Raw genomic sequence first — 238,307 nt, 5'->3', positions numbered from 1 at the left:
GGGGCCCCCACCGGAGAAGGCTCCCCTGCTTCTAGCTGCCCCAGCCCCAGCCTGCCAAGTGGCCTTTCCCAGGAGCTGGGAGGAGGAAGCATGAATCACAGACGTGCTCCGTAGCAGCCAGTCCCTCCTCTGGGTTAAGACACCTGGCAGCACCCAAGGACATGCCAGGGCTGCACCAGGACGCTGTTCGGGGCAGGGCCTGTATCTCTGTTCGGTCCAGTGCCGAGCACGCGGGCTCGGCTGGGGCACAGGTCTGCCCATGGGGGGGGCACTCCCAGCCTCGATGTTCTGGGGATAACCTGCCTGCCCTTTCTCCTGCCTCCAGGCTGGCCCAGGGACGGGCTCTGACATCTGGGGTCAGAGCTGGGGGGGCAGCTGCACTGGGGGCTCAGATACAAGCAGGCCCTGACCTGCACTCCTGGCGCCCAGCAATCACAGCCAGGAGTTAGGGGGGCCTCCGGGGAGCCTGGCAGGAGCTCGCGGGTGCCGAACGGGAGCAGAGCCCGAGAGAAGGTGGGCAGCAGACTCCCAGCCAGCTGAGACGGCGCACAAGGCCCCGCAGGAAAAGCCCCTGGTAGGGCGACCAGACAGCAAATGTGTAAAATCGGGATGGGGGTGGGGGGTAATAGGAGCCTATATAAGAAAAAGACCCCAACATCGGGACTGTCCCTAGAAAATCAGGACATCTGGTCCCCCTGCCCCTGGCCCCGCAGGAGGGCTGGGGAAGGTGCAGCTCCGACCTCATCCCGTTCCGCCGGTGGTCGGCCCAGTCACGCTGCCCACCCCACAGCCAGCGCCCTGCCCCGGGCTCAGGGGCCTCGTGCACAGGGAGGGGTGCTCGGTGCCGGAGCCCCATGGAGCCGCGCCAGGCGAGGCTGGGCTCACACTGCCAGCCGGGGAAGAGGCCGGGACAGAGCCCCCGGCCCCAGCTCTCAGCGTGGGGCCCTGCTTGCTGGCCCCCGTGGTCTGCCTCTGGGTGGCATGTGGGCAGAGCCCTGGAGCCCCTGGGTGAGCCCTCTGTCATCGCCTGGGAGGAGGCCTGGCTGCAGCTCGCACACACACGGAGCTGCCTGGCAGGGGTGGGGGCACGGCCTGCCCCCACTGCCCGCAGCCCCCAGTGCCGTGCCAGCGGGGAGCAGACCCCCCCAGGGGACGTTTGCAATAAACAAGGTGAAGCGAAACATTTGATCTCTCTGTCCATCTGCCGGGAGCCTAATCTCTCCCCCTCTGCCCTGAAGCCAGGGGTCTTTATCTACTGCTCCCCCCGGCCCTAATCTTCTCCCAGTCTGTTCCAGTGAGGGGCCCACACCAGCATCTGGGGCTCGGCCCGGTGCTCCTGCCTCTCGTGAGCAGCAGTTGCCACAGTGCAAAGGACTGATTTAATCAGAATAAATTGGAGCCCGCAGTCGAGCAGGCGAGGCCGGGAGTAAATTAAATGCGGGAGCCGGCGGGGCCGGCCATATGGTGTGAGTCAGGAGAAACCCCATTAATTGATCGTCTCAGGCTGAACGGGGCCATCCGCCTGCCTCCCAGCCGTGTTTCATATTCCTCTCGCTGGTGGGATTTAACCCTTTAGCCACTGCCAGGCCATGCTCCTGGCTCCGTTTGCCAAGGGATGGAGTGGGAAGGGGCACGCCCGTCAGACGCAGGGGCCGTATTTCACCAATGCCTGCCAGGAGGGTCTTCTCCAGGATGCAGGAGGGTGAAAGAAATCCACACTTCCAGGAGGGAAAACAGCCTTTCCTGCCCTGGGAATAGATGGGTTCCTTGTCCCAGCAGAACGGAGAGCGGATGAATTTGTGCCGGGTACGCAGCAGCCGCGTTACTCTGAATTCCTTGCCTGAGGCAAATGCCTGAGCACTGGGCATCGTCCATGGGGCCATGGTTTCGCTGGGGGGTTTTAAAGCCGGTGACATTTTGACCTTTGTCCGTTTGCACTAGGAATCATTCCCTACACGTGGGAGCCATCCCAGTGAAAACGGACTGGCTCTCCCAGGGCTAGTGTGGACCAGGCGTTGCTGTCACCGCGGGCCGGAGGACACGTAGCTGAGTCTCTGGTTCTTTGTTAAAGCAGAGATGACATGCCTGTAAGTAAACCCCCCAACCCAGTCCCTACATCAAAACATCAAAAATTCAGACAACCTCCACCAATCCACCAATCATCTCTCTGCCTGGAGCCGCTGTGTTGACGTAGCAACATGTCTGCTGTCTGCTCTGTGCGAACACACACCTGGTGTGCATATCCTGGCTAAGTCCTGAGCTCTCCCTCGGCCGGCCTCAAAAACAATGATAATGTGTGCTGGGCAGGGGGGGGAGGGGAGGGTGTCATGGAGTTTGGGGGCAACACGGCCCTGTGCTCCCGGCTTCCTGCGATCCACCATGACTCTTAGCCAGCCAGTAAAGCAGAAGGTTTATTTAGACGACAGGAACACAGTCCAAGATCGGTCTTGCAGGTACAGACAACAGTATCCCCCCCAGTTAGGTCCATCTTGGGGGAAGGGGGTGGGCAGGGAGGCCAGAGCCCTGTTGGGAGGCCAGAGCCCCATCTGGGCTGCCCTCCATTTCCCCAGCCAGCTCCAAACTGAAACTCCGTCCAGCCTCTCACTCAGCCTCTCCTCCGGCTCCTCCTCCAGCCTTAGTCCAGTTTCCCGGGCAGAGGTGTTACCTGGCCTCCAACCCCGTCCTGGTTCTCATGTTACATGCTCACGTATCCTCCCTCAAGGAAAGTCTCCCATCCCCAATGCAGACAGTCCCAGCAAAACTCCCCTGCAACCTTCCCAGGTCCATACTCCCCACTCCCTGCTGCGACACAGGCACCCACCCAATATTCAAAGAAAACATTAAGCACATTCCCACTGCCTCACAGAGGGACTTCAGAACATCCCTCAAGAGCCGTGCAACAAGCCCAGCGTTGCTGGGTGAGGGAAGGAGCTTGGAGAGCTGGGTTGGGAGCCAGGCAGCACAGGGCAATTCAGCCCAGTGATCCCAGCTCCAAGTTCCTTTCCACTCCCGGGCGGTGTGTTATTTATTTCGTATTTTGGTCCCTGCGATAAAGCCCTGAGCTGTGCACAGTGCCTGATTCCTCAGAAACCCACCCAAGTATCGAGGCACAGAATGCAGGCAGTTCTTCTCCGGGCCGGCCTGGTGACAAGGAAAATTTAGTCTTTTTGTCCAAAACCCCCCCCAAACCAAACCAAACCCGCTGCGTTTTGGTTGACATTTTTTCAGTTTTCAGATGAAAAACTCAAACCTTTCGGAGGGAAGCAGAACCTGTGTGAGAAATTTTGAGTTTAGTTCCACCCCCCTGTTTTCCATCAAAAAAGAAGTTTGGATTGCATCGTTTGACCGGCCCGACTGGAGACAGACGGCTACCCCACGGACGCTCCAGCTGCAGAGGGTACACAGGGAACTGTCGGGCTGGTTATCTCCAGTTCTGCTACGGGGTGTTCTGTCTCACCCACGTTTCCTCAGAATGCCATCAGGCAGGTAGGGGGGTCTGCTGTACCCAAAGGGTCAGCCGTGACCGCAGGGAAGGCTGATTGGCCATGTTGTGACATCACTCCTCCTGCCCCAGGCCCACCCAGCATGCAGCATGGTGGGGATAATTCTAGGGGGGCTCGGGTGGAGCCAATGCCGCCGCGATACCACCCACTAGATGGGCAAAGGTCTCCCGTGTGGTCATCCTGCACTGAAGCCTGTGGGTAGTGTGCAGGGGGGGAGCCTGGCGCCACAGATGTCTCGCCCTCCTGGGGACTGGAAACCCAGGGATGTTAACAAGACTCCCCAGGGATCAGAGCAAACGCAGAGACACTTGCTTTGAAGTGTCGTGCCAAGTGCCTCCTGCATCACATGAAGAGGGATAAGTGCAAAATGGCCCTATTACGATAATTGTATAAAATGATGATTGATGGAGATGGCTGCTTATTCAAGTAAATGACATGCACACATCTGAGATGCCCAGCTCCGGCGGGGGAGCCGTGCCAGAGAGGAGAAGCCGGGGGGGGGGGGGCAGAGGGGAGGCACTATGGCTCTAAGGCCATTGGAGAGGGAGGATGTTGGGGAGGAGACTGCTTTTGGTTCTGCCCCCCGATGTGCTGCCGAGGGTTCCCGGGGGAGCGATCTGCTACCCCGTAGCCCCCAATGTGAGGTGGTCTCACAAAAGCGGCCGGCATACGTGCCTGTTGGAGTGTGCGTGCTGGTGGGCAGGTGGAAAAGAGAATAATGACACGGGACCAAATTTATCCCACGTGTGAGCCCATCACAATCAAGGAAGTTACACCAGGGAGGAATTTGGCCAGACGATGGTGTAGGAATCAAATACGAGCCCCCGAGCCTGACCCTGGTAGTAACCTTGCTTTGGAACCAGCTATTTTTAACGTGACAAAGGCTCTGTAAAATGACGGGCGAAGGTCCCTTGGAGCGACTGGCTCAGGTTGGCAGTCATAGCAAGGGATCTGCTTTTACCTGTCCCACAAACCCCAGCTGCCAGCAGTAAGCCAGAGCTGTTCCGGGCTCCCGTTCCCCTCTCACGGGGCGGGGGCTGCTGACTTCGTCCCTCACCTCGGCTCAGGAGAGCTGAGCACCATACACAGTGCTGCACTGGCTGGCTGCAAACACGGGGGTGTGTGTGTGTGTGTGTGTGTGTGTGTGTCTCTTATGTTGGGTTAAAACTGGTGCCGCTCACATTTTTTTTAGATGGAGACGAGGTTTTCAAAACGCTTCTTTTTACAAAACCTGCCGTTTTTGTCCCCGATAATTTGCCTTTAACTTCTCTGTGCCCTTGTTTCCCCAGGCACAAAGCTCTGCGGGGCAGGGAGCGCGAGCTCATGTGGGTGTGGACAGAGCCTAGCGCCATAGGGGCCTTGCTCCTGATGGGGCCCTTGGAGCCGCCCGGGCGATAGGCCGAATGCCACAGGGGGATCTCAGGACATGGCAGCTCCGGGGAGCAGAGGCACTTGTAAGGCACTTTGAGATTCTCACTGGCAAGGTCAGTTTTGATGACTATTCTCTGCCTCCCTCCTGCCTGCATGGGGCCTGTGTTTAGCATGAAACTCCATTAAATGAAAACCTGATTAAGGGGTAAACCTATTAGAAGGCTGGGTTGGCTGGTGCCCCAGCACACAGGTGCTGGAACGAGGGGAGCTGCCGCACCCCCTGGCTTGAAGTGGTTTCCATCATATCCAGGATTTACAGGTTGGTTCAATGGCTCTCAGCCCCCCCACTCTACACATTGCTCCAGTGCCCGTGGGGCGCTGTAAGATAACCCTTCTTAAGGGCACAGTGTGTCTGCGAGGGGCAGCCCCTCTGCAGCTGGGAGCCCGGCTTTCCTGCAGCCTGCACTGCTCCCTGCCTTCCAGCCCCTCTGCAGGCATGTGACAGTGCGGCTCTGGGGGAGCAGCTGGCCGACCTAGTCTCGGGGCCTTGCAGTGACGTATGAGGCATGCATCCCCCTAAGGTAGCAGTGTCCCCTGCTCACTCTGTCAGTCATGGCAGGGGATGCTGGAGCAAGGCCGGGGAGAACAAAGATGCCCAGAGATACTCAGATTAGCCCCAACTGCTCTCTAGTTTCGCCTGTTTCAGTGGAATTGTTTTAAAGCGACAGCCAAACACCAAGCACACATTTGAAGTGGGCAGCGAGAGCCTCTCGCCCATTGTCACTGGCCCCTCCCTCCCACCCACATAAGGATCAGGCCACGGGGTCCAATCACATCTGCCCCACACTTTGTAGGGGTGGTGCCAGCTACGTTGCCTCCCTGCACCCTATAGCCCCTGGGCCAGTCCATGGGGCGATACTGACACGTGTTTCAGGGACATCACAGGAAGGTACCCGGCTCAAAGGAAGTTCCTGTCTGAACACAAACCAGCCCGCGGCCCAGGAAGAGAAGTGGAGCGGGAGGGGCATGCTCGTAACCTTCCCAGGAATGCCTCCGGTGTCAGACCTGAGCGGAGATTGATCCCAGCAGGTCTCTCTACACTCAGAGGAAACAAATCCTAGGCACTCCTCTAGATGCGCTGATGATGCAGAGAGAGGGGTCTGGGGCTGGTGGATTATTGGAATAGCTCCTGCAAGGGGGCTCTCCATGTAGGCAGAAAGGGGTCCCACTCTCATTATCTAAATCTGCCAGAGTTTGTAAGGCAGGAACGGGAGAGAACGGGAGTTTGCTTAACTTAGGTAGTGAGGCCGGCCCAGTGACTCCAGCCCCCGAAGCAGGCAGGAGGCGGAAGTGCTTGGGAAGACAAGGGGATGACTAAGAAGAGCGTTGCCATGCTGAGATGTCTGTAAGGCGGCAGGTAGCATGGGGACCCAGCAAGGAGAAAGAAGACAGCGAAGAACAATTAGACAATGACAAGGCAGGTGATGAAATACTTCGGGCGAGGAACTGAGGCATGAAGAACAAAGTAGAAATGACAGTGGGCATCTGCTAAAAGCCACCCTGCCTGGAGAGGAGGGGAAGGAGAACATCCTCCAACCCCCAGGAGTCCATATTCATGGAAGAGCTTAGCTGCCCGGACATGTGTCCGGTAGCAAACACAGCTATCCGCTCCTGATCAAAGAGCTCCCCAACTCCCAGAGAACATGCTTTGGTGAGCCAGAGTGTGGGGGGGCTTCCCGCAGGGCACAACCACCCTGGACCTGCTTTTACGGAGCAGGAGGTGGTTGAGAATAACAGGGAATATTGAATTTAGCAGCGTAAGGAATGGGATCTCGGCAGCACAGGGGCATGGGGAATTTAAAACATCTAGTGAATGCGTCTGAGTAGAGGAAATGTTGAAATCCAACAATGTAGAAGGCAACTGGGAAATTCTAAGAGACAATATATTTTAGGCACAAAAGACTGTAAGGAACAGGAACAGCACAAGGAGCTAGAAGTGGCAGATATGGTTGGATGACAGAGAAGAGGATAAAAAACCCGCAATCCTTTGCAATAAGTGGAAAATGTGCGGGAGATAACCCAGCAAGAATGCACAGCCAGGGACAGCTTGCAGGGGACAGGGAAGGCCAGCAGAAAAGCAGCAGGAATGAATGCTGCCGGAAGGGACTGTGATGAGTATGAAGGTATTTATTATAAACATGTCAATGGAAAGGAACCACCAGGGAGACAGTAGGTCTCTGAATGAAAAGACAAGGGGGATGGAATTAATATGCACTCCAAAAGGGCTGGGATGCCAAGCTTCTTTTCAGATCAGTTCCCACTCAGAAAATGAAACAAAATACTTTTGGAAAATTAGGACATGGAGAAAACTTTATACAAATGTCTGTTGATAAAGAGCAGGTTAGGGAATACCTGGAAAAACGGAACCATGTGCAAATCAGCTGCTCTGGCCAAGAATAAGGGAATTAGTGAAAAACTTACTGTACCAATGACAATTTTTGGAAAGACATGGAAACCGGGGGACGTATCAGGAGATCAGAGACAAGCAAATCTAGTTTTGATCTTCAAAAACACAAAGTGGAGCGATTCTGGCAATGACCGCAATAATCTGCAATGCTAGCAACTGTTCTTTGTAGAGCAACAGAACAAATATTAATGGGGGAAACCTCCTGTTAAACTTGGAGAGGACAATGGAATCACGAGTAACCAGCAGCACGAGCTGCTAAAGGACAGAACTTGCCAGAAAAAGCTGGTTCTCTTTCTGAGGGCACACCGGGACTCCCGGATGCAGGGAACAAGGTGAATGTAACTGATACAGCAGTGCTGGGTCTGGAGCCGCTCTGCAGAACGGGATGAATACTGTACAGAGACCCGGGATGCTACTGGATGAATATCTGGGCTAGTTTAACGGGGGTTGTCAGGAGAAAGGAGCAGGAAGGCAAAAGAATGGCAAAAGCTACGCCACTTCTCAGCAAACGTTAGAGTGGCTAAGAGAGGAAGCCAGGGTTGGAAAAGGCCCACGAACACAGGATGTCAGAACTCTGTCTGGTCTAAACGGAACCCTGTCTCTTGAGAGGGGAGCTCTGGGGGATGTCAGCAGTCAGGGCAGACAGACTGACATGGAGACAGTCTGTTGTTTTAAAATCCTCTCTCTCTAAATGCTTTGTTCCTACTGTTAAATCAGCCATGCTTTGGTTTCAGCAGGCTGGCTGGTGACTGATATACCACTGGCCACAGACTCCCCAAGTACTGAGCCTAATCAGACCTGCTGGGCAAGCCTGGGAGATACGCAGGGGGCTGTAGCCTAGGGCTGGTCTCAGAGTGGGAGAGTTTCAGCGCCCCGGGACAGGTAGAGGCCACTTGACGTGGTGCACGTGGAGACCAGGAAGGGGCCACGCAGCTAGCCCTGTGACCGTGACTGCAGTGTCTTACCAAGGCTTCCAGTGCTGGGTTAGGGTGGCAGGGGCCTGACTTCTGTTCTGTGAACTGAACTAGCCAACAGAGTGTAAATAAAGGGCATTAGTCCGGGTCCATCCCTAGTCACAGATTCACAAACTCCAAAGCCAGACAGGACCATTGTGATCATCTAGTCTGACCTCCTGTCTAGCAGAGGCCAGAGACCTGCCCCACGGTAATTCCTAGAGCAGAGCCCAGTCAGTGACGGGGAATCCACCGTGACCCTGGGTAAGTTGTTCCAATGGTTAATTACCCTCACGGTTAAAAATGTAATCCTTATTTCCAGTCTGAATTGGTCTGGCTTCAACATCCAGCCACAGGATCCTGTTACACCTTTCTCTGCTAGACTGAGGAGCCCATCATCAAATATTTGTTCCCCAAGTAGGTACTTACAGATTGTGATCAAGTCACCCCTTCACCTTCTCTTTGTCATGCAAAATAGGTTGAGCTTCCTGAGTCCATTGTTCTAAGGCAGGTTTTCTAACCTGTTACTCATCCTTGTGGCTCTTCTCTGACCATCAACGTCCTTCTTGAATTGTGGGCACCAGGACTGGACACAGGATTCCAGCAGGGCTTGCGCCAGTGCCAAATACAGGGGTAAAATAACCTCGCTGCTCCTACCTGAGAATTCTCTGTTTATACATCCCAAGATCCCATTAGCTCTTTTGGCCACACTGTTGATTTGAGAGCTCATGTTCAGCTGATTATCCACCACGACCCCTAAATCTTTTTCACAGTCACTGCTCATAGAGGTCCCTTCCCGCCACAGGGTGTAGGTATGGCCTAGATTCTTTGTTCCTAGATGTGTACCTTTCCATTTCTCTGTATTAAACACATGCTGTTTGCTTTTTCCCAGTTTACCAAGCGATTCAAATTGCACAGCGCCAGTGACCTGTCTGCTTCATTATCTACCATTCCCCAATTCTGGTGTAATTTGCAGACTTAATCAGTTGTGATTTTATGTTTTATTCAATTATTAATAGTTTGCAAATAATGGATTTTCCAGTTTTCTGGCAATTCTGAAAAAAGAACGGTTTCCAGGCAACCTGAAACAGTTTTTGTTTCAAAATTTTCAGTGAATCAAACTGTCAAAAACATTTTTTGGGGGTTGAAGGAAATGTTTTATTTTGATTCTAAGCACATTTTTTAAATAAAATTGAAGGAAATTTAGAAATAAAAAAGTTTCGAGCTGCAAAATCAAAATGTTTCGAGCTGCAAAATCAAAATGTTTCGAGCTGCAAAATCAAAATGTTTCGAGCTGCAAAATCAAAATGTTTCAGAATTTTGTTTTTCAACTGGAACAATTTGGTGAAATCAACACAAATTTGTGAAACATTTCAGTGTTGCCAAATCTATATATTTTTATTTCAGCTGAAAAATATCACCGGGCCGTATTGATTAGTTACCGGTGGCAGAGCATGCAGGGCCATCCGGAGCCTTTGGAAAGTGCTACGCCACATTACAATTCCAATAACTCTGTATTTACAGCTCTCAAATGCCAGCCAGGCCACTGCTTTGCCGTATGGAACATCTGCAGTGCACTGAGGAGCAAGGCGAGGTCCCCCAGAGGGTGTGCTGCACCATCTCTCCCCCTTTGGTAGTGGGTTCTGAATGCACTGTGCCGGCTTGTTCTCTGGCCATGCTGGTTTCTGCTTGCCCTGCACTGGGAATGGGGCTGTGGAGAGGAGCCTGGAGGCCTGAGCAACTCCACTGTGGCATTAGTCAGCGTCTCTGTTTCTCCCACTCAGGGGAAGGGCCCTACAACTGTGAGCACCTGGACTGTAGGGATGTGCCCCTTGTGGGGTGGGAGCAGGAGGTTGCCTCAGGGGGATGAACAGGCTGATCTGTGCTCATGTGTCTGCCCAGCCGCAGGTTCAGAAAGCTCAGCTCATCGCAAAGGCCTGACGGTGTTTTGGAGCCACCAAGCTTTTTCCTACCCAACTGGGAGGCCCCACAAAAAGCTCCCCCTTCTCTAGCAGCACCTCGGCCTTGGCCATTTGGAAGGAGAATATAAGAACGGCCATTCTGGGCCAGACTAATGGTCCATCAGTTGTTGAGCCCCTCAAAGAATTCTAATAGATCAGTGAGGCGTGATTTCCCTTTACAAAAGCCGTGTTGTCTCTTCCCCAACATGTCATATTCATCTCTGTTTCTAATACTTCTGTCCTTTACTCTAGTTTCAACCAGTTTTCCTGGTACTGAAGTTCGGCGTGCTAGCCTGTAATTGCCAGGATCACCTTTATAGGCTTTTGTGAGAGAGGGAAACCCTCAGGGTGGAGGCGCCTGGCTGCGGGAGCGTGGATAAAGTCTCTGTGTTTTGCTGAGTGAGGTGCGCACTGGAATTCTGGAGGCTCCTGGTCTCATTTACTCTTAGCTCACCCTTGCTGCCCACCCTCATCCCCCACCAGCATGCACACAGCTACGAGACCCAGGCTGTCCTGCTGCACCCTGCGCCCAGCACGCCTCACACCCCTGACCTAGCTCCAGGGCCTAGATGAGCTAAATCCGTCTAGCTGAGAGGTGCTTTGGGCCTTGAGCGATCTGATTGGTGTGAATTCCAAGGAGGGGAGGGGGCTGTGTCGGGAGAGCCCTGGTGGTGCGATGGGGGTGACCCGAAAAAAGGGTAAGGAACCTGTCAGTGAGACGCATGAGGCGGTGGGACCAGGGGGCAGGTGGGACCCTACTGAAAACTAGACCAGACAAAACACTTGACAGGTTGCACCATGGACCGCTGCCCTGGGCCCTGGGGACAGGGTGGAGGAGCTAAGAGGGCCTGTCCATCTGAACCTTTGCTGAGAACCGCAGCCAGCAGTGGAGCAGCAAAACGTCTGAAGAACCAAGACACAGTGGGCCAAATGCCCCTCAGTTACACCAGTGTCGCCCCAAAGGAGCTGTGTGTGCAGAGGGCTTGCGGCAGCTGATGCTACAACAGTAACAATCACTGTGGCTTCAGAAGGAACTCAAGAGTAAGAACCTAAATGAGGAGGATTAGATAGACAGATGGATGCAGCCCAGAGGACACTTAACATCAAGTTGTCTGCCTACAATGTGAGTGAATAAGACTCACTGTAAATAATAAAATGCCTGAGGATAGTCTATCATTTATTATTATTATTATTTATTTGCATTACTGTAGCACTAGGAACCCACGGTCATGGCCCCCAGGGTGCTGGGTTCGGTGTTTGAACAGCGCAAGAAGTTGGTCCCTGCCCCAAGGAGCTGACAGTCCAAGACAAGAGACAACAGCTAAATAGACACAGACCAGTGGGGGAACACAAGGACACAGACCAATGGGGGAACACAGCATGACAGGCCGTGGTCTCCGCACATCAGCAGCCTAGCGCTTGTCGAGTTTTTCACATGCATCACAGCAGAGGAGAGATTGGAGGAGAGATCTGAACATCAGAACGGCCAGACTGGGTCAGGCCAAAGGTCCATCTAGCCCAGTGTCCTGTCTTCCGACAGTGGCCAACGTCAGGTGCCCCAGAGGGAAGCCGGAGAAGTTAGATTTGTGGGTGTTTAGGGGAGCTCCTCCCAAGTGTGCAGGGCAGTGCGGGAGAAAACAAGAAGGGGCTGGTTTGAAAACGTAACAAGTGGTCGATGTAGGCTGGTGTCATGGGCCAATCGGAGGTGGGGGGTCGACGTTTTGAAACTGAATGAGAAATGATTGGAAGGATGCGCCAGGCACGCTGCGAAGCAGGAATGCGTCCCCTCCCCCTTCTGGAAGGATGGGCATAGGTCATGAAGGGCCTGGACAAGAGGACCAGCAGCTTGTGTTTGATATGATAGAGCAGAGGGAGCCGGTAAAGGGGTGCAAAGCAAGGGGTGACCTGGTCGAAATAACGGGCTAGGACTATAACCTTTGCAAGCAGCATTGTGAATGGATACAATGGGGCAAGCCTGCATTTGTCAAGGCCAGAGAGACGGACGTTTGCCATCAACAAGAAGTCGGATGGTGAGAGCCGGGATGAGAATTGTAGCAGTGTGGCTGGAGAGGAAAGGCCACAGTTTAGAGATGTTATGCAAGACTTAGACCCAGCCTGGATGTGAGGACCGAGAGGGGTTCCAGTTGAAGATGATGCCCAGGATTGAGTGCCAGGTAGGATGGTGCTGTTGTCCACAGTGATCAAGAAAGGAGAGAGAGGGGAAGACGTGGAAGAGGGGGTGACTGGGAGCTCTGTTTTAGCCATGTTGAACGTGAGCTGATGCTAGACATCCATGAGCACTATCAGAGAGACAGGCTGAGATTCTAGTTGGGATGGAAGGAGACGGGCCTGGAGTAGAGAGGAATAGCTGTGTCAGCAAAGGAGTGGTGGTTGAGTTTGTGTTTGCAGATGAGATTATCCAGAGATAAGGTGCAGAGGGAGAAGAGAAGGGGACTAAGGCCATAGCTCTGTGGAAAGTTGGAAGGGGGATGAGATGGTTCTTCTGAAGGACACACTGCAGGAGCGATTAGAGAGGCAGGTGAAGAACCAGGTGAGGAGAGAGTCACCCAAGCCAAGGGAGGACAGGATTTCAAGAAGAAGCGCCTGGTTAACTGTGTTGAAGGCCACTGACAGGTGAAGGAGGATGAGTATGTGTCACGGAGTGTGGGGGGAGACTAGGCCCGGCACCCCCGGCTTCCTGCGATTCTCTCAGCCAGCCAGTGACACAGAGGTTTATTTAGACGACAGGAACACAGTCCAAGACAGGTCTTGCTGGTACAGACAACAGGACCCCCCTTAGTTAGGTCCATCTGGGGCCCCTGGGGAGGCCACAGCCCCATTGGGAAGCCCAAGCCCCGTCGGAGCCCCTCTCCATTTCCCAGCCAGCTCCAAACTGAAAACTCCCCCCAGCCTCTCACTCAGCCTCCCCCCGGCTCCTCCCCCAGCCTTTGTGTCCTTTGTTCAGTGTCGGGCAGAGGTGTCACCTGGCCTCCAACGTCCCACCTGGGGTCTCAGGTTACAGGCTCAGGTATCCTCCCTTCCCCAGTGCAGCTGTCCCAGCACAACTCCCTGCAGCCTCCCCAGGTCAATATCCCCACTCAGCAGTCACAGAACACAGCCCGAACATGGCCACCTCGTCGCAGTATGGAGCGCGGGTTCTGAGCTTTGGCTATGAAGAGGTCCTTAGAGACTTTGGCAAGAGAAGTTTCAGTGGTGTGTCGGGGTGGAAGCTGGATTGGAGAGGGGCTAGGATGGAGTTGGAGGAGAGAAACTCCAAACAGCGATTGTGAACAGCGCGTTCAATGAGCGTAGAGATAAAAGGAAGATGGGGCGGCAGCTGGAGAGGCCAATGGGGTCGTCCCAGGCGATAATGGCTCAGGAGCTCAGCGGTGGGATTTCGCTCTGATTCCCAATTCAGCTCGTCAGGGTCTCTTGCCCTGCAAGGCCCCAACTCAGAGTGTGCCTTGCCCAGCTGGAAACATCCTCTGCCGAGTCGGGCCCTGCTTGCTAACCTTACAGTGAAACACTCACTCCTGCATGTCACAGAAAGCCTGATGAAAAGTCTGGATTTGTCCTCAACCACCGGAACACGGGAGCTGCCCTGCTGGGTCAAGTCCTCAGTATCCTGCCCCCTTGGCAGCCACAGCTCGATGCCTTAGGAGAGCAGACCCAGCCCTGTGCAGAGTGCACCCCTCGTTAAGAGCACTCCCGCGGAAACGGGGCCCAGGCTCTGCCACCAGCACGGTGCTGGGCACTGTGGGTAAAATGGCCAAGTGCACCTAGTGACTTAGGAGACACAGCTCCATTTCCAAAAGTGACTTAGAGGCCTACAGATGTTACCCTGCAGACATACAGCACAGCCGTGGAGGTGGAAGTGGGGTGCCCAGCCAGGATGCTGGGCTGCCCCAGACGGTCCGATCCCCTGGATAGATGGGACATAAGCAAACAGCATTCTTCTCTGCCTTCTCCAACCTCTTCCCACTGACCCCTCAGAGCCCTTCTCCACAGCCCTCCCTGCTCCCTCCGACCATTTCACTGGCTAGTTCCTTTTGCCGCCTGGGCCCTGTCCGGCTCTCGAAGCGTACAGCGCCTAGCGCAGTGGAGCCCCAATCCTGAGAGGGGCCTCTGGGTACTGCTGTGGCGGAAACGATACACCATGACAGCGGCAAAGCGTAGTCCTGAGCTCTTCTGCCGGGACCCTGCTGCAGGGGCAGAGCTCCTTCAGTCCCACCAGCCAGCCACATGTGGAGCACTCGAGCCTTGATGTCACACACCTCGACCTTCCCTAGGCGCCTTTGCTGAGTTCCCAGCAATTGCTCTGGATTTAGGAGATCCGAGTCAGGGTCTTTGGTTCAGAGCTGGGGGATGTGTTTGCACCAAGCGTAGAAGAGATTTTGGCAAATGGACGAGTGCTCACTAGACCTCTCGGGAGGGACATCCCCTCTCATACCGTTCGCCACTTTCAACTCCTCCCCCAGGGCTCGGAGACAATATGAGCCAAACCTCACGTGTCCGGGCGCAAGCTGACCCCTCCTCAAAGGGCTAAGGGGAGAATCTCCATCCCATGGGCAGCGCTGCACAACTGGCAGGTGCATAACGGGTGCTTGTCACTTTTCTTTGAAGCAACAATTATTGGCCACTGCCAAAGACTGGCCTGAGGGCACAAAGGGCTGTTCCAGCAGGACTCATCCAATGTACCGAGAGGACCTTCGAGGGCTGGGCTGGTGAAGCAATTGTGAGCCACCCAAACCCTTAAATAGGACGTCCCTCCTCCACTTTCCCCTTCCCAATTTGCCAAGGTCCTTCTAAACCTGAGGCAGAGGGGGATGCTGGGTAAGGGGGTGTGTCTTGGGGAGTTCCTGTTGAAATGCATCAAGACAGAGGCTTGTTTGTGCAAATAGCCTGGGATCAGGCTGTGATTCCTGGATCATTTCTCTCCTTGCGGAGGTGGGGGGACAAGAGCGAACTCTGTGACATCTCGGGGATGCAGCAGGTTCCTGTGGCCCCTATGCCGGGGGGAAGGACCGAGAGGCAGCGGGGAGAGGAAGTGAAGCAGGACCTGGCGACGAAATGGGGGGCCGTACCGATACCCCCACTCAGGAGGCTCAGATGTGTGAAACAAATCCCAAACCCTGTTATGAATTTTTTTTTGTTGGCACGCGCAGGAGGAAGTAATGGAGTTGCTCCTTTTGGAAGAGCGGCTGCCAACCCCGAGCAGCCCCCTGCGGCCCCCCAGCCCCTTTGCCAGCGTTTGTTCCTAGCAGAAAGGCTGTTTGTGTGCTGTTTGGGCTCCTTTTTTTTGTTTTAAGTGTGGCTACAATCAGCTGCTGAGAGGCTCACTGCTCCGGTTCGTTCCCTGCCAATTTCACTGAGAGCTGGCACCACAGGCGGCTCCGGAGGCAACGAAGAGAGGCTGGGGAGGATAGATCGTGGAGGGGAAAAAATGGACACATGCCATCGACGGAGCGGCGAGGCTGCCAGAATGCCAGCAGGCAGCATGGGGCCAAAAAAAAAAAACCCACACAGAGCGGAAAAGAAGCTGGCAGCCCATCTCGAAGCAGGCGGTGGCTGAGTTGGCAGAGGTGCCATGGAGGACGGGCTGCAGCAAGCAGGCAATGCGGGAGAGAGAGAGAGAGAGAGAGAAACAGACAGACAAATTGGCAGAGGCAGGACAGGTAGCAGACGGCGAATCGGGAGAGGAAAAAGGTACGTGTCTTCATTTTAAAGCGACGAAATCTGCGGGTGTGTCGGTGTGTGCTGCATGAATATTTGTGTGTGGGCACACGGGTTGGTGTATGTGTAGCGTGTCTCTGAGCATGCAACGGTGTGTGGGGGCATGTCGGGGTGTGCGCTCACACAGCTGTGTGTCTCCTCTCACTAGATTGGGCTCTAGCCCCGTGGTGCCCCTCACCCCACGCTGGCATTTCCTGCCCTGCTCTGGCTTTGGAAAGCTTTGATGAAGCCTGGGTAGGGGGGAAGAGCCCTTGGAGAACTCGCCGGTGTGGGGCCTGCTCCTGCGGCAGGGGTTTCGCGGGGAGATGCATTTCACAGCCACTTTGTGCTGAGCGGGCGGGGGTCTGTCTGAGGGGCTTGCAAGGCAGGTGCCTGACTCCAGAGGCCAGCCCGGTATTGGGGGGCCGAGGCGTTTGGGTTGGGGTGGGGCTCTCGCCCGGCTTTGCAGCAGGTGTGGTGGGGGGGTTACAGATACAGTGGTGCCTCTGTTCACGTTAAGGAGAGCTGATCCATATGCAGCACAACACGCTGGCCTGGACGTGCCAGCCCAGCTCATCACTGCACGAACAGCTCCAACCCGGGTTTTTGTGCAGCTCGGAAACACTCCCAGGTTTTTTGGGGGAGAACAGTTTCTTTTTCCTTGCCTTGGCGCATGACGGCTCTAACTGGCGGGGCAGGCAGAGTGAGGGGGTGCTAGGGGGCAAGAGGAAAACCGCCCCCGCTCGGTTATGAGACCTTCCCTGCATTTGTAAAATCAGAACTGTGCGGAGGGCATGGAAACAGGACTCTGTCAATACATTCCTGGAACCTATTTAATGGAGATCGGCTTTACACACCGCGTGAGGCTGAGGCAAGAGCCAGGTGCCAAATCCCGCACAACTCACGCTGGGTGTAGGGAGTTACACAGCCCCCAGCCTGGCCTGGGTTTGCTGTAGTGATCCTGCTCCACGGGAAGAACGCAGTGTCCCGAAAGCTGGCGGGAGACTGGGCTCTGTGCTGTTCACAAGTGGGGAGTCGGGCAGAAGAGAGACCCATTCAGCCATCTGAGCACTTGGGTTTTCAGATGATAGGGGAAAACTGGAGCTGAATTTCAGGGAAATCTGTTAAATGATGGGAGGCTCTGAGCCAAGTTCTGCGGCTAGCAGTGCCCGTGTACATCCGGAGTCACATCACCGGAGCTACTCCAGATTCACACCAGTCCGTCCACACTACTCCCTTGAGGCTTTGACCCAGCGACAGCAGATGACTTCTCTGGCCAAAGACGCATTTCTGGTGTTGCTGAGCAGGGGCTAAAACCACTCCCCAGGGGGCTGCTGATTTGATATGTTTTTTGTAAAGGAAATTGGTTCATGTGCCAGGTGATTCGTTTTGGCCAATTCTCTAGCTCTGCTCTGGCCGAGTGGACTCGCAGGAAGCAGAGAAGAGATTACGGAGGCATTGGCGACAGCTAACCAGGGTGTCAAATAGATGTTCTGCCCCCCACTGAACATACCAGGGGTGGGTTTCTTTCTTGACGTGGAATCTGAGTGGGGGGCGGGGGCCACCAGTCGTCCAAGCAGCTCCCGTTGTTCTCAGGGGGAAGGAGAGTCCCGGGGTCCTTAGCGGTGCGCACTGTTTAGTGGGTTTGCAGCAGTGCTGGGGGTCTCCTTCAGTACCGCATTGTGGGCCAGTAACAAGCCAAAGCTACTGTCGAATCAATGGCGGATACAGAAATAGCCCTTTGTCCAAAGCCCAGTCACAGCAACGGAAAAGCCTTGGTTTGACTTACAGGGACTTGGGATCAGGTCCTGTAAGAATAAGTTTCAAGGGCAACTAATGGGAGAACCGAGTAACAAAACCAGACCTGCTCACTGAGGAGATTTCAATGACTGTGTTCTCCCCGGTGCCGCCGCAAACGCCTGTCTGGTGTAGCACGCGCTGGAGAGCTGCTGGGAGAACAGTGATTGTGTCCCGCCGCGGTGCACACGGCCCACACTTTGGTCTTTCTTTGTGCCTAAGGATTCATTCACTTTTCCTACACGACCAGTCTCCTAGAGCCAACCGTCTTCGGGCTCCACCCCCACCAGCCAGAATGGTCCAGGGCCAGCCGGGTACTCGGAGCTTTGCAGAGAGACTGGTTCGAAACACGGGCCCAGAGCCAGGATGCCAAGTGCTTATTCTGAGGGAAGAGAGACGCAGCCCCAGGGGGCATCCCCAGCTCTGTGGGGAAGGGAGAGGGACACGCTGCTAGGGCCCAGCGAGCGTCGATGCATCATACAAATCTATTCCTCTTATTTAATCCTGGGGTTGTGGTAGCATCTAAGGCCCAGCTCCTCAAACTCCATTGCTGTCAAACAGCAGGCCGGGTCCCATTGATTTCAATGGGTGGTTGGTGCCGAAACATGGTGGAGGATCTGACTTAAATGCCCCCATCGGAGGTGAGGCCCCATTGTGCCGGGCGCTGTATGTACGAAGAGACAGAGCCGACGAGCACTCTCGCTAATACAAGGACAAGACGCCACAAGGAGCGAGACAGGAAGAGAGACGTGAGGGCCGACAGGGGACTATTTAAAAGCCCCCCGGGTAGGCAGACAAGTGTAGCTAATAGGAGCGACCCTTCCCGTTGCAGGCTTACGTCTGGTGGGAGAAAGCCGTGTGGCAGCCGCTGCCCTTCCCGCGCAGCCCAGGGCAGAGTTCAGCGCTCGGGCACGGGAGAGCTCCAGAGGGAGGCAGTGGAGCAGATAGAGGTTCCCTGGGGTGTTCACGCGTGCCCAGGGGGCTCTCCCAGACAGGCATGTCGGCGTCCCCCACACTCAGCGGGGACAGAGCCTTCCAGTGCTCAGGGCCAGAGGCGATACAGCTCCCACCGCTCAGCCACTGGGGCATCCCAGCGCAAAGAGCCAGGGAACCACGCTGCAGCCTGCACCCTGGTCTGGGCAGGAGCCACGTACAGAGCGCGCCAGGCACGCTGCGAAGCAGGAATGCGTCCCCTCCCCCTTCTCTGCCCTACCCGTTCCCCCAGCAAGCTCCCGGATACGAGTCTCCGGCGCGGGCCAGGCCCATCAGACTCTGTCCCCCTGGCGTCTCTGCTGGACGTCCAACATCCAGCTCAGGGGCCTTGCTGAACTGGCCAGCCCCAGGGCCAGCCAGGATCCCATTATACCCCCCCCACACTTTCCTCACCTGCCCCCTAACACTGCTGGCCCCCCAGGACTCCCATAAGTGTCGGCTGCCCCACCCAGGGCAGGGCCTGACCCCCGTGCACACACACAGCTGGTGTCTCTCCAGTGCCCCCCTTCAGGCATTTCCTAGGTGAGCACAGAGCACCTCAGAGCCGGCTGGTGGTCTGACAGGGACCCCTGCCCTGGACCAATTCCCCTGGAACTGGCTGAGAAAAGTCTTCACTCAAGCTGGGAGCGCCTAGGACACCTCAAACTCGGAGAGCTGCCACCTCTCCCTCCTGCCCTCTTCTCGCGCCCCCCGCGCTGGACTAATGATCTGATCCCCTGGGGGAGGCTGCACCCCCCATGATCTGAGCCCCGCTGCAGAGGTGTCAGGCAGCGGTTGGCCTCATGCATATATCACATGGGTGGCTTCCAGAGTCATCCATTTTTCAGGGAAAACCACACCAAGCTGCAGCTCCTTCCTGCAGATCTCCATGGGAAGTACCTGGGCAAGCAGAGCCCCACTAGGTAAACGGGAATGGCAGGGGATCCCGGCAGCAGCGCTGAGGGTGCCCCAGGGTCTTTCCCCCTTCCCCCTCCACCTCCTCCTCCTCTCTCCTTTTTCCTTCCATATTTCACAGTTCCTGCTTCCTGCACAAAGCGGGAGGTCTCCAGAGACTCCAGCCAGATGTTCTCTGCAGCACACCACATTGCTCTGCTAATGAAATATTCAGAGCGTCTCTCTGCCTTTTGACATAAAAGCCTTCTTCAGCTTCCCACCCCGTGGAACCCAGCCCCATGGGCACCGCATTCCCACAAAGCCACCAGCCCCACGGTGCGAACCGGCTCCCGAACTAGCAGGGAGCGGTCGCCTTTCTCCTGGGCTGCTGCTGCCCTTCGCCAATGCTCCTGCCCTCTGTGCTGTGGCACGGATGCTCATCCCCGTCCTGGCAAGGGCGGTCAGCTCTCTGACAGCCCTCCTCTTCCTTTTCTGCCACCCGAGAGAGCGTTCAAACCAACACACCAGACATCCAATGGCTGCCTTAGCAGAGACAGGCCAGAGGGAAAGTGGCCGCTCAGTGAGTGGGGAGAGAATGTCTGTGCCAGCCTGCCAGTCAGCTTGCCAAGGCTGGCAATACATGGTACCTGCCTCATGGCCATGGACACGCTGTAGTGATGCAGGATCTGCCAGGTGTCATCTCACCATTGGCCTATCTAGTCTGGTTTCTGTCTCCGGCAGCGGCAGCACCTGTACCAAATGCTTCAGAGGCAGGGAGATGCATGGGACCAGTGCTTAGCAGAATGAATGTAGCTGGTGCTCAGTGTGTGTACTACACGGTGCGGTTCCTGCAGCAGTGCCCCATCGCTCCAGCCACTGCTGTCGCAAGCATCTGATGCGCCTACAAGATCTGGCAAGAGCAAAGTTTCACAGCTGGAAGCTGGGTTTGGAGGGAGGACACCTATTTCTGTCTGCATCCAATGTTTGGACCAAAAATACAAGACAATCTGAAACCAAACTGGAATATCGGCTTCTGCACATAACCCTGGCACCTGGGCAAGGTCTGACTGTCAGATCTAGGCTGTGTTACATAGCTTCCCGTCTGCTCAAGAGCTGCAGCTTTTTCTCTGCAACCTGGGGATACTACAACATCTGTCCGTGGACACTGACCATCCAAAATGGGCAGGAAGGAGGGCTGGGAAGCTCTGTCCTCCTCCCACGAGCTGGTCAAGCAAATGTCAGAGCTACCTCCATCAGCACCTCCACTTGCAGGGTAACCAAGGCCTTGGGCTCAACTTCCAAAGCCCCCAAAAGACAGTTTCCATTTCTGATGCTTTCACCAGGGGAAGTCAGCATGGCTGCAAAATGGCCATTAGGCAACAGCCTCCAGCAGCCGTAACGCAGCACCCGACCAAAAAGGCTTTCACCCGATCAGCAGGGAGCCGGTCAGAACCACCCACTGGGTCAGACAAAACGGCAGCCAGAACTAGGGTGGCGGCAGGGGAGACCGTTCTTTGTGACCCATCTCTTTCGCTGGAGGAGAGCAACGGCTTGGATCACCACATGGTCGGAACCTGCTGCACTTTACTGGCCTGAGCTGATTTTAGGGTTATTGGAGAAAAGTTCTCCTAAAGTTAACTTCTTTCGGTTATTATTTGTAGTACAGTGGTGCCCTGAGATTGGCATCCCAATGCACTAGGCACTGTACAAACACCTATAGGGAGTCTTATTATCTAAATAGACAAAACAGAACAAAGAGTGGGAGGGGAAACTGAGGCACAGGGAGAACCACTCTCCTCTCCATTAGAGTCTTCATGGGATTGGTACCAGGAGTCTTCATGGACCTGGATTACAAACTATTTCTGACCCTTGCCAGAACAGGTGGCGTCTGACTGATTAGCACAGGGAGACGGTGTATTCCCACCGCAGGGGGGTTAGTTTCCTGCAGTTCCTGTTATTTGAAAGCCGCCTGGTGATTGTCACACCCGGACTGTCAAGGCCTTCTCTGGTGCCTGGGTTTATCTGTGGCTGAAGGCTAGATGGCCACACAGCTCTACAATGCTCCATGCGCTCCCCTGCCTCCCCATTCCCCAGCCTTTGCAGGAAGCTGTCCCAGTCTTACCAGGCTAAGATCTCAGTGACACCAGCTGCGAGTGCCCGTGTCCTCGCCAGCTGTGTGCACCTGAGTCTGGTATCTACAAAGGCTGGGCATGCCTCTCCGCCGGCTCCCAACCCTCAGAACCGCCCGCAGGCTCAGAAGGGCTACGGTGGGTCAGCTCCCGCAGAACACCATGGTCAGCGGCACACCGGGCCCCAGCGCAGCGGCGTCTCATTAAGCAGAGAGAGGCCGGCCAAGGTGTGAGGCACAAAACACCGGTGATTCGTAACCCCTTTGTCCCCTCACTGCCCCACAGCTCTGACCTGTGCGAGGGAGGCCCCTTCTCGTCCAGTGCCCAACATCGCCCGCGACTTTCGCCCACTTCTGCTGGGCCTCTCCTGGCTCCCGGCAGTCCCCTGCCTGACCTCACTCAGTTCCCTCGCCTGCACCGCAGACCAAACCCTGCAGTCCTTACACCCTGGGTAGATACTGAGCAAGGGGCGTCCCAGCACCAGCGGGAGAACCACAGAGCAGTGGCTGGGAACCAGAGGTACTTTCCCACAAGTTCACTGTGGTGCCTTTCTCCTCACACTGCAGCTATTTCCTGCCTTTGCTTTAACCCACCTGAACACAGAGAGTGTGAAACTGGGCTGTGGGTGTCAGCGTCTGGCCGCTGGATCCGCTCCCCGGACAATGCAGGACAATGCAGCTATGGCGATTCAGAGAAATGTGGGTAGTTCCAGGTGAGGGTCCCAGAATCCTCCCCGGTGCCTGCTGGGAAGGCAACTCCCGTGAGCGTCACCGGCTTCTTCTACGGAAGTGACAACAGCCCCCTTGTATTTCTACCCAGTCGTGCATCTTATTTTTTTCACACCCACCCACGTGGTTTGGTTGGACGAGCTGGGGGAGACGTAAAGTGTGTCCGTACCCACCCGGGCTGGCACACTGCCCTCTGCTCCTCCCAGCAGACTCTCTGCGAAGCACACGGGCCCAGTTATTACGCCGGGGTGTTTGTCACACTGGCAAAAGGGCCAGGCAGGGACACAGACTCACCCGGAAGAGTCCTGTCCTCCAGGAGTAGCCCCCCGCGGCAGCAGGACACCCGGATAGCTCAGGCTGGGTGAGCGAAGTCTGGCTCTAGCACAGCCCAGGTTGCTAGACAGGGCCTAGCAGTGTCTGCGTGACAGACGGGCTGGATGAAGACCCCCGGGGGGACCCCGGCTGCTGGCCGAGGGAATGTTTCTGTAGAACTTTACATTTGATGGCCCAGGTTTTCAGAGGTGAGACCTTCCAGGGCCCTGCTTTGGGAGGGTGGGAGCTCAGCCCTGGCAGTAAATCAGACCCCCCCACTCACCAGTGCCCTGGCGCCTCCTCCTGGTCACTCTTGAGGCTGGCGTCCCCAGCCGCGGTTTGCACGCCGTCCCTCCGTCCCTCTCTCTGGTCTGCAGCCCCCTCTCGCCCCAGGGACCGCAGCGTCCTCCTTGTGACTCTGCCCCTCAGCATCCCCCCCTTCGGGGGCACTGTCCTTCACAGCCTCTGTCGCTGCCACAGTTCACTGCCCTGCTGGTGCCACCTCCCCAGTGACGGGTCGGGGAACCCTAACCCTGCCCTCTACTCCCGGGACCCTCAACCCAGCAGCCCTCACTGCGCCGTCCCTGGACTGCTGCCTACTCTCCTGGTTCCCCCTTTCTCTGGGACTCCCCCTTCCCAGGGCGTGGCTGCCCGTTCCCACTGCAGCAGCCCTGTCGGTTGTGGCTGAACCCGCTTGCAGTCAGTTCCCTGGTCCCTGACTCTCCCTCCAGGTGCAGCCTGTGGCGTTCATGGGCCTCGCTGGCCACCTTAACCCCTTCCAGTCCTGGGGGGGTAGACACCCCAGCGCAGTCTCAGTTGGGCACCTCAGAAATGTAGGCCCCAAAATCACAAGTTGCTTTCGAGCATCGTGGCTTTTCTGTGGCCCAGGGCGGCAGGCAGAGTGGATCTGCAGTGCCGGTTCCACGGGCCCCTTGTGCTAGGGACGAGGGGTTAGTGGCCGACCTGCTCTGTGCTAGTGACTCTCCCGCTCTCCTTGCTCAGAGATAATTAACTTCAATTCAGAAGGCATTAATCAGCCCCTGATCAGGTGACCACAGCACCGGGGCTCAGCTCTGAAGCTCTCCCTCATACCTGTCACCACAGAGAGATGGCTGTTAATGGCCCTGTAATTGCTGTGCCAATCTCCCGGCCTCATAGGCCAGGAATAATAATTAGATCAGTGGAAGGAAAGGACTTGGGGGCAGCGAGGGAGCCGGGCATGGCAGAGGTGGTGGGGAGCTGGGCTGCCCCTGTGCCCAGCTGATCCAGAGCTCCTCACCCACTAGAGCTCCACCCTGCCCACAATGAGCCCCGAGGTGCTGAGCACCCTCCTCTCCCACTGCAGCCAACCACAGCCGAGGGCACTCAGCACATCGCTGGATCAGGCCTGGCACCGGGGTGTGCCCGGACGAGCGATTGGGAGAGGAAGAGCCCCCAACTTGGGGGTTGATGGGACAGCGCTGCAGTGCTTTGGCAGGTGCGGAGAGTGAAACCTAAATGGGGGCTAGATACTATGGTGATGGGCACATTAAAAACACATGCAATGACACTGAATAGCTAGACAATGACCGGGCACTAATTCTGCTGCAGCCACTGCAGCACCATGCAGGGCAGCTTCGTTAGTGACCCCTTTGAGACAAGACCCTTGGTCTTCCCATGCTCTTCATTCCAGCCCAGCTATGGCCTCCCCGCACCTGTGAGCCCTGCTCCCCACCCCACCCCCAAGGAAGTCAGCCCCCATCACTGGTGCTCCTCCTCCCACCACAGAGGTAAGGCAGTGGGCAGGCTCCTCTGCCAATCCCAGCGGGCACGAGGCAGCTCTGGGGTGGAGCCCCCCAGGAACACTGTGCTTGGTTCTGGACACCTGCTTTCCCCTGGAAAGATCCTGGCATCCAGGAGGGGGTTCAGAGAGGACAAGGAGAAGGACCCCGAGGCTGGAGGGCTGGCTGAAGAGTGAGCTTCGTCCCTGGCTGCTGTGAGCAATGGGATCAGAGTCTGCACAGAGATGCATCACCAGAACCAACCCAATGGGCTGGGGGTGCCCAGGAATCATGGGATGAAACTGGGAGTGAAAATTGGGGCTGACTGTCAGCAAAATCCACCTGGCAAATCTCCCGGCCCGTGGGGGCAGCCAGCTCTCACATGACACAGGTAAATCAGCAGCACCAGCGAATGGGCAGTAGGGAGCAACCCTGCCCAGGCAGGTCCAATGGGCCTTAGACATGCTGCTGGGCGAAAGCCTCTGGATCAATGGTTCATTCACCCAGAAATGCCATTTTGAATCGACCAAAATGATCTGTGAAGTCGACATAAAATTGCTGAATCGTTTCAGCCAAAACCCCTGTTTTTTTCAGGCCAGATTGACAAGAGGCGTGAATAAAACCAGGGGTGAGGAGGAGGCTTCTTGCTCCTCTGACAATACCCAGTTTTTGTTTGTTTTGGGTTGATCTGAAGCTATTTTTCCCCAGTGTTTTGGTTTGGCCAGTGAACCGAAATATCTATTGTTCACGCAGCTCCACGTAGATGCAGATCCCCTAACCCTGGGGGTCTTTGCCATACCCCTGATTTGGATCTCCCCAGCCCTGGCTTCACGCTGGGTTCCTCCTCTGATCCCCGCGGAGTTACTCCAGATTTACACCTGTGTCAGATCAGGATCAGGCCCCAGGACACTCCTCGAAATCTAAAATCCCGTCTCTTTTGCAATGCTCCTGAATTCCCCACAAACTCTCCCCACGCTGCGGAGACTGTGCTGCTGTCCGGCCACAGGACTAGCTGGCTGGCTGGCTGGCTAGGAACACTGGGGTAGCTAGAGCCAGGCAGAGCTACAGCTGACAGCAGAGTGCTCTGCTCTGAGCCATGTCGGTAACGAGGCCCAGGCATCCCTCTGCCTGACAGTCCTCAGTGTCGCGGTGTGGATACAGACCCCAGCTGGCGGGGCAGCGCGTGGGCCATAGCCTGTGGAGCGGACAGGAGCAGAGAGACTGGGTCATGCTCTCACAGACGCAGAGCCGGACGCCACGGTCCTTACAGGACAATCCAGCTCTCCTGCTTCCCAGGCTGCTGCTGTAGCCACTAGACCCTTCCGTTCTGCAACCTCCAGCCAAGCCAGGATGGGTCAGGGCGCTGTTCAGGGTCTCCAGGGAAGGGGTGCACGGTCCCCTCAGGACAAGAGACGGGTTTCATGCACCTGGGGAGAGGGCAGGACAGAAGGGAAGGGGGCTGCCCCTGCCCCTGGACTGGGCCCCTGCTAGTTCTGGTTCTTTGTGACCCACCGTTTCTCTCCAGTCCCACTTGTCCCACCCCCTGCTTCAGGCTCCATAGCTCCCAGCCCCCACCTGCCCCATTCCATGTAACCCAGCCCCGTCCTGCCCCAGTTCAGAGCCACAGCCCCCGCCTGCGGGGGACCGTCCTGAGCGCTCTGGTTCTTCCCCTCGCAGACAACTCAGTTTTCATTCTCCTCATTGAGGTCTGTAAAACAGCGCCGGCTCCCATCAGATTGCTAAACCCACCTCCCCCCACCAAGTGGGCGGCAGGGGCTGGAATCCACCCCCGTGGCTGAGTCCCAGAAGAGGCCGGTGCTGGGCTCCGCTGGGGAGAGAAGCCTGCGGTGCTCTGCGGGACAGCGGCTGCGTGGAATCCCACCCTGCAAATCGATAAATAACCGTGCCTGGCTGGGGCCGCGGGGGATTGCGAGGAGATGCGGAACGGCCAGCTAATCAGAACATATGCCACAGAGCGGGGATTTTTTTTTTTCAATCCGCTTGGTAGCATGAAAAGGAAATTAGATGCCAGCAGGTCTGCAAAACAGCACACACCAAAACCTGCCTTAGTGCTGCTGGCAAGGCAGGAAGTCAAGGGCTCATTTAACTTCAGCCGCCTCTTCGTGCTCTGTTCAGGCAGTTGCTGTCCTAGGCTTTCCTCCCACCCCAGGCCTACGCCAGAGTCAAGAGCAGCTGGGCCCCAAATCTGGTCCAGGCCAAACACCAGGGGGATAGTCACCTCCTTCACACCAGCCTGTCTTCTGCCCTGCTCCCCCAGCCTCGCTCAGATAGCATCTGGCTCAAACCGCGCCGCTCTCCTTGCATTACTGTCCTGGGCTCTACCAAGAGCAAAGGAGCATCCCAGTGCCTAGAGAAAATACCTGCAGCTTCCAGCTTTGAAGAGGTACGCAAATGAGACCAGCCCCATGGGGACCATGCCTGTGCATCTCACTCATTTCCTCTTGCGTACTCCAGGCTGGGGGGCAGGGGGATGGAGTAGGGGAGGGGGGTTTATGTCCCAGGCATGGGATTTGCCTCTAAGGGCTGCAGCCCCATGGTGCTGCCGCCCCCGGTGCCCTCCCCGAGTTGCTCGTGGAGTAATAAGCTATGCATGTAGTGTAGAAATAAAACATGTTCTGCAGAACAAATGATGTTAATTTGCTGAGAGGCTCTGAAGCTGAGTATTAGCGAAATGCCTTGAGGGAGAGAGCAGCAGCTGTGCTGGAATTCATGGCAGCATGCCGAATTAGCACTGCCATGCATCATAGTCAGAGGGGAAAAAATACCAGCGAGAGGGGGAAACGAACCACCGCCACCAACCCTGGCAGTCGGGCGGGGCAGGGCCAGGCAGAGCAGGAGGAGACGGCCGTTCTGGGGCTGGATCCCGCAGGGGCCATGTGTCTGTCCACAGCCCCACATGTATCCAGGTGCCGATCTGTCTGTCTGGTCCAGCTCTTCCCGGATCTGCTTATCCACCAACCAGGCTATAGCCAGCCACTGCTAGAGGGTGAGCGCCTCCCGCGAGGCTTTCCTGCTGCTCCCGCCACGTCCCAGGAGAAGTGTGACTGCTCAGTGCTTTAATGGCACACACCTAGTCCCCCTGCCCCTCTCTGATTGCCACTGTCTGACCGAACCGCGCTCTTCCCCGGGTCCATTTCTCCCTCCTCTGAGGCTCGCGTCCTTGCCTGGTCACCTCCCTCCTCTCGCTGGCGCTCTGTATTGGGGGGCTATTCATCTGCCTGTCTATTTATTCCTCTATTTATTACTGACTCTTGAGCCACCTAAAGTCTGTAGATCCTCATTGATTACTAACAATGCAGCCGGCTTATGGATCTCCAGCCTCTTCTAGGCCATCCATCTTCCACCCTTGGCTTCCGTCTGTCTGCCTGACACCACCAGGCCCTGGGTGCTAGGAGCACGCTGCAAATTGTACATCACATCTTAATGGACGATTCCAGTAAAAGCCTCACGTCTGATGAATATTTAACACAACCCATCAGTCTCTGCTGGCAGATGTGTGTTTTCAGCTTGGTTTTCCCCTTCCTTCTTTCACGCTTTCTTACATCCTGCCCTGCACTGGAGCTCGGGGTACAGTGGGGTCGTGATCAGCTGGCATTTCCGACTGGCTACCGGATTCTTCTTTGCTTCCTGTCGTAGGGTGTTAAGTAACATTGTCATGAGCGGTTGAACAGCTGATGTGTCCCACCCCAGAGGCTGCTGCAGTTTGGTGGTATTGGATTATTTCTGTGTCTATAAAGTTTGTAAAGCACTCTAGGGGCGAAAACGGGAGGTCATGGGCTAACATCAAAGTCCATCAATGCCTAAGCTATTTAAGACCAAACAAGCTCACTGAGTCATCAATTATACAGCCAAGAAGGGACCATTGTGATCATCTTCTAGGCTGACTTCCCACATAACTCAGGCCAGGGACATCTCTGAATTCATTCCTGTCTGAATAGGAGCAGATCTTTTAGAAAACATCCAACCTGGCTTTAGACCTTTCCCGTGGTGCCTAGTGTGAGTTTCTCTTGTGTTGCTCTCAGCCCCCGGCTCTCATTGCTGATTGTTCTCTATGGTTTTGGTATCCCCTGCAGATGCAGCCCGGCCCCAAAGGGATCCCTGTTCATCGCTGGCTCTCACTGGGTCCATCACACTGAGGATGCCATTTCTCCCGCCGAGAGAGTACAGTGCTTTGATTGTAGTCCAGCGGGAACCTCCACCGTCCTCCCCATGAGCCCTCTCCCACTGCACACACTCAACCGCATCAGCGTCCACTGGCTTCGGGAGCTTGCATACGCTGCTCTGAGAGACGAGGCCAGGCCAGGCGCCTTCCCCTCCTCGTAGGAATATTCCTGGATTTCGGCTCTCCCACCGGGAGGTGTAGGAGGAACCTCCGAGGCCTCAGCAGAGGATGTCTTACAACAGCCAGGCGGCAGTGCCCAGTGTCTCTCTCCGCACATCGCCAGCGGGGTGTAACGGTGCGCGCGCGGCGTGAGCACACGGCACCGGGCTGCGGAGTTAGCAGTGTGCTGGGAGGAGGGCGGGTTATGTGCTTGCAGGGATACGCCCATTGCTGCTCAGCTATTGCCCGGCACACTTGGGACAGCCCGCTGGAATTTCACAAACGGCTCCTTTGGCCGCGGGTCATGGCTCAGGCCGGCACAGGGGCCTGGTGAGAACATGTCAGGGCACGTCCAGGGAAGGGGAAAGCAATGGTGAGTCGTTATTTATATGGCACCATCACTATACACGGAGCTTTACAAACCCCCGACACCACAAGGGGCCCCCGCAAGGAACTCACAGTCGGACTGACAGCACGCCAGGCGGGGATGGCCAGCCGCGAGGAGAAGTGGGCTCACAGCTGGGATCTGAAAGGAGGGTCACAGAACCTGGGATGATCCTCATCCTTTGTTATTTGCATCTCAGTAGGTCTGGAGACCCCAAACTGAGAGTGGGGCCCCATCGGGCTAGGGGCTGCACAGCACGTCTCAGTTCTGGTCCCGGTCTCTCACAGCTTACAGATAAAGGAGAGGGGACACTGAGGCACGGAGCACCCTGGGTAACACAGCAGGTCAGTGGCAGAGAACCCACATCTCCTGAGCCCCAGTCCAGAGCCCTATCCACTAGACCACGCTGCCTCCCATGGACTCAACTCCGATTCCTGAGCCACGCATACAAAGCTGCTCCCACCTCCACTCCATGTTGCCAGATCGAATTCCACTGTCCACAGCAGTGGGGTGGCCATGCAGATACCCCCGTGCGTTCAGTTCTCAGCCCTCTGCTGCACCCCTCGCCAGGCCCGACTCCGAGAAACGTCGGACAGAGCAGTAGCCAGGACAGACAGAGACAGACAGACAGACACCCCAAATCTGTGCCCAAATCAAGTGACCTCCTGGGCTTTCGTTCGATATCGCATCCATTTCCATGGAAACGCTTTCCATGGGCTTAAGGCTTCCTGCCAACCGAAAAGGCTTAGCTAATCTTCCAAAGCCCAAACACGGGGTTAGGGGCTTTTTTTAACAATGTGTTTTTATTTTTGGAGAGGAAGGTGAGAGAGAGTGAAATAGAGAGTGTGTGTGGCGGGGGGCAGGGGAGCGCGGGATTTACTTTCCTTCCCTCTAAACCCCACGGAGCAAAGGTATGTATGCAGGAGCTGGCGGTCACTGTCAGGTTACATCTGCTGGGGCATGCAAGAGCGATTCCAGATGCACTAGAAGTGCCGTGCTCGAATTTCAATTTCATCGTCTCACAATCATTTTCAGCCTCCTCTTAGTGCCACATTAACGAAGCCTGCTCGTTTGAATGCATAATTAGTCCAAGCATTCTACCTCGCTAATTTCGAAGCAGGGGAAAGGGGGGGAAGGAGGGTTGGAATTTGCATATTAATTTAGCAGAGGGAGAGGAAAATTGTTTACCACTTGCTTCTTGCTGTTGATCACAGCGGACTTAACTCTTTCGCAGGTGCCATCTGGAGCGGTGGGCGAGGTGCTCCGAACGGCACGAGGGACAGGATGCAAAGGTTACATGGTATCAATTAAATCTACCCTGCAGCCCAACACGGTATCTGCACTCACCCGGCATGCGGTGACTCCTTCATTACCAAGGCCTGGCCAAGGTGGTGTCGGCTACGTGACACACTGCAAGGAAACTGGTGTGACCTGAGGAGGCACAGAGGGCAGCAGAGTCAGTCCCTACTAGGAGCGCAGGCCCAGCTGTATCTGGGGGCGGAGGGGAGAATGGCCTCAGCTGCCCCCTTGCCAGTCCCAGCAGAGGGGCGTGTGTAGGAAAGGCTGCAGCTCCAGTGGACCAAAGTCTGGCTGCATTGGAGAGTCCTGGGCTGAGCACAGCTGTTCTGCTCCCTTCCTGGCTCAAGGACAGTCAATCAGCACGAAGGCTGGAAAGTCCAAACGGAGCAAAACAAAAGTCTGTTCGCCCCATGTTTAATTAGCTTGTGGAACTCACTGCCACCGGATGTCGGTGAAGCCAAGAACTTCACGGGAATCAAAGAGGGACTGGACATTTATGCAGATAACAAGACTCTCCAGAGCTATTATCGTACGTACGTCAACCAAAAGAGGTTGGGAAGGAATATAAAATCTCCTGCTTCAGGGCTTAAGTGAATCTCCAACTGCTAGGGATCCTGCTACCTACTGGTATCCAGTCCCCAGAGGAGGCCAGAAGATGAAGATGTAGCTCTATCTATCTAACCATCCCTCCATTCATCCCACTGTGATAAACGAGCGCCTCCCGACAGAATGACCCCAATGTGACTGAAGTGTTGTATGCAGCATATGGCCTGGGGCCGGAGAGCGGGAGATTAGGGGAGCAGCAGAGAAAACGAGTGAATTTTAGTTCTCCTGAAAGTGGGACAATGATAGCTCTGGCTGGAGCCAGGCCAGGTTGGGCCCACTGCCCCCCAGCCCCCAGGTGTCTCTGCAGCTCCTGTGCTATTCTCTTCCCAGGTTCATTAGGAGGGGCCCAGCTCCTGGCTTCCTCCAGAGAATGCTGGGGAAATATGAATGACAAGGATGCAGTAAAAAGGAGACGGTGGGTGAGAAATGGGCTCCTCCGGCAGTGCCAGCTACTGTGCAAATAAGGGGCCAGATTGTGTTGTGAAGGCCAAAAGTATAACTGGGTTCAGAAAAGAAGTAGCTAAGTGCATGGAAGACAGGTCCATCTATGGCTATTGGCCAAGACGGTCAGGGATGCAACCCCATGCTCTGGGTGTCCCTAAAACGCTGCCTGCCAGAAGCTGGGACTGGACGAATGGAGATGGATCACTCAACAATTACCCTCTTCTGGTCGTTCCCTCTGAAGTGTCTGGCACCGGCCGCTGGTGGAAGACAGGACACCGGGCTGGGTGGACCATTGCTGTGACCCACTGTGACTGTTCTGATGTTCAGATCCACGGACCCTGCTCTGGCTGCTTGGCAGGAGCTGGAGAACAGCTGTGAAGGAGAGGACACCCCCAGCCCAATCCCAGAACCACCAGCATGGATGGGTCCAAACTGACAGTCCAGGGAGGAAAGGCTCTGTACCCTGTGCCAAGCCCCTAGGCCCCCATCTCTGCCCCTTCTCCGTAGTTTCCCCTCCAGGAGTGGGGACAGACTCTGACGACTCAGGGTGGATGTTGTTTTAACAGGTTCCAAGTGTCTCCACATTTACATTTGTTTCCATTTAGCACATTTAAAAGGCAGAAAGGCGGCTGTGAATGTTACTGAGCAGGCACAAGAAGGATGGGGGAGAAATTCATCACAGGCCACCTCGGTTCTGCCTACCCTGCTCGTGCTCCCCCAGCACCGAGAGGACAGGCTCTCTCCGGTCCACGTTCCCGAGCGAGTGGCAAGGAGTCCCGGCTGTGCAGCCCCTGTGCAGGGGGAAGGGCGCTGGGGAAGCTGGGGGGTGCATGCCCCTGACCTGCAGGAGGCAGGTGCCTTGACAAGTAGCTCCAGGGCTGTGCTGGCGAGGGGGCAGGCCAGGGCCCTCAGTGTTCCTGGAGGGCTAACAGGATGGGCTGGAAGATGAGCTCTCCAGTCTCCCCTCACTCTCGCTCAGGGCCTGATTCTGAACAGCTCCACATCTTGGTGCAGGTCAGCTCCAGACCCAGTGCCAGACCCTGGGACCGGGGCTCATCCCCAGCAGATTCAGATGAGAAACTTCCGTTCTCCTTCTCTCCCGTCCCATGCCATTGGGGGAGGCCTCTCTGCCCAGGAGGTGCAGTCAGACAGACGGGGGGGCAGGGCACCCTGGGGCTTGGCCCTAGCAGCCTGCAGGCGGGCGGGAGGTGGGTGTTTTCCTTGTAGGGGAGGGGGCCAAATGCCTCGGAGAGGCTCTTGCCAGCGACGCTGGAGGCAGAGCTGCCTGCACGGCGTGTGGCAGCATCTCGGCAGCACTCGGGGAGGAAGCGGCTCAGCTTGATGCGAAGCCCCCCACTGGCTCCTGCTCATCGGAGTGAGCCAAGATGACTCGGTTTGTTTGGAATCTGTGGGTGTCTTGAACGGGTTTGGGGGTAATTTGTCTGTCTCCTGCAGCTGGCTGTCACTTCACATCTGTGCACCAGTTTCATTTTCACTATCATTAAAAAAATCCCAGGTCTGACAGGTAGTTAAAAAAAACCCCTACCGGTAACCCACGAACCACTCATCTTGAGCAAAGCAAGCGGCTGGGAGCCTGGGACGGCTCTCCAGTGCCGGGGGGGAGGATGGGGGGTGAGAGGAGACGCTGTTGGGACGAGGGGCACAGAGATCAGAATCACTGCTGGTCCCATACGACGGTATATTGCAGGGCTGTGCTGGACCTGTGAGCGGCCTGGGCTGCAGCCAGATGCTGTCTGGAGAGAGCAGAGGGGAAGTGCACAAGCTACTCATGGGATTGCTGAGTGCTGGGCTGAGAGGAGAGCTCAGCAGGGCGAAGGATGGGGCAAATGGTGGTGGGAAAATGTTGGATTTGTGAGAAGCGCGGAGCCGCTCTAGAGAGGAAAGTGGGGACTGACCCTTCTCGAGCAGGAGCCAGGCCTGCACCAGGAGCTAGAAATGGCCTGCAGGGCACGAGTGATTTGTTTTGGGGTCTCAAACCGGAAAACATGAGACGTCTTGTCCCAGGTGCACAGAAAGAGGGGCCGGGAGGTGTTCCCCCCTTGCCATGGAAGTGGCTGGGTGAAGCCAAGGGAACAGGAAGCTCCCTGGCATGAAACCAGAGACCATGGAGCGTGTGGTTAGGATGTCAGACTATGCACAGAACATGGGTACAGCAGATATTGTGTCTACAGTCACTGGTTTCCAGCTCAATGTCACATAGAGTCACTTAGGACCAGGACTCACAAGTGTGAAAACTACTATTAGAAACGTAATTCTCCTCGGTTTTATGACATCACAGAATATGGCCATGATGTCATGCTAGGTAACTTTGTGGACATATAGTCACAGGCGTTTTCTGACCTGCTTTCATCCCCGGCACCTCTCTGCTCCGTCTGCTCCAGCCCCCAGCACTACCAGCCCTTGAGGGGCAGCTAATTCTCCCTGAGCAGCAATAGAGGCGAGCTCTCTTCTGCTGCACGCTGGGCTTGTCCTGCCACACCGAAGGGAGGCGAGAGATGGCTTGGACCAGTGGTTCTCACCCTGCAGCCCAATCAGCTCACAGCTGCGAGCCATGTGACATCCTCAGGGCCATACAGCTATATCTATTGTGCGGATGCGGCCCACCTAACACACACAGAGAGCTGCATATGCAGCCCCACAGTGGTAAACAGGTTGAGAACTGCTGGTCTGGACATTCGCTGTACATTTGATACAATTACACAGTTAAGTATGCGTGATTTCAAAACACACAAAGTTATTAAAAACCCACCGAAACTGCTCCATTGTCATTCTGTTCAAAAGCCATTGTCACACGAGCGTCCTGTTAGAGTCTACGGAACTGGACATCTTTCTAATATTGTAATATTATCAAACAGATGTGACATCTTGCTCCATCCTGCTCTCACTGACCCCAGGGCAGCCCGATTGCCAGATGCCCAAGTGGGGTTTGCATGCAGCCCTGCAGGAATGCATAAGAACAGACTTACTGGGTCAGACCAAAGGTCCAGCTAGCCCAGGATCCTGTCTTCCGACAGTGGCCAATGCCAGGTGCCCCAGAGGGAATGACCAGAACAGGGAATCATCAAGTGCTCCATCCCCTGTCGCCCATTCCCAGCCTCTGGCAAACAGACACTAGGGACACCAACCCTGCCCATCCTGGCTAATAGCCATTGATGGACCTATCCTCCATGAACTTGTCTAGATCTTTTTTGAACCCTGCTATACTCTTGGCCTTCACAACATCCTCTGGCAAGGAGTTCCACGGGTTGACTGTGCATTATGTGAAGAAATCCTTCCTTTTGTTTGTTTTAAACCTGCTGCCTATTAATTTCATTTGGTCAGCCCTAGCTCTTGTGTTATGAGAAGGAGTAAATAACACTTCCGTATTTACTCTCTCCACACCAGTCATGATTTTATAGACCTCTATCATATCCCGCCTTAGTCATCTCTTTTCCAAGCTGAAAAGTCCAAGTCTTATTAATCTCTCATATGGCAGCTGTTCCATACCCCTAATCATTTTTGTTGCCCTTTTCTGAACCTTTTCCAAGTCCAATATACCTTTGTTGAGATGGGGTGACCACATCTGCACACAGTATTCAAGGTGTGGTTGTACCATGGATTTATATAGAGGCAAAATGATATTTTCTGTCTTATTGTCTATCCCTTTCTTAATGATTCCCAACATTCTGTTTGCTTTTTTGACTGCTGCTGCACATTGAGTGGCTGCTTTCAGAGAACTGTCCACAGTGACTCCAAGATCTCTTTCTTGAGTGGTAACAGCTAATTTAGACCCCATCATTTTACATGTATAGTTGGGATTATGTTTTCCAATGTGCGTTACTCTGCATTTATCAATACAGGCGAGTCTCATTTTACGCTGGGGTTACGTTCCGCTGTCAGCGCGTAAAGCGAAAATCGCGTATAGTCAAAATTACATTGAGTGTAATGGTGGGCGGAATCGCCCGCACTACAGGTACAGTATTTAAATTGTTATTTTTCTCTCTCTTTTTTTGTTTTGTTTTTGCTGACGGCGCAAAGCTGAATTTGCTCATGTTAAATGTGCGTAAGATGAGACTCGCCTCTGCTGAATTTCACCTGCCATTTTGTTGCCCAGTCACCCAGTTTTGAGAGATCCTTTTGTAGCTCTTCACAGTCTGCTTTGGACTTAACTATCTTGAGTAGTTTTGTATCATCTGCAAATTTTGCCACCTCACCATTTACCCCTTTTTCCAGATCATTTATGAATATGTTAAATAGGACTGGGGCCAGTACAGACCCCTGGGGGACACCACTATTTACCTCTCTCCATTCTGAAACCTGACCCTTTATTCCTACCTTGCTCAGTAGGCGGGCAGATGTGTGTGAACAGAGGATGCTCAGTGCATGCTCCAGGGACATCCCCTTTGGGCTGAAACTCCATCTAGGCACTTGTGATTTGCCAGGACAGTCCGGGTGGCCAGACTGCAGTAGCAGGGAGCGGAAAGTAAGTCCCATCTCACAGAAGTACGAATGAAAGTGTTTGGCAAATGACGAGCCCGCGTGGCTGTTTCACCTGTTCATTACAACGCCTTTCGCTGCCCCAGCCGGGGCCAGCACTGCTGACGCCTGACAGACCAAACAGCGGCCGCCAGAGAACACAGGAACCTCTGGTAGCAGCAGGCCTGAGCTCCTTGCTGCTGCAGCTTGCTGCACTGCGTGGAGGGGCCCAGCCCGCCGAGGGTTAACAGCTGATTACAGCCTTTGTCTCTGCATCAGTGTACATAATGCGCTCCTCATTTGCATACTGCAGTGTGCGCTCAATTAAAATGAACTTTTAATTTCTTCTAAGTAAATTACTTCTTCCCGGTACGTGACGCGCACAAATGTCAGAATAATGGGAGAGCCTTAATGAGCTGGGAACTGGAGGGGGGGATGTTGCTGGGGGAAAAATACCCCCCGCCCCAGATCCTGCCTTGCAAAGGAATGGAAACAAACGGAATAAAAAGCCCAGGAACTCAGGGAGGGCAGCGTCTCCATCCCCTTCCGAGCCATCGTGCAGGCTGCTCACGCGGTACCTGGGACTGCGTGACACCCAGGGCCCAGCATTCGGCCTCGCCCAGTGCACGAGGAAAGGAAGCTCCCTGTCAACCCGCAGGCCAGCTGCCTTTCCACCCTCACTAGTGTGGAATTTCTCCTGGTCAGGGGACACCTCAGCCACCTCTCTCCCTGGGTCTTCTGGGCTGCCATCCCCTGCAGCAGAGCCGTGGCAGGAGCCTACTGCCAACTCCGCACCTACAGCATCAGTCTCCACCATTTACATGAACATTGGAGAGACGTACAAGCCCAGATACCACGGAACAAAGGACAAAACGGGGTGGGGGAGGGGGAAGACAGCAAACTGCAGTAGGAAGGGTGAGGCAAGGGCACGGAGACACACACAATGGAACAAGAGGGCCAGGGCAGACGCTGCTACCTGCCCCCTTCTTCTCGCTCGCAAAGACCCTCCCTTTCCTCTAACACATGAGACTATGTCGTAATTGGTCAGTCGTTCTGCTACTCTGCTGCCCAGCCTCTGACTATGACCAATGCTGAATGCATCAGGGAAACCCCCAGGCCCTAGTGCATCTAATTGTGCATGGAGAGAAATACTCTTCCTGACCCCTTATGCCCTGAAGCATGAAGATTGAGAACACTCATAATGTTCCTCCCTGTTGGTGTCACTGCGATTGCTATTCTTATGCCTATTTTGAATCTGCCCCCACCTACTTACCTCCCTTAATATACTGTAGCAGCGAGTTCCACAGAGGAACCTGATGCTGCTCAGGAGAGCCAGAGGATGGGTGGGAGAAGCACACTGCATGAACAGATACACCACGTGAAGGAATGAGTATCCTGGGCTTCCAGAACCATCCCTGCACCATCCCCAGAACGTACCTCACCCTGGGCAAGGAGCAAGGCTGGGAAGGAAGGGGGAGTCAGGTGGGGATGAGCGGGAGCTGTTACCAACTCACCAGCGACCCGCTAGGTGCTTCCGGGAGGGCAGTGAAACAAGGAACAACCCTATCGAGACCCACTTCTAATGGGTCAGTCCATCTGAACTAGCCTCTGGGATGTCTGGGTCCTCCCATGGCGGGTCACCGGCGGCTGTCCCAGACAGGCAGGGAACACCAGCCTCTCCTGCACAGCCAGCGGGCATCAGGTGCTCAGGGCATATCCCAACAAAGCTCATCTTCTCCCTGCCCTTTGCTTTTTTATTTTTCTTCCTATTTGAGAGGGGGCCTCTGCACTGCACTAGGTGCCGCGGCAGACCCCAAATCTCCACCCTCTTCCCAAACATGCAGGCAAACACCATGGCTCCAGCGCCTTCGTGGTCTGCACTGGCCCTCTGCTGCAGAAATCCTCAATCCCAAGAGCAATGGAAAGAGGGAGCTGCTGAGAAACGGGCCCCACCTGTCGAGAGAGCCCCATTACCAGAGTATCTGGGTGCTGCATGGTCCATAATGGATTGATTCTCACACCCGCTGCGTGGCAGGGCAGTGCTAAGATCCCCCTTGTACGGATGGGAAACTGAGGCACAGAGTGGCTAAGTCACTTGTCCAAGGTCGCATAGAGCAGGGATTAGAACCTGAACCAACCCCCGTCTCTCGAGTATTTATGAACCTACAGAGCTGTCCGGGAACACTCGCCTTGGGCCTTTGATGGGTTTACTGAAACCAGGCGCAGTCTCCAAGGTAAGCAGCGGCTGCTGGCTCTTACTGAAATGAAGGCTTTGCCTTTGGAATTGCCCTGCTTCTCCCTCAGCCCTTCCCTGGACCGACAGCATCTGGCTTCCCCTCCGCCTCTCCTCTGGACGCTTCCTAGCCCTCCTGCCTTTTCTGCACAGGCCGGCATCCCCGCTGGTAGCACATCACGCTCCACAGCCAGCCCATTCATGGCCTAATGGGTGGGCAGGGGGTGTCATTAGCCAGCCACGTCTCCTGCCTCCATCCCAGGGTGGGCTGTCATGGGAAGAGACGGGGAGACAGAACAGCCCCCCCCAGGTGTGCAGGGAAGCAGCACCTCCTGTGGTAGGATGCTGAGGAACGGGCCCACACCTTGCTGCCGCGTGGCTGACGTCTGTCGCCCCCGTCTGCGGGCGCTGGGTCTGTGATGGCGGCAGCGCGTCTGACGGCTGGAGACGCAGGGCCAGATGGCAGGCGAGATTACTGGAATTTGATTTTCAGATAAATCACAAACCTGGATGAGCGAATGGTGTTCCAGATGCATTAGGCATAATCCCCTGGAAGGGAACCCTTCCAAGGAGACAGCCTCTGTGCCAGCTCTGATAGCAGCCGGGTAATCCTGTCCTGTGGAGAGGCGCAGGGGAGCCAGTCTGCAGCCACGGGGGGAGGATCAGAGGCTGTCCAGATACACCGCGGCTGTGAGGCTGGTGTTAACTGTGACCCACATTTCAACAGGGGCTGTCGAGGGGCCAGGGCTGCTGCTGATCCGGCGCAGCTGGACTCAGGTACATGGCATGCTGAGAGATCAGTCTGATGCCTCGGCGAGATCTCTCAGTCCCGGGTCGGCCCGAGGATGGCTACACTGTCTCAGCAGTTTTGCTTTTGCACAGTTCATCCAGGAAATTACTGGAAATCTCTGCCACCTGGATTTCGAACCGACGGGGGTGTCTTGCTGCTGTTCTTTCTGTGTCACAGAGCCAGGCCTGCCAGCACGGCAGCAGGTGAAGCCACAGCCCAGCCCGGAGGATGGAAAGAGAAAGTCTCGAATGCGATCGCTGAGGTTGTGGCGAGGGCCCTGCGATGGTGCCAGAGCCAGAGCAGTCTCCCTGGCGCCTTGCCCATGCACCAGAGCCAGATGCTCATCCCCTTCGAGAATCCCAAGGCCGTTCCAGAGACGAGCTGGAATCATCCACGTCAGTTATTAACCCAGCTACCCCAGAAGATGATACGCTTTGGAGTCACCAAGCGTGCAAGTCTGTGCACAGACCAACATCTTCTAACCAGGGAGCCAGAAGTCAGACTCTGAATCCTCAGTCCCTGCCTTGTGCTCAGCTACAGACATTGCAAGGCCAGTGGCCACCCACTCCACACGCCCTTCACTGCTCCCTGCCCCACGTGCTCTTGCAGCTCCTCCACGCCACCACCACCACCTTGAGCAGCAGAAAAGCAGGGGGCAAACTCCCCCAAGCAAGCTACCGCCGTGACCCCTAGGAACCCGCTGAACCTCGGCGGCTCAGAGGGGCGGGGCGGGGAGGAACGGCACAGCTAGTCCCTGGGTGCAGGGGGTTTGCTTCGCAATCTGCAGCCCAGCAGCGCTCACCACGTGGCTGCTAGCGGTGAGGAGTTGACAGCCAGGGTGCCACCAGCCTCTGGGCCAGGGAGAAAGTTTCAATTACACAAACCACAGTGCCTTTAAATATTGACGATGTTGATCCATCAAGTAATAAAACTGTATCTCTGCGCATTCCGCTTGTTAATTAGGATGTGATAATTACTCCTGGATGGCACAGCCAGGTCTGGAACAAGAGGCACTTGGCAAGGTGGTTCGGCAAGCAACGTCTTGAACTCTCCCTCCTGCCGTAGGTTTGGCATCAGTGCGTAGTCCCACCTCGCGGGGAGGCACAGGGGCCAGAACGCGCTGTATACGGGTCCTGAGCATGGTGCTTTCCTGGTCCCTGACTCAGCTCTGGGGCCAGCTGAAGCATTTTCAGTTAGACTTTCTCTGTAGAAAAATGCCACTGGCGTGAAACCAGAACATTAGCTGGAAACGTCCTGGGTCAACACAGGGCTTGTCGGGAAGGTTTCTCAGATGCAGGAGGGAATTTCAGATCAATGCCAGAGAGGAAGCTCAGCCCAGCACCGCCAATGGGTGAGTGGCCAGCAGGGCCTACAGAGCCGGTCTCTCCCCGTGGCTCATGGAATATCGATTTATTTGCATAGGAGCAGCTCCAGCAGGAGCGATCGGGAGAGAGTGACTCGCTGGTGCCAGTCATACCAGGGACTGGAACCTCGTCTCCCATATGGCAGGGGAGAGCTTTACTCACCGGATTATTCGGGGTGGGTCTCAGACCTGGTCTACACTAGGAAATTAGCTCGGTATAACCACACCACCTAATCCCCAGTGTAGACAGCGCAAGAGCAATGGGAGAATTCTCCCATCAACCTAGCTACCGCCTCTCGGGGAGGCGAAGTACCAACGCCAATGGGAGAAGCCCTGTGTGACGGAGCGGGGAGCAGGGCGGATTTGACCTGGAAATGTTGCAGGGAGGTTACATTGGAGATAAGAGTAAATCTATGGAGCTGTAACCTGAGCCAGAAAGGGGGTTGAGAGAATTCACACCTGCCTGGGAGACGGAACAAAGGGGAGGGGGGAGAGAGCTGCTGGAGGGAGTTTTAGTTTCAGGTTGGGCTGGGTGGTGGAACGCAGGGAACCCCAAGGCTGGGGTCTAAGCTCCCTGAACCCCCTCTCCCCCAGAGGGACTCGATTGAGGGGTCCTGGTTGTGCCTACAAGCTCCGCTGTAGATTGCGTTCCTATTGTCCAATAAACCTTCTGTTTTACTGGCTGGCTGAGAGTCACTGGGAATCCAAGGAAGAGGAGTGCAGGGCCTCGACTCCCCCACACTCCATGACACCCTGGTATCTGCCTGGTGGGCCTTGCCCACATGCTCAGGGTCTAACTAATCACCCTATTTGGGGTCAGGAACAAAATCTCCCCTGGGTCAGATTGGCAGAGACCCTGGGGTTTCTTTGCCTTCCTCTGCAGCATGGGACACGGGTCACCTACTGATTTAAACCAGTGTAAATGGTGAATTCTCTGTGACTTGAAGTCTTTAAATCGAGCTTTGAGGACTTCAGTGACTCAGCCAGAGGTTAGGGGTCAATTACAGGAGAGGGTGGGTGAGGTTCTGTGGCCTGTGATGTGCAGTAGGTCAGACTAAATGATCAAGATGGTCCCTGCTGGCCTTCAAGTCTAGGAGTCTGGGAGCATATGTAGCGTCTTCACTGAAGTGCTGCAGCAACGCAGCTGCAGTGTTTTAAGTGTAGACAAGCCCTGGCTCTCGTGTTTCTTCACAAAGTATTTGGAAAGGTCTCCATGCCATTCCACATGGGAACAAAAACCAATTCTCAAACAGAACTCTTGTTTTCTGCCCAGCCCAGCTTAGCTCTGAAATCATCAGTCGCCCAGCCCAGCTAAGCCCCAAAGTCAGAGAATCACAGAGCCATAGGTTAGAAGGGACCCCAAGGGTGATCTGGTCTAACCCCCCTGCCAGGATGCAGGATTTGTTGTGTCTAAACCATCCCAGACAGATGGCTCCAGCCTCCTTTGGAAAACCTCCAGCAAAGGAGCTTCCACGACCTCCTGAGGCATCTGTTCCATTATCCTACTGTTCTCACAGGGAGGAAGTTCCTCATGAGGTGTAATCTAAATCTGCTCTGCTGGAGTTTGAACCCATCGCCTCTTGTCCTGCCTCTGTAGCAAGAGAGAACAACTTTTCTCCAGCCTTTTTATGGGAGCCTTTCAAGTATTTGAAGACCAGTATCATGTTCCCCTTAATCTCCTCTTTTCTAAACGAAACATTCCCAGTTCCTTCAGCCTGTGCTCACATGGCTTGTGTTCCATCCCCGTGACCATCTTTGTCGCTTGCCTCTGGGTTCTTTCCAGTTTCTCTATATCCTTTCTGTACAGCGATGACCAAAACTGGGCACAGTTCTCCAGCTGAGGCCTAACCAGCGCCGAGCAGAGCGGTACTAGCACCTCCCGTGACGTGCGTGCTCTGCCTCTGTTACTGCAACCCAAAATTGCATTGGCTTTTTTTGCAACAGCATCAGTGTTAACTCATGTTGAGGTTGTGATCCACCACAACACCCAGCTCCTTCTCAGCAGTGCTGCTGCAAGCCAGTTATCCCCCCTTCTATATTTGTGCATTTGGTTTTTCTTCCCTACGTGCAGCACCTCACATTTGTCTTTGTTGAATTTCATTTTGTTGTCTATGGCTCAGTTCTCCAATGTATCAAGATCCCTCTGAATTTTAGCTCCATCCTCCAAAGTGTCGGCAGCCCCCCAGCTTTGTGTCATATGCAAACCTGATCAGTCTCTCTGCATTCCTACAGCCAGGCCATTACTAAAGATGTTAAACACCAGACCCAACAGATCCCTGTGGAACCCCACTTGAGCCCTCCCTCCAATCTGACATCATTCCACTAACAGTCACTCTTTGTCTGCAGTTGTTTAACCAGTTCTGTATCCACTTAATGGTAGTTCAACTGAGCCTGTATTTCTCCAGCTTACCGATCAGAATGTCATGTGGGACTGTGTCTAAAGCCTGGCTGAAGTCCAGGTATATTATGTCCGCCACATTCCCCCATCCACCAAACCAGTTGGAAATCAAGCTGGTTTGGCATTAGTTGTTCTTAGTAAATCCATGCTGGCTGCTGGTGATCACCCGTCATCCTCCAGGTACTGGCACATGGAACATTTATACAATGCTCTAGGAGCTTCCCAGGGATCGAGGGAAGTCAGCTCGGCTCAATCTGCCATTTTGGTTTCTTGGCTTTGCTGCCAGCAAACGGAGCCGAACGCAGACCGAGCTGGAGTGGTGCCAGAGTACGAGGCACAGATGGCTGGCTAACGGTGCGCCGGGTCTCCCAGAGGAGCGTTCCAGCACAGGTTACATCCTCACAGTGAGAGCTTGGCTGGGGTCTTTGGGTTGGGAATTTCAAATCCACTTTCCCTCTTTTTGTTTTGAGTTGTTATGTTGGCCCAGATTTTCCAAAGAGCTCAGGTTCAGAATCCATGGTGCTCAGCGCCCAGTGCCAGGGCCAGATCCCACGGGGCTCAGCGCCCAGCACCAGGGCCGGATCCTGCGGGCTCAGCACACAGAGCAGGGGCCAGATCCCACAGGGCTCAGTGCCTCACTTCAGGGCCAGATCCCACGGGGCTCAGCGCCCAGCGCCGGGGCCGGATCCTGCGGGCTCAGCACGCAGAGCAGGGGCCAGATCCCACAGGGCTCAGTGCCTCACTTCAGGGCCAGATCCCACGGGACTCAGCGCCCAGCGCCGGGGCTGGATCCTGCGGGCTCAGCACGCAGAGCAGGGGCCAGATCCCACAGGGCTCAGTGCCTCACTTCAGGGCCAGATCCCACGGGGCTCAGTGCCCAGCGTCGGGGCCGGATCCTGCAGGGCTAAGCACCCAGCACCAGGGCTGGATCCTGTGGGGCTCAGCGCCCCACTTCAGGGCCAGATCCCACAGGGCTCAATGCTGGGGCCAGATCCTGCAGGACTCAGCACCCCACTTCAGGGCCAGATCCTGCAGGGCTCAGCACCCCACTTCAGGGCCAGATCCCACAGGGCTCAACGCCGGGGCCAGATCCTGCGGGGCTCAGCACCCCACTTCAGGGCCAGATCCTGCAGGGCTCAGCTCCCAGGTGTCGGATTCCCTGGGGCTCAGCACCCATGAGGTGCTCCACTCCTAGCAGCTCCCATTGTGACACTGAAGGCTCAGTGTTCAGAAGAGCCCTGCACCAACATGCACCCGACATGTTGAGCTTGTCCCAGGCGTGCTGATCTCTTCCAATAGCTGGGCCTTTCATTCAAACGTTTGGCGCCGAAATGACAAACCATGGAATGGTGTCTCACCAGCAAAGAGCAAACGTAAACAGATGATACAGCCGATCAATATGTGCATTAACGTGAACTTGTGCTAAACAGTCCCAAGAGACCGAAGGTGAATGCAAATCTTACAGAAGGTAGCAGTTATTAATTCCTTTCCATCTCCCAGGAATAAAAATAAAGAGAGGAGGAGTGAAGAGAAAGAATGAAAAGGAAGCAGTAGTTAGCAAGGTCCCAGCCCTTTGCCTCAGCTATCAAAATACCACGAAAATTCCAGTCAATACAGACAAGAGACCCACGTCCAATCTATTGGATGCAGGTGAAGCCAAGTCCTCCCCGGCTCTTCATTTCTTCTTCTAGAAACAAAATTGTTTGTCAGCATAACGGGGATGACAATAAATCCTTCACCCAAAGAGTGAGGAAAAAATAACTCCTTGTCGGCATGAAGCAATGCCAGCCCAGCGGGGAACAGAGTGGACGTGCAGCCCCCAAATCCGATCTAACCCAAGGCCTCTCCTTCCTTCCAGACGGAGCTGGTTTCCTGGTATCAGGGCAGACGGTCCCTCATTGGTTGTTTAGAAGGATTTTACTGGCTCTTTGATAGTCCAGCCCCGATTGGGGATTGGTTCTCGGTCGGTTCTAGAACCTAGAGCCACGACGGTCCTGCCGGAGTGTGAGGACCCAGCGAACGTCGAGTGCTTGGGCCTTGATTCAGCCAGGCACCGAACCACATGCCTAACTTCCAGCATGTGAGGTCAGCGAGGCCGCTCACGGCTCCAGGGCCCTGCTGAAGTACCTGGCTGAATGGGGGCAGAGACCGCGAGCCCTGGCTTGTAAAGCACCACCCACACCCCGGTCACAAAGTCAGCCCCGCTTGCTTCCTCCACTGAAGTCATTTGTTAGTGTGCCCTGCTTTTCCTTTTACACAGCTACAAGGGAGGGGGAGACACTGAGCAGGTGAGAATTTCCCTGGGGCGCTAGTTTGAATTCAAACTGCTCTGTGTTGTGGTCCAAATTCAATCCCTAGCCAGTCTGAGGAGAAAGCTGCTCAACCAGCAACTTGCTCCAACACTTGTTCTGCAAGTGAGAGGTGCAGGGCTGGTATCTGTACAGTCACTCCTGTTCTCTCCAGTGAGAGCAGGTGGGGAATGGAATTATACTGCATGCACGTGGGCTGGCTACATCCTTAGCTAGAATGATGCGGGGCGGAGTCCATCAATGGCGATTAGCCAAGATGGGCAGGGACGCATCTCCATGCGCTGGGTGTCCCTAGCCTCTGTTTGCCAGAAGCTGGGACTGGGCAACAGAAGATGGATCACTTGACGGTTGCCCTGTTCTGTTCATGCCCTCTGAAGCACCAATTATTGTATCTTCAATAAACGCGGTGCATTGCCTTTTCCCCTGGAAAAGATCTCGTGCTTCTTATAAGCATAACACTGGCCACCATCAGATGACAGGATACTGGACTAGATGGACCATTGGTCTGACCCAGTATGGCCGGTCTCATGTCCTTAGAAAATGCAGACAGCCAAGGACGGTGGTTCAGAGTATTTTCCGGTCCTGCTTTTCCAGGCTGCGACCTCTTCTGTCATATTGTGCTGCAGAGGAGCTTATGTCACATTAATGCCTCCAGTCGGAAAAACTATTATGAATAAATAAATAAATAGAAAAATCCCCTCAAATTATTCCACCGCTGACAGTGCACTTACTCATGCAGTTTCTACCAATCTGAACTGACAGCAAGCAACAGTAAAACAGAGCAGCTCTCACCTAGAAGGACCCTAAAGAGATAGATAGATATGCTATGAAACCTGTTAATAATGGTCAAGGGCCTGCTATTTTTCTGACAGGAAGATGCACAAGGCAATGCGATTATTAAGAGCTCTTGCTGCCACTGAGAATTTACTTGTCATTAGAACAACTGACTTTGGTTAGCTGGTGACTGATAGCACGGGTTTCCTTATAGATAAATCCCGTCACGTGCCAAAAACAAAATGCAGCCGGCTCCGGGTTGAAAAGTGACCACAATTAACTCTGAACAGGGCGCTGCCATGCTGCCCAAGCATGCAGGATGGAGTCTGGAGTCAGGCCCAATGGAATGACGCTAGCTGGAATCATAGGATCATAGAAGATCAGGGTTGGAAGAGACCTCAGGAGGTATCTAGTCCCACCCCTGGCTCATCCTGCTCTTGTGTAAAGTGCTAGGAGACCTGGAGGGACTGCCAGTTATCAAGACCTTGGCTTTACAGCTTATCTGAGAGACAATACTTCCCATGGCACAGTGCCCTCCTAGCACCACACAGGCATTGGTTTAGCACCAATTCAGAGAGAAAAGCACCAATCCCTGAATGACCAAATCCACATCCTGCAGCATCCTTGGTTCCTCCTTGGAAGTCTCCCAGCCATATACTGATCAGGCCCAAATCTACTTCCTCTCTGGGAGCTGGCACAGTCACAGACAGCGCTGGAGCCAAGTGACTTCCACAGATCTGCCCGGTGTCCTGCACACTGCCTGCATTTCTTCATTTCAGCACCAGGGCACTTTGGACAGCGACTCCTTGTCTGAAGTCTTGCAAAGCTGCCTGCGCTCTGGGGTCTGTGTTTCCATTGCGGGAGAGCACCGAAGGGAACAGGCCTGTGGTAGTCGCTGGCTATGTGCGGACAGGGCCTAGCACGCTGCGATCGGAACCTGCCGGTGCTACTGCCATCCAGATAATAATAATAGTCCCGAGGAGGAGACTGGGATTGTTGAGGGGATTCTCCGTTACCGACCTTCCAGCTGCAGCCCATGACAGAAGGCGGGAGGGAGACTGACAGCTTCCCTCTGGCCAGAGCCTGCCTGGCTGAACGGGAGACAGCCCTGAATTCCACACGGGCGAGCAGCAAGCGATTTGGGGTGGGGATGCCAAAGGCACTCGGTGTAACCGCTCCCATTGAGGGTCCCATGGCAGCTGAGTCTGGCCATGCTGTGTGCTCCTGAAAACCCCACAGCTTGCTGCAGGCCCCTTCTCCCCCAGGCAGAGTGCTCCGGCTGGGAGCAACACTGGAATTTTCCCCCAGCTACATTGCAGGGCAAGCGTGGGGGTGTTTGGGATTTGTCTGGGGGGTTGGGATTTCCTTATTTCTTCCCAACAGTGAAAACCCCTTGCCCAGATGGTGAAACCCCACGGAAACCACGTCTCGGCGAGGGGATGGGCTGTACTGGAGACAACAGGGCTGTGCGAAGCAGGTCCCCAGAGGGTGTGGAGTGGGGTGCAGGAATATTTAATTGGAGAGCAGCCTAGAGCCACTGGTCCATCCATGGGATCGGTGACGTTCCAGGGATGTCCCCTCCAGATTACTGGCCTGGGCTGGAGCAGAATGACACAAGACCCTGCGAGTCCTTCTCAGGATTCACACTGAGCCCATGGCATGCTGGGGAAGGTCTTTGGGAGCGTTAAGGCCTGATCAAAACCCCACGTAGCCAGTGGAAAGACTCCCCTCGTCTTCAATGGGCTTTGGAGCAGGTCACTAGCCAGATGCCCGGGGCCCACGAAGCTTGGTTCTGCACCTCACTGCTGAGCCTCTGCACCCTGATTTAAAGAGCTCCCTACAACAGTGACTGCTCCCAGCAGCAGCTGACACCTCCCTGTGCCAAACGGAGGCAACATCAGAGCACGTCATTCCCCAATGTTCCCCTGCACCCCAGCGCCAGGCAGGGCATCTGCCAGGGAGTTGCCAACCTCCTTATTCAATTCTTGCTGCACTTCGTTTCTGAAACATCATCTCCTGGGAGCCGCTTGGATCTCTGACCCAATCCTGGAGACCCCCAGATCCCCTTCTGCCCCCCGGCACTAAGTCAGGGGTGGCAAAACCAAGGGAAGAAAGAGAAGCACAAAAATACCAAGGCCTGTACCTTTAAGATGATGAATTATACATCCCATTTCCTTGTTGTTCATGCCAGTCTCTCCCCCTGGATACCTCCTGACAATTACCACTTCCCTGGCAGCTGGCGTGTGTGTGTGTGCGCGCTCCTCGCCGTGCGCACGAGGTGATTGGAGCAGCGCTTTCCCCCATCGCTGAAATTTACATTCAACCACAAATTAATTTCATAATTTTTTCCTCTCTAATTATGCCAACATCTGCTGCAAAGCCAAGCTGTGCACATGCATTTTAATATCTTCCCCCCGCCCCTCGCTCTGTCTATCTCTGCTCTGAACTTTTCAATAATTATCACCAAGAGAAGCGCTTGGCTTCCACTTCTATTGCCTTTCGGGGAGCGGGGGAATGGAGAATCAGTTTACAGCCCGGCGAGGGGGCGGGGCGGGTGGGTGTGTACATGGAGAGCGGGCTGGGGGTGTTGGAAGGGAAAGGAATGATGGGAATTGTTTTCTTTGTTGCAAGAAGAGAAACTCATTGTGAGCTATCCCGTTACCCTCCCTGCTCCTGTGTTCTGAGGAGCGATTCCAGGAGCAGGGGGAAGATGGAGCCCCCAAGGCCTGTCCAGACCACCTCCTTGCAATTTCCTAGCCAGGGATTAGCTGCTGCCGTGGGGGCTGGCACCACCTGGCTGGGCTGGAGGGTTCGGTTATTTCTTATCGTGGAGGGTTCCATTTTTCCAATAAAACCATTTGAAGGGGAAGATGGGTGTCAGCTCAGCCGGCCCCAGCTGCCTCGGGCAGCAGTCGGGATCTCTTTGTGCTGCACTAAGGCCTCGGCTCCACTGTGCCAGGCGCTGTGCAGACACAGAGAGAAAAGACAGCCCCGGTCCCCCAAAGAGCGAACCAAGGGAACGAGGCAGGTGGAGACGACAGACAGACAGTGGCGCACTGACAGCAATGAGCCTCCCGCTCCCATACAGGCCCTGGTGCATAGCTGACACTTGTCCATCACAGAGCTCAAAGCACTTGTCACGGCCCTTGTTTGGGGACGCCAAGGCCTAGAGCGGGGAAGGGCCAGGGGGAAAGTCAGGGATAGAACCCACGTCTCTCAACTTGATGCACTAGATCGGGTACCCGGCTTTTCCATGACACAACGGCACCTCCTCCCTCCTCGAGGGTCACGCCCCACTGACACCTCATTGTGACCCCCAGGTGAGGACTCTCGCTCTGGAGACAAACAGGCCTTGCAGACCCGAGGCAGAGATCTGGCTGTCAGCCGTGCTTCAAGGTGACACCTAATGCCCGACTCACAACCCCACATGGCCCTAGGACACAAACTCCTTCCCGGTCTGTCTCTGCGCCAGCCAGGACCCACCCCACAGCCTCACCACGTCACCAGCCCTCCCCCTAGGGCTCTGGCTAGATGCAGCCATGCCCTCCTGGCACCTTCACCCCACTCCAAATCCCACAGCGGCACAAGGGGCTGCTGCCCTGCTCAGGCCCTCTGATTTCAAAGCGAGGAACTGATGGATTGGGTTTGTATGAGACATGGCACAGGGAGCAGCAAAACATCTCCGCCAACGCCCCTCAGTCCTGACCCACAGCCCCCCGCTATCGCATTCCCAACCCACAGCTCTGCCCACACCCCTCAGTCCTGACCCACAGCCCCCCACTATCGCATTCCCAACCCACAGCTCCGCCAACGCCCCTCAGTCCTGACCCACAGCCCCCCGCTATCGCATTCCCAACCCACAGCTCTGCCCACACCCCTCAGTCCCGACCCACAGCCCCCCACTATCGCATTCCCAACCCACAGCTCTGCCCACGCCCCTCAGTCCTGACACGCAGCCCCCGCTATCCCAACCCACAGCTCTGCCAATGCCCCTCAGTCCCGACACGCAGCCCCCGCTATCCCAACCCACAGCTCTGCCCACGCCCCTCAGTCCCGACACGCAGCCCCCGCTATCCCAACCCACAGCTCTGCCCACGCCCCTCAGTCCCGACACGCAGCCCCCCGCTATCGCATTCCCAACCCACAGCTCTGCCCACGCCCCTCAGTCCCGACACGCAGCCCCCCGCTATCCCAACCCACAGCTCTGCCAATGCCCCTCAGTCCCGACACGCAGCCCCCGCTATCCCAACCCACAGCTCTGCCAATGCCCCTCAGTCCCGACACGCAGCCCCCGCTATCCCAACCCACAGCTCTGCCAATGCTCCTCAGTCCCAACATGCAGCCCCCGCATTCCCAACCCACAGCTCTGCCCACGCCCCTCAGTCCCGACACGCAGCCCCCGCTATCCCAACCCACAGCTCTGCCCACACCCCTCAGTCCCGACACGCAGCCCCCGCTATCCCAACCCACAGCTCTGCCCACGCCCCTCAGTCCCGACACGCAGCCCCCCGCTATCCCAACCCACAGCTCTGCCGCCCCTCAGTCCCGACGCAGCCCCGCTATCCCAACCCACAGCTCTGCCGCCCCTCAGTCCCGACCCACAGCTCTGCCCACGCCCCTCAGTCCCGACACGCAGCCCCCGCTATCCCAACCCACAGCTCTGCCAATGCCCCTCAGTCCCGACACGCAGCCCCCGCTATCCCAACCCACAGCTCTGCCAATACCTCTCCAGCTGTGCTGGGTCGAGGTGATCCTGTCATTTGGTCAAACACCCACTAGGGACTGGGCTGAGACCACTGCACCGACACCTGCTTCTCCTGGAAGGCGAGGAAATTGCTCAGCTCCCTGCTGGCCGGCCCTGGGTCAGTGGGACAGCTCGGGGGAGCAGGAGCGATGCAATCCGCTCTGGGGAGTGAGGGGGTTGGCCCCTCCCCGCACCCTGCCTGGTTATTAATAGCTGTGGCCCAGCCGCCCCGGCGCTCACAGACGTTAACACCTCCTCAGCCCATGTTTGCTGTTTTGTTATTGTTGTTAATTCCTCGCCAGGTGGAACCGCGCACTGTGGGGTTTAATTAAGCTCTGCCAGCTGTTGCTGGAGACTGGGGATATTTCACCCAGCCAAGTCCCCGGCGGCACGGGCCGGAGAGCAGCGTCTCCGGCAGGTCACTTCGCTGCCAGTGCACCAGGAGCTGGCCTTCAGCAGAGTGCAAAGGGGCACGAGGCAGCATCCCCTCCCCCTGCTCACCACGGCCGGGCCGGGCCTCAAGCTGCTCGCTCGCTGGGCTGAGGTATATCCTACATTGCAGCAGGCCCACCGGAGAGAGATGGGCCGATGCCCCTGACTCACCGGGAGACTCTGGGCAAGTTGCGTGTTAATAGCTCATTGCCTCAGTGTCCCTGCCTGTAACCTGGGGATGCTGGTCCGTGCCCATGCCTGCCAGGCACTCGGAGACCCCCAGACTGAGGGGCTGGTCCAGCATGAAGCACTGATAAAGTCACTCCTTCAGCGCCTCCTTCCTTCTCCCGCAGAATCCCATCTTCCACCACCCCCGCGCCTGCAGTGCCGCTCTGCCATGGGCGTGCAAAGGGCACAGCTCCTGGCCGATGCGCTGGCAGATTTCTAGGCCAAGGAGGGCATTGAAAACAGAGCCCTTACGTGAGAGAAAAGCCAGGCACCTGCAAGTATCGTGTGTGTGCGCACACGTGCGTGAGTCCACAACTACACGTGCATATGGAGAAGCAGGTGTCGATGTTGGTGTGTACGCTGGGGACGTGTGCAGGCATGTGCACTGGTATATTTCAGGGGGTGGCTGGGGAGGGGTCAGACGGGACCACTGTGATCAGCTAGTCTGGCCCCCTGCATGACCCAGGCCAAAGCAGAGGTAGAGGTGCGTATTGCGGCGGCGGGGGGAGGCTGGGTGGGGTGGGTAGAGGCAGGTGCGTGTACTGGTCTGTGGCTGGGTGTGTGGGCTCGTACGAGATGCAGGCAGATGTCTCTGAAAAGGGTCTGGGGTAGTGCCTGGGGTTTGCTCTCTGGGCAGACTGACCCTGGGCATGGAGTCCATGGCTCAGGCTGAGTGTGCCAGGGAGAGGCACAGAGACACAACCCGGGCACGTCCGGCGGCCATAGGGAAGTGGGGGGTGTTTTGCGGAGGTGTTTGTATCTCAGGGTCGATGTGGAGCTGCAGCAGGTGTGTCTCGCTCGCTGCTCTGGCGTTCAGTGAGGCTCTGCCGTGGCTTGGCCCGTGTCACGGTACTGAGGCAGCTGGTGGGCGAATGGCTCTGCGCATGGCTTTGGAGTGGTTCTGCTTGGCGCTGGCTTTGATTCGTGCTGCTCAGGGATTGCGTCGCGATGGCTTCCTGGCTGAGGCCGGCTGGCCTGGTCAGAGCTGGGTGGGGCAGCGAGCGGAGGAGTGCAGCGTGGGGCCGGGCGCTGGGGGAAGCACTTGCTGCTGTGGGTGACGGCGGGAAGAAGCTCCGTCTCTTCAAATGTCGGCAACACTCGTCCTGCTCCTTCTGCCGGTCAGGAGCAAACGGACGTGTCTGGAGGTGTGTGTGTGGCCCCACCTGTGCGCAGGGGTGTGAGCGCCTCCCTATTGTTACCTTTTAGCTGCTTCTTCAAACCAGCCCCCATGAATCCCAGCGTGGTGAGAGTGGCCCCGTCCTTCGGTCTGTCAGCGCCGTGCGGGCCGAGCGGGGTGATGCTCAGCCTCGGTCAGAGCTGCGGCAGCACCGGCCCATCGAGCACTTCCAAACTCAAGTCACGTGTGACCGATCTTCCCCTTTCCCTTCTGGCCACAGCCCTCAGTCACGGCTGGTCTTCTTGGGGAGGTGACTCTGCGTTTCCCCTGTGGGGCAGGACAGCGCTTGAGAGCCCAGGATTGCCCAGGGCAGGATTGTCCAGCCCAGCTCTCCTCTGCTTGGGTTCCCCAGGAGATCTCGTTCATCACCCCTCTGCCAGCTAATTACAACTCAGGCAATTACCTCGGTTTACTCCACTGACCCCTGCACTCACTGAGCTCAAGGATTCCAGCCTGCGCTCAGCACCCAGCCAGGGGGCTGACCACGGAGCAGGCAGCAGGGAGGGAGGTGACGCAGGCAGCAGGAGCGAGCTCACGCCAGTCTCTGCTGGAGAATTTCAGCTGAAACACGGCGAGCTCACCTCCAGCACAGGCAGTGTGTCGGGAGAGCCCGCGGGGATGCTGCATTCACGAGCTGTCGTCCATTAAAGGTTTTAATTAGAACTGTGAGAGTGACAGTGCTGCCTGCCACAGCGAAGGGCTGACAGCGCTGTCCAGTGTCAGCTGCAGGGCCGGCTCCAGACCCCAGCACGCCGAGCGTGTGCTTGGGGCAGCATGCCGCGGGGGGTGCTCTGCCTGTTGCCGGGAGGGCGGCAGGCGGCGCCGGTGGACCTCCTGCAGACGTGCCTGTGGATGCTCCACCGGAGCCGCGGGACCGGTGACTGCCAGAGCGCCCCCCGCGCTGTGCCGCCGTGCTTGGGGCGGTGAAATTCCTAGAGCCGCCCCTGGTCAGCCGCACCGTCGTGCAAACTCCTGCGCTGCTGATGCTCCTCACTTCCAACCCGCAGCCCTGCCTCCCACTGCCAGTGCAATCCTGGGCCGCGCTCTGCACCGACTCTCAATGCAGTAGATGGGGCAGGTGTGTGATATGCACCAAGCGGCCTGAGAGGCTGACCTCCGCTGTGCAGAGTGAAGCTGAGGAGGAGTGGGCAGTGGCAGGGAAAGGTGGCTCAAATAATCTTCTTGCGCCTCTGATCCTGGGGCAGCTGGAATACAAAATAGCCACTGATGCAACTTGTAGAGCAGCCTAGGAGCTGCTCTAAATTACAACAACCTGTAACCCCCCTAAGGCAGGTGTTAATGGCCCACTGCATTCTGAGTAACTGTTAACTCCTGGCCTCTGTCTCTTCCACTCTGCCTTGCCGCTCTCCTATCCTGGGACCCATGTGGCTCCTGCATGGCAAACTGCCTCTTTCGGCAGCTCCCCAGCCCATGGGGGCAGTAGCAGAGGCTGAGGGCAGGTGAAGAGAGACCTGACTTTTGAAGGCAGCTCGCCCGGGTGTAAACACGGAGTCAGACTCAGAGCTCTGGCCAAACTCAGCCCTGGCGTAAGTGGGGCAACTCCCTTGTCTTCTAGGAAGTTCCGCTAGGGATTAGCGTGGCCCCTGGTGGAGCACTTGCTCCAGCCATGTTCCCCATTGCTGTTGTGGGATGTACGCCTGGTTCGCAGCGCGCTCGAGGGCTGACTGGGGCAGAGCTGTGCCTTGCAGCAGTGCAGTACAACTGTCCTGAGAGCAGAGACAGCCCAGAGCCCAGGGAAATCGATGGGGGCCTTGCCTGGCTGGGACTGGCCATTTGTCTCCTTGTCCTAGTGACTCCTCTGCCTTTCTGACTCCGGGCGGGGGCGTTCGGCTGGCATCGTCCCCCTGGCAGGGGCACCACGGTACAGAGCCAGCGAAACCTGACCAATGAGACAGGGACCCCAACTCTCGGGTACCAGGCGTGCCCTGGCGCGCACGTCGCCGGTCCTGGGCTGCCCCCGGCCTGATGGCTACTGCTGCTTGCCGGGTTGATAACCACCGCCTGGGGCTGTTAGCCCCTCTGCACCCCGACCTGTCCCTGCCTACTCCTGCCTAAGCACTCATGGTGCAGGGCAGAGTTCCAGGCGGAATCCCCCTGCCCTTAAGACCTCGCTCCATAATCCAGCCCTCTCTGACACTCCTTGCCCCCTCCTCCCCCGGCCCCACCCTACTGGCTGCCCCGACACGGTGATCACTCAGCAGGAGAGGTGAGTCCTGTACAAAATGCAGGGTAGGCAGGAGGTTAGCGCACAGGCCTGGCTGGCTGGAGACTTAACTCTCACACGCTGGCAACATTCCCCAACTTGTGTGCCCAGAGTCAGCCCCCTAGGTCTGTACTTAGACACCGACACCAGTGGCCTCATTTGCAGAACCGCTGAGTGCTCCCAGCTGCTCCCACTGGCTCCACTAAACAGCTGTTGCGAAGAGCGTGGAGACGCGCAGACGCTGGTGCTGCTGGAAGAGCTGCTGTGAAGGTTACATGACCGAGGAGATGGAATCGCGCGTACCAAGTGACGGTCATGGCATTCTGCGCTCTGCCCCCAGGAGCCTGTGCCGATCCCGCTGGCCTCCTGGATTCCAGGCAGCTGCTGGGATGCTGAAGGACATGGCAAGAGAGGAAAAGCCAGCCAAGACTCCCCCCTCAACGGTTGGAGGGATCGTGCCCTGCTTTGTCCCCAAAGCGTTGCCTGCCCTTCGCAGCTCCCTGAATGTCCATGCCAACCTCCTGGAGAGGCTTCAGAGCGAGGGGCACGCTGGTGCTCCACCTTCAAGCAAAGGAAAGCCGGCTAGAAACAAGCAGATGTCCTAGCAAAGCGTCACATGTTTATGTGTTTGCAGGATCTGCTGGAGACCAGGGATGTAGGGCAGGGGACAAAGCATCCCATGTGCCCATCCTGGGAAAGGGCCGGGGAGGAGGGAGAGGGTGGGCATGAGATGCATTTACTGAGATGAATAATTCATTTCAGAAGCAGCTGGTAATTCATAAACGAGGTGTCCTGTCCCCCGAGGTCTGCCCAGCGCGGCTCTCTGCGGGTGGCTGCTTCCTGTTCTGTTTGTGCTAGACCGACCCCGGAACCCCACAGGATAAAGTATCTCCAGGCAGCTCCAGAGAACGACCAACTGGCATGTGAGTCCCTGAGCACCAAGGTTCCCAGCTAGCAGCAGGAGCAGGCAGACGCTCACCAGGGGGAGAATGAGCGGAACAGGACAATCCATTTTCTGGCCAGCCACACCCCTTAGCTCCTCGCTCTTCGGAAGGGAGAGCAACTGGCTCAGGGAAAGTCTCCTCCTCCCTCAGCCCCAGCTCCAGTCTCTTCCACGCCCCACTCCGTTTCTCCTGCCTGGGGCATTAACGCCTAAGGCTGTAGAGAACCTCACCGCTGGGCACCCTCCATCTCTTGTTGCTGTTTTATAGCACGCAGGTTCTCTGCCAAAGCTCTAGGGGTCGGAGCATGGGGGCTGCTTGGTTTTGGCCATGCGCAGCAGCAGGCAGAAGTCGGAAGAGGTGGCTGCACACGCAGCTGGCGACTGACTGCAGCTCTGGGGAGAATAGCTGCCCGGATGGTTATCCCGGACTCTGCGGGGACAGACTCAGTGCTGGGACCAGAGCAAGAGAAAGGAGAAGACATAGAGCTGCACAAAGCGAACAGCCTGGTGATGCTGCAGCTGGACAACGCTGGGGAAATGATCTAGGCAAAGCACGAAGTCTGCAAAGGAGACTTTGGACATGTCTTTGCTACGCAATTCAGTCACCCTAACGTACGTCAACACACAGCCGGGGCAGTGATTACATTGCTTGTGCGTGTCTACACTTTGCTCCTTGTGTCGGTGGTGCGTGTCTTCACCAGCAGCGCTTGCCAGTGCGGGGCATTGTGGGATGACGCCTGAAAGCCAAAAGGAGTTGACGTAAGCAAGGCCGTGTCTACGCTGGCACGGCGCCGACCTCACTACGTGACTCCACGCCGCGCGTGGAGGTGGAGGGATTGTCGGGGTAGTGGGGCAGGCACGTCGGCGGGAGCCACATTGAAGTGGAGACGCTTTTCCATAGGCAGGTCGTTGTACGCTGCCTTGTGTCGCCCCAACTTTGCAGGCCTCCGTCTCTCCAGAACTCCCCCTCCTCTGCCTGGAGAAGACTTCCAGGGAATGGGGAATGGGGAAGAAAAGGAGCATCTGAACTGCCGAAGACGTTACCATCTCAGCTTGAACCTGAGCGACCGCAAAGCCCCAACAGGGGCCATCCCCCAAAGCGTGGGCCGGGCTCCTCCCCTTGCAGTCAGTCCATGGTGAAGCTCCTACTCGCTGACTCCAGGGCTGGTGCAGAGCCTCGTGCGGGGACCTCGCGCTGGCCATTTGCACGCAGGATGATTGGTATGGACAACCGTGACATTCTGCTCCTGGCCTACCCGCCCGTGTCCCAGGGAACGAGCCCCTCTCTGCTGTCGGTGCCTGTTCACCAAGACCCCCGTGAGGACAGACACCGAGGAGCACCCGGGGACGCTGGGCCAGCGGTCTGTGCGCCCCAGCACCAGACCCTGCCCCTTATTCTTCCTACTTTCATTGTCAGGACAAATCCGAACGTGTCCTGATGGAACCATTCGCACTAGTCTCAGCACGCTGTCATTCCCGAAACCGCGCCTGGTGAGCTGCAGCCACTCAGTCTCGCAAAGGAGCCACGTTCTTGCCTCTCAAAGGGGCTGTCCTGGGCACGCTCCCTTTACCAAGCACAGACAACTCCTCTGTTTCGCCCAGTCACCACCTGCACGGCCAAACCCTGGAATCAGAGAAGTGAAGGACTGGACGAGACTCCAGTCCCCTGCTCTCAAGGCAGGACTATGTGATAACTAGACCATCCCGGGCAGCTGTTTGACTAATCTGCTCTTAAAAACCTCCAAAGCCGGAGATTCCCCAGCCTCCCTGGGCAATTTATTCCAGTGCTTAACCACCCTGACAGTTAGGAAGTTTTTCCTAATGTCCAACCTAAGCCGCCCTTGCTGCAATTGAAGCCCATTGCTCCTGTCCTAGCCGGAGAGGTTAAGGAGAACCATGCTGTGGTCTCGGACACAGGGCAGTGAAATCATCTGCTGCAAGGCAGGAAGCACAGAAAGTGGCATGACGGTTAGCAGCACACCCGCCTTTCACCTCGCAAGAGCTGGGCATGGCCACAAGCGAACTAAGATTGGTGGGTCTCTTCGCAGTCCTCATCAGGCCAACTCACACATGCCTCTTCCACCACCGCACTGGGGTTGTGGGAGGGGCTCCGCTCTGGAGAGGGTGACATTGCTCCAGACAAGCCTCCTTTTCTTCCACAGCATCCATGGGCCTTGGCACCGCCAGGGTCTCCTTGTGCATGGGCTTGAACTCCCCCCCCCAGCAGCACTCGCCGCAGGGAATCGGCGCGCTCGTGTTCGTTTGCCTGCCCCCACCGCCAGGGCGCTGGACAATGGTGGGATGTGCTTACGTTTACAGAGGGCCTACAGCTGGCTAGAGCAGGCGACAGGATGGCCGCATGGGAAGCAGGGCTGGGAAACCAGCCCTACCTCTCCAGAGAGCGCAGCACAGGGCCAAAGAGGGGACGGGGGCGCCTGGGACAGACACTCGAAGGTAACGACAGACACTCGCACAGCAAAAGAAAACAGCAGCACAACAGAGCCCAGAGCAGCACTGCCTGGGAAAGAGAGAACTGCAAAGGTTCATCCGTCCCTGTCCCTGTCCCTGTCCTGGCTCGGCTCTGGGCGAGCGCCCCGCTGCCTGGCTCCCCTCCTGCAGTGGGAGCCCAGGTGCCGCAGCAGGAGCCGGGCGGTGTGAGCCCTCTTACGCCAATGCTGCCTGCCTGACTCCAGCGAGAGGAACAGATGGCAGGCGACAGAAGCTGCTGCTGAATAATACACTTATAATGAGCACAGTTCATTCAGATCCCCAGCTTATCCGCTCTCGCTCGCGCCGTCCATCACGCGCTCTCGCTCGCTCCATCTGCCTCCACCCCCTCTCCGGAGCCCCCACGGAGCCTGCGCCGCCTCTCTAGGCATCCCCGCTGCCCACGCACACGGGACACTCTCCCCCAGCCCTCTCGGCTCAGACAGGAGCCCACCAAGAAGGCAGAACCCCAGCGAGCGTCCTGGGTGCCTTCCCTCTCTGTACCCGAGGCTGGTGTAATGTCAGCGGGTGCCACGTACGTCTCCTCCCCACAGAACACCGCTGGGCCAATGCACCTCGATCCCAACCCACAGCCTCCCTCCCCAGCCCTGGACACCTCAGTCAGAAGGACCCTCAGCTACTCCAGCCCTGGGCACTGCCACGCCAGCTCTGCCCGCGCCCCTCGATCCTGCCCCAGGCACAGCCTGGCAGTCACGTCTAATTTGGGGAGGTGAGTTTTGGGAGACCCCACCCTGCCCCCGAGCTCATTTCCTCCTATGCTCAGGGGGCTGGGGCTCGAATCAGGCTCTGATGCTTCTGTCCATGCCTGGCAAGCTGCAGCTATAAAACTCTCCTCCGCAGCCACTCTGTGCACAGGCAGCCCCTCCTCGGGCCCCCTCACCTCCCAGAGCTGAGCTAAGCTCCCTGCCCTGGCTTCAAGGCCCTAGAGAAACTGTCTCCACCACCACTTGTGCCTCCTTCCCTGCACTCCTCACCCCTCTTCACAGCCTCCTCCCACTCTGGGCTTTCTCCACCCTCCGCCTGGAACCCCCTCCCCACCCTGCTCCAGTGTACGGTCGCCCTCCACGCCGCCCTCCGCCCCCGGCCCCGGCCCAGGGATTTGTCACTAAACACGAAGGCTGGAGCCTTCAGATATTGCGGAATTACCAGGCTCCGGTGCAGTCACATTCCATCCCCTGGTCCTCTTCAATTAGTGGGGCCCTCTGTCCATGGCCCCCTCATAGCCCCCCAGCCCCCACCTCCAGGGGAGCAAAGCTGAGCAGAAGCCGGTGACCCTCCTTCCCCATTCCAGGGGAACTGGGACACGTGGCTCCTTGTCTCGCCTGCCAGAGCCGCAGGGAGAACGAATGCAGGGGCACAGAGCAGTGCTCCTAGGGAACCTGGCAGCACAGGCCAGCAGGTCTTACAAAGGTGGGAAGAATGGTTTGGTGCCAGAGCATAGACTGGGGCTCAGGACACCTGGGTTCTATCCCTAGTTCTGCCACTGACTTGCTGTGTGATCATAGGCAAGTCACTAGGGTTCCCCCTGCCTCAGTTTCCCCTTCCACAAACCCATACAGAGGATTGGGAGGTTGTGGAATCTTCATCACTGGAGGTTTATGAGAGCAGGTTGGACAAACCCCTGTCAGGGATGGTCTGGATAATACACAGTCCTGCCATGAGTGCAGGGGACTGGACTGGATGATCCCTCGAGGTCCCTTCCAGTCCTGTGATTCTGTGACTGGAGGTTTAATTCTCCAGCTTTGAGATCAGCAGGCAGATGGTGCTAGGGAAGGACTAGTGGTCCGGTGACAGCAAGGTGCCCGCCTTGCGCCCTGCGGCGGAGGGGCAGTGAGGCTTTGAGGGTCCCTGACTTGGAGATCACCAGCCAGAACCCACCTGGCGCGGGGGCCGCTGGCTCCTGCAGGCCTGCCCTGCTGACACTCCACGGAGCCTCACGCAGCCAGTGCTGCTCTCCCAGCGTCCGCCTTAAAGGAAACCTGGCAGCACAGCGCGGCTTTTACCAAAACCTGAGAGCAATTCACTCGCCTGGGAAGGCAGCCAAGCGTGGGCCGCGCACTCGCCGCTCCTCCACTCGGAAAAGCCAGCTCCCGGCTCCGCTACTCCCTCCATGGTGATTTTTTAATTGGATTTAATTAATTTACCTTAATTGCATTTTTTAAGCCTTCCCTGGTGGATAGGCCGAGATACCAGTGAGCAGCAGTACTGCCTGGACCGGGGCAGGGAAGCCATGGCTCTGCCCCAGCGGCAGGAGCAGGCCGTGAGGTGCTAAGCAAGCGCAGCCTTCCTGCACCACCACCAGGAACCTCCTGGAGGCCTTCAGCAGGCGTGAGCGGCTGAGCCAGACTCCTCTTGGACAGATGTAAAAAGGAGAAGGAGCTGAGGTGGGGACAGAAAAGGACCCTGGAGAAGGGGGCAGGGGAAGGAAACAAAGTCTCACCTCCCAGGGGGTGTTTGGGATTCAGCCAGAGCCGGTGGAGGAGGTGATGGCACCTGGCTCCCTCTTTCTGGCCCCGGCTGGTCAGGACATTTCTCAGGATTAGATGACGAGGCTCTGGGGTCCCCGCAGACAATGGGGTGGCAGACAGGACGGTGACACTCACTCCAGTAAATTGTTTCTCCCTTTAAGGACCCCCAAAGGGAGGGGGGCGGAATAGCCCGTCCTCTCATTATTTTCTGTCCGCCGATGAGGCCTAGTTTCTGACACACCAGTTTGGGTTCACTGATTTCTGGGTCCACACGTCTCTTGTTTCCCGCATGATCTCAAGGCAGCCCTTGAGTTTTAGCCACTGGCCTTTTGGTTTGGACCAATTCAGTCTCTCTCCCTTGTGTACCTTTTCCTCCCAGCGTTTGTTGTTCCGGGTCCCTGGGACAGTCACAGCTCAGAGTCGTGCACTCACTTTTCACACCCGAGCTCACTACGAAGGTAAATATGGAGGCGCAGTGATCACAACAGGGGTCAGTCACCCTGCTCCTCTTTCCTCTCGATGAGCTAGGACCAGATCCCGAGGCTGGTTGGTTCCAATAATCTTTGCCTGCACAGTAAGTCACTTGGGCACGTTTTGGGCCAGGTGCCCAGTGGGCAGAGAGCAAACCCCAAACAGCTTCTGAATGTCCCATGTAACCCTGCTGCTGGGAACAGTCTCCCGCTCCCTGGAAACGCTGCCTGCCCTCGGCACCCCAGGCCTTGGGGGTGTGCACCGGAGTGTGGGCTCCCAGACACCGGACAGATGGAGAGCGAGAGCAAGGGTGCGGATTAGACCTAGCTCAAGATCAGAGGCCTGTAGTGCCAAGTTTTGAATTGACCTCAAACCAGCATTCAATTTTGCTCCTGTAAAACTCTGAATGCGAAGGCTTGTGCTCGGACGATTAGCTGCAAACTGCATGGGGGTAGCCGGGCTCCCTGTGTCTGGATTTGGCCACAAGGGCCTGCAGAAGGGGGCCCTGGGCAGCGCTGCAGGCACAAACCCTTCCCGCCCAGTTTGGAGGGCTGTGGCTAACAAACTGGCCCTTTATTAGAGCTCTCGCCGCTCGGTTACTTACAAACAGAACCTGCTTTAAAAATAGAACCAGCTGCTCACCACCCTCCCTGGGGAGAGCCCTGGGCACCTGGACTCAGGACTGTTCCACACACTAACTCCTACGCTGGCAGCATGGATCCTATCAGTGCAGAGCCCTGTGCAAAGCTGGGGGAGCTGCAGAATCCTGCCAGGACCCCATCCCTGTTAGCTCCCCAGGGGCACAGGCAGGCAGACCACAGGGGAGAGGGGGGGTAAGGATCCCGTTCAGGGCCGGTGCAAGGATGTTTCGCGCCCTAGGCAAAACTTCCACCTTGCGCCTCCCTCCCCCCTGCGGCAGCTCCCCCCCTCCACCCTGAGGCGCCCCCTTGCGGCAGCTCCCCACCCCCCACCCTCCGCCCTGAGGCACCCCCTTGCGGCAGCTCCCCACCCCCCACCCTCCGCCCTGAGGCACCCCCCCGCCCCAGCTCATCCCTGCTCTGTGTACGAGCACCCCGAGCACGCTGTGGCTGCTTCACTTCTCCCGCCTCCCAGGCTTGTGGCGCCAATCAGCTTAGGCACCGCAAGCCTGGGAGGCGGGAGAAGTGAAGCAGCCACGGCCTGCTCGGGGAGGAAGCAGGGCAGGGCTGAGCTGGGGCGGGGAGTTCCCCTGCATGCCGCCCCCCCCCACTTGCTGCAGGAGGCCCTCCCCGCGCTCCCCTGCCCCAGCTCCCTCCACCTAAATGCCGGTTGCGACCGAAGATCCGGCTACGGTGGTCGCTGCCGAAGAAAATGGCGCCCCTGAAATCCCAGCACCGTCACCTAAATGGTTGCACCGGCCCTGATCCCATTTGTCCAGGAGGCCCAGCCCCAACTGCGGAAGGGCTGCTCTGCACGGCATGTGCCTGGGACGCTTCCGCCTTCTCCCTTCTCCCTGCTGCTCCAGGGGCTCCCCAAGGAGCACAAAGCTATTGCACCAGGCGAGTGAGCCAGAGGAGGCCGCCTGCAGCTGGCTCATTAATAGTTAATTCTGTTAACAAGTAAAGCCAGGATGGGAGAGAGACATCAGTGGGGGGCTATTAAAGGTGCTACTGAAGCTGCTCAGGCCTGCAGAAGAAATCGTCAGTATTGTTTGCACTTGGCGGGAGTGATCGTTAGCTAGCAAGGCAGAGGCTGCACCCCAGCGGGAGCACCCAGCCACCGGCTGGGCCATTCCTCAGAGGCAGGGTCGCTCTCCCCAAGGTGGCGGTGGAGGAGGAGCCCCCGGGGGGACTTGGAGATAAGACAGATGAGTCAGTGGCAAAGCAATGCTTGGATGGAGGTTGCTTTTAAAACAGTCCCGGAGGTGGAGGCCGCAGGGCGTTATCTCCTGCTGCGGCATGGGACAAAAATCCGGGTGCCAAAGCAAACTACTTGAGGAAAACATACTGTTTATTTGGAGCAAAGATTAGGCGGAGGATGGGAAAGAGAAGACAGGAGATTTACAAACTCATTAATAACACGCCACAATCGCTCAAATAACTGCCTGGCAAATACGGTGAACGTGTCCTCATCTTACACTGGGATAACATAGTGCCTGACCTCCCCAAAACCCCACCCTGCTTAAAGGCTTTTCCTCAGGAATCCCTTCCCCACTACTGCAATGCACCCGCTCTGGGCAGAATGCAGCCACTGCTTAGGCTCCGCTTCAAACTGAATTGCAAATGCAGGTGTCAGAGCAAAACTGCTAGTGAGGTTGGTGACGAGGTTGAAGATTTTGGGGTGCAGAATACAGCACTCCCGAAAGAACACATGCTCGCCAGTGAGAACGCAAGGAAAAGTTTGTTAAACTGACATGTTTCATAATGGGGGAATCCTCAGATCTGTTCCTAATGAAGAGCTATCATGAAAAGTCTCATCTTTGGGGATATTCTGGCCCCAATTCAGGAAAGCACTTCAACCACGTGCATCCTTCCAGAATCGGTGCTGTCAGCTGCCGCTGACTCTCCTTTGAATGTGCTGAGCGAACATCACCTCTATACTCTTAAAAACAGTCTGCAGACTTCTCAAAATAAAGGGACAGAGTCTTATTTCAAACCCAGTGGTGTAAAACTGGAGAAGCACTGCTCAAGTCAATGGAGTCACTCTGGGTTTAAAGCAGTGTCACGGAGATCAGAATCTGGCCCAACCCTTCAATTTTGCCCGATGTTTCTAAAATCACTGAGAATCCACGCCGAGAGCCATTTCTGGGTTTCTAGACCTCGGTATTATCTCCTGCTACTCAGTGAGCTGCGTATTTTCTGTGTCTCAGAAACTCAAAAGGTCTTTCTGTTGTCTAATCTTAACAGTAATAAAAACCCGAACCTGCTTTCTGGATTGAGCTATTGATATTCCTGTTACAACAGCGGGGCCTGGACATCAATATTATCTGATGATGTTTTAATTTTTCTCTACCTTGGTCCTGCTAGTGAAGGCAGGGGGCTGGACTCGATGACCTTTCGGGGTCCCTTCCAGTTCTAGGAGATTGGTGTATCTCCATATATTATATTAATTTACCCTTTTCATTTCTTTTTATGCCAAGAATCTCTAACCGCCACTCTGGCTGATGAAATCTGCCTTCAAGACGTGCCCGCACTCTCTGCTGAGCCAGGCTGTCTCCTTGTGTTCTTTCTGTCTAGGTTGGAAACTGCCTTTTCCTTTTGTAGTCTTCCCTACAAGATTCATTATTCGCCTTTTGGAAGGTGCTCACGTGTCAGTATAGCCATCCCAGAATAGAAACCAAACCAAGCCACAACCCGGCAACAACTGAAAGAAATCCCAACTCATGCGCCTGCCAACCAACCCTTCAGCTTTCCTCGGGCCATTTGGTTGGGCTGGAGCCTTGGTGCGGAGCTGTTCCTTCAGGAATATCCTTCTGTTCTAGCGGAGCCGCTCCTTTCACTCTGAGCTGCTAAGCAGAAATGCAGCCGGCAATTAAAGACGCTCTGGAAAGAAACTCTCTGATACACGGCTCTGTTTCAGGGAATTATGGCCACTCAAAATTGCCTAAATAAGAGGAACTAGCTGCCTTGGAGGTAACCCGCTGGAACGGGGTCCAGAGCAGCAACTGGAAGACAGTACCAGTTAATGGCTGTTTGGTAGCCCTCATGAAATGAGCTGGACGTCTTAGATCAGTTCCTAATGGACAACCATGCACAACCCACGGACAAGGGCACCAAGCGGGGGGAGGCCAAAGGACATGGAAAATGTACTCCCCGCTCTCTCGAGCCTTGAGAGCTTGCTGCAGGTCAGGCCTGAAGAGGCCACACGGGGAAGCTTGCAGTGCTGGAGATAACTACAGGCCAGGGCTGCTGATCCAGCAGAGTTCTTGAGAAAAGGAGGAGATGTAAACGACTCATCACTGGGCAGACGGTCTGTGCAGCACAGTCCTGCAGGGAACAGCGAGATGGGCAGCAGCAACCTGAGTTTAACAGGTTTTCTGAATGCTGCCTCTGACGAGGTAGCATCCCCTCCTAATGACTGCACTGAGCGCGCGCTTCGGCTGTGGTGTGGGACTAGCCCAGAGAGTGCTGCTAAGCAAGACGTGCTGTGACATGGGTGAACGACACACACTGCACACGCTGGGCGCAGTGTCAAACCAGCAGAGGCCGAAAGAGATGAACCAAGCAGGCCCTTACAAATACCGTAATGTGACATATAGGGGAAGAGTCCATAGATGTTCTGTGAAAGTCACCTGTGCCCTAATTCTACAGGGATGCTAATGAACTTCTCTTCAGAGAGGGACGTCAAATATCCCCTCTCCCTCCCCAATATTTTATTCTATATGTTTACGGTATCTTCACTTGTTCTCTGCAGAAACCTCACAGGAACGTCCTAAGAAACTGCCATCAAAATGTCTCAGTGCAACTCCATGTTTCTATTGGCCTTTTTTTAAGTGAGACTTGAAACTTGGGCTGCACTATATGAATCCAAAGGATCATTATTAATGGAGAAATGGCCAAACCAGACCCTTGGATCAGAAACCATTTGAATTTGGGGGAGGTCGTCCCACGTCTTGGATCCAAACTGCCCCGCCTAGTTCTGGTTCGGAGCCAGCGCTGCTTGTGTTATTTTTATTCTATTATTGCTTTTGGGAATGAGGCTAGGCAACAAAGGGGTAAGTGGTTCTCTAGCTGCCCAGAGAAACAGTTTTGAAAGTTGAGCCACTTCAACTCCCGTGGGATTAATCTTTGCTCCTGACAAAGCGGAGTGGAGGCGAGGGCTGAGATTTGTGTAGGTCTGAAGAGGATCGGGAGCATGTTCCTGGCTTGAGTCTATTGTGGAGCTGTCTAGTTCAGGGGTAGGCAACCTATGGCATGCACGCCGAAGGTGGCACGCAAGCTGATTTTCAGTGGCACTCACTGCCCGGGTCCTGGCCACCGGTCCGGGGGGCTCTGCATTTTAATTTAATTTTAAATGAAGCTTCTTAAACATTTTAAAAACCTTATTTACTTTACATACAACAATAGTTTAGTTACATATTATAGACTTATAGAAAGAGACCGTCTAAAAATGTTAAAATGTATGACTGGCACGCAAAACCTTCAATTAGAGTGAATAAATGAAGATTTGGCACAGCACTTCTGAAAGGTTGCCGACCCCTGGCCTAGTTTGTACATGAAAGGGTGACTCCAGAGAAGCTGTCTCTGTAATCTAATGAGGCTTCCCCCACGTCCAAGGTTGTACCGTGCCTGTGGTGACAAACAAATGCCCTTATTTTAAATAGCCCTATTGGTGGGCGCACTGGCCATTCCCCCAGAGAAGAAGGCTGGACCTAGAGGGTTTTCCAGAGGAGCACCATGCAGGTAGACTCCTCAGATTCCAGGAGGCATGACAGCCCGGGGGGAGGTGGGGTGGGCTGGAAGCAGCATGAAGGATATCTTAGTCTTTCCTTTGGAACATACGTTTGCTGCTAGCACTGCCAATCTGCTCATTAGCTTTGCAGAAACATGGTTTTGATATCATCTATTTTTCCAGCTTCCTCCACTGTGTTTTAGAACTTTACAAAAGCATTACATAAACCCCAGGGGTCAAATTCTGCCCTCAGGTAGCCTGTACAGTGCCACTGACACCCATAGGCTTGTGCTCTCCTTATTGCCGTCCAATTTGGTCTCCTCTCTATATAATCCTTTTGGACTGGGCTGGGTTTTCAGGGAGGGTGCTCAGAGCACCTTCTGAAGGCACATCACTCACGTCCATCACAGGAAGCTCATTGGTTTTACAGTGACCTGATCTTACAACACCTGCCTTACAGCGAGAGATTTGAGAAACTCAATCTACTTCAGTGATCTAGGAAAAGGCTAAGAGGTGGTTTGATCGTGATCGGTAAGTTCCTATGTGGGACGAAAGTTTCTGAAAGCAGAGGGCTCTTAGCCTCGCGGAATACGGCAGAACAAGATCCAACGGCTGGAAGCCCACACTGGGCAAATTAAGGCTAGAAGTAAGGTGCAAATCTTGAATGAGGGTAATTAACCATTGGAACAACTGATCTAGGAATGTAGTGGATTCACCATCACTTGAAGTGTTCACATCAGGATTAGCTGCCTTTCTAACAGAGATGCTATAACTCACACAGGCGTTATGGGCTTCTGAAATTCTCTGGCCCGTGTAGTGCAGCTGGTCTGACCTGATGATCATATGGTCCATCCCATCTGGCCTTCAGATCTGTGAATCTCTGATCCTTCTTTAGCTGGGACCAATCTGAAGCAGGGGAATGGAGTCCCCCCGTCCCCAAGCACACGTCAGTCTGAATCTCTCCTTTGGGCTAGACAGGCATCTCAGAGTTTTGGTGTCTATAGAAAACTGAGCTGTGTGTAGATAACTGGTCTGGAGCAGGATGGCAAACTCCAAGGCCCAGATCCTGCAGCTGTTTAGGAACCTACTTCCCATTGAAAACAAGGGGAGTTAGGCACTGAAATCGAGGGATCTTGAGGACCTGGCCCCAAGCCTCTGCAATTGGGAGCCAGGTTTCCTCCACTGAGTCAGTCTGACGCCAGGTGCTTCAATCCTACCGTGTAATTATGGCTGAATGACGCTCACGTTAGCAGGTGACGCCAGTTAGCTCCAATCACGCTACAGGAGAGTTTGCAGCCTCTCTGGGTAGAAGGAGCTAGGAGAGAGAAAGCCCGCAGGGCAAGCACTAGGACCAGCCAACCCTGGGGAGAAAGCCTAGGCTGAGGTTTATGTTTGGGGGAGGTTGAGTTAGCGATAAGACCAACACCCAGAAAGGGGTTCGTCTGGACAGTGGAATGGAGTCTCTCCTGACTTTTGCAGTCATGTACACCTATGCCCAGGGGATTGCTCCTGAGGGCATTCTGCACCAAAACATTAAAAATTCTGCACACAATATTTTAAAATTCTGCAAAATTCTGCAAATATTATTTGTCAAACAAATGTGGAGGCTCCAGCCTGGCAGTGGGGAGCACAGGCCACTGGCTGCCCAGAGGTGGGAGGTCACTGTGCAGCTCCCCCCACCCCAGGACACAGACTCAGTGGTGAGGCTGCACCCAACCCTGACACAGCACAAGGACCCAGCCTGCCCCAGAAACCCCCCTGGGCCCTGCCCCTCCATGCCAGGTGCAGGCAGGCAGGCTCAGCAAGGCAGGATCCAAGTGTGGAGGGGCTCAATGTGGGGGTATCCTGATGTGGGTTGAGAGGGTTCTGTCTGGGGCAATCTGGATGTTGGTGGCTCAGTGGGGGATCCAGGTGCAAGGGGGGTTCTGGGTGCAATGGTAATGAGACTCAACAGGGGGTCCAGGTGAAGGTGATTGAGGCTCAGCAGGGTGGGGTCTGGGTGTGGGGGGGGATAGAGCTCAGCAGGGGGTCCTGGGTGTGTATGGGCTCAGTGGGGGGTCCAGATGCTGGTGCAGTGGGGCTCAGTGGGGTGGGGATCCAGATGCAGCTGGTTGGGGCTCAGTGGGGTAGGGATCTGGGTGCTGGTGGTTCATTGGGGTGGTCCAGGTGCAGGGGGAATGGGGCTCAGCAGTGGGGTTCTGAGTGCAGAGGGGTGAGGCTTGGCAGGAGGATCTGCATATGAGGGCATCTGGATTCATGGGGGTTGGGTGGATGGGGGAGCAGCTCCCTCTGCAGCTGAGAAGCGATGGGGGTGGAAGGAAGTTTGCAGAGCTTCCTAAAACTGAGGGAGAAATCTGGGAGTGGGTCTGACTCGGCTCCAGGTGCCATGTAGGGAAAGAGGAAGTCCTGTCCTCCCCAGTCCGGCACAGGGTAGGAGCCACCAGCCGGGTCTTCCCCAGTCCCGTCCCCTGTCCCTCAGTGATTTACTTTGCTGCTGGCTGCCCTGAGCACCCAAAATATACTGCTTGGGAAGGTCACATGGCCGCTCTTGTGGCTTCCCTTTGCTTCCCCACCAGAGTCATTTTTCTGCGGGGAAGCAAAGAAATCTGTGGGGGACACAAAGCCTGCACATGTTCAGTGATGCAGAATCCCCCAGGAGTAGGGGATGCACGATGCTCCCACCTGCATGAGCAAGTGGGGGATTCTGATCAGGTAGTTTCCACCCCTGCTGTGCCCAGGTGTAAATGATGACAAAAGCTGTCGGGCAGCGGATATTGAAGTCCTGAGTGTGCACATGCTGTTCAGAGCAGAATGGGCATTACAGTTGCTCCCAGGGTCAGATTCTGCTTTGTTACACCGCTGTAAGTCTGGGATGAGTCCACTGACTTCAGCCGAGTGACCCCTGCCGGCGGAGCAGAACTGGGCCCACGGCTGCAGTCGGATAGTTACGAGCATTGTTTTACCTGCAGAGACAAAGTTCTTTCTAGTCACTCAAATGCACTGTCCTGCTCCTGCCTGAGCAACTCGGGACAATCCAAGGGGAGGACTGCATTTTCCAGCCATGGCACTGGAACCACGGGATGCAGGCACCTCTGTCCAGACAGTGATGGTAAATCCAACCAGGAGCTGTCAGCTGAGCGGCTCCCTGGACCCCAGGCAAACCGAATACCTGGGGGCCATATTAACTACAAGCGCCCACATGAGTGTGACCCCAGGGCTCCCTCTCTGGGGGATTTTCCCTTTGCAGGTTGCGGTGTGAGCTGGCAAAGGCGGCTAAGCACTGCGGCTGCCCTGCGTTACTGTGCATCATCTCCCAATTGTATCCAACTTTCCAAGTGCCATTATTCTCTCTTCTTCGGTCTCTAAGAGCTTTATGCCTCTGCCATTTGAATACACTGAGCTGATCTCCCAACAATTGCCATTCTTCTGAAACAATGCTCCTGTCTGTCCCGGCATCTCTCCCCTCTGCTTCCCTCCCCACCCCCGCTCCCCAGTGCACCAGCTCGCTTTGAAGAGAAAAGCAGGTCACCTGGGACTCAGAGACAATAGCTGGGGGGACCGAAAAGCGTGATGGATTGTAAAGCTATTGAAGCGCCGAGTAGTAAACTCCATATTTGTAACGGCATTTAGATGCCTGCAAGCAGATTAATAAGGTCTAGGTAATAGCAGAACCAGTCTATATTTATTCTATCTTAAATGCCAGTTTGTCAGGCTGTATTAATATTGATGGTAAGACTTGGATTGAGGACAGTAAATGCTGGGACTTCACTTTATCTCTTCCAAACAGGCTGCCTCAGACCCTTTATCAGGCTTCTGCTTCTGCAGCAGCTGCCTCTTCAAGGGCTGCTACATTCCCCTCCCTCATCCCCCCCCCACCCCCGCTCTCTTTTTAATCAGAGGAGGAGAAGTTGCTGGCTTGATCATTCCATTTTTATCTCTTTTATTTTCTCCATTTTCATGTCTTTCGGTGCATATTTTATTCCCATCAAGGCAGGACCATTGATAGCTTTGAGTTCTACCTCCTCCAGTTCTTGGTTTCCCCGGGCAGAGGAGAAAGGAAAGGACAAGGGGCAATTAATAGGGAGTTGTTCCATCAGCCGAGCTGCCAGCCCTAGACTCCCTGCCCCACAGAGACCAGGGGGCTGAGTAACATGTGGGATCAATCCTCCCCTTGCTCCCACGCTGGGGTGAGCTGAGATTTCAGGGGCTGGGCAGGCAGAGTGACACATATACAACCCCCCTCCCCTCAAACCGTCACGCATTCTGTGCCCAGTTTCTAGGATCTCCTCCATGACCTTGACCAAAAGGGACTGTGCTCCCTAGCTGTGCAGCAGGGATGGGTGCCCCTCTCCCTGCCCAGGTGTCCAGTGGTCTCAGCCAGCACCAGCCCACGGGGGGCTTGGGTAATAGAAGCTGGCCCAGCTGGCATTGCAGTCCGCAGCCAGGGTCCCCTGAACCTTTAGGCGGAGACATCAAAGCATTCCAGCTGCCCCCTCGCACCCAGCGGCAGATGGCCGACGACCCCAGGGCAGGCTGGAGGCAGAAAGATGCAGCCCAGGAATCCAGCGCACAAGGCCAGATTTCTAACTGCTACAGGTAAAATTTAGGGGATGTAGCTGGGCATCCAGGTGTTCTGGTTAATGGGGGTGCAGCCGATGGAGGTTTGACTGTATCGTCACACTGAGTCCCGGTACATTGATAATTTCTTCAAACTGTTCATCTTGAAATGGCCGAGGTCGCATGTCCCAGGCATGGCCACGCTACCCTGCCCAGCCCAGCTTGTTGCAAACCTGGGTAGTACCTGGACACAGAAATCCTCCTCTCAGAAAACACTGGTGTATAGCCCAGTCTACGTGCACCTGAGAGTAGACCTAGGCCATGTAGACGCGCTACCATGGCTTCAGCCTTGAAAATGGAGCTTTCAGAGCTCCTCCTTTTCTTTGGACCAGATCTTCTGTGCCACCAATCCGGCACAACCCCAGCTCCTAACTTCAGCTCCCGCTCGGGGCTGCTGTCTGCAGGATAACGTATTGCCGTGGCGCAGCGTGACGATATTGCACTGCAGCATTGATAGCAAACGGCATCCAATCGTGGCACGAGGTTCTGGAGAACAAGGCAACGTTGGCATGTCTCATGACACATTATGACCAGAGTTGAGCGAATCGGCTCCAGTCTAGTAAAGCATTTCAGCAAGTGCTTATCTTTAAGCATGTGAGTTCAATGGTCTCAAGCTTAAGCACTTTGCTGGATTTGGGCCATCGCAGGGGAAAACATTCATATTTGAGACCAAATTCTGATTCAGTGAGAGTCTGGGGGCTTTTCACATTTGCTCTCTATGCATATTCAAGTGGTCAGGCTGCAACAGATGCCCAAGACAAAGGCCTTTTACTCTTGACTATTCACCAAAAGCAAATTTCAAGGTGCGTATTTGGTTTTAACGCCTGACATTCAGAATCTGCTCTGTGTTATATAAATCATCCAGCCGGGGAGCAGGATCAAAGCCATGTGACTCCTGTAAGTAACCAACATGGCATGAATTCTGAATTTGGGATACTGAATATTCACAACAAACCACAAATTATTCACAGTGAAATAGCGAGGAAAAAGAATGCAAAGGAATTTGCAAATGATTTCCGGTTTGTTAGCAACGAGTCGCTCAGCTCTGCTGGGAACAAATACTAAACCTCCATAATAAATAATAACGGCATGTGCAGGGGGCATTAACCAGCCTGAGTTACAGTCAGCATTTTATTTTCAAACACTCTGCAAAGGAGTTTGAAGGAACCAGGACAAATCCTAGAGAGGGTCGGGGGGAGGGGTGGCTTTGCAGCAAGTGTGTGACCCAGGGCCAAAATGGAAGCCGCAAAAAGTCTTGCCTAGTCTTAGTGAGTAGAACTGGGCAATCAGCTTCTACTGTGCAGAGTCAGAGCCCTGGACTCCTTGGAGTTAACGCTCCCTCCCTTCCATTCTCTGGCTTGCACAGGTAGAGGGGGTCTTGCGGGGAGCTTGTCTCCCGCAATTTCCTTACAATCCCTCTGAATTCCCCGTTGTTTGTATCGCTGTGGCAATGGCTGGTGTGAGATGGGTCTGGGTCTGCTGACTTCACCTCTTGCTTAGGCTGCGGGAAGACTGATTCCCCAGTCCAGCCTCCATCGTGACCCATGTAGGCAGAGGCCAATGAGTGTTTGGGGCCCTTAATCCCAACGTTCCCCACCTCATCCTGATGGGGTTTTTTGGCTGGGTGCGCCCCATCTTACAAGGTTACATTGCAGGGCTTTCCTGGGCCTGACGATCCCTGCTGGGACACGGCACTGCAGTGACATGATGTCCTGACACACCATGGCGTCTCTATCACGCAACCATGACCTCTGCCTCATGGGGAGGGGCTTACCCCATTCGATACAGTTAGAAAAGTGACATTCCCAGCCAAGGTGCTGGATGGGGCCACCAAACTAATCAGCCCATGTGCCCAAAGGTGTAGCAGATCCAGAGGTGAAGGTCCATGCTGTTCTCCACAGGCTCTTATCCTGCATGATATCCACGTGCTGTCTAGTCACGCAATAAGTAACATGACTAACATCTGTTACAGAAATGTCAGGCTGGAAGAGGCCTAGAGAGGTCATAAATTACCTCCCAGCCCCTGCTGGGGTGGGACCAAGAAAACCCAGACCATCCCTGACAGGGTTTGTCCAGCTTGTTTTAAAAAGCTTCCAACGATGGGGATTCCACAACCTCCCTGGGAAGCCTGTTCCAGAGCTTAACTCCCCTTGGCATGAGAAAGGTTTTCCTGATACGTAACCTAAATCTCCCTTGCTGCAGATAAGCCCATCACATCCTGCCCTCCCTTCAGTGGACACGGAGAACAACGTTATAACAGCCCTTAAGGTATCTGGAGACTTATCAGGTCCCCTCTCAGTCTTCTTTTCTCAGGACTAAACAGACCCAGTTTTTAACCTTTGCTCCTAGGTCAGCTTTTCTAAACCTTTGATCATTTTTGTTGCTCTTCTCTGGAATCTCTCCAATTTGTACAGATCTTCCGAAAGGTGTTCCCAGAGCTGGACACAGTTCTCCAGCTGGGGACTCGCCAGTGCAGTGCAGACGGGGACAATTACCTCCCAGGTCTGTTCTCAGCCCATCCACAGGGGAGAGGCGTGTGCAGGGGAGTTCTTGTTTCAGGAGGTTTTTTTAATATACCTGTTGCTCTGTATGTATGTTAGAGCAGGCGGATGGAAGAAATACGCCTGGCACGTGAAGTGGGAGGTGCGGGATGGGCTGCAGCTTCTGGAGGAGCTCACTCCACTGGCTCAGACCAGCCCCTGAGGAAGTTCTGTCTCCTGCACAGACAAGCTTTAGCCCTGTTGTTGAGCCAGAGGATCGGAGCTTTGACCACAGTCTTCATCCTGGAGCTTTAATCAATCCTTTAGATCCACTAGGCCCAGGCCATCGAGCGCTTTGAAGATAAAAACCCAGCCCTTGAATGCCATTCAATATTCTGTGGGAAACTTAAGAACGGCCAGACTGGGTCAGACCAAAGGTCCATCTAGCCCAGTGTTCTGTCTTCCGACAGTGGCCAATGCCAGGTGCCCCAGAGGGAATGAACAGAACAGGGAATCACCAAGTGATCCATCCCCTGTCGCCCATTCCCAGCTTCTGGCAAACAGAGGCTAGGGACACCACCCCACCCATGCTGGCTAATAGCCATTGATGGACTTAACCTCCATGAACTTATCTAGTTCTTTTTTGAACCCTGTTATGGTCTTGGCCTTCACAACATCCTCTGGCAAGGAGTTCCACAGGTTGACTATACATTGTGTGAAAAAATATTTCCTTTTGTTTGTTTTAAACCTGCTGCCTATTAATTTCATTTGGTGGCCCCTAGTTCTTGTGTTATGAGAAGGAGTAAATAACACTTCCTTATTTACTTTCTTCAGTCATGATTTTAAAGACCTCTATCGTATCCCCCTTAGTCATCTCTTTTCCAAGCTGAAAACTCTTAGTCTTATTAATTGCTCTTCATACGGCAACTGTTCCATACCCCTAATAATTTTTGTTGCCCTTTTCTGAACCTTTTCTAATTCCAATATATCTTTGTTGAGATGGGGCGACCACATCTGCACGCAGTATTCAAGATGTGGGCATACTATGGATTCATATAAAGGCAATATGATATTTTCTGTCTCATTATCTATCCCTTTCTTAATGATTCCCAACATTCTGTTCGCTTCTTTGCCTGCTGCTGCACATTGAGCGGATGTTTTCAAAGAACTATCCACAGTGACTCCAAGATCTCTTTCTTGAGTGGTAACAGCTAATTTAGACCCCATCATTTTACATGTATAGTTGGGATTATGTTTTCCAATGTGCATTACTCTGCATTTATCAATGTTGAATTTCATCTGCCATTTTGTTGCCCAGTCACTCAGTTCTGAGAGATCCTTTTGTGGCTCTTTGCAGTCTGCCTGGGACTTAACTATCTTGAGTAGTTTTGTATCATCTGCATATTTTGCCACCTCACTGTTTACCCCTTTTTCCAGATCACTTATGAATATGTTAAATAGGACTTGGTCCAGTATAGGTGTGACGTTCCCCTGGTGTTATCTGGACCAATGATCTGCCAGGCCACTCCAATCCCTGACTCTGGGAGCCAGGCTTACCCTGCCCCGCTGTGAGACCCCCACTCCCGGGCTGTTCATGCCCAGCCTCTAGCGTGTAAGCTGCTCCCAGCTACATGAGTGAGCACTCTTGGCCGGCCGCTGCTTGGACTGTACAACCGAATGACACTAGTCAATACACAACCCTAGAAACCTCCGTCTTGCAGTGTCCAGTTATGCCTGTTGGACGCTGCAAACTTATATGAGTTTGTCAATTTAACAAAGAAATCTATATGTACCAGGCGTGTTATCCCAAGCGCGGGGGTGGGGGTGGGGTTCTCTGACATGCTTCAAACCAAATGCACTGCTGCAGGTAGAAGAAACAGTAATTTATTAACTACAAAAGATAGATTTTAAATGATCATAAGTCAAAGCACAAAAAGTTAGATTTGGTCAAATGAAATAAAAGCAAAGCGCATTCTAAACCAATCTTAACACTTTCAGTGCCCTTACAAACGCAGATGCTTCTAACCACAGGCTGGCTGGTTGCCCGTCAGTCAGGCTCTCCCCTTCGACCAGCGCTTCAGTCGCTTGGTGGTGATGTCTGTAGATGGAGGTGGAAGAGAGGGGAAGAGCCTGGAAAGCGTCTCTCCCTTTTATCATGTCCATTCTCCCCTCTTGGCTTTGCCCCCGTCCCTTCAGGGGCAGGTGAGCATCACCTCATCGCAGTCCCAGACTGGCCAAGGGAAGGGGGGGGCGTCTCACTCAAGAGTCCAGCAGATCCTTTGTTGCTGCCTAGGCCAGTGTCTTTTGTTCCTGTGAGGCTGGGCTGGGTTTGTCCCTTGCATGCCTTGATGAGGTGTGAACTGCCCCTCTGCTCCTTGAGAGTTTTGCCTGGGCTTGTTTTAAGCCATGAGGACACATTTTCAGCCTCGTAACTATATACATGGAATTACAACCTATAACATCACTATAACAACAATGCTCAGTGCATCGTGAGCCTTCTGAAGACACCCGACATGACAAACTGCATTGGATACCACACAATCATATTATAAGGATGAACCTGGGCGTGCAGGATGTTCCCTCGAGGTACAGAGTGTCACAACAGACCCCTGGGGGACACCACTATTTGCCTCTCTCCATTCTGAAACCTGACCCTTTATTCCTCCCCTTTGTTTCTTATCTTTTAACCAGTTACCAATCCATGAGAGAACCTTCCCTCTTATCCCATGACTGCTCACCTTGCTTACGAGCCTTTGGTGAGGGACCTTGTCAAAGGCTTTCTGAAAATCTAAATATACTGTATCCACTGGATCCCCCTTTTCCACATGCTTGTTGACCCCCTCAAAAAATTCTAGATTGGTGAGGCATGATTTCCCTTTACAAAAACCATGTTGACTATCCCCCAACAAATCATGTTAATCTCTGTGTCTGACAATTTTGTTCTTTACTATAGTTTCATCCAGTTTGCCTGGTTTTGAAGTCAGCCTTCCCGGCCTGTAATTGCCGGGATCACCTCTGGAGTCCTTTTTAAAAATTGGCGTCACATTAGCTGTCCTCCAGTCATCTGGTACAGAAGCTGATTGAAATGCTAGGTTACAGACTACAATTAGTAGTCCTGCAATTTCGCATTTGAGTTTCTTCAGAACTCTTGGGTGAAAACCATCTGATCCTGGTGACTTTTAACTGTTTAGTTTATCAATTTGTTCCAAAACCTCCTCTAGTGACACCCAGGGGTGGCTCTATGTTTTTGACGCCCCAAGCACGGCAGTCAGGCGGCCTTTGGCAGCATCCCTGCGGATGCTCTGCTGGGGACGCGGATTCGGCGGCGGTTCTGCAGGTGATCTGCCAGTCCCGTGCCTTTGGCGTACCTGCCACCGAATTGCCACCAAAACAGCGGCACCGGTGGACCTCCCGCAGGCACGTTGCCGAACGCTACCTGATTGCCACCCTCACAGCGACCAGCACGCCGCCCCCCGCAGCCTGCCGCCCCTGGCACGCGCTTGTTGCGCCGGTGCCAGAAGCCACCGCCGGTGACACCTCAATCTGGGACAGTTCCTCAGATTTGTCACCTAAAAAGAATGGCTCAGGTTTGGGAATCTCCCTCACATCCTCAGCCATGAAGACTGATGCAAAGAATTCATTGAGTTTCTCTGCAATGGCCTTATCGTCCTTGAGTGCTGCTTTAGCATCTCGATCATCCAGGGGCCCCACTGGTTGTTTAGCAGCTTCCTGCTTCTGATGTACTTAACATTTTTTTTGCTATTACTTTTTGATTCTTTAAAAGAATGTTGAGAGTGGAGGACAGGTAGGTGTGAGGTGCCCACGGTAGCCTGCTCCAGCTGTGGTGGGGCCTTCCCCTGTCGCCCACGGTGCATGTCATGTCATGTCCTGCCCCACAGGGGTTTCACTGCATCAGGTGCAGGGGGTGTTTGGAATGGGAAGGGCTCTGAATAAGACCCTGAACGGTTCTTTCCTGGATCTGCACCTTGACCCTGCACTGAAATCAATGGGCTGGCCAGGATTTACCCTGCCAAACAGAACAGTGCAGAGTACAATCCTCCCCACACCCCCCGTGGGTGACAGGAAACCACAGCAGCTGTCTGCCCTACGTATGGAATGGGTCAGCCAGCCTGCTGCCAGCTCTGCCCAGGCACGTGTAGAGTCAGTAAATCCCTCTCCACTTGACTCCAGAGTGCAACTTCTCACTACAGTTCTGCAGCAGCCTGGGAAGGGCTCCTGTCCAACACAGCAATGATTCTAAACGGGGCATTTGCCTAATGCAGTAGAGTGCCAATCCCTGCACAGAGTGCCAATCCCTGCACAGAGTGCCAATCCCTGCCAAGGTGCCAGGCGCTTTACATTACTGAGCCATTCAAAGGGTTAAGAACAGGGAAAGTGGCTTCATTATCCAGAGAACCCCCCTGCCCCTGCCCCTGCCCCTGCCCGCTCTCCTCCTCGACCAGGTGCCTGCCCCACGCTCGCGCTGAACCAAGGGAAAAAACAAACAAGTTTCATTTAACAACCATTAGTCCTGAAAACATCAAAGGGCTCCTCTGTTGGAAAATGAAAATCCTCATTAACTAATAAAAAGCCCATTGCTCACTCGCTCTTTAATGTAATTAACAGCAGCCAGGACTTCAATTAAAGCTTTATCCCAACTTCAAAATGCCGCTCGCCGTAATTACAGCCTGGCCGCTTTCACCTTCAGACACGCGGCCGCAAACACACACACACACGCCCCACGCGTGCACGTGGCCGGATGCAGCCCCGTGCAGACCCGCTCTAAGGCACTTGCCCCCAGAAGCGCCCGGCGCCCGCTGGCAGCTGACACACCCAGGCTGAGCTGCTGTACCCCCTAAACAGGGCCAGATTAGCCTGTTGTGGGACGGAGCATGGCAAGGGGGAGTCGGTCCCCAGAGCGAGGGGCCAGCCAGGGACAATGGGGCATGGCAGGGGCAGCCCTGCTCCACCCAGCCCAGTACGAGGGCACTATTTACAAACCGGCCGTTGCCAGATGCACGACGGCCCACCCGGCCCTGTGCTGCCAGCCTGCCCCTTCCCCTGGGGGGGGGCATGCTGAGCCACACAGCCCCCCTGCCCAATACCGGAACACCCCCCGATTCCCATGGACCTGCTAACTAGGCCAATTCAATCAAAGTGGATGTTAGCACTACAAAAAGTAATTTCCCCTCTGTTGATATTCACCCCTTCTTGTCAACTGTTGAGAATGGGCCACATCCACCCTAACTGTATTGGCCTCGTTAGCACTGATCCCATCTTTTCATGTGCTGTATCTTTATACCAGCTCCTGTATTTTCCACTCCATGCATCTGATGAAGTGGGTTCTAGCCCATGAAAACTTATGCCCAATAAATGTGTTAGTCTCTAAGGTGCCACAAGGACTCCTCGTTGTTTTTGCTGATACAGACTAACACGGCTACCACTCTGAAACCTGTCTAACTAGAGCCAGTCAGCTCTGTACCCTGAACCCCTTCTGGACCGTGTCCCAGAGCTGAGGATCCTACCTAGCAATTCATGTCTCCTCTGCCGAGTGGCCCTGAAACCATGCGCACAGATGCACAGGTGGAGCTAGTGGCTCAACCCAGGATGGAAGAGGGGTTGGGGTGGCTCGGAGAGAGGAGGTCCTGCAGGGAAAAGCCCAGGAACGGCCACGCTTGGGCAGAACGCTTAGGATGAAGCGTACGGTTTTTGCTGTAAGTTACCAATAAGCCTGGGGGGGGTGTACTGAGCTCAGCGCTAGAGCCCTGCAGCCGAACCAGGCAGGCCCCGCCTGCAGGTGTCAGGTCAGGGAGGGTCGGGTGTACTCTGCACACTGTACCTTCGGGCTGGGGTTGGATCAGGTATCACTCCGGCTTGTCTGGGTGTGACTGTCCCCTGCCCCCGACTGTCCATGTGCGTGTGCAGCCTGCTGACATGGGTACCGTGCGCACACCGTGCGTGAACACGCTCCCTGGCTCCAAGCGCAGTAACGACCCGCACGAGAGCACGTCGCTCACGCCAGCAGGGTGCACAGGGACACACGAGGGAGCTCTGGGCTTGGAAGCAAACTCTCAGGCTCGGGTCCGGGTCGGGATTGCTTCGGGTCTATTTGCCTTCAAGTCAGGCATCACAATAAGGCCCAAGCAGACATCCCCAGAGCCTGGCAGGGATTTCACCTCCCTGTGGTTCTCATGGAGGACAAGATCTTACACTTCTATAGCACCTTTGACCCGTAGGGCTCACGTTGGCGGCGAATCCCTGCGAGGGAGGGATGGACCAGCCGCAGCAGCATGCACGGGAGACACTGCAGCGTAGTTGCCCAAAATCATACAGCAAGTCAGTGATGGAGCTGGAGGTAGGACCCGGAGTGCAGATTTGTACCTTAGCTGTTTAGCCACAAGATCATGTCGCCTTCCCTTCATAATGTCCACCACGGCCTCTCTTCGGGGACCCTCCCTTTGGACTCTCATTGCACCGTGTTGTTCGGATTCCTCCACAAGTACCAAGAGTCACCTTCCTGCCAGCAGGAGCCGGGCCAAGAACGCGCCTGCAGCAGCCAGATTTGGCGTGGTAACTAGTCTGCAAACTCTGTGGAGACCTACCTACCTGCCCGACACACCGTGCTGAGCATGAAATGTAACTAGCTACAAAATAGCTGCCTGCAGTCATCCCTTCCTGGGGAGAATGGCTCCCAGGAAGGTGCTGGGAGGCAGCTCACAGGAATGCAACAGCCTGAGCAAACAGGGTGAAAGAACTGCAGCTGGCCAGAGCACAGCTCATCATCCCCAGACACCCACCTTCTAGAGCACCTTTCAGCAAAGGATCTCAAAGCACTTTACAAACCTGAGTTAGCCATTATTATCCCTGCCATAACCACAAAGAAACTGAGGTGAAGATCACACAGTGAGTCAGTGCTAGAGCTGGGACCAGAACCCAGAAATCCTGATTGCCAGCCTTGCAGTCTAACCACTAGCCTACGCTCCCTTCCTCGTGTATTTAGCACAGAACACATTACACATCCACACTGACTTCCCTGGTACGCAGCATTCCATATACTGATGTCCCAGACTTAACCTTCAGAGAAAACAGCAAATGCTAACGAAAACTTCAGCTACGCGGAGAACGTATACATCCCAAATAGGAGATGTTTGTTTCATTGCTCCGCTGCCAAGGCCCGGGTGCTTTGTTCTATGGAACTGACTTAAGCCCTGAAATATGCTGCTGGAGGGGAAGATGCTGAAGAACGACAGGAATGGGCAGATTTCTCACTGATCTCCTGGGCTGAAATTCACCCCCACGCCGACGGCCAGCCCAGCTTCACCATAAGTCTCACGTAAGCAATGGGTCTTGAGAGCGGCAAAGGCCTTGTGCTGCTTTCAGTCTGGAACACAACAACGTGGTGGCAATTTATTGTCATTGGCTTGGTTGGTTTCCTTAGTGCGTTTGGGCAGAGATGGATCCAACCCCAAACTCGGGCTCTGAACCAAACCCAATATCCAAACACTCAAAACTGGTGCATGTGGAGGTGCTGGGGAGCGGGGGGACAACCCTCAAATTCAGACCTGGCTCCAAAATGACCTAACTGGTCTCAGCTCTGTAAAGCATCTGCGTCCACTCTGAACCCCAACTCCGGTATAGCTCGAGGGCAGCAAACATGGTCTCCCCAGGGCTGCCCTGCAGCCCGTGGCCCACACGTGCTTGGAAGGGGCTGAGCCCTTTGTGGATCGGGGGGTGCGGCAGCGGAATGCTGCTGGATGACTGCGGGGAAGCTGGCTGGAGGATCGAATCGGGGAAGACAGGATTCCCTTCTGTTTCCATGGCAGCAGCAGACAGAACCTTCCATGAGGAGCACGTACATCCGGCTTCACTGGGAATCGTAATTCCCTTCTTAAAATTAGGAAAATAAATACAAACAGATTTTCACATGCAATACACATCGAGCGGGACTTACCGTCCAGCCAGGCAAACACAAGCCGATTGCAATCCACTTTGGAATGAGAACAAACCCATCGTTATTAATAAAATAACCATCATATAACAGTGAAACCTCCCCTTGAATCCCAAAGCCATTTCTAAACTTAGAATAAAACACTGCATAGGGATCATGGCAAACACCAACTGAAATGCAGCCACTGCTGGGGTGGAATGTTTAACAGCACACAGCAGCAGTGTAGGTCTGGGTGCAGAAGAGAATAACGTATCCTTGTTGTAGTTGCAGGGGGGATTTAGAGAGGCAGAAAGTAATCACCGCAGCTAGAATCTGGCCAGGACCCTGGGATTAATGCTCCGATTTCTACAAAACGTGACGTACCCACAAGTCATCCCTCCTTAGTTTTACGCCTTACTGCTAAGAGAGGTATCCCAGTAGCAGTATGTCCCCTAGGATCGCCCTGTGTCTGCTCTGGTGGGAACAGCCCTAGTCACTGACTCACCGATATTGCGAATGCTGACCCAGCTGAATCCTCTGAAAAAGAGCACAGCCCCAGGTGGGGTGGCGGCATTCGTACCGGGTTCCCCTAGGATGTGCGCTCAGAGCCTGGGCTTCTCAGGTGGAAAATCTTGCTCTAACTGTGTTTATTTATAGCTTCTATTTTCATACCTCTCTGTTCACCCTCCAGGTATTCTGCTCAGCCCCACACACCATTTGGCCTGGATTCCCCTCCCCCATCCTTGAGCAATTGCAAGTGAACCTATCAGGATACAAAGTGCTATATAAAACCCAGGTGTGGTGTTAGTGCACCTGCTCCACAGAGGACAGGGCCAGCTTTAGCCCTGGTGCAAGCACAAACCCCTGAGCTGCAGCCAGTAACAACCCGCACGGGGGAGCTGGGACTACACCGAGAACTTTTGCTCGTCAGCGCCACAAACGCCAGCCCCTGCCACTCGTGCGAAGGGAAACCTCCCCTGGCTAACATGAGTAGCTGGTCCCTCATGCCCTCTGGGGGCCCAGCCCATCGGCACAACATGGCGCACACAAAGCCAGCGCCTTACAAGTAGGTGTAACTCCTGGGAAAGTTCATGGGGCTGGCACTGATTTTTGGCCTTGGCCAGATGAGACTCAAAATCCTTTATCCTTCGACTACTCCAAACAGGAGAACAAATGATCTAGGCTCTCTTAATGCTGCCACGTCAGCCTCAGAAGGGAAGGCCTCTGGGGAAGAGATTGTCCTGCCAGGAGTCCCTGCGGCCACTCCGGTGTCTGAGAAGTGATCAGTTCTCTCTTCTGATCCCCCGGGGACAAACTAACACTGCAGCAGCATCATACGAGTAGATCTCTGCGTCCCCTCCAGCCCTTCCCTCGAATGGGAACGGACTCACAGGCTGGCTTCCAGCTGGGGCGAGTTCTCTGTTTGATCAATAGTTTTGCCCTTTATTCTGTGACTAGTGGCTTTCCAGCTTTAAGAAACAAGTGATGTTCCTTCTAATTATTAACCCACTCCTGAATTTTAATTAGAGATGGGCCCAAGAGACGATGCTCCCATCTGGGTCCAAAATTCCCCCAAGTCTGGGCTTGCTGCTAGTTTAAATGCATTTGTTTAATGATCATTAACTCACTTCCTAGACCCCTAGAAAGCCCTGGGGGAAGGCGGTTGGAAATGACTCTGGGAATTGGCAATGCCGCCTTTCATCTCCGCTCCAAATCCAGACCAGCACAGTAGCAGCCTGAGTTCAGATCCAAGTCAAATGAGTTTAACCCTGGTCCCTCTAGACAAACTCCCATTCCCTTATCTGACGCTGTATTGGCAGCGTCTGCACAAGATCCCAGGCTGGAACGGGCCACAGAGGCTGATTCCCCGCTTGCTCTCCAGATGATTTCCCCAGGTTCAGGTTGAGGGAGGCAGAGTGGCGGCATGGCAATGGGTGGAGGAAGCTTACTCATAGACTCATAGACTTTAAGGTCAGAAGGGACCATTATGATCATCTAGTCTGACCTCCTGCATAAACCAGGCCACAGAATCTTACCCATCCACTTCTATAACAAACCCCTAACCTATGTCTGAGTTATTGAAGTCTTCAAATTGTGATTTGAAGACCTCAAGCTGCAGAGAATCCTCCAGCAAGTGACCCATGCCCCATGCTGCAGAGGAAGGTGAAAAACCTCCAGGGTTTGTATCTCTGCTGCCTGCTCCTGAATCCTCCAGCCCCTTTCCCCAGCACTCTTTGTGCCAAGGGAAAGTGTCACTTCCCGAGTGCCGGATTCACAGATTGTCGTCTTGTCTGTGCTCCACAAATTCCAAAACTGGTAATTATCCCAGAGAGAGCCTGGCCTCTGCACCTGACTGCAGGCACAAGGGCAGCACCGGCTTCAATTCTTTACAAGAACCAGCCGCAGCTTTTTCAGGGGGGTCGTGCCATGGAGATGGTAGGCTCCCAGCTGGAGCACGTTCTCTGTTTGATCAAGAAAGCGGGAAGAAGAGACAAGTTTTTTGCCCTTTTCCCTGTGAAGAGTTGAGTGTGGAGCCAGGAACAGAGCATTTCACCCTGAGCCAAAGTCACGGTGGAATCCTCCGAGGGTACGTCTACACTACAACCACAGGGTGTGGCTGCAGCCCGTGTAGACATAACCAATCACGGCTAACTCAGCTAACAATAGCAGCGAAGCCAGGGCAGCGCTTACAGCAGCTGCTCGCGTGCGTACGTACCCAGGGGCCTGGGGCTTGCGCGACCATAGCTAGCTCAGGTACGTTTCCACGTGGCGATTGCACCCTAGACCTGCCCTTAGAGGGAACAGACGCTCCCCCTCTCCCTCCACAAAATGCCATCCTCGCTCTCAGCAGTTCCGCTGCAGCAGGAGAGGGGCCCGGCTGGCAATCGGGTGCCCAGGAGCGGTGGTGTGGCATGCGAGTGCAGAGGTGCTACCAGCCTCTGGGAGGCGAGACCATCGCTCTCAGCAGGGAGCAGCTCCTCTACTTCCTCCCGTGACCACTGAGCCAGGACAGGGGGGCAGCGAGTCCCTTTTACCCCTCCCCTGAGCAGGTACGAGGAACTGCCCTACACTCCTGGCCCATTCCAGTGTCTATCCAGAGCACGGGGGGACCATGTCCTTGGGCTGCAGCCAGCATTTAATAGCCCGTGGGTGATAAGTGTCATCTCCCAAAGGACGAGACCGCTGGGGCCCAGCGGCGCCTTGCAGCCCTTGGTGATGCTCGTGCCACATTGCTCGTGGCAGACGCTTCCCAAGAGCCCAGGTCACTGGTGCAGGATCAGGCCCATGGGAAGTCGACGGGAGCAGGATTGGGCCCTGGCTCTCTGGGAACGATCAGCTGGCGCGCTTGGCCTCTCGCCAAGGGGAAGCAGGCTGTTCCGCACCCTCCACGTGGCCCTGGCGCTCTCCCGGCCCGCAGCAGCAAGAGTTTCCCTTGCCATGACCCAAGCAGAGGTCGGGCGAAGTCCAGTTCCTCAGCCCATATCCCCGTCCTGTGGAAAGAAGCTGACTGTTCCCCACCCCGCCCGTCCTGGCTTTCCCGCCCATTGTTTCCCAGCGGTGAAGTCGGTCGGCTGCCTTGGCTCTCACGTTTGCCTTAAGGAATATTCCAGGCAGCCGTTCCTGGCCTGGCTGTCAGACGCTGCTAACATTGTCACTGTTCGTTAGCAAAGCAGAGCTGCCAGGCTGGGAACAGCTGGGTGGGAGCCGCGGAGAGGCGCAGCGGGTCTCCTCGCTTCCATCTGTTTCCTGTACAAGGCATTTTTAGGCTATTTGGAGCGCCAGGGCCCTTGCAGTCGACACGCCAAGTGCAGCTCAGGAGAAGGAGGCTGCATGGGCAGAGCACCTGCGCTCGCAATGGGGCTGTTTGCAAGGGGTCTGGCAGGCCGGCACACCAAGGAACGAGCCCTTTGCAAGGCAGAGAGCCTCTCTCCAGCTCAGCAGACTCTGTATCCTTTGGAAAGATAAAAGGCGACCGCAAGAAAACTGTTTCAGGGAGGGAGCTGAGCCCGCAATGCAGAGCGCTACAAAATCTGGGCTGGCACTGCCACGGTGAAAAGCGATGCACGCTGTCAGGAAGCCCCGGTGCCCACCCTGCCAGCTCTGCCTAGTGCGAGCAGCCCCCGGGGAGCCCATGAGACTACTCACGTGAGTAAGGACTACTCCAGCCTGTTCCTAAATAAAATAACTCGGATGCTGTTAATTATGGCAACAAATCCAGGAGAACTGGGTTCGTTAATTTTAGAAAACAAAGGGGAAATAACGACTGCACAAAGAAATCCCTAAATAGATACAACGTAAAACCTTCAAAGGCATTTTGAACAGGAAAAAACACTGGACAGTTTTAATTCCATCTTCCTCCCAGTTCCTGGACTGGCACTTTCTGTGCCTGGTTTCAGCTCACAGGGACGTTCCTTCGGCTTCATGCTATTTTCATGGCAGGAGCGGACAAAGAGAAACATGTCCACAAGTCCTACATTAGGCGCAGTAAGAACCATGGCTGAGAAGCCCTTGTACGAATCTCTCAGCCTTTGAATAGACAGAAACCCTCATTTCAAGGAATTTTCGCCAGCGGGGCCGTGCCACATCACCTGGGCTCATTATCCCCAAGCATTTTGACTTCTCCACTTCTTTGGAGAACAGTAGCAAATAGGGTGACCAGATGTCCCGATCTTATAGGGCCAGTCCCGATTGTGGGTTTTTTTCTTATACAGGCTCCTATTGCCCCCCACCCCCATCCCAATTGTTCACACTTGCTGTCTGGTCACCCTAACAGCAAACCAACCAAGCCCTTCAAGTGCCCAGGGCCCCCTTTCATCTCAGGCGAGGTGGCTTCTTCCATCCCCACGGCTAAGCAGAGTTTTACAATATGAATAGGCCCAAGAGGTTTGAAAAAAAAAAAAGAAAGCAAAAGAAATCCTCTGGGAGAAAGATCATCGACTCACAGGGCTGGAAGGGACCTCGAGAGGTCTTCTAGTCCAGTCCCCTGCACTCATGGCAGGAGATGCTATTATCTGATGGCCTCTTGGTGTCCTGGGTGACAGATGGGGCTCAGTCCATCTCCCAGGGGAAGGTGCCCCCATCACAAAAGCCACCTGAATTGGTGCCCTGCCTCAGCAGAGAGGCAAAATGGGCCCTTAAGTTGTGTCTTGGCCCTAGATTTGATCCCTCTGGGTCAGACTGGAAGCTCACCGATAGGCAGTGGGGGAAGACTGCAAGGACCCACCCTGCTCGGCAGATCGTACTATGTTGCGGTGCTCTGCCATCATTCATCCCAGGATCTCACAGCAGGGCCGCCTGGGGGGGGCAAGTGGGGCAATTTGCCCCAGGCCTCGGGCCCCACAGGGGCCCCCACGAGGGTTTTTCGGGGCCCCTGGAGTGGGGTCCTTCACTCACTCCGGGGGCCCCGGAAAACTCTCGCAGGGCCCGGGCCCCTGGAGCTTCTTCCGCTCCGGGTCTTCGCCAGCGGGGGGTCCTTACCGCCGAAGCGGGACCCGCCGCCGGAGTGCAGCCAGGTCTTCGGCGGTAGTTCGGCAGCGGGGGGTCCTTTCGTTCCGGGACCCGCCGCCGAAGTGCCCTGAAGACCCGCAGTGGGGGCCCCCCGCCACCGAATTACCACCGAAGACCCGGCTGCACTTTGGCAGCGGGTCTGCTTCAGCGGTAATTTGGCGGTGGGGGACCCCCGCCGTGGGTCTTCGGGGCACTTTGGTGGCAGGTCCCGGAGCGGAAGGACCCCCCGCTGCCGAACTACCACCAAAGCGGGGGCCCCCTGCCGCCGAAGACCCCAGGCCCCTGGAATCCTCTGGGCGGCCCTGTCTCACAGTTCCATTGCAGAGGGTGAAAGTGATGCACAGAAAGCTTAAGGGCCTTATTTTCACAAGGGCTGAGCACCGAGAGCTCCAGCTGAATTCAGTGAGATCTGTGGGAGCTCGGCATCTCTGAACAGGTTCCGAAGGACGTCCCAGGCAGATCCACCAACAGAACTCTGGTGTCCCGTCTCCCACACCTGGAGGTTATTCTGCATGGCTCAGTCCAGCACTTTTTGCTAGCACTGAAAATATCTGTGCCAATGTAGTTAAGCTAAATATTTTACAAATTTACATATCTTTTTAACATTTAAATACAGAAAAGTCTGAGGATTTTGAAGACGGGGGTGTGTGATTCTGATCTCACACTGGTATAAGCCAGGCACAATTTGACCAAAGTCAAGGGAGTTACAAGGATATCTGTAGGAACAGAATCAGTCCTATGATGTGTCAGGGTCCCAGGAGGCCAGGCCAGCCCCTCGGAGAGCTCTCATGAGATGCTTTATAACCAAGTAGTGGGCTCTGTATAAGAATGTAGACAGACAGGGGAGTCCCTCAGGTGAGCACTGACAAGAAGAAACAGGTGTGGTGACCATGAAAAAATATAGAATCACTTGGGTCAGCAAGTACCTCTCCTGTACCTTGGGGCAGGACTCAGAAGGCATGTCTCCTACACTAGGCCATAGCCTCCTCTTGGCTTGATGTACACAAGCCGATCCCAACAAGCTGGGTATATCTGAGATCCCCTCTCCATCCCAAACAGAGAAACACAATTAAAAGACACTGTTTTTAGGGCAGCAACCAAATGGGTGATTCAGTATTTAACAGTGTGAAATCAGGCCTGTCTCCTGCCTGTGGCCTGTGATTTTGACGCACAGGGGCGAAGGGCACATGGGTGGAGATATGGGAAGGTGACACGGGCATTTTTCCATCTATCCTCACACCGCATTTCGATGGCACGTGAGGCCCTGCCGAGCCCGCTCTGTAAATAGGTCAGCAGCGTGCTCCCGACACAGCACAGAGCACGAAGCACTTAGTGAGAGTTTGGTTAGATACATCGGGCAACAGACACTGAAACAGACATGCAGATGGCAGCCCCCTGAGAGAGACAGGGATCCTAATCCTCCCCATGGGCCCCATTACCATCTCTATCTGGTGAAAAACTCTCATCCGTGATGCGGCTAATCCTAATCACTCCCTATCACACAGGCCCAGTTCAGATGGCGCAGCCCCCACCGCAGACAAACAGACGAGCCCCCTCACACACACACACATATCTGCACAGCCAGCGCGTTACTCATGGAGTCCCCTTTGCCCCTAATCCCTCCATGAGGGCTCCATTTAAACAGGGGTTTTCTGGCATTTATTCCCTTGGCAGGTTGAGTGACCATTCCAGGGTCAGCACTGGATCTGGACGATTCTCGTTCAAACATTACACAGCCTTGGTCATTTCTTTAGTAGCAGCGAGTTGTTCTAAATACGGTGTCCAGCCTGGGAGCAGAGTGCCTGGGGAACACGTCCCTTTCGCTGAGTTAATCTTAGGTATCTACTTATAACGAAAGGCTCAGCTCCCAAAGCGACTGCCTAGAGCGTGTTTGCCGACACCCATGGCCCCGATCCTGTGAGCCGATCCAGACAGCTGCTCCCTTTGTCCACCCCCACAGCGTCCCCATTGAAGCCAGTGGGACACAGCCCCCGCTGACCCAACTGCAGGATCAGGCACCATATTCGTGCCCCCAAAATGAAGACGCTGCCCCTGGAATCAGACAGACATTTCTGAAAACAGGGCTCTGAGCGGCTGCTGAGGGTGACAATCCCCCAAAGGCATAGAGGCTGCACCAGGCCCCGAAACACAGCAAAACCACTGCACCTCTGCTGCACAGGGCATGGATGAGTGAGAGATAACGTTGCATCCACTGGCCATGGACCCCTGTACTGGGATCAAGGCCCCTATGCCACCCACGGGGCTAGCATAGTGGAGGGAGAGGTAGCTGTCTTATGCCGAGACCATGAGCTAAGGGCTGGGTTTCATCCCCCGCCATCCTCATGTGTTTCCCTGGCCAAATCCCATATGCTGTGGCTTGGTGCAGGGCTGGCATTCAAGGGCGAAGGCAGCCTCAAAGAGCTGCTCTACGTCAATGAGATATTTAAGCAAAACTCCCTTCCCGGTAGCACTGGGTGACCGAAATACTGCCTGCATTTCTAAACGCAGCCAAAACATACAAACGGCCAGGCAGTGAGAATTCCCAGAGCCCGGCACCCTTATGCCCATTCCTAGCAGTCAGGCTGCAACATTCCATTAATATTAACGTGAGCGCTTAGGAACAGGGATATGAAGAGTAAACGCTCAACCCCTGTCATTTTTAAGAGCAAGAAATATGCAACAATGTAAGATGAGAAAATGCCCCTTTGGGGTTCTGGTGGCTCATTCTTTGCTCCCCTGGTTTACAATAGGCTCAGAGGCACCACTTGTGCTATTCCTTCTTTGTTCATCATGGAAGCCCTGGTTGCAGCTCCCCTCTTAAAGCTGAGCTGAGTTTTGTCCTTAAAGCAGAAACCCAACCTCTTTCTTATGTATGAAGAATACGGTGCGTCATCTCCACAATTACAGCACTTCCTCAGAGTACACAATGGACTTCGTGAGAATTCACAAGTCGGTTAATTAGTTCATGAGTTTACATTAATTTTGAAATTGGTTCTTTAAGAAATTCAGAATTTCAAATTGCATCTTTTTGGTCCCAAGCGCTCTCAGTAATGGAATGCACAGATGCTTCAAACTTTCCCTACAATGAGTTAAACCTCACTGAAATGGCATGCACAGGCCACCTTTGAAGAAACCCACTTGCAGTAAAGTGACGTTATTAACAATCATATGTGGTTACAATGACTATCTAGGTTATAGGCAGGGCCAAGTCAACAGCTCAAGTCACTCAGAACTGGAGCAACTGTGTCATCAGAGATAACTCAGTAAATCACCGGCTTCCCTCCACATTCATTGGATACAAGGAGTCGGTGAGTTACAGGCACTGAACCTGGACTGAGAGTCCCCTTCGGTGGGTTACCTGCCCCCAACTGTCATTGCTCCTTAAAGGTTCCATGGCCACAAACTAGCTCCAATGGTCCTTGAAAGGGTCTCTCTCTGGCACCATTGCACACAGAGGAAGCACTGTCAAGGGAGCTGAATCAAGAGCCCAGGGAGAGCCCTCTAAGCACAAAGAGTCTGAAATTCAGGGGTGGGCTCCTCTGTCCCAGATCCCCCTTAAACGTGTGGTCCTCACTCAGGGAAAAGCAGCTCATCTGTGACGCACGCCTCGTCAGAGCTTGGAACACATCAAGGTGGCTTTTCCATGCATGTGAGCTACAACATTTTCTGTCCTGTTCAATTTTCGTTTGATTTTTCCCCAACTAAGAGCAATTAAGTGCAAACCCTGCAGTTGAGAAGCGGAGAACACCGAAGTCAGGAACTGGAGTAAGTTAAGGTTCTTTACACAGCATTCATTTGGCCACATTATGCATAGCATTTTATTGAAGTTTCCTTTCCTGAATGCAAACTTAAATATATTACTTATATTAGTAATAAACATAGAATCACAGAATCACAGGACTGGAAGGGACCTCGAGAGGTCATCTAGTCCAGACCCCACACCCATAGCAGGACTAAGTATTTAGTCCAGCCCTAACAGGTGTTTGTCCAAGGAGATTCCACCACCTCCCTAGGTAATTTATTCCAGTGCTTAACCACCCTGACAGTTAGGAAGTTTTTCCTAATGTCCAACCTAAACCGCCCTTGCTGTGCACAGTACATAGACTGTGCATCCTGCATGATACATAGACAATACACAGTGTAGTTTAGTTAATGTTGCTTTAGAAACCTTCATTCTGAGTCTCCTGGCTTTTGAGGGCTGAGTGTACACCAGGGGTCGGCAACCTTTCAGAAGTGCTGTGCCGAGTCTTCATTTATTCACTCTGATTTAAGGTTTCACGTGCCAGTAATAACATTTTTAGAAGGTCTCTTTCTATAAATCTATAATATATAACAAAACTATCGTTGTATGTAAAGTAAATAAGGTTTATAAAATGTTTAAGAAGCTTCATTTAAAATTAAATTAAAATGCAGAGCCCCCCGGACCTGTGGCCAGGCAGTGTGAGTGCCACTGAAAATCAGCTTGTGTGCCGCCTTCGGCACCCGTGCCATAGGTTGCCTACCCCTGGTGTACACCTTTATCTCAACTTTTGCATTTATTTTTATTGCAGCCACTGTTGTGTGCACACTAACTATTTTGTATGTGAGGGTGTGCAGGGTGGCAGGGGCTGAATTCAAGTGTGTCTGCAGATCTCCAGGTACGTTTGAAGCTTGCAACAATGCCCGTGTGCACTGCATCTGATTCCAGGCAGTATCATTCCACTAACTCCCGAGGGGAAGGATGGGCCAGTGGTTCGAGTGTTGGCCTGGGACTTTGGAGGCATACGTTCAGTTCCCTGCTCCACCACAGGCTTCCTTGGGCAGATCGCTTCGCCTCTCTGTACCTGAGGTCTCCATCTGTGCAACGGTAACACCCAGGGATGTTGCAAGGATAAATACCATGATAGTGACGGGGACCAGATAAGGACCTACACTAGAGAAGCACTAAATTCACCCAGAAGAAAACAAATAAACACAGTAAATTGGTGCAAAACCCTCTCTAAGTTAGTGTGCCAAAACCAAGACTCCGACTGTCCCTTTGATGGTTTCATCTGGTTTTTAGAGCAACAGATGATGTATTTTTAAAACCAGGGACACATTCACCTGGGTGTTTTATAGCACGTACGTCTGTCTCATCACTGGGAGCCAGTCTGAGAAAGACCCGCAACCACATGGACTTCCATGGATAAGGCTGAGATTTTGCTCTTATTTTCCATCTATGGCTCATTCCTTTGGGCATCGGTATTGCAGGAAACACGATGCTTTCACAGAACAGCCGCTGCCTTAAGGATGGGATTTTCCAGGCTCCTCGACGAATCGCCTTGTGTGTGTTTAATTCAGAGCCTGTGTACATACAGATTTATGCAGTGGGCTGTTAGGGGGATGTGGGCGTCTGAGGGGGAACTGCTGGATCTGTTTACTGTGCACACACACACTCTGAAGATGTCTGGGGTTGGTGGGGGGCGCTTTTTTTTTTCAGGCAGGCAGGGGAAGGATTAAATCAAAAAGGGGAAACGTGCAGCAGCAGGTGCGATTTCTGACAGTTTTGAATGGTTGCCAGCCAGCCTCTGAAATCCGGAGCACATCTGCGCTCATCAGTTGGACACCAGATGGGCCCCAGTTTAATATTTTTGGATTCAGTTAGATTTAGGGGCTGATGTGAACTGATTGCAGAGTGCAGGTGCGGGGGAGCCTCAGCGCAGGAGGTGGGGGAGCAGGCGGCTCGGATGGGAGACAGAGCCTTGTACACAGAAGGGCTGTATCAGGGAAACTGCTGGGGGATGGGGGGAATGGATTGTGGAAGGGAGAACGTGTCAGGGGCTTAAGGATCTTGCACACACTGCCTGGATCTGGGACGACTCTTAGCTGGTTTTTGATATAGAACTAATATTTCGCGAGTGGGAAGCCGGGCTTGCTGGGTTAGGAGCCGGGGGGCAATTTGCTAGCTAAGACACCCAGTAACCCTAAAGTCATGTGTGCAGAGATCGCATACTCTGACGCCCAACTGCGCCAAGCAGAGTCTGGGGCAGAACTAGCTGGTGGATGGGGAGCCCGACTTCCCCTGCAACAAATGCAATAACACTGTGCACACACAATAAATCCAGGCCCAATAGCCAGGCTCTTTGCAAGCACCTTGTGTAGAGGCAGGGCTGATGTAAGCGACACATGAAGAAAAACCTGGCCTACTTTCACACCACAAAGGTATGCGGTAGGAAGCAGAACACACTTTAAGATGCTATTCATCCAATCAGATCTATATTAGGCCTGGTTTAGAATGGAGTGAAATCAGGCCAGGCTTACATTAGGGTGGGGAGAGGTCACATCTACAGGTGTGACTGGGACCCAATGCTCCCCTGTCTGCACACCCCAAACGCTACTGCAATATTTGTGCAAAACAGGCCTCGTGAGGTATCATCTGAAGACCAACCGCATGCTGCTCAAAATATCAGCGTAGAATGCATGTGCTAACCATCAATGTGACGTTGTGAATTCCCTCTCTATCACGTGTCAAACGGCAGCCTAACCTCGGTGAAGGTGATGAACAGGTCTGCCCTAGACAAAGCGAGGGGTGAGGGGGGTTACCTCCATTTACAGACTAGCAGAAATAACACACTCAAGCAACCCACCAAGCATTGTCTTGAGCCTACATGGGAAAGAGAATTTCCATGGCTCCTGCTCCCCCAGAAAGAAACATGACATTGCATCCCCAGGGGGCCTTCTGAACTTTGAGAATAAGGGGAGTTCTTTGGGAACATACGAAACAGAGAGCTGCCATCTTTATCCTTCACCTAAGACAGCAAGCGAAACCAGCAGCTTGGACTTCTGGGGCAGGTCCTGACAGAGTCAGCCAGCCGTGCTGGACAGAGAATATTTGGGGATGAACAAAGACTGGGCCCTGCTAGATTAAGTTTTAGACTTTTGGATGCAGGTGCTCACTTGTAACCTCTACCTTTATTTCTTTTACTTGGCATCACTTACCCTATGGCCTTTTGTTCAGAAACTCGTTTTATTTTGAAACCAACCCAGTGCTGTGTTTGAATGGAAGCGATTGTTAACTCTAGTTAATGTGGGGAATTGGGTCTTTAAAGGGACAAACAAACCTTATTCTTCCTCTGAGTGGTCCAGGAGAGGGCTGGCCAGTTCAGGGCAGGTGGTTTGGGGAAAATTCAGGCCTAGGTGCGTGTTGGGGTCACTGGCTGCTGAACTGGGGCTGCTGAATACAGAGAAATTCAGTACAGGCTAGAATACGAGCTGGGAGCATCCAGACCACAGGGAAATGAAGGCACCCAGGGTTATAAGGCAGATGGTGAAAACCCCTTACTGGTCTGGACTCAGTAACCCACTGGTCACAGGCTACGAGTCTGGGACAGCTTGCGAGCTGGCTCTTCAGCTCACACTTTCTGCTCTAGAGGCCGCCGGTACAATCCCCTCTGTCAGCCAAGATGGCAGCCATCACACAAGCACAACGCGGGATTTCTGAGCCAACACCTGGGGAAACGTGTCCCCTTCTCTTCAGAGGCCCCCTAGCCCCAGCAGAACCAGTGTCTCTCTGCCGTGGGGGCAGAATTTGGATGTGGGTCCATGCAGGGGCTCCCCCCATGTCCCTGTGCAGTGGCTCTGATACTTCAAGCGTCCTCTGGCCTTAGACCCCTACAGACTAGGAGGCTGGGGCCATATAGGCATTGTGGGCTGGAGGGCAACTGCACTGCCACTTCATGGACCTAGGAGAGGCTTCCTGCTCCTGCTCCCGCCCCCTCCCCTGCACCAGGCTGGACTGGGGTGGGGGGCAGAGTTTGCCCCTAAGGAACATGCAGCCAGGAGCCAGCTGGAGTGAATGAGATTTGATTACAGAGCAGAGGGTTGAGTGCTCCCAGGCCCAGTTAAAACAAGACACTTTCCTTCCCACACCCTGCTTCTTAGCAGGGCTCCTCTCAGGTTCTTCGAGGGCATCATCCTACCAGCCTAGGCCCAAAGAAGCAAGGACTCATCTGAGAGACATCTGGAAGCCCTGGCCCAAGGACATACGAGGGGCTGTGATCTCCTCCCCCTTTAGTAGGGGTTGCGCTGTTGTTCTGGCCCAGACTTGAACGTTCCAGGGGGTGGAGTGTTCCAGATCCAGAGAGTCTTGGTCCAGTCTCCCCTCTACCTCCCATGAGCTAGGGCCATATTCATTCGGGTGTACAGACTGGGGCCAGGCGTTCTTATGCTGTAAAGCAGCGGCTCTCTACCTTTCCAGACTACTGTCCCCCTTTCAGGAATCCGATTTGTCCTGTGCACCCCACGTTTTACCTCACTGAACTACTTGCTTACAAAATCAGACCCCAAACTACAAGTGTCACAGCACCTTATTACTGAAAAATCACTGACTCTCTCATTTTTACTATATAATAAAATAAATCACCTGGAATGTAAATATTGCACTCACATTTCAGTGTACAGTATATAGAGCAGTATAAACACGTCATTGTCTGTGTGAAAGTTTAGTTTGCACTGACTTCACTAGTGCCTTTTATGTCGCTTGTTGTAAAACTAGGCAAATATCTAAGTGAGTTGATGTATCTGCTGGAAGACCTCTGCCTACGCCCCGTGGGTCCATGTACCCCTGGCTGAGAACCGCTGCTGTAGAGGATGCTGACTCTCTCTCTGCTGGGCACAATATCTGTCTCCTTGGTGCCTACACTGTGATTTTAGAAAATGCAGAGGAGTGGGCGCTTCATGCTGACAAAGGAGACACCCCTCGAATTAGAAAAAGTCTGAACGGGGCCTTTGGAGTTAATGTCTGTTTGCTGGGGCCAGGAGATGGGGGTGGCGTAGTCCTTAGAGCACAGATCTGGGAGTCAGGAACTCCTGGGTTCTAACCCTCCCTCCTTTGGTGGCTTTGGGTAAGTCATTTTAACCCTTCCGGGCCTCTGTTTCCCCATCTGTAAAACAGACAATACTATTTACCTCCCTAAAAGGACCATTGTGGGGACTGATTAGACAATGCTGCAGTGTGCTTTGAACAGGAAGTGCTAAATATTATTATTAAATTGCAATATTCTTAACAGGAGCCACATATCTATTTCCCCGGGTAGATTAGAAACATCCCAAACCAAGAAACAATTTGTCTCCATCTGCAGAGGGAAAAGCTGGGCTCAGTTTCATCCTTTCCCAATCATCTGACTGGCGTAGAAAACAGCTTGCTTAGGGGACCATATGGCTCCCTCCTCCAGTGCTTCTATGGATACTGCAGCTAGAATGGAGCTCCCAGATACTCTATCGTGGTTAAAATATTGCTCCAGTGAGCCAGCTCTGCCCAGAGCACCTCGCCTGGTCTGAAAACGCGCCCCGTGCTGCTGTGGCCCCCTGCGCAAGCCTGTGGGCAGCTGGCTTGGGGATGAAGCACTCAGACACTGCGGAGTATTGAATCATAGCTAGCAGCCAGATTAATCCAAAGGAGAGTAGGCAGAACTATAACAAACAGAGCCATTGCTAGCAGTTCTCGGAGCTCTGCCTACTCTCCATCTGAGCGGATGCTTCGAGCGAGGACCTTGGATTTGAACTATTTATAGGAGACCATCCCTGGATAAATATGGATTTGCGTGGGCCTGGATGGCTCACAGGAATGGTGAGAAATATGCTGCCCCTTTGCTTCCAGGCTGCCAGTTTGAATCTGGCCCAGCACCGTCCTCCCCTGCTGGCCCATGTGCCATGAGTGTGGTGGGTCTCAGGCCAGCTTTACAGTGTTGCCAGCCAGGTGTCCCCAGCATCAAACCAACGCCAGGCATCACGGAAGCCAAGCCCCCATCCTGGGTGATGGTCTCTCTGCCTTTCCGGGGATTTTGCATGGGACGGTGTATAGGTTAGTCTGGCCTCAGAAGAGCATTTCCTTGTTCCCCTGGAGCTGATCACACAGGGGTGAGCACTGACTGAGCAATGCGGCCACTCACCGTGCAGAGCTGAGCACCGTCTCCTAGCTGCCAGCACCATTGTGCTGGGGGATCGTTTACTTCACATTTGGCCGGCTCTGATCGTTCCTGTGAGAGGTAGGAAAAGCCTTTTGGAGCAGCCGGTTCATCTCCCCAGGGGCCAAAGCCTACCCCTTTGTCCAGTCTGGTTCTAAGATCCCGAGCCTGGGCTTCCTCGCTTGCCTTGGATACCACTCATGGTCAGCAAGTTTATCCTGGTGTGCAGCCAAAATAATTTCAGCCCCTTAGCTCCTGGTCATACCCCAGCACGCGCCTTCTGTTGACAGGACAGGCCTGATTTTGATCCCGGTAACCATGGTAGGAATTAGGAGCAACTCAGTGGGAATGAGGTGTTTGCCCTAGTGAAATTGTGCTGGGAACGTGGCCCGACATGTAATGCCTAGAAAACTCTCCCCAGCCACGCACGCTCTTCTGCGGGAGTCTTCGACCAGCGCAAGCGCGTGGCTAGAGGGGCCAGGCTGAGCTCGGGAAGAGCCGGCCTGCAGCCGCACGTCTCCATGTGGCTGGGGATACTGCACTTCTGCTGAGGGAGGCAGAAGTCAGCAGGGGGTTGGGGCTGCCTCCTGCCTGTGCACTGTGAGGCTCACGGGGGCAGAGGCCAATGGATTCACCCCCCCATTGCCTCTGCCCAGAGGCTCAGCTGGTGCTCTGCACCCAGTGGGAAACAGCCGGCCTGCCCCAAGGACAGCTGGGTTGTAGGACAGGCTCGGCTCCCCGCACAGGAGAGGGCTGGGGAATCACACATTGAATCCCTTCTGCTTGCCCAGCCTTGCGATGCCGTGACATGAATGGCCTCGGTTTCTCACTAGCTAGGAGAGGAGCGGCTGGGGCTGGCAGTTCTCCCCAGGACCATAGATAGCTTGGCATGGTGCTGCTAAGTCAGGCAGGACGGAGAGCCTGCTGCCAAGCTGTGTGAAGCCACCAGAGTTTTCCCACCGACTTCTGTGGGAGCAGCCCCGGGCACAAAACAGGCAGGGACACGTTCATGTTTTGTGGCAGCCCCGTGTGCTTTATTTGTGGGGTTTTGTCTCCACTTTCCTGAAGTGCTTCAAAAAGGCCTCAGCACAGGGTTCGGCTCACACAAAAGGGAGCATTTCCTTTAACCAGGTCATCCTCCGGGACCGGGACGAATACACTGAGGTGAACAATCTGAGAAAGAGCTGCTTCTCCAGAGCTCTAGGGCCAATACCAGCCTGGCAGCACTGTTCATGAACAGCAAGCGTTTTGGTGCATTTCTCAGCAATTCCAATAGCTCCATACTGGATGGGACCCTTGCACCCTCTGAGGCCAAAGTGAGGAGAGAGGTTACTCTGGAGCTCATGCAGAAGCAGGAAGGGTACTGGATTTTCCTAAATTAATTTTGGATGCATAGGGTTAACCCCCTTGTTATGTAGCTTTCACACATTTGCAAGGGACACAATTGGACATTGAGGTGAATGCGTGGAGACTTTCCGTACAAAGGCTGCACATGAACAACATGGCAGAAGAAAGAAAAAAGTTCTACCGGAGCACAGCAGCGAAGCTCGTGCTGCGGAGGGAAGGCTGCCGCGTTGAAGGATACATTACCGTACGTTTGCACAAAAGACCCGGCTGGATGGAGAATGAGAAGGTCACATGCTGTTCTAGGTTTGGAGCAGTAGGATTAAGGACACGCCAGGCAGCAGAATTCTCAGAGAAGTTAACCACCCTGCGGTAACCTACATGCAATCTAGCTTCCTTCCCTCCTCTTTCTTTAGTAGACGGTCTAAGGTCTCCCGAGAACACGGCACCTTCTCCTTCCCCATCCTCTGTATCTGTGCCCCTTGGCCGAACAGAGCTTAAGTGAAGCCAGGCTTTCGATAAGCAGAGACAGTGCCCTGAATGCAGAAACATGAGCAAGGCGAGGCGGGAGCATGCCGGATGGTGAGACTAGAGAGACGCTGCAGACCACTGGAGGAGAATTCCCTCTCCTGCCCTATACAGCCATCAGCTCAGTTCTCTGGCTGTTTCCCAAACCAGAATTTAGGGGAAAAACACACCGTCTGTCTATCAAAGCTGGATCATTTTGGAGGCAGAGCTCAGCCTTCAATGCATGCAGGATGCACCAACAGAGGGCTAGGGGCAAATCTAACCCTCCCTGGGTCAGGAGGGCTGGGGGACCTCAGGGTAGGAACAATATCCCAGTCAGTGGGGCAGGGTGGGGTCTCCACTCTGACCCATGCTGCCACTAGCGAGAGCACAAGCCGGTGCCCGAGAGCAGGTCCCCCTGGCCAGTTCTGACTTTCCCTGGGGGGTGGAGGGGGAAGCAGAGGATCCCCTCTGACCCCCTCCAGCGATGGAAGCCCAGGACAATTCTTGGAAGTGACATCACCTCCTTCCGAACGGGACTCGCAGCCCTGACTTCCTCCCCAGTTACTAGGGACTGGGAGCCTCGGGTCTGAATGCAAAGGGCAGGCACTGGGCAGAGCCTCACCTGTTTGCCGTGCAGACTGGGGGTCCAGGCAGGCAGCTTGTTCACTGGGCTCCTAATTCACCATTTGCACTCGCATTCCCCCGCCAGCGCGTGCTGAGGGGCTGCACTTTCCCACACACACGGTTAGTTCCTGGGTTCTCAGTCTTCTGACAACAGGGCCCTTCAATCTGCCCTTGCTTCAAACATCTGCTAATTCCTTCCAGGGCTGTTGTCACTGCTGTCGGCTGGCGTCAGCGCCTTTGGCGAACATGGCATCCTCCTATGCCCAGGACAGGCCACTGCTGCAGCCAGCCCCTGCTGTTTGCCAGCTGTAAGGATCACGCCCAAGTCTGCTCGCACCAGACCATGTGTGCTCAGGTTTCTAGATCTCCGGGGCAGGGACTCCCGTGCATTCACACCCACAGTGCGAAACAAGCATTAACCAGGCCCAATCCTGCAGCCCCCACTCACGTAGGGTCTCATTTGTTTCAATGGACAGACACTGCCCCGTGCCTTTTGTGACATTCACAGCCTGGCCTGGCCCCACGGTAGGGTTTATTCTGAGCACAAGCTCCCATCACTGCTCGTCCCACCCAGGGCATTTTAGCTCTTCTATCGGATTTAGATTAGAAGAACAGGCCCAAGAGGCCACCCCAGGTGCATTAGGGTTTTAGAATAAGGTAGCAAGTGCACCCTCCAGACACCCCCTTTCCCTAGGGGAGGCCCGGCCTGTGGGAGTCCGACACTGAGCAGCCAGACGAAGGGGTAAGATGTACGTGGTTCACCCACTTCTCCAGGTCTTCAGCCTGAGAGCTCCCCTAGCGCAGGGCCCATGTCCGTGTAAGGGGGTGGAGTCCAAGGCCACCTCACTTACAGCTCCTCTCGCAGAGCCTCTGAACAGCCGGATCCCCACTTCCCAGCCACAGGGCTCACGGAGTTACACTCTAGCCCTGCCCTGCCCGGCAGGGTCTGCGCTCGCCGCACTAGGAACATATGGAACCCTGAGCTCAGGGCATGGCCCAGCCCAGAGGGAGTCACCTACCAGCACCGGCTCCTGGGACAGGCTAGTGGAATAGATGGGGGAGCGTTCTCCCGGCTGGAGGTGCATTCCTCTCTCTGTGCTCATTGCCTGCTCAGATACTACAGCCAGGGGCTCTCTAGCCATGCTGATGAACAGGTACAGGCCTCAGGTGCCTTCTGGGAGCTCCTAAGGAGCCTTTTCCCAGCCCCAGAGGAAGTAGAGATTTCTCCTTCAAAAGCCTCCGTTCGCAGAGCCGGGTGGGTCACCCTCAAAGGGCTGACAGGGCCAAGGAAACATGCCGAGGGCAGAGCGGGGCAGTCAATGCTCACACTTGCACGCACCCGCCCCATGCGATGGAGACTCGGTGGACACCACACAAGGCCATAGCGTCGCCTCGGTACAACAGAAGCAGAGATACGAGCCCCACTCTGCTGCCACAAGAGGCGAAGGGGGCGGATAACACGGCAGCAGGCGGTGACGGGCGCGGGGCCAGGTGTACAAAGAAGGACGTTTCTTCATTAAAGGGGCATTATCTCCTGGCACTGCTCCCCAGCTCGGAGAGGCAGAAAGTCCACGCCAGAGTTTGATGGAAGTCACCGTTTGTTCTCGCTCTCTTTCTGAAAATTGATAATTAACCTTTTGTCCACGTGGCTGTTGTGTTTATTTGGTGCAGGCGGCTGCAGGGCGCTGATATGGAAATCGCAGCCAGCAGGCAGTGCCTCGTCGCCCGCACAATCTACAGCCGCTCACAGCCGTTGGACAGAGATAAGCAGGTGCTTATTCACAAGCCCTCCAGCTGGCTGGGAGGGCAGCACTACCTGATCACTCCAATCTCTGTGAAAAACTACTTGAGGTTAGGCTAATGTGATGGAGAGAAGCGATAGGAGAGCGCGCAGACTCCCTCCTTCCTCCCTTTCCCTCTGTCTGCTGCTTTAGCCCCTTCCCTCTCTTCCACTCTCATTCCTCTTCCCTCTCTTTACACTTCACTTTTCTGTCTTTCCTCTTATCTCCCACTCCAGGGCCACGTGAGTGATTGATTTTTTTAAGACTCGTCTTTGTATTTCATTTGAACTCTGTGGATTCTTTCTTCCTTTCTCCATCTCCTTCACTTTCTTCTTTCTCTTGCCTTCCCCCGCTCCCTTTCCTTTCTTGTCTCCCCGGCACTGTGATTTTTGTAAAGAACGCGGTCGTTCACGGTCCCCTTTAAGTCTTGATGCCCAGAAAGGTGCAGCTCTTGTCTACACAGAAAGGACGGTGTGTGACAGAGGCCCTAGACAGGCGCTCGGGAGAGCCGGTTCTAATCCCTGCTCGGGCTGACGCTCTCCGAGTCAAGTCACTCCCCCGTCCCTGGCTAGAACATGGGGGACGGAGGCTCAGCCCCGTCTGGTGGGGATGCATTTGTTAGGGTATGCGAGGTGCTCGTATGCCCCGGGGAGCATAGAAAAGCCTGGAGACGCTTAGTGCAGTGGTTTTTAACCTATGGTCTGCAGAGTCCTGCAGGGCCACAGACCACCTCCAAAATTGCTAAAGGGGTCTGCACCTCCATCCAAATGTTTCGGGAAATGCAAAGAGGTTGAACCCTACTGGCTTAGAGACTAACAGGAGCTGTCGCCAAGTCTGCCTGTCTCCCAGTGACCTCTCCAGCTTTGCTGCTAGAAACGACAGGCTCTTGGTTTCAAACACGGGAATGAACATCTCCCCTTTTGATGGAAAAAACCCACATACCCCTCTCTGCCCAATTCCCCAGCCGATCGGCTGTTTTTCCAGAGAAACAGGCGGGAGGGTCCGAGGTTATTAACTAGCAAACCAGACCGAGCCTTCATCCTTGCCCCTCTCGCCAGCGGGCACTGCCGAGGGAGAGGGGGTTGCGTGAGGCGGGGAGCCTGCAGCCTTCCTGCCCCGTTTCACCTGTTCTGGCCAAAGGGGATGGGGAGAGGGGAGCAGAGGTGTCTCTTCCTAGGACTGGTACCTTCCACCAATGCTACAGTCATTCCTTTGAAGTTCCTGCTGAGAAGCGAGTGCCCCTGCCCCAAGGCGGGCGGTCCGGCCTCTGCAGCAGGCCCTGTGGAGTGGAGGAGAGTATGTGCCCTTCCAGGGCCGGTGCAAGGATGTTTCGCGCCCTAGGCGAAACTTCCACCTTGTACCCCCCCACACCCCCACCCTGAGGCGCCCCCCCACGGCAGCTGCCCCCCTCCGCCCTGAGGTGCCCCCTTTGCGGCAGCTCCACCCTGAGGCACCCCCTCTGCCCCAGCTCACCCCTGCTCTGCGCACGAGCACCCCAAGCAGGCCGTCGCTGCTTCACTTCTCCCGCCTCCCAGGCTTGCGGCACCTAAGCTGATTGGCGCCGCAAGCCTGGGAGGCAGGAGAAGTGAAGCAGTTCACCCCTGCCCCCAGCGTGCTCGGGGAGGAGGTGGGGCAGGGGTGAGCTGGGGTGGCGAGTTCCTCTGCGTGCGGCCCCCTCCTCACTTGCTGCAGGAGGCCCTCCCCACGCTTCCCTGCCCCAGCTCCTTCCGCCTAAATGCCGGCGGCGACTGGGGCTGCCGAAGATCCGGCCACTGTGGTCGCTGCCGAAGAAAATGGCGCCCCCCAAATCCCAGTGCCCTAGGTGACTGCCTAGGTTGCCTAAATGCTTGCACCGGCCCTGTGCCCTTCCAGGGAACACACCCCTCACTCTGCATCCTGCCAGCTTCACCACCTCCCCCCCGTTTCTGCCCCTTTGCAAACCGCATGCCTTCTCCCCACCCCACTCTGGTCTGAAAGTCACTGCCGCCTCCCCCAGCCCCACTGCTCCTTGCCTCACAGCGCATGCCATCAGGCATCTGCTCTGCCATTCGGTGTCATTATCTGGGAACAGCTGGGGATGGAGATAACTGGAGCCTCTAAGCTCCTGCTTTCCTACTGGTGGAGCGGCTGGGGAACGGACACAGCACGGCGCTGCAACTACTGCTCTTGCTTCCTCGCTGCGGACACAGCCATGCAGGAGAGCTTCCCAGGGCCTGGTGCAAAGCGAGCGCCTGTTGCAGCGGACTTCAGTGCACTGGCTTCCCTTTGCTTTTGTGCTCGAAGGTCGCCTGGGGCTGGGCTGGCACCTGTCAGATTATGGGCCTGCTTCTGCTCTCAGGGGGCTAGGAACAATCTCCTGCTGCTTGGGACCCGATTCTGCGCCTACGTTAATCGTCAGTCAAGTGATGCCACGTGGACATGGCCCTGGGCTCTCCCCGTGCCCAGTTTCTCCTGCCTGACTGCAGTCATTCCTAGGCACCTAGGAAAAGGAGCCGACCCAAAATCTGACAGGTGCCAACCCCGGGCAAACTTCCAGCACCAAAGGAAACCAGTGTGCTGAGGGCCGTTCTGAACCGCCAGCTCACTCAAGCCAAGCAGAGCTGGGGCTGGTCAGCAGGTTGGGGGCAGATGCCAGAGGAAAACTGCACTGCAGCAGGAAGTGATGCAACAGAGGGGGCTCTTCCAGCGCCGACTCAATGGCTCTGTACAACTGTGGGAGTCCTTCAGGGCCACTTTCTGATCGGCTGGGAAACGCCCTCCCCACCCATTCTTGGTTAAGGATCCCAGGCCCCTTTTGCAAGAGCAGAGTTATGAGCTCCAGCATGGTCCTTCCACTCCACCTCCCTACATTCCTCTCATCAGGGCTGTGGGGCAGAGTTAGATGGGGCAGGGGGAAGTCACTTTGGAAACAGGGCATTCTAAGACTCTCAATTGTTTAGCACAAAGCGCTAAACAGGTTCAAGAGAGGGTTCAGTTTTATTTCACTCAGTTTCTCATTTATTATTTAGCTCGTTTTTATTATTATTTCACTCATGGATTATTGATGCAATTTCATTTGATCTGGTTTATTTAACTCAAAGCAAGTTTTCTTTGTAAAGTGTAAAATGACTGCAAGTATCTCGGCGTATTTCTCCTTCCCCTTTCGACAGGCCGATCTTAGAAAACAGGCTCGTAAGGAAGATGCTAGAGCGACCAACGTCTGTTCTGCGTAAATCTGCCTGCCTCCAACCAGCCAACCCACACCAGGAGGGGAGGAAGATGCTGATAAAGGAAAGGCCGGGCTGACGAGCGCATGCCACAGCCAAGTACAGATAAGCCAACCGTCAAATGCAAAGACAAAACCAATCCCGTCTGAGAAACAAAGCGAATCCCAGCCAGCTGTTTCATGGGGGGCTCTTGTTTCCTTTCACTCTCTTGGTCTGACTAGCCAGGGGATGTGAGAGTTGGCTGAGCTTCTCCTTTAACCTGGTGGGGTTTTCTGCTCAGCAACAAATGTGCATGTTACTCAGACAGAAACTAAGGCGGGGGAGGTGAGGGATGGGTACTCCCAGCCCAGGATGAGAGGCGAGAATGGCTGCTCCAGAGGGCCCTGAGAGCTGAGTGTTAAGGGAAAGTGAAGTAACATCACTGATGCATATTAAAAAGCATCTGGGCCAGGGCAGGTGTACAGCAGCTTGGCCTGATTGAGAAAATCCAACCTACTACAGGTGATGGGAGAAATCAGGAGGATACAGGAGCTGCAGCTGCTGAGAATGATCCTGCTAGGGGCCAACAAGGAACCCCCCCCCACCCCAAAACAGCCTGGCCTTTACTCACTCTTCTCAAGCAAGGCATTCCACATGGGCAGTTCCCCCCCCCCCGGCTCTCAAAATCTGATTGCAAATTAATCTGTTTGATTGCAAAACCTGATTGCAAAGGAGCCCATCTGTCATTCTCCAACCCCTGTTCTCGCTGGAGCGTCTCCCCTGCTCCCCATCCATGAACCCAGGGCTGGAAGTCACCCTCCCCCACTCCCCAAAAGCAGAGCTGTCTGCACACACTCTGCCCTGTAAGCAGCAATGGTGCTGCCCAAGCTAAAAATAAAAGGGGGAAGAGGTGAGACAGCACAGCTGGCAACATTACGAGCCTCCTTTCGTCAGCATGAAGCATTAAAACCTCCCCACTTGGAGCACAGTTGCCAAGGTCTCAACCTGATGTGAGGCCACAAGCCAGCAAGAATCCAGATGCCTGCACAGGCAGTCCCCAGACACGGGGCTGACCTGGCAGGAGTTTGCTTAGCCTGCGAGGTCGTCAGGGCCGGGGCGGTGTCTCCCTGTGTGTTCGTAGCGCGCCCAGCACAACGGAGCCCTAACTAAACAGTAACAAAGCCACTCAGCACCTTGCAGAGCGGGACCCACGTCAGGCCCTCCGCGCTGGCTGCCCCAGGCAGACACTTCAGCCTTCGCAGCCCAGGGACATGGGGACCCATGGCCAGTGAGCAGATGGGACTGTGTCTATGCCCTGCCAATGCTCACTCCAGCAGCAGCTTTATAAGGTGAACATTCGGAGCTGGGCCCAGCTGGCACCTGTTTGCCCAGCAGCCATAGGTGAGATCGGAGCCCCAAGACAGCAGCTCTTCTCTGCTACGGGTGTGGCTGTGAAGGGGCATCATCTTTCCTGGAGGGGGGTTCGCTCTGCGGGCCACCCTCCCCCATTCCTGGATTAGCTCTCAGGGGTGTCTTTGGATGGCTGGGGGGGAGGCTCCCTCACAAAAAGGCACCTGGGTCCATTGCCTTAGCCCTCAATCAGTGCAGATTCCAGGACTCCGAAATTAGCGAAAGACGGCCCAAGCCTGAACCACCAAACAGCACCGTCGAGCTCATCCAGCGCTTCCCACCCAGCAGCCAAAGGACGCATTGCGGGGGTGGAGGGGGAAAGAGGGGCCATCTCCTGGAGCCTCCAGGAGTGCGACGGTTTAGAGAGACTTGCTGGGTCACACCTTGTACCTGGGGCACGAGTGGCCTGGCACGCTGCCGCCTGGCCAGGGGATGGCAATGCTGGGGAACACGGAGATCCCATGGCTGGGACTCTCGCCCCCTGTACTCTCTTACCCAGCTGCTTTGTTTAGTGGTTTTTCAACCATCTGACCCTTTTTGCTGGCTCTTGGCTCCCCTCCCAGGGGTTTCCCCTCCCAGCCGCTGGCCCCACCCTGCCTGCTAGCAGCTCTCACCCCCTCAGAGCTCACAACTAGAATGAAGCTTGTACCGGGCTCTCAGGGAGGCATCCTTGGGGGACCCATCCCCCAGCACGGACGCAGATGGCAGAATGCTTCTGCTGAGCTGGCTGCCACCCCTAGGAAGGGTCTACACTGTGCTGGGACGGCGGCGGCACTACAGCACCGCAGCTGCACCCCTGCAGTGTAAACAGGCCTTGCAGTGACCCCAACATCCCCACCATGCTCACATTTGGTAACACCCAGGTCCCACGGTGGGAACATCACTTCCCCTTCTGACAGGGTGGGGGGAGCGGGAGAAGAACTCCCCGTCCCCCTGGGGATACTGACTGAAGGCATTAATGCATTAACAGGGAGTAGGGCGTCTCCCCGCACATCGGCCCCGGCTGCACCATTGGGAAGCGCGCCAGGACGCAGATGGGAGCTAGCCCATCGTAAGGCCCAGGTCTTTGCAGGGCTCCCTCCCACAATCTGTCACCGGGAAGTCCCTGGGGTTTCCCCAGAGGCCACACTCCGTGCACCCCAGCTCAGGCCCCAGGTCCCCGGCTCCAGCCACGCAAAGCTGCTCGGAGGAGGGAGGGTTCTGCTTTCCCAGCCTCTAGCTACAGCCACTTGGGAGATGCTGCTGAAAGCAAAAGGCAGGATTGGGCCAGGAAGCCCAGGGCAGCAGTGTGAAAGTGGAAGCACCACACACACCATCTGCGGGAGCACACGCTCCACAGGTGGCAGGCAGAGACACACCATCTGCTGAGCCATCTTCGGGGAGCGAGCAGTCACGGCTATATTTTTAGGACAGATTTCCTCCCTCCCACCTGCAGACGCACAGACAGCCTTTCGGTTCTCTCTCTAACAAGCCCTTTCCTTTCCCCAGGGCCTGCACCCCGCGCAGCAGCAGCAGGGCAATGGAAGCCCAGGGTGGGGGAGAAGGCAGGAACCAAGAGACACTAGAGACGGGAGAAGCCAGGACCACTTAAAGTTAGTGGCTCCAGCTTGCAAAGACTTATGGGGGATTTTTCCCCTGTTCTCCGGCTGAGAGATGACTGAGGTGCAGCAGAGACCTGGGGCTGGGTGAGGGCTGCAGTCCAGAGGGCGCACGACTGAGGTGTGCCAGCAGAGGTGTGCCAGCAGGCCCAGGGCATGGCGCCAGGCCAGGGATGATCATGTCAGTTCTCAGGCCTTCCTGAAGTCCCCCCTAAGAGACAAGTTCAAGACGAGAACAGCTGCAGACACCCAGCCTGCTGTACGTAGAACCGACAGGCCCAGCTCCCGCCTGCACTCCCCGCCCCCGCCCCCGCGGGAAAACGAGAACTCGCCACACCAGCCTGGCCACTGCTGCGGCTGCTACTGCACTGGCCCCGCTCAGAGTGGGGAAGTGAAGCCAGCGCGAAGGGGAAGTTGTTGGAAAGTCAGACCGGAATGGGTGATAGGGAAGACAGAGCTGGGCTTGGTCACAGATGGTTCCTGTTGGGGGAAGAACAAGGGTACAGCTGCCCAGTCCTCCTCCCCTGCTGCATTATCACCAGCAGGCAGCTGTCTGCCTTCCCCTCTCGCCATGGGACACAACTCCCCCTCCACATCAACCCTGGCGGTCACATGAGCACCCAGCACCCCTTGCAAGGCACACTCCAGAGCAGGCTGGACAGCAGTAAGTCAGAGACACTCAGGGCAGGGTGGCCCAGGGACAGAACCAGCAGCCACTCGCCTGCATTGTCTGTTATGCAATCAGCGGGAGAGGCTGGAGCTCTCCTCCTGTGTGGATTTAGAACAGCTCCTCTCCCCTGCAAAGTGGCTGAGAGCATGTGAGAGACTCACCTGCACGGCCTCTTGACGCAGCTAGCCTCCAGCCGAGAGCTCAGGTGGAGCTGGGGAAGGATCCTCTCCAGCAGTGCTGGCAGCAGAGGGCCTGGCACTGCATTTCTGGAGCCCACCACCACACAGTTCAGCTGGCACTGCAAGCAACCGGCTGGCTTTAATGGCTGGAGGCTCTTCCGAGCTGGAAAACCGAGCTTCCACCTCCGCTTGCCATGGCGCCTGGGGAAGGGGCTCCCGGGGAACCAGCCAAGGTAAGAACACAAGGTCTCTGGACGGGAGGTGGAACAAGCCAATCCCGGACGGACCAGGTGGTAGCAATTACAGCTGCCAAGCTGTCCGCTTTGTTTACATGGGCACCGAGGGCTGAGATGTTGACTCATCCCATCTAGCAAACAGGATCTCAGTGCAGTGGAGCAGCCCGTGACTAGCCAGACAGGTGTTCAGCGCAGGGAAAGCCCTGGGCACAAACAAGCCCTTGCACTTCCTGGGTGGCAAACACTGAGACAGACTCGGTGCAAGGGCCCCGCAGCAGGTGGGAGATGCACTTGTTTTCCAAAGGTGGGCGCTTAATGGCAGCTTGACTCGGTGGCTAGGCAAAGCCAATGGCACCTCGGACAAACCAACCAGATAGACCAGGGGGAGCAGAGCCCAGGGGAGCTGCCCAACTGGCTCATACAGCAGCAGGATTGTCACCTGTCCCGGAGTATTAGGAGGAGGCAGCCAGGTTTGGAGCAGAGAGACGTTGGACTATTTCTGGTCTCCAATCTGTGAGCAACACAGGACAATGGAGGGATTTTGCTACAGAGCTGGAGGAAGGTGCATCCTGACTTGGCAGTGTCTGCTTTGCAATTAACATTTCCATCATGACTAATCAGGCTCGTTCATGTTTTATTTACTCGGCGCTTTTCTTTAATTATCAGGTCACTTGCTCATGTGTCATTCTGAATCTTGTTTTATTTTCCACTCCAATTCCCCAGCAGCAATTCTGGGGCAGATTCTGAGCTCACTCACCCCGAGAGTCTCTCACTGGCTCCAGCAAAGTTACCCTGGCGTAACCAAGATCAAGATCTGGCCCCGCCGGCACCAGTCCCCGAGGTGTGGGGTATTGGTGCTCCTAACGAGCTGTCAATTACTGCTCCACGTCAGGGAGACAGCTCCGAGGGGCTGCAGGAGCCGGAGTTAAAGCTGTTCCCTTGGGGATCCGTCCAGACACCCTCATTCCTAGAGCTGCTACAGAGGGCAGCCCAGCATGGGGACAGCACGGCATGGTCATGCAGGGATCTGAGCCGCCCCTTGTAACCTGAGTGGCAGCAAGTGGGGTCAGTGGGGCAAAGGGAGCCTTGTGGTTGGGCCCTGGAGGGAGATGCTCCTATCACTCCCAGCCAGCAGGAGGGTCTCTGTCCTGCAGAGCTTTCGAGGGTGCTGGGGGGCGGCCAGAGAAAGGCCCTGTCAGTCCCCCAAGCAAAGGGAGGAAGGATGCAGGGCTTCACGAGGTCCAGCCCACTAACCCCGTGCACAGGGAAGTACAGGAGCTGCTGGGCTCATCCCAGGTGACTCCAGGGGGTTAGAATCACAGAACTGTCGGGCTGGAAGGACTGCGGGAAGTCATCCAGTCCAGCGCCGTGCACTGAGGCAGGGCTAAGTAACCCCAGACTGTCCCTGGCAGGGGTTTGTCCCACCTGTTCTTAAAATCCGCCCAGGACAGGGATTCCACAGCCTGCCTCGGTCACCTGCTCCAGTGCTTCACACCCCTGGGAGTTAGGAAGCTTTTCCTAATATCTCACCTCAATCCCCCAGGGTGCAGATTGGGCCAATCACGTCTCCTACCTTCAGTGGACATGGGGAACAATTGATCCCCGTCCTCTTTAGAGCAGCCCTTCGCCGATTTGAAGACTTATCAGGTCCCCACTCAGTCTTTTTTTCAGAACTAAACATACCCAGTTTGTTTGTTTCTTTTAAAACCTTTCCTCAGGGTTGCTAAACCTTTTCTCACTTCTCTTCTGGACTTTCTCCAATTTTTCCCACATCTTTCCTTAAGTGTGGCACCGAGAACTGGACACAGGACTCCAGTACCAAGTCGAGCAGAACCATTACCTCCCATGTCTTGCATACAACACGCTGTTAATACAGCCCAGAATGATAGTAGCCTTTCTTCGCAACAGCATCATGTTTTTGACTCATAGTCAATGTGTGATCCACTCTCACGCCCAGATCCTTTCCAGCAGCATGCCCACCTTGCCAGTTATTCCCCAGTTTGTGCTTGTGCATTTGAACTGGGGGCCTGCGTCTCTGCCCCAGCACCTGGCAGTATGATTTTAAAGGTGAATTCACACCAGGCTGCCTAGAAGCCAGGAAATCCCCGACACCCACCGTTAGAGAGCGTCCCGGAGACTCAGCTCCCAGCCTCCACCCCAGAGCTGCCCAAAGGCCTGCTCCCACAGTCAGGCGGTGCTCAGCACCGCTCAGGATTAGGCCCTGAGGCAAGTGGGGATACACTCCATGGTGCTTCCCACATCCATAGTACCGCACAGCCCTGTAGAGAACCACACCAGGTATCACAGGCAGAGCGGTTCCATCCCAGTGAAACACCAGCGTGTCAGAGAACCCAAGCTGCAGTGACGCCCAGCGGCAAGACCTCAGCAGGTCACACGGTTCATACCTACGAGCTGCTGCTGCTGGAAATATCTTGACCCTTTCTCTGTGGATGCCATCCCAGAAACAGGACTGTGCACCCTCTGGCCTGCCCTCCCACTAACATGGGCAGGAGCTGGGCATACCCATGGAGGGCAGCAGGAACACTTCATTGCGTAAAACCTTTTCCATCCTTTAATCATAGAATATCTGGGTTGGAAGGGACCTCAGGAGGCATCTAGTCCAACCCCCTGAACTCCCAACCCTGGGTTTAGCAGGCCAATGCTCAAACCACTGAGCTATCCTGGCTAGAAAACATTTCCTAGTTCATCCTCACAGCCCTCTAGGAGGGAGGGAGGCACCATTAGCCCCAGGTTTCAGAGAGGCGCGGTGACTTAGCCAGGGCCACAGAGAGCGTCTGTGTCAGAGGCAGGATGAGAACGCAGGAGAACCCTGGCTCCCAGTCCTGTGCTCTTACCACCCCGCTCCTAAGAGCGGAGCTTGCAGGAGTTATGCGGTTCGTAGTAAGTAACTTTCAGAATCATTTCAGAGTGGGAGCATCTAAGGTGCCACAAATACTCCTTGTTCTTTTTCAGAATCATGAGTGTCTGTGGATTTTATTTACTGACCTAAAGATACTGGGTTTCTGCTTTCTTCTCAATATTCTTCTCTGAGACCCAAAAGTTGATCAACCAAAAACTTAAAAACCCAACTGGGATCGCATACAAACTGGACTTACCCTTTCCCCAGCAGCAGATGGATTTTCCCAGCCGCAGTCATAGGCGCCAGCAACCCACGTACAGCAGCACATTCAGAGCAGCCCTACAAGAGGAGGAACAAAAGGGGAAGTTAACCAGACCTGTTGATGCTGTTTTGAGGATTTGGGCATTGGCTGCCTTAGAAGCAGGTTGGCTGGTTCCCCTTTAAAGCGTGGACTCTCCAGCTTTTGCCCTGGCATGCCCAGCTGCTGCCCGGCTCTCAGAGCTGCACAGCAACAGGGTCTGTTTCTCAGGCAGAAAAGAATCCAGCAGCTGAGCTGATTTCCAAGGTAAATAGGTGCAGCCGGAGAGCCCGGCTCCACCAGACTTCTCTTGTTAAGGCCCCCAGCAGTGCAAGCCCACCACAGCACAGGCAAGGGCAGGAAGCTGTAGCTTGACTGTCCAGGGACATGTCACCACCGGGTCATCTAGACGTGCTCTGAGCTGGGTTGAGCACCACGGGGCTCAGGGCTGGCGGCTGCTCTGCACTACGCTCCCCTCCCCTCCTTCTTGCCAGAGGGGTAAGGAAGGGAAATTACAGTGAAGAAATCGTGCCACAGACAAGGCATGAAGGTCCAGCGGCAGCACCTGAAACCAGCTGCATATATAGAGGTTCACCTGGCTATCGGGGGAGCAGATAGATGTGCCCACACTGCACAGACCTGAGTCAGCCTCAGCAGCACCAGGGTTTCTTTAACGAGGTCCACAGGAGGGCGAGGGGAAGATGAGACCTCCCCACCCGCAGCAGGCTATACAGTGACTCCCAGCTAGGAGAGGCTCCCAGCAGGTCTTATGGGCTTGCCAGAAAGCCTCCAGCGTACCCAGGACCACTCCAGGGGGATATCAGTGCAGAGAGCAAAACTTTGCTGCTACACCTGGTCACCCATCACCCCCCGCCCCATAGGGTAAGGGGAGAGAAAGCCACACCTTTGAGCTTAGTCCTATCAGCAGAGCGGGGAGTGAATAGTACCACAGCTGTGGGCACTTGGGGCAGCTATACCAGGCACACGAGAACACCCACAGGTGCCCTCCCAGCTGACGCTCTCGCTAGTTTAAAGCCCTGAGCCAGTAGCCCATAAACACTCCACCTCCCCGGGATCATCAAGGGACGCCGGCCCTGGGAACTACCTGTTTTATGGAGTGCCCAGTCCCAGAGTTTCCTCCCAGAGCCTGACTGGGCCAGCAGGCCCCAATTCCTTCTCCTTACTCCACCCAGTGCAGCTGTGGGAGACAGCGGCCAGGAGTTAACTCTTTGCTTGCTGGGATTAACAGGGCCCACAGGTTAACCCTTTGTTTTCTGGGATTAACAGGGCCCATGGGTTAACCCTTTGTTTGCTGGGATTTACAGGGGCCAGGAGTTAACCCTTTGCCTACTGGGATTCAGTTAGGGCCACTGCTTCTGCTCAGAGAATCACTGGCTCTAGTTTCCCACCGTGAGTGCCATACCCATGATGCGTCATATCCTGCCACGGGACTCCGTTGTTTCTTTGCTCGTTGATTTCAGTGGGAGACCATGGCCCGGTAGGGCAAGGCAGAGAACGAATGGATAATGCTGATGACGATGCTAGAGTAAAGCGGGGGAGGGGAGTGTCTCATCCTGAGCCCTTTCTTGGGATGATCTCTTCCCGGATGGTAAACGCGGGGTGATGGCAGTGGGATCTCTCCAGAGAAAATGATTATCATTTGCACCGTGGGTTTCCCACCATGTGCGAGGCACTTTCTAATCACCTCCAGCCTTGGGACACTTACCACTGGCAAACAAAGAACAGAGGAAGTGACTGTAACCTCTGAGCAGCGTCTGTTCAGGTTCTTAGACCCTGCCCATCACCCTGGTATCTGAGTGGTCCTGGTGACAGCTGGCACACATTTTGGTAGTGCCATTTGTATGGGTTTATTGCATAAAAGCTGCCCTCCTGCCTGGTGTTTGTCATCATCTAGCTAATCTGTCCGTCTGTCCGCCTGGAGGGTTTCCTGTAGTGCCCCAGCCTGGCATAACTGAAGCTGGCTCAGGTTTTTGCCAGCTCCACAGCAGAGGTGGGGCAAGAAGGATCCGAATGTGGGGAGGAGAGTTCCCGTCTCCTTGTAAAGAGGAAGGCGCCGCTGGCCCAGTGGTTAGGTGCTGGTCTGGGGCTCAGGAGATCTGGCTTGGATTCCCTGCTCCGCCGTACGTTGTGTGTGTGACTTTGGGCCTTCGATCGTTTAGAGAGGGCTGAGATATCAGGGTCTGGATCTGAGCATTGCTCAGCTCTCTAATAACAGCACATGCTCAGTCTCTCCCCATCATTGCCCTACAGCGAGGAGCATTCTCTCCCTACCAGCAGTGTCACAAACGCAGGGTCTTCATGCAGTAAGCACTGGAGCTCGGTTAAGAACACACATTGCTGGGTGGCTGCTCATTTGCACACGTTATTGACCGGAAGAGCGATCCAAGGGGAGCTCTGGCAGCTGCCAGGGGTTGAGGGACACACCGTTCAGCTGCTGGCAGGAGCAATGTTTATTTTATTGGCAGGGTATCTCTGCAAACTTCCTGATTTACTCGCCATGAGGAAAAGCGCGATAATGCTGGCTGGGCCGTGGCCCACCCTTCACTCTGGCTTCATTTATCTCAGAAGAGCACTGGAGCAGGGAGGGGCCGGGGGAAGGGAAATGAAATCAAACAGAGAGGGCACGGTTTTCTGCTATTGATAACAAGCCCTACTTAGCCTGGGAACTTGGAAACAGTGCAAGGTGATCACAGCCAGCCAGCAACATCCCCTGCTTCCCATGATGCACCTCTTCCCAATAATTAACAACAATAATAATACCCACTGTCTAGCCTCATAGGTACGCAGCCTGGGGCCTGCCAGAGAGACTAAGGACAAACTCCCTGCAGTCAGCAACTTACAGTGCTGTGTCCAGACCAGGGGGTTTTGGCCACAATTTCCCACCTTAGTCAACACAGCTCCATTGGTGATAGCAATGATTGGCCTCTAGTGTAGACAAGGCTTCTGTCACAATTTGAACCATCTTGTTATCTAACACTGCAGATAACAGGTCTAAAATGCCAGTGGCCATCCAGCCACCTGTCTACATCAGTGCTTCCAGCATTGCTGCCACTGGGGGAGCTGCATCAGTCTTAGCAACAGTAGGGAACATTGGCCAAAAATCCCTAGCATAGACACAGCATCACTTAGGGGGCAGGCGAGGGGAGGAGGAAGGCTTGCACAGAAGAAGGTGATGAGGTTGCTTGTTTCAGAAGGGTAAATTTCACGTATTGTGCACTGAATGAGGCAGGGTCCTGTCGACAGTATAGGCTGGGAATGGATCGTGTAATTAAAGTCTGTTGCACAATGCACATGCACAAGAGGCCTGCCTTCAGGTTGCATGGCCAGCATCAATTCTGGCATTTCCTATCTGCACACTGCATGACTTTGCAACCTTAACATTTTTCACATAGACGTTTTTGTGCAATTTCCTATGTTTGTTACAAACCAAGCTGAAACAACAGAAATCCCATCCTGTGGAACCAGACAGAACCCCCCACCCCCGGATCATCAGCACCTTTAGATCCACACCACTTGAGCCAGCAGAGTAACCGGCAGCAGTGGTAGGCTGCTATTTGCCAGGTGCACCAGCCACTAGAGGGAACAAGACCCACACTGTGCCAGTGGGTTCACACGTATTGGCTGACAGCCAAGGAATGGTGAGCCACAGGCAGGCTGGGTTTCATTCCAGATTCTGGAGGGGACTGGGGTCTAGTAGTTAAAGACCCTTCTGCCCTTGTCCCCCTTCCCCTGACCTACTCTTGCCCCAGCAGACTTTCTGTGCACCCACTGGCTCCTACCCAACCCCCAGATCCTGTCCCCTATCTGCTTCTATTCCCCCTCCCCCTCCTCCGCTCTCTGTGGCTCACCCCCCAGCTGCTACCTGTACCCCCTCCCCCCAGCTCCTGCCCCCCACCTCACCTCCATTCCTCACCTCAAAGACCTTATACCCTCACACCTGGGGCAGGCCACTAGGGAGCCTCCCTCCTGTGCCCATTCCCTAGGCTGTGAGCTGAGCTGGGTCTCAGGCCAATTTTTAGTGGACCAATGTCCCCATCAGAACCTGCCTCTGCACCATTGGTGTCAGCTGGGCCCTCTGGCTGGCAGGCTCCACAGAGTGGCCAAGGATGGGAGGATGGCTTGTGGTTAAGGCCCTGGGCTTGCTCCCAGGGTCTGCTCCTGGGTCTGCCACGGACTCCCAGCATGCCTGCGGCCAACCCGCTTTAGCTCTCTGTCCGTCAGTCCTCCACCTGCAACCTGGGCCCGGTGCCAAAGGGGGTCCCCGCGGCAGGGGGGCGTTGGCGGCGGCACTTGGGCAGCGCCAAGTCCTGCGAGGTGCTAGGAGACCAGCTGTGCCCCTGCCCTGACAGCGTTACCTTTCCACAGCGGGTGTCAGCTGGGTCCCTGTTCAGTCCCCTCCCCGGCACGCTTTCCACTGCAGCGTCTCACTGGCCCAGGGGTCCGTGTCCTGCACGGCCAGCCACGCAGAGCTCCCTGTCCATCCCCAGGTCCAGTCCAAGGGTGGACATGGAAAAGTAAGGGGAGAGCAGGGGCAGGGGGCGGGTAATTCCCACGCCCCCACGGAGATTTGGGGGGGAGGGGGAATGTCGGGCTGCAGGGCTGCACAGAGGTTTTGGGGGACTGGGGGCAAAATCTGAAACTGAGGCTCCCCGACCCTTCCAAAAAATGATTGGGGGTGGGTGGGTCCTGCCCCCAGGGGGTGTGACACAGAGGAGGTCAGGCCCTGCCCCTGGGAAGTGGGAGACCGTGGGGGTGGGTTGCAGAGTGAGCCCCCACCCCGAGTGGCGCTGTGCCCCTGAGCACTGCTATGCCACTCGCTCAAATTCAGCTGCCCTCCCCGCCCCCGCCGCTCATCAGCTCGGGTCACGGGATGCTGGGATGAGAGCAGCCAATGGGGGAGCCCGCTAGCCCCACGGGACGGGAACCACTGCTGCTCAGTGAGTGCGGGACGGGTTTGCCCTCCAACACCCACCCTGAGGCAGAACCCGACTCCCCCCAGTCACACCCTCTGTCCCCCCACTTTCTGCAGCCCCTGGATTGTTCCATGGGCCCATTGCCCCTCCCCCAGCCCAGGCAGGCAGCGTATCCAGGCTCTGGGGCAGGCAACGGGCACCATGCCCGCTGAGGAAGTGCCACCCAGCGCCAAGGCCTTTGGGCTTTCCATGGGACAGGTTAGCTCTCGTTAGAGCTAGAGAGGCTGGCAGGCCAGCGGGTGCAGTGGCAGTGGTAGGGCGGAATGGTGGCATGGAACGGGCACAGCTTGGCTGGCCCAATGTCACGCAGCTCGTCATGCTCAGCAGTCCTGGGTCCCGGCTCTGTGCCCATTAGCAGCGTGGTGGTGTCCCCAGCGGGAGGGTCAGCGCCGTGCACACGGCTGTGTGGGGAGTCAAAGGGCTGGCTTCGGGGGGAGGGGAGGTAGGTGGCGGTTCCGAGCGAAGGCATCCCTGGGTGCAGCGATCGACCTGCCTTGTTGGCACCTGCCCGTTCCCTCTTTGGGCCCAGAAGGCAGCTCTCAGAGGCAGCCAGCGGCAGCAGCCTGCAAGGCAGCGTATCCAGTTAGAGTGACCCGGAGGGACCTATTGCAGTGGTTTTGTTAGTTTCACTGTGGGCTTTGATTGAGCTTCATTTTCCACCCAGTCCTTCCCCTGGCGACATGGGACTCCTCTTTTGGAACTGGTGTAAGTGGGAAGGGAGCAGCAAGCTCCCAGCCCCTGAAGCCGGCTCTCACGCACTGGCGCGGCTGAGAAAGCTGTCTGGACCTCTGGGTGTGTGACAGAGCTGCAGCAGGCTATGCCGGATTGGCTTCTGTTAATTCACATTGATTTTTTTGCAGAGACCGGAGGTGTTGGAAGTGCAATGCAAGCTAATTAAATTCCCATCATTAAAGAGCCTTCTGCAGCCAGTTCCACCCTGTCAAATCAGGAGCACCGGCAAGCACCCTGCGATGGGGTTGTTATTTGGCCAAGCAGAAGGGGAGAGCGTTAATCCCTCCACAACCTAATTGCACAGACAGCACGCTCCTGGCGGGGAGAAACAGGGCAGGAACCCACAGTCACGTGGTGCTCACTGGCAGCCATCAGCAAGGGGAACTATTCGACTTTCTTGTGCCCAGATCAGTTAGACCAGGGCCCACCCTGAGGAGGAGCAGCCTGGCCTCACACAAGAGCTTGTGACTATAGATCACACTATCACACACTTCGTTGCACTATGGCCCAAGTAGACATTACCTCAAAGGGCCAATCCTCCAGTGCCCTGCACCAGGTGTAGTCATTACATAGTGTGAAGTCCGTGCCAAATGGGTGCACAGTGCTACTAAGTGCAAATGGTGGAGTTTCACGTGCCCTTTGCACGGGGGTAGATGATGGCACTAAGTGGGGGGCAGCAGATACCCAGCCTTCCTGCTGTCTAACTCACCCTGTTTCCAGAGCCCATTTTTCCTTGCAGTTCGCTCTTGCCACAGGCAAGAAAAGCTCAGGGCAGCTGGGAAAAGATGCCATTGCACCTGGTCGCCTTTTAAAATCCCTCCAGGGTCTCTATATGTTTTGTCACCCAAATGGTGGTGCCAGGGGCAGTCGCCCTGATCCCCTCAGAGCAGCAGCTTTGTCCCAGCCCTGGCGTTGTTCTCTGCACTGCCTTCCCCACACAGCTGCAAGGAATTGGTTGCAGAGCACACTTGGCATTGCACTGTGTTTCCAACACCTCCTGGAAAACCTGCCTCCTGCTGCTACTTAGTGGCTAGTTCTCTGAAAACATCTGCAGTCCAACAAGCTAACAGAATCATAGAAGATTAGGGCTGGAAGAGACCTCAGGAGGTATCTAGTCCTCCCTGCTTAAAGCAGGACCAACCCCAGCTAAATCATCCCAGCCAGGGCTTTGTCAAGCCGGGCCTTAAAAATCTCTAAGGATGGAGATTCCACCACCTCCCTAGGTAACCCAGTCCAGTGCTTCACCACCCTCCTAGTGAAATAGTGTTTCCTAATATCCAACCTAGACCTCCCCCACTGCAAATGTTAGGAAAGGGATAGATAATAAGACAGAAAAGATCATAATGCCTCTATATAAATCCATGGTATGCCCACACCCTGAATACGGCATGCAGATCTGCTTGCCCTAGCTCAGAAAAGATATTAGAAATGGAAAAGGTACAGAGAAGGCCAAAAAAATGATTTAGGGGTATGGAACAGCTTCTGTATGAGCAAAAACTAAAAAGACTGGGGCTGTTCAACTTGGAAAAGAGATGACTAAGGGGAGATATCATAGAGGTCTATAAAATCATCACTGGTGTGGAGAAAGTAAATCAGGAAGTGTTATTTACTCCTTCTTATAACACAAGAACCAGGGGTCACCCAATGAAATTACTAGGCAGCAGATTTAAAACAAAAGGAAGTGCTTCTTCACACAACGCACAGTCAACCTGTGGAACTCATTGCCTGAGGACGCTGTGAAAGCCAAAAGTATAACTGATTCAAAAAATAATGAGATAAGTTCACGGAGGACAGGTCCGTCAATGGCTATTAGCCAAGATGGTCAGAGAGGCAACCCCATGCTCTGGGTGTCCCTAAACCTCTGACTGCCAGAAGCTGGGACTGGACGACAGTTGATAATTAATAATTATCACTTGATAATTGCCCTGTTCTGTTCGTTCCTGCTGAAGCATCTGGCCCCAACTGCTGTTGGAAGACTCGACACTGTGATGTGATCAGACCTCAAAATGTGATTTTGATGAAGGGTATCGCATGGAAGGAGAAGATTCTGCCCTTGCATCAGAAGAGACGACCAAGAGGGGCTGATGAAGTCTGGGTAAAATGTGATGTGTGTGAGAGAGAGATCCAGACGGGTCTGGCTGGAGAGCAGGGTATTGCTAATTCACTCGGGACCCTTGCTACAAAGGAGCAGATGTAGGATCCTCAAGATCCAAAAGGAGCACTTAAAGATGATAAAGTCATTGCGGAGAAACTAAATGAATTCTTTGCTTCAGTCTTCACGGCTGAGGATGTTAGGGAGATTCCCAAACCTGAGCCATCCTTTGTAGGTGACAAGTCTGAGGAACTGTCACAGATTGAAGTGTCACTAGAGGAGGGTTTGGAATTAATTGATAAACTTAACAGTAACAAGTCACCAGGACCGGATGGCATTCACCCAAGAGTTCTGAAAGAACTCAAATGTGAAATTGTGGAACTATTAACTATGGTTTGTAACCTGTGCTTTAAATCAGCTTCTGTACCCAGTGACTGGAAGTTAGCTAATGTAATACCAATATTTTAAAAGGGCTCTAGAGGTGATCCGAGCAATTACAGACTGGTAAGTCTAAGGTTAGTACCAGGCAAATTAGTTGAAACAATAGTAAAGAATAAAATTGTCAGACACATAGAAGAACATAAATTGTTGGGCAAAAGTCAACATGGTTTCTGTAAAGGGAAATCGTGTCTTACTAATCTATTAGTTCTTTGAAGGGGTCAACAAGCATGTGGACAAGGGGGATCCAGTGGACATAGTGTACTTAGATTTCCAGAAAGCCTTTGACAAGGTCCCTCACCAAAGGCTCTTACGTAAATTAAGCTGTCATGGGATAAAAGGGAAGGTCCTTTCATGGATTGGTAACTGGTTAAAAGACAGGGAACAAAGGATAGGAATAAATGGTAAATTCTCAGAATGGAGAGGGGTGACTAGTGGTGTTCCCCAAGGGTCAGCCCTAGGACCAATCCTATTCAACTTATTCATAAATGATCTGGAGAAAGGGGTAACAGTGAGGTTGCAAAGTTTTCAGATGATACTAAACTGCTCAAGATAGTTAAGACCAAAGCAGACTGTGAAGAACTTCAAAAAGATCTCACAAAACTAAGTGATTGGGCAACAAAATGGCAAATGAAATTTAATGTGGATAAATGTAAAGTAATGCACATTGGAAAAAATAACCCCAACTGTACATACAGTATGATGGGGGCTAATTTAGCTACAACTAATCAGGAAAGAGATCTTGGCATCATTGTGGATAGTTCTCTGAAGACGTCTGCGCAGTGTGCAGTGGCAGTCAAAAAAGCAAACAGGATGTTAGTAATCATTCAAAAAGGGATAGAAAATAAGATGGAGAATATCTGATTGCCTCTATATAAATCCATGGTACACCCACATCTTGAATACTACATACCGATATGGTCTCCTCATCTCAAAAAAGATATACTGGCACCAGAAAAGGTTCAGAGAAGAGCAACTAAAATGATTAGGGGTTTGGAACAGGTCCCATATGAGGAGAGATTAAAGAGGTTAGGAATTTTCAGCTTGGAAAAGAGGAGACTAAGGAAGGATACGATAGAGGTATATAAAATCATGAGTGGTGTGGAGAAAGTGAATAAGGAAAAGTTATTTACTTGTTCCCATAATGTAAGAACTAGGGGCCACCAAATTAAATTAATGGGCAGGAGGTTTAAAACAAATAAAAGGAAGTTCTTCTTCACGCAGCGCACAGTCAACCTGTGGAACTCCTTGCCTGAGGAGGTTGTGAAGGTTAGGACTATAACAGCGTTTAAAAGAGAACTAGATAAATTCATGGAGGTTAAGTCCATAAATGGCTATTAGCCAGGCTAGGTAAGGAATGGTGTCCCTAGTCTCTGTTTGTCAGAAGGTGGTGATGGATGGCAGGAGAGAGATCACTTGATCATTACCTGTTAGATCATTCCCTCTGGGGCACCTGGCATTGGCCACGGTCGGTAGATAGGATACTGGGCTGGATGGACCTTTGGTCTGACCCAGTCTGGCTGTTCTTATGTTCTCACTTTCTTCCACTCTCACCTAACTTCCTTGAGAATAGGTGCCAGGGAGTGGCAAGAGGTGCAGGCCCAGCCCCCCCCCCCCTGCAGAGATGATGCAAAGACCTTCTCTATGGGACATATCGGCAAGAGTGGAAAGGAGCTCCATTCCAGGGCCAGAAAGGACGGATGGATTTCAGTAGGGCTGCACAGTGCGGACTCTGGCCCTGGGAAAATGAGCACTGAACGCTCTGAGGGAGCGGCTCTTGGAACAGAGATGGGGCAGCACGTGGAAGGAGAGAGCTGGATATGTTGCCCCAGTATTGAGGAAAGAGAGAGAGAGAGACCCCTGAGAGAAGAGAGCAGCGTGTAGGCAAGTTACTGGGGGCTGCGTTTGCAGTTCCACTGATCGGCTCGGATGTGAGGAAAAATACAGTCAGAAGCTTTGGTGAAATGTGCCAAAGGTTTGTTTGGCAATCCCACCTAACTCCAAAATGGCTGAGGGGATTTAGCTCGCACTTCCCACACAAATTCACCTTTGGGCAGAGACCAAACCTGGAGAATTTCAGCTCCTCCAGGGGATATTTCAGAAAGTTGTGACTCGGTGAAATCAGTCGGGTTGGAATGGAAACTCTTCTGCAGCGGTGGCGCTAGCAGCAACGACCATTCACAGCCAACTCTCGCTATTTTATTGTCAGTTTCATGGTAATTGTTTGTTTTGCTTAAAGCTCCAGCTCTGGTAGTCATGGGATCACATGAGAATCTCAGCTTTAAAAAAGTTTCTACCTTGCTGGTGGCAGAGAAATGCTGGAAAACATGACTCCCTAAAGGCCCAGAAACCAGGAGACTAATAAAAAGAACTTTATTTTTTCCATCTCTTGATGTTTAAGATAATCTCATCATTTTGGGGGACACGAACCCTGATTTTGGACTTCTTGGTGTTGGTGACACTCTTCCCACAACTGCTAGGATCATTTTTCTTTTTATGCCACATAACAGGATCATATTGACTGGCTTGGGAAAACTTTTTATTTTTAAATTCTTATTAAAAGCGTTGTGGATGCCACAAACCCCTCCAAACTCCCTTCCCACACCACGTGGGCCAATGTGCTGCCTCAAAAAAGCTAGTACTAAGAAAGCCTGGTCTTTTGACAGTTACAAACATGAATCCTCGCTCACTTGGTGGCTTTGTGACTCAAGAGAAACGTATAAAGATCTGCCAGGCCCAACCCCAAACAAATAGGAAAAAGGGGGAAAGCAAACAAAAGCAGCCCCTTTTTTTCTTAAGAAAGAAACTGGCAAGAGGCACTTCCTGTTTAGCAGATGTCACCTAGACGGATGCAGCTGCAGCGAGTGATAACTCACGGGCGCGGGTGAGCTGTCTTCTCCAGCCCGCCGGCTCCCAACAAGTCGCTTATCTGCTCCATGCATTCCACCCTGAATTACAGAGCTGGGAAATGAGCGAGGGGGAGCTTCTGTTTCAAACGAAATGAAAAAGGAACAGCGCACGCGGTCTGCGACTCAGCTCCTGGGATTAGCTGCGAGCTGGATTTAGACGCCGAGATTAAGACAAACACATCCCTGCACACAAAGCATCAGATGGGAAATATGACATCTCCTGATTACACCGAGAAACTTTTCAGATCTGGTGGGGGCAGGGGCCAGGGCAGAAATACAGTTTGTTGGCTGCTCCTAAGAGGGGAGCTGCTCTTTGCCCCATCATGGGGGGGACTGTGTCCCTTGCTACCTGGAAGGACGTGCCCAGCTCTGGAGAGTGCTTTGAGATCCCCAGGCAGCGAGTGCTAGCAAAGGGCATGGTGGTGCTGTTATAACTCCCTGGCAGCTCTCCTCTCACAGAATGCAGGCTGGGGGTTACGAGTTAGCTTCACCTTAGCCGGAGGTTGCACTCTGCACCTGCGCCCTCAGGAGGCGCTTCACTTCCCGGGCATCTGTTGCCATGACGCCGCCTCCTCCAGCCAGCTGTCAGAACAGGAGCAGTAGGTTGTTTTGATGGTGGTCACAGCACTGCCATTCTCGAGCCTTAAAAAATCCTGAGTCCAGCCCCCCAAATCATGAGACTTCACACCAGTTCTGCACTGTGGGTTCTTTTCACTTGTCTTCTGCTTTCTGATGCTCTGTGATGTGCTCGCTTCATGCTTTCCAGCTTTTCTCCCCAACCACAAGGGCTATCAACGACTTGTTTTTGTAATGGAAGTCGAGATTCTCATGGAATCCCATGGATCCAGGAGCTGGGGCTTTCAGAAACACCTCGAGTACCATTGTGAAACCTGCCAACACCAGTTAGACATGAGCCTGGATCCTATCGTTCGGCTCCTCAGAGCCAATGGTGACCGTCAATTATGCAATGGGGTAGGAGATGGAAACCTCGCAAGCTGTCTCTGCAGCCATGCAATGCTTGCTGTTGCTCAGACTGTCCCCAGTCTGGCAGGTCTCCTTATGGTACAGGGACAAAATCTCACCCCCCAAGGGCCTTGGGGGAAGGAAATATGGCATGGCCCCCACAAAGGAGCCAAAGCTACTGGTTGATGCTGGTGAAAGAAACCTGAACTTGACTGCAGCATCCTAGCTGGTGGGGAGGGATCTTACAGGAGACAAGGAGGACAAACCCTCTGAAAGCCAAAGCCTTGGCTTTTCCTGACTTGGGTGGGAATTGTGCCTGAGGAAGGACTGAGAGAGAGAGAGAGATATGCTGGGTAAACAGAGGTACAGAGTGAGGAAATGACTTGCCCAAGGTTACACAGGAGTCTGTAGCAGAGCTGGAAATTGAACCTACAACCCCAGAGTCCCAGTCCAGTACCTTAACCACTAGACCATTCTTCCTCTCAACATGACACCCTCTGATAGAAGAACCAGTCTTGTAAGATGCTAAGTCTGAAGGCTTGTGGAAACAGAGCAGGTACATAGCAGCCTCTGAGTTGAAGAAGTGGCTGGTGAAAGATTGTAGAACCAGCCATTCATAAAACCTTATCCTCCCATCTCTGGCTGAGACAGACCCAGCCCATGCCGGCTATTCTGAGCGGAGGCTCTGAGCTGAACTGGCCTCTTGGTTCCCTGGCTGTGGTCTGCGGTGCTCACCAAGCAGGGGCGTGACTCAACAGCTTTGTGCAGGGGAAGGCGGGATGAATGAATGCCACAGGCTTTTTGAAAAGCCTCATGCTTATGAAAGGAAATGTTGCCTGAATACCAATCAGCTCTTAAATGTGTACTCAGAAGTACGTGAGCTTAGCAAACAACACAGGGATGTCAGGGGAGCAGGGGAAACAGGCAGACAGGAAAGTAAAAGCAAATAAAAGAAGAAGAAGAAGAAGAATTACTTCAGTAGAATGTTTTTACAGAGATAACAGGTAGGATAAAAATGCTGTAAGGTCAGATTTGCAAAGCCAGTCTCAGTCTGTGCTGCTTTGTGTGGGTGCAGGACCCTGTGGCTTCCCCAGGACCCCGCCGGGGCGGACTCCCTGGGGGAAGCGCACGGAGGAGCAGAGGATGCTGAATGCTCCAAGGTCAGACCCAGGAGGTGAAGCCGTGGGAGCTTCTTGCCCTAAAGACAGTCTGCTCCAAGGGAGAGGAGGCTCCCCAAAGTCCTGACTGGCTTTGTGGGGAGCAGTTCCAGAGCATCGCCCGGGGACTCCGTAACACCTTGTGCACAGTGGCACTTTTGAAGAGCATGTGGAGTCTGTAAGGAGAGCATTGCAACCGTTGCAGAAGCTTGGAATGAAGCTTCTAAATGTGAGCTTGTTAAGAGAGGGGTCCCTTCCTTGGGAAAGGTGGTAGCTGCTGAAGGGGATAAGGTGAATCCAGCTGTTTGTGTTCTTGCAGAGAAACCTTCAAACTCCATAGGGGGAGCCTGGCAAGCTGCCGGGCTTCTTCACCTGCTATTGTCATATATTCAAGACTTCGCAAATAGCAAAGCCGTGGTATGACTTGTTGGCTGTTCCATTAGAATCTGACACACAACACGGTCAAGAGCGGAGTCTGAAAAATCAGAAAGCCAAAGAGCAAGACAAGGGATCTGGAGAGATACCCTCCAAAGAGCCAGTTCCCTGGACTGGGCAACATCAAAAAGTTTTAGACCAGCTGATTTAACTGCCTGGTACAGCCACCAAAAACAGCCTATTCCAATGTTGCCTCACCCTTTATCCTTCATGGAGATGCTTCCAGTGAGGAATTAGGTCTTATATTAACATCAGGGGTAAACTGAGAGTATAAAACTGCACCTAATTCCTTATGGGTCAAGACCACTAACTGCGGGAGAGAAGAATTATCACCTTCATTCAGAAAAGCTGGAGTTTCTAGCTCTGAAATGGGCTTTAACTGAGAAATACTGTGACAACCTCTACTAGGCATAATCCTTTGTGCTTTACAGCAACAATAACCCGCTAACCTACGTTTTCACCACTGCCAAGCTGAATGCCACAGCACACTGGTGGGTTGCAGAATTAGCTCATTTTAACTTCAAAGTTAGATATCGTCCAGGGAAATCTAATGTGGAGGCAGATGCTTTATCCAGAATGCCCCTTGATATGGAAAAACATAGGATGGAATGCACAGAAGAGACAAGGACAGGAGTTGTTAATGCTGTTTTAGATGTACAAAGAGTTGACAAGGTATCTTGGTTAGCAGCTATTACTACCAACCCTTTGGCAGTAGAAGACTTCTCCAAGGGTATTAAATCCACCATCAAGCGTATTTGATAAGAAGACATTTTGGCAGCTCAGAAAGAAGATCCAGCTATTAGTAAAATTCTGTATTATAAGTCCTTGAGGAACAAACCAAACAACCAAGAGAACATGGGAGAACGGGGTAAGATCAGCTGTCTCAGTGGGATGGTTGCATTTGGATGAAGATGGAATACTTTCCTGGAAAACAATGTTGCTAAACCAGCTGTTATTATCTGTAAAATACAAAAGAACTACGTGGAGAGATGGAACATTTAGGATCAGAGCAAGGAATCAGTCACACAAGAGACTAGTTTTATTGACTACAGATGAAGAGGGACATTGAACATCATATCACTAGAGTTTGTACATGCGTCAAGCAAAAGAAATTCACCAGCCTGCCAGAGCTCCGCTAACTCAGATAGCTACAGCAGAACCCTCTGAGTTTGTATCAATAGGCTTCTTGCATCTAGAGAGAAGCAAAGGCGGCTGAGGATGCATCTTAGTGGTAGTTGATCACTTCACTAGGCTTGTCCAAACCTACCTAGCACTGCCAACTCTGGCAAGACCGTGGCAGGCAAGATCTTCAGTAACTTGGTTTTAAAATTTGGTTTCCCCAAAAGGATCCAGCAAGATCAAGGGTCAGAGTTTGAAGATAATTTATTCAGAAGGGTACAGCACAACTGTAAAATTGAAACATCTCGCACAACCCCATCTTTTTAGTATATGCGCAATGTGCCTCAGGTGGCATGTGACCAGGATTCATCACCAAATTTAGTTGGATCATTAGCTTCCCCGGCCCGGGCTGGGTACTGACAGGGAATGCGATGAGAACACTGATCCATGCCCCCCCGCACAGCCCCATATCACAGGGCAATGGGTAGTTAGCAGGGCCAGCTCTAGGTTTTTTGCTGCCCCAAGCAAAAAATTTGCCACCCCAAGGTCCAAGAGCACAACTGACCAAGCAAAAAAAAAAAAATTATGGCCGGAATGCTGCCCCTGGAATTGTGTGGCCCCAAGCACATGCTTGCTTTGCGGGTGCCTAGAGCCGGTCCTGGTAGTTACACAGGCTGAACCAAACTCTGCTGGCTATGTTGAGAACCTTGTTAAAGGAACGAAAGAACTGGAAGGGAAAACTCCCTTAATAAGGTAATCTATGCCTATATTGTACATGAAATGAGGCTACAGGGTTCTCACCATTCTATTTATTAGGTGGAAGATCCCCATATTTGCCCGTTGACATTGCATTTAGTTTACCTATGAACTTTGAATCTGCACCTGGAGGCCATAAAGATTAAGCTGAGAAATGGAAAGAGCAGATGAAAGAAGCTTATGAACTGGCATGAAAATGTTCTCAAAAATCCGCTGCTCTTGGTAAAAATCAGTATGATCAGAAAGTGCACGGCAGTCAGCGCCCTCTTGCCAGGGCCAGAGTATGTGTCAGGAACTGTTCAGAGAGAGGGGGAGCAGGCAGATTAAGATCTTATGGGAAGATAAAATTCAAGTAGTACTTGAAAGTCAAAGGGCTAGTCCAACCTGTGAAGTAAAAGCAGAAGATGGAAAAGGATGTGTTAGAGTTCTTCACCCCAAGCTTTTACTTCCCAGTGATTTCTTACCTGGGGATAGAACCCCACCCTGGAAACTGCCACAGCAAAAAACACCAACAAGACAAACCAGCACAATAAGAGATCAGAATGAGGACAGGAATATGGACTCTGGTCATTCTGATCATAAGAGCGAAGATTAACCGCATTATGTGATGGTACCAGATACTGCCCCGGCACAGAGACCCTGAGTTCAGAGGCAGAAACATTTCAGCCATATCTGGGAAATGAGGATGTTGTTGACCTGTAAACTTGGAAACTCTTGATCCAACAGCTGTGGCATTCATGCCAGCCACTGAAAGATGTGAACGTCGACACGAGACCATGGAACCTGAAACCCAAGAGGACAGATCACCAGAACAACCCACTGACACGTGAGGTGTTCAATTAGAGAAAGAAGTTTCTTTCACATTAAGCAGAAAGTTTGTGCCACATATCCAACTGCATAGTGAGCCCTGAACACCGTAAACACCCCAAGTTATCCAGAGTTTAGGAGATAACAGCTCTTCTAAGGACTGACTAGGACGTGAAAATCTTTGGGTGTTGAACAGGTTCCAAACGGACTATTCAGTTGGAAAGTGGAACTAAAATGGCTGCAGAAATGTTCTACTTAAAGTGAAATAAACTGAAGAGAGATGCAGAAGCTTCCACCCTCGGTACTAGAAGGTGTGTCAGAGGAGAGACCTACTTGAGAACAACGGGTTCAGCCTGTGGAACTTGTGGATGGCTGCTAACCAGTCAAACGGATGGACTGGGTGCTCCACTTTGTTCATAGAAACACCAGGATGACATTACATTTACAAAGGGGAAGGGTCGCACTCGAGAGGGAATGTCGGGCTCAGATCTACCTGAGCCCCGTCCCTTTAAGGATCAAAAGTCTTCTGGGGGGTGTCAATTCAGTAGAAACAACCAAAGGAATGCAGCTTGTCCAAGCCCCTTTGCTACCCTGTCCTTTCAGAGCGCACACAGCTCCGCTGCTACAACCAGAGAGCTGTCCGCTGGGCCCCTCAGCAGACAGGGCACAGGTGACTCTAACCTGAACTGCACCTGATCGTGATTCGCGTGTATCCTCCCCACCCCTGCCTGCAAATTCCCCTGTTGGGATCCTCCCTGGGGAGGAGATGCAACCTTGCAGGAGGCTGAGCTGTAGGAGGATCCGTTTAGCTGACAGTAGTCAGCTAAAACCAACTCCCTTGCCTTCTCTGCCTCGCTCTGTTTGCCATCACATCCATAGGTGGAGTTTGGGAGGCACGGGGGGGGGCGTTGCGTCCCCCCAAACTGAAAGCCTCAGGCAGGCAGCCTGAGTGTGCCATGCAATGAGTACAGCAGAGGAGACAGATGTGCTGCTGCCGGCTTCGGCCCCTGAGGCAGGGAGTCAGGATTTTGTTTATAACCAGAGTGATTAACAGGTGATTAAGGTAAGAAAGGGCCATTAGGATGTTTCCTAAAGTTGAATAAATGATAGAAAGTAACTGTAGATTTTTCTACAATTGTTTCAATTGTTGGATTCCAGAGGTGGTAACAAAGTGACTAGTGTTTTTCTTTGGGAAGAGAACTGATTTTTTTAGACAAAGGAAATGCAGTAGATCTAATCTACCTGGACATCAGGAAGGCATTTGATTCAGTTCCACATAAGAAATTATTAGTTAAATTGGAGAAGATGGGGATTAATGTGAGAAGTGAAAGGTGGATAAGGAACTGGTTGAAGGGGAGACTACAACGGGTCATACTGAAAGGGGAACTGTCAGGCTGGAGGGAGGTTACTAGTGGAGTTCTTCAGGGATCCATCTTGGGTCTTGGGACCAATCTTATTTAACATTTTTATTACTGACCTTGGCACAAAAAATGGGTGTGTGCTAATAAAATTTGCAGATGACACAAAGCTGGGCGGTATTGTCCAGACCGAGGAGAACCAGAATATCACACAAGAAGATCTGGATGACCTTGTAAACTGGAGTAATAGAAATGGGATGTTATTTAATAATGCAAAGTGCAAGGTCATGCATTTAGGAACTAACAACAAGAATTTTTGCTTTAAGCTGAGAATTTATCAGCTGGAAGTGACAGAGGAGGAGAATGACCTGGGTATATTTGTTGACCACAGGATGACTATGAGCCATCAATGTGATGTGGCCATGAAAAAGGCTGCAGTCCTGGGGTGCATCAGGCAAGGCATTTCCAGTAGAGACAGGGAAGTGTTACCATTGTACCAGGCACTGGTGAGACCTCATCTCGAATACTGTGTGCAATTCTGGTCTCTTACAAGAAAGATAAATTCAAACTGGACTGGAACAGGTGCAGAGAAGGGCTATTAGGATGATCAGAGGAATTAAAATCCTACCTTATGAGAGGAGACTCAAAGAGTTTGGCTAGTTTAGCCTAACCAAATGAAGGCTGAGGGGAGATCTGATTACTCTCTATAAATACATCAGAGGGATGGACACTAGGAAGGGAGAGGAGTTATTTAAGTTAAGCACCAGTGTGGACCCCAGAACAAATGGATATAAACTGGCCACCAACAAGTTTAGGCTTGAAATGAGGCGAAGGTTTCTAACCATCCGGGGAGTGAAGTTCTGGAACAGCCTCCCAAGGGGGGCAGCGAGGGCAAAAACCTAATTGGCTTCAAGACTGAGTTTGGTAAGTTTATGGAGGGGATGGTATGACAGGGCTGCCTACAATGGCCCATCGGCAACTGCCTGTAGCAAAACCCCAACAGCTTGAGATGGGACACTAGATGGGGAGGGCTCTGAGTTACTCCAGAGAATTCTTTCCCAGGTGTCTGCCTGGTGGGTCTTGCCCACAAGCTCAGAGATGACTGGTGGTGGAGAGTGAGGGGACAGCAGGTATGAAGGTAAACACCTGGTGGGACTACACCTGGTGGGACTCTAGTGGAAGGTGCGGATGATGTTAAACCTTATGACTATAATGTGGTGAGGAAGGGAGGTTTGTGAGGGTGAGGAGGGTGTGGAACCTCTGGTGGGAGACAGGGTCAGAGCAGGACAGACTCTGCCAGTGGAGGGAGACAGGAAAGTCAGGGTTTGTCCTATTTGTATGCAATAAATAGGGCCATTTTTTCAGAAAAGTGCCCGTGCATTTGTGCATGCAAAACTGTGTGTGTACAATTTCCATGACTGTGCATGCAACCCTAATAACTGTGCGAGGTAACAGCTGATGTAAAATACATGACTTGGGTGTGCAAACACACGAGCACTTTTCAGCAAACTCAGCCCATAATTAGCAATTCCAAAGGGCTGTGCAATTATTAACTGCTGGCAGTGATCACCTGGCTCACCAAAGGCTACACAACGAGGCAGTGGCAAAGGCGGTATTAGACCGATGATTCCCAGTCCTGTGCTTACCCAGGTAGACTCCTTGGCCTTGGCCCAGACATCACTGCCTTGTAGGCAAATTTCTCCCTGCTCGGGAAATTGGCTGTGACACACTCTCTGGGGGCGGAATCCCCTGGCCACATTGTACACTGTGTATTAGTCACAGATGTCCGATGGTGTCCAGTCCTGCCTGCCTCTCTCTCTCCCCCACCCCCCATGCAATTGCCACTCTGCATTCTTCCCAGACTGCATTGCATCAACACTCTGCAGACAGCTGCTTGCTAGCTGCTAATAATAACCATCGGCATTTCCTGCAAGACTGGGCAGGGCACCACTTGGACTGGGTGAAACCAGACACCACAGCAAGGTCACAACCAACTCTTACCACCCTCTCTCCTCCAGTAAACATCCATGCAAACATCCCCACACCCTCTCCTGCAAACAGATCCAGACACCTCTACCCATATACACTCAAGCAGCCAGCCAGGCACCCATAAACACAGGCCAGTGGAGACCTCACATCATCCTCAAACACGAGACACATATTTGCAATAGGTGCATTTGAACCCTGTGATGCTACTTGTGCAACCTCGAACCCCACCCGCAGGGGAGATCAGTTTTGAAGGGGCCAGATCTGCCAGCAGCTTCAGGGGAGAAGGCCCTGGCATTGGTATGTCTGGTTCTGGGGCACATGCGTTTGCACAGCTGAAGGCGACTGTCAATCATAGTTTGGCACAGTGACCCTGCTTCACCCCAGAGAATCCACTCCAGGCACTGGTCCCCCACCAGCCACTTTCCTCTGCCGACCACAGGTGTCCAAAAGAAATAATCGTGCCAGGTGTCACGCCTGTGTCATGCACACACACCAGGCAGCCTGCCTGAGTTGCACACGTGCACCACACATCACGCCTGATTCATGCACACAGGCCATGTGTTGCAGCCAAGTCACCCACATATGTCAGGTGTTGGGCCCCGTTTGCACACATGCCTGCCACCTATCACCCCTGAGTTGAACATGCATGTGCCAGCTGCAATGCCTGAGTCACATGTGCTGGGGGCCATTTCCAGTGAGGTTTCAGGGTGTCATTTGAGTATATTCTCCCCATCCAGCTCTTGTATCTCTCTAGGCATTTATACCATGCCCTTCACTGACAGCCCCTGCTGTCCCTGGCTCCCACAAGCCACTGCCCCATGCCCACTTCTCGGGGATGGGGGGCAGTGCAGGGAGTGGAATCCACCCAGGAAAGTCCTTGCTGGGCTGACAAGAGGCTAGCTCTGAGGTCAGAGGATACCCCCAGTGGTGAGCTGGAGCCGGTTCCCAAGAACCGGTTGCTAAAATTAGACCTCCGTGGAGAACCAGTTGTTAAAGGGCCAGGGGGTGGGCAAAGAACTCCGGTCCGTGGGCCGGACCATCCTGTTGCTCCCAGGATCCCCAGCTGCGGAGGCTGAGGCTCCCCTGGCCCTTCCCCCGCTTCCCCCCAGCTGCAGCGTGGCCATCAGCTGGGCAGCTCAGCTGAGCTCCGGAGTTGTCCTACTGCCGCCACTTTTTGAGATGCCCGGCAAGGTGTGTGGTGGGGTCCTGCTGCAAGCTCCAGGGCTGGCCAGAGGGGAGGGGAGGGGGCAAGTGGGGCAATTGGCCCAGGCCCTGAAAGGGCCCCCGGCCCCACGGATATGTCTCCCCCTGCCCCTGCCCCTCCCTCACTCCCCCCCTTAAATCAGAATTTTTTATAGGGAACCGGTTGTTAAGATTTTGGCAGCTCACCACTGGATACCCCCAGCTCCACACCCTTCTTGTACAGTCACTGCCCCAGGAACTGCAGAGCCCCAGCTGCATGGAAGGGGACTCCATGGAGCTGGGGGCAAGGGGAAGGGAGGATGCTACTTCTCTCAGGCCCTCTGATAATCAGCCACAAGCACAGAAAGAACCTGCTGCTGCCGGCTGAGGGAAAGCTCCCCTAGCACAAGTAACCATGGCCTGTGTTTCTGGTACCATCGGCCCAGGGTTCTAGTCTGGCTCCCCAGGAGTCCACAGGGGAGCTTATGAAATCGTAGTGTCCCCTGCACGTGGATTTGTTAGGAGCTCAGATATTCATCCTGGCCAATTCTCCAGCTTCTTCTCCGCTCTGTGGGCTAAAACAGAGGCATAAGCTGGCCTGGCTTTCCCCAGTGGTAACAGTCCTAACCCAGCACACAGAGCTTGACAGATGAGAAGTGCCCTATAGCTGCTTATAGCAAGGTGGTTGCACGCAGCTAGCTCCTGCAATAACCCTCAGGGTCACTCGTGCAGCCCCACTGAGAGGCACCCTAGGCCCAGTCAAAATTAAGGGCAGTGCCCCCACTGAGGCCTGGCATGTTGTCGAGCCCATGGGGGCATAAAAAGAGAAGCAGCAGCCTCTGAGCAGGGCTTCCACCGGCAGCAAAATCCATTTCAGACTAATCAAAAAGTCAGGCCAGCAGGTTTGGTATAAAGCAACCCCAGGGTCTGAGGAGATGAAGTTAATGGTCCTGCCCGTGGCGCTGGCGGGGAAGGGGCAAGGGAAGGAGAGACTGTCTCTTTAAACAGAGAGCGCACAAGTCGGAAATTGACATAACATGTGCACTTAATCCCCAGCGCTCAGTAGCTGCACACTGAGCCATCAATCATGTGTCTGGGTGACTGACAGAAACTCATTAGAGCACTTTCTACCCTGTCTGCCCATTGTCACTTTCCCAGAACCCAGCCCCCCTCCGACTCGCTTGATGGTTTTGGGAAATCAGAGGGAGAGAGATTGAGAAAGGGGCAGAGGATTGGCCAGGCAGCCCAGAGGAAAGGCACTTTGAGCTGCCTGGCCATGGATTTGCCAGCCTGCCAGGGTGCTTCCCCCTGTCCTCTCTGGCTTGGCCCCCTGCAAGGCCTGCTGGTTGGTTTCAGATTTGGTCCGAGAGGGATTGCTAGGCCCTGCGCTGGAACTGATCCAGCCGGCCTATCCAACGCTAACACTCGCTTATCTGCTAACCCCTGGCTGCCAGCCTGCCCTAATCTCCTTTCCCACAGTAGTGAAACAAAGCTGTGGAGAATGCAGAAGTGCAAGATCCTCCCTCCCCCGATCCCTCCCTTTGCCATTGCCAACTATTTCCAGAGCTGGCTGCAGGCGCCTGCAAACTTTCAAGCATGACCTGCTGGCTGGAGGAGAGGTCAAGTGACTGCTCAGGTGCTCGTGCCAATTAAGTGCTGGGGAAAGGTGGCAGACTGGGGAGCGGGGCCTCTCTTTAGCCATGGGATAAGTCCAGTGGCAGGTGCCATTCCCTACACCTCTCTCCTGATCCGGAGGGGCTGCTCCTGCAGCCAGTGGGGGAGAGACAGTCAGGCAGAGCCCATTAGCACTACCCGTGGTGCTGGTAGTTTAGTGATGGGGATGCCTGGCTCCTGGGAACTAGACTGAGACCCGTCAAACTCAGTTTACAAATGTTTGCCATGGTCCTCAGTGGGAGCGGTATGCTTCTACCTGAAGGCAGGAGGTGGCAGAACCATATGCATGTGTATTTGCAGGTGCATCGTGCACACAGAGATGCAGTGCTGGAAATTCCATGCTGCGCTGCTTGGTTAAACGCCTAGCTGGTTACACTTGCCCTAAGCTGTAGTGTCGCTGTCGGTGGTACGCTCCTGCACTATTGTTGAGGGAATGGATCATCTCCAACAGGAAGCAGAGAGATGGATAAACATGCCTTTAAAAGTGAAATCACCCTTCCCTCTTATCCAGCTGAGAAGCTAAAAGGACGCATCTTTGTTCCCCTTCTGAACGCAAGAGAAAGAAAATAAGGGGCTCCCTCAGCTGCACAGGCCTTGCAGGAGTCCTCAGCTGCACGAGTCACTTTACAGGAATGAAATCTAGATACACTAGCATGTCATTTTACTCTTTAAACACTATCCACAGGGCCTGGTGAGGGAGCCAGTTTTGGGCCAGGAAGGGGTTAATCCGGCGAAGTTTGCTCACTCTAGGGGATGATTTAAACCAGACAGAAAGCTTCTGTCATCCATCACATTAACAGCCAGATCATTGTGTTTTAAAGTGTCTGTAATTGCAGCAATACAGAGACAGAGAGAAAGATAAAGAGCTGGGAAGATGCAAATGCAAACGAGGGAAGCGCCATATTCCTCCTGCTTTTCAAATGGAGCAGGGAAGGTGAGAAACCCCAAGAACAGACTGAGGGAGTCCAAGCCTCAGACTAACCCCATCTGGCCAGTTGCACCATTGCAGCTGCTGACACTGGCCCAGCTGTGGTGCAATAGTGCATGGGGAGTGTGGTGGCCAGCCTTGGCCAGAGCAGTGTGATCCCAGCACGCCAAAGGTAGCCACTGTGTGCACGTCTGCACTGCAAAAAAAACCCCACAAACCCCGCTGCGGCAGCGTTGACTGACTCCAGCTTGCGCTACGGGGTTCAAATTAGCAGTGTAGACATTCCCGGGAGCCCCGGCTCGGAAATCCACGTGGGAACGTCTCCACGGCTATGTTGAGCTCCGTAGCGTGAATTCTGCAGGCCCGAGTGAGTTGACCCAGGCTCTGAGGGGCTGTGCCACCCGCGGGGTGTTTTGTGCAATGAAGACACAGGCAGGGCTGAGATTCCAGCATGCAGTGCCGCTGCGGCCGTGTCAGGCCCTGGAGATTAGAGAGACAAGGTGCGGGAGGGAACATCTTTTATTGGGCCGATTTCCGCTGGTGAGAGAGCAAGAGAAGCTTTCGAGCTGCACAGGGCTATTCTTCAGAATCTGGGCAACGTACTCAGAGATTTCCCAGAGCCAAAGAACAGCTCTGGGTGAGCTCAAAAGCTTCTCTCTCCCCAACAGCGGCTGGTCCAACAAAAGCTATTACCTCAACCCCCCTCCCCCCATCCCTTTGCATTCTCTGGGGCAGAGGGGCCTGTAGCAAAGGACAGCTCATGGTCTGTGTCCCTGGCAGTTCAGGGCTGTGCTGGTTTGAAGGTGGGAGGTATTAGCAGACATGAGACCATGTCCTGTTTCATAGGAAAGGACCTTGAGCCACCAGATTCCACAGGAGCTCTGCTTGGGGCTTTGCCTTGGGCCTGTTCTTTTCTCCCTCCCATAAGATTCCCTCTCTCTCTCTCTCTCAGCTGTGCCCTTTCTCCACTGCCGTCAGCCCTGGCTCGCCCTGCAAGCGGATCCATGGCACTTAGCATTCCCTTTCCTTTCTCGGCAAGAGCTGCTTGGGCCTCCTGGAGAGCAGCCCTGCTGCCCCATTGCCTCCCTCCCGGGCGTGTTCTCCTGCCTTCCTTTTTACTAAGGACACTGGTAGGAAAACAGAATCCTTACTGCTCAGCAGTTCACCTGCTCCCACCTCTTCTGCTCGCCGCTTGTACAGTCCCAAGAGGCTGCTGCAGAGGCTATTCTCACATCATAAACAGGACTCTGACATTGAATGGGGAAAATACCAGGAGCCAATTTTCTATCCATCCAGCCCCACACCCCCCTCTCTAGCTAGCTTTCTAGAACACCCATTACTATGGTCGCCGATGCAAATGTCTCCACTGAGGACACAGAGCTAAATAGAACAATGTTGTGTATGTTCACGTCCTATGGAGAAGAGGGTGACGGAGAAGCTTAGACTGAATTGCCCCTGAACAATGTTTTGCTGAGTGTCCCATGAAGCCATGAATGGATCCTTAAGTGATAGTTGTTGACCAATTGGTTAATCTCATCCCTCTGGTCGATAACAGTTTGCCTTTCTACAGTATCGGGGGGGTAGCTGTGTTAGTCTGTATCCACAGAAGCTTATGCTCAAATAAATGTGTTAGTCTCTAAGGTGCCACAAATACTCCTGTTCTTTTTTCTAAAAACAACAAAAACACTGGACTCCTTGTTCCTTTCTACAATAGGTTCCCTCTGAAGATGACAAGCTTAGCCTGGCAGTACCCCTGTGGCATAGGCAATCGCTCCCAATTCATAGATTGAGAAACTGAGGCACAGAGTGACTTGCCCGTGGTCACACTTGAAATCTATGCTAGAGATGCAAATAGAACCCAGGTGTCCTAACTCTCAGGCCTGGTCTGAACCCCACTTTGTTATGACCTGGAAGCCAGTTTAAAGCCTCAGATAGGACTTCTGAAGAACCTCACCTGCAAAGCACTAGCTGAGCCTGTCCCCACTGGCCTGGCGAGTCAGATGTTCCCATGGGGGTGCTCCTCTGCCCTGGAACCCTTGAAAATGGCCTTGCTGATGGAATCAGGTGTCCTGCAAGAAGAATATCTGAGTGGGTCACCTGTGCAGCATGCTGTGAAGCAAACTGCCCTCTTAGTCATATGGGCAAACTTCTCCTCTGGAGGCAGCAGGGCAGATCTAGACTCCGAATATCTGGTTCTCGCTGCATGGGCAGGGATTACAACTACCCAAGCAGGGCTCTAAAGGTGATGTCCTCCCTATGGAGCTGGGTAGAGAATTTTATCCTAACTTGCAGGCTGGATTTGACCTTGATGGGGAAAATCTCCTTTAATATTTATTGCAAATACAGCAAACAAACAAGCACCAGGACGCTCAGAAACAGGAAGCTTTCCAAAATGCCCAGATTTTAAACTCCGTCATCTTTACATAAAATATTACCTTTATCTCACAGCAGCCTTCCTCCTGATTTCCTCCTTATCTGTGGCTTAGCGCTAAGTGGCACTTCTCTCATCATCTCCTATCTGTCTTGAGCGATAGAACCCCTGGGGGAAACATACCAAGGTATCTGTTGTGTGTGAGACCCATGCAAAAGGAACAGGGGGAAGCATGCATCTCTGTATTAGCGGAAGGTTTGTGCAATCAGCCAGGCAGTGCAGCCCCATGTAGAAGTATGCAGGTTGTGAATTATTAACACTCATACAAAGCCCGCAGAATAAAACAAGCTAACACAGATGTTTATTTTCACAGTAGTAAATTATGACTTCAATAGACTGAAATTACAGTCCCTGGGCACTGAATAGAAAGGAAACAGACCCTGCCACCCAAACTTACACCCAGGGGAAACACGTCGTGTTCCCGTCAACCAACATGGGTTAGATTTTATTGCTGATTAGTAAAAACCCCAACAAACTACAGCTTGTCCCAGTTGCCACACAGATTGTTGCTGGAGCAAAGCCGCAGGAGGAGACAAAGCTAGGCTGGTGATACAGCCCATGAAGCGGGATGCACTAGTGCTGGCTGCTAGATTTGCAGGAGTGGCACCTCCCAAGGGCTTATCCTTGCACTTGATATAACTCATTGTAGCTGGCTGGCTCTGCCAATAACTAGCTGTCTATGCAGCATGATGCACATGTGTTTGGATATCGATCGATCACCCGAGCCATTTTCTGGTAGCGGATACGCTCTCGCGGTCTCTCTCACACCCACACAGGGCCACCAATGAGGGGCCTGATCCAGCAGATTCTTATGTGAATAGACCTTACTCATGCAAACAGCTTAGCTGGGACTCCTCGTGGGGATAGAGGCTTACGTCACCTGGCCCCGATCCCGCTGCAGGCTTGGTCAGAGTTCCCATTCTGCAGCTTGACCATAAAAGTATCTTCTGCCCAAAAGTTCCCTGCAAGTTCTCAGGCTGGGAGCCAAACCCCACTGGCACAATGACTAAAAACCAGACCCAGGTTAGTCTTGGACTTCAGAGCGGTTGCGAAACAAAGGCAAAGAAGAGGGGTATCACGGGAGGAGCCCGTATAAATCAGTAATCCAGGCCCGATTCTGTGTGCCTTTCAGACCGCAACTTTCCACTGACCCCACTGGGAGTCTTGGGCCTGCAAACAATGCAGAACGGCCCCTTGTGCAGAGAACTTTCGCTCCTAATAGAGAACGCGGCTCAGTTAGAATTCAGTTGGGCTGCACAGTGTGTAATTCAGGGCAGGCTTTGCTGCATCACCCAGCTCTCATGCATACACGTGACTCTCGCGGCAGTCGACAGCGGCTGTGTATATACATCTGTGGGCACATTGGGACATAATGGGCCTGAATAATGAGCTAGGTGGGGTTGCAGGATCAACCTAATAGGTCTCTTCCCTCTCTGGTTTCTGTGATCCTGTGAAGCTCCAATGACAAAATGAAAAAGCTGATTTGACAGCATCCATCACCTAAACAAACCAGCCAAATCCTTAACTCCTCCTGGCAGGATGTCCCCGAGGGACGTCCACAGGCACCTGGGTGGAATAGGCTTGTCTCGCACCATCTCAAGGTCATGCCATGGGATGCTCTGCTGATCTCTAGGGCCATGATAAAGAATTGTTCAAACAGTCTATTTAATTAAATGTGCACGCTGCCATCATTTAATTAGAAACTGATTAATCTGCTGTTTGTATCGCCCTGATTTGCGAAAGGAGCCTGTTCTACTCAACACAAATGGAAACATTTAATAAGGCAGCTGCTTCTGTTCACCTGTCCGGAGCGAAGTCCGGCTCGCGGGGAGGCTGTTAACTATTTGAGGGGTTGAAATCCGGCTGGGAACAATTTGATTGATGGCCCTTTTGGCTAAAGTGTATGGTCAACTTCTACTGTCCAAGTAAATGTTTCTGCTATATACGTTATAAGCATAATTCCCCTGGCAGAGCGAGAGGATCCCCATGTTAGCAGAAATAAATGTATGATGGTGGCTGAGCTGGATCTGAAATGATATCTCCACTGGCGAGTAAACACCAGATAACTGAAGAGTGGCACAGGCATGAATAAGTTATCTGTCTCCTCACTTGTGAAGATAAATGTCATATCAGACTTAAGCCATCACCTATACATCCAGACATTCAGGTCATGCACAGAGTTCCCTACCAATGCTCCCTTGGCTGAATGACATGGGCTTTGCTTAGCTCTTTAGACAAAAGCTTTGTTTCTGCCTTTTCAATGCCGATGCGCCGGTAAAATGTCACGTCTCCGCAGCAGAGGAGATGGCAACCTTCACTCACGCCAGGTCTCTCTTTTGGAATGGGTGAAAAGGGATAATTCACCATTCAGACACAAGGCGCCCGATCCTGCGCACACTTACTCACGTGAGTAGACCCAGCAAAATCAGCAGGGCTAGTTCCACGAGAAAGAGTTTTCAGCACAAGGCCTTTGCTGACTGCGCAATGGAGGCCAAGTACTTTCCATTGTGACAAAGTTCTTCCTCTACCTTGGTGGGTCCTGCGCTTATTGGCAGATTTGCTCACCTCAGTGATCTTCTCCACAGTCTGGATCAACCCCTCCTGTGTCTGATCAGGAGTTGGGAGGTTTGGGGGGAACCCGGACCCGCCCTCTACTCCAGGTTCCAGCCCAGGGCCCTGTGGATCGCAGCTGTCTATAATGCCTCCTGTACCAGCTGCACGACAGCTACACCTCCCTGGGCTACTTCCCCATGGCCTCCTCCAAACACCTTCTTTATCCTCACCACAGGACCAGGCCATTTTCGCGCCCACGGCACGGCAGCATGGACGGGCGGGGCCGGCGGGCTCGGGTGGCATCCCGCAGGCGATGCCTGCGGATGCTCTCCGGGCCGCGCGACAGGACAGGACCTCGACCGACACAGACACACCCCGGAAGCCGCCTGCACGCCGCCGCGGCCCCGGCAACCGCGCCCCGCGGCATGCATGCCGCCCGCAAGCTTGGCGCGTGCTGGGCCTGGAGCACGCCCCTGACAGGACCTTCCTCCTGGTGTCTGATAATGCTTGTACTTGTACTCCTCAGTCCTCCAGCAGCAGCACCCTCTCACCCTCAGCTCCTGGTGCCTCTTGCTCCCAGCTCCTCACACACACTTCCTCTCCTCTGGCTCCCCCCTGCCTGACTGGAGTGAGCTCCTTTTTAAACCCAGGTGCCCTGATTAGCCTGCCTTGATTGGCTGCAGGTGATCTAATCAGCCTAGCAGGTTCCTGATTACTCTACTGCAGCCCCTGCTCTGGTCACTCAGGGAACAGAAAACTGCTCCTCCAGTGACCAGTATATTTGCCCTCTACCAGACTCCTGCACCCCACTGGTCTGTGTCTGTCACACCATCTAACGCTGCCATTCGGAAGGAAAATATTGCTGTCTAGTACTAGACCTGACTGTTTAGGGACACGTGTTCCGGAGGGCGGCGGAGTCTGAACTGTGCACGGGGAATCCATGTTCACATAACCCCCCCGCCCCGTGTATTTGCATGTGCCAGCTGGGTGTCTGTCTATGCAAAGGAGGCTCTGCAGGCACCAAGCCCTGTTTGTGTGTGCAAAGGCAGGTGTGCGTGGGTGCATTTTTCCTACGCTCATGTCAGCCTTTGCTTTTTGAAAAATTTGTTTCTTTGGGGCAAACCCTTCTCCTCCCCCCTCTGCAGCTGCAGGGGGTCTGCTGGCTGGGAGACAGGTGGGGCTGCACCACTCGTGGTGGGGGACAGGGCTTGGAGAGCTGAACCCAGCTTCCCGGGATCCCTGTGAGTTGTCAATGGGGATGCTTCATGCAGGGTAAGGGCGAGGCCTACAGGGGTTGGGGACCTGGGAATCCACCAGTCTGTGAATTCTGCAGTCCTTCCCCCTCACCTCGGAGGGCAGGAACTAGGGCCACACAACTGGCTGCAGTAGCTGCTGGGGAGGGACTCTGCTGCTGCTCCATGGCTGGTGGAGCTTGAGGAAGGGACACCCCACCCCGAGATACTGAGCTTGGAAATGACATCACCTTTCAGGCTCAGAATTAAAGATGGTAGGACCAGCCCTGTAGGGTCTCCATGAGCTTAGTGCGCTGAAGGGTTGGCAGGATCGAGCCCTTTGTTTCCAAACACAAGTCACAGTCCATCAAAGCCAGGCCTGAGCCTCTGTCCCCAAACTCTGCAGCCTGAGCCCAGCTCTGCGGTTTGAACCTGACAAGTATCTCTCTGGAGAGATCAGATGGGAGAGGGAATCTCTCTTTTTGGACCAACTTCCGGCAGGGAGAGAGAAGTTGGTCCAGTAGAAGACATTATCCCATCCACCTTGTCTCACTAATGTCCTGAGACCGACCCAGCTACAGCCACCCTGCATACATGCATCTCGTTGTCATAGGAACTTCCACCATGGTGAGCTGAGCACAGCACCCGCCAGTCACCTTCTCTGGGACCCTTGCTTGCACTCAAGCTTTGGTACAGATAAACAGAACCAGTTTGCATCCCGTACCAGGTAACTCTGACGAGAGCCTATCTAGTACCTGTCCAGGCCTCGGGCTATCTGAATCATGGTGTCCAGGGACTGTTCAGACTTGGCCATTGCAAGATGAATATCTGCAGGGACACAACAGTGGCAGAAGGCAGTAGCTTGGCCTTTTGTTAGTTTCCAGGGAAGGGGAGAGAGTTATCAACCTCACTGTAATAAGGAATCATTTGGCAGTGAGGACTCTTGTTCTGGATACCCTGAGGTAACCATTTGACCTACTCGTCTCACATGGTGAAATCACATTGATTACTTTTTGCCACACACCTTTCTGCCAGCCAAAGACTAGAACTCCAACTGACTGCAGTGGGAACAGGATTAACCCCCAAAGAGGCAACCCGGTCTCGAGCCAAGGGACACACCCAAAAATATCAGCAGAAGCGTGTCCAGATGTGGAGCTGGTGTCTCCAGCAATAAATCTGAGTGATTCAGCTTTTCTGCTGTAACTAACTGAGAATAAAACAGGGAAATAAAGTCCAGTCTGTTGTAGAGTGGAGGAAGTTTAGGTGATGGAGGTAAAATTGAGTCTAAAATCATAGACTCATAGGCTCTCAAGAGGTCACCTGGTCCAGGCCCCAGCATTCAAGGCAGGACTAAGTATTATCTAGACCATCCCTGACAGGTGTTTGTCCAACCTGCTCTTCAAAATCTTCAACATGGAGATTCCACAACCTCCCTAGGCAATTTATTCCAGTGCTTAACTACTCTGACAGGTAGGAAGTTTTTCCTTATGTCCAACTGTAGCAGCACACTTCCCCACTCCTCTCAAAAACCAGCCAGAGACCTCTCTGTGCAAACACCAGGGCCCTTTTATTTTCAGTGTTTGCTCCCACCACCTTTTAGATACAGTTCAAGTCAGTCCAGGTAGCCAGGGGGAGGGGGATTCACTAAGCACTCAAGCCTAACTCTCCTCCCTTTCCCCCCTTTTCTGCTTCCTTCCTGTGAGCTTTATACAGCCCCAGGCCCATAAAACCCACAGGTGTTTCTTCTTTAGCCTGGCAACGAGCCACACCCTACCAGCTCCAATTAATTCCCCCTAATGGGAGCTGGGGCTAACAGGGGCCTGGCCAGGTCTCCTGACCAGCACCCTGTTACACCAACCAACAGCCCTCGCTGCAATTTAAGCCCATTGCTTTTTTTCCTGTCCTCAGAGGTTAAGGAGAATAATTTGTCTCCCTCCTCCTTGTAACAACCTTTTATGTACTTGAAAACTGTTATCATGTCCCCTCTCAGTCTTCTCTTCTCCAGACTAAACAAACCCGGTTTTTTCAATCTTCCCTCACAGGTCATGTTTTCTAGCCATTTAATCATTCTTGCGGCTCTTCTCTGGACTTTTTCCCATTTGTCCACATCTTTCCTGAAAAGTGGCGCCCAGAACTGGACACACTACTCCAGCTGAGGCCTGAGTAGAGCGAAGAATTACTTCTCATGTCTTGCTCACAGCACTCCTGCGAATACAGCCCAGAATAATGTTCCCCCTTTTTTTGCAGCAGTGTTACACTGTTGACTCATATTTAGCTTGTGATCCGCTATAACCCCCAGATCCCTTTCCTCAGTACTATCAGAAGGGAGTAAAATGTCATATGGGAGTAAAACTGGGTCTAAATGAGTGACATTGGAGAGGTGGCACTTCTGTTCTAAGGCTGAATTGGTTCAGAGTAGAATGAAAGTCCCATTGTTTTCTTGGGGGAAAGTCTTGCTGGTCAACATCATTTCTTCATGGTTGCCTTGACAGGTCCTCTCCAGCAGGGGCTGCTGTGTCATGACATGGATCCTGCTAAAGAGGCTTCAGAAAGGGGGTCTTGGGGGATTATTATATTAAAAAACAAAATACAAATAATCCATGTGTGTGTTAAATGCTCCACAACAATGCACACAGGCAGGCCACCTGACAAGCCCAACAGTGACACGGGAGGCCCGGCTTATTTCTAGTAGAAACGAATGAACAGCTGTTCCCTTTTCTCCTGGCCCTTGCAGGAAAGGAGCAGCAACTTTGTAGTAGAATTGGTATGTGGGGAGGGAAACTTTGCACTGATTCTCTTCTTATGTGTGTGTGTGTGTGCGCGCTATTCAAGCTGCAAGGGGGGGGGCATTTAAAAAGTTGTCTGTGCTAATAGATTTTGTAACTGAGCCATTTGATTTCTTTTTAAAAAAAAGTCTCAAGCCATGCCCTCTTGTAATCATGGCAGCAGCAAGAACTTGGGAGCAGCCTCTTTAGGGAATAAAGTTGGAAGAACTCAAAAAAGAGCAAGCCCGGAAGAAGGGAGAGTGGAACCCCAGAGCGCCACAGACAAAGGGATAATATAAAAGCGAGAGCAAGAGAAGACAGAGGTGCGGAGCGTGTTAACAGACACCGAGGCCTGTGCGCTGACTGCAGGGGCAGTTGATCACTGCACTCTGTGCATCTGAAAGGTGGATCCGTTTTGATTCTTCTAGAAGATATTAAATTCGATTTGCATTTTCCACATTGCAACCCCCCGCTCGGCCCTGCCCCAGAGAGGGGGAGAGAGAAAAACCCACCCAGCAGAAAGGCAGCCACCCGGCTGCGCGCACTGTGACATCTGCCGCGGAGCCGGCGGGGATTGCAGCAGGAGTGGAGCGCCCCCTGCAGGGCGCGGCTGGGAGGTGCGGCCAGCCCACCCCATAGGCTGCCGGGCGCTGCATCAAACGGAGAAGCACCGGAGCGTGAGCTCAATCAGACGGGAGGCGAGGCGGGGAGCGGAGCGGCCGGGGCTGCTGGCGGTTGGACACCATCAGGAGGGGGCCCTCGCTGAACGGCCCGGGCGCTGCGGGGCTCGCGGCGGGTGCGGGAGCGTGCGGCGCACCGGACCCTGGAGTTAGCCAAGCGCCCGCGAAAGGCGGGTGTGCGAAGCGGGAGCCGCGGAGGCGCGATGCACCGGGAAGTACGAGCCGCGCTGCCTCGCGGGACCCGGGAGCCGGCAGCCCGCGGGGGGCTGGCCACGCACTAAAGGACGCGGCCGGGGGCTTCCCCTGCGCACACGCCGGACCGGCAGCTTTGGCGGCGGCGGGATCGCCTCGCACCTCCAGGCGCCCCGGGGAAGGAACGGGGCGCGCGTGACGAACCCCCCTGCACCCGGGACCCCTCGGAGCTCGCCCGGGGGCTGCAGCCGGGCGAGGCGGATCCGGGCTTGCAGACCCGCTCCCCGGCGGCGCTGTCGGGGCAGGGGTCGCTGAGGGAGGAGCTGCCCGAAGGGGAGGCGGCGGCGGGGAGCCGGGCACCGAGAGGCGGGAGGAGGAGCAGGAGGCGGCGGCCGGGCAGCCTGACAGCGCGGGGAAGTTGTCCGAGGGAGATCACACGGCGCGGCCCGCCCCAGATGGCACTGGGCAGAGGCGAGCGGAGGAGGCGGCGGCGCTAGCGGAGTCCCCCGGGCTGGAGAGAGCCGGAGCCGGCGAGCCAACGGGCGAACACCAGGGGGGTCAGAGCGCCGCACGGAGCAGCCCCCGCGCGCCCCGGGGCTCCCTGGCCGAGCGGTCCCCTCGCTCCATGGCCCCCGGCCGGAGGGATGAGCCCCAGCGGGCGTGAAGGGGGCAGAGAGACGATGAGAAACCCGGCGAGAGCGGGGGGTCAGCCCGGGCAGCCAGCGGGCAGGAGGTGAAGAGCGCCCGGGGGGACGGCGGCCGGTGCCGCCACCGCCACACACCCACGCACCCGCGCAGCGCCGCGCCCGCCGCTTCCCTTCCCCTCTCCCGGCTGGCGAAGAGCGGCGGGGCCAGCGGCGGCCGGACTGCGCCGGGGCAGCGCGCACAAGGGGCGCAGAGACTGAGGACCGCGCTCCCCGGGGAGGAGAGCGCCCGGCGCGGGCGCAGCGAAGCTCAGCGCGCCCGGGAGAGGGGAGCGCCCGGCCCCCGCAGGAAGCCTCGGGCAGGTGCCCGGGGCATGGGACCAAGGGCGCGGCCCCCTGTCGGCCCCCCCGCTTCGGCCCGCGCGCCCCGCAGCCCGCTTGGATTAACTCCCTTTGGGTTTTGCTAGAAAGCCGAGCAGCGCATCCGCCGCCTCTGGATCCCGGCTGTCTCCGGGCGTGTGAAATTACCTCACGGCTCCTTCCCGACCTCCGGCCAGTAAGTCCCTTTCCTCCCCACGGGGGAACGTGGGCGCGCGCGTGGAAGTGTCCTGGGCCTGGCGTGTCTGCCCTGCCCCGGCCGTGGGAGCGCTCCCCGGCGGCGCGCGTGGGTTGCTTGCTCTCTAGGTGCGGGGCTCCTGGGGGGGAGGGGCGGGGGCAGGGGCGGGGGACGCAGGCTCTTTAAACTTTCCTTCCAGGCAGATAGGGGCCAGTCCTTCTTGCCGGTCCTGCTGAGCGCCAAATGGGGGGGGGGGCTTACCCCCCCTGCAGACAAAGGCAGGGAGCGATCCTCATGGGGCTGCGTGGGCGGGGGGTGCCCCCCCGGAGGGAGGCTTGGGTTCATTAGACAATTAGGGGAGACAGGAAGCCTCTTGCCTGTCCCCGTCCCCGCGTGGCCGGTGGGAAGATGCGGGGCTCAGATCCCGGCTGACGGGTGCCTGTGGGGGCGGGAGATGGAGGGGATGCAGCAGGTGAGGGGGCCGGGAGCTGGCCTGGCTTGCGGACTCGGGGCTTGGGCTCCAGGGCCGCACCGCTGACTTGATTCCCGCTCCAGCTGGCCCGGCCGGAGCCCCTGCGGGTTCTCCCCGCCCGGTGGCCCGTGCTCTCTGCCAGGCAGCGGGACACTCAGCGGGAGCTGGGGATCACCAGCGTGAGGGGAGAGAGACTCGCCGGAAAGCTGGGGAGGGCAAGTGTTTCTTCCGGGGGGCCAGGGGCCCAGGCCCCACGAGGAGCCAGGGCCAGTGAAAGAACTTTTTTTGGTGGGGGACCCCGCTGCCCGGCTGCCCAGATCCAGGTCTGTCCTGCCAAGTGATCTGAGCAGTGGTAGGTTGGTTGGTGGTAGGTTTTCAGTGGCAGGCAGCAAGTGCAGCAAAGCTGGGGGGTTAGAGACCTTTGTCCACAGGACGAGGCTGGGAAGTCAATAAAGGGACAGAAAAGACAGTGGAGCAACTGACCTGCTCCCCTGTAGCCTGTTCTGCCAGCTGCCCCCAGAGCCGGACCTGCCCCCACCAAGCACTTGGCTCAGGGCAGTACCTGAGACAGCATCTAACATGGCCGTCCCCGGGCGGAACCTTTCTGATTCCCAGCAGCAGCCAATATTTGTTTTAGGGCAGTGCCCGAAAGCCCCAGGCAGGGTCCGCCCCCCTTGTGCTGCACAAACAGAGCAAAGCCACAGCCCTGCCCTGAAGATCTCGCTATCTAAATAGCCAAGGTTCCCCTGAGGGCCACATGCGGGGGACAGAGAGTTACACAGCAGGGCCACCAGACATGCAGTGCAGGGGAGAGAGGGGAAGGAGAGAAGCATTTCCCTGTCAAGGGAGCTCTTCTGTGCTTTGCTGTGGCTGGGAATGTTCCTTCAGGCCTGGGAGCCTGGTGCCCAAATGTGGGATGCCCAGTTCTAGAACCTGTTCAAGGGCCTGGTTTCCAGAAGGGGGGTGCTGGGCACTTCCTGAGAATCAGCCCCCTGGAAGGAGTCCATTACCACCCCCACCCCCCCTAACATCAGTGGAGGTACCTAACATCAGTGGTCACTCTGGAAAATGTCAGCCTGCGACCATCAAAGAATGGTGGCTTCTTTGGGGCCTGATGCTGCAGTCCTCACTCAGTCAACTCTCCAACTGATGTCTGGAGGAATTTTGCCTGAGGAAGAACTGCAGGGTTTGGCATTGCCCTTTTCTTCTGCCGTGGACCAGAAGCCAGTCCTGGGCTGAGAGTGCAGGGTCCGTGTTCTCTCCTTTGCAAAGTGGAGTGTCCTGTGTGGATGCTTTCCCGACTGCGGCTGGTGTCTGAACACTCCATAATCTGATGCGGCCACCAGTTCCACAGGGAAGCAGCCTCATTTTGTGCCCACCTGCAGCAAATCTCTCCTATTTTTGCTTCACAAATTTTCCCTTTCTGCACGACTGGAAGAAGTAATTTTCCTCCCTGCACCAATGGCTGCAAGAGTGGCGAGCCAGCCCCTCCTCAGAGGCATAAGAAACGGTCAGCTCCACCTCAGATGTTCAGAGTGGCTGACTGATTGATTTAGACTTAGTGTTGAGGAGATGCATAATTCTTCTCAGGAGACTTTCTGAGTCATAAGGAAGAAACCGAGGGCTAATTGAGATACATGTATATGTGCTACAAAACAGTTTGATGTAGGTTTTAAAACAAGGGCTGCTTAGGAGCAATCCAGCTATCTGAATTTGCCTTAACATGCTTCTGATAAAAATAGTAATTAACCAGTGTAAGATTCTGTCCCCTGTTTTCCATTCAGTGCCCGTCTTGCAGAATTTCATTTAAGAGCTGTCTTCTGGAGTATCCAGTCTTCCTGCTCAGCAGTCTGTCCAGTGTGTCTTAACAGCGCATTTGGTTCTGATGCAGCAGTTGTGGCCTGAGGAAAAACAGCAATTCAAAATATCCCCCCCAATATCCAGGAACCCAAATCACGTTTTAACATGACAAGCCAAGGCCCCGTTTCAGTCATTCAGTCCCACTGGTTTATCGTGGAGGGCTAAGTGCATTGCGCCAAATCATTCAGCACTGCATGTTGTGTCCTTCCCAATCTGAGCTTGCAACCAAGTCTAGGTGTGTTTTTATTTCAACAATGGCTTGTGGTGCTGGATAGCCACTGGAATGACTAGAGATGTGTTAAAGGGAGTGGTCAGCTTGACAACCAGTGCCTGTGAACCTCGTTTCCTTATGTCCTTACATCCTGAGAAGGGAAAGACTTTTATACAGCCAAATTGTCCTTTGCTCTTTTTTACATTTTACTTTGCTCTCATCTTGGGCAATGAAAGTCAGTGAGGTCAATTTCACTTCTGTTTAGAATCAGTTTCATCTTTCGGTTCTTGTTAAGTATTTCGCTGTCAAACACTGCAGGGGAATCCTTGGGTAGAGGCATTCCCATCCTAGAACAACATGAACCGCACAGAATGCTCATTCGACTGGAAACAACTCTTTTTTGTTGTTTTTTCCTTCTTTCTTTAGCTGATGAAACCTTTCTACCGATCTTGGGCTGTCACAAAAAGCTTGTTTTTACAACATTTTAATTTTGGGTCAGATGTGAGTTGATGGTGTCCATTAGGTCGAGCGATGGTCTAGTCGGCCTTTAGTTTAGAAAGAACGTCTATGCATGCTCCCTCTGTTGTACTCGCCCAATGCCTGTCCAAGAACAATTCTGCCTTTAAGGAAAAGGGAATAATAATCCTTTGTTCTTTTAGCCGAGGATCTCAAAGCACTTTGCAAACATCAGTTCTCAACCCCCCCCCCCCTGAGGTAGAGGTCAGTATTGCTATTTACACTGGAGATGACTAAGACAAAGAAGTTCAGTGACTTTTCCAAAACCACAGGCAGAAGCTAAGGATGGAACCGAAAAGTCCTGCTTCCCAATCCTTCGCTTTAACCACTAGACCACTCTGACTCCCCCAGCAACAAACTGAAGCCGTGATCTTGGAGAGGAAGTGTGTGAGAGTCAGTGCTGACTTGGAGAGATGTTTACTGAAACTTGACATGTGGGTTTTTTTTTAAATGTTATACACCATTTTTATGACTTATACTCAGTTTGCTATGCTGGGAAATGACTTATGTGGGGTCAGCTGGGGACGGGCTGAGTTTTACCTCTCGGGACGCAAAGAAGGAAAGTCCTTTGATTGGAAATGTATTTCCCTCCACATAAAAAAAGAAGTTAGAGTTTTGCTTTTGTTTTGATTTGTGGGACTTTGCAGTGAGCCAGAGAGCCACTGGGAAGGAAAACAAAGATGAATTTTGCTGTACAGAGAAGGGCTTTTCTGTCCACTGCTTCCAGTCAGACTCAGCCCATGTTCCATCCAGCAGGGAAGGTTTTACTCTTTACCTGTGGTTAGTGGCATTTTTAGCTCTCTTTCCCTTCCTTCTAACTTGGGTCAGGCTGTTCTAGGGAGCCCAGGAAAGTGACCCTGCTATCGGTTGGGTTATGTACAGAACCCCTCTTTGCTGTCCTGTATTACAAAAGGGAGGCCTCACTCCAGACACACACTAATCTCTGGGGCTCTTGTGGTTTGATATTTTGAGGCAAGTAATTTAAAAGCGCATGCTTGTGAGGCTGAATTTATAGAGCAATGTAACATGCAAGACATTCATTGCGCATCATTTTAAGATTCTTGCTCTTTTTTGCTTCTTGTGTTTTGGGTCCTTGTCCCCCGTTTGAACCCGGGCAGACTGAGCTCCATGGGTTTGCCAGTCCCGGGAAAGAGACCTGGTGGGAAGGAGCTCTCGGCTCAGGGAAGCCTCCCACCATGTTAAAGAAAGAGGCCCTGAGGTGGTGGTATAGGCAACCAGGAACAAGGTGGTAAAATGTTCCAAAGTGGTGCATTGCCTCAGCCAATAACAATCGGGTGTAAATCCCAAAGTGCACTCTCCAGCTGCAAGTGAGGGCATGTCTGAGTCATTTCTGATCTGGCTGGCTGGTTGCTGACCGTGGAAAGGAGCAGTTTTTTGTTTCATTGTGAAGCCCTGTATCTGAGGAGCTGGTGATGAGCAACACAAATCTCCTTTTGGGCCAGTGCAGCCCATGAGCTTACAGTGTATCAGAGGTTATGAAAAGCTAAACAAAGCCAACCTGATATCCCCTGAGAGCTAGTGGTAACACATTGCTAAGGGGGAAACAGGGACAGGAGGACACGATTTTGGCTGTGATCACAGCAGCTCTCCCCAGCTAACTGTAGCTGGACTAGTCAGTTCTTGGATGGGAAACGTCATAGGAAAATCCAGGGTGCCGAAGGAAGTGGAGTCAGTGCGTTGGTAGATGGCACTCTTCTCTCTCAGACCATGTGGCGCCAGTGCCACGACAGAACTGGTGTTAAGGGAGCCTCCAGAGGTCTTCTGGAGGGAGAGGCCATAAAGGGTAGATCTTGAGCACAGGCCCTCGTTAAAGATGCCATGGTGTTTCAACTGTAGTGTTATTGGTCCTAGTCACGTTCCAGGGGTCCCATTTACCATTCCTGCACCGTTGTGCAGTAATTTACACTGGTGCAAAAAGCATGTAAAATGCTGCCAAATCAGACTGCACTAATGTAAATGAGTACAGAAGGCCAGGGGTGAATTGGCTCTGGTAATTATGTTCAGCCTTCCTAAGTTCCCCTTGCAGTTTCATGTGGCTATCGTATCTTCTCCACTTCCTGTCCTAAACCATGGTAGAACTTTGCAGTGCCCTGTTAAACAGCTGCTGCATTCCAGCCCGTGGCGTGAGAAGCACATTCCGGTGTCAGCACTGTGAGACCCTTTGGGATAAAAGGGGCTACATGAATGTAAGTTATTGCATTATTTGATGGAGGTCAATGGATTGTTAGTGAGCTGGACAGAGAATAAAGGGCTGCCGAATAGGACAGGAAACAGCAGTTCTGTAAGTGGACAGGCTGCGACTGTGAGAAATGCCGTAACGTTTGCAGTTGGGAACGGGTCCCAGTGTAACGGGCCGTCACCAGCGTTCCAGCCAGCACAAAACCACAGCTCTTGGGGGAAAACAGCAACATGCGCATTAGGCTGTTGTCACATTTCAGTGTTTATCAGACATGATAAATGAGAATTTTGTCTCCGTCTAATTGCTCTGATGAGCTAAAAAGGCAGCAGTGTGTTTTCAGACGCGTGCGTTTGCAGTTTGCAGCAAGAAACTGCTGCGAAGGCAGGGCCTGATCCCGCCCCCGCTCCATGGCCGCCCAGCCATGGCAAAACTCCCATGGGACTCTGCAGCAGGTCCTCAGAAAGAACCAAGCCCTTATTCCTCTGCGGCAGCTTCTTTGTAAGCAAGCCAGACTCCAGCGCCACCACCAAGCCACAGCAAACACGTTGCAGTTTGGGAGAGCTAAGAGGAGCCATTGGAACAATCCCTTCCGGAGTGATTAGGATGCTCGGTTCGTCACTCCAGTGCAATGTGGCGTAGAACGCGAGGTAGTGTTGGACACTCATGTTACATGCTCTTTGCACTGGTGCAAATGACTGCACATGGTGCAGGGCAGTGGGGAGTCGGCCCTGATTCCCAGGGAATTCCTGACTCCAGGCGATAGGTCTGTCCTCCACAAGGGCTCTGGCACTGATTAGGAACATGGGCCGTGGACTCCAGCACCTGGGGCCTGATTTTTTCCTTCACCCGAAGGCCACTTTACACTGACATTTGCACTCCCTTTACACTGCCTGAGTGCTGTAAAGTCACCGTCGTGTAACGCAGGATCAAGCCCATGGCATGCACGCTGCATTTCAGAGTACTGAGGGGCACTCAAAACAGACAGCCACACGAGTCGCCCAGAGAGGAGAAGCACTGTGGGGCCATGTGTGTTTCACCTGAAATATCGCTCATTACTTCTTAGCATCCCCCGAGGGCCTGATCCTGCACCCATGTAAGTCAATAGCCAGCGGAGCAGGATCAGTCCCAACGTGCAGTTCTGTTCTTACAAGTGACTGAAAAGGGACCCTGTGGCGGGGCTCTAGGGTGATTGTCTGTTAGTGCCCCCAGATTAGAGGGGCTCAGTGTATCCTTAACAATAGCTCCTTTATCCGCCAGTGCTGGACGTTCTCTCTGGGATTGGTGGGTTCTTTCCACCTTGATGTCATCAGTGGAATAACGATCCATCGGCCAAAATCTGTGACACCTGGGCAGCCCCACCGAGGATCATTTGTTGTGGATGGCCAGGCCTGTGCTGGGCAGTGGGGAATACCTGGGTGGAACATCAGGTGGCTGTGCTGTTGATGATGCGTGAGAAGAAAGGCCCAGATCCTCAAAAGGTATTTAGGCACCTCACTCCAACTGATTGCAATGGGAGAGACTGGGCCAGACCGACTCTGGCTCCCTTTCACAGCTGTGTTGGCTCTGCAGGGCTCATGAGAACTTAAACAACTTATTTTTGTCACTGAAGTGAGCTGCTCCGATTTGAAATGTGCCCACGGTCAGTTCTGTTGAGTAACTCTGGGCCCTGTTTACTGACCCGCACTTCCAGCTGAGAACAGGTACGGTACCACCCGCTGTCTGGCCCATTGCTTTCAATCACACGGAGGCAAAGCTCCCAGCCTTATGTCTGCATGACAGCGAGATCAATAATGTCTCGGCTGAGCGATGTGGCAGAGAAAAGAGAGGCGTCTTTGCATGACCCCTCAGGCCTGAATTCTCTTTTAAACTAAGGGCCCTTTACGTTAATTTGGCAGTGAAAAGGGCCCTTCCAGTGAATGTGAATGTCATTTATGCTCCCTTTACACTGCCAGAGTGGGGCAAAGAGCCTCAGTGTAAATCAGAATCTGATCCTGAATGTGTAAAGACCAAGCCTACCCCTACAAGATGGCAGGAGGAGTTTTGCAATTACAGAATCAGGCCTTTAATATGGCTAGTGAAAACTCCTGCTGGAGACTTTCCCACGCCTGACCCCTCCATCCCCACCCAGGGTGCTCTCGCCAGAAAGGGCCCATCTTGTTTTTCATAGGGATAGTCAGTCGGGTAGCAGCCCCACCTTTACGTACCCATAACTTGCCTTTGGAAGATGCACAGCAAATCCTTCCGGAAAGCATGCAAGGCACTTCCTGTTCCGTTTGCAAAACTCCTGTTGATTCCCCCTCCCCCATTATTTTATTAAATCTCAAACAGACAAAAATGTGTGAAAATTGAACACAAAATTTAAAAAAAGAGGACACCAGAGAATCCAACAGCCCATGTGCCGTCAGCAGCCTGGATTCTGCCCCTCTTGAAGTCAATAGGAGCTTGGCTACCGCCATCAATAGGGGCAGAATGGGGCCCTGGCGTTTTATAGAATGTGACTAACATTCAGCAATTTGCATACTCCAGGGCTTGATCCTGTAAACGAGCTCACGTGGCGCTCCCGCTCATTAGGCCTCGAGAGAACTCTAGAGTTCTGGCATCTTCCTGGCTAACCAACTCTACTTCTCCGCCTTCCAGTCACTCCTCCCACCCTCTCCACCTCCTTCCTCCACTGCTCTCTCTGCACACGAGCTCGCCAGCTTCTTCCAAAAGAAAATGGACAAAACACGCCATGATCTTCCCCCTCCGCTCGGCAGCCTTCCTCTCCTATGACTCTCTCCTCCCCTGCCACAGCCGCAGACGCTTCTCAGCTGCTTTCTTCCACTTGCCCCAGTGATCCCATCTCCTGAACTGCCCCCACCTCCTCTCATCCCTTCCTTACTCTCCTTAGCTTCTCACTCTCCTCTGGCTCTTCCCCCTCACAATACCACCATGCTTCAGTCTTCCCCATCTTAAAACACCCGCCCTTGACCCCGCTGGCCTCTCCAGCCACCCCCATTTCCCTTCTCCGGCTCAGCTCTAAGCTCATTGAACGCACTGTCTGTCATCACTGGCTGGAGTCCCTCTCCTCTAATTTCACCCGAGTCCCTCTCCAGTCCAGCTTCTGCCCCTTGCACTCCCCAGAAACTGCTCTTGCCAAGGTCTGTAATGAGTCCTAGCCCAGTACCAGTACTCCAGCCGCACCCTTCTTCACCTGGCAGCTGCCTCCAACACAGCCAGTCCTGCTTTACTTCTGGAAATCCTGTCCTCCCTTGGCTTCCGAGACGCTGGCCTCTCCTGGTTCTCCTCCTGCCTCTCTAATCATTTCTTAAGCGTGTCCTTCAGAGGATCCACCCCCTCCCTCTTCCAGCTTTCTTTAGGGGTTCCCCAGGCCTCTGTCCCTGGTCCCCTCCTCTTCTCCCTCTGCACCGTATCTCTGGGGTATCTCATCTGCAAACACAAACTCAACCTCCACCTCTGTGCTGATGGCTCACAGATCTGTTCTGCTCCAGACCTGTCTCCTTCCATCCAAACCAGGATCTCAGCCTGTCTCTCTGATGTCTCCTCATGGATGTCTAGCATCAGCTCAAGTCCAGCACGGCGAAAACAGAGCTCCTAATCTTCCCTCCCCCACCCCAACCTCCTTTCTTGATCGCCGTGGACAACTCCGCCGTCCTGCCCATCACGCAGGCCCCTCATCTGGGCGTCAGCTTCGATTCAGACCTCTCTCTAGGTCATCCCACCCAGGCAATGTCTAAATCTTGCCAATTCATTCTGCAGAATATCTCTGCATGCGGCCTTTCCTATCCACCCATGCAGTTCAAACTGGCATCCAGGGTCTCATCATCTCAATTTCTGCAACAGCCTTTTCTCTGGCCTTGACAATGCAGCCTGGCCTTGCTCGGACCCATTCAGAACGCTGCTGTGAAGAGTGTTCTCCTAGCCCCTGGCTTTGAGCACATCCCTCCTCTCTTTGAATCCCTCCACTGGCTCCCCCTTCTCTACAGGAGCTGCCTGTCTTTGCTCTTCCCAGCCTAGCCCCACCTACCTGTCATCTCACAGTTGGTATCAAAATGTCACCTCCCAGCTCCAGCTGGCCCATTCAACCAGCCTCCAGCACCTGCTTTCTCCCAGGCTGCCCCTCACGCTTGGGAGAATCTCCCCATAAACATCTGCAAAGCTCCCTCCTCCTCTTCCTTCAAATCCTTCCCTGGTACTTGAATGAGAATCTCTCTGTGTTTGTACAGCTCCTGGCCCCAGTGGGTCCTGGCCCACCCCGAGATCTCCCAGCCACTCCGGTAATACAGATAATCCATCCTGAGATGATAACTGAGGACTCTTCTCAGAGCCCAGCAGATCAGAAACCAGCAAGTGCAATGAAAGTCCGTGGGTCAGCCCTGCCTCATGCCAGCGCTCCGATAGCCATCAGTGGTGCATGTCAGGCGAGCAGGATTGGCCCCGTAGGCAGCAATGTAAACTCCATCACCCGCCAGTCCCGGCTCCATGGAAGCTGCCCATTTCTGTGGCCTCCATTCCCTGTGGTTTCCGCATCCATCGCTGTGCCAGGTGTCTCGCAGTCCCTCTAGCCAGGCTCCCTGCCCTGCTGAGGCTGGGAATCATTCGAGATGATGCCAATGTCTCTCCCCACGACCGCCCAGGATACTTAGCCAACACATTCCTATTGATTTCAGTGGGGCCTTTGAAATCGGGGTCAAGCTTGTCAGCAGCCTTAGACTGCAGGCTCTTTGGGGTGGGAACTGGCTCTGGCATTGTGTGTTTATAGTGCCTAGCACGACAGGGCCCCGATCCCAGACTGGGGTCTCTAGGGGCCAGATCAAAGGTCTTTAGGCACCTAAATACCTTTGGAAATGTGGCCACAATAGAAATAATGACAGAGCATTCTAGCGAGGCTGGAGGAGTGACTGTCTCAGGCAGATCGCAGGACCCCCCCTCTGCTGCGAGGCCTGTAGGAAATTGGCGGATTTATGACGGCTGCTTGGAGGAACAGATGGGGAGAGCTGACACTTTGTGTATTCATAATAACCAAGAGGAATTTGTGTTTGTGCATCTATGGCTGTAAAAATGGTGCATCGTTGTATCTGATTGGCTCTCACTCCTCCCCACCCTCCATATGCCACTGGTCTTCTTGGGTAGGGCAGGAGCCGGGCATCTGACCCTGCTGCTGCTGAGGGCAGTGACAAAACTCCAGTTGACTTCGGCAGTGGATCAGGCCCTAGGTCTTTGTATATGCTGTACAGTGCCCGGCACAGCGGGGCCCCGGGCCTGGCTGGCGCCCTGCGCTCTTGTAATACAGACATTAACAGCCCATTTCCTGGGGGTGCCCAGGCTCCTTCTGCCAACAGCATCAAAGAGGTTAACGCTGACGAGCTGTCGGGGAAAGCTCCTCGTCTGGGGGCAGGAGAGGGCAAAGGCTGGGTGGGTTTTTGTGTTGCTGCCTGAGGTCAGGACTCAGGCTACTTGCCAAGCCCCAGCAGCACCTGACCGCCAAGCAGGCATGTCAGCACACGCTCCGGGGGCCTGCAGTGCTCCAGGCGTGTACGGCCGGATCCCGTTGCTCTGTTTACTCGCCGTGTTTAGTGAGTATGTTTAAGATCCAGGAGCGCCAGACAGCTGGTAAATAGCACGAGGGGTTGTGTGTGTCTTTTGTCATGTGACTCCGTCATTAAGCACTAAGCTGCCCACCTGTTCCTCCAGGAAGTGACACAGCGTCTCAGGCCGGTTTCCAGGTAACAGCTGACGGGATGGGCTAGTGGCCGGCACTGCTGGCGAGGGCAATCGCTAAGGCCGAGCTTGGTGAAATCTGGTTGTGGGTGCCCAGCGGGAAGACCCGTTGGGACTGGTTGTCAGAGGTGCTGGGCACCCGGGGGGTTGGGAACAAAATTCCCTTGTGAGCAGAGTGCTCCAGATGAATCCGCTCTGGGGCTTGCTGCACCTTCCACTCTGAACTGATATGGCAATTCGTACAACCGTCCATGAGAGACAGAGTAACTGCTCAGCTCCTGCCTGAGGGAACCCCCCGCTTTCCTGCCAAACTGGCTCGAACCCCCTGCAAGACCCTGCAGACTCAGATGCTCCAATGTGCAATACCTGGCTTGAACCCGAGATGGTTTTATGGGCCAGGCTGAAATGCTCCAAATACTCCCTTGCAGAATGTGCCCTGTAAGGAAACCCGCTCCCCGCTCCGGCTGCTCCCCGGCCCCATCTGCTCGCTTGGAAAGCTTCCCACAACTCTGGTGCGGAGGGAGGAGGATGAGGAGAGACTAGTCCAAATCGGCCAGCAGCCCGAGGGATCGCTTAGCAATACCAGTGCAGGCATCTATTGCAGACAGGCTTGGTTTGAACGGTGCAATAAACACCCCCCAGCCAAAAGCACTGGAGGGTGGTGGAAGGAGGGGCCTAGTGGGAGGAATTCACACCCATGTGCAGTTAAAAAACCACCTTCCTGGGGCCAAATGCATCCCTGGTGCAGCCCCATCACCTTTGGTGCAATTACACCAGGGATGCGTTTGGTCCACAATGAAGATGATGAGGTGGGCGGGCAAAGTCAAGTCCCCTTTGCCCTGCCCCCATAACCACCCCTGTGTCTGTGGGGCAAAGGCCCAGTGGTTTCTCTCTGCAGGCATCCTGCTGCAGGCAGAGACACCGCCCCCCTTCCACAGGCCCGCACTCCGGGTGTCGGAGGGGACCCCAGCCTGCCCTCGGCTCTGCTGCACGCCTCACCGTAGCATCTCTCTGCTGCTGGGGCACACTCAGAGCTGATGCTTCCAGGTGGGACGCTGTTACCAGCCACGGAGCTGCACCCATCCCCCCCTTGCCCACAGGCTCTCGCACTGACAAAGCAGAGGTGGCAGGTGTATTTCGGGGGCAGCCACAGACCTGTTCTCCGTGGTATAATGTAACGATAGAACATGCGGTGGTCCCAGCTGCCCCTAGTAATTGAGTGCTCAGTATCTGGGGTGATTGTCCTGCATCCATTTCCTGCTGGAAGCATCCACCAGGTTTGACTGTCTAACATCTTCAGCCCAGCAACATGTAGGGTTGGGCCGTGGGGGTTGCTGGGCTGCGGATGACTCTCTCCGGGACAGTTATTCTCCCCTCTGGGCTTTCTTAGCAGCAGCCTGCGTGCTCCGTGTCTCTGATCCTTCAGTTGTGAGCAGATCCTGGGTAGTGAACATGGTTACCCAGCTGCTCCCTCTGCCTCAGATCGCAGGGTGGGGCTGATGCATTGGGGAGAAGGGGGGCGACCTCCTGCACCAACCCCTCTGCACCCCCCATGGCCAATGCAGAGCTGCGGCTTAAAAGCCACAATTAGCCCAGCCGTGTGGGCGTGCTGTCCCCGCGGGGAGGGTGAGCCGCACTGTAGAGGAGGGATTCCACTGCCCCTCACAGACACTCTTTGCTCTCCCTGGTAGGGGTGTAAGGACCCTTGGCTACAGAGTCCCTTGGTTCATGCAGAGGCAATGGGTCCTCCTGGAGCAGAGACCCAGCCAGGGTTTGCAATATCTGGAGCGTAATTCAGAGCGCCCAGTGCAATCCAACAGCACAGCCGGACTTGGCATCCCATTTCCCACCTAATCCCCGGGCCAGGGGTTCCTAGATATGTTGCCTCTTAGTCCTCATCCCCCAGGGAGTCACCTGACGAGGTTTGCCTGCTCCATATACTGGGCTCCTGGGGGCCAGAGCTAAGTCCCTTTTAATCAGGCTTGGGGAAGCCGGCTGGCGAGGAGGGAGGCAGGCGTGCCGCCCTGACCTGCCCTCTGGTGGGCAGGGCCAGCCTCGGGTTGGTGGGGTAAGCCTGCATGCAGCAGGCGAATGGCTCTCCAAGGTGAACCCACTTCCTGCGAGATCCTGGCCGGGAGGCGAGGCCTGCGCGTAGCGGCTGTGAAGTGAGCCGAAATCCCCGGAGCTGGCTACGAGCCATTGTTTTCACCAGCCACCTTAATCCATCATTATCTGGGCATATTTCGGATCCTTGCCAAGAGCAAGGTGGGGTGGGGAGCGGGGGGGTGGAGGAGGGCGTGTGCATCACGCTTTCTCTATTCCCATGCCATCCTTTCTGCTGCCTGTGTGTAATTAACAGAGTAATTAAAAACAGGAGGAGTTAATTGGTATTCATTTATGTGGCAGATGTTTTTAATTGAGATACGAAACAATTTACCTGTTTACATAAACAATAGCGAATGAAGGCTTGTAAAACAGAGATTTAAAAAAAAAAAGAATTAAAATGATTTCCTTTTCTCACCAAACTGGCTTCTCACTGGGAAGCAACAGCCAGGACACTAGCGGCCGCTGCTGAATTGATGGCAGAGAATTAGTGTGTGGTTAAGTATCAGAGGGGTAGCCGTGTTAGTCTGGATCTGTAAAAGCAACAAAGAATCCTGTGGCACCTTATAGACTAACATACGTTTTGCAGCATGAGCTTTCGTGGGTGAATACCCACTTGCATCCGAAGAAGTGGGTATTCACCCACGAAAGCTCATGCTGCAAAACGTATGTTAGTGTGTGGTTATTATTTATCTGAGTTACAGTCGCCTTAGAGGCACCAGACTGAGATCAGGGCCCCCGAGATTCCCCCAAAGAGCTCACCATCTACATAGACAAGAGACACAAAGGGTCAGAGGGGAAAGGTCACACAGCAGGTTGTTGGCAGACTGGGAATAGACCCAGATCTCCTGGCTCCCAGTCCAGTGCACTGGCCGCCAGATCACGCTGTCTCTCCAGTGGCTGTTGGGTTTTTGATGTACATTTATCCCCAGAGGAGTGCGTCATTCTGAAGTGGGTCCAGCTGTTATATTTGGATTGGATCCTCCTCCTCGGAGGCATTTGGGTTTGTAGTCTGGCCCATCTCTAACACACGTAGTTACTGAGGGTTATTTGTTGGACGACAATGAGGAAACAAAGAGGACCGGGACCTCTGGAATTGGCAGACTAGAAGAAAGTGAGTCCATGTAGTCCTTGCAAAACTGATTTAATCAAGGCTCCATAGTTAATGTTAAATACAACTGGCAAAGTGAGATGCAAACTCCTGGGCCCAGTGGTTCTGGAGTTCTGTCGTCTCATGGTGAAATGACTCGCGTTCCTGAGCGCACCCAGTGGGTGGAGCCCTCCCCCGCTGAGGCATGCTGGGAGGAGGCTGCTTCGCCTGTCTCGCGGTGGAACAAAAGCTCTCTAGTTTCATCCCCGTTGCCAGATTAGCCCGGTGTGTGTTCATGTGTCAGGCCGCAGGGGGCCCAAGGTTGTGGAGTACAGTTGTGAAAGGAGGTGCCTAATTCTCCAAGGACAGGCCTGGCTGTGTGGGGATCTGCTAGGACCTGCCAGCTCAAGGCCAACCCACTGTAACGAGAACGTTTTGTCAGAGCGATGGCTCACGGTGGGGAGCGCAGGCGACGGGGCTGCTCATGCTGGCGGGGCAGCCGGGAAGGCTCTGCCTGCAGGAACCTTACGGCAATAACCCTCGGCCGACAGATTGGGCCTGGTTTCAGGGGGAGGTGGATTGGGCCCCTTCAGTGCTTGCGCTCGCCCCTGCGGTGTCTGGGGTGGACGTGGTGCTTCGAGATCTCGCCTGGCCCTGGGCAGGTTCTAGACCTGGAACTGGGCCTTTGCAGAAGGGGCTTTCTGGAAAAGATCAACTTGAGGCCGTTGGCCCCTGGTTAAAAAAAAAGAACTTAAGAAAATGCCAAGTCACCATCCCACCTGCCTCCTGGTGCCTGTGACGGGGAGGCGACCCAAGAGCCCTGTCTGATGAAGCGGGCTGTCCAGGAGGCAGTGCTGTTGCTGCTGGGGAGGTCACAGAGAGAGCCAGCGTCCCCCAGCTGGACTCCCGCACTAATATGGGCAGGGTGATGTTAGCATGGGATTCCCTGCTGGGCTGTGAATTTCATTGCTGGTAGTTTGCGGCCTCGGGGAAGCTCAGGATCTTTAGAAAAGCTGGACATGCAAAAGTCCATTGGGCCAGATCTCTTGCATCCGAGGGTCAGGGCCGCCCGGGGTGGGGCAAGTGGGGCAATTTGCCCTGGGCTCTGCAGGGGCCCCCACGAGAGTTTTTCGGGGCCCCGGGAGCAGGGTGCATCACTCGTTCCAGGGGCCCCAGAAAACTCTCGCGGGGCCCGGGCCCCCAGAGCTTTTTCCGCTCCGGGTCTTCGGCGGCAATTCAGCGGCGGGGGGTCCTTCTGCCCCGGGACCCGCTGCCAAAGTGCTGGGTCTTCGGAGGCAAATCGGTGGCGGCCCCCAGATCCCCTGAATCCTCTGGGCAGCCCTGCCGAGGGTGCGGCGGGAGTTGGCCGATGTGATTGCAGCGCCGTTGGCCATTATCTTTGAAAACTCCTGGCGATCAGGGAAGGGCCTGGACGACTGGAAAAAGGCAAATACAGTGCCCATATATTAAAAAGGGAAAAAGGAGACTATGGGGAACTGGAGACTGGTCAGCCTCATCTTGGTCCCTGGAAAAATCATGGAGCAGGTCCTCAAGGAAACCATTTTGAAGCACTTGGAGGAGAGGAAGGTGATCAGGAACAGTCAACAGGGATTCTCCAAGGGCAAGTCATGCCTGACCAACCCAATTGCCTTCTATGAGGAGATAACTGGCTCTGTGGCTATGGGGAAAGCGGTGGACGTGATATACCTTGACTTTAGCAAAGCTTTTGATATGGTCTCCCACAGTATCTTGCCAGCAAGTTAAGAAGTATGGGCTTGATGGATGGACTATAAAGTGGCTAGAAGTATGGCTAGATTGTCGGGCTCAATGGGTAGTGATCAATGTCTCCATGTCTAGTTGGCAGCTGATATCAAGCAGAGCGCCCCAGGGGTCAGTCCTGGGGCCGGTTTTGTTTAACATCTTCATTAATGATCTGGATGATTGGATTAATTGCACCCTCAGCAAGTTCACGATGACACTAAGCTGCGGGGAGAGGTAATATGCTGGAGGGTAGGGATAGGGTCCAGAGTGACCTAGACAAATTGGAGTATTGGGCCAAAAGAAATCTGATGGGGTTCAACAAGGACAAGTGCAGAGTCCTGCACTTAGGACAGAAGAATCCCATGCACTGCTACAGGCTGGGGACCGACTGGCTAGGCAGCAGTTCTGCAGAAAAGGACCTGGGGATTACAGTGGATGAGAAGCTGGATATGAGTCAGCAGTGTGCCCTTGTTGCCAAGAAGGCTAACGGCATATTGGGCTGCATTAGTAGGAGCATTGCCAGCACATCGAGGGAAGTGATTATTCCCCTCTGTTTGGCACTGGTGAGGCCACATCTGGAGTATTGTGTCCAGTTTTGGGCCCCCCAGTACAGAAGGGATGTGGACAAATCGGAGGGAGTCCAGTGGAGGGCAACAAAAATGATCGGGGGCCAGGGCACATGACTTATGAGGAGAGGCTGAGGGAACTGGGGCTCTTTAGTCTGCAGAAGAGAAGAGTGAGGGGGGATTTGATAGCAGCCTTCAGCTACCTGAAGGGGTTTCCAAAGAGGATGGAGCTCGGCTGTTCTCAGTGGTAGCCGATGACAGAACAAGGAGTAATGGTCTCAAGTTGCAGTGGGGGAGGTCTAGGTTGGATATTAGGAAACACTGTTTCACTAGGAGGGAGGTGAAGCACTGGAATGGGTTACCTAGGGAGGTGGTGGAATCTCCATCCTTAGAGGTTTTTAAGGTCAGGCTTGACAAAGCCCTGGCTGGGATGATTTAGTTGGTGTTGGTTCTGCTTTGAGCAGGGGGTTGGACTAGATTCCTCCTGAAGTCCCTTCCAACCCTGAGATTCTCTGATTCTATGATCTGTCTGTGTGTTTCTAATGCAAGGTCCACGCCCGTATAACATGGGACTGTTTAACATGGCGCTTGCCAGAGGTCATGTGCTGGGTGAGCCAGGGGCTCAGCTGGGCTTATGGCCTCACAGCTCTGTGTTTCTAACCACTAGGCAACACAGCCGCCAGTTGCTCCTCTGCTGAAAATGGTCAAGAGATTAACCAGCAGAAGGGGCTCAGCTGACTCCCCCACTGCACTGATCTCAGATTGCTGGCAGCGATGCAGTGCCCATCTGGAAGGCACCAGTGAGGACTAGAAATCCCCGAGTTGAGCTCAGCAGGGAATCTAGAGAGCTGTAGGGAAGGGACAGAAGCCCTGCCAGTGAGGACTTCTGAAATCAGACTGGAAAACAGGCCAGTCCTGCCCTGCACCGAGGACCTAGCTGGGCTGTTCCATCTCTGAGGGCTCCACTGAGACAGCAGCACCTGTACAGAGGGAGGTGTGAATTAACCTGATCCAGGCGCACCGATGCAAACGCAGTGAGTTCGGTAGAAGGCTCACTGCAGTTCGGCTCCAGTCAGTCAGGACCCAGTGTGACTCAACCAAAAGAAGCCAAATGTCGCCTTTGGCACTGGCATCACTGGATCGGTTTAAAAGCTGACTCAGGTGGCACCGGTGCCATTTTCTTGTGTGGCCAAGCCGGGAATCAAGGACCTGCCCGTCCCGCCCTCAGGCTCAGAGTGACGTCTTGTTCCATGTTCTCCTTGCGTCCGGCCACCACGTGTCTGGCTGATGAGATGCTGGTGAGACACCTCCACCGCGGGCACCTGGCACCTCCCAGCAGCAGCCCCTGAGATAGCCACGGGGAGCAGGAAGGGGCCTAGCTGGAAGGCAGAGTCTCCGCATTGAGCTCAGCCAGACACAGGAAGCTCTGAGCTGCGAAGGGGCAGATTGCCCCAGGTAAGAGAGTCCCTCTGATCTCCCAGGTTACCCCAGTAGCCTCCTTCGGCAGCCTAGTCAGGTACCGCCAAGGCCTGTGTCTTGGCTGGTGAGAAGTTGAGTTGTTAAACGTGACAGCCCGAATTGCTCTCTTCCAGGAGGCTGTAACGGCACAAACAGGGTTTGCCTGGGCGATGGTAGCAGCAAAGGGCACTTTCTATCACTGTCCTTGGGTCTGGGAACTGAGCGACACTGACCTTAGGAGGGAGCGGGGTGGAGAGGGGAGGTTTTGGACACCTGAGCTGTTCCAGAGCCCTTCTGTCATTGCTCTATGTCAGCCTCCCAGCACATCTGGTTCCCGGCTTTCCTGCAGCGTTTGCTATGTCCATTTCGAAAGCATGGGAGCGTCGAAAGCCAGGTTTCATTTAGATGATGCATGGGAGTTTAATTGATTTGATATGATTTAAAAAGGCGTCATTTGTCCTGACACAGGCTTAGAACAAACTGAACGCAACGGCGCCTGCTCCCCTGCCCCCGCCCGCTGGGCTCCCCAAAATGTGCCGCTTCAGATGAGCTGCACAATGTTGTCATGGCAAAAAAAACCCTCAAGGCATCTGCTCAGAGCATGGCTGTGGGATTCCCACGCCAGCCCCTGTGGAAGCCGCTGGGAGGACCTGGGTATCGCTCTGGGAAGACATGAAGAGAAGGAGACGGCTCTGGAGAATGGGGCCGGGGAAGGCTCTGGGCCCAACGCTGCAGGGACTGTTGGGTTCTGGGTTCTGCTGCATGCTTCATTAACGAGCCTTTGTGTCCTCAGCTCGTTAGCCGTTTGCTTTTCTTCTGCATCAGTCTCGTTTATTTCTGCTCCGATCGTGAGCTTGGCTGGTCAGGGGCCTGCCCCGGCCCAGCCCAGAGCAGAGAGGTGGCCGTGCAAACCCTGGGGGAACGGGGCCAGGTCACTCTCGCTCATGACAGCATGGGCCGGGGGCAGCATGTCGCTAAGCACCTCATTAGTAGGCTGAGGCGGCCGTAATCGCAAAGTCCCCCAGCCACTCCTCACCGGCGCGGTGCCCCTTGGAGGGACACTCAGGAAGGAGCTGTTCTGTGGGTCTAGACGGGACCCCCCTGGGGGATGCTGTACCCGCCTTCGCATTCCCCAAGTCCTGCTGTCCTGAGCCCGGCAGAAATCACCTTGAGCTCACAAGCAGTCCCAGGAGGGGCTGCAGAGAGCGTTGTCTGAGGAAGGATGGCAGGAGCTGGCCCTTCATCACTGTCTATGCTAAACTGTGGCCATCCGTGCCGGAGGGGAATCCCGCTGCGGTCCTGCCCTGGGGCGATAGCCCGGCTCCTTCTCCTTTGCACTTCCAGCAGTTGCTGTAGGACAGGCTCTGCGACTCATGGTTCAGCTGTGCTGGCAGGAGCGGTGGCTCAGGCACCAGTGCAGGCCGAGGTCAGGTGTCCCTGCCACTGTCAGGAAATCCTGCGCTGGAGACGCTGCCCGAGGCTGGCTGTGCTCGAACACACTGCCAAGTTAGTCCCTGTTGCCCCGAGCTTGCACCCATCCACCAACATACCCCAAAGGCAGTGTTGCTTTGCACCGTTGGCTGGCCTGAGAGAGTCACAGGCTAACACCCCCGGGAGCACAGAGCGTCGCCTGCTAACACAGCCACTCGGCAGTGTGGACGCAGGCCAGCGCTACTCGAGTGCTGCTGCTCCACTGGCCCCTTTCCCAATTCCCTCCCTGTGCCCAGAAAGGACAGACATGTCCCCCACAGCACGCTGGGAAGGAATTCACAGAGCGGCTCAGCGCAGCAGCACCAAGAGCCAGGGGTAGGTCCCGAGAAGTCTTAGCATCACACACGAGTGAGTGCAGCACCCATGTGATTTCACCACTCCTACTGGGGCTAGGCTGACGAGAGTGTAGATAACTCCAGTGAACCCTGCAGTGAGGACAGGGCCTAGTATTCAGAGAACCATTGTCTGTCTGTCTATCTATCTATCTATCTATCTATCTATCTATCTATCTAATCTATCTATCTGTCTATCTATCTATCTATCTATCTACAATAGTGCCTAGGAGAACTCGAAAGGAGAGGGGCACCGTTGGGCTAATCACTATACAGACACTCAGTAGGTCAGTTTCTGCCCCCAAGAGTTCGCAGGCTGTGTTACTGATCTGTCTAAGCCCAGGTGCCCCTCACCGTGGTATCTAAGCATCACTTTCTCTCTCTCAATCACATCAGCATCCTCACCCGTTGTTTTAAACCCCCGTGAGAACGGTAAGCTTGTTCCTGCCGGCAGGGCTGGGAGAAGGGAGGTTTCCGAGTCTGTTTGCTTTGGGAGAGGCTCAGGTGCCATGGTGCTGACAGACCATAGACACCTAGCTAGGGAGCGCGATCCTGATGTGAAAACCTGCATCCCTCGCTCGGTGATCACATTTCTTCCTCCTTGTCAACCCGGGGAAGAGAGCCAGGTTATTGCACAGCAGGGTCAGCGGCCCGGTTACGTGCGGTTCTGTTGTCAGGGAGGCAGGGTCGGAGCTGATACCCCTGAGAAGAAGGGCTCTGCCCTGGTTGTTCCCCTGGAGTCATGTCCCAGAGCTGATAAGAAATGTGCTAGTAAAACATTTGACTAAGTGTGGAGAGAAGGTTTGGCAAGTTGCCGGTGGAGACCAGATGGCTGAGAGCCCAGCTGCATGCAGATTCTGCCGGTCTCCGGTGTGTGGAGTCGAATCCTAAACTGATCCCAGGAAAGCCTGGCCCCGTGGGGCTGGGAGGCGCGCGGGTGTCTCTGGAATGCAGTGATTTTCCATTGCAGCGGGTACTGAAGTGCTCCCGCTGTGCCCTGGGCCAGGATTGTTAGACTCTCCTGAGGGCTCTTGGACTCTGAAATCCCCAGTTCAAGGAGCTCGTCTGGTTTGTTTTCCCCGCATTGCCGGAGCTTTGTAGGGATCCAGGTTGGGTGTTAGCACTGCTCGGATCCCCGGTGTCAGGCCGGAAAGAGCCACTGCTGATGATGTGTCTCACTTTGCCTTGAACTCCTCTGCTGCCTGGGCTGTCGCTGCAGGGGGAGGACAGTGACAGAGTGACCCCCCCACACGTTACTCTGAACCTCTGAGTCACGTTTTTTTTCCTTTTTAACCCCTCTGGCACCAGAGGCCGTAGTGACCCTATTCCCCCAGCATGGAGGGCAGGTTACATTGGCCTCCATCGCCCCCCGGGGGCCATTCTTTGGCAGGATGAGCCCCTCACTCCATCGCCCCCCGGGGGCCATTCTTTGGTAGGATGAGCCCCTCACTCCATCGCCCCCTGGGGGCAGGCTGGGCTCTGCTGGGGCAGGACAAGGAGACGAACACTTTGTTAAAGAGAGGATTGTGCTAAAATACCCAAGACTGTGGCCATGGGTTAGCACGTGGTTCATACCGGCCTGTGTGGACGAAAGCAGCCCATGTGCTAAGCGCGTTCTGGCCTAGGGATCGAGCCAGGGTTAAAGTGGGGTCTCTAACGTGCTTATGATACTTTGTTTCTGCCCATGGAGGCAAGACAAATCCACCTTCCAGCCTGGTCTGCAGTTACAGTTGGAGCGTTGGCCTGGCCGGGTGCTCCCCGACCAGCATCTGTTTGAAAGGTTTTGGGGATGGGAGGAAAATGTAGGAGCTGGGCCACACTCTGTGATTCAAATATAACGTGTAGTCTAGAACGTAGGGCTGATGTCTGGGAGCCAGGATGCCTGGGTTCCAGGCCCAGCACTGGGGGAGTTTTGTCTCATGGCTACAGCAGGAGATGGAGAACCAGGACTCCTGGGTTCAATTCCTGCCACTCGCTCAGTCTGAAACCTTGGGCAAGTCAGTCCACTTTTCTGTGCGTCGGTTTTACCACCTGTGAAATGGGGCTAATGATATTTCCTGCAGAGGGGCTGGTGAGACTCAGTTTGTAAAGCACGCTTTGCTCCCTAGGCAGAGAAGAGTATAAGTTAGGATTTGGGGTCCGGTTTTAGGCAGGGGCTGCAGTTTGGTTTGGTTTTCCTAGCGCCTCAGACCAGTGACCCTCCGGGCCCAATTCAGAGGTGGTGTCTTACGTTAGAGCCCTTGACACTAGCTTAGACCCCGTTCCACTAACTTACCCCCTCCCTTGAGCTACTCCCACGCTCATGACTGGGCTCTAGGGGCTGCTGAGCGGGTCTAACCGAAGAAGGGAGAATGGCTCCAGCCCTGCTTGAGCTTCCTCTTTCTTGCACTTTCTTTGGACTGCTTAGTGTACAAGTGACACTCATAGTAAAACCTGTGGCCTCAAGTCGCACTCCTGCCCCCACCCCCAGGCTGGCCCTTGGTGGGTGGAACGCAATGGTTACTCCAGCCTGGCTCAGTTACTGGCTTCCCGTGGCGCACGTCGTCTGCAGAGCTCTGCCCGGCTTTGCGTTTGTGGCATTCTTCCCCGTCTGGGCAGATCTGTGCCTGTTTTGGCCCTTGCGTCGGAAGGTGTAAATCAGGAGTCACTGGGGCCTAAGGGAGAGCAGAATCAGAGACGTGGTTTCCCGTGGTCGGGGCTCTCGCTTCTGCCGTGAGGCGGGGCTGCCGGGGCCCGGCGCGGCAGGAACAATCCAAGCCCATTTCTGGGAAAATGGGCTGATTCAGACCTGCCCAGCCTCAGGCATGGCCCAAGCCTCTGGCTGCCGGGAGGTTTCTCAGAGCAGCTTGCAATATGGCAGGTCCCTTGGTGCAGCCACAGCTGGGACCGTGGCATGGAGGGTACGCTGCAGAGCCGCCAGCCCGTCATTCCCCAAGCCTCTGCCCACCTGGGTGTGGAGGCTGTGGGGAGGGAGGGACATTAATTTCCTGCTTTAAAAAAAATAAAATAAAACTAATCGGTGTCAATTTCCCCCCAAAATGGGTGAGAAAGTGGCTTGGGGGGTGAAGCCAACAAGCAGATCTCAGGGTCCCAGCTCCCCATTGTGTGTGTGTGTGTGTGTGAACCGTCTCCCCCTCGATCCTTTCACATGTGTGACTGCTCTGCAGTTCGTCCCCACTTTGCCGCTGGCGCTGAGTGCTTCCCTAACACAGTCCAGATGGAGCAGCTCTGTCCCTCGCGATCTTATCGGGGAGTTGTTCTTGGCCCGGTGGCACCAGCAGCTGAGGCGCAGGAATGCTTTCCTTCACTTAGGAGGCAGCCCGGCTTCGGGAGACGTCGCCTCCAGCATCTGGATTTCATTTGTAGCCATTTGGAGAGCATGAAAGATGCTGTTATTTTAATTCCCTTTTAACTCTTTCCTCACTCGGGAAGTGCTGCCGGGGCCAGAGGGGAGGCTTGCAGGAAGATTGGGCTTTCTGAATGTTGTCCCTTGTTCCAGTCTGAATAAAGAAGAGCGCGTTCCGTGCTGTCTACCTACTCTTCTCCCACACCTTCCCAGAGCCCACCAAAGAGAGACAGCCATAAACCCAGAGCCGCTTTGCTCGTTCCCATTCCACTCCGGGCCTTTGGATCGCTGATTAGCAAAGAGTCTGCCTGACCCTGCTCTCTGCCCGGAGGAGCAGAAACATGGCACGGTTGCTTCCAAGGACTCCTGGGGGAACCCAAGGAGGTGGCCAGCCTGGGGCTCAGCCCAGGGTGCAGGTTCTGAGGGATGACACATATCATCATCAGACTTAGCACTTACATAGGGCTCTCTTATGCCCATTTCACAGATGGGGAAACTGAGGTTCAGAGAGGTGAAGTGACTTGCTATGCAGGAAGCCTGTGGCCAAGGCGGGGAGAGAGCCCAGCTCTCCTGATTCCCAGCCTTCCTCTCCATTCTGTCCTTGCACGGGATGAGGACGAGGAGCAGCAGCTCTTTGGAAGTCACTGAGTTACCCTGCAGGGACTGGAACGTGGCACACGGAATGTGCTCCTGGCCGGCTGCTATGCGTGCATGGGCTGAGCCGGGAATTTGGGAGCGCGTTTTATTATCCAATCCCCACACTGGGGCTGAGAGGAATAAGGGTACCCCAGCAAAGAGATAGCAAAGCCAGGTGCCCACCCATCGCAGAGACGTCATGCATCCCATGCCTCCTGGCTCCCTGGGGCGCTGGCCTGCGGGAGACTAGCCCCATTTCCAGAGGTGGCCTCTGGCTCTCCTGGCAGGTGGGTGCATCGGAGCATTAACCTCCTCAGCTCTGGGGCAGGGGTAACGCCTTGAGTGGCCCACTCCTCTGGCTCAGGGGGTTGCTGTCACCAAGAGGGAGGCTGAACGCAGGTCAGGACCTGGCGAGTGTGGGGTGTGGGAGCCCCCGTTCCTGCCAAGGGCCTGCTGAAGGCGCACACAGCTGCTTCACTACCACTCCCCACCAGGCCTGGCCCTGCCCCACCCACCCGCCTGTCTGTGCCAAAGCCCCCGCAGGCACGGAGGGGCCAGCTTTGCTGCTGCTTCGAGGTGGCTGCCAACCGCCACTTACCACCCTGGCAGGGGGCAATGCCATGGAGAGCAGCTCCTCCTTTCCCCGCCCTCCTCAGAGCCCCACCCCTGGGTGCTCCCCTCTGTGTCCAGGGGAAGGAAGGGTTCACGCTGCAGAGCTGGGAGGCATTAGCATGGGGCCTGAGGCCAGCATGGCAGTCACCCCCCAGCTGGACATAGGAAGCCCTGATCCACCATTGCCAGGCACTTTGGTTACTTACGCTGCTAGTGCAGAGTGTGCAAAATGCTGCCATTGTGATTCGGGAGCATGTCACCCCCACTTTGCGTGGGTAAATGACTCACCAGGTGCAGGGCAGTGGAGAATCAGGCCCCACAAGCTCTGTCAGCAGTTAGAGAGGGACAGAGACCAAATAAGAACTAGCCTCTTTTCCCAACAGCTTTTAACCTGGGCAGAGCATACTAAGAGATCAGGGGGGATGTGATCTGGGAGTCTGTGACACAAACTGGGGTACAGTAGCCCATACTGGCCGCTTCCAGCCCTGCAGAGATGGGTATGGGCCCTGTGGGGCTAAGCGGCGCCAGGCCGAATGCCTGGGTGTGCGTGAAGAAAAAAGACAATCTGAGTTTTATTAGACAGTAGCTTCTGTGGTGCTGCCACAATTATTGTTGTAAAACTAGAGGCCTTTGGGGGGGCTGGTATGTTGCTTCTAGCCCCAGCAGGATCCAGGCAGAGCCCCGTTCATGGAGGGTTAAATGCACTGGTGGAACAAATCGAGGGCTTTAGGTCACAATGGGGTGTGTGGGGAGATATCTGGGTTCGACATCTGATTCCCATCAGGAGGTGAAGTGGGGGAGGGTCTGGTTGGACCAACGAAGGAGAAAATACTAATCCTTTTATTTTTATATTATTACTTATTCATCTGGGTTGCACAGACCTAATGAAAACCAGATGTAGGAAAACAGACTCAGCCCCAAGCGGCTGGGACAAATTATCCAAAAGAAAAAAAAATTCCAGCAGAGTTTGAGTCATGTCAGAGAATCATTGCCACATTTATAACTGCTGTTGGGAGTGGGGGTTGAGAGCATTCAGAAGGGCCTGGACTCCTCCACACAGCTCCCCCCCCCCCCCCCCCGCACCGTCTCCCCCTGTATTTTAGCTCACAACATCTTCCGTGCTGCCAGTGCAGAAACTCAGCCATACCTGGTAACCGGATGCTGGGCCAAAACCGGGGAAAACTTGCTGGAGAAAGGATCTGGATTGGATACTAAAATGGGTCAGAATGGGCATGCGTGGATAAGGTCCTTAAACCACTGTAAAAGGGACAATGGTAAATTTTCAAAAACAAATGTAAATTGGGATTCTCAGGGGACTTATGTGCCCATATCCCATTGCTTAGAGTGCCAGACTCTCATAGGCTCCATCCCAGCCTTTCTTCCTGATATTACAGCTAACACCTTCGGTTAGTAAAACCACAGGGCATCTAAAAAACCAATACACCCTTTGCTCACTTTTTGTATTTCTCAGCTTAGAGGCTAAAAATATCTAAATCTAGTCAGTTTCTCTACCATTATACTTTCTGGTCAGTTTCATTTTCTAGGTCTCCTGCAACCTTTGGGTTGCAAACACATCAAGGAACTGTTTAGTGCTTTAAAAAAACAAACAAACAAAACACCTTTGTTTCCACTCCAGTTTGTTTAGTTTCATGGAAACTTTCCTCTTGGCAATACATTGTGGGAAAGCTTGTTTGTACCTAAGCTTGTTTGTACCTAAGCCACAGATTGGTGGTTCCCCCGCTTGAAATGTCAGGATTTGGGCACATGTATTAGAAATAAGGACACAGCAGAGGAATAAGAGAACGTGGGCAGGAATGCGTAGGACCCTCAACCAAAGACAGGGCTGGAAACAACTAGCATAGCCACTCCCAGGAAGGAACATGGCAGGTATTTCAAGAGGCAGGTGCACTGAGCCGTGTGTCGCATTATCCCCTCACACTCTATTCTGGGTGTTCAGTACAGCACCATTTATCTGGAGGTCTTCTAGAGGGACCTCTGGGAGAAGGGTGAAGTCACCAGTGGATTTGGGACACAGAGACGGGATGGGACGGCTGCCTGGCATCCTCTCCCAGCTAACGGGGCTAACCAGGATGCTGATTAAGTGGAGTTTCATTAACTGAGGTTGTGTCGTATCCCAGTGCCCAGCTGTCCTGCAGGAGCAGAGCAGGGGTGCAATATGGCTGAAATGCCATGGCGGTTATTATAATCCCATCAGCCATATAGTAGAATTTTCTCTGGACTCGCCCCGGGTTGAATTGGACTAGGTGTAGTTCAGACTGAATGGGAATGCCCAAGGCCATGCCTGCTACCTCAGGAGTGCTCCTGTCTGTGGAAGCAGAACCGCCTCTAGCTCTGGTGGGTGCAGATGGGCTAGGGGTGAACCAGAGGCTCTGGAAGGGCTCACGCGCCCACCTGCAATCAGTGGGGAAGCTCAGAGGGCCTAGCTAAGAGTAAACTGTGCAACCAGGCAGACGTGGGGGCAGCTCAGACAGAAGCAAAAGCAAAGACGTTTGTGGCCTCAGTGTGGGCTGCTGTGGTACCAGATAGTCTGTGTTGGCAGAGACTGTTGTCGTGGGTTCTGATGGTGGCATAATGTACCCAGACGCCATCCTTGCAACTCGCTGCACCGCCTGGGGTGGCTCACAACAAGCTGACTTAGTGCCCACACACAGGCCAGGACTTTCACCGATATCCACTGCGGGTGGCCACATTGTGGGGTGCCCAGTCTAGGAGACGTAGCTACCGCAATATCCAGCGTCACAGGCCGCTTTTGAACATGTTGGGTTGGTCCTAATGTGTATAAACAGTTCCAGGTTCTATCAGCAACCTGTTTGCAAAAGCCAGCGGCTCCGCTGGAAAAGCCGACGCTCCGGCAGAGGGACGCAGCCCCTGCAGCATTTTTGTTTTTAAGTGAAAATCTGGAATTCTTTGGAGCTTGACCACAAAGGCTTCGGAAACGAACAAACGTTTGTTCCCCTCACAGTTCAGTAGGTTCTGGAGGAATTCCTAGATTCCAAGGCCAGAAGGAACCACTGTGACCCTCTAGTCTTGAGAACGTGTGTGTCAAGAAAGGGGGAAGAGGGCATGATGGCCATCCGCCATGCATACAGTTATACAGGCACGTGCGCTGACTCGTGCCTACACTCATCCCCTGCACGGTACACGTGCACAATCTAACACACGCACATGTGGGCCGTGCAGTTACCCGCCATGCAATCCAATTGACTTCAGAGGGGTGGCACTGGGGCGGTGCCGGGCGCTAGCCGGACTGAATTTAGCCGCTTGTGCTAACCAGTGTGTGTGGCTGTCCCTGCCTCTGCTGCTGGCTGGCACAAGGACTCTGTCCCACCTGACAGGCTCCCACGTTGGGGAGAGGCTTGCCCAGCGGTTCACAACAAACGATGAGTGCTTGAGTAGAAGCCAAGGAGAGCAGGGCGATCCACTTAGGGCAGCAGGCAGCTAGGATGTGTGTATGTGTGCTCACATGCAGATGGACTGACACTCACAGAGTATGTACACATTTGCACACTCATGCTGATGCACACTTAGGGTCAGATTCCGATACCCTTTTCCCCACTGAATATCATCTTACTCCAGTGTGAGCAAGAGCCCGTGTCTGTACCCATGTATAAGCATGCTAACGTACCACCTGCATTCACAGCTCCACCCCCCCAAACCCACACAGATGCCCCCGCCCGCCCGCATTACAAACACGACGTCTCCTTTAAACCTCCCAAGTCTCTGCAGATGACAGCTCCCTGGACGTGCCGGGACGTCTGTTGGTTCCCATCTGCCGTGGGAGGCTCTCAGCTGCTGTTTGGCTCTGTGCTGTCACTCAGGCCGGTATTTATAAATAAAGCAGGAAACGCGTGGAGCTCAGTTTTCCATGCCAGGCCCGGTTCCCAGGGCCCGACGTGTGCAGGAATGCTGCCATTGGGCAGAAGGCGGTGCAGTCCTTCACGTGATCCCTCTCACCCCTCCACACTTCCAAAAGCAGCTTGGCCAGGGGTTGGGTTGCAACTACCCGATTTGGTTCCTACCAGAGCCCCCTGTCCCAGGGCCTGAAGCACAGAATCAGGGCCCTCCTGACGCTGATTGATTTCCACTCTTAGGGAAGGTCAGTCGTTTTGGCTGCATCCCTCATTTAGGCTACTCTCTGCCTTAACTTACCCTCCCAGCCCACAGCACCAACTCTCTCCATAGCGTGGCAGGGCTCAGAAAAGGGACTGTGTGAAAATGACCCCTGCTTACTCCCAGCCCTGCTCCCCCGCGCATCGGCTGATGCACCGCTGCTCTGTGTCCTGACCGACGCACGTTCCCAGCGCCGTCAGCCAGCGGGACGGAGCCCGAGCAGCTGCGGAGGAGCGGTGGGGATCCCAGAGCCTGGGAGGGAGAAGAGAGACAGAGCTGAGAGATGGCTGCTCTGTCTCTGTCGCCAGAGGCTCCGTGCTGAGCCTTGGGAACGCTCACTCGGGGCCAAGTTTCGAACCCCTTCCCCCCACTGGTGCGCATGAGGAATCCCATCCTAGTCGATGGGATGATTCCAGAGGGAGCCCTGGATGCCCTGTGGAATGCCCATCACCGCAGCATCGGGGCACAGGGCAAAGATTAGATGCAACCCAGCAATAGGTCACCTTGTCAGCAGCAGGCAGCACAAACCCAGCCTCCTTATGTTTCCCAAGCCCACCAGAAATAGCTCATTGATCATCCACGACCCAAGGGATAATCCACCCGACGCCATGTTGGGAGCTCAGTACGGCTGGTTGGATCGCTGCCGAAGCCCCTGTTGAGGGAGTAGTGTAAGCAGCTGAGTAGGACGCGGGAGGTCCCGAGAGCTAATTCTGCCTCAGACGCCAGTTCCCACCCCCTACCCACAGGGTGCTTGGGCCCAGCCCTGCGCCTCAGTCCCCCCCGTGCTCCCCCCGGGACATGGAGATAATGATGCTCTGAATTTACCCAGGGCACAGGGTGCCCACAGCCCCCGGGCTTAGCCCATCATTCACTGAACTCCAGCCGTTCAGAGCGAGGGAGCAAAGTGCCGTGGACATCTCGCCCTACCTGCATCACAAACACGCTCATCTGAGCAGGTACCGAAGGGGCCAGTGCTGGGGTCGGGGGGGCTAGGAACCAGCCATTTTGGAGCCACTGGAGATGAAAGTCCAGGCTGTGAAGCCGAGTCCCTTTTCCATGGCCTGGGACTGAAGGTGGCCTGACCGACGTTCTTCAGGCTTCTCAGGCCAGATGCGCTGCTGGGGTCAGTCAGCAGAACGCCGCACTGATCGACACCAGCTGAGGGCCTGGCCCTTTGGAGGAAATCTGGCAATGTTCAGGCCAAACCACGTGGGGTGGGGCTAAGCGTGGGATTTACCCTAGCAGCTGATTGCCGCCCTAGCAATGAAGAGGGCCCTGCCAGTCCAGAACAATTCCCTAGGCGAGGGCCATTACTGGAGTGTTACCCACCTGATGTTTGCCTGCATCTGTTCCCCCATCATCTCTGCCTGTCACCTCCAAATCTGCCTGCTGCTCAGACATCCATTACCCTCCCCCTTGGGCCAGTGTCTCTGGAGCGGTGGGGCCCGGACGACCCCCCCTTCTCTTGGGACCAAAGGCTGCCTTTCAGTCTCACCAGATTTGCCACAGAAGCTGGAGCCTTCCCTGGCGATCATGTGAGCCCATTGTGCCCCAGGGCACCCTGGCTCCAGAGGTGAGCCAGGCACTCGGCTTCTTTCGCCTGCGGCACAGTCAGCCGTGGCAGCCTCAGTAGCCCATTGATTCAGGCGAGCAGCCCATGGTGATCATCACCCTGAGCTGCTGTTGGCTTTAACGGAGGTGTGGCTCGGCTCAGGGGTGCACTGAGGGGAAGGCTGAGTGTGATTGAGCATTGCAGGCTGAGCGCAGGGCTCCTGGCATGCCGGGAATGTGTCCTTTTGCATCCCCAAGCCCCTGGATACAACAGTAACTTCGAATTTCTATGAGCTCTAGCAGGGGAGACAGCAGGATTCCATGCAGGGAGAAAGAGAGAGGCCACTGAAACTCTCTGAATGAAAAAGTCCATGCCTCTTGGGTGAGTGACCCCAAAACAAGCAGCGAAAACCCTCGCGCCCTTTCGTTTCCTGGCTCCGAATGCCCTGTCTGCGTAAACCCGCTGGTTTCCATCTCCGTGGGGGCATTAGAACAGCAGCTGGACGTCAGCTGATCCGCACGGCGGGGGTAACTGATTTTGCAGCCATGTCACCATTAAAGGGGGTTGACTTTTAAATGTGGAGGTGAAACGTACTGGAAAGTTATCTCCCAGCTCCTGCAAAGCACATCAGTTCTGGTATTTCCCCGGCACCATGTGCTCTGCCCTGGCTAAAGCTGGGTCATGATTTCCCCCATAAGCCCCTTGCTTGCAGAGGCTTGTTTCTCACGGGCAGCCACAGCAATGCCCAGCCTGGGCTCCAGTCGGTTTCATTTGCAACCCTGCATACAACTGCTGCACCAGGTCATTGCTTGTTTCCATCGAACGCGTCCCTCTGGTGTGCAGTTTGCTGAGCTGGCCTTTAATCGATGGCACTGGGGGCTATTTCCTGAAGGTGATGGTGGGGGAAAAGGGTCTTTCCATTGGTTTGCAATCACAGCCCAAGAGAAGAGTCCCTGGAGTGGATTGATTGTTTCTTCCTTGCTGGCTGTGTATGCTAATATCTAACTACCCCTCAGCAGCCCCGGCATTGCCCTCCTCTCTTCGCATTCAGATGCCCGGCTTTGGAATTGCAGCAGCCCATGGTGAGGCACCTGCCACACACAGGTATTCGGGGACTGTCATGGCAGATACGCCGGGAGGCAGGGCTGCGACGTGATTTCCAGATAAGCCCCGTGCCAGGAGTTAAGACCTGGTGAATATTATTCAAACAATGTATTTTTTTATCGATTTAAAAAATGGCCTTTTGCCAAAAATGGAAATGTTTGTAAAAAATTGTCTTTGACATTTATTTCCAGCAAAATCCCAAACTACAAATTCTTTGTTTTCAGTTGGGGGCAGTTTTGTTCTTTTCCACGCCTTTTTCCGTGGCAAAAAGGAGAGAAGGGGGGAAATAAACAAGAACAAACCCCAGAACCTTTTCAAATCCCGACGTTTGATTTTGTGAACGTTGCTGAAATAGCCGAAAACGCATTCCTGTTCCACCCTCCAGGAACGCAGGCGAGTTCGAAGCTTTCCATTGTGGGGTGACAGTTCTGCTGTGCTGCCGGCCCACTAGGGCTGCCTGTGCACGTTCCATGTCACAGCTGGTCCTGTGGGCCAGGCACAGAGCAGTGGGGTGATCCGGAGAGCAAATCCCAACTACGGGAGCGGCCCCAGGCCTGGGTGTCAATCCCACGGACTCGGCGCCTCCCCGTGAACCAGGCACTTGGTAAATGGGGGCTAGAGTGCAGGACCTTCCATGAAATCTTGATGCTGAACCTGAATTCAGCTTTCCAAGCATATGCGTGAGTGACGCAGGCAGCTCCGCTGCCTCCCTGGAGATACTGGGACTCGGACCCTTTCTTCTGCCACCCCGTGCCCACCCATGCCCCCTTGTTCCCCTGCAGGACATTACAGGGCCTTGGTGCGTTGGGACAAGGGAGAGGATCAGGGGCTCTAGCTGTGTCAATGAGGAAGTTCTTCAGGCAGGGACCATGTTTGTGTTTGGTCTTTGTACAGCGCCTGGCACAATGGGGTCCTGGGCCATGACTGGGGCTCCTAGGCTGTACCATAATACACCTAATAACATACAGCACCTGGAACCACGGGGTCCTGGGCCATGACTGGGTTCCCTGGCACTACTGTAATACACCTAATAAATAATACTACACTTTTGAGGAAGGTTGGCCTTGTGGTTAAGGCACCAGTCTGGGACTTGGGGACCTGGGTTCAATTCCTGGCTCTGCCCCAGACACCCTGGCAAATCATTTAATCTTGCTGTGCCTCAGTTTCCCCTCTGTGACATGGGGAGAGTGACCCTTCCCTGCCTCACCAGGGGCTATGAAGCTACATCTGTAAAGGCTGCCGAGAGTGCCACTGCAAAGCCTGCAAGCATGGCCAGTGTCCCACCTCTCTCTCCTTGGCCTCCGCCGGAGCTGCCTCCCAAAGCCCGTGTTTCTTGGCCTGTGCTCAGATGTGGACGGCGAAGGGGAGGCCGGCCCGAGACCGAGGCTCCAGCGCTGGCTCCTTTCCAAAGCTCTCTCCATAACATGTAGCCCTTTGTCTGGGGGGAGCTTTCACCAGATGCAGAAACTGACCCTGCCTGAGCATGGAGGGGGAGCTGCAGGGAGGCGGTTTGAAGAGGGGGGAGGGAGAGACGAGGGACCTATAACAGACAAGGCCTCCACTGTCTGGGAAACTACTTACACCTCCTGGAATAGTGTACGGCTGTTTGCATTTTCAAAGTTACTTCAGCGAACTTGTGAGCTAGCGCGAGGGGAGCAGGCTTGGTGTGAATGGCCGGCTCTGCCTTTCATGTGCTCTTGGGGCTGGCTGGTCCCTCGCAGTCCCACTGGTGGGGATTTAATAAAACTGATTAGGAATAAGTCATTAATAGCGGTCTTATCACTCGGGTGCTGGAAGAGAAAGGCGGAGCAGGCATGACCGTGTATTCTAAAGGGACTTTGGGGCTCCGGGAGGAGAGATCCTCAGCGATTTAACTGGAGAAGAATTTCCCTGAAAAAGCAATTGGTGTATGTGTGCGTCCATTGCTGGGCTCGTGTCAGAGTTCCCACGCAAAAATGCTCCGGTGCACAACAGCGTTTGTGTGCACGTGTTTTCCCATCTCTGCTGGGGCTGCTGTTACAATGCTGTTTGCATAACCGCCTGTGTAACGGTACCACAACCCCAGTTAGACACGCTGGGATTCCATAGCCCTTGGGCCTGCGGGCACCTCATTCACCTGGGCTGTCATGAATAGTTAGTAAAGGGTTAAAGTATAATACCTGGTGGGCACCTGACCTGAGGACCAATCAGGGAAGAGAATTTGAAACTCCTAGGAGGGACCTTTTCCCTCTGTATACCCCTAGTGTGTCCAGCTTGGGCTAGAGAGAGATCTGTATTTTCTTGTTTTTTTTTAATAAATTCTTCTATAAAGACTTGATTAAATCCCTTCCTCCGGCAGAGAGGGAGGGGGGAGAGGGTTCTCCTGGGTTTGATTCAAACAGTTGAATCAGGTATCTCTTTCCAGTGGTGAAGGACCTACAAGGATTTTGGGTGGGGGGAAGACATGCTGGTCTCACTTTGAAACCCCCAGCTTCAGCTGGGCTACGCTGAAGGAGCCTTTTCTTTCTTTTTGCTTGACAGGCAGCTTGAGGGAAAGCAAAGCCCCTGTGGAGTGCTGTTTTCATCCATTGTTCACTCAGATTTCTGAGTGGGGAAGAAGTCAACAAAGTACATTTCCATCCAACAGGAAAAACAGGTTTGGGGGAGAGATTTTCTCAGGGGGTATTTGTGCAGCAGCAGCCTCAGCTGGGGCTGAGTACAGCTACTCAGAGCAGAGTGGGACAGATTTCTCTTTTTTTCAAGTTATTATATAGGCAGGGGTAGGGACTGTCAAGCAACACAAGTTGAGCTACGAATCCAGACACAGGCTTTGGAATTAGAAAAAGCTAAACAGCAAACTCCACCCAATCCAATCCTCTTCCTTTTTAAAACTTTGAGAGGGGCCTGTATTGGATACCATCTCGACTTTCAACTATTCTAAACCAGGCCAGACTCAGAATGGGCATCACGGCAGGATTGTGTGGGACGAGAACATTACTACATATACATACAAGAAAAAAAAAAAATCTCTCACTGAGCAGGAGATTGGAGCAATCACACAAGGTACCCACTAACGAGGCCACGAGGGCCAACACCTACCACCTACAACCACACAGGCACCACACCACCCTACTTCTTCACACCCTACCAGCACTTTACCACAAACACAACCCCGTGACCCATCAAGACCCATCATTGTTGATGCAATGAATGGGGGGGCATATCAAAGCCAAATGGCCCGAGAACCTGAACCGGGGTCCCAACTCCTTGCCTGCCACCAAGGAACCTGAATTAGATATATCTCAAATAATTCGTATGCTTTAGGAAACTTTTGAGAGTGGACGAAAGGAAGTTATCGCATGGAGATGGGACTTTGCTGTCTATGATTATTGTCCCCCCCATTTTCTGCAACCACACTTAGCCCATCACGTTGAGCCGCCAGAAACAGTTTTACAGATTCGGATTCAAATCCTCCTAGGGACCATGAAAGAGACCTGTGAAACTCTGAATGTGTGCATCACTTGGTTTGCCACCCGTGCATCACCAAACTAATGGCCTAGTGGAAAGGTTCAAACACTCAATTGGGAGTGTTAGTGTTACAACAGTTTGTTTGCCTACACCTGGCTGTCCCCATGTTTAGGGATTCTCACCATTCGAGCTGTATGGCCATGAGGTTAAGGGGCCATTACAGCAGCTAAAGCAGCAATGGGAGGGGGGTTACACCTTCCCAGGGGGACTAACATTCTGGACTTTGTAAAACCTTCAAAACACCCTCCGAGACTCTTGGGCTAGGAAAGGTCTTAAGGGCAACAGGCCCATAAGATGGAAGATCCTGGGAAGGGACATGTGGGTCCAGGAGCGCGCCCTGGGAGCTGAGTAACTTACAACCTGGCAACATTCCCTGATTCCTCTTAAAAAGTGTTTCATGTTAACTCTAAAGCCCTTTTATTTATCCCAGAGAATTCTGTCACTTCTTACAGTCAGGAAGGAGATGACACCGAGTGGCCTGAAACAGGACAACATGTTGGAGATGGTATCATCATCCCTTCTACCAGTGCCATGGCATCTCCAGTGGTTCTGGGTTCCCAAACCCTGCCTTCATCACCCAAATGTGCTTCCATTCGGATTGTGAATGCACCTGCCACCCAAAGGCTGGTGGATGGTCTACTAGCGGGATGGATGGACTGTGCAGTTGCAGTTGCAGATGTGGCCATTTTTTTTTTTTTTGATGGATTCATGGCACCTAGACATTTTGAAAATGGTTTTTAGGCATCAAGCAGGCAGGACTTTTACTGTCAAGGCCAAAAGTGTCAAATAGCAAAACAGAGTGACTTACCCTAGGACCAGGTGGGTCAAGGAACCATCAACCCCCTACAGGCCAAGGTTGAGGCTATCCAACAGTGGCCTGTCCCAAAGAATCAGTGGCTAAAAACTTTTTAAAAATTTTTTTTCATGTAGTAGTCGATGTAATAGTGCATGTGTTTTATTACTGGAGTTACAAGAGTCCAGATGTTTTATACAAGTCTACAAGTTTCACCTTCTGAACTAGTTCTTCTAGTCAAGATAGTGAGTATTGTCCAGGCTTGGGCTAGAGAGATTCTGTATTTTCTTTTTTTTTTAATAAATTCTTTCTATAAAGACTTGATTAAATCCCTTCTGGTGAGAGAGGCTTATATCTCCAGAGAGAAGGGAGGAGGAGAGGGTTCCTGGTTTTGATTCAAACAGTTGATCAGGGTATCTCTTCCAGTGGCTCAGCCTGAAGGAGACTACTAAGGATTTTTTGGGGTGGGGAAGACATGCTGGTCCTCTGGGCAATGACTGCAACTGCCAGCGTAGATCAGGTTGCTGTGAAAGGAACTGGTAGATGTGCCCGGGCACTTACCCAGCCTGCATATGGGCAGGTTTTGAGAAGCTGGCCTTTAAATAATGAGACATTGTTTCCTGGAACTTAAGGCAAAACTCTTGGTGTCAGTTTCACAGCCCTGTTTGATAGGTAGGAAGATTGAATCAGAGGTCACAGTCTGGGAGCTCCAGGCTGCTACACCTGCCTTGGAAAGGGGGCAGAGCCTGCTTCTTCCCCTGCGGGGGCTGGAGCTGCTGGATGGAGTGTGGCATGGGGCCCATGGCTTCCCAAGCCCTCCCCACTCCTGTTGGAGAGGCTCGTGCTGGTAGCTCGCTGAGTGCCAGGGCCATCCCTGTGATGCACAGGAGAGGGCAGAGGCCCTTCTCTGCTCTCTGCACAGCCACACCCAGTGCCTTGCCCCAGATGGCGTCATTGTCTGAGCTGGGGCTAGAACTCAGGCCCGATCAGCCCTGCAGGCCACATCACCTTGTGCTGGTGAGACATGTCTCTGGGGTGCCTGGCAAGTGGCTGATGTTCTGGCTCAGTGGCACTGGCGTACCAAGTGAGTGGCCGGGGGGCGAGGCTGGCGGTGCGGGGCTGTTTCTCATTGCCATGGCAGCAGCGGCCTGCAGTCTGTGCACACAAGGCATGCATCGCATGCCCCAGGCCGGCTGTGCCCGTGGGGCGAACCTGTCCGGTCCGTAGAACAAGAGGGTGTCCTCTGTGCAGTGTGGTCTCCCCTGCACTGTACGTGCGAGGCTGTGCTGCACGGAGGCGGCCATTTTGCATGCAGGTGTAGAACCACGTGCCTGACTAAAAATGGCATGGCCCGCCACGGCCTGGCAATCACAGCCTCCCTGCTGCTATAGGCCTGGCACCATGTGAGGCTGTGCCCGTGTAACCCACACACCGCCTAGGTGTCGTGTTCTGGCCCATCTGGTGGCACCGAGACCGCTCAGAGAGAGATAAAATGAGTTTCCTCTACAGCCTTAGCCAGCAGCCTCTTGGCTTTTAGCTCCTGCAGTAGCGGCTCATGCACTAAGCTCCAGAGGTCCTAGGTTCAATCCCACCCACCGCCGACCGGGGTCTGTTGGTGTTACACCAGCCTGTGGCTGCGGGGGCTGGCATTTGGCAAGGGCTGGTTGATGCAGGCAGGGGCACAGCTTACCTCATCTTCTGCACAGAGGACGGGAGGGACAGCAAGGCTAACTGGTGCGGTTGGAACAGCCTCCCTGGGGGCCGCCCTTCCCTCGCAAGGCTGCTAAGTGCTTTTCTGCACCTCGGAGGAAGTGAGGAGCTTGGCACGAGCGCACCCTGATCGTGTGCCCGCTCCCCACTACAGAGACCTGCCTGCTCTGTGCACCAAAGAGCTGCTGTTTGCCATGCCGGACGCCCCCTTCCCACCTCTGCTTGAGTGAAATCCTTGGGAGTGTCAGTTTCCTGCAGAACCTGGGAAGCTCGTCTATAAAACCTTGTTCTCTTCCCGTTTAAGCCCAGCCCCGGCTTTGGTCGCTGTGCAGGCCCCGATAACATCTTGCTCTGATTAAGACCAGGCTTTATTTAGCCTGGACAATGTACTCGCACAGGGTTCAATTAATCTTACAACAGTTGCAGTGGATTAAGAATTCACATTAGATTAGTTTATCAGCGGTGCCTGCATGCGAATAAGCCCCCGAGTTCTCCTGATCCTATAAAGGCAGTGACACCTCTAGGAGACGCTTGTCAGCCTCTAGCGAGGGGGACGCTTTCCTTCTTTGGTTCTCACCAGGGCTCCAGCCGAGCCCCCAGACACAAGGCACTTTGACGGACCACTGCAGCTGCCGCCACACTTGTGCCAGGCCATCAAACTCTAGTGCATCCTCTCTAACGGCGGAGAGAGAGAAATGGCCGTGGCAGCAGCTGATCTCAGTAGCAGGTGCTCTCACTTAAGCTTGTTTAGCGGCTGTCCTGTTTACTTGCTTCGTCTCTTCCCTGCCCCCCGTCCCCAGTCCCAGCCAGGTCCCCATGCCACTCCAAAGCCTCCTCTGAACTGCGCCGTGGCTGAATCCCAGGGAAACCGCAGCCCTGTCGAGATGCTGAGAAAGGGCTTGAGGGATGCGGTGTGCAGGCCAAGCAGTCCTGCTCCAGCCGCGTAGGGTGATACATTGCTTTAGCCCCTTGTCCCACTGCTCTCCACAGGGATTGTCGTGGGGTTCGCTCCTTGGGGCTGTGGCTGGGGAATAGGGCCACTGCTCGGATGCCCCCTTCTGTCTCACGCGACAGGATTTGCAGTGCTTCCCCTTTGTGTGTCGGGATGATCCCTCCTCCCGGCTTATGGGGCTCCCTTTTCACAGCTGGGTCACTGTGTGTTTTCCAGGGTCTCAGGGTCTCACTGGCCGATCTGTCCCAGGCAATCTTCCCTTCTACCGCTGGTTGGAGAACCTGACCCAGTCTGCTCCGGGGTTCAGCTCAGGGACCCTACAATCAGCAGCCAGGGTCTGCTCCATCCCGAAGCTCGCTGCTGTTTCCCTGGGCTGCTTCCTACTCTGTCTTTATCGGGCTCCCTTCTCCACCATGCGGCCTGTACACCCCTCCTTGAGGGCCAGGAGCCCAGGGCTTCTGCCCTCCCCCTGGGCTTCTCCTTCTTTCCTCTGGAAGCCGCTTCCTGGCTTCATACCAGCCCCCCTTGCTCCTGTCCAGCTGGGCTCCACCCTCCCTCCCTTGTTCTCCCTCAGGTGTTGCCTGCCAGGTTAATCATTAGCCAGACACGCCAAACCCGCAAAAAAACACAGAAATTGGGCTGGTTTTTGGCTTAACTGGCTTGTGAGTTAGTGTTTGGCTTGTAGCTTGTTGCTTCTGTTTTTTGATCAGCTCCCGGCAAGCAGGGGCAAGGTGGGGAGAGAGTCGGGGGGCACAGCGGGCCCAGTCCCAGACTGCGGGCCGGGGGGATCTAGTCACATGGAGTGTTGGGGTTCTTAGGGATTGGCTTGTTCTGGCCTTGTTTTGAAATGGGATTAGCTTGATTTTTGGCTTATTGTGAAAGTTGGGGGCTTATTTACCGCGTGAATGTTGGCAACTGTGTCATTAAACCTTTCCGGGCTGCTGTTGGGGGGTGGGGTGAACACCCCATCACAAGGATATTCCCTGGTAACAGCTGACAGGGATCCCGGGGACAAGGAATTCTGTAATCACGCCCCAGCTACAGGTTATCTCTGACCTTCAGACACAACTAGTTTTAGGCAGCTGGGTGGGGCTCACTGGTGGTTGGAATTTGTCAAATGCACCTGACCCCTGACCCCCACTGCCCTTCTCAGCATTATATACTTAGAACAAGGACCGTTCACTTTGGGCTGGTCAATTTTCAACTTGTTTTTTAATTGTCTGTCACAACTTGAGTATAACATCAAATACAACAAAACAAACCGCAAAACGCAAAGTGATTTAAAACTAGCCACGGCAGTGCTCTGTTTTGTTAAAAACCACTGCTGTGCTGCCCAGCATTAGAGACATCAAATGGGCCAGTGCTTTGGTCCGCTTGTTTTTTGTTTCTGTGACGAAATTTCATTAAAATTGACAAAGTTTCAATTTCCAGGCCATGGCATTTTCTGAGGATGGAAACCCCTGGTGCTGGAAAACTTTCCACCAGCTCTGTCATTGTGGCTTTGGTGGACAAGCAAGAGGTGCGAGGGGCAGGGAATTTTATTCCCAATGATCTAGAGAAGGGTTTAATCACAGTGAAGGCGTCGGGCTTCAGGCAGAGTGGCCGGTTCTCGCAGTGTAACGATCCTGAGTTATGTTGTTTTCTTAATGCCCCAGCTACTCTCATCCTGGGATGATGTCACAATCTCAGCTCTTATTAAAAAAAGGTAAATTTCCCTTCTCCTGGTTTTGGAGAAAAGCCAGAAAACGTGTCCTGAGTGACCCCTAAAGGCTCAGAAAGCATGAGGCAAAGAAAGAAACCTCATATTTATTAGGTCTTTTAAATCCCCTGATGTTTTGGGGCCTGACTGGGGATTTTTGAGTGCTTGGGGTCAATGACGCGTGAACGGATGCTCTCAAGGCACCCGTGGAACTGCCCTGCTTGCTGCGTGTATGTGAGCTGCTGCCTGCAGCAGCACGGCAACTAAAGCCCAATTTACTATCTGTGAATAATCACGGCCTGACAGCGTGATTCCTGGAACTCCACACATAATTCCTGGGAAATGGCGAGGCATTCCAGCCAGCGACCCAGGGAGAATTCCTTCCCAACTGGCAGGTAACCAGCAGGGAGATTGCTCTGATGGTGTGTGCCATGGCAGAGATGGGTTCTCAGGGACGAGGGCCAAGATGACAACATGCTGTGTGCATGCGTGACGCGTATCTAGATCTGTCAGGTGCGTGTGTACCGGCCATATTGTGTGGGCTAATAGAGGTGAGTGTGTGTCTGTGCAGATGTGTGTGGACTGTGCATTAGTACGTATGCGGGAAGACGTGCGCATGGTACAGGATTTCTGGGGTGGGTAGATGGCTATGTGATCCAGTGTTGTGTGGCTGGATGAACATGTTCATCCTACAGTGCTGTGCGTATGGGCGGGAGGTGCTCTGTACAATATGTTGGTGTGCAGAGGGCTGGCTGGGCGAGAAAGTGCGGCCTTGTGATTTAAGGCACAGTCGCGGGGACTCAGGAGCTCTGGGTTCAGTACCCAGGTCTACCCCAGAGCCCTGGGGTGCCTGGGGCACATCCCCTCAGGTTGAACGCTCCGCCGGAGTTAGGCACAAGCCCCAGTTTGGGGATCACCGCGATGCACAGAACTCCTGCTGAAACCCTGGAGGCGCCTACACTCGTTGGGTGTCAATGGCTCTGCCTCAGGGCACGCGCCCTGGGGCTGTCCGGACGCCCATCTCCCCGCAGAGCAGGGGAAGAGAGGCGTTCGGTGGCCTAACCCGCCTGAGGAGCCTGATCCGCTAAGCGTGCTCAGAGGCTGCCTCGCGGCTCGGCCCCCATCTGCGAGCTGCACAAGGCAGCCGGGGGAGGAGGCCCACAGCCTCCCTTGGAATGTTTAGCCCAGTGCTTCTTAGGGTACTCAGCTGGGAGGTGGGAGAGTTGCTGGTTCAAATCCCCCCTCCACCTGACAGGGAGAAAGGATTTGAACGGGCCGTGAGCGCCCTGACCCCAGGGTATAGGACAGTCTGATGTCGGGCCCTAGTCTCTCCCCTTGAAGCTGTCATGCTGCAGCTAAATACCAAATGAGCCCCTGGATCAGGGGCTGGCTCCTGCGTCCCCACATCCTGGGAAGTGCGCCAGGCAGCAGAGTCATGCTCGTGCTGGTGTGCTCTGCTCGCTTGCCCACTTGACTCTTTGCAAGCCAGTGCGCACAAGCCCAAGCATGCCTGCGTCGCCCGGCGGTTAGAGCATTCGCCCAGGACGGGGCAGCCCAGGAGCCAGTCTCCCTGCTCCACGGAGTCTTTCCTTATTTATCCCCAGCGCAACAGCTTCAAACAGGAGTGACGGAGGGAACTCCGCAGCAGAACTTCCCAATGGTTAGAGCACTCGCCTGAGCCGCGGCAAATCCCTTCTCCTCCTTTGGGGGAGGGGGCATGCGGGTGGGCCTGTTTCAGTTCAAGGTGATGCCTTTCCAGTGGCATAGCCCTGTGCATTACGGGGCACGGGGCCGTGCCCTCCTCTTGCTGATGTGAATCAAGAATAACTGCCCATGTGAGAGGAGAAACACGTGTTTCGATTGGCTGCAATGCAAAGAGGTCTGCGTGGCTGCCACCTCCCATGAGGGCTGACCCAAAGGCCATTGCAGACCAGGGCAAGATGCCCACTGGCTCCAGTGGGCGTTAGGTCCGTGCCTGGGCGAGGGAAGGATCAGCAGCCTGGGTTTAGCCAGTGCTGCCTCACTGGCCATGTGGCCCGGCGACCCCGATCCGCTGCACTCACCTGTGTCTCTTTCTCTGCGTCTCTGCCCCTTGCAGGTAGCGCAGAGAAGAAGAAGGCAGCCACAATGCCTGACTCGCCGGCCGACGTGAAGACTCAGTCCAGATCGACACCCCCCAACATGCCTCCTCCGCCACCAGCCGTCACGCAGGGAGCCACGCGGCACCCCTCCTTCACGCCAAACACCAGTGAGTAGCCTGGGCTGGGGTGATGCGAGGGGCTGGGACGCAGTGAGCAGACTTGGGGCCGGATCCTGTCGTGCTGACGGAGATGTCACCTGGAAAGGGTACTCCCCGAGAGGGCTCTGTGCCCTGTGCCACCGGGCAGCGTACGGGCCCTGTTACAGCTGCCCCTGGGCAGGACGCCATGGGGAGGGGAAGGGAAGGGCAGGGAACATCTTCCCCCCATCCCTGCCCCAGCATTCTCCTGCAGAAGCCAGCCATGCTTCCCTGGCTTGCGCCCGCGTGGCACCATGCAGGGCTCAGCTGGGCTGCCGTGCGCATTGCCCCCCTTAAAGGGGCAGGCTGGGCAGGTGGGGCCTGGCCAGCCCCACAGAGCACACGCCTGTAGGCAGGCCTAACACCGCTCCTCCATCACCGCCCTTGCTGGGACGCACCCCTCTGCGTTAGCCCCGTGCTGTGGAGAGAGTAACTGCTCTCGTCCTGGGACGGACCTTTGTTCCTTATTTATTTGCATCTCTAAAAAGGACACAAAGCACCTGCCCTTCCCAGCACCTTCCTGCTCAAAGTGCTCCCTGCGGTTAGGGAAGTGTGGTTATCCCCATGTCACAGAGGGGGAAACTGAGGCACAAAGAGGGGGTGGGTGATTTGTCCACGGTCACCTCCTGAGTCAATGTCCTGACTGCCAGCGCCCACCCCTCGCCTCCCACTCTAACGACGAGACAACACTCTCTCCAATACAGAAACAGCTGGAACCAGTTGGGAAATTATGAATATTTTCTGTGAAAATCTGAGGCAGAAACAAAACATTTGGGGAGGGGTTTTTGTTGTAATTTTTCAGGGGGAGGGAAATCAGTTTTTCAACCAAAAAGCAAAAAAGCCACAAGCGCTCCGTTGTTCTCACTTCTGCTGCTGAAAAAGCTGAAAATTTCCTCAGACACAAAAATTTCCCACCAAACATTTTGTTAAAAAAAAAAAGGCCAAATTTTTGTCAGCAGCAAAAAAATTATGAATGCAAAATGTCAAGCAGCTGTAGGAAGAACCGGAACGGGGGGGACGAGAGGGGGAGGGCAGCGAACCCCAGGCTGGAAAGCCACGCACAGAGGGGAACTCCCGTCTGGTGCCAAGTCACTGCGGCACTAAGCTGGACTTAGCAGTGCCAGAATCCGGGCTGGAATGAGCTGTTAACCCAGTGCTCCCCATCAAGTCATTGTGGTGGGATCCGGGGTTACCAGTTACAGGCTCCGGGCACTGGTGTGTTCTCTGCTTTCTCGGGGGGGATAAGGAGACCCACGCCAGCTTAATTTCTCTCCTGTCACCAGGCACGGAGCGGCTGGTGCCTTGATAGGTTGTCTTGGATCTCATCCACCTCCTTTCTCCTAAGACTTGCAGCCTCGTTCGTCTCTTTTCAAACGAACGGAGCTGTCACACAGCACGGCGCTGGGGGTGCCAGGAGCGCATGCCGCAGGCGCACTCCCTTGCATGCCCGCCGGCCCTGTTACATGGCTAAGCTGCACTCTCGGAAGGTTGGGAACAGTCTCCTCCCAGGAGGGGGATGGAAAGCTAGAGGTCAGGCCAGCATGGCAGGCGAGTGACCTGGAGAAAACCTGCCCCCTAGAGCGCATAGCCACAGACTGGCACGACTGGGGCAGGCTGTGTGGAGCCAGTCCCATGGGAAAGGATGGAACAGGAGCAGTTGTCCTGCTAGTGACGGGGGCCGTCAAGATCTGTTCCAGGTGGACATCACAGTCTAGTTTGGGATCGACCTGTGACCATCACTGAGAATGTTACATGGTACAAACAACGGGCCTAACCCTGAATGGTGCTGTGCACTTGCAGCTCCCATTGGCTTTAGTGGGAACTGCTGGCTCCTCTCGGAGGTGCAAACCCTGTCTGGGTGTTCGTGGCGGACTCCTCCTTCCATCACTGTCCTGAGAAGAAAGAAGAACCTGAACAGGATTCCTGCTTGCAAGGAGTTCTGGTAACAGCCTGGGGAGCTGGGGCTGGGATGGATTTAACCCTGTGCTCCCCAGTGGCCTGTCATCTATCTACCTATCCACCGATCCCCATACACATCTCCTACTAGCTAGCTACTTCTTCCACGACCCTTATCAATGCAGTATCTGAGCACCTGGATCTGTCTGTGTCTCCAGGCAGGCAGTGACGATATGTGTTGGAACCTTGATGTGCCACAGTGTAACACATTGATGTGTGATGTGTGAATGGCTCTGCACCATAGTGTGTAATGGGAGACAGTGCATAGAGCACTGCACTGCGAGTCAGGAGACCTGGGGGTTGTTCTCGGCTTTGCCACTGCTCTACTGGGCAACCTTGGGCAAGTCACTTTCCCCCTCTGACTCAGTTTCCCCATAATGATACTGACCCTCTTGGTAAAGCCCTTTGAAATCTGCTGATGCAAAGGGCTATAGAAGAGCTAGGGAGTGTTATACCTAGGGCCCTACCAAATTCACCGTCCATTTTGGTCAATTTCACAGTCATTTTTTAAATCGTAAATGTCACGATTTCGGCTGTGTAAATCTGAAGTTTCACGGTGTTGTAATTGTAGGCTCCTGACCCAAAAAGGAGATGTGGGGGGGTCACAAGGTTATTTTGGGGGGGCTGCAGTACTGCCACCCTTACTTCTGCACTGCTGCTGGTGGGGTGCCCCCTTCAGAGCTGGGCGCCCGGCCAACAGCCGCCTCTCTCCGGCTGCCAAGCTCTGAAGGCATTGAAGTATGTGTGGTGATACCGCAACCCCCCCAAAATAACCTTGTGACCCCCCTGTAACTCCCCTTTGGGTCAGGGCCCCCAGTTTGAGAAACGCTGGTCTCCCCTGTGAAATCTGTGTAGTGCAGAGTAAAAGCACATAAAAGACCAATTTTCTTAGAGGGGCGGGGACCAGATTTCATGGTCCAGGATGCGTTTTTCCTGGCCGTGAATTTGGTAGGGCCCTAATTATTGCAGAGCCGTAGTTGGAGTGCTCCGGGTCTCTCCTGGGCCGTAGACGGATGGTGTTAACGGAGAAGGCGCATGAGCTGGTTGCACACAGACCCACGTTCTGTCACTTCCCCGACAGAGCGCAGGTGTCAGAGTGCACCGGCAGCGACTGATGGGCTAGGGAATTGCTCCAGGAACGCTCCCAGGGGACCTCCTCCTCCTGAGCTAAACCACGAAGCTGGGAGGGCTCTGGTGCTCAACAAGGGCTTTGTGCAGTGTCTCTGCAACACACCTGAGTCCACCCCAGCCCCGCCATCCGCCTTCCCCGCTGCCAGTCACAGGTTCCACAGGATCAGTCATCTCGCGTGACTAGTCCTGGCAGCCCTGCCCTGCCCCTTTTCAGCGGAGGTTCTCCACTGAGTTCGGAGCACTTGCTGCAGCCACCCTCCTCTGTGTAGTAAGCAGGGAAGGCTGGGGATTGGTGTGCACTGGCTGCAGGCTGTGTCTGGCAGTGTCCTGGGACACACTGCAGGAGCCAGTCACACAGACATGTAACAGCCTGCTCCGGGCTGCTCCAGAGACACAGACGGAGGAGACGCAGCAGGAGGTGCCTGCAGACACAGAGGAGCCCTTTGCAAACAGATCGGTTTGGCTTTAGTGGGCTGGAGGCCACTTTCTCTAGCCCCCTCAGACAGCAGGAACAAGAGGGGACGTTAGGGGCTGGGGCTGGGCCGTGATCACTTTGGAAATGTAAAACTACTGGGCCAAATTCATTCACCCTCACTAGCCCAGGCAGGAGCATGTGGCATCTCCTTGCTGTGCTCGCAAGGCAGTGGCAGGAGCATCCCCTGGGATTCTGCTAGGGGAGGGAGCTTTCAGTCCGTGGGGAAATCCTCCAGCAGCCACTTGGTGGGTGGGATTCCCCAGTGACTCCCTGGCCAGCACCACCTACTTTGGGGGCTTGCACCGTGCAGCAGTGGAGCCCCCAGTGGAGGGAGAGCAGATTGCAGGCACCTTTGTGCAAGGGGGGGGTGAGGTGACATCTTTTACTGGACCCAGGGCCGGCTCCAGCTTTTTTGCCGCCCCAAGCGGCGAAGAGGAAAAAAAAAAAGCTGCGATCACTTCAGCAGCTGCTCTACCGCGCCGCGTCATCCTTCGGCGGCAATTCGGCAGCCGGCCCTTCCCTCCGAGAGGGACAGAGGGACCCGCCGCCGAATTGCCGCTGAAGACCCGGACCTGCCGCCCCTCTCCACTGGGCCGCCCCAAGCACCTGCTTCCTGCGCTGGTGCCTGGAGCCGGCCTTGGCTGGACCAACAGGTGCTGGGGAAAGAGACGAGCTTTGGAGCTGCCCAGAGCTGTTCTTCCAGCCCAGCACAGCTCCATCACTGCCAACAACCGTTCGACAAACCACAGCCCGTGGCCCACGCGTAACTGTACTAATGTGAGTGTGTGTGTAGCCTCGGCACTGGCACAGCTGTTGCTCTGTGAAATCGCTGGCCTGGATCTGCCCCCCCGCAGCAGACAGCCTTGCCTCATGACCAAACAGAACAGCGTCTTGCTGATATATTCTAAGAGCAAAAAAACCCCCAAACAAACCCACCAGCGCCTTTGACCACTGCTTAGCCTTCGAACGGCAAAGCTGCTCCATCTGCTCCGCTCACGGGAATCCAGGCAAGGCCCAGTCTCTTTACGGTGTGTTTGGAAGAGGGTTGGTTTGGTTTGGTTTTTAACCCTGAGCTGCATACCCAGTCAGTACAAGCGTTGGGTTTGGAACCAGATGTTCTCTAATTAGAAATCAGATTCTGATCGTCTGTGATCTGATGGGTTTTGCTTTTAATCTGAGCTCTGCAACAGATGTGGTGCCTCTTAATTCGTACTTGGGTTTGTGCGTGTGCGTCTGTGTGGAGCGGCGTGTCCCCCTCCTCCAACACACCGGGTGTTTCCTAGCCACAGTGCGGCTGAGGCTGATGCTCTCTATGGATTGACCGTGCATGAAGGTTACAAAAAGGCAAAAGAATTTTAAGTTGTCCCTTTTGCACTTAGTCCTAGTGAATATTAGCAAACCGCCAGACTCAGGTCTGCATTGAGACTTACCCTGTAAATCGGGGACTTTATTAAGCAGAAAACGTAATGGTTACCACTCTCCAGGGCTCTGAACAGCATGGGGGAGGAAGACGTGGGACAGGGCAGAAGCTGAGGAGGTTAGTGAGAGTGTCGGACTCAGGGAGGCAGCCGGGGTGGGGGGGGGGTGCCAGACACTAGAGGGCCACGTTGGAGTCAGAGGTCAGGATTTATCCCTCGAATTGCCTGCTTTGGGACAGTGGCAATTCTGCCCCCTCCAGGGAACTTTGTCTAATGGCTAGTGCAGGGTTCTGTTCCCAGTCGCTTCCCCTCTCCGTGCCTCAGTTTCCCCAAGGCAGGGTTGTGATAACTGCCTCGCGTGGGAGTGGCAAGGCTTCCTTTATGGATCCCTGCAAAGTGCTGGAGATCCCCGGACGATCAATGCCATTTAGGAAGCATGGCCAGGCCTTTTCAAGGCAGGGACCCACAGTCCATTCCAAGGAGAAGTCCGTTAAGTCTCTCACCTCTGGATTTTCACCACGCGGCTCCAGTTCAAGCAGCTGGGGGCCGAAGCAGCCCAGCCCCCACCCAGTGCTGTGGAAAGCTGCCCCCTCTGGTCTCTCATGCTAGCGTGTGTTTTATTTTGCTTGCAGATCAAGAAGCTGGGCCTCCGACGTTTCTGCCTCGCGGCCGTTTTCATGGTTGCTTGAAATGGTCGATGGTCTGTCTTTGTAAGTAAAATGAAACATACACTCTAATGAGAGACCCAGAGCCCACCTCAGCTCCCCCTCCCCCCGAGAGCAACCCCGTGTCCTTAATGCTGCAGTGAGTGCGAGGGACGTCCTGCCCCGTGCTTGGTGCGTGGGTGGCAGGACCGGGACAGTTCTGCTGTGTGGCAGGCAGGAGCTGGATGGGGTATGCCGCCCCATGGGATGGTGGGGGCACTTGGGGTGAAGTGGGACACTGCTTTAACCTGGATATTGCCTCCTCCCCAAAGCACAGGGGCACAGGGCGATCAAGGGAGCACCCAAGCGCAGAGCCGGCTCCGTGGGCTCTGCACTCAGCCCCGGGGCCTGGGGAGCCGGTCACAGCCACAGGCAACAAGCCCTTCCATTGAGTGGTGCACAGCAATCCGCATACGTGTGCTGCAGCCCCTGCGAGGAAGGATGGGGAGCTGGGACCAGTGCTGGGATCTGCACTCTGGCAGCTGATCCTGGCGTCCCAGGTGTCTGCGTCCATTGCGGTCAGTTAGCCCCAGCCCTGCGGGAGCAGCGAATTCACCACCAGGGCTTGTGGGTGTGAGCACGTGAGGGCGTGTGGGGCAGGTGCTTTCAAGGAGGCTGCCGCCGTTCATTTTTCACCTTCTCAGTCCTAACCCACTCGCTCCCCCGTTAGCAGAGCTGGCTACAAGGGTGCAGGCTGCGTCCACAAACCTTCCGTCGGGGCCCTGGCGGAGTTTAACTTAGTAACACACCTGTCACTGGAATAAAAGCAGTTGTGGCCAGGGGGTTATTTTCGGCATCTCTTTAGCAAGCGGCTGATATTGCTTCGTAGTAGAGCGAGAGGGAGCCTGAGAAAACACCAGAGTCAGGGCTGCTGGTTTCCAAGAAGCGTAACCACAGCGGGGCAGGTTAGTAGTGAACGCAGGAAGGGGGGTTGAAAGCCACGGGGCTAGTCAGCAGCTGTATTTTCTCAGGGTGAATCGTGGGGCCCTTCGGGGTTTGTCTTCCCAGCAGAGCTGTGCTCAGGGGGACTAGGAGCCCCAATTTCCTGGATGTGATTTGCACATGGGGCGGGGGACATGCCCTGTGTTACGGAGCCTGTGAACAGGAATCCCTCTGCTTTCCCGAGTGACTCTCTGTTTCCTGGGTGGCGCATCTAGCTGCTGCGGTTCCTGCTCCTGCTCCTGCTCCAGGGAGATGTGGGGGCTAGGCAGAGGCGGGGGGATTGGCAAAAAGCCTGTAACTGACCGGGCTATCCAGGGAGTGGATTCCCCCCAGCGTGTAATCACCCAGCAATTGTGCTGATTCAGTTATTTCAAGCTGCGCTGGACAATGGGCAGAAGTGCCCAGGGCTTGGCACAATCTTGCCCTGGCTGATGCAAGGTGGGGTAGGCGGGACCTAGCAGCACAATCCCCTCTCTACTTTCTATGGACAGGAGAGGGCGATTGCTCAGCAGCGATTGGCATGAAGGCACCTTTCCTAGGGGGTTGATCTCTGCAGCACGCTAGGAAATGCACGGCCTGTAAGTGCTGCGGGTTCAAACGATGCAGGCACAGTTTTAATGCAGCCGATTGTTCTGCAGGGTTAGAAGGCAGATGTCAGGGCCTGGCCCTGCCTTTCATTCAGTGATTGCAGATAGCCGCATATACGGCTGAGGTTAGTCAGGGCTGGATTTTCCAAAGAGCCCTGCGCCCATCCTGCCCCCCGGTCTGCTGAACACCTTGGAAGATGGCTCCTGGGGCTTGGCCCTGCATGAGCAGCCCTTGGAAGTGCTTGGCACATGCAGGAGCGAGCCCCTAGACATCACCACCTGCAAACATCCCAGCCAGTCGAGCAGCCTCAGGCCATCGCTCCACTTGTCAGGTGGCATTTGCTGAGGCTGATGCAAAGTGCTCCCCATCCCAGTGGTGACAGCCCGGGCTGGAGCCCTCACTGGCTGTCCTACTGATTCTCCGTGGGGCTGGGGAGGCGAGTTGTACCTAACGGTCCATGCTCTGCTCCAGCAGAGGCCACGTGCTGATACACAGAGCCCCCTGTGCAGCGAGGGGCAGGATTTCCAGACGGGCTCTTGCATTCTAACTGGGTCGGTGGTAAATGACTGGCTGAGCCAGGTCTCTCAGGGAACAGGGCAGGTTATTGATTTATCGGGCCTGATGAGCACACGGCCGCTGTACGGCACATTCATTTACCCGGGGAGCAGTGGCTGATTGCCCTGCTGCTTGGCTGTCGATTGTCGTTCATGTTCCCTTCTGTTTGCAGCACGTCGTGAGACAACCAGACCCGCCATGTAGCCACCAAACGCTGACATATCTTCCCTGCCCCCTGGTGCTGACACCTCCACGCCCCGTGCTGCCTGCCCTCCCCGCGCTGACACCACTTCCCACCTCCCTTCCCTGCATGCGGACGTGATGCTAATGCACAGGACCTGCGCATGGCATCCTCTCTGCAGGGAGCTGTGACTCAGCTGATGCTAACCAGCCTCCTGCTCCAAAAAGCCCACTTTACTAAAGGAAAATCCCCATTAGCTTCTGGCTGTATAGAGACTATGGCACATAGTAGAGCCGTTCTGATTCTCTCCGGGGGGGCGGGGGCAGCGCTACTTGCTAGAAGCCCATTACAATGTTCTGCCAGAGGCCAGCTGCTGGTCTTGGAAGCCAGTGCCTTCTCCAGCGACCGTCTCTCTGTCTCTCTCATTGCAGTAATGAATGGAAGCAGCCACTCCCCCACCGCTATCAATGGAGCTCCCTCCACCCCCAACGGGTTCAGCAACGGGCCTGCCACCTCCTCCACTGCCTCCCTGTCCACCCATCAGCTCCCTCCCGCCTGTGGCGCCCGGCAGCTCAGCAAACTCAAGCGCTTCTTGACCACCCTGCAGCAGTTTGGGAACGACATCTCCCCGGAGATCGGGGAGCGGGTGCGCACGCTGGTGCTGGGGCTTGTGGTACGTTCCGTGGGGCGTTTGTCCGGCATGCCCCGTCGGAGAGACGGAGCCAGGCTCTTCCCTCCCAGAGCTGTGGGGCCAACTCCCCAGAGATTTTTCCTTGTGTTCCTGAATTTGCTCTGGGGAAAAAAATGGCCATTTTCCCAGAAGCAAACACAGTGTGTGGGGGAGGGGGAGTACTTCTCCCGCTCTCTCCCCCCAGCAAAACCGGGAATTTCTCCTGCATTTGTCACCAGGTACAAATTGCGTATTGTGGCCTCAAGCCCTGCACTGAAATGCAGAAGTGAAGAGGGAATTGCCCCGCCCCGGCCCTGCCCCGTGTGACTAGGAGCCCAGGGCCTGTGGCAGCAGCCATGTGAATTCTAGACCCCGTGGAAATGAGGGGCCCTGCCCCAGGCTGCTGGGAGGGAGGAGCGGGGTCAGTGCGGCGAGTGGCTGCCGTGTGAACGGGGCTGGAGAAGACGGCTCCTGTTCTCCGCTGGTGCCTCCTCTCTGAGCCTGACCCTCTCTCTGCCTCGCAGAACTCCACGCTGACCATCGAAGAGTTCCACGCCAAGCTCCAGGAGGCAACTAACTTCCCACTGCGCCCCTTCGTCATCCCCTTCTTGAAGGTAGGTCCCTCGGGCCGCCCAGTCCTGCCTAGCCCAGGGCCGGGGCCCACCAACCCCCGCTGACACCCCAGGGCCAGGGGGGAGCTCTGCTGCATCAGATGGTTGCCGTGGGTGGCTCGCGTACCAGACGCCTGGGCTATGGGAAGAATTGATCTGCTCTGTCAAGGAACATGCAAATCCCTGAGTCAGATGGGGACAGATCCCATGGAGCTGGGGAGCTCTGGGGTGGAGCCCAGGAGAGTTTGGGGGAAGGGGGGTCGTGCTGGGTTGGTTGTCTGCATGTTGTAATTTTAGTTTCAAAGCCAGGAAGCCCCTTCCCCGTGTTCCTTGGGCTCAGCCCCTCTGCTCACACGCACAGGAACATGCTCTGAAGGACTCGCTCCCTTCTCACCATTGGGGTGGCACATTCCCTGCTCCTGCCGCCCCCAGCTTTGGGCCGGGGAACTCAGCAGGCCCTTGTCCCTGCACTAGCCGAGGTGCTCGTGTTTGGCTTCCCAGTGCCGCAGGGGGGGCGTCTTGACTTCCCTGGGATGTTTCAAACCAAGGGGAAGCCCCGTCTCTGCCTAGTCAGCTTTGTGGGGCGCTGTAAGCCCGGGGCCCGAGCAGCACAGAGGCTCTCCAGCCACGGGCTTCCAGGCCCCTTTTCTTTGCATTCTTTTCCCAACTAACACAAATTCAGCACATCAGTCGGGTCCCTTCCCCGGTTCGGGATCTCCTGCAGGGGCCTATCTGCTCCCAGTCTGCCCCGAGAGTCAGGGTGAGCCCCTGCCCCCTTGTCTTCTCCCAGGCCACACGCTGAGTGTCACATGCAAACTGGGTTCTTTCCCCTGCAGAGCTACCGCTCTGCCCAGAAACTGAGCTCCTGCTATCCCCGGAGCCACGGCCTCATCCCAGCCTCAGGTGGAGAGCTAAGCCCCCCCGAGGCAGCCACGCTGGGACTCTGCCCCCTGTTTATTTAAAACAGAAAGTGAGCACTGGGGCGGGGAGGGGGGTTACACGCTGTTACTAGTTCCCAGGGTTAAGCAGCCTGGGATGCAAAGGGATGACAGACGCACTGATGCCATTCTCAAGTGCATTGCAAAGGGCCTCAGATCCAGCTCTCCATTCCGGTCCTGGATATTTGCCCCGGCTGGTGGTGCCCAGGTGAATGGAAGCAGCGGGGAACATGCTTGCTCCTTGCAGGCACTGGCAGCTTCGCAGGCAGCACCCCGCTGCTGGCACGGAGGTTAGTGCCAGGGGTCCACCCCTCTGGAATATGTCGCCACTGAGGTTTGACTCCCTCCTCTTCATTTGCAAATGCCTGTGACGCTGGGTTGGCACGGCTCACGCTGGGGGCACCTGGCTTCCACTCTGAGGCTGGGCTTGCTGGTGAATGAGGGCAGCCTCTGGGAGCCGGTTCCTGGCTGGGCTCTGGGTCTGAACGTGACCCTCTCATTGTCAGTCAATGCACCAGCTCGGTGATGGGAGGGGGTGCTGGCAGGGCCGGGGCAAGGAAGTTTCGCGCCCTAGGCGAAACTTCCACCTTGTGTCCCCCCACCCCCCATCTCCAGCCCTGTGGCAGCTCCCTGCCCCCCGCTCCACTCTGAGGCGCCCCCACCCCCGCGGCAGCTCCCCCTCTGCCCTGAGGCTCCCCCCGCCTGGGAGCCGTGCAGCACCTCCCCACCCCAGCTCACCTCTGCTCCGCGTCCTCCCTGAGCACGCAGCCCTGCTCTAATTCTCCTCCCGGGCTTGCGGCGCCAAACAGCTGATTGGTGCTGCAAGCCTGGGAGGCGGGAGAAGTGGAGCAGCGACCGTGCGCTCGGGGAGGAACCGCTGTAAAAAAAATTGGGGGCACCGCTTTTTGGCACCCCCAAATCTTGGTGCCCAGGGCAACCGCCTAGTTCGCCTGAACGGTAGCACCGGCCCTGGGTGCTGGACCCAGGGCGTGGTATGCTCAGCTTGGCTGAGGGGTGGCGTCAGAACTCTGGACCCATGTGAAATCTTTGCCCAGCGAGAACCTGTGGTGCCAGTTTTGTGGTCTCAGCAGCTGGCTCAGCCCTCTCCGGGGCGGGTGCCTGGAGTTGCCAGTTCTTGAGGTGAACGCAAAAGAGGATCAACCAACCCCCCAGGGACCCCGCACTGCCTGCTCAGTGATGCCTCTGCTGGTGCCTCCCGCTAGCTCTGCCTGGGTGGAGCTCAGGCTCTGGCCATGCCTGGAAGTGAGGGTGTTTTCCAGACCTGTAGCTCCCACCTCCTATGGGAGCTAGCGAGGAACCGTCCTTGCTGCACGGCTGCTTTTCCATGACACGAGGGAGAAAGAGACAGAGCAGGATCAGCCAGGGGCCCGAAGGGGACAAGGACGGGGGCCTGCTCCATGTACCCTCCCCCTCTCAGATTGCCAGGCCTTGGCTCCCACTTTGGTGTAACTCTTGGCCCCGACATTAACGCTAGGGAACCCTTAAAGCCCTCTTGCTTTGCACCACAAAGCCTCCCTCGCCCTGCCCGTTGGGGCCATGTCAGGCCCCCCTCACTTAGCCGACCTCGGCCCACAGACAGTCATACAGCAGCTCCTGGGAGCCGGCGTCGTCCCCAGGGGAGGAAGGAGGCTCTGGACGGAGCAGCAGCTGCGACGGGAGCTCCCTGAGCTTTAAATCAGCTGTTGCCGACCCCTCTCTCTTTCCTGGGCTCTCGCTCTCCGGTCTCAGCAGTTCCAGCTCCACAGCTGAGTCTGTTGATTTGGGAAAGGGGGGGGGGTAACCTGTGCTGCCCCCTCCCCACCCCCAGGACGTCCCGCAGCTCTTCAGTACAGGTGCACTCCCGCTCGCCCACGTGCAGAGCTGTGTGCAGCACAAAGCGGGGCTGAGCCCAGCTGCTCACCATGTGCAAGTCATTAAAACTCTCCCTTTTCTATCTGCCTTTTAATTCCGCCCTGAGCCTGCTCTGTCGCCCTGCTCTGGAGGGATTCTCAGCGCCCCGGCATGGCTGTCAAACCAGATAGGTACAGCCGATGCGCCGGGGCTGGCGTCAGCTGCCCTTGTTTATCAGAGGAATCGGGGGGGGGGGGGTCCCCCTCCTTGCATCTTTATTATCTCCCCCGCCCCGGCCCCAAGGTTCTATCCCGATGGCTCTGAACTAGCCGCAGGAATCTGGCCAGAGCAGCCTCCAGCGCCCTTGGAGCCTGTGTATTCCAGTCCCATGAAGCAGCAAAGGGTTTAAACGTTTCCGAGTGCTCTGGGGCGATTCGGCGCCGGCCCCACACGCAGCCGCATTGGGCAGGGTGGGCTCGCCCGCCCCCGTCCTGTCCGGGGGGAAAGTGAGTATGAAATCAGAGCTTCTGCCTAAGGATCTCAAAGCTCTTTAGAGACATAGGCTGAGATTTTCAAAGCAGTCCAGGGGGTTTAGGCACCCACGTTCCATTGACGTGAATGAAAGCTACGTGGCCAGTCACCTGGACTGGTTTGAAAATCTCAAGCCTGAAGGACCTGATCCTGTTGCTCTTTGTTCTGTGGCTGCAGGAGTGGGCTCTATTAATCCAAGCCCCACAATGCCCCCAGGAGATAGCAGGGAGAATAGCACCTATGTGGAGGGGGAAACCGAGGCACAGGGAGGCAAAAAAGGGCCTGACGTGCAGAAGTACTGGGCTCTCGCAAGTCGGACTGATGCCAATGGGAACTGTGGGTGCACAGCACCTCTGAAAATCAGGCTTTGAGTTATGGGCTCTGACACTGCCTCCTATGGCCCTGGGCAGGTCACTTAACTGCTCTGTGCCTTGGTTTCCCCACTGGGGTGAAAGGGCGGTAATAATAAGCTGTCCCTCCTAGGGTTGCTGTGCGGTTGAGTTTGGTGGGCTATGGAAAGTGCTGTAGATGGCGAGGGATTTATTACCGTGGGGCAAGGAGTTGTCTCTGTGAGTCTGTGTTGTGTTTTCCCCTGATCCTCCCTATGTCCCTTTCCATTCCGTGCCTGGGCCTGGCACAGCAGCCCCTCAGACAGCTGCGGCCAGTGCGGCCCAGGGGATCAGCGACATTGCTGCTGACCTGCCTCTCGGGGCGGAGCTCCAAGTGACCTAGTCTCTCCACCGCCTGCAGTGTGGTTGGTCGGGCAGTGCCTAACCACTGAGCAACTTGGGCACAGGGGGTAGCACAGCCCTGCCAGCTGGGGGATCCATATCTTGGCCACTGGGCAGGACCTGCAGTTTCTGATGCTTCTTCCTCTGCCGTCCAAAGCTAGAGGAGACCAAGCGCCGCAGCATGGAGGGTAACGGGTTTCTCCCTGCCCTGCTCCAGGAGATGCTGCCCTCTCCTCCAAGCAACATGCCCATCAGAGAGGGCCAGTGCTTCCTGCTGGGAAGGCTCGGCTCCAAATCCTTGGGCAGAGACCGATGTGACGGTGCCCTGGAGAAACTTGGCTTCCATGGCACCTCTGTGCCTGGTGCTCCCGGACGTCAGGTCCTGGGGCGCTCTGAAAATCCTTTCTGCAGTTCCCGAGTGAGGCTCCGCGGTTCTCTGGCCAGAGGAGCCATTTGACAACACTCCCTGTGCTGTCTGATCCCCTGGCACCCTGCTCCCAGCTGTTTCCACCTAGGACGCCAGCTGCTTCTCATTACGCTAACTGCAACCAGCCAGCCCCAGTGTGTTTCCCAGACTCCGATTTTTAAAAAATTATTTATCTAACTGGGGAGAGGGGGAACTAGTGGGGTGGGGGGAGGGCATGCTGCCCTCAGATCTACAGCAGCACATTTTCTCAGCTCACACGCTAACATGTTCAACAGATGGCGATTTGGCTGAGGATCAGCTGCCTAAATAGAAAACCGGGGCTGGCAGCAAAAGCGCTTGGATAAAAATGTGTTTCTGCTGCTTAATCATTTGTGCTTTGGATGCTCTTCTTGGGGTGGAAGCTCCCTGAGAAACTCAGTGGGTGGGGGAGTTTATTTACAAACCCTTCCTCCCCTGCAAACGCACACACTGGAGAGGCGAGCGACTCCTGGTGTCCGGGCTGGCCGTGGCCCCCCCAGGGACGGGTGGGGCTCTCCTGGTCTGCCCTGGGTGGCGGCGTGGCTGGGAACACCCCCAAAGCCGCTAATGGAAAGTAAACGTGGCACCACGAGTGGCCGCGGTATTGGAGGAGCAGACGCAGCCTGTATAAACCACATGTGCTGATACGCAGGCGAAGCCCTGGGCTTTTGTAATCTGTGTTTGTCTTACCCCCGGGGGCTGGCTGGTGCCCATCACTGTGGCATCTGTGGGCCAAATCCAACGCCCATTGAAATCCAGCAGGGCCTTTCCATCCCCTCGGCTGCGGTTGGGTCTGGCCCCAAGTGCTTTAGAATCCTTCTCCAGGTCAGGGATGGGGGAAGCCCATTAGCCAGGCTGTATATGGGCCTGATTCTGTCACCCCCAATCGAATTAGCAGCACCTTACTCCGTAGCAGTGCAATCAGTGGAGCTACTTCCCGAGTAAGGCGCTCCTCAGGATGAGTAAGGCTAGCAGACCTGGCCCCCAAATGATTAACAGAGTTGCTCAAACCGCAGCTCCCCTCAGGAGCCCATGGGATGGGAGCAAACGGCAGTGATGCCTGCTGGTTACAGAAACTCTTGGGACTTCCAAAGCCCGATCAGCTCCCAGCCCCTGATTCTGATGGCTAAGGAGGGGATGATGGCACAGAGGGAGACCTTAGCCCGGGTGCCTTGGTTGAATCCATATAGCTGGGATTCCGGCCATGTGCTAGCAAATGTCTGTTGCTGTTACCAGGGGAGTTGTCTCCAAACATAGCAATTCCCATTCTAGATCAGTCCAATTATCCAGCTACTGCAGCGTCCGGGACCTGGCCAGAGGAAGGTGCCACAAACCCAGCAGCTGGTGGTTATGGGGTAACGCCCATGTCTCCTGGCCAGAAGTGTAGGAGAATCCTCGTGTCGTGTTCTAACACAGCCAAGGCTCAGGCTGTGCCAGCCGGCACTGGGGGTTCAAGGGAGGGAACCTCATTATGCTGGTTTGGGGGAAGGGTGTGCTACACCCCCGTGTTCCCCAGCAATGCCTGGGGATTGGGAAGTGCTGCTGTGCGGAGGCCAGAGACCTGGGCACTGACCCACACGGGCGGTTTGGCCAAGGGCAGTGAATCCTTGGCCGTGTGTTCAGACAAGGCAGATGGTATCCTTGGGTTGGGGGCTGCTCTGGCAGAGCCAGCAGCGGTTGAGGAAGCTCCAGCATTTCACACTTCCACCCTCCCTGTCAGGCCAGCATCCTCTGCCGCTTATCTTGGCCCTGCCAGGTGTGCGAGGGATGCAGAGTAAGGAGCCCCCAGCAGGCTGAATCTCATGGCCCACCCCTGCAGGGCAACGGAGCCCAGCCTGGGACAGCTTGTCTGTGGTGGAGGAGGGCTGGGGCTTTGCCCTTTGGGGTGGCGGGGGCTTTACTCTGTCTCTGCCCCATTTGCAGGCCAACCTGCCCTTGCTGCAGCGCGAGCTGCTCCACTGCGCCCGCATGGCCAAGCAGACCCCAGCCCAGTACCTGGCCCAGCACGAACAGCTGCTGCTCGATGCCAACGCCTCGTCCCCCATCGACTCCTCTGAGCTGCTCCTGGAGGTCACCGAGACTGGCAAGAGGAGGACACCAGACAGGTAGGACCCCGCCCCAGCTCCCGGGGCTAGTGTCATGCGGGGAGCACGGGGCCCGCAGCGAGCGGGAGCGACCCAGCAAGGAGGAGAGGAAAAAGCCATTCCCAGAGCCCCACCGTGTTCAGGGCAGGGCTTGGGGCAGGGCAGCCTCCTGAGTTCTCTGCCAGCCTGTCCCCTGCCCAAGCTCCAGCGCCCAGGGAGACAGGCGGGGGAGACCCTGCTCCAGACAGCATGGCAGGCACATTGGGCCACTCCCAGCCAGACTCCAGGCACTGTGGGGTGTGGAGCTGCGCCCACTCCTGATCGCTGTGAGTGGGGAATGTCACATGGCCTGGAGCATTTCCCCTGCCGTGTGCAGCCCTCGGGGCACTTGGGATCGGGGGGACGTCAGGACTAAGCCCCCTGCACCAGAGGGGAGGTTCACTCCAGTAGGGGGCAGCTGAGGTTCCCACCATCCACCTCCATGGGGCTTCCCGGAAAGGTGGGCAGCTTGCACCTCCCCCCAGGCACCGGGAGAGCTCTCTGGGCAGGAATCAGCCCCTCCAGCCGTCCTGGCCACACACCTCTTTGTGACCAGTGCCACCCACTTGGCAGGCTTAGCTGGCGCTGCATTGTTAACCTGGGTCTATGAAGCCGGAGCCTGGGGGTCTCTGGGTTAATAAGCCAGGGCTTGAGCGTCCACATTGTATGGTAAACTGGGGCTTACAGGTGCTGGCCCCGGGTCTCGCAGCCGTGCTAGCACATCTACACTGCGCTGCACAGCCCTCCTGTCTTGGGCTGTGTCCACACTGCACTGCGATGCGGCTTGGCCCCAAGTCACAATGAGACTTGGGCTGGGACCTTACCCCAGCAGGGTCTGAGGACCGGGGTCCTGAGTGCTTGTGGCCCAAGTCAGACTGATTGGTGTGTGGACAGAAGAAGGACTGGGGCTCAAACCTGAGTCAGAGCCTGGGTTAGTGTGCTGTGTAGACATACAGCCCCCTACCTCCCTGGCCATGTGCCCTGTCCCCCAGCAGCCTGCACCTGCAGGGGGCCAGTGCATGAGCAGGCAGGAGCCAGAGACGAATCTGGCCCACAGCTGTCTAGTTCAGTCTGTGAGTTCAGCACTTCCCCCGCTCGGAAGAATCACTCGCTGCACCCAGGACGCAATGATGCGGGCTCCAGGTTGGACTGGGTACGTTGGCAGCTAGTTGCATTTCTAGGGACACTTATCCTCAGGTTCTGTAGGTCAGGACCATCCTCCCTCATTTGACAGAGGGGGAAACTGAGGCACAGAAGGGCAGTGACTTGCCCAAGGCTCCCAAGGGAGCCAGTGTCAGAGTTGGGCTCAGTGGCCAGAGCACTGGGCTGGGGCTCAAAGCACTTTTCAAAGGAGGTGAGGGTCAGGAAGCCATTTCCCAGTGTTGTAACCAGGTCGCCCTTTTTCTCCTCCACGGAGCAGGACCAAAGAGAACGGCTTGGACCGAGACCCTCTGCACCCCGAACACCTCAGCAAACGGCCGTGCACCATGAGCCCCGCTCAGCGGTACAGCCCCAGCAACGGGCTGAGCCACCAGCCCAACGGGCTGCCCCACCCCACCCCGCCACCACCACCGCCACCGCACTACCGCCTGGAGGACATGGCCATGGCACACCACTACCGGGACAGCTACCGGCACCCCGACCCCAGGGAGCTCCGGGAGCGCCACCGGCCAGTGGGTGAGTGGGAGGTGGCGTGGGCTGGAGGGCCCCCCTGCTGTGGGGAGCATTCGGGGGATTGACGACCCGGAGAGCATCCCTTCCCCTTCACTGCTGCAGGGGCCACACTGCTCCATGCAGGGGGTGCTCTGCAGGCTGGGGGAAGGGGCACCATAGCCTGCATGCCCGAGGGGAGGGGCCTGGGAATTCACCGGCGGGCAGGCTGCCTCCCTGGAGCGTGCGCAGTCTGGCGGGGACTGGCCACCGCAAAGCACTGGGCCAAGGGAGGGAGCCTCCGTGGCTCCGGGCGGCTGGAGAGCGTAACGAAGGGATGGGCAAGGTGGGGGCAGGGTGGAGACAGAGGGCTCAACCCAGTGCAGGCAGCGGAGTTCCAGTGGGGGATGGATTCAGCCCCAGCTCTGCAGAGAGGAGCGAGCCCTGTTGGGGTGGGCGCGGTAAGGACACCGTGGAGAGGAGTCCAGGGGCCCGGGGACCCTGGGGCATTGCGGTAGTTACCCCTGTGTAGCTAGAGAGAGCAGGGCAGCAGATGGCTCTCCCAGAGGAAGGTCAGCGCTCCGGATCCCCAGCCAAGGCGGGGAGGCATCTTTCAGGAGGGGAGGCAGAGCTGCTGAGGGCGTATCTACACCGCATTGTACGCCCAGGTCTGGGGCACTCAGCTTGAGGGCCTGCATTTGAGTGTCCACACTGCTTTGTACCCGAGATGTCGCTACTGCGCTGCACAGCCCTTGACTCGAGTCTCTGGCTTGCCCTGCAGCCACACTGCACAGTGCCCGGGCTTCGACCCCAGCCGCAGTGGGACGGGCTCTGACCCACCCCCTAGCAGGGTCCCAGGACCCAGGTCCTGGGTGCTTGTGACCCGAGCAGACTGAGTGTGTGTGGACAGAAGTGGAGCTTGGTCAGAGTCCGGGTTAGTGCGCAGTGTAGACACAGCCTGAGTCACACAAATCACTCAGCATTTCCGTCCCTGACTCCCTGGGAAAATCCATCTGGCAGTCTGGGGCTGCCGGGGGTCCTAGGCAGGCTGAGTTCTTGGTGGTCCTGCACAGTGCCCCCTTCCCGCCGCTGAGAAGATAGTCGTTGGAAAGGTGACCGGGGGAGGGGGGTGGGCACCTGTTACTGCAGGGTCTCCTGCAGGGGAGGGCCGGGTAAAGAGTGATTGGCAAGCGGGTGCTGCCCCGCCAGCAGCAGTGCAGATGTGTAGGTGCTAACCCATGGCTGCTGGGAGGGTGACCCCGTTCCTGGCACATGGGGAGCTCTCCCAAAGCCCAATTCCCCGGTTAGCAAAGGGCAGGTGAAGCGTCTCCCTGTAAGTTAGCTCCAATGACTGTTCACCTCTCCAGGCTGCGCCGGCAGTGCCCTGTGTTCCAGAGCTGGCCCAAATGGAGGGTATAGAGGCTGCACTGATTTTCGAACGTCTCTCTCGCTCTCTCTCTCTTTCCCTGACGGCCTCTCCTGACGTGGGGCGTGACTCCACTGCCGTCCCGTGGCGAGCTCCCGAAGCCCAATCTCTGAGTGGGTGCAGCCCAAGGCAGAGCAGTGTGCTCCAGCCCTGGGCCCCACGTGGCACCTCCCGGCACGCTGCGTGGGCCAGCCCCGGGCCCCACGTGGCACCTCCCGGCACGCTGCGTGGGCCAGCCCCGGGCCCCCACGTGGCACCTCCCGGCACGCGGGCCCCACGTGGCACCTCCCGGCACGCTGCGTGGGCCAGCCCCGGGCCCCACGTGGCACCTCCCGGCACGCTGCGTGGGCCAGCCCCGGGCCCCACGTGGCACCTCCCGGCACGCTGCGTGGGCCAGCCCCGGGCCCCCACGTGGCACCTCCCGGCTCGCTGCGTGGGCCGGCGCCGGGCCCCACGTGGCACCCAGCCCCGGGCCCCACGTGGCACCTCCCGGCACGCTGCATGGGCCAGCCCGGGCCCCACGTGGCACCTCCCGGCACGCTGCGTGGGCCAGCCCCGGGCCCCCACGTGGCACCTCCCGGCACGCTGCGTGGGCCAGCCCTGGGCCCCACGTGGCACCTCCCGGCACGCTGCGTGGGCCAGCCCCGGGCCCCCACGTGGCACCTCCCGGCACGCTGCGTGGGCCAGCCCCGGGCCCCCATGTGGCACCTCCCGGCACGCTGCGTGGGCCGCCAGCATTGCTCTCAGGCCACGGGAAGGAAGCGCATTGGGCCGAGGACCATCTCTTTGCTCTGTACAGTGCCCAGCACAAGGGGCCCTGACCCCAGAGCACGGCCCCGAGGTGCTGTCCTAACACAGATAATAAATAGCCGTGACTGGGGTGCCCAGAGCTCTGGGCCAGGGCGACTGGCTCTCGCTGACCCGCATGTTCTCTTCCAGCCGTGCACGGCTCCCGCCAGGAGGAAGTGATCGACCACAGACTAACAGACAGGGAGTGGGCTGAGGAGTGGAAACACCTCAACAACGTACGTAGCAACCCCGCTTGCCGCTGTCTGTTACCTGGGCAGCCCTGCCAGGCGCTGGGGCGGCCCTGGCACTTGTGCTCACTGTGGGGCAGGGTGGGGAGGGCCTGGATTAACTGCTCTAGAGAACAGGAGCTCTGGACCCTCCACGGAGGGGCTCCTAGGTTAACTCGTCCGGACTTCTCTGGTTCCTGTCCCGTGCTGCTCACCATCTTCTCTGACGTTCGATGTGGGGCCTGCTCCTGTATCCCTGGCTCCGGGGAAATCCCCCCTGAAACAGATGGCGTTTCCTGAGCCAGGAACCCTGCAGAAACTGAACCCCGTCCCCCAGCTGGTGGACCCCGCCCCTCCTTGGAGCCCTGGGGTCCTTGTCTGTTGGAATTTGAGTCAGGACCCCGTTTTGTGTGCCCTGGCTTACGGTTCCCCATTCTGAGCCCTGTCCGGCTGCCCTGGCCTATGGGAAACTCCTGGGAACCAGTCAATGCAAAGGTGGCACCTTCTCAGGGCTTGGCAAGCCACAGGAAGTGTGCTGAGTGTAACTCCATTGATGCGTGCCTTGTGTAGGCACACTCCCCTGGTGCAAATTGGGACAGACACAAACCTGCGGTAGACACACTCCCCCGTGCAAATCAGGCCAGACACAAACCTGCGGTAGACACACTCCCCCGTGCAAATCGGGCCAGACACAAACCTGCGGTAGGCACACTCCCCTCGTGCAAATCAGGACAGACACAAGCCTGCGGTAGGCACACTCCCCCCGGGCAAATCGGGACAGACACAAACCTGCTGTAGGCACACTCCCCCGTGCAAATCAGGACAGGCACAAACCTGCAGTAGACACGCTCCCCTCGTGCAAATCGGGACAGACACAAGCCTGCGGTAGACACGCTCCCCCGCTGCAAATTGAGACAGACACAAACCTGCGGTAGGCACACTCCCCCGGTGCAAATCAGGACAGACACAAACCTGCGGTAGGCACACTCCCCCCGTGCAAATCGGGACAGACACAAACCTGCGGTAGGCACACTCCCCCCGTGCAAATCAGGACAGACACAATGCAAATCAGGACAGACACAAACCTGTGGTAGGCACACTCCCCCCGTGCAAATCAGGACAGGCACAAACCTGTGGTAGGCACACTCCCCCCGTGCAAATCAGGACAGACACAAGCCTGCGGTAGGCACACTCCCCCCGTGCAAATCAGGACAGACACAAGCCTGCGGTAGGCACACTCCCCCCGTGCAAATCGGGACAGACACAAACCTGCGGTAGACACGCTCCCCCCGTGCAAATCGGGACAGACACAAACCTGCGGTAGACACACTCCCCCCGTGCAAATCGGGACAGACACAAACCTGCGGTAGACACACTCCCCTGTGCAAATCAGGACAGACACAAACCTGCGGTAGGCACACTCCCCCCCCGTGCAAATCAGGACAGGCACAAACCCGCTGTAGACACGCTCCCCCAGTTCAAACTGGGGCTTGCACAGATGCATCACATACCAGGGTGAGAAGCACCAGTGCAAGCCCATCTTACCCTGAGACGGCACATGCATCCCAGGGGTATGCACTGGGGCAGCTACCCCCCAGCATGTACCCTGTGCCCAGGCCTTACCTGTGCTCTCCCTCCTGCTCTCTGGCAGCTGCTGAACTGCATCATGGACATGGTGGAGAAGACGCGGCGCTCCCTCACCGTGCTGCGCCGCTGCCAGGAGGCCGACCGCGAGGAGCTCAACCACTGGATCCGCCGCTACAGCGATGCTGAAGACATGAAGAAAGGCACCAACCCCCCACCCCGCCCCCACAACAGCTCCTCCAACTCCGAGGCCCCCCCATTAGGTACTGACGGGCCCAGCAGAGCAGCTTTCCTGCACAGCGCGGGCGTAGCAGAGTGACTCAGGGCTGGGACGGCGCCTTCCTAGGCTGCCTCCTGGGTGCCCAGCCCAGGTCTGTTTGGAGAGCTTGCAAAGAGCTGGATGCTTTAGCAGAGCAACCCCCCAAACACACCGGGGCACCCCCTGCCGAGCCTCTCCCCTGCAGCAGCTGAGGGCTTGGGCCGAACAGCGCTCGGGAGCGAAGTGCCCGGGGCGTGGCTGCTGGGTACCATCCCGCATTCAGTCTCTGGGCTGTCGCTTTCCTTTCCTGGGGGCAGGACTTTACCATCAATCCCTCCCTGCATTGCCTGCAGCCGCGCTGCTCCCATCTCGCCGCCGGGTCGGCTCTCTCCTCCTCTCTCCCCTTTGGGGTCACCCGTGCAGCAGCAGCCCTGGGCACTCTCCCGATACTGTCAGCATCCACCCCAGCCGGGGACTTCGCTGCCCTGAGCAAGTGGAAACAGCCCCCAGTGCCTGAGACAGAGACCAGCCCCTGGGCACCGGCTCTGTCGGAAGGGCCGAGCGGCTCTGTGTTCTGGAGGGGAAGGTGCCTTCAATGGCAGGAGCTCCTCCGCCGAGGTGACAGAAGGGAACGAAACGTCCCAGAGTGATGTGGAGACCTGAAATCTCAGCCCTGCCGCCAGGCCTTGTTACCCAGCCCCTAGCGACTGAGGGGAAAGGATTCCCCGCCCCCACCCCAGCTATCCCCTCAGCAGGACCTCATGCCTGCTGTCTTGTGGCCCTGGTGCTGCGCCCCGTCACCAGCGGGTGCCGATGGCAGAGAGCTTCACTCCAGCTCTTGGTGGCTCCCGTCCCCTGAGACGCTCCATTCCCGTTCCCTCTGCAAAGCGTCACTGCAGGAGGCTGGAGTCCCTCCCACAGCTCCCCGCGGTCCCTGGGCTGCCAGGCACATTGTATTGCAAATAAAAACCAAAAGACGGTGGGTGGCTTCCAGCAAGCGCCTGGCAGGGGATGCCCTGGCCTTGACAGCACTGGAGGGAGAGCCCAGGTTCTCAGGTAGGTCCCCAGCGAAGATCAGCATCTACTCAAGACAGGTGTATTCCCTGAGCCACGTGGGGGCCGCTGGGTGGTTCTCGCCGGGGTGAGGGGGGTGGGCAAAGCCCTCCCCGCCTGGACCTGCACTGTGCCTGGGTCTAGCTGGGACGTTCGAGGGCTCACTTTGACAGGCACTGACGTTCACCTCTGCTCCGCCCACTAAAACCCTCGCGGCGAAACCAAATACAGAGCAAACCGAGTCCCCCTGTCTGTGAAACAGCCAATGGCGACCTGGGCCTGATTCTCCCCTGCCCTGCGCTCGGTCGTCATTTACACCGATGCCAGCTCAGGCACCATTTTGCGTGGGTTGCACTTGACACGCCCTTTGCACAAGTATCCCGGTGCCAGTGCCAGGCAGAGGAGAACCCGGCCCAGGGCGTTAGCAGCTCTTACAGCAGCTCTGCGTGTATCTTGGAGGCAAGAGCAGGCAGGGATGGTTTCCACTGTGGCGCTGTCTAGGCGCTGTCGGTCTCAGCACTGACCGCACTGTAGCACAGCTCTCCTGGGCTGTTGGGTAGGTCGGACGCGCTTCATTTCTCCAACCTGTTCCTCTCCCCCTTTGTTTTCAGACACTCACCGGGAGTTTGTGCCCAGGCCCCTCTCTGGTTACATGCCTGAGGAAATCTGGAGGAAAGCTGGTGAGTGGGATCCCCTGTCTGCAGCCCAGCGCGGCACTGGCCGGCGTGAGGCGGTGCATGAGTCCGGGGCCCGAACCGTGCCCGGCCGAGCCTGAGGAGTCTGCTGCCACTGGGCCAGATCCCTGGGTCTATTGCCTGGGCCTCGGTGGAATTCCCCTGCTGTGTTTTGGGGGCTGAGATCGGGGGAAGGAGCCCTGGGGACTGGCAAGTGTTACACGGAAACGTCATCCCTAAGCCTCCCTCCTTGTCCCCCAAACCAGCGGCTGAGGTGCTCAGTGACCCTGGGACCTGAGCCAAAGCCCATTGAAGTCAATGGGAGTCTTTCCACTGGCTCCCGAGGGCCTTGGATGAGTCCCATAGGGACTTTCACACCCAGACCAAACTCCTTGGGAGCTTACGGACGGGATTGCGCCCGCTGTAGGCCAGTTTTCTAGCTCCGTCTCTCTGGGGCACCTTGACGTGTGGAGCACTCCATGGGGCTGGAGGGCAGGGACGAGCGGGAACAAGCTCCCATTGTTTCTGAGGGTGCTGGACCCAGAGGCCGCTCCTCCCCCTCGTTCCCTTTGGATGGCCAGTCGCCGGGAGAGCAGGAGGGGATCTGAACTCCATGGAGGGATTCTCTGCCAAGACCTACCGTGGACACGTGGGATTTCCTGCCGTCCCTCTGCTGGAGCCGGGCAACCAAGCTGCTCTCCTTGGGCAGCCCAGGCTTTCAGAAAAGCTCATGCTTGGTTGTTGGGTGCAATGGGCCGTGGCTCAGTGGGCCGGCGGTTCCATCGCCCCTGGCTCAGCCTGCGCCGGCGCTGGGCGAGTCTGTAAAAGACAGGCGGTAGGGAACATGGTCAAGGCATCCTCCCCTTGTTCTCACCGTGTTTTAAGACGCCCCTGCCCTCCCAGAAGCTCCATTTTGAAACCCTCACTGACGTGCTTTTCCTCCATAGCGTGCGCTGTGATTGACAGGTGGTTATGTGGACAAGACCCTCTGCAGTTAGAAGGGGTGCATCAGGGTAGAAACCAACCCCTAGCTGCCAGGGGTCAGCTTCCCCCATGGGCTGCTTCTGCCACAGCTGTCCACTCTGGGGGGTTCTTGCACCACCCAGCCTCTGGTGCTACCCACTGCTAAAGACAGGATACTGGGCTGGCTGGGCCATAGGTCTGAGCCAGTCTGGCAGTTCCCCCATTCTTCCACCTGAGAGCTAGGCACACGTTTGCACGAGCATTTATGCATTCACACAGTGTGTGTACATGGGTGTGTACAGATGTCTGTGCACGTGTGTGCACATGCGTGTGCACGTGTGTGCGTGTCCATGTGTGTATGCATGCGTGCACAGGGCTGGTCTGTGCTGCCAGCTGTGTTACGGAAAGTCAGGCCTCCCAACCTGGACAGCAAAACCCCAGGTCGCAGCTGCCCAGACTTGCCCTCTGGTCTCCTGCTGCGTGGCCTGCCCCTGCGGCCGTCAGCTTGGTGGCTGCGCTCCAGGAGCTGTGCTCTTCCTTTCAGAAGAAGCTGTGAACGAGGTGAAGCGCCAGGCCATGTCCGAGCTCCAGAAGGCGGTGTCGGACGCGGAGCGCAAAGCCCACGAGCTGATCACTACCGAGCGAGCCAAGATGGAGAGGGCCCTGGCGGAGGCCAAGCGCCAGGCTTCCGAGGACGCGCTGACGGTGATCAATCAGCAGGAGGACTCGAGTGAGGTAGAGGCGAGCTCGCCCCGCTGCGCAGTGCTCGCTAGGGTAGTAGAGTTTAAGCCTTGGCGTGCTGACACCGCGTGCGCCCCCAGCGTGCGAGGCGGGGCTGGACGCTTGCTGTGAGGGGGCTGCCCCGCTACAACCCCTGAGTTCAAGCATTGACAGCTCAGGAGCCTGGTTTTTAAACCAGATCAGCAGGCAATTCACCCTGCGCAGTGGGGGCACCCCAGCTCCCACGCCACGCTCGGCCCATCCTTCCCCCAGGTACTGAGGGCTTAGAAAGATCCAATCCAGTAAAATCGAACGAGCATGACCGGCCCGGGCACTGCCTGGAAGTGGCCAGGGCAATTGTACTCGTTGGGGGCCTGAACCTAAGACCTAAGACCGAGGTCTCTTGTGTTCAGTGGGTGCTCGGTTCCATCGCCCAGGGGGTGTCTAGCGGGGCTGGGTCTCTCTTCCAGGCTGCACCGCCCCGACGCTGATGTCTCTGCTTTCGCCCTCTCGTAGAGCTGCTGGAACTGCGGGCGCAAGGCCAGCGAGACCTGCAGCGGATGCAACACAGCCCGCTACTGCGGCTCCTTCTGCCAGCACAAGGATTGGGAGAAGCACCACCACGTCTGTGGGCAGACTCTGCAGGGCCTCCAGGCCTCCGCCGGCACAGCCCCTTCCTCCGGGGTGGGCTTAGGGGTGGGCTCAGCTCAACCGGATGTGGTGGCTGTCGGCGCCTCCATCACCAGCGTGGCCACCATGGCTGCCAGCCCCAGCGAAACCGGCTCAGCTGCTGCGTCGCGCTCCGGCACGCCGGCCACCCCAGCTCCTCTGGAAACGGCGTCACGCTAACCGACCGACCGACCGGCCAGCCAACAGAGGGGAAAGAAACAGAGAAACCTACAGAACGTCACTGCTGCTACTGCTTCTCTCCAAAAGAAAAACTAACTGCATTCAATGCAACTTCCTCAGCTACCTGACTCTTCTGTGACCTCCAAATGACCTCTCGATCTCGCATATGTAATCCTCACGGATCCTCAAACTGGGCTTTAAGTGGAGTTAAGGCAAATACCAATCTTCTCTGTTCTCACTTCGGTTTTCTATGATTTGGGGAGTTATCGTCGTCGTCGGTTTGTTTGTTTTCTTCTTTTCGGACAAGGAATTTGTCCACAAACTCTACGCACCTTGACTCGGGGAAAGGAAACCCACCAGTCTCTGTCCCACTGGAGATGTGCGTGTGTGTGTGAAATCTCCATCCCGGTGCGGCCGGGGGACGGCATGATGAAGGATTGCGATTTTAGAAGGCAAGAAACTTCTTCTCTTTTTCTTTTCTTTTTTTTTTTGTAAAAAAAAATAAAATAAAATAAAAAATAAAAACGTCAAACTCTTTGGCTTTAAGTAAAAAAAAAATCCAAAAAACAAACAAAAGAAAGTAAAACCAAGTAAAGGAAGCTTACCTGTAAACTACCTTGCTAGCTAGCCAAGAACATACCAGACTCACCTCTGCTCCAAAGGAAATCCAAAAACAAACAAACAAAAAAATCCAAACTTTTTTTCCACTGCCAAAGTTTTTTTGGTTCTCTTGTTGGTTATTTTTACTTTTTCGGTTGATGGTTTTGGTTTGTTTTTTGTGAAACAAGGAGCAGCACTTATCCCTTTCAACCAAACCACGACGACTGGCCAAAGGCAAGCCGGCGCTCTTGGACTCCTTGCATTCTTTGGTGGGGTGGGGTGGGTTCTTGCGCTGGACTCTCAGCATCCACACGTACCTGGAAGGAGGAAGGACGCGCATCTGTGGATTTAAAGAATTTTATTAAAATAAAGCAAAAACAAACAAAAAAAGATACACAACTTTTGTGCGTGCGTGTGTGTGTGTGTGTGTGTGTGACGGGGAGCCAGCATTGTGTGCTCCCTCCCTCTGTGGATTATAAACGTGTTTCATTTGCCTAGGAGAGCGTGCTAATGAACAAGAACCTTCAGATCCCGGTCCTGTTCCAGAGAGAGCATCGTTTCAAACAGAACTGTGACAATCTGTCGTTGATTCTCCACTGCTCGTCAGAGTGTGAGCAGAAAGCAATTGCACCAGTACCTTCTGCTTCTTGTACTCCTCCACTACCTCTCTCTGCTCTCCAGAACCCCACCTCTAGCTCCAGTATCTCGTGACTGCCGTCCTTACTCCTTCAACCTTTCACAGGAAAAAAAAAGACACCTTTTGTTTTTCCCCTTCTGAAGACTCTTTCGACTGCCTGTAGATAGACCCCCTTGCTTTTGTGTCTACTTGTTCTCCAGATGTTTTCTCCAGTCCTGTGATGAACATTGTCATTGGCTTATTTTATTTCGCTTTCTCTTTTTCTTTTCCCACCCCGCGTCCCCTCTTATGATTTTGCAACAGTTTCTAGGAGGAAAGAAAGGAAACAAACAAACACTTGTTCTTAGAGAAGGAAAAAAAGACAATGTAGATTATTTTGCATTTCTTGCATCGTGTATAACGCACAGAGGACGGGAGTGCAATATGGAAAGTGACATGGCTGCAGAAAGGGAGAAAGCTGGAGACTGCGCAGCCACGGTCAGGGCAAATATTGTACGTTAATGTGAATGTATATAGTATTTGAAGAGGTCCAAAAAATAATAATAATAATGATAATAATAAAAGAAGAGACATTTGCCAAATAAAAAAAAATGAAGGTAAACCACTGAAGTATGTAAAGTTTAGGAAATAGGTTTTAAAAAAAAGCAAAATCCACATGCTCAGTAGGAGCATTAGTTTTCCGGAGTTGCAAAATCCATCACGTGTGTTTTTAAAAAAATAGAGATTTCAGATAAAAAGTTCCCAGACACTAGTCATTGCAAAGGGAGGTTTGGCTGAGGGCGATTGACTCAGAACCCTAAGGTGGCTGTGTTTGGACGTTTTCCTCTCCCCCGCAACCCACCCCCGAACCTCTCCCTTGTTTCTACCGTTTTCAGAAGCACTGTGTGGTTCTTTAGAACATCGATTCAGGTTTTGGAACAACAAGGAGTCCTTTGTTTAGCACAATGGATCCATGCAGGGCTAGGCGGCATTGTTCGGTCTCACTGCGGTTGGGTCTGCTTCGCCCTTTCTTTTCTAGTTGTGAGCCCTGGATCTGTTAGCTGCATCGCATCCAATGTGAGTCCTCCCCGTTCAGTTGCACCCCACTCAAGCTGCCTCCTGGTTGCTGTGAAGTTGTAAAGACCATGTTGTGTCTCTCCTCAGAAGTGTGGCGTGTTCCCTGGAGAGGTTTGGGGTTGTGGCTGTTGGCGCCGTTTGGCCATGTTGTCCTGGCTCTGGGACGGGTTGTCCTGGAGAAGGGCGTGGAGGGCTGTTTGACGTGTACTTTCACTGCCTCTGAGGGATGGCTGTAGACGGTGCCGTGTGGTTCTCTGCAGCTGGTGCCGGCTTGTCCTAGGATTCTAGGATTTCAAAGCAAGACAGACTCAGGCAGGAAGTGGGGATTGAGGGAAGTTGTTAGTGGGATGCTGCAGTCCTTGCGCCCTGCTGTCCCCTCCCCCGGCTCAGCTCTCTGCCACAATGGGGGTATCAAATCTTAAGAACCAGGAGTGGATCCCATCCTATTGAAGGCAGCCAGAGTTTTGCTGTTGGCTTCGAGCAGGATGAAGTCACAGTTCTTACATCCAAAGTTTGCAGGCTTTGAACACCTGGCAGTTCCTAACTCAGCGAACCCGGCAGCATTTGAACCCGGCCAGGAGCCAACAAGCGCCAGAAGCACCCCCATTCTGTAGCCCTCCTCTCCCCCGCCATGCCTACATGGTAACATGTCCTCACATGACAATCTGGACACCTTACGCTGTTGGAAGCTTACATTCCTGGGGAACTGTGGAAGACTTTCCTTAACTTCCTCCAACCCCATGGCAGCCTGGTCTTTCTAAAGCAGGCCTGGATTCCTGGCTAGTGAGAATCTCCACATGAGCCCTCACCCCCGAGAGACAGTTCCTCTAAAGTCCCAACTGCTGCTCTGCAGAGGAAGGTCACATCCTTGGTGAGGGATGGAGGGAGGGACACAGTAAGAGACAAAGCAGCCTGTAAATACCTGTGAGTGCAGAACTTCCTCCCCTGGAACTGATTTGCTGTTTGACGCAGGCAGGTCTCGGCAGCAGTGCCGCTGAACCCATCTCTCTGCATTACTGAAGGTCTCCCTAGGACCTGTATTGAGTCTTGAAGCCCAAGGTGAAGCTGTGCAGAGACTGGTCCCTCTGCGGAAGCCGTGTGCTGCAAAGCAGCCAGGGCTGCCCTAACTAGCTGGGCTGGAGCCACTGCTGGAGTCTGTTTACCAACCATTTGACAGCAGCTTGCAGTGAATCCAGCCAAAGACCTTTTAATGGGCCAAACCTGAGAATTCGGAGCTTCTGTTTGTTTCCTTCCGCAGCCTCATTCCTCCAGCGTTAGGCTCTGACCCTGGGTTTCTGACATGCAGCACTCACCCTAAGAACGATTGTTGCGTTTATTTATCAAGTGATATATGTATATTGTCTATTTTTCATGAAAAGAGGTAATATATAAGAGTTTTCAGATGTAATTAACCGCACGGTTCGTCCTGCCATTCTTAGTGTTTGTTATTTTTCTAAACCTCCTCTTGTGCTTGAATTTCGGCCGCTCTCTGTCCCATCCGTCTCACATCTGCTCAGCATCCGGACCCTGCCGCTCTACCTCCAACTTGCTTAAAAACCATAGATGACAATTGTATAGAAAGGAAATAACCCCGTTTAAAAAGAACTCCACAAGCTTGTCTTCAAACCAAAGGCTCTGGGAGGGGAGAGGTGATCGTGAGGGGAGCTCTTGCAGAAGGCAAAACCGGAAAGCTTTAAAATAGAGTATTTCAGTGGCCAAAAAACCAACGGGAGCATGCAGCTTCCCAGACAGTAACGCCCGTGGGCAAGAAAAGCAGGCGGCAGCAATAGAGAAAACCACACACTGGCTCCTAGGAGTAGGGCTAGAGGATGCATGCGGCTCCAGGCTCTTTCGTTGTGGGTCACCTCACCCTCCTGTGTCCTGCTAATCCCTGATTCTCTCCTCTCTCCGTTGCCTGGGAATGTTCTTCCCAGTGGAACATACAACAGCTGGGAGAGTTAACACCATCCTCAGCCATGGCCGTGTCAGCAGGTTTTAAATCACTGGGGCAAAGCAGCACGGTTAGATTGTGTAGTGTGTGTGGTGTGTACGCCTTGCAGTGGGCCAGATTCTGCGCTCAGTGACTTACCTGCAGGCGCTTTGTCTCCATGGGGTTTGCAGGGATGTCACTAAGAGCAGAATTTGGCCTGCTCCACGGCGTATCCACCTGCCTCATGGTTACGGTGTAGGCCCAGATTGTGTAGGAAAAGGAACTTATCCTAGGCCAGAAATCCAGGAATGCTGACTTTCCTGGGCACAGGAGCAGTCCCCGTGCGTGTTACTGGGGGGGCGGGTAACGGGGGCAATTGGGATATTGCTCTCTCCTGGGTGGTGGCTCTTTGGGCATCTTTTTGTGAAGTCACTGGAGATGATCAGAAAAGGAAGGGCCAATGTTTCGCCCCTCCTGCAGCCCGTGCCAGGAGATATTTAAGCCGTGTCCACATGGCAGCTCTGCCTGGACAGCAGCAGGAGTGTGGGAGGGAGGGCGCCTGCTGCTTTCCTTCCAGCGGCCCTGGGGCAGAGAGGAGAAAAACAGGGGATGAGCCCAACCCCAGGCAGGGGCAACGGATGGTTTTGTGGCTAAAGAAGTGGTGAGGTCAGAACAACCCCAGGTAGCTCAGCACAAAGGCATCTGGGATCTGGGACAGCCCAAAGGGCACCATCTCGGGTGGCACCTTGTGTCCTCCAATCCCACTGACGTCACTGGGCATGTGGCTCTCTGCAGGATTGGCTCGTCGTTAGCAATAAATGTGTGTCTCGGCCCAGCATGGTCACGTTCCTGTTCCCATGGGGCGGAGGGAAGCGGGCGCGTTTTGCAGGTCATTCCTGAGGATGCCAGGTTCTTTCTCAGTGCTGGAGCCCCAGCCCTGCGCTGCACGTAGGATCAGAGAGCTTAGAGCATGTGCCCGAGGGGCGGAGCCGTTTATTGACACAGAGACAGCGAGATGGGGGTTTTGTTTGGCTTTAAGCGTGACTCACCATGGACCCATTTCCATGGGGGGCTCTTTAACTTGGGCCCATCCCTCAAGTTTCCAAATTGAAATCCAAGCAGAAACCAAAGCAGCTCCCGTCTGCCCTGCTCCAGCCGGGCAGAGCCGCACCCCAGGGACCTCATGCCGGTGCGGCTCTAGCACGCGAGTGCCGGACGCAGCCGTTGGATTGCCTGGCCAGAGTTTACTGGTGATCCTAGACATTAGAGTTGTAAGAACTCCCTTAGGATCTGTTCAGATCATTCTGGGGTCCAGGCAAGACTGTTCCATATGGTACATTTACTAGGGCTTTGCTTAGTCCTGTGACGGGGTTTTGTTCCCTGGTCTGCCACGTCTCACTGCCAGGTTTTCCGGAGAGTCTATATTCTCCCTTTCTTAATAGCATCCCATTGCTGCTAGTTCCACTCTCTTCTTGCAGCCAACGTGATCACACTCTTGGTGCTTTACCCCCTATCAAATACATGTGGAGTAGGACTCGAATCGTATCCCTCCTTCCTTCCTCATTGCTCAGCTCTTCTCAGCTCCCCTCCAGCCCCACCAATCCGTCTTGCTCTTCTCTGACGTTCCGGCAGCAAGGTCCTGCCCAGGCACAATCTTCCTAGTGGGAGTCAGGCTGCGCTAGCAGCCGTATCTCCGGGACAGGGGAACGTGGGACGGGCACGGCTGGGTGAACAGTGAAGCACCAAGGGTGCATCTCCCCGGGAGGCAGGTGTTGGGAGCACTTCTCAGGGTGCACCTGTGATGTGCGCCAATGGTTCTTGAATGCCAATTGGTTGCGTCTTATGGCTTAGATACCCCCAGCCCATGCTTACGCTACTTGGAGGCAGTTAGAGCACAGGGGAGTCAGTCTCCCTGAGACTGCCGGCAGCATCCTTCCGGTTACACGCTTACCAGCAAACACAGGCAGAAATTACCGGGGTGCGATCTATTCTGTAGGAGCAAAACAGAGCCAGTGCTGCTGGTGCAACTGGTTCGCTCCTGGCCATTGCCCCATGTGAACTCACCATACACTCCCTGTACGCGTACACACCCACCTCCCCCCACCACACACACACACACATTGTGCTCTGGTCTCTTCCTCTTACGATCCTCTTTATGGGCATCCCCACTCAATTTTGTGGCCTTTGTGCTGGGGGTGGGGCGGTTGCCTGAGGTGGGTGGGGATTTTGGCCGGGCTCAGTTTAATTCATGTGTATGCTAGTTACAGCAATGAATGGGAGGAGAAGGAGTTTCCTGGGCTGCAATCCCCACCCCCTGGTAGGAGGGACCCTGCTTCCCATCTCTGTGCCCTGGTGGTTTTATGTAAGGCAGATCTGAGGGAGCCGGAGGGTGTTTTTGTTTCTTGTAACAAGCCCATCTCTTGGCTTGTCAATTGCTTTGGAGAACAGCAGCAGGACACCCCTGCTTAGGGTGTCAAAAAAACAGACGTAAACTCAGCCCAGGGAAAATAAATAGAGTAAACCCAGGTTCTCAGACTTTCTGCTAAGCCTCTTCAGAGCGGCAGTTTCTGGGATCCCGTCCAGATCTGGCGGCTGAGCCTCTGAAAGGTGGCTCTGCAGCAGCAATCCAGGAGAATTTGCTCTGATTCCTCACCAGAAACAAACAAACAAAAAAACCACCAGGTGCTCCCAGAATTTCCCCCTTCCTCACACATTTCCTTGTCCCTAGCTCGGGGGTGACCCAGCCAGCCAACCGCCTGCAATTCAGGAGAGCCCAAACTGCTCAGCCCACCTGAGTGGAACTTTGCTAAGCCCCAGGGATGGATGTGACCCACCCCAGTTCTGCTCCTGCTCCCCCATCTCTGAAGCGACTCTGCCGAAAGTCTCGAAAGCCGCTGACATGCCCTGTCAGAACCCAATAACCTGCTCCTGCCAGGGCCATGGGCGTGCCAGTGTCAGGGGGCTGGGAGGCGAGTGACTCGTCAAACTGTGCAATACTTGAATGAAAGGGGGTGGGGGAGGCATGGCTTGTATAGACTGGTGGGCGTGTGTGGAAAAAGAGTTTAAGGAGGGGAGAAAACAGAAATCACCCCCCACCTGACCCTGCTCCCTGCTGTTTGTGGGTTTCCGTGGCCATTCCAGAGAAATGACGACATGATGGGAGTTTTTTTGGCATGCTGCCCCTCCCCCGCGGTTCCCTGCTTTCTCTAACTGTACTGTATGTTTGACCTGTGAAAGATGTAAACATTATGATTCAGGTTATGTCTGTTCTTAACTCTGTATCCGTGTAATAAAGACAATTTAATATCACCCAGGGGTATCCGCTGCTGTGATTTGTGTTCTGTTCAGCCCCGGCCCTCCTCCCCCAGCGATGTGCCTAACCAGGAGGCCGGGAGGGGGGAGCTGGCGAATGGCTTTGGTTCTATCCATGTACCCAGCATGAAGGCCACAGTTTTCAAGTGACCAGTGATTCTGGGGCCCAACGGGAGATCCTTTTCAGAGGCCTGGTTTTCAAGCAGCGATGGCCCCTCCCCCTCCCCCGCAAGCCCCCTTGAGATGTTTCAAGATGGGTCCCCAAAATCACTCGTTGCTTTTGAAAACCTTGATTAAGAACAACGAGGCCACTTCCCCTGTTCACAGCAGTGAGGGTTGGGCCTGGGGTCAGAGGGCCAACATTCCCTGGAGGGGAGGAAGGACTCTCCGGAAAACCCGGCAGTGAGCCGTGGCAGAGGGGACACCAGCAGCACAGGGGACGTGTGGAAGCCATTCAGCCGCACGGGCAGAGCCGTGCACAGGGTTTAATAGAGTTCCACCCTTTTAACTTAACCTGCACTCAGCTTTGCTCTTTGCAAATGAAACTAGGCTGGGGCAAGGCCCGTGGCACCGGAGCTGGGCTGAGCATGAGCTCTTGTGGGTGTCCGGGGTTGGGTCAGGCAGGGCTCCGGGTGCAGGGCTGTGCATTGGCGTTCGGCTCCCGACCCGCCAGGTTTGCCAGTGTTTGAAACAGTGGCCATCTCACAAGACTTTGGCCGCGCCCAAGCCAGAAATAGAGGAGGCCCCTTCCAGGCCCAGTAACCAAACAGCAGGGGCAGCTCCTTGCCTTGATGTGTGACCCCCGCACCGAAATCCCAAGGGGTCTGGATTTGCGCCGTCCCCAGCGGACAGCAGGCATATTCCAATGCGGCCCCTGCCCCCGCAACCGTGCCTTCCCATGCTGTGCACGTACGGGACAAACTCCCATGGAAGCCCCGTTCTCAAACTGCGCCCCCCGGGGCACTTGCTGCGACAGTCAGATGTTGCTGGCACCGCCTCCGGAGCTCCTTGTTGCCAGCTGCTGCAGCAGATAAAAACATCTGGAAACAAGGGGCCGCTGCTTCAGGCGGGGGAGGAAAGGAAACAAGAGCCACCAGCTGGAGGGCTGCGGAAGGGGAAAAGCAGCAGGCAGTGGGCCCATTTCAGGGGAGAGGGATTCACCCCTGGACAGGCCAGGCCAGGCCAGGCCAGGCCGGGTTGGTTCCCCTGAGGAAGGGCTGCTTTAATTTACAGCTGATTGTGAGAGGGTGCTAGGGATGTAGTGAACCAGCACACACACACACACACACACACAGTCCCAAGGCATCCAGGCCAATGCCCTCACACTACTCACTGCGGAGCTGGGCTCTCTGGCTGGAGCAGGGCGGACACACACCTTGCACTGCCCTGCCCCCTGCCAGGGGGCTTGCCACTGCTGGGACCCACAGTCCTCATTACTTTGGCTTCAGGTGAATCAAGCCCTGTGTATAGCAGGCTGGTTCCTCCACCATGGAGGTGCAGCCACCTCTGGGGTGAACCACAGCAGCCTCACTCAATGCATCTCAGTCCTGACCTGCACCCCCCATTGCTCTCCTGCCCCCCCCTCCCCAGTGTTGACAGTTTTGGGGAGCTTCGCAATGCCACGGAAACGAAATGTCTGTGTACGAAAACTACTGGGGGTTTGCTTCATTTCAGGGTCTGCAATGTTCTGTGCACGGCCCAGAGCCGTGCACTGGTGTCAAACACGGGGGCAGATGCCCTGGTGGCCGGCTGGGAAATACTGGGCTGAAAGGCTTCTTACCGGAGCAGAATTGGCCGTGGGGGCTGAGAGAGCAGAGTCCAAGGCCCTGCTCCAGCCGTGCACTACAGCACCTGCTTAACTTTCACCAGGGGAGTAATCCCATTTAGCCCAGTGGGGCTACTCAGATGCTTGAAGTTGACACCTGCTTTCCTGGATTGGGGCCCCAAACAGAGGACAGCCTGACACGCACACATAGCTCTGCCCATGCATGGCAACTCCAGCTGGCAGGGACCCTCCCTGCAGTCCAGGGGGACATGCACAGCCTGGGGCAAGCCAGTCTGGCTCCTGGGGAGAGGTAACCAGGGGAGAGGATTTATTTAGTTCCCTCCACCACCTAAGCCTCCATTCCAAAAAAAAATCCTGGGCCTCAGTGCACCCTTAAAGGGGGAAGAGCAGTGATGTTACCTGCAAGCAGCTCAGAGGGGAATGGGAGCGGTAAGATGACCCTGCCTAGCAATGTAGAGTAGGACACTAGTGTGATCAGCTAGCTAGGGGTCTAGAACCCCCAACCTGCTGTTTTCAAGCACAGATGCTGCTACCCAAGGAGCCATGCTGCCCAACCCTCTCCCCAGCAGAGGGAACCTGTGAACACCTGAACTGGTGCTCACACCAGCTGGGCTGTGACCCCTCTGCCCCCGGGTGGGTCACCGCCGCCTGCGATTGGCTGCTGATGTATCAAATGGAGAGCTGGCGGGGGCTGCCCCAGGTGCAGCTTCCTCCTGGCCTCCAGGTGCCCCAGAGTGGGTTGATTTGTTGGTTTGTGAGAAGGGCAGCGCTCAAAATGTTTGGCTTCCAAGCAAGGTAAAGGGTGGAGCGGGGTCCCCCTGCTGCGGGAATGGGGTGTCCCCAGAGCTGCCTGTTGCTTTCAGTTCCTCCAGTGCTGGTGGCATTGGACTGGTTGCCCTGGGCACAGGTGGAATCATCCGCTTGCCTAGTTATAACATCAGGGCTGTGCTCTGGCAATGCAAAGGGCTAGGGCTGCGCCAGCCACATCAGTGATGGAGCCAAACCTGTGGCTTTAGGGGGCACTGGGCTGGGGGGGACAGTTTGCCCCAAATGGTGAATCTAAAACCTTCCAAAAAGCCAAGGCTGCCCTGCCTTTACTTGGGGGCACAGGGATGGCTGCTCCTGGCCTTGCCTGGAAAATCCCTGGCTCCTATCCTGTGCAGAGCCATCGTACGTACAAGTTGCTGCAGCATATCTAGTCCCATGTGCTCAGAACTCAGGAGCTGGGTGTCATGAGACGCTCATGAGATTTTAAAAAATAATCCATGTCGGGGTCTCTTTATTTGCCTTCTGGCTCTCCACAGCTCCCACTGTCCAGCTGTTCTCAACAGCCGGAGGGGCTGGAGACTTACTTTAAAAATATGTAAGCTGCAGTTTTCCTGTAACCCTCCCTCCTGACTCCAGGAGCTGGGGCTTTAGGCAAAACCCCAACAGTAGCAAGACTCCCAATGAAGTTACAAGATTATTAGTCGTACCTAAGAGCCTGGGTCATAGACCAGGACCCCAGTGTGCCAGGGGCTGTACAAAGGGCTGACAGTCTCAATGTAAGAGAAGAGACGTAACAGGGGGAGCCAGACAGACTGATGAGGGAGCACAAGGGAGCAGTGACTGTGCTAATCAGCATGAGGGGCTGTGCTCTCGACGCACCATGGCCAAGTTTTGTGTCGGGCTCGTGGCAGAGTAGGTATCTGAAGGAGGATAACGAGGGGGCTTTGTGAATATGTCCAGTGGCGGGAGCGTGGGCGAAAACATGGAAAATGCTTCAGCATCTCAGTGGAACCCAGCGTCTCTACCTGCTCAAATGTCACTTGAAACCTCTCTTTGTTTCTGCCGTGGTTCCCATAAAGCCCCCTCTTTCTGGACCCCTCTGGGGCCTGGTGGCAGGACCCACCACCGTCCCTGGCAACGGTGGATTCCTCCTGGGACGTGGCCGAGATGGCGGCTCGGCGGAAGGCCGCGGATGAAGACTCAGACCTGAGCCCACTGGAGGGGGACAGTGCAGAGGAGCTGGGTGTGCTGGACCCGGTGAGTGCACGTCTAGAAAGCTGAGCTGCAACCACTGATGTTTGTCTTTCTGGGGACCTGCCCTGGGGAAGGGGAGATTCTCCCCCGTTTTACAGTGGTGATGCGGGGTGGAGTTCTGCTCCGTCTTTCCCTCGAGGCTCAGGAGCTGTGTGATTCAGTGGTTGGCTGAATGTGATTTGATGGCACTAATTTCATCCCCTTGATGCTTTGCAAAAGCATGTGCTGGTGGATGGGACACTGGACAAGGGAGGACTTGGGACACCTGGGTTCTGGTCCTGGCTTTGTCACTGGCCTGCCTTGGGACCTTGGGTAAGTCACTCTTCACTGCTGCTGCAAAAAAGAGTGTGTTTAACTCAGGTTAGCTAATCACAGGGAAGACACGGCAACTCTGCTTGAACTCGGGTAAGCTGGTCCAGCTGAAGTCTGTGGAGCAGTTGGGGGTCGAACTTGCACAGCTAACCCCAGCTGGCAAGAGGCTCTGCAAAGACCTGCCTTGAGACAGGCCCTGCCCTGTAGAGCTGACACTGAGCAGACAAGACAGATGCCGGGTGGGAGGAAACAGGACTGGGCCTGGGGGTCTCCTCTTGCAGAGCTGCCCCTCTCTGCACTGGGTTCTCACGTGCTCGGCCTCTTGGGTTTGGTGCTCAGGAGCTGGAAGCCATCAAGGCCAAAGTCCGTGAGATGGAGGAGGAGGACGAGCGGCTCAAGGAGCTGCAGGCTGAGGCCAAGAAGCACCTCATCCTGAGATCGCAGGCAGGTACGGAGCTGCAGCTCCCCAGGGAGGGGCTGGCTCCCGAGGGGTGGCGGTAAGCTGAGGGCTGGCTGTTTCATTGGGGGGAGGGGGAGTCTAGCGCCTGTCTCCGAAGCTCAGGCCACTCCAAGAGGCAGGCTAGACGGGTTACAGGTCTGAGCCTGTCTGGCAGGTCCTTGTAAAATACCCCCCAACCCCTGCACCTTCCACCCTCTGCAGGGGCCTTAGTGCCTCTCTGGTGATGACCTGCTCTAAGGACACAATGTGGCATGTTTGGGGTAACACTCCCGCTCCCCAAAGGGGGACAGACCCCAAATGAGGAAGAGAATAAACACAGAGGGCTGCAGGACTGGTTCCCTCAACAGAGGCTTGGGCCTAGCAGAGCATCAACACACTCAGCTCTCCCCTCTGGAGATCAAAAAAAAAACAGGAGTACTTGTGGCACCTTAAAGACTAACAAATTTATTTAAGCATGAGCTTTCGTGAGCTAAAGCTCACTTCTTCGGATGCATAGAATGGAACATACATCGGTCACATGTGAAATGAGTTCGGTGGGTTTAGCCAGGTTTGTCCGTAACACCCATTGCATGGTTTGCCGTGACTAGAGAGGCCCTGGAGTGGAACGGGGGGGACTTAGGTGTGTTGGCAGATTTGGCGATTGGGGGTGCTCAGGACAGAAGTGGCAGGAGGTGGTGTGTGGAGGAAGCATGTCCTGAGAATAAATAGAAGCAGCAAAGAATCCTGTGGCACCTTATAGACTAACAGACGTTTTGCAGCATGAGCTTTCATGGGTGAATACCCACTTGCATCCGAAGAAGTGGGTATTCACCCACGAAAGCTCATGCTGCAAAACGTCTGTTAGTCTATAAGGTGCCACAGGATTCTTTGCTGCTTCTACAGAACCAGACTAACACGGCTACCCCTCTGATACTTGAGAATAAATAGACACTCATCTTTCACCTCTGAGGAGACCTCTTGCTCCAAAGGGCTGAGGGGCTAGTAATTCAGTCTCTAGGGCTGTCAGGGTCCCCCTCCCATCAGCACCACCCTCACTTGGCCAGAAACCCCACTGCCTCCCTGTCGCTCTCTTTCTGCGCAGCACCTTCAAGGGAATCCTTGTCTCTGCAGGTATTCCCTTTCCTAGGACAGCAGAGGAGAAAATTGAGGCTGATCAGAGATCCATCTACGTGGGCAATGTAAGTGGGACAAGTCGAAAACCACAATGAGACCCCCCTCTTCAGTGAGGTTCCCAGGGCAGAAAGCTCAGCAGAGCTGCTGCTCCTTGTGCTAACGGGCTGGGGGTGGGATGTGTCCCAGCCTTCCTGCTAGGAGCAGAGCTGGATGAACGACACATTACTGGATGCGCTTATCATCCCCTCCTATGAGGGAAAAGAGTGAGAGCCACTGTCTTGAACTTATTTCAAACTTATCTGCAATTATTTCCACCATTAGCTTTGGGTCTGGGGCTCCCTTGTGGATATTCAAAAACACAAGTGGCTTTGCTTGGGCCTAGCTAGGCCACACGTGTTGTTTCAGTTCCCTGACTGGATGGTCAAGGCTTAGATTCAGGTTTCCAGCTGGAATGTCTGATTCTTTCTAGCCGAGAGTTACACCGGTGCAGTGAGCGGCCAGCACGAGGCTCAGGCACTGCGTCTGTGCTGTGGGTCTACGCGAGGCCTTGTGAGCCAGTGTCACCCGTGCCAGCGAGCGTCTTCCTGAGAATCCTTGTGGAGGACAAGGCCAAAAGCTGATGAACGCAGCCCGAGCTGATTCACTTCTTGATTGGCACAGATTTTCACAGGAAGGGCTCTGTGGCATTAGCCTAGCTCTGCGTAACATACTCTCTAAGAGCACTGACTCCGGAGGCAGATGCATGAGGGGCAAATCTCATGTCCTGATGTGCTCCAGACAGGAGCTCCTCGACATGGGGTTAAAATCTACCCACTGCAGTGAGTGGGCATTGAACCAGCCTCCAACATGTGCCCTGCACATGGGGAAAATTCACTGGCTGGTGCCTCTGGTGAGGTTCCCTGTATAATAGCTGGGCATGGGGCACCTCATAAATCAACATTATTTATTATCACTGTTTAGTGCTTGGATGCCGCCCTGAATAATTTGAGCTGGTGGAAGGCCGAGCCATTGCAAATGATATTCTGGGGCTGAGAGGGCATGGGCCCTTGGTGGCATCTGAATGGAATTGGGGCTGTCTTTGCAGGTGGACTATGGTGGAACAGCAGAAGAGCTGGAGTCCCATTTCAATAGCTGTGGGCAGATCAACCGAGTGACCATCCTCTGTGATAAATTCTCCGGACATCCCAAAGGGTCAGTGCTGTGTTCTAGGGACCCTTGGATTGTGGCAGGGTGGGGTGCGGTGGGGTGGGGAATATGTTCTGAGAACACGACGCATGATCCTCATATCTTTGCTCTAGAAATTTCTTTCCCAGAGCCCCATTAACTAGGGAGGCGGCCATTCCTATTTCTTCTCCTGTCTTCAGCTGGGATCACCAGATCTCTGCCGAAACCTTGGCTCTCTCTGACTTCCAGCATCTGCAGGGAAACCAGCTGTAGGACCAGCATTGCTTTGGGTTGGCGTTTAAGGTTTCTTTCATTGTCTTCTTCCTCTGTTACTGCCCACCTTGGGTGCAAACAGCTCTTCTGCAGACCTGGCATGTCTGGCTTTGGAGGCTAAGTCCGAAGCCCAGTGCTTTACTCCTTCCTCTTACTGATGTTTGAAACCTGGTCTGGAAACTTGTCAATATCATTTCTGCCTCTGCTGAGGTGCTCCTTCCGTCTGGCACAAGCTGGGATGAGAAGCGCTGGGGAGAATGTGTCTGAACTTTCGATACTTCGCTGATTTAATGATTAGTGTCAGCACAGCTCTGGCAATTGGGCTCTTAACATGTGCTTCCTCTGTTGGCTTGGCAGCAGCACTGCACGAAATGCCTTGTGTCCTAAATATATAACCCGGGGAGGTTGGGTATTTTTAAGTCACTGTTTGAAAAAATATATATATTGCGCAAAACGAGGCACGTGTCCATTCTGTCCCATACACCTGTTCAGATTTCCATAAGCAAGGCCACAAAGGGTGTGAGAGTGCATATTCTGTACAAGAGTGCTGGTCTGTGTGTTTTCATGAGTACACTCCAATAGGGAACAAAGTAATTAAATGGGATATTGCAAAAGATCCATCATATTCCAGGCCAGGTAATGGCTTAATGTGCTCAGTATGTCTCAATCCATAGCCCACTGCCCTCAGGAGGAGAGAGGAGCTCTTCTGACAGCCTCTCCAGCTAGTTCTTCATACATACTCCAGCCGTGTCCTTGTCAGCAGAATAAATGTCACCTACATGTAAACACCTCCCTCTACATTAAAACAGAGGTGTATATTTTTATTTCTATATCTAACTTAGCTGCTGCTTCTCTCCTCTCGCATAGCAGAGTCATGGGCTGGCTGTCTCCCTGCATTATAGAGAGTCGGGATTTATTCTGAATGTGCTGACAATGTGCTCAGTGCTATGGGACACCCATAAAGTTGGTCTCTTCCCCAGACAGCCTGCAAGTGATGGTGCTAGTCCTGCACTGGGAGAGTCTGGGTGGAATTCACTGCCCGTGCAGATCCCCATTGACTTCAGTGGGGCTCTGTGCAAGCCAGTCAAGTGCCATCAATTGCAGTATCAGAGCCTAAGTCTGCCCAGGATTCAGAGCTATCGCATGATTTCCCTGGTCATTGAACTGGAGAATTTTCCTTGATTCAAAATCCCCTGGGGAAGCTTAGCTCCGGGTGCTTTTCCTAGCTCTGACCATGTTATACCACTCTGCTACTGGGCCAGTCCCCATCGCAATCTGGACTCAATAGCATCTGTCTAGCGAGAGCTGCACTTGAATGCAAGGTGCGAGCTCAGTTTCAGATTGGTGCATGGGGCTGTATGCTGCCTAGGCGGGCTGTTTAGAGCATGACTTACCAGCTGGTGAGAGAGATCACAGCCCAGGAAAAGAGCGTTGGCAACCGTTGTGCTCTAAAAATTGTTTAATGGTTGATTGCACGACTGACTAATATGAACCGATGGCAGTAGGTATCGCTCCAGTGCCAGCCATGGTGTGGTCTGCTACCCTCCATTCTCTCAGCGCTGTCTGGAGAGGCACCTACTCAGTTATCTGAAGCAAAAGCCTTTAGAGTGGCAGGACAGACTCCCCATGCTGAGCAGCAGACCGCAATGTTACCTGGCCACCTGCGGGGGTTACCGTGTTGGGACCTCCCCGAGCAGATGCTGCAGTGCAAAGGGGACATTGTCTTCCTTTCCCTTTCCAGGTATGCATACATTGAGTTTGAGGACAAGAGCTCTGTGAAGGCAGCGGGGGAGCTGGACGAGAGCATGTTCAGAGGTCGGGTCATCAAGGTAAGGACACTGGGCCCGACAGGGGTGTGAGGCAGGAGTGACTAGTGCCATGAACCTAGGGAGGGATTTGCCTCCCTGACGAACGCACTTTGCTTCCTGGGGGTCTGCACCCGGACCACAGACGGAGCTAGAGATACGTCATTGGGCTGCAGCTGTTTGTACTTCTCTGGGTGCTGAAAAGGAGGCATCCCAGTGCTGAGTCTATGCCTCCAGGTCTCCCAGGGTGCAGGCCTCAGTCAGGGTCTGAGCTGCTCCTGCTTGGCTCCAGCTTCTTTGCTGTGGGTTTCATTGGTTTTGCCTCTTGCCTCCCTCCTCAGAGACGCTGCCTCCTGCCTGGCAACAGGCCTTTCCCTCTGGGGACAAGGGGCCAGCTCCACTCAGGGAGGGCCCTTCGGTGCCATTGCTTATAGCCTGGGAAATGTAGCACTTGTGGCCACCTTCAAACCCTGCTCCCTCCCAGGCTGGGAAGCTGCTGCTGTTGGTTCACCAAGACCTCGGGATACACTGTCTCTGATTCGAGTGGGAGACGCAGTTTGCGAGGGAAGTGCGGGGGCAGGGGTCCTGGCCACTCCTTGATCATTGACTTGTCTCAGGTGCTGCCCAAGAGGACCAACATGCCAGGTATCAGCACAACTGACCGTGGGGGCTCGAGGGGCCGTTTTCCAAGCAGGGGGGACCTGTCGCAAAGGGCAAACGTCTATGGAGCGCTGAGAGCAAGACCCCGAGGGAGAGTGTACAGGTGAGCGGTGATGTTCCCTGCTGACGGGAGGTCGGCGGTAGAATGGAGAGTCCCATGTGCTCTCCTGCACGGCAGGGTTTGGTGCAGGGTGTCTCCAGGCCTGTCGCTGTGCTAGCAAAATCAGCTTTGCAAATGGCATGAGAGGGGCATTTTCCCTGGTCACTAGGTGTCCCAAGCATAGGCTGTGGCCAGCACTCCAGAAGCTCTGGGAGGCTGGGAGTATCACAAAGCACCCACCTAGCCCTTTCTATGGCTAAACACCAGCAGAGCCCTTCCACCTGCCAGGGAACGGGGGAGTATTTATCCCTGTTTTCCAAAAGGAGCAAACCAAGGTGTACACCTGCCCCAAAGCTGCACTAGACTCTTCTGTGAGCTTTCCTCCATGGCTACCTGCAGTACTACGAACAGTGTGAGCGCTACTATAGACCGGCTGTTGGCGCTTCCGTCTCTGGGCGGCCTGCCTGGCCCTGCTCAGAACAGATCTAGGTGACGTAGGAATGAAAACGAGACCCAGGTAACTGCCAGCTATGCAAAAACTTGGGAGAGAAATGTCTAGCAGAAGCCAGGCCATTGAATCAGCCCACAGCACCATGCTTACTCCCGGTGCCCAGGCTGCCTCTCTATTGTAATGAACTCTTTGTTTAATGGCTGGCGGCTGCCCGTGTCTGTTCTGCAGTAATCTCTTTCCTTGGTTCGTGGTGGGTTTCCACTCGGACTTCGAAGTCGCTCCAAGTGTCAGTCCATGTAAGCTGTCCCATTTCGAAGAGGAGGCAGGGGTGTGCAGGAATACAGACAGGACTTGCTAGGGGCAAGGGGAGCAGGGGGTTAATCAACACGAGCCTTGATACTCTGGCTCCCCCCAGTAAAACCAGAGTAGTGTCCCCACGGGGTCTGAGATGCAGGGGGCGGTTCCTGCAGAAATAGCCTCCTGAGGGCTTGAGGATGTTACTTCAGAGAGACGCCTGCACTAGAAGCATATTCCTCTCCTGGTCCCACGGGCAGTCACATGCTGTTAACATCACCCGGGTGTCCGCATGGCAAGCGGGAGGCTGGGAGCCGCACACAGATGTGAACGTGGGCAGCCTGGCAGGGCCTGTAGGCAGCAGCTCTGCTGCAATTGAAAGGGACAGAAATGAGCAGTGACTCTTGTGGGAGGGAGACGGATGCCCAGGGCGCACAGTACCTGTGAATGTCCTTCCACCTCAGTGACCCAAGAATGGCTGGCTTGGAGGCACACTGAGACGAGCACTAGGACCCATTCTCCAGCCCATGCCTGGGCTTCCTGCCTCAGCCTGAAAGTGCCCTCGTTGCTAGATACTGCCTGCTCTGCTGTATAGGCTCACTGTGGAGAGCTGGGTTTATTCCCGTGGCGTAGGGAATTCCTCTTGATCCTGCCATGCTGGCAGCGTGCTCTAGCTGAGCACAGCCCTAGGAACTGGCTACTCCGGGGTTCCACTCCCAGATCTGCCACTGACCTGGCAAGTCACTTCCCCGTCTGTGCCTCAGTCTCCTGGCGGGGTTGTGCTAACGAAATGCTTGCACAGCACTCTGAAGACGCAAGGTGCTAGGTGACGGTTCTGTGGGCAGGCCTGCGCCCTGCAGTTTGGAGTTTTTGTATGTTCCGCTCACTCCAGCATTCTTCCAGCCCAGGAGTAGATGAGGGTTCCCTTCAGGGCCACTCACTGCCAGGGGCGGCTCTAGGCACCAGCACGCCAAGCGCGTGCCTGGGGCGGCAAGCCGCGGGGGGCGCTCAGCCGGTCGCCGCAAGGGCAGCAGGCAGGTGGCCTTCGGCGGCATGCCTGTGGAGGGTCCGCTGGTCCCGCAGCTTTGGCGGACCTCCCGCAGGCATGCCGCTGAATCCGCGGGACCGGGGATCTCCCGCAGGCAAGCTGCCGAAGGCAGCCTGCCTGCCGTGCTTGGGGCGGCAAAATACCTAGAGCCGCCCCTGCTCGCTGCTGCCTCAAAAATGGATGCTGAGCCTATCAAGGCCCATATGCCCCGCTGATGAGAGACCAGCAGTGGAACGAGTCAGTCTCATGTGGTGCCATTGCCGGGTGGAACAGGCTATTACGCTGTGAGCTGCAGCTGCTTGGGAGCGAGGAGATAAGAGCTGTCCCTGGGCTGTATTGAGGACCAGGAATGCTGCTCGTTGGTCTGTGTGAGGCCTGGGGCAGCCGGGCCATCTCGAATGGCAGGTCTCTCCCACGCTGAAGAGCAGACACAGTTTTGATTCGGTAACTGACTAAATCGCTGACCTAAGAACATTGCCTGAGCCGGCCTGTGCTTTCTGATACTGCTTTTGTTCTTGTCTAGGGGTCGTGGCAGGTTATCGCCGTGGTACTCTCCCTACTAGGCTGAAGGATGGGACGACGCTGGAGACTCCAACAGGGCTGGATTTAAAAGTGGGGGATGGGAGAGGGGTTTAAAGAGAACCTACCTGAGCATTTAGAAGTCTGGACGATTTTAATATTTTTGCCTGGATAGAACAGTGCAGTTGCATGTTGCACAGTTAAGGGGGTGAGTTGTTCTGAGGGAGAATGGAGCCAGGCTACCCCTAGCACAGCTGGATGCCCACCATACTCAGTGCCAGAGCCACACTGGCACTTTTCAGGAGCCAGAGGCTTGCCCCGAGTTTGGTTACAATGTCAAATCCTTCTTGTTGAACCCAATATTCTCCCAGCTAGAAAGAACAGCTGATCTCCGGGTATACATGGCGCACTCTTGACAGTGAATAGGAACAGAGTTCACTAGATGATCAGCTTTATCCTCATCCTGTAGAAACTGGAGGACAGGGCTGCATTTTAGGACTCCATATAAGCCAGATTTGGCCCTCTGGCACCGATCTAGCAGGGATGTGGGTGAATGGGTGCTTCTGGAGGACTGTGCAGAGCATTCAGACAGGGCTAGGTTGGAGCGATGGGGATAGTAGGGAGCATGGGAAAACAATTCCTCTAGGAGAAGAGAGCTGTAGGATGTTCTGTTTCCAAAACTGTCAGCTGTACTTCAGCTGGGCCACAGCTGTCAGGAGCGTCTCTCTGCTCCACCTGCTGCTGCCGCCGTGTGAGAAGGTCTAAACCCCTCCTGCTGCCAGACTGGAGAAACATATGCCTCCACTTTGCTCTCTGCGACTCACTTCTTCAGCTTGTCCTGTGGATCATGGATGCTGACATCTCTTTAGCACAGGCAGGTCCTCAAGACCCTCCAGGGACAGTGGGATCTCTTCTACCCTCTGTAACGGCGGGGGTAAGATTCTGGGAACCGCTTAAATTCAGATCTGGCCTTATTTTTTAAACTTAACTGTAAAAACCTCATTAGGGTCTTAGATACATTTTTGCAGGGGAAATCCAAACCTTTTCCACTGAATTAAATTAACTCATTAGGACTTTGTCCCCCTAAGTGTGTGGTCCTGATTCTGCCCCTGGGTAGAGGAATAAGCATAACTCTGTGGTTTGGCTTTCTCAGTGTGCTCCTACTCTTCCGTATCTAAGAGCAGGATTCAGCCCTGTAAATCTCCTGGAAGAAAAGGCATCCCTACCCTGGGTTCTCTTGAAACATTGGTGTGTTTTCTTTAATGTCTGGGGTTAAACAAGACCTGACTACCTGCAAACTCTTTCTCTCCCCCGATCTTGTTCTGTAGCTGTGATGCAAGTCCAGGCACTCACTGGTTCACTTCTGATGGGCAGAGTTTGAATCCAGTCTCTAGTGACAAGGGGGAGTTTTGTGGGTCTAAGCTTAGGCTCTATTTCTTCCTCTCCCAGTGACCACAGATTGGAGGTCAGTGCTGGAAGGCCTTGGCTGAAGTAGCAGGGGCTGTTGCCAATCAGGGTGGGAAGTGCATGGAGGGGGTTTTGTGTGGGAATTCCTACACAGCACCTGTCTGCATTGCGCAGTTCAAGCCACTGCAATTCGTCTCACTTTCATGAGTGCTAAACTTGCTCCTATTTTTAAAGGAAAATGTTTTTGGTTAAAAAGAAAAGCCTGGTTAAGAAACCTAGTGAACAATGTTACTGTGTAAAGTTATACATTTAAATACATTTTATTAGAATTCCAGCACTAACCTGTCAGGATCTTTAGTCAAGTTTCCCTTTTCCCCAGCTACAACTGATGCAATGACTAACCCTTAAGGCAGCTTTCTGGGCGGTTGAAGGGACGCTGGCAGGATAAGAAACCTATTTTAGAAACAGATTTCCCTCCCTGCTAACACCTTGGATCACTGAATTTCAGAAATCTAACTCTTCACACGTGTTTACTATTTGCACTTTGTCTAGCATGGAGCATAGAGAGACTGTTGCTTCACTTTCTGGTTCTCCTGAACCAGCCCAAAGTTTGGGTTGCAAATTTTGAAGGGACAATCCAAACCTTTCCCATTGATTTTTTTTTTAAAGTAATTTCTGTATGCCCTAGAACTTTTACAAAACCTATTTTTTGGGTCTAAAGTACCTGGCAGTGACCTTTTAATGACCGTTGTTGAAAAGGAAACACTGAGTGCTGGTCTTGGCAAGTAGAAAGATTTAACTCACCTTTTTATGTGTAAAAGTTTATCAAAATAGTAAGGTACAGGTATGACTTGTTTGGGTGGGAGGGGAGCTGGAGAATGGGAGAGTGAAGTGTTTGACACTTAAGTTATTACTGCTGAAATGTATTGATTGAGCTGAGCAGATTTCTCTGATCAAGTTCTGTTTGTGAGAAAGTACTGTTTAATTGTCAGATATCTTTTTAAAAAATAAATGATCCTGCTGTCTAAAAAAGTTTCTTCCACAATGAAAGTGCAGAAGAAGCAGCAGACCTGTCTTTGCACTGAGCTAGTTGCCTTTAGAAGACTCTTAGGAGCCCCAATGCCTGCTGGGGAATAACTGTTTGTGGATGTGAGATGCCTAGTCATCCCCCCTGGGACCCAGCCTGCCGCTAAATGCACTTGCTCATGAAGCCCTATACCAGGCGCCTGGGACACACAAGGAACTCTTCAAATACCAGGAATGCAGGAATAAGACACAGTGACTTGTTTGTGAGAAATAGTGTAGACCACAGAAAAAATCACACCTACTGCAAGATGTTTATCAGAGAACACCATAATATGTCCATATCCACTGACGTGGTGAATTTGGCCCATAGTCAGGAGCCAAGTGAATTTCCAGTGGTTGGAGTAAGCGAGATCTTCCAGCAGCAAAGAGTCTTGTGGCACCTTATAGACTAACAGACGAGGTCTTCCAGGTTAGCGTGTGTTAGGAGAAGATGAAAGGGCTCGCTCTTCGTCTGCTGCAGCTCTGTCCTGGAAAGCTAATTGTTACTTGTAGTTAGACCATTGTTGGACCTTTCTCAAACAAGGGACCTGAAGGTTTTCCTGGCTTTCCAAGCAGAGCTATTCTCTCTGATTGGCAGAGACATAGTCATGATGCCTCAAATTCAGTAAGCCCACAAGAATGGCATGCAAGCCAGCCCTTGAAACCCTCTTGAATGTCATTTATCATTCTCTGCTATTTCACAGGGATTTAACTCCAGTGTTTGGTTTTGAACAGTTTGCACCTTCTCAGACTTGCAGGCCCACATGCACCCTGGTGTTCAGTAGACTTACCCTGGGGACAAACGGGGCACATAACGTCATACATCTGTGCGTCCTGTCTCCCTTCTCTCTCATCAGTGAGGATTGGCTCCTCTGAAGTCAGAGAAGGAAAACCTCTATTAGCTCACATCTTCCCCATCCCCTGAGGATCAATGCAGGATTGTCCCTGCAGCATGTGTAAAGATTTTATGGCAGATACAGAGCTGGATGTCTTAGGAAGCGCTTGGAGTATGGAAAAGATGGAAAAACCCAGGAATTTCTCCACTTTCCAAGGAACAAGAGTTGGGGGAAGATTAGGGAAACCAGCCAGGTGTTGATGCCGAGTTTTCAAGAGAAGTTTAGACTATACACATCCAGTGCAGCTCTGGTGTTCGCTCTGTGTTTCCTTGAGTCACTGTCTCCTGGACTCTTGAGATTTGAATTTCCCTTGCTGTGATCACAGAAGCACTCTGTGTGTTGTCAGACAGCTTGGTAGCAGTGAGCAAATGGCTAGAAGCGGTCAGAGCCGCTTTCCTTCCAAGAAGCCAGGAGAAGAAATGGTGGAGTAGAAAGGAAGAGGCTCCTGCCGTCTCCCATCATCCCAGCATTCAGAAAGGGCAAGGGAGGGGAGGATCCAGCAGCACTAGTGAGGAGGGGGTTAGAAAGGAGGATTCATAGAAGAGCCACAAGAATGATTAAAGGATTAGAAAACCTGCCGTACAGTGACAGATTCGAGGAGCTCAATCTATTTAGCTTAACAAAGAGATGGTTAAGGGGTGGCTTGATTACAGTCTATAGGTACCTACATGGGGAACAAATGTTTAATAATGGGCTCTTCAATCTAGCAGAGAAAGGTGTAATGCCATCCCATGGCTGGAAGTTGAAACTAGACAACTTCAGATGGGAAATAAGGTGGAAATTTTTAGCAGTGAGTAATTAATCATTGGAACAACGTACCAAGGGTCGTGATGGATTCTCCGTAACTGACTGTTTTGAAATCAAGATGAGATGTTTTTCTAAAAGATCTGCTCTAGGCATTATTTGGGGGAAGTCCTATGACCTGGGGTGTACACGAGGTCAGACTGGATGATCCCAATGGTCCCTTCTGGCC

At 54.7% G+C, this 238,307-nt stretch overlaps 2 protein-coding genes and 1 long non-coding RNA gene across 8 annotated transcripts; 2 read left to right on the top strand and 1 right to left on the bottom strand.

The window, feature by feature from the left end:
* Positions 1 to 80,853: 80,853 nt before the first annotated feature.
* LOC120384271 lies at positions 80,854 to 112,853 on the bottom strand. Of its 2 annotated transcripts, none has more exons than XR_005588721.1 (3): positions 112,289 to 112,853; positions 111,652 to 111,734; positions 80,854 to 81,021 (listed from the first exon to the last, which is right to left on the bottom strand). It is a non-coding gene; the product is annotated as an uncharacterized LOC120384271 (long non-coding RNA). The 2 variants fall into 2 exon arrangements; XR_005588722.1 differs by lacking the exons at positions 80,854 to 81,021; positions 112,289 to 112,853 and adding exons at positions 107,481 to 107,661; positions 112,210 to 112,235.
* Positions 108,034 to 221,939, top strand: CBFA2T3 (CBFA2/RUNX1 partner transcriptional co-repressor 3). Of its 5 annotated transcripts, none has more exons than XM_039502707.1 (12): positions 108,034 to 108,532; positions 188,201 to 188,350; positions 193,993 to 194,070; positions 196,762 to 197,003; positions 197,525 to 197,614; positions 204,031 to 204,212; positions 205,651 to 205,907; positions 208,246 to 208,331; positions 209,974 to 210,169; positions 211,830 to 211,898; positions 213,400 to 213,590; positions 214,046 to 214,144. In XM_039502707.1, the coding sequence occupies exons 1-12, from the start codon at positions 108,442 to 108,444 to the stop codon at positions 214,064 to 214,066; spliced, it is 1,653 nt and encodes a 550-aa protein (XP_039358641.1). In that variant the 5' UTR covers positions 108,034 to 108,441; the 3' UTR covers positions 214,067 to 214,144. The 5 variants fall into 5 exon arrangements, with proteins under 5 accessions (XP_039358641.1, XP_039358638.1, XP_039358637.1 ...); XM_039502704.1 differs by having other exon boundaries at positions 108,036 to 108,532; positions 213,403 to 213,590; positions 214,092 to 221,939; XM_039502703.1 differs by having other exon boundaries at positions 108,037 to 108,532; positions 214,092 to 221,939.
* A 2,515-nt stretch (positions 221,940 to 224,454) lies between these two features.
* Positions 224,455 to 236,405, top strand: PABPN1L (PABPN1 like, cytoplasmic). The gene is made up of 8 exons (XM_039502709.1): positions 224,455 to 224,540; positions 225,593 to 225,770; positions 226,419 to 226,527; positions 227,650 to 227,717; positions 228,737 to 228,843; positions 230,831 to 230,918; positions 231,512 to 231,657; positions 233,971 to 236,405. The coding sequence occupies exons 1-8, from the start codon at positions 224,521 to 224,523 to the stop codon at positions 234,008 to 234,010; spliced, it is 756 nt and encodes a 251-aa protein (XP_039358643.1). The 5' UTR covers positions 224,455 to 224,520; the 3' UTR covers positions 234,011 to 236,405.
* Positions 236,406 to 238,307: the final 1,902 nt, after the last annotated feature.

This window comes from Mauremys reevesii, linkage group 16, assembly GCF_016161935.1.
Source record: "Mauremys reevesii isolate NIE-2019 linkage group 16, ASM1616193v1, whole genome shotgun sequence".
Lineage (NCBI taxonomy): Eukaryota > Metazoa > Chordata > Testudines > Geoemydidae > Mauremys > Mauremys reevesii.
This window is presented reverse-complemented; position numbering and strand designations above follow the sequence as displayed.

Excerpts from the sequence above, each read along its gene's own strand:
- CBFA2T3 (XM_039502703.1), top strand. The coding sequence starts at position 108,442 with ATGGCTGGAGGCTCTTCCGAGCTGGAAAACCGAGCTTCCACCTCCGCT. Across the intron at positions 197,615-204,030 it reads TCGTCATCCCCTTCTTGAAG|GCCAACCTGCCCTTGCTGCA; the intron begins GTAGGTCCCTCG and ends CCCCATTTGCAG. Across the intron at positions 213,591-214,091 it reads AGCAGGAGGACTCGAGTGAG|AGCTGCTGGAACTGCGGGCG; the intron begins GTAGAGGCGAGC and ends GCCCTCTCGTAG.
- PABPN1L (XM_039502709.1), top strand. The coding sequence starts at position 224,521 with ATGTTTGGCTTCCAAGCAAG. Across the intron at positions 224,541-225,592 it reads ATGTTTGGCTTCCAAGCAAG|CCCCCTCTTTCTGGACCCCT; the intron begins GTAAAGGGTGGA and ends GTTCCCATAAAG. Across the intron at positions 231,658-233,970 it reads CCCCGAGGGAGAGTGTACAG|GGGTCGTGGCAGGTTATCGC; the intron begins GTGAGCGGTGAT and ends GTTCTTGTCTAG.